The sequence below is a fragment of the Phalacrocorax carbo genome, chromosome 6, assembly GCF_963921805.1.
Source record: "Phalacrocorax carbo chromosome 6, bPhaCar2.1, whole genome shotgun sequence".
Lineage (NCBI taxonomy): Eukaryota > Metazoa > Chordata > Aves > Suliformes > Phalacrocoracidae > Phalacrocorax > Phalacrocorax carbo.
The window spans coordinates 7,562,158-7,840,252 of NC_087518.1; the positions used below are offsets into that span (position 1 = coordinate 7,562,158).

Below are 278,095 nucleotides of genomic sequence, written 5' to 3' on the forward strand. Positions count from 1 at the left end.
GTCAGGCTTGCCTCCAGTGACCACTTTGAGTGAGAAGGGGACAGGGCAGAGCATCAGCCCAGCAGACCAGTGCCAAGACTTGCCCTCCATCACATGCCAAGCCATCACCCCCAGCAAAGTGATGCCTCGCCACCCTGGAACGCTGACTATGTGGCCACGTATCTACCCAAACCCTTTTGATATGGGGTGGAGGAGCAACAACTCTGCCCATGAGCATCATTGAAGGAAAAGGTACAGGCAAGCATGAAGTTTTTCTTCTATATGCATCCAAAAAAAAAAACCAAACAACTCCCACCTATGTAGAAACCCTCCTTTGCCTTTTGCTTTGGCTCTGCGTCTTGCCCCAGAGTGGAGGGTGGCAGGCGCTGACCCAGCCCCGCACCCACCTGCTCCCCAGCTGCTGCCTGAGAGGTTGTGGCACATTTTCCAGTGACGGGGCTGAGCCGGTGCAAAATGCTGCACATTGCAGCCAGGCCCAGGGCACTCACCAGTGTTTTAGAAGAAGCCCCTGAGATTTCCTTAGTTGGAAGAAAAAACATTCTCTGAATTCCCTGCTTGGGCTTTTGCTTTGTCTTAAAGGAAAATAGCAGGGGGCAGGGAGGGAGGGGTTGCCTGTCCATGCTGCTGCACGGGAGGGGGGTCACTCCTGGCATTGAAAATAATTACCCGTGCATGAAGCAAAGAGTCCCAGGGAATTGCTACCTTCAGGAAAACCTGTACCTGCATGCGGTGACAGACAACCAACCGGGAGACCGGGCGGTTGGCAGCAGCACGTACATGTGCTTCATTGCAAGTGGAGTTGCGTGTTGCAGATAAACCCCAATTGTCAGTTAATGTCTGTATGCTCGATGCAGTGCTTGCAGGCCTCCCCACAGCATCTCCCTCTCCGGGCATCACGGTCATTCAGCTCAGAAGGCCTTACTGTTTCTGGAGTTTTCTTGATTTTAAAAGCCTCCTACTATAACTCACTGCATCCTGCAGCTTAAACCTTTCCCACTGCTGCAGAACTGGAAGTTGCCCTGGGTAAAGTGCAATTGCAAAGGCACTTCTGGAAAAGCTGACTTTTTTTTTTGCTTTCTGTCTTCTAACTGTGAGGCTTCAGAAGGAAACAATATGCACAACAATGTGAAATGTTTAATGTATACATATTCCATTTTATGTTCACTATCAGTATGAAATTCAGTGTCAGGGAAAAAATAATTCCTCAGGGCAAAACTTTTGGTAACTATTCATTTCCCGGTGTGGCAGAAGACACTTCAAATATTTGTAGCAGATTGGTGCCCTTTGACTAGCGATAGGCTCATGTAATTGTTTGCCCCCACTTTATGCCAGCAACTGCAAATTCACTATTGAATTAATCTATGTCCTTGGCAAAAAGGTATGGGTTTCTACTGGGAAAAGTATGAAACTGATAGGGGTTTTTTTTTTTCTTTAAAGTTTAGTACATTTTAAACTGAATAGTAAATTAAGCAAACAACTGGTATTCCAGTTGTTAGAATGCAATGTATTCTCCTTTTTCCCTACCTGGAGCTCTTTATGAAAGAAAATGGTCTTTGTATAATTAACTCAAGCAGCATTTATCCAAAAAGGAAAATGCCACGTGTGGGATGTGAGTGATCAAGAGCTTTTGAAATTAATAGGAACTGAGCACTATATCCCAAAACCATCTTTGCAAACCTCAGAATGAAACCATATTCACATGCCTCGACCCCAGTCGGAGTGAGGCATCCAGCCCAGTTTTCTCCCCTTAACCTGGTTTTCATTTTTAATGTGCAGTTTACCTTTAAGAAATTAATCTTTTAAATATGAATTGGTTTTCTCAGATGCCTGGCTATCATAAAGGGCTCCAGACACTGCCAGGAATGAGATTACAATGAATATCGGTATTTGTCATGATTTGTCTGACTCTTTGTCGTTTTATTTTATGTTTCAAGCTTGAATAATCTAGGCCATGCATATTAAGTACCTGTGGCTTGTACACTGACAGGCACACTGGGAGGAAAAAGGACAAGCTTTATTTTAGAAGCGCCTGATTGCACACCCAGCCCATAGCTATGGGAGTAGTCGTTTCCATCTGTTCAGTGGGAAATGACTCTGTCCTTTGTCAGATTTTGAGGAAACTTGGAATTCCTGATTTTGAGCGCAGCCAGCCAAAACGCGTCCTCCCACTTTTGAGATTACAGCCTTTGTTTGGATAAAGCATTGCAAAACCACGAGTTGCAATTAAAGCTTGGGAGATGGGCAGCCAGCAGCGTTGCTCTGCACTGAGCCGGAATTACAGCCTGATCCATGCAGCAGCTCCCAGTGTAACCCTGCTCGGCATCCCCGCACTTGGGAGATGCTACACAAATCCCCGCTCACAGCTGGAGCCCAAGTGGCACCCGGCACCTCCGTCTGACATGATGCCACAGCCTCTGGGTCAAGAAGGCTCTGAGCTACAGCTGGCTGAAAGCTGGTGAGGCAGAAACTGGGGACTCCTCCATGCTCACCCCATCCCGCGCCCCCACGGTGGATCCCAGCCTGCTGGGGCACCAACCTGCCCAACCCTTCGCTCTCGCCAGCTGCACGCGCTACGTTCAGAAACACCCAGAAAAGGGCGAGTCAAAGCAAACTACTTCTTTTGCCTTCAGTAAGAGTTTCTGAGGCCTTGTTGCCAAGTTAGCATTTGTTTTTTTGGAAAGATGTGCAAAACCCTACCAAACACTCCTCCTCCTGGCCCACCTGCTGGCCCTCATGTGAGTTTGGGCAGTCTTGTTTGTACACATTTGGTCTGCTACGCATTCGCTGTGATTTCTTTTGATTGAATAAAGCATTAATAAGATAATCAAAACAAATGCCACCCTTTGGCTGTCCCTTGAGCATGTCTGGATCTACGTAGATCGTTCGATATGTCTGCTGGAAAATGGGAATGGTGTAAAACTGTAAACATGGTGCCATATGGCTTACACGCAGTTTCATGATCAATCAGCATCAAATTAAAAGCAGGAATTATTACTGAAGTTGAAATGAAGTACAGATAGCAAATGCGAGTACTTACAACTTCTGGGTCACGCTTGAGCAAGGAAATGATGCTAAGAGCTATAATTGGTTCTCTTTCAAAGGAACCTTTAATAAGAGCTCAAAATACTTTTAGAATTAGAGTCCTATAGCTTATCCCCAAAGCCCAGCAGAAGGCAGCAAGCTGAGGGGTGCACGTTGGGGACTGGCTTTCCCCACCTGAGCTGTTTTTCTGGTGCTGCATTAGTTTCTTAAATCTCTACAATGGGCTAATTCTCCCAGCAGCTTTGAGGCTGGATCAAAGCACGACTCTGAAAGGCGCCGGCAGACCCTGTGTACCACTGCAGAAAGTAAAGCATGATCCACCTTTGAGGACTGAAAGGAGCCTGTAGCATGTTGCACCTAAGCCTGGCCATACACCTTCTTCTCATGTGATGCTCTGTATCTGAGTGAGGCCAAAGGGGGATGCCACAGAAGCCACTATACTGCATTTCTCCCACTGACTATTTTAGCAAAGGGCGTTGTTCCCATCAAGTTCCCTGCCTTGCATTGTATTGGCGCGGTGATTGCATTAGAGATTTTCTGGGAAATCTCCTTTCCAGCAGATTAGCAGGTCCCTCTCCCCACCCTCCCACCTCACGGTGCCGGGCAGTGAGCCCCTCCATGGCCTGCAAATCCCAGAGCAGTTAGGAGGAGTTTTGGGATTGGGAGGGCTGCAGGGCGAGGGCTATTGCTAATTTAATCCTCTTTTCCCATTGAACCAGAGCCTGTGATACACCAAGGTATGCAGCATCCCCAGATGCCCACTATTTTATTAAAATTTGAGAAATTTCTCTTGTGAAACTAAAATATCTGCCAGTGTATTTGGGCAGTGCCTTAGAAAACCAGGTCTCCTTTGAAAAGCAAATGAAGCAGACAAAGCCAACAGCTCAAGATGTGGGGCTCGGTGGACATGGGGATGTTTTGCAGGCTTTGAGGGTTTGAGGATTTTTTCCCAGTATTTCAGATTGGACTAAATGAATCAGGACAAAATGAGGATCAAAATTCTGCCAAGAAAATGACCTTTTTCTTATAACTCTCTAAAGGGACAGCTCTGCCCACAGGAGCAGAGCCAGGCTCTTGTCTTAGACCTCATCAGTACAAAGATAGGGAGAAATACATATTGGCATTTTGAGTTCATATGGAGCTTTTAAACTTTATTTTCTCACTTTTAAAAATAGTGGAAGGGCATTCTTTGTGATAGTTTGATTGGCTTTGCTGGTTTGCTTTAACCTCATTAATTTCTGTGGCAAAAATGACAATCTTGTGTAACCAAGCCCCTCATCAGGAGAGCACTTAGACCTATTGTCAGGCTTAAGGTGGGGGAACACTCCCACTGAACCAGAAAAACTTCCTCCAGGCAGCAAAACTGATCACAAGGCCAAGTGCTTGGCTGAAATGGTGCCTGAATAACTGGAGCTGCAGGGGAAAGAAAGCTGTGCTCAGCTGCTGATTTCCCTGGGCCACGGTGTTTGGTCGGGTGCCTTTACTACTGTGAACCAAGGGCGAAACAGAGCAAAGGAGCTTGCAGTACTAAGTTTGGTTGGGAAAAACCTGGCACTCACTGCTGCTCTCATCAGACTATTTGTTTAATTATGAAAATATTCTCATTAATAAATGAGATACAAGAAGCAAGAGCTCCTGCCCCCCTGAGCACCTTCTATGTCCTTATATCACTGGTCCTTATATCTCACAGGCACTTCCTCAAAAGCATCACAAACTCCCCTGAAACCCTGCCACCCTCTTTGGTCTTCCCGCCTACAGCAACCCCAGCAGACTTGATCCTTTAAGGATTAGAAACTTTCTAATTTTCTGCTTATGTCCATTTGCTCTGCTGCCAAAACTCGTATTGGGTTTTTTTTTCACGCTATTATTTTCTAAAGAAACACAAAAGTTAACTCCAAGCACACGGCCCTTCACTTGAGTCATGTTTTGACAGCAATGGCATGGACCCTTTGCATGTCAAGAAAATGCTTGTCTGACTTTAAAGTCCTATTTCAACAAGCCCTTCAATTGCTTCATCAAACTGGGGGAGGAAGAAAAAGGTAAAACAAACAAGGTACACTTTTGCCCCGTCTTTAAAAGAGAAATCCACCCTGAGCATCCAACGTTGATTCAGGCAAAATGCCAATTTGGGAGTTCACTTTTAGCAGAGCTGAAAAAAAACCTTTCCCTCTTCTATTAGTCACCCTAGTCCCACAATGGCTGGACATGGCCAAAAGCTCCGGGGCGAGAGAGCCCCAGGGGAGGGATCCCACACACACGTGTCCCCACATGGGGACAAAGACACCGGGGCAGCACAGCTTCTCCTTGCTCCCTGTCTACATCCAAACATGGCGTGGGACTGGGAGGGAGTCAGGGAAGGGAGAGTGTTTTTTAAGTAATGAATGAATAAATAAGGAATAAAACTAACACTGCCAAAGGCCACAAGTCAAAAAAACCCAAAGCGAGCCTGAGCGTTATGAAATCCAGGCAGAATATGGAAGTGCTTCCTTCACTGTTTGCATTATAACAAACACCCAAAAAAGTTCACACCTGTGCTGGGAACCTTGCCTAAAAAAAGCCCAGCCAAGTATTTGAAACAAACACATTTTCAGACTTTTCTAACCCCAAGGCATTTTTGCAGGGATTGCCAAGGCTCCGAGTCAAAGCACAGAGAGGAGAACAAACAAAACAACCCTTGACCAAGCCCCTCTCGCCTGCCTTGTGCAAAGCCGCCCCAGTGGGATGGCCGCAGCCGGGATGGGGAGCCAGGTTGAGCCAGGGATGGGTTTCCTAAAGAAAAGGCTCCTCCACCATCCCAGTCTCACCTCCCACCGTGGGCGTCGTAGGGAGGCGCGTTATCGGCTCAGCATCTCCAGGAGGAGGGGAAGAGCACCCTGATTTCAACCGTTGCTGGAGCTAAGTAGGACTAGATAACGACATTGCACAACCTTGCCATAAAATGTAAAAACGGACTTGAAATGATGAGCTGTGAGTTAAGCAAGCGAGCTGCGTTCAGGGAGGTAATCTGCTCGCTTTCTCAGCGAGGTTTGACAGTAGCTTAGTAACTCTGTGTCACCAAAATATTGATAGGGTTTCCAACCTGGCAGAGCCTGCATAGTGCATGGAGACCAACTGTATCAACAAACAAAGCAACCCCTCGGTGCTGCTCTCTGTTTAGTTAAGCACATCTTCCTGAAAGAAATAGAAAGGTAATTCCTCGGCTATTTATAGAGCAATTTACAGCATGAGTTGCCACAAACAGCCCGTTTGCCCTTGCTGCATCCCACAGATGCCTGGGCTGTGTTTTTGCAGTCCACCTTGCTCAGTGCGCATGGGTGGCTCCTGCCAAGCGGTAGCCAGACACCCGAGCAGACACAGACAATTAGCAGGGTCCCTCGTTGGACAGCTGGACTTTCTGTGTGGTCCTACTCTTCAAAGCATGGAGACTCAAGCCCAGACCCACGCAGTGCGTAGGAAAAGCTTGTAGGTGGTTTGTCGAGAAGACAAACCTCCCCACAGGCCATCCTGCGAGGAGCTGGACCGCACTGAAAGCTGCTGTGTGCGTTTTCTGCCTCACTTGGGAAAGGCATGGGGAAGGGGAGCTGGCCCTCCCCGCCATCACTCATCCTGCCAGATGTTTGGGTCAGACGTCCAAGTCAACTCAGCCCCGTAACAAATGCTCTGCGTGGAGACCACAGAGGTCCCTGTGCCAGGCAAGGCAGCAGCTCTGGCAAATAAAACAAAATTCAAAGCCATCCCTTTGATGCATCGATGGATGGGAGAGGCAACAGGGCTGGATGTGGGCTCCTGCATGCCTGGTGGGGAAGCTCTGGGTTTGGATCTGAGAGGTGGAGCACCACTGAAAGCCTCATGGTCCTCTGTGAAGGCTGCTGGCCTCATCATGGCAGGGCTGCAGATGGGCACTCATGGTGGGGATAAATCAGAGACAGCCCCATTCCCCCAACAGGCAGTGCTAAGGTGAGAAAATGCGATTGTTGTTACTGATTTTGGGCTTCTTTTTGTCACAGAACACCAGGCTTCCTGGGTAAAATTAATGCTTATGTTACAACCTTTGGATTTAAGGACAGAGAACTGGAAAGGACCTCTGAATCCAGTCTCCTACCATCATAAAGGAGCTCATAAAATCTCTTTCAAAAGCCAAAAAAGCTCCTTTTAGAAAACCAGAGGGGTTTAGCTGTCATTATTCATCCCAGGCTTGTAGGAGAGGAAGGCTTCTGAAGGCAGGGCTCAGCCCACCAGCATCCCCCTTCCCTGGCAGGCCCTGGATGCCCCTGCTGAGGGCAGGGAAAGATGGATGCAGTCAGGGTCGTAGGGATCCCTATTGCTGGGAAAACGCTTTCAGGAAATTTCAGAGCTTCACTGCAATGTTTTAGGGGTAATCACAGTTAAGGAGAAGAGTAAATATTTCAAAAGCTTCAAAAGAAGGTGGGACAGGCAGATCCTGGGCTGGGGTAAGCCAACAAACAGCTCTTGTTCCTGGGGACAGCTTGTGTCAGCCAAAGAGCTGTTTCAAGAGCTGAGGGTGAACAGTGGAGAAGTAAACGTCCTGATCTCCTGGTATGTCAGGGAAGAGGCAATAATACACCTTTACACCTCCAGTTTCTAGTTATTCTGGGTGAGGATTCAAAGCCCTTTCTTGAATTAGCCAAATCTATTACCATCCAGACCCCATCTTCTCCTCTGAGCATTTAAAATCTGAATTCCTAAAAAGAAAGGCACTCAGAGACAACACAGCGATTAAAGGCACTTTACAAGTGACTGCTGGTTTTCCTGGTGGCAGTTTTCACCTTTGCTCCCTTGCAGGGCAGACTTGCTCCCACACTAGTCCTGCATTTTTCCAAGGGAGAAGATGACTGCAGCTGGCTGCTGAGCTTCATGCCGCCAACCTGGCCTCTCCTGGCTGGCTTGCAGGCCACGTGGTCCCAGCGCAGGTCCAGCTCTGCATCAGTACCGATCACACCATCCCCAGGGCAGCTTCCCTGCACCCAGCATCTGCTCTTTTTCTGTCTCTGCAAAGTGAAATGTGATTGCATGTTTGCAACTGCTGCACCCTTGCAGGAGTCTCAGCATCTCTGCTGGTGTCTGGGCTCCTGAGGGAATAAACAGTGAGGGGAGAAAGAGCCAAAACACCAGGGGAAACAAGAGAGGAGACGGGGAGCTGCCAAAAGACTCCCTCCTGCTTGTTCAGACAAAGCTTGTCTCACAGCCAAAAGTGGCAGAAAAATGCTGCCCTATAAAAGCAGGCAGGGAGCAAGTAAGGCAATAGATGCCCCTCACTGACGGCTGGACGCGGGGGTTTGCGTGCCAGGGGAGCAGGGCTGGCTCTGCTAAACCAGATTCCCAGGGAACAGGCACACCATGCACCAGGTCCCTCTGTGCATGTGTAGCTGGGAGGGTGATTTGTACCCTGTTGTGAATGATGGAAGGGAGGAACAGTGAGAGATACCCAACCTTCTGCCTTAAAATGCCCCTTCTGACATTAAAATGGAGAGGGAGCTCTAATAAAGTCCTTATTTAAAAGCTTCTGTCTCCATCTTTTCTGGATTAAACTGTTCCGTCTGTCTCCAATCTAAATGTTAAGTTGAATCAGCTACAATGTGTCTGCAGAAGCCCCAAGTGGAGCCTGGGATACTGTCTGGGTTTGAAAATACTCTGTTTGAAAATCCCACAAGGTTCGAAGCTCTTAAAGCAGAGCCCACCAGAGTTGCTGATAGACATCCCTCTTCTTCCTGCGGGCTTTTGGCTCACTGCTGAGCTGGGACGTGGTGGAGCATTTAACAATAGTCCAGTATTTTGGAGAAGACAGGGTGGCCAAGCAGAGGAGGCGCGCAGCTGCAAGTCAGGAGACCCAGACTGAGCTACCAGCTCCATGACTCTGGATGTGTTGTGTCCTTTCTCCATTTATTGCTGACAGCATGATAAAGCCTTTTGCAACATCAATCATCTTAAAACAATAAAACCCATAAAACAGACCAAACATCTTGCTTCCAAACACATCAGCATTAGTGGCTTCAGATCTGTATCAGCTGTAAGTGCGACTTTATTATGATAAAGTAGGCTCTATCGGTCCAATACTCTTAGCAAAGGCTACTTTAATGGGCTGGAGTTTATTTTCCTGGACTACCACACACAGTCACCACTGAAGAAAACAGAGGACTTGATGGAGCTCAAGAGCACGCAGATAATTCTTTGCAACTTTAAAACTGATTTAGTGTTTGCACACTAACTCTCCTGGATGGTTTTAATTCTGAGAAGTTGCTCAGAGGGTTGTGCTTACGATGTCCTGAGGAAAGTTTTACATGTATAATCAAAACACAGAGACAACCCACCCTAATCAGCACAGTGAAGCTGCTTTGCAAAGACTGGACTAAGTATTACTTGGCCTTGGTGTCCATTGCCCTTTTTGGGGTGCCCTTGGCACCCCAGAATCCAAGCCCATACTGAAGTCAACTTCAGTTCCAAGAGACCAATTCACCTACCAGCTGTTATTAAACAGTGACCTGAATATTTCCCATTCCATTATTTTTAAATTTTCTTCTGCTTCCCCCACCCCCCATGGAAATATAAAGTTCAATTTCTAAAAATACTCATGCCAATGACATCCTAGCTTCCACGCTTGCAAGCTGCTGACAATAAAACCTGATTGAGTTTCACTGAAAAGCGGATACAAAGGGTGCGATCACAGCTCAGGCAAATTCATGTAAAAATCTCAATGAATATTCATGACATTTTTGTGGCATTCAGCCATTGCCAGCATTTTGGACTTCTCTCATCAGTATTGCAGCCAGTTGTGGGAAGGGGGAAAAGTTTTGCTCTGCACACAGGAGTTATCAACCCTTCACTGCTAAGTTAGGACCAACACAAATTTGCTCCAAGTGCTTTGTAACACTCAGCACAGCCTGTAAACATCCTAAACACAACACTTAACCCAAGACACGCCCTCCAGTCATCCTTGATGTGCTTTACCCCTGCAGTCTCAGAACACAGGGCAAACACCAACCGCTCCAAATAATTTCAGATCCACTGACTGCTCAGCTAAAGACCAAGTGGCAAGTGGGGCACTGGCTTTCTTAAAGAGATCTTACCTCTCCAAACCCAGCTCAGGTTTGGAGAGCACCTGGCGCAGGGCAGAGAGCCTGAGCTCAGCCGGGTCCTCTGGGTGCTGCTAAAACGCATGCCACTAATAATATATTCTCTCATCAGCAAAAGTTTTAGCAAAATCTTTGGATATTTCTACTTTATTCATGGGGTCCTTGCTGATTCTGAAAGAGACAGCCTGTTGTAGGTGAAGAACAGCCACATTGCCTTCTGTCAGCTTCAGTCATCTGAAATACCACCTCCAAAGAAACATCTTCATCAAGACAGATAGTATTTACTTTCTGCAGTAAACATGACAATAAAATACGTCTAAGCACACTGCATCCATTACATCATGGCTCGTACACTGCCAGGGCACTTGGTCTGTTGGATCTACGAGGCTTTACAGGAAAGGCTCTTAAAATTTAGCCAGCTTGTGATACTGCAAGACAGCAGGTCACGTCCCTAAAATGTGTCATTTCCTTGTGAAATTTGGCATACAGGAGGTTAATAAACAAGCTGCTGCAGGAAGAAAGTGATGGTGTCTCCGGACACCACCGCCTCAGTGTGCTCCTACCTCGATGTGAGGACACTGTTTGGGGTTGATCCCAAAGATGGTGCTAGGCTCTAATTATCACATCTCTTGTTTGGAGCTTTCTGGGCGCCAGACAGATCCACAAAAACTTTTATCATATTATTTCACAGAGACAAAAAGGCTGGCAGCAACCCACCAGGCAGACTCCCCTTTGCTCGAGGATGAGGCAAAGAGAGGAGATGCTTGGGCAGCCTCTGAAAGCTTCACCGGTCATTGGGCAGCTCAAAGCTGGGCACACCGAAGGAGTCAGTGACCCTTTGCAGGTACAAGGTGTCAGTAGTTCTTGTCTGCACATTTACATAGTCCCGACCTGGCGTGAGAGCAGTGGTGCCCAGTGAAGGATATCGGTAGGAGCAGAGGCCTGAGCCCAAACACCTGAACGCAGCTGGGAAGCACTGACACTTTTTTGGGTCATAGTCTGAGCTTTTCTTCCTGTCATGCATTGCTGACATTTTTATTAATCCCTCCCGCTTCACCAAGTGCTCTAGCTGAGCTTAAATTCAGTCCAAAACCCACCAGAGCCTTTTTCCAGTCTCCTTTGTGGGACGTGATAAATTTGTGCTAGTAAAACTGAACGCAAATGGCTTCAGTCTGACCTGATGTAGCTCTTCTGGGATCAGTCTGACTTGGCCAAAGAAAAGACAAATATTCACTCCACACACAGAATAAGACAAAGCTGCAAAAAGTTGTTCGACAGCTTTTTGTCATACAGAGGCACTTTCAGAGTTGTCAGGACATGAAAGAAAGCACTATTAAATAATATTTGACTTGAGTATTATGTCACATGAAGTAAACATCATCTGTTGCCCTGATGGCTTGCTTCGGGTTGGAAAACAACCGCCGCTGCCAAGGCACCCAGGCAACTTTCTAAAACAGGCTCTTGCCCAAGCGCTCGGAGCAGAGTTTTCCGGCTCCGCGCCGCAGCCGAGCCCCTGGCAGAGCCAACCTCCCGGCTGTGGACGGATGGACAGATGCAAAGGATGCCTGAGCAGCCTCAAATCCCATCAGGCTCAGCTGGATGAGCAGAGCTGCATCCTGCTTGCACCCCGATTCCCAGCCCCAGGAAGAGATGCAGACCTCCACAGGCAGCCTTTGAGGCTGGGGCCTGGTTTCCAGCTATGGGACAAGCCCAACCAGTCACTCAGATGAAGACCACAGACCTACAGCCATGGGAGGTGTGGTGCCAAGTATGCAGAGCCACAGGGAAAGGTAGAGGAGGTGTGCAGAGATTTTGGCTGCAGCAGGGTCAGGTTTATTCAATGTTATTAGTAGAGAAATGAAATCAGCAGAGGAGCCACTCCAAAAATCCACCTTGGAAACAAAATTTCTTTAAGGGAGAAAAAAGATGCAGGGGGAAGAGTCAAAACCAGAAGGTAACATTTTGCTTAGGGGAGAAATACAACCTGATGCATCAAGGAAAAATTAATCCCAGCCTGGAAAAAGAATCCCCAGGATGAAGAGCTGCTGTAAAGAGCAATCTGGGGCATGCAGGCACCAGAAAGGTTTTTGTCTTCCCCTAAGGGCAGCTTTGTCCAGGGGACACTGGGAGGTGCGGAGGGGCAGACACCGTCCCTCTCAGGCTGCCTCTTTCCTCTCTACAGCACAAACAGGAGATGTGAGCATCAGGATGCAGCGATGGGCTGTACAGCTACGTGGGCAAGGCCTTGAGCAAATCAGCCGCTAGGCAATGCAGTGAGCACCGCGGTCACCCGAGGGAGACAGAAAACATGACAAATAACAGCACCTTCGGTTGAGGACATACAAACAGCACCTGGAAAAATCAGTTGTCTTGGAAAAATTCCAGCAGAGTGCTGTTTAAGTGATTCCACCCCTGGGGAGGTTTTGCACATGTAGACTCACTCCTGCATGAAGAAGTTACAGTCTCAGGACATGCATGGCTCCCCCCTGAGATCCGTGCATCCCAGGAAACTCCCATTGCTCAGGGAAGCTGTCAAGAGTCTGAGACGAAGGCGAGACAATGGGGTTGGCTTGGGAATTGCTATGATTTTTACAGCAGTAAATTTGATAGATTACCAAGATTTATTCTGTTTGTTTTTTTAAGGACAACGTTTTCTGGAACCCAAAAATATTTTGCTAACAAAAATAAAAAAGCCACTTACAGAAGGCTTTGTGAGCCACCACATAGACAAATGTTCCTAAGCACAGAGTTTGAATGGGGATTGGAGACACGGACATTAAATACCAAGAAGCAACAGAACCTCTAGCGTGGGAAGTCCCCAAGCCATCGATTGCTGTGAATCAGAATGATGCTGCAGGTGGTATCAGAGCACTCGTGCTTTGTCCTTAGACTTTTTCTCTTGGCATCTGCTCCATGGCCCCAAACATGAGGCAGGGCTAAACTTTGGTCTGACCCACGGGGACGGTCCTAACCTATGTGGAAACTCCCGCCCCATACGGGACTCCATTTTGTGGTTGGATTGCAAACATCTCCTGGAGATACCGGGGCTTTTGCCTTTGGATTAAGTACAAAGGCCTAGTGGTGGTTTACAAATAAATGCCTTAAAGATAAAAGCATAAAGTTTTTGTAGGAAAAGATGTTCTTGCAGGAAGTGAAGGAAAAGCAAATGTGAGCTAATCAGGGCAAAGGCAGAACAAATGAGTTCATGGCCAAAAAACCCCTAAATTCATTGCCATAAAAGATAAAAATTGAATGAGTAATGAGAGCACAGCTCTATCACAGCAGGAGGAAAACTGGATAAAAATGTAGAGGTCTTTTCACCAAACAAATCTCTTCTACGGGAGGAAAAAGGGGGACATATAAGAAATACAATTATCCATCAATTGCTTAGCCAATTTTCTCTTGATGTCCTGTATAATAAATGCAATTTAACACTTTGGGAATACAAAGGGAGAATTGTGTACAGGACCTGCAAACACGTGACAGACATTAGTAATGGAAATTCAAGTCTTCCCAGCCAGGCAGACATGCCCCGGGAAGGGGCCACGCTGTTACTAACGGGGAAAGGGGAGAGAAGGAAAACAGAAAGATGAGCAAAGGAAGTCGTCAGTAAAGTTGGGGGAACAACAACAAAAAAACCCCTCTTAAATTAGGCCTGGCCACTCTCCTTGGTGCCTTTATGCTAGTCCAGAGGAACCTGGGAAGTCTGAGCATCTCTCCTAGACGTGCTTAAATAGGGCAGGTCACTATTATACCACATTCCAGAGAGGCTGTCTCAGCTGGAGCCAGCCTCTGCCAGTGCCACGCCTGCCCTTGCAGCAGACCCCGCGCATGGATGACTTCACCTCTGCACTCTTGGATGGCTTTCTGGGAAATGATGTTTTTAGGGGAGATGAGAAGCGAGCAGCTGCTAACTGCAGCGGAGATGGAGCAAACGGGATGATGGCCAAGCCAAGGCTGGGGCTGTGCATCATTGTCATCTCTGCTAGCGCTTCTCCGGATAACAAGAGCATGGATTGGTTGCAGCCGGGCTGCCCCAGTGGCCCCCAGCCCCATTGGCTGGTGGGAGGCTGTACACAGTACAAAAGCAGGGAGAAAACCACATGTCTGAAGATATCCTTCCCCATTCATTCATTTGCATGGCCTCCTCTGCATGCTAAGTGATTTCCTTGGGTTTATTTTACATAGCGCTTGTCAATGGTTACAGTTGTCAGACGCTTTCCATGACAAGACACTGGTTTTTCAGTTGCTGTTGCCAAAATTCAACTATTGGGGCTTAAATTTTCCAAGTGAGCATCTGCTTCAGTCTAGATTTTGGGGGGAAAATGTCTTTTGAAATATGTCTCGTTTCGTAGAATGAGCTCATAGAAAACAGGGTTGTTTTGTCTATGTTTAGGAAAAAAAAAATGAATGCTTACTGTTTCACAGAGAAACACTAATATTTTCATACAACAGAGTGAAACATTAAAGTCTGCCAGAGGAGAGAGGAGTTTGCAAGCTCAAAGTCATAAGAAGGAAAGCATCACTGCTGGGGAGGCTGAGCAGTGGCCAGGACCTTTTCCCCATTGCTCCAAGCAGAGATTTGCCATCAGACAGACTCAATCCCAGAACAAACACAGCACCCCACCAGGAAACCGGAGCATGTCCTCCTTGGAGCAATCACTAGACCTTTGCTGGATGGAGCTGCATGTGTCCACATGTGCATCTGCGAGGCTCTGCTGTTGATACTTGGCCTGAGCATGGGCTTTTTCGCAGGGCAAATGCAACACGGTTGTGTCTGGATAGCGCTGTGGGGGTATTTTCATGCAGGCTAGATCAAGATGCAGCTGTGATTACATCATTCATTAATTTGTGATAGAGACAAGTATCCCATAACTCAAGACCAAGAGAGATTTCAAGTGCTTTGACACTAGAGATTAAACAGAAATAATAAACACGTGAGTATCAGTAAAAGTGGCTGCAAAATACCAGAAAGGGTAAGTGGTTAAGAACAGATAAAAATCAGTTATGTTATCCTATAATAAGGATTTAACTGGAGGGAGGAGAAGGGGTATACAGACCATGACAAACTGACAAGTTCCTCACTGTTTATGAATAAAGGATGTATTTAAAAGAATAAAGAGCATTTTTAGAGACGGGAGGTGTGGGAAAGAGTATAGTCTTGGACAGTCCATTAAGCTAAGCGTGCTGCATTTTAGACTCGCCTGTCTTGAAAAATGGCTCTGAGGTACCTCGTACCAGCATGTGTTGCTAAACCTAATGGATTAGTTAATACCTTATTGTCTAAAGCACTCCTTACGAGAAGATGATGCTTCCGCTAGACTCTGTAGCTGCCTCCGAGGCACACATGTATCAGTAATGAAATCCTACTGCTTTCTAAATGTTTTGGAAAAAAGAACATAAAAAAGGCCCACGAACAAGCACAGTAGCATTAGATACATTCTTCTGAATCTTTATAGCCTGTTGGGGAACAGTTACATATGGAGTCTGCCGTGCACTCCTCAAGGGACCAAACCCTACGCAAAGCAATGCCAAACCTCTCATTTGTTCCTCGGGACCCTAGTACTCAAGGCACATGTGACAATCCACCATCCCTTCTGCAGGGTCCCTGGGACCAGAACAGCACTGCCCTGGCAGCTGTGGCCAGCAGGACGTGCTAACTCCAACCCCATGCCCTGCTCTGCCCTTCGCCCGCTCACCATACATTCACCTTTTTAAGGTCAGCGTTTTCAGATGTACTTAATAGAGACCCAACTGCTGTTCGTTTGTACCAGTGTTGGGGGGGCGGGTACTGTGGTCTTGGAAATAACATCTCCACAAGCTATGTCCCAAACCAAGGATGCCACACCATTGTTTTAGTAACGGAGCCAAGAAAATCAGAGTTTTTAAGTTAATGAGTAACTAAATAAAATAACTGTAAAATACCTATGCATCTTGAACCAAAAGGAATGTTTCATGAAAACACTCACCTCTCCTCCCTACCCTTTAAAAAACTTCAGATAAAGTCTTCAACACATAACATGATTTTTCTTGATTCAAAATAAAATAGTCTACTTCACTTTTGGGTTACTCGGACTTCTTTAAGAACTTCTCTGTTTTTGAAATTTCCTTTTAATGTTGGGCTAAAATACACTCAAATCTGAAGGATGACAAAATGAAGCATGAGGGTTTTTAAAAAGCTTTAGTAGCAAAATATCCAACAAGATTAGTCTCAGTTCACAAGAGCTCCAGACCTTCCAAAACCTTATTTTAAAAATAAGTGTGTCCTTCCCTTCAATGATCCACCTGTCCCTTTGCAGCGTGTTACATGTAACACGATAACAAGAGAAGATGCTCAGGCCCGTTGGTGTGGGCACTGTTCAGGTCCGTCTTGAGTCTGCAGGACAACATCTTCTTGCTGAAGGATACTGGTGGCACGGGCACAGCCACGGCACTGCCATGAGTGACTGCCAGCCTTGACACCCTGCAACAACTTGCCCTAACCAAGACAGCACTTACCTATAAGCAGAAGCACATGCTTAAATAACCCTCTAGGATTATGCAAAAAACATAAATGCACATAGGCCTGAGGAGTTTCACTGAACAAATTGGGCATATTCACATGAATGAAATTCTGCAAATTTTTCTGGGAGTGTTAAAGAAATGCCAAGAACTATCTGTCTGATAAGAAAGAGATCTGTTGCTCGCAGTACCATGGGCTCCACATCCTGAAGAGCTCAGAAAGGATTGGGCTGCAGGGAGGACAGGGACGATTCCCTGGGCTGTTTTTAAAGGTTATTTAGAAATATGGCTAGCACGTGGAAAAAAATTGGGAATGGCTTTCATAAAAAAGGTTTTGTTCTATCTGTTCGAGTGAAGATATTTATGGTGTCTGCTGTGTCATTCCAGATTTGTCATGGGCCATTAAATATCCACCTGGATATTGCATCATTTAACTACTGGAATGCGTAAGCATTTCTGCTGCTCGTGAAAGAGCAACTATTAGCTGTATAGAGCGTAAGTTCCCTGCTATACTTTAACAAATAAATCAGAAAGTGGTGCAGATAATACAACTGTGTTCAGTTGTGGTAGACTGACAGTTATGTGTATTTATTTTTTTTAACTGATCATGACAAGAATGTGAGTAGGGGCCATATATATTATTTCTGGCCTTCCCTTGAGTTTTTTAATCTTCTACGGGTATCGGCAGCATTTTAGAGATCCATCCAAGGGGGTCCCTTCTCAAACCAGACCCCGCACAAACACGGTCAGAAGGCACTCGCTGCAGTCTCACACACAGGCAGATGCCTGGTATTGACAAAAAAATCCCAAAAAAGCCCATTTCACTTCAAAAACATTCTCCAAGCTTTGTCCATCTGAAAGCCATCACTCAGTCAAGGTGGCTCCAACCTGTCAAGATCTGGAGCAGGATTCTGAAACATGGTCTCAAATTCTGCTTTTGTGCATGAAATGTCCACAGGAAAAAACCAACATTTTTTGACACTGCAATGCCTCAGAGATGTGACTGGCCTCAGGTAACGCTTTTCAGACTCACCCCTTGCACTGGCTGGTCCAGCTGCTTCACACTTGTGTTCGAGAACCATCCACCTCTTCTAAGTGTGGCTGGTGATGCACGTTGTCCTCCAAGGGGGACTGTGGGGGACACGCCACATTACTACAAACACCAGTGCAGTATTTAAAGTGGAAGATAAGACTTATGGTTACACAAGGCACTGAAATGGATATTTCCTCAAGAGAAAGCATGTGATGACGTATCTCACGACTACAGGCCTCTTTGGTGGTCCTGGTTTATCCAAGATTTAAAAAAATGTTTTAATGCCTCATACTGAACTGATGGAAACAAGGTGATGCTGTAGCTGTAGTGCAGTTGGATGTTGGCACATGATGTACAAATCCAACAGGCAGGGACAGTGCTGGAAAGGGCTGACTGCCAAATCTAGAGGGTTTAAAATACATATATTTCTTTCCAGTCTTCAGTGGGGACGGTGGAAAGGAACGTAAGCCCTCTCCAAAATCAAAATGTAGTTGCAGAGTGTCGTTAGGAAAATGAAGTGGTTTCACTGGGAGGGATTTAGCCAGACTGGGGCAGCTGGAGTGTGGACTTTGGGGCTGGCTCTCCCAGGGCAGCCTGTGAGCCGAGCGCCCTGCTCGAGGGCCAGCCGCCCCACGGCCTTTGGCCATGGCGCACGTCATCTCACAGAGTCCCCAGGGGATGTGGATATTGGGAGTATGTCAGAAAGGTCAGAAAGTCTGGCAGGTCTCTGCCCAGATGACATCAGTTTTGGAAAAACTTTGTAGAATTCAAAATCCTGCTGGGGAGAAAGTAAATGTCTGCAGATAAGCAACTGCAGGGGAAGAACAAACTCTTTCTGCAGGAGGGTTTTCTGGTTGCTCTGCAAGTCACCCAGTGTGCCCAGGCTCCATCAGACAACCATTTAATGCCTCCTGGTTGTCACTGGAGAGCAGCTGCAGAGGTGCAGGTTGGTCCCAAGTAGGATGTTCCTCCCTCCCAGAGTAGCAGGAAGTTTTCTTTTGTAATTCCAAAGAATTGGACCCTAAATCTGCCGTGTTTCCTCTAATAAGCTGCTCACGCCACAGGCCCCCACCCTCCTCCTCTGATACCAGCAGCATGGACTAGTGAGCAGGCAGAGGAAGGAAACTGAGCAAGATCAAGTTCCCTTGCAGAACAATTTTATCAGCAATTTCAAAGCTGCTCTACCCTTCACAAGCCCAGAAGAGGCCAGTGGTCACAGTTTACTGTAAACCACGAGAAGTGTGAAACAACTCTTACTGTACTGGGCCATATAGATAGAACATCTCCCTCCAGAGCAAACATATTTCAAATAAACCCATCTTCAAGACACCTTCTAGGTTTAGGAGAAAGCAGGTCCTATGAAGTAAGCTCTGTGGCACTAGTCTTTGGAGATGAGGGGGGAATTGTTTTCTTTGACATTTCCCACCCCTTTTTGCCTCAGCCACAGACAAGAGGAAAGCAAAACACGCACATGGTCCCCAGGGTGGAGGCAGAGAGAGGAGAGGGAGAGTTTGCAGGCTGGGGTTGGTGTTAGGATGCCACGGTTCTCTGGAGAGCCTCTCCAGTGCCACCCAGCACAAAACCAACAGCTCACTGCGATCAACCGGCACAAGAAGCACCAAGGTCTTCCTTTAGAAACAGATATTGCACTACACAGAAGAGGAAAGCCTTGGTAAAATGAGCAAGCAGTCTGTTGATGCAAGGTGAAGAACAGGCAAACAAATCATGTCACCAAATAGAAAAGTGATGTATCCAAAAATCCCATCATAACAGAACTATTGTCTCACTACTGCTTTGCCCACTTGGAGTATATTACCTGACCTTGTCCGGCAACCATTAAAGCCTGCTGGATGCTTGAAATTGGTTATTCATTTAGTTTAAATACAGCAAGACACCACTTAGCCAGTCATTACAGAGAACGCAGGAACACTGGCAGCAGGACCTATCGTAGAACAACGTGTCCTGATAGCTAAATGTCATCAGACAGCAATAGGTAAAAGTCAGGCTGGTATTTAGCTTTGCTTCTTTCCCAGACCAAAATCTGACTAGTAACAGCGGCCTGCTTTATGGCTGTCTCTTTTTATTACTTTATTCCCCTCCATGCCCCCCCCCAAAAAAAGGGGTGGGGGGGAAGAATAGCTAAAATTTATGGCTAGAAGAAACCGATTACTGTTGGCAAGTGAACTGAAGGGATCAATTGTTCCATACGGCAAAAGCCAAAGAACTCAGGGCTCTATTCACAAGAAAAGAGTGATGTGCTAAAGGGCATGGAAATGCCACTTTTATTGTGTGGTGGAGAATTTTCACATTTGAATCCAAATTCCATAAGGAAGCGTGGTATGCAAGGGACCCAGCTACAAGGGCTGGCCAGACGGCATGTGTGAGCAGAGACCATGTGCGCGGGGAAAGCATAATACCCTGAGCACAAAGGTTCTGTGTTCGTGTCCTCCCGGCACAATGTCAGGCTTTCACACAGGCAGGGAATTATGTGCAAAATGCCTGGAAGTCAGCACCAAACGTGCTCTGAAACGGGCAAAGCCGGAGCAATGTTCTTCCCTTCCCCACCCGAGCATGGACTCTTAGGTCTATTGCTCTTGGTGGTGCAAGAAAACCTGGTGAAACTCATGAGAATCTGTGTTTTAAGTGTGGGAGGATAAACCCTTGTATTTCTGTGCTTCAGGAGGAGTGGCGATTCCCAAGATGAACGGGCTGGGGCCATGTACCTGAAGATGGGAGTGGGGATGTGGAGCAGGGTGAGCACAGGCATCAGTTACGGCATGTCAGGAGACGTCACCGGAGGTAGGACACTAAGAAATATGAGACACTTGGCTCGAGGACAGACATGCAAAATGTTTATGTATTTGTACAGTGGGGCATGTTGATAGAGCAGTTAAGCACGATGGATCCCAAGAAGCCAATTCAAGCCATATTTTTGGACGTGCATCAAAGGCAGCTCCCGATGGGGAAGAAGAGGGTTCAAGGCAGGGCACTGCCCTGCCAGCACACCTCTGTCATCTCGCCCACATGTCGTGCTCACTGGGGTACTATCCCCAAAGGCTCTTGCTGCTGGGTGCCGCACAGAAAGCAGGAATGGATGGCTCCTGCTTGGCACCAGGGACAGCTATTCATTACCAGATGATTTGGTGCTTTCTGATAGACTGCTGTACAACAGCACAGAGCCAGATAAGAATTTTGCTTTGCAGGTTTTCAAGGAGAAAAAGGGAGTTGGGCCCAAATTTAATTAAGCCTCCAGTGACAGCTGGGTACCTCACTCCCCAAAAGGCCTTGGAAATCGCAGCCCTTGCTCAATTAGTGGGGAAAAAAAAAAAAGGTTTTCAGAACAGCCATGTACAAATCTTCTAAAGCAAACACCAATGTCGAGATTTCCCAGGTTTTGTTTTGGGATGCTGTCTGTGGGCATCTGAAGCTGAGGACACACTAATGTTTATGCATTTAGAAGGAGGCTCGTGGCTAAATTTGGGCAAAGGTTGGTGAACTGGAGGAGGGAGAAAAGGCACTGGGAATGACTTCAGCCTGTGCTAGTGCAGATCCGAAGATTGGCATTAGCAGCACAACTCCCCTCTGGGGCTGGCGCAGTGGGAGCGGGCGGTATCGATGGCTCCCTGGACGGCTGACAGCACAGATGTACTGCAGCTTAGCCTGTGACTAATTTTAACAAGCTGCTTGCACGTTTACAAAAGGCAGATCTGTTGGCATTTTTACTTTCAACCACCTGGTCTTGACAAACATTTTCTGCAAATAGCACATATGTCATGAGGCTGGACTCGGGAGATGTGCAAGGCAGGGAGGAGTTTAAATCCTGAGGATTGAGGCAGGGGCTGGAAGTGGTCATGGCCAGGACGTCCCACAAGGCAGCACAGGTCAGCGTAACCAGCAGTGGTCAACAGGCTGAAATAAGGCAACTTTCATAGAAACAGGTAAAACTTTTATAGGACAAATGATACAACTGGACAGGTTTACTGCTCCTGATGGACCAAGTGCCTTCTCCAGGCCCTGACCAGAGCAGGAAAACCCACAGTGCATTGACATAAGCCTTGCATGGATTCCTCTCCTTGCTGGATCCCTGTTAGCCCATCCCTATGAAATGCCACAATGAAAGACAGAGTTCGAGAGGGAAAAAGCCCACAAGACAACACAGGTTTGACCATTTGAAAGAGAACACATGAAACAGTTTTCATAAAAGGTTTCAATTTAAAATAACTCCCTCTGTGTTTAAGCCAGCAGGCGAGGACACAGCTACAGAGATGTGGTGCTTTCTGGGGTAATCCTGGGTCGGTTCAAACTCTCAAGCTGGCTGCCAATGGGCACTGCTGGACTCCCTTGGGCCAGGCTGCTCTTCTTCCATGAGATACAGAGCACGAGATGCTCGGAGGGACCTGAAGATGCAGCAATGATTGCCACAGTTCTTTTCTCATCCCACAGTAACATCCACCTTCAAAATTCAGGGAGGAACGACTCGCGGGAATTAGTGTTAGAAATTAACATAGCCAAGTTCAAGCATCACAACTAAGCACGAAGATAACAAAGGAGCTACTAACACAGTCTCCATTCCTTGATATCTTCACTGGCAGGCCATTTTGGAATAAGAGTTATTGGGCTTGATGCCAGGGTGACTGGGTAAATCCTATGATTCATGAAATGTAAACTTCCAGTTGTTGATCTTGTGATACTCTCTGCCCTTAAAACTAATCCAGTTGTTCACAGAAGTTTATTCTGGTTTCCTGGAGCCTGGCACAATGAGGGAGATGAAGTGCAGGAAAATACAAGAGTATAATGTCAAACTGGTGGGGCCACATCTTGACTCAACAAATTCATAGGTCTCTTTTTACAGATGGGGATGGTGAGGGACTGCTGAAAATCTGGTCTTTGATCAGATGTGGGAAGGGAGGAGGACATCAAGTGGTACAGAAACTATCACAACGAAATCACGTTTTCTGCCTTTTAGGAGGTTGAAGCGGGTTCTTCAATCTGCATCCAGAATTAATTTCCTTTGGGTCGGGTGAGGAGGAGTGGAGAAGGGGACAGCCCTGGAAATCTGCAGACCCATTCTTCTATTAAAACGTGACCTGGCTGGCAAAGCGGAACTGTTGTTCCAGTTCTTTTTCAAGCTACACTAGAGCCATTTTCAAAATTCAGAATAAACCAAAAAGTAAAACAAGCAAACAACAATCCAAGAGCTTATGTGTCAGATCAACTGAAATGCTGCGTCCCTCCTCCCCAGAAAGTGTTTCATAGTTTTACTGCAGTGTTACCGAAATGGGTCTCCACTGACCTATTATATAAAGCCCATAGTCAAAACCAGACCATTACAAACTTTCTGCACACAGCCTCACCCCAAGAAAGGGTCAATCAGGAGTTTCAATAGTTGGTAAAATGCACACTTTCAACCACCTACACAACACACAAACTCTTCACAGCTTGCTTTAAATTAGTCGTGGGACAGCAGAGAGGAATGAGAAGGATTTGAAAAGACAGAGATTTAGGAACAAATGATAATTTATGTCTTCCAGAAAATACAAGTCAAACCTTGCCTGTTCTGGCCCTTCAGCACTCCTGATGGGAACAGGATATGTGTTTAGCATATCTCCAAGGTATTCTCACATGAACATGACAACCGGGTGCCTACTGTGAGGACAGCTATAACAAATCACCCACATTCTTTTCAAGCCAACGCTGCAATTGTTCTTCTCATCGGATCATCTGGCTTCAGTGTGGGCTCCCTTCAATTTCTAACACGGAAAGTATTTCCAATAGTTGACAGATGTCTTTCCTCGCTTTACACTCCTTTCTTACCCTCTTCAGTGTTAGCCTTACAGGAAATACCGAGTTAATTGGAAAGATTAGGGAAGGTCTCCTACAGCTATCAGAGGAGAAAGTGGGAGCAGACAGACTGCAGTAAAGGGAGAATAATTCCCTTAACATTTTATTTCATTGTTAACTTTAAATATTTCAGCCAGAGGAAGGAAGGGCTCTAAAATTATGTTGCATGTTTGTTATCACTCAGCACAAAGTAAAGTAATCTCTCTCATAATAATTTTAAACTAGTAGCTTAATTCCTTGCCCAAGTATAGAAGACATTTTCCAAGAAGCAAACATTTGTAAAGCTACTACAAATACAATTTGATCGTGCTGTGCAATACTACAGTGTGTGATCCAGCTCGCTGGTTTATCCCACACACAGACTTCAGGTTTTTTGCCTATTAATTTCTCTCCTGTGGAAGATGCAATATTCATTCTCAGCAGCAAAAAAACACCAAAAGAAACACACAGAGGAGTTTTTGGAGCATGTAGATAATGAAACTTTGTGTAGAAGTTGTTTCTCATGAGCTCATTAGATTTGGAAGGAGGCAGGGTGTGATGCCAAGATTTCTAAAGGGACAAGGAGTCCTCCCACAGGATCCAGGAGTGGGATCCAGGTTTTAACTTCAACCTTCTCTCCCCCATTTCATATACAAAATGAATATCCTCATACCGGTACCAGTTTGATCTGGAGTCTGTTCTGCTCTCATTTACAGGCCATATTCAAGTGTGAGCTGTCAGTGGTTCCAAAGAGTTTTCTTCCTGAAAGGACACAAAACACACCCTGTCGTAATTATTTTCGTAAATGTACTGGGGCCATATAAGCTGTTTGGAGAGCAGGAGCCTACAGTCATAAGGGAGGTATCTAAGCACCACTGAACTAATATATTACTCCTCTGGTAGTGCTGCTCTTGCAGTAAGGCAAGCACGGTGCTCCTCAAAAAGAGATTTGTAATCGGAGGGAGAGGGAGGAAAATGGACACCTCTATCCTGCAGAGACCAGCTGCAAAAATCCCTGCATGCAGAAAACGTACCAAAGGAAAAAGCTCTGCATGAGTGACGCTGAACATACAGCACTTAGCTCCTTAGGTCCAGTGCGGGAGGATGCAGATATCGGACATGGCTGCGGCATAGATGCATGAACAGATAATAAATTAAAAACAAGAGGCTTGTGTTCAGACCTAGATGAGGAAGCATGGACAATTAGCAAAGACATGGTAATTCAAGGTGCAAGTCAGTGACAGTAACTGCAGCGCTCTACAGTACCCTGGCAGGAAATCGCTTCATTAAGGTGCAGGTCTCTGAGCTGTTACCACCATTACGCCTGGTGGGGATAATTTGGGATAATTTTCAAGATCGGTATTATTTGTGTCATGCCAGTCAGCATTTATCCTGCAGGTCAAAACTCAGCACTCATTTAAAAGACATTTCAAAGCATTACCTGCTCAGGCATCTGGAAGTGCTTAGGCATGTGAACCTGTTTGCTATTTACGGTGCTTAACTGTTCCCATGTTAGAGTGTGGTGGAAAGTTGGGTGATGGCAAAGAAAACAGTAAAGTGCAAGACCCAGTGCCTTTCCCAAGGCAATGGGATGTTAAAAGTCCACTGGCAGCTTTATTTGCTCTTCGGTTTCTCCTTATCTCATGCCTCAAGAGTCCCGGGGAAGAAGTAACAGGGCAAGGGAAGGAAAATGAAGAGTAGCCATGACTTCAGATGAGGGGCTGCTCCAGTGACATCAGAATGAATACTGCCAAAGTCTGATGGAGAACGGGAGCATCCGGAAGGGAACCTGCAAGGAACGAGACCTTAACAAAGGATGCCTCAGCTGAGCACTCTGAACAGATGGGATCCAGTGAGGAAGGATCTTCTGCCAGGAGCTATAAAGCCTGAAAAAAGCCCATGAGAATTGCAATGAAGGGCTGCAAGAATGCTTCACTGGCACTTCTGAACTGCCAAAAAGAAGTCATAGGCCTGCGAGTCATAGCAAAACTACCCACGGCACATCCTGGGTAACTCTGAATTAAAGTTCAATGCAGTTTTGTGTTAATAGAACATACCTCCACATGCCATATGTGGTGGCTGGCAGAAGGAAGGAGATAAATGACAGCAGAAGGCAGGCCATGATGTGTAAAAGCTCCCAAACAGCCACACTCCAGAGGCAGGACTGCTGCCTTATGCAAACACAGCAATAGCAACCAAAGTTCCGTGCTGATAGAGGCAAAGCTGTACACACTGGAAGGTGCTCACGTTACTGCACGGGGCAGAAAGGGACCAAAAGCATAAAAGCAGAAAGGACAGGGAAGACCTCAACTGAACATACAGGCATGGTGAACAACACGCTTCAGTGAAACTCCATCACGGAAAGCGATACGGAGATAAGCAGGGATGTGCCACTCTGCTACATGCCACTCCATCCCTGCAGGATGCAGGGCAAGGAGGACTTCAGAAAAGCTGGGAAAACACTGAAGCAAGAGTGAAGTTCTCCTCTGAAAAGCCAGTACAAGTTACCTTAAAAGGAAACAAAAAGGAGGAGACAAAGGAATCCACCTTCTATTATTTGAAGAAAGCTGATGAGGAATTTCTCTTTTCCTTCTCCCACGACTCCAGAACTACCAGAGCAAGACCAGTCCAGAGGACAGCAAAAGGCACAGTTTCATGCCACCTCATCACTGGGGCATGGAGGGCACTACCATAAGAAGTGATCGGAACTGAAGCCCCCACTAGCTTCAGGAGACAACTGCAAATGAGATGTTTACAAATATCCTGATTTATCACTCAGTCCAGGGCTGGGCACATGTGCTACATCTTGGAATTATGATACAGAGAAGTTTTAGACATGCTGTGCATGGATCTGCCTGCTGCAAAGTTTTGTTGCCTTCCTCAGCAGCAGGATGAGTCCACCGTGGCAGAGGCAAGGGCAGGCAGCACTGCCAGCACAGCAGGCAGCAGATGTGGCAGTGCTCAGCGCCACGGTTTAACGCTGCCTCAGTGACACACGTGCAGCCGTGCTGCAACGTGAGGACAGACACCTGCCAGCTCCCAAAGCCAACAAATTCCTGAGCCAGCAACAGGAAAACAAACAAATACAACAATGACTTGCCCTAACAGCAACTTGGGGCAGGAGTCCTGGCTTGTCTGAAATATCAATAAATTGTTCTTTGGAAAAACAGGAGGTTTATCTGCTCTGAGAACACCCACACAAATATTTAGGGGCATGTATTTCTCCTTGGCTTTGGATTTATTTTAAGACTTTGCCCTGTCACCATCCCTAGGCACGCAGCCCATGGCAGTGCTCCCCGGCCAGTCTGCACCGCTCTGCATGCCACAATATCCCCATGGGATCTTCTCACCAAGGTGCCCGTCACCCCACATCCAGACCATTTTTCAGCCTGTGAATGCATGCAAGGTACAGCCATGGCCCAGGAAGTCTTGCAAGAGCCTGACCGCCACATCGTGACACCAGGCTGAAAAAACCTTCCATTTGCATCCTTTAATGCACATTAACATAATTCAAATTTCTAATGTGAAGGTCTCTTGTTTTCTTGCTTTGCTCCTCTCGAGCACTCCACAGGATAGTTGGTCACCATTTCTCTTCACCAGGTCAGTTCTTTTGCTCTTGCTCTGTGAAGGCTTATACTCAAATCTCAATTTTCCTTTGAATCCCATCTTGTAATTACCATTGTTATCTAATTCTTTTTCAAGAGAAAGGAATGCCGCTTGGTCTTTGAATCAGCTCAAATTTGTGACCTGACTTTAAATATGTTCAGCTGAAAGCCATTAGCAATTATTCAATTGCCTTTGCTGTAAAATGGCTTAAAATTACTCAACTTTAGTCCCTTATTTGAAGAAAAAATATCAATTAAACCTTCAGATTTAGAGAACTTACATTAATATGTTGGAGGCATTTAACAGTATTTCGATTCTAAATTTTTTCCACTGGCTTCAAGCAGAGATCTAATTCAGAGCACAGCTTTCCCACACAGGAGTCCCTTCCCCATCTGAGATGATGCTCAGTCCAACTGTGCCATGTACCTGAGATGATGCTGGGTCCAACCGCATGCGTGGGAGCATGGCTGAGCTGCCAGCTGCAGAGCACATAACCCTGTGTCCGTGCCACGTGCCCTACCACAGAGCTGCGTACCCCCGCCATACAAAAGTCCTTCAGCTCAGTCACGCAGAGAGAGCCTTATCTAACTCCACTAAACTCTTTGCCCCAATGCTGCTGGCAGCACGGTTTGCTCCGATGAAAAGAAGAATGGAAAAAAAAAAAAAAAGAAGAAAAGGAAATGAAAGAAGAAGGAAAAAAAAAAGAAGGAAAAAGAAAGAAGGAGGAAAGAGTCAAAGTAATAGTTCGTTGGCTGTGTACGCCCGTCCTCCCTGCTGCCTTTTGGCAGTGAACAGGGCTCAATTTTCTCCCCTTCTGTTCTGAATTTTACTCTTCTTCAGGGCCTGGGATGTTGAAACACTCAGGTCCCAGCCATTAAAATCATCGGTTGTACACAGCACACCCGTCTGGCACTGGTCGCAAGAAAGGGTGGCTGTAATTTTAATACAATCAATCTGATTTCAGGAACTCGGTTTTTCATATCCCTAAGAAACCCTGAGCTGCATTTCATCTGTATAATCTGTGGGAACAGATATTAAAATTCCCCAAAAGAGGGAGCATTCCTTAAACGCTCTGAGACGGAGCATCCCTCCCAGTGGAGGGTGAACTGTTCCTGCCATCTCCGTCCAGGTCAAAGCCTGTGAGGTTTTGCCATGGAGGAGCTGACAAAAGCCTACAGCCAGGCACCATCGTGACTATATATTCCAGCTTGTTAATACTGCAGGGCACCAGGTCATCGCCCCACTCATGAGCAGACAAATGAAGCATGGTCTGGCCCCTCTGGTTAGGTGTAAGGGGGCGTGGACTGACCTGGGGACCACAGCATGTGTCTGGCACCCTGATGGAGGCATCCAGGCACAAAATCACCCTTCAGGGGCAGCTGGGGCTCAGTACAACTGCTCAGGGCATCCAGGAGGCAACAACACAGGGTCAATACAGGGCAAGCGACAACTCCCTACCTGAGGTTTTGGGTCACAAGCACCTTTTTTTGAAGAGCTGCTCTGAAACCACACTGCTAAAATAGTAACTTCCCCCTTCCCCCTGGATCCATCTTCAATGCAGTCTGAAGGCAGAAATAATCAGTACCTAGATACAGAGCTGGTATTAAATCTCTTTGGAAATGGAAGAAGGAAAGATCAGGTACAAGGCCATTACTGATGCCATGAGTGACGCCACTGCAGAGAAACACTTGGCTCATAAGCGTCCGCCTTCAAACACTGGGCCAAATTCAGATGTGGCTTCTAAGTGGCACTGATTGAAAGATATTTAATGTTCAGAAGGAGGGAACAAAAGTTTGCAATGCGCAAACCTCCCCCCACCCCCTCCTGCCAACTCCATCTCAGATATTTTCTTAACAGCATTTTCTGGGGCTGACAGTCACTGCTGCAGAGAAGGCCAGCATGAATCCCTGCACCGCAGTGGTGGTTTGGCAGCTTTATGACGTTTTACATCACTTTTGCAAAGAACACCATAGCTATAAAATTTGTAGTTTTCCTAAACCCCCAGAATCCATTTAATCAAAACAGTCCGGCGGCCGCACCAGGGCATTATGCAAGTGCATGGCTGCTTCTCCTTCGGCTGCCGGAGCAGGAATTTGCTGACAAGTCAAGATTAAACTTTCAGTTCCTTCTGCTCTCCCCAGTCATTATGTGCTGTTAAGAAGAAATTTCAAGTTAATTAGTTCAATCTCAGGAGAGGAAAATACATGCAGGATTTCTTTAACATGGTGCAGCCATGGAAGGGAAAGGCTGAGTGTGTTTACTGCTGAGCGGAAAACTGTTCATGTTCCTTGAACCTCCCTTCTCCTCTTCCACTGCATGGGGTGTTGTCAGGGGTAACCTCATTGGAAATCATTTCAGTTGAAATTAATTTTGCAGCCCCTAAATGGATTTGCACCGCCAAACCCCTTGATTTCTGAGCTACTTTTTGTTGTGCATTTTGTTTTTTTCCTAGGAACTGCCTGTATTCATAGCCCATAACTTGGCACAAGCACCAGGAGCCGCACCTCGCCTCCTTCCAAGCCAGAAACTGGTAGGCAAGCAATACAGCCCTATAAAACACAATTAACCTTTTCATTAAACAACAGCTCCCCAAGTGAAAACCAGGCTGTATTGAAAGGAATGAGGCTGCTTTATGTTAACGGCGTGTTTCAAACCTTAAAATAAAATATTTGTGCTTACATAAATAGTTGGAAAGGTAAAAGTGTCATAACACTGGGTGTTTGTTATTGGAGCCGGAGCTTGCCTCCTGCCTGCAACAAAATGTCATAACAAAGCCCGTGTTGGGCTCGCTGCGTTTACTCCTCACTGCAATGTTTAAAAGTCAAAGACAATCCCAAGCTATAAACAGATTGCGTGATAGCTCACGCAAAGGCTCCTGTCAAAGCAGGGCTTATTTTAGCATGCTGCGGACCCAGTGTTGTCTGAGACAATGCTGGGTCCAAGCGTGCCATGGACCTGAGATGATGCTGGGTCCAACCATGCTGTGAACCTAGCAGCTCTGCAAGCTTTGCATCACCTGAGATGATGCTGGGTCTGCGGCACGCTTGGGACCATGGCCCAGCAAAAAGCTTGCAGCATGCTGAGTCCATGTTATGGTTGGACCCAGCATCATCTCAGGTGGTGCAAATCTTGTGGACCTGCTGGGTCCACAACATGGTTAGACCCAGCATCATCTCCGGTGGTGCAAAGCTTACTCCAGAGACAACACTGGACCCATGGCATGCGTGGGACCATGGCTGAGCTGCCAGCTGCAGTGCACCCTGCTGCTCCCCAAAGCCTGCCCCAAAACACCATCCTCAACACAAAGTTGACTGCAGACCAGCATGCCCTAAAATCTGATTCTTGCAGAGAGTGTCTTCAGCCCCAGCGTGAGCTAAGCCGGGCTTTCCAACACACCCGAGCCCAGGGGAGGCTGCAGGGAGACTTTTATCACACTTGGCCAACAGCAGCAGCTTCCCAGCTGCTCACAGCACCAGAGGAGCCAGGACTGAGAGCCGTAAGCACTCGTTGCAGCTCCTCCCCGCCAGCAGGGCCCACCTGCTAAAGCAAGATGGTTTGGCAGCATTTCAGCCTTAGAGTCGATCAATCCCATGGCTGGGAGAAGTTTTGGCCATGGAGGGACTAATATAACTCAGGTGCACTGCAGAGTGGGGCAGGGGGATCTGTGGGGTCTTTGCAGATGGTCAGCATGTCCCCACACCTCTAAGGAAGAGAAATTGGGCAGTGTTGGAGCACGAGGTGGACCACACAGGGCTCCCGTGGTCTGCTTTGAAGTAGTTCTGCCCCAGTGGTTGCTCCAAGGCAAGGACCATCCCCAGCAGTTCACTGCCACCCACCTGCCTCCACTGGCAGCATGCCACCCCTGGGCTCGTGGGTGCCTGTGCCACGTGCTCAGTGTCTGTCCCCCTGGTTTCTACACCTTGACCCACCCTGGTCGCTCAAAGCCTGGATAAGAAGCAAGGAGAAATTTAGCCCCGTATAGTCAAGGCAGGAAAACCCAGCACGCGTTCTGACATGGTGTGACTGGGCAGAGGGCAGGTAAATTAAAAGATGTCTATATCCAAGAAGTGGATTGGCATCCTTTTTCTTTAAAATGCCTTAGGTAACTTACAACTTATGACCCACTTTGCTAGCACAGGTGGTGCTGGTTGCTGTCTTGTGTAAGCTGCATTGAAGTGATCTTGGAGAGCCACTGGCATTTTCCATGAACCCCAAAGCAGGGACAGCCTGCGAGGCTCTGCCTTACCACGCAGCAGAACCTGTCCTTAGGACTGCGCCTGAACAATACACTTCTGCAGCTGTGAGCAGCCAAGGATTAACATGCAGTATAAAGCAGCATGATTCCCTCAGAACAGCTGTAGAAATAGTTAGGCTAAATTAAATAAGCATTACCATAGCAGCTAGGTGCTTATTTACAAATTAAGACCCCGAGGCTGCAGCCAGACCTGCTCGCCCCAGTCCCCACAGGCTCCCAGGGCCAGGGCAGAAGACTTGCAGGTTTTGCATGGGAATGGGACTGGATGATGGATTGGAGGATCAGGGTTGTAGGCTGTACTGCCTTCTCTGTAGCTCTCTGGGGTCATTCAAGAGTTGGGTGATGATCGCCAGGTCCTAAAGTTTAGGGGATCTTTCCCTGAAGGGCTGAGCCTGTGGCAGAAACCACCCTGCTGTCTGGAGGCCAATGCTGGGAGTGGGGCTGAGGACTTTATGCAAGCAGCCCCCTGGAGAGGGGGGTCCTCCCTGAGCTGAGGAATCTGTCCATCACCCACCAGAGACCCTCTCTCCTGGGCAAGGAGGCCACCCTCGTACCTGCACCCGGGACTGTTTCCTCTCCAGCTCCCTCTGACTCAAGGACCCCACTCTGCCCCCGGCACCCCCAGGCCTACTCAACTGTGCAGATCCTTTCCCACACCTTTTCCCAACTGGTGCCCTTGGCATACATTTTCAGAAGCAGGTGTCTGTCCAGAGGCTCTTAAATCCACACAAAAGCACCTAATACTGCCCAATTTCCAGAACCCCTGCCCACTCAGCAATCTTCTCAAGTCCCCGGAGAGGCATCAATTGTGGGCAGTGAGAATCCACAGTGGAGCAGGACCCTGCAGCTGCAATCCCTCCCTTCAGCAAAGCCCCTGTTTGTTTATTTGCCTGTTGTGGTCTGCAGCTGCCCCACATAGACCAGTCTGCTGGCTCCCCCCGGCTCATGTGGGGCTGGGGAGCAGCTGCAGGCTCATCCCTGGACATGGTGAAGGCAGGCGCACAGACATATGGCAGTGAGCAGAGCACAGTTGCGAGACATTGGGGGAAAAAGCCAAGGTTTCTATTGCCCTCTCCCGTCCCACAGAAATTCAGGGTCACATCATTCCCACTGGGAGAAGACTCCACAGCTGTCCTCTGTGGAGATTCCCTGGCCCTGAAAACCTGCCTTGCTGCAGCAGCGCTTCAAAGGTCTTTGCTCTGCACCACCCAGCTGGCAAAGAGCAGAGGAGCTGGGAGCCAGAGATCCTGGGGTCCAGGTCTTTGTTAAATGTCCCCAGGGACCAGAGGGAAACCAAGATGCACAGGAACACTGATGGGTGAAGACTTTCCTGCTTACCGAGCTTGGCTCCTGCCTCCCCATCACATCACCGGGTGCCTTGAGGTTTAGTCGGTGCAAGGCTTCTGGCACAGCATCCAGGGGGCCCGGGGGGAGCCCTGGGGCAAATGCAGGCACAGGTGGGCAGCGCAGGTGGGGCTGGGGGATGCCAGCAGCAGCTGGCTCTGGCAGGCAGGGAGCCATCGCCGCTATCGCACTAGAATCAAACCCTCTTCTGCAAAGCACCTCAGCTCTAGCGAGCTGGAACCTTCCTATGGAAAAATGTGCTTGGAAGCTGTCCAGCCATCACTGCTCCAGGGAGTAACTGATAACCCTGCCACCAGCCAGACACCCTGGGATCATCCTTCTTCCTCCCCACTGGGCGTTTCAGATCCCATCCCCTCCCGTCCAGCCTTTCAGTGCCTTCTATTTCTCAAAAGAAATTCCTGCACAGCAGAATATTTTACCACTTTGTTCTCAGAATATCATAATATTTTCTTTTTTAATTAAATTGCATTCCCCATCTGCCTTGCATACATGTTTTGGGTAGTCTACTTTTGCCAAACATAAGGTCAACATCCATGCTACTAACTTTCTATAAAAGCGCACTAATGCCAGAACACTGTTTTATCTAAAACCAATGTCTGTTCACAATTTTGACCGTGCCCAGACTAGGGCCATGTGACTTCACTGCCCCGGATTCCCATCAAGAGCCTTTTAAAATGAGTACACTCATTTAGCAGCATACGTTGTCCTGCTTTCTTCATTAGCACACTCAAACCTCACAAGAATGATTTATAATATTGCTGTAATAATGATGATATTGTGGAGTGGGGTTGCTGTATTTGATTTGGGCTGCAAGCAAATGAGCAGGGTTCTCCCAGTCCCTAGTTTTAAAGCTCCAGAATTAACTGAAAGCAAGGGAATTCAAGAGTAAAAAAGTTAAAGCAAGGGCATTAGTAAAGGAGGCTGAAGGGGAGACAGCCAGGAAAAGCAAATCCCAACCTGCAGCACACAGACCAAAAAAAGAAAGTCTATACAGCTGGTCTGAAAGACGAACCACATGAATATGGATATAGCACAGCTTCTGCCATAGATGGACTAAAATGAAAAATCCCCACAGTACTACAGGCTTCTTGTCCAGAGTTTCCAGCCTTTTCCAAGGGAGGTTGTAACCTCCAACTCTCTCATTTTACAGAACTGAAGCACAAAGATTAATAATTCATACCAGCTTCCATCTATATCCTGCAGTATGGGAAGGATGGAAATGAGCACGCACTGGCCAGTGCATTACACAAGTCCAGAAGCTCTACTTAATTCACAGGGGAAAGATTTTGGACAAGAGCTCACCCATTCACGTGCTGTTGGGAAGCACAGTGCTTTCCCTCCCCATCTTGAAGCTGAAGAAAAGACTGCACTCAGCTATAAATCTGGACTAAGACCTGCAAGGCCAAATCAAGATAAGCACAAAGCAGAATGCCTGCAAGTATAAACTCATCTTCTTCAAAGGATTTCAGGCCCCAGCTGCAAATTGGTGTATTCCGAGAACAAATTGTTGCTCAACTACTTGGAAGCAGTCTTCACAAAACTTCAGGCTAAGCATCTTTGATTGAAAAGAACATAATATCAGTGATAAATAATATCATGTGAGAGTACAGCAGGAGGCCTCAACCTCCTCTGAAAGTGAGATAATTAACTGCAAGACATGTTATATCACTTGCTGCTCCATACCAGCCAGTAAGTTGCCCAAGGTTCTTCCCTGTGGTATCATACAGAGCGTCCTTCCTCTGTGCAACTCATAACAACCTTCCTCCACCAAGATAAACTCATACTAAAGACGGACAAATAATCTCTCTCTGTTAACAGTGGGTTGGCTGGCCCAGGAATTTGGGGTGAGCTTCAAGGATGCCCAGAAAAAAAACAAGTATCCTGTCAATATTAGCTCCAGTCCTTAACAAAAAGAGCACAGTCACGTCTCAAGTACCTAACTCCCTTTGGGAAAGGAGATGTTACACAAGGACAGCTCATGTCATCTGCAAATTCACCCTCCTTGTGCAGTGGTGGCATCCTGGCTTCAGCTTCAGAAATGCTGAGGGCCTCCTAAGCACTCGTAACCTCCCACCTGCAAAGGTGTGACTATGCTTGGCCAAGAAGGGGGGGAGGAAGATCGTGCCCCTTCTCCTGTTGTCCCACCTGGAGCGGTCCACTGGCATCCTTTGAACATCTGTGTTTGAAGAGTTGTGGGGCTGTGCAGTCAGATGGCATGACGCTCCCACAGGTTATTGTCTTCTTTTTTCTTTTATTTTTCCTACAGACTTAGAGAATTGCAACCAAAAAAAATCCCTCCAACGCTCTGTTTTTTGAAGGTGAACAAAAAAGTGTTGAACCTGTTCCTAAAAACCAGCCATGTCTTTCCTTCTTTTCTACTCCACATGGGGAAGGGTGCATGAGAAGGAGGGACAGACAGAATGAGGGAGCACCACAGGGAACGAAGAAGGGCCAGGAGGAAGCCGATGTGAGAAGGCAAGAAAATAAATGGAAACACATGAGGTAAAACATCCCTCCCTTCATCACGAGGCAGCTCAGCAGGGTCACAGGTGGCATGAGTGACAAGCCCAGCAACCTCAACAAAATACCTTCCAGGTTGGGTTAAGACAAGAGACTTCCCCCGGTGCCCATCACGAACTTGGGTTTGCCACCATGTTGGGTTGATCAGAGGTGATGGTGCTGCCTGGGGGCTGCTCAGCCATACATGTCCCCTGCAGAGTGGAGCACAGAGCACATGCCTGTGCTAGTGCAGAGCCAGTGAGCTCAGATATCCCAGGCGTTGCAGCAGGTCTGTGCATCAGGGCTACGTGCACGCAGCTCAACTTCTGAGTCAACACAGCTGGGCTTGGTCTGGTGACCCCTGGACAGCAGAGAACCACGCTGCGGGGACTCGCCTTGCAGCAGATGTGCAAGGTAAGCGATTTGCAGGCAGGACTGCAGCTGAATGAGCAGCCCCAAAAGGTAAGGGCTTTCTTTGCATTTTGCCACTTGATTTTTTTAATTGAAGAAAATGCACACAAGGCCACCTCTTTAGGGATCAGGCTGTGGGAGCTCTCTGGAGCAGCAGAGCATCGTCTCCCTGAAAAGACTTCATTGCTCAACAGGGAAATGAGAGACACAAGGGGGCTGCATGGTCCACAGCCCCTCTGCCCTCCTTGTCTGCACAAGGCTGGGGGGGCCACATCTGGGGAAGAACATCCACCTGCACTGGATTACTCTTTTGCATGTTGACCTCATTTTGGCTCTCCTGCTCTGTGTTTGAAGTTCCTCTGCAGAATCAAATTTAGCAAGGTCCGTACCTGGGCTGAAAAATATATGTCCCGGGAGCACTTCCTTGGCCATCCTGGCTTTCATTAACCAAGCTTCTCCCCTGTCCTTTTTTCACACCCATTAAACAGCACCAAAGGGAGCTGGCAATACGTTTTCCTTTGCCCTTCTCTTTTGTGCTCCTCCTTGATGAATGGCTAAAGCAGATGCACAGTTGTCTTTGAAGGCTCTGGCGGATGAGCATGTTGAATCAATGATGGATTGGACCAAATGAATCACAGTGTGGGAGAAAGCGCAAGGCAATGATTTCTAAGTGGCCTTCACATCTTTACACTTCAGAACTTGCTTTAAAAGCCCGTTTTCTTCTTTTTATCTGGTTCCAGTTTCTGCAGTGCCTTTGCATATGTTGAGGGAGGTAGGGGGGAAGGAGGGGAACCTTTACATATAAACAGAAGATTCCACTTCTCCATCAGACAATACTGAAGCATTGTCATTTAGGGAGTTCAAATAGCTGGGAAACCACTTCAAGGCCATGCAAAACAACTGGGTAGCATCAGAAAGAACAGCAGTTGGCAACTAAGCAGCAGAGTTTAAAACTCCAGTGTAGCAAACTAGCAAAAAAACCCACAGCTGGTTCTGTGGCCTACCTCCCCTCGCTGGGACACAAGAGCTGCTTCAGAAAGCAGCTTTAACGAAACATTTTTAGGATACAGTGAATTGCCAGAGATTACCCGATATATAACTGCTGCTGCTCGTTCTCAACTGAAACCCTGCGTGCTCAGCCAAGTCCCGCATGTCCCTATCCGCAGTGAGCAGGAGGTCTCCAATACCCATTTAGAGCATCAGTCATTTCCAGCTTGGCTGCTCTTGGGCCCTCCCTATGACTGACGACATGACTGTGCTTATCAGGCGGATGTTTTTTCTCCCCACAGATACACCAGGGCACATATAGGAAATCAAAGCCACCGATTTTGCGGTGCTGCTGGAAGAGTGGTACAGCCTTCCTAGGCACAGGAGAGAGGTATAGTTTGTGGAAAGAGGAAATTGCATTTTTTGGCTGACATTGGACAAGAGGGAGAAGAACATGCATGCACACACACACTTTCAGGCTCAGACATCTGAAAAAAATCCAAGAAAAATCCTACTCCAGGCTGGGAATCGGTTTTTATGGTTAAGCAACATGCCCCACACGTTCGCCTCCAGGTCTCTACCACTCTATGCCGCGAAGGTGCCTTGTGCCCAGATAACCATACCATGAGGAGGATGCTGGTGGCTGACCCCTGCCTGGGCAGACATCTTCCCACACGCGAGCCTCTGCAGGATCTGCTTTATGTTACAGCTCGGGACAATGCCACATGTGGAAATACAAGTGGAAGCTTGTTCAGAGCACAGAATTTGCAAAGACTGTTCACTTAACCAGAGCTAAACATGAGCCGAGGACAGTTTGGTTTGACTTCCTTTATTCTGGACACCCGACATGAAGTGCCACAGCTCCCGCAGTAGCATGGAGAGGCCGTGGGAGCGGTGTCGGTGCTGGGCTGAGCATGCTGGGATAAGCATGCCAGCGAGAGCTGCAGTCCGCACAGATGGGAGAAGGACAAACTGGAACCTGCTCCCACGGCCCTTCTCAGAGACACAGTCTCAGCAGAAAGTAGAGAAAAAGCTCCCCAAGGCATATGAAGGGCTTATTCTTCCAGCATCCACTTCCCAGCGCTGCCACTGCTCACTCAGTTGCATCTGCTTAGGAGCTGCTATCCACCTACCGCACTGGCATCACTGTGCATCCTGCTGTCTGCCTCTTCACCCGCAGTACCGGTGAGGGACAAATCCTACTCCAGAGATAATGGACTTGGATGAATAAACTCCTCTAGGAGTCACAGGCTTGCCCTGAGCAAACTGCTGCCCTGTCCCCTGCTCCACAGCAAACAGCAACTGCTGGCACCGCGGGCAGGGACAGATCCAGCTGTAGCTTCCCTAATAAACATTCAAAGTCTCTGTGGCCTGGCAAACAGGGATCTGGAAAGCGCCTATTGCTCTCTACGCAGGCAGCAGTATTTATAAAGTGCTATGAGGTTTGGAAGTATTATTTTATCCATGGACAAGCTGAAACATGATTTGCTTGAGACTGTTTTCCAGTGTAACACCAAGTTTACAGTGAAAACAGTGGGAAGGGTTGTACGAGCCTGTCTGCGGCCACAGGACGGTACTGCAGACTCGGCTGTGAAGGGAAATGTGTGAAATAGAGGTGCTTAGGACAAAGGGAAGTCTGTTAAAGTAAGAAAACCCTGAATAAACAGGTTTTTTCCCCCCAATACCACTTTCAACTTCATCCAGCCAGAGCTTAAAGATAAAAGAACAAGAAGCTGCTGGTTTTCCAGCAGTGGAAAGGCAGCTGGTGGCTTCAGGGATGTTTTTATTAAGCATCGCACTCACACAACTGATCTGATGGGGACTTTGGCCCCACGAGGCCAACGCAGTCAAGAACTCCCAGGGATTGAGTCTTCCTTGCTTTGCGGACCTCTCAGATACTTCAAGAGAAATTAAAGCTCTCCAGCTGGAAAACCCCAGGAGCACTTTCCTCCCAGTAGCCCACAGACACAGAGACCAGTGTCAGGACAAGCTGGGGATGCTGCGAGCTGCACGCCCTGGGTGAAGCCCTGTAAAACACAATATCCGTGTCCCAGGGGAGTGTTTATAGCTGCCCCCATCACATTTGTCACCAGTTCTTGGTGCTTTCAGATGCACATACTGTAACCCAGTGGGGCACAGCCTCTGTTCAGCAACACCCTTTGCATCGGCTGGGCTACGGGGCACTGCGTGCTTTGAAGTTTTGCTCCTCCAACAAGAGCTCTGGTTGGTATGAGAGCTCACATACTTATTAGGAGGTGAAAATGATTGATTGCCTCTCCCCCCAGCTTTCCCTCCAAGGAGGGGCTCCTCAACGTTGTCTCGCTGACAGTGATTTTTCAGGACCATATGGCACTTCCACATCCCATTAGTAACGCGCCTGCTGCACCCTGTCCGCTCCGTGCCGAGTTTCATCTTTCATTGGGTTGGGGAACATGAAATACCAAAAACTCCAGCTGAAAACTTCAAGGTCAGAAAGTTTAGGGAAATATGTTTTGTGAAAAACTAAAACTTTTTTTCTGCCATTGACAGCACTGGTGTCACAAGGCACCAGCATCGCTGCAGAGGGCCACCGACTTCACCCAGAGAAGGGTCCTGTCTCCAAAAAGACTGTATGTGGGTACAATGCTGAGATTCTTTAATAGAGACCCAGCTCTCCCTGGCCAAAGGGGCTGCGCTTCCTCTGTCATTACAATGTATTTTCATAAAAGTGACTGAAACCCTATTTTTGGCTTTCTTCCCTCTGCTTCCACATTATGGGGTTTCCTCTGGGGTGCGTGGGATATTTTTGCTCTTTCTGGGACTGGCAGCAATCACAAGGAACATGCCCTGAAGCCCACAGTCCCAGGGAACAGGGAAACTGCAGGCTTCATGGCCAGACACAGCAAGGTCAGGCAGTGCCAAGGTGCACAACATTGCAGAGCTGTATGAACAAGTAGATCTAGATTAAAGTGGCCTCAAGTTGTTCAGGTTGCTGCTTTTTGTTTGTTTGTTTGTTTCTTTAGTCCATGCAGTCTATGGTTTCAGGTCTCTGAGCCCCTCTAACAGCGCAGCACTGTGCTCACACCTGCTTGGTGTGGGTGCATTCGTCTCACCATGGATGTTATAGAGGGCACCTATGAAAGCAAATTCACAGCAAAAGCAATTCCCACGCCCTGCTGCTCCTCACCAGTGCCCGAGCACACCGCAGGGACATCTCCCAGCTCATTTGCAGCAGAGCAAAGCACCCTGTGCAGCCAGGGCACTTGCAGAGCACTAACATGGGTGCTCTGGTCCCAGCGGCCGGTGCGTGACAAAAGCCAAATCCTCCAGGAGAGCAGGCTGTGCTCCAGCGAGCGCCGCAGCCCGACGCGAGGACACGTGCACGCGCAATTGCTAATCTGCGCTGCACAGCCCCCTTGGCAGGCAGCATGGAAAATGCCAGTGCTCGCAGATATGGTCTCTATGGAGGACAGTTTCCAAAACCTAAAGCAAAGCAGGAGGGGCTGCCCCAGAGGCCGGCACGGCGGGGGCCAGCACCCACCTCCCGAGCAGCTGGCAGCTCCCAGCGGCGGAAAGCTGCAACACCCAAGTCCAAACCCAGCAGGCACTTGCCCTGCAAGCATTTTGCTTGCTTATCCCATCTCTGGTGGCTGTTTTCACAGAAGAAAAAGTCCAGCCAACTGAAAAATAAATAAATACAAAAGCCAAGCAGAGAGCAGCTTCCAAATGACATTATTTTACTCGGTCATTCAGTTCCCATCACAGAGGGAGTTGTTTTTTTCTGAGGAGGAAGCGGTTGCTCCCCTCAGCCCCCCCTCCCTGCAAGCTGGGCACTATCATGGCCAGAAAGAGCCACCAGTAGCAGCTGCCACCAGCTCTGAGATGCAAAGTGGCTCTGCAACCCCAGCAGGCCTTGCAAGGACTGCTATGCAGACACTGCCCCAAGGACCCAAGCTGGGATCTCCACCGGGATTTCTCTCCCATGCTCACTGGGAGAACCCATGGCTTCCTGCTCTGGTGAACAAGGAAACTGGGTCCTTCTGCTGGGCACCCAGCAACGGACAGAGACCCCTCTGCCGTGATGCTCCCAGACCCTCCATGGGGAAGGCTGGGAAAACCCTCCCTCAAAGACCTTCAGAGCCATGTAAGGGGAAAAGGGGGAGAAAGGAGGCAAGGGGAAACCAGATCCCTGCTGAACTGCAGAAGATCCCCACCGCCAAGCCCTCATGCCCACGGGACACATACCTTCCCAGTGCCGTGAACATGCCAGCAAACCTTGCCGCTGCCTATCTAATGTATTCCATATGAAGCGTGCACCTCCGAAACATTACTTAAAATGGGAATAGATCCTTCACAAGACCTCCACATGACAGATACCACTTGACTGAATTGCCAAGCAAGGAACTTTTATTTTAAGGAAAAATCTACAATTAACCTATTGTCACTCCGCAGCCAGGGGAAGCAATAAACTGTATATGTCTGCTTTCCAGCCAAGTCCGAAAGGTTTATCCACAAGCCCTTCTTAGCAAATCTCCTCTGCAAGTTCTTTTGATACCTTATGGATTTGTTAAACATTTATAACATGAAAGTGAGAATATTATACACACTGCCCTGGCATAAATCACAGGTCTGATCCTCTGTATACACTGCCAATGGAAAGGGGACCTGGAAGGAGTAACAGGGGTCTAGGCTGCAAGGTGAATAATTAGAGAGGTTTCCCTCATGCCTCTATCTAGCACTAAATGCACATGAAGGTATTGCGAGAAGCTGGTTCTCCCCCAGCCCCTCCAGTTTTTCAAGTTTTACACCTGGGGAAAGAAGAATGAACAATCGCTGTTAGACATCGGCGAGGTGAGCGCACAGGACATTTAAGAAGTGGAAAAACATCTGTTTAGTCCAGATAGAAACCAGATGGAGGTGAGGGGGAGGTGGAGGATGGAGAAACAGTCAAGAGGAAAAACAGAAACGCGGTCAGGAAGAAGGCTGCAGGAGAAGAGAGAGGCTTCCAGAAGGCAAAAACGTCACCCCAAGGAGACCTGCATGTCCTTCTCAGGGCAGGGAGCAAATGGCTGAGACATGGCTCTTGCTCACAGAACAAGGAGCTGGGGGTCTCTCAAAGCAGCTGATTTTGAAAACTCAGATGTTGTCTGGCCACCCGGGACACCATGTGGCCACCAACACTGGGGGAAGCTAAGCAGAAGTCTCACTGGTGGAAAGGATGGCAAACACAAGCTCGTTGCTAGACACCAAAGAGCCACAGATCTCCTTGGGGGCCTCCAGCTCCCCAGCTCTGCCCTCCAAAGTGTCCCAGTGGTGCCTGGACCAGAGTCGCTTCCTACAAGGGACGCACAAAATACCTCAAGTGTAGGATTTTTTAAAAGGTCATTTGGCACTATTCCCCAATCCTCTCTGTCCTCACACTCACAACAGCAATCAAGAGCTTCTCTTCTGCCACAGCACAGCTTATTCTAGGGCTTTCAGAGGCACCAGCGTGGAGCTTTTACGGGTGTAGTAGGGACGGCAAATGAAAGCGATGCCTGGCAGACAGGGTGCAGCAAGCAAAACCTAAGAGACTATGGCACAAGGCCATGGCAAGGGCATGCAGACATTCTGGGAGATGGTTGTAGTGCCTTCAGGGAGAGAACAGCAAATAATATCAGCAAGAGGGCTGGAAATACCCCGCAGCCCAACTGCCAGAATGCTGGGGAGAAACACCATTGTAACACAAGGGACACGTTATCTGCGGATGCATTTGCAGTGCAGACAGCCAGGTCGGAAAGATCACTAGAACAGGAGAGTGAGATGCACTGGAAGAGTCACCCCCAATCTAATAAGCTCCGTTTCCTCCTGATTTTGTGTCTGACTTGGCTCTCAGATTCCACTTTGGCTGGCTGAGTGGATGCAAAGAAAAAAAGGAAATAATTTTTAAGCTGTAAAAAGACCTCTCCAATAGTATCAAATGCTAGAACTGATGAGCAGTTTCCTCACTATACAATATTTTTCCACATTAAAAAAAAAAATCATCAAAACAAACTTTTTTGCAGGAAATGTTTAGTTTTGAGGCCATTTTGATTCATTTTTTTAAATCCAGGTGAAGTGTTCCATTTCAGGCAAATGCCAAAACTGAAGATCCTTTATTGTGTTGCATTTGTTGCCAAAGTTGTAAGTAGAAAAAGGATCAAAATAAACTCCCCTTTTACCCCCAAACAAAATCCAAGTGTTCCAACCTGGTCACTATGGAATCTAAGATTTACACTGTTCAAGGGTCTCTAAAATATTCCCAGTTTAGAAGAAACTATTTCCCATTCCATTTTAAAGAAATGAATTACAAACAACCTCAAGCTACCCCTTAGCTTGGTGAAATGCTTTGTATGAAAGGAGACCTCAAATGTCCAGAAATCATTTGCAAAGAGGTGAAAGTAAACAAGCCCTCTTCTGAGCAGGTCCTGCAGAGAACAAGGTCGGAGCACAGGACTAGATCAGGGAGAGGGAAGGATCAGTGACTCAAGCAGCCAAAATAGATAAGGAAGAAAACCATTGAGGTACCCCAGATGATGAGCAGACCATGCTCATGCAAAGCCCAGTTCCAGCCCATTGCAGCTGAACGCTGGTGACCCTGCAGGCAGATCACCCAGAGAAGTGACATTTAGACAGTGCTTTTGGACTGCAAGCTGGACAAATGAAATCCAAGTTCTCCAGTTTTGCAGTCTCAAACAGGAGCTCACCCTACCTAACCAAATCACATCCCTGCTCTTGTGGAGTCCTTCATTGCAGATGCAATGCAGCTGTGCATTTACACCTTCTTTACCAGAGGCAGAGAATGGACCATCTCTTCTCTGCCCTGACAACTATTCGCAAAAAACCTATGGAAACCTAGCTGTCCTGAAACCCGGTACGCATTCAAAGCTGTTCTCCTGCCAGCTTCCTCTCCAGCCGGCTCCCAATTTGTCTGCAAACCACAAGTTTAATTGGAGTTGGCAAGTGTTTTGACTTCAAAAATGGCTGTAACACCTGGAAGACAATGCTCAGGTTTAAGGGGAGAGAAAACAGGATGATATTCAAATGCTGTTGTCACGCTCTCAGCTGCCTGAGCTGGGCTGCCTGCACAAGAAGGGATCAGTAGCTGCAGGGTCCAGTGTGTGCTGGAGATATACAGACAATGCACACAGCTCTGCCTTCCTCCAGCTTCATACCAAAGCAGGCTTTTGAGGTCACTTTAAAACTAGTTTAAAACCCCCTTTGTGGGAAAAACAAAATATAGACAGACACACCCTACAACAGTTGTAGAAAATTAATTCCAAGAACTAGGAAGAGATGGTGATGAGCCATTCCTAGCCAAAACCAGAGACCACGAAGCAGACAAATGATCTAGCAGCTAAGGGCAGCGGATGGGAAAGGCTGTGCTGCTGAAGGATGCCGGGGCGGGGGAGAATAGGACTCCCCCCATGGGCTCCTTCAGCATCCTCACAAGCTAGACAGTCAGTTTGGATCAAATCCAGAGCAGTGCAAGTCTGCACGCTCCGTTATCCCACAAGACGCAAGTTCCAGCTGTCTGGACACCAGTTTTATGGTCCTCTCTGCTATGGTTTGCGGTGCTTGAGGAGAAGAGGTGTGCAGAAGATCCCGTCAGCTGTCGTGGCTGGAGCAATGCCCTGGGAAGGTGTGCTGAGGGTCTGCCCTCCTGGTTTCTGGAAACTTTATCTGAAAGAGTTCGGTGCCCACAGCTTGTTTGACCTGTTGCAGGAAGAGAAGTAACAGAGCCAGCTCCCATCAGAGCTGCCCCAGGGGTGCTGGCGTGCCTGCGAGTGTAGAGTTGGACAGCCACTTTAATACTTTTTATGCAAAAAAAAATGTTTATGGCTAAGTCTTGCCGAGTCTTTTAAAGACTAGCTTAGGAGGAAAGATGTATTGCCAGTGGCTTTACCTTAGCAGAGGGTGGAGCAGATTTCTCCTCATTGGTATGTTCTTGCAACTCTGATCAGTAGTGCTCTGCTAGTTACTGTGGCCTTTTGCACCAGCAAGGTACAGCTGAAAACCCAATCCTCTCCCACAGGTTTGGGGGTGACATTAACCCTTAGAAGAGATCTGAAACAGGATAAAACTGCTATGATGTGGAAAAATTCTGTGGTGACACTGTGTTTTATCACATTACGTAGACCTGAGAAGAATATAACGCCCATTTATCAGCTTCCCCCACCAAGTTTCACGTTTTGTTTTCAGATATTGCACTGTTGAAAGCCCTACTCATTTTTTTTAGAGGGTCATTTTATCTTTATTGAACAAATATCTAGATAAAGAGCACATAAAGTTTGAAACTCTGATACTAAATAGGTGAATTGGCCATTTCTGCAAGTCTTTCATTCAAACCATTTATCAAGCCTTTAATAACAGGCATTAACATATGAGAAATATTAACAGAGAATGAATGCTAGAAAAGTAAATGGTTTGCAAAGTGCTCCAACTACAGCCCCAGAGATCAGTCTGATCTGTGTAACAGATTTCCTTCCCAGTCAGGGAACCGGTAACTTTTGCATCCTTGCTGCAAAAGGATACAGAGAAGTACTGACATGTTCCTGGTGGAAAAGCAACACATGCAACTAGAAATCTAGTAGCTGTTTTATTTTTACCCCATCCCTACACATATTGAATCCCTTTTTTTTTTCTTCTTGCATACACACCTTTTAAGTTGTTCAGCATTATATTGAATGACTTTCTTGAACCTGGGCAAATTCTTTGGAAGAAATCCCATCTGGAAAATCTGAGTGGTAATTAAGATTGTGACACTGGCATGATTGCCACGAGAAGGGATAGTCAGTTTTATTCATTAAGAAAAAAAACAACACACCACTGAAGAAGTTATGCAAGCAAGAGCAAGTATAACAAAAGCATGCACTGAGCTGTCTCCTATTAACAGCGCAGATCAAATGAGCTAGTGCAACTGCTTCTGCTTTGCCTAAATAAATGCCTGGATCAGTCATCAAAGTAGGATTGTTTTCCACAATACACTTCCTTGAGCAACCCAGATAGCCTTTGTGTTGGCCCCAGTAATGATGTAATGGGAAAAACTTACAGGCATTCTGTCAAAGCCATGCAGATTGCTCAAAATACTATTTCCCAAGGCTCCAGCTTCACAGGTGCGGACTCAGCAGCTATCGAGACTTGCTATGATTAATGGCTTTTTCCAACGTGTTGCCTTACATTAATACGGCAAGCTAACTTTTATTAAATTATGGATGATCTATTAGAGGATTCTAATCACCTGCAGGCTGCCATATGTAAGGAAGCTGTCGAAACCTATGCAATCTGGATATCTAAGAGATAAGCCAGTCTAAGCTTTGGTTTAGCTCCATGCATGGTGGAACATATAGATCTCCTGTCTATATTGCCTTCTGCCTGTTTGCCTTCTGCCCAGCTGCCAATGGAAAACATTTAGAAAAACTACTGCTCCAGTCTCAAAGCCATCAGCCAAAGAGCCAAGGGAAACCATCAGTCCTTACAGAAACCATCTGAAAATGCCCTGGGTATTAGAACCAGCAATGCTTCCCGAACACATCCAAGAGTGGGCTCTGTGCAGGAGCAGAGTGGGTATCTGAAGTCCCAAGGAACCACCTCACCCAGAGATACCAGTTCAAACAGTACAGTAGCTCAGATGGAGTCACCCAACCATTACTAGTCACAACTGGAAGTGAATGAAACAAAACAGCACTTGATAAAATATCATGCCACAAGAGAAGCTATACTCATTCACTTACCCCTCACATTGTAGCATAGGACCACCACAGCTATACCAAGTGTCACAAGGCTCCACCATGCACTCACAAGCGTCCAGCACACCCCAGAGACATTCCCTTCTGCCTGAAACAAGGACAAATCCTAGGGCCAGGAACCAGGAGTCATCTGAAGCACAGCTCTGGTATTTCTGGTAAAACAGCCAGCAAGGTCATAATATAAAAAAATAGCATCCATTGCCTTCCATTTCACCCTGAAGGCTCCCTTGAAGAATAGAAGCTTGGGACAGTGTACGTGGTGCCTGGCACCTGCGATTGGCAGTTCACAACTCACAGCTGATTTTTGTCCCCGCAGGTGTAGCCCATCTGGAAAGGCCCAGCCAGGGAGCCACAGCATACAGACACCCCATAAACCCCATAATGCTGGGGAGAGCAGCCTGTACCTCTACTGCATGCAGACAGCCCTGGTTTGAAGGGAGGGGTTGCACAGCCAAGGTCTTGTGCATCATCAGACGGTGCTGATGGAGTGGATGGGAAGCTCAGTTCCCCTTCCTCCTCTCAACAAGCCTGCGCTCGCCCATGTCAGCGAGCAGTGAGCCTGTGTACAGGGGATGTGGCTACTTACTGCATCGCTGCCAGCTGCCAGCTGGATTCAGTGACTGCAAAAACCTCTTTGTGGTTTTGTGAGGTAAGCAGGAGATGAGAGTCATATTTTCTCCTTCCACCTTCTCATTTGTGGTTTCTGTTGGACATTGTCTGTTCTCTAAACTGTCCTCAATAAGAACCCACCCTCGGTGCCCTGGGAGTAGATGATGTTGCATGTTGCCCCAGCTAGGTGAGGAGGCAGAGGCAGCTGGTTAATATGGCCTTATCTTCAAGGTGACTGGTTATGGATCTTCCAAAACAGAATAAATGGTGCTAGAGCCCAGGGTAACCAGAACAAAGAGGCTCTGGCCAAGTGGGATGGAAGGGGAGTCATTTAGCCCTCTCAGAGAAAGATATGGAAGCTAAAGAGCAAAAAGAAATCCTGGTTGAATTTAGCTCCTTTCTGGAGCAGCACAGTTATGAGGTTAAAAGCTCTATGTAGTTTCCTTTAATCCAAGAGACAAAGTACATCATACTGGGGAGGGTTTTTGGTTGGTTTGGAGGGGGGGCTAGTTTGGTTTTGTGGGGGTTTTTTTTGGTTGGTTGGTTGGGTTTTTTTGTTTTATTTTTAAAGTTGAGTGGCCGGGTGTATGAGGCATCTTGTGCCTCTTCACACAGTGCTGCCTCCAGATCACAAGCTGGTAACAGATTCAACCTCATTATTTCTGTGTGAGCTCTTGCGTTACAGCATGCCTTACTGCCAAGTTGATGGAAACCTCATCTCAAAGGCAAAAGGAATATAATCCTCCTGGGATATAACAGAAAGAGTCATTATGCATCCTTGCAACTTCCCATGGTCTCTCACATCTTGTGGGGAAATGAAGAAGGCACGTAAGAAATGGGTGTCTCTGGAGACACACAGAGCTTATACAAATCCCAAACATCCACTGCTGCATCTGTGGACAAAGTTGTCCAACTACTGCAATGCTGGCATGATGATGCTACAGACTCACTCATGTGCCATGGCAAACTCTGAGAGAAGTTTGAGACAGTTCCCATCTACTGGTTTCCCCCGTTTCTAATTAGTTATGGCATTGGCATAAAACAGGATCTGTGTCTATTAAGTCTTCATCTGCTCCTCCTTATTTCCACATGAAGTCATAATCCTTCATGTCATCCCAACTGTGTACTATGGAAGTGATTTAGGATGTCTCGAAATGGAGGATAATGACCTCAGGTATTGAATAAATAGAATAACTGTGGAGGAAAACAACCCTTGTGTCACACACTGCTAGTAAGAAGCACATGTGTTAGCAGAGGGAGATGGGGAGAGAAGCAGAGGAGAGGCTGATGTATCCACAGAAGAATTTGAAGAACAATCATGAGATTGTACACATGGCAGATGTCTAAGATATTTTGAGAGATTCTTCTCAGAGCCTCTAAGCCACAGCAGGGCCCTGCCACATATTTTGTTCTTCACATAATGACGCTGTGCCATTTGTATTGCACTATTGATGCACTCCTGGGTGGTACCAGCAGGACAAGAAGTGTGGTTAATAGTTGGCTTCAAGGGCCAAACAGAAATATCAGCTTGCAGTTCAGTCCCTAGCCAAGAACGAGGCACTCAAGAGCAAGGAAATGGATTTCTTTTCTAAACAAGGGATCAAAGTATGATGAAGCAGCGGACAAATTCTAATATCTTCCAGCCAGATGAAGCAACAAGAGGCAGTTTGGTAGTAATAACCCATGGTAATCACAGAGGCAGTAACTGGGTACCAGTAAAAGTTGTCACAAGGTATCTTGCCCCATTTCCAGTATGGATAAAGATCAAGTACAACAGTTAGAAAAAAACTAGCTCTGACCTGCAAGGCAGTGCTTGCTTGCCAGATCCTTCCAAAGTCTGGCTGCTGTGGTCATACTGCAGTCATCTTCCTTTAATTGTTATATGGGATCTGGACCTTTGAGAACAGCCGTAACTTGCACAACTTTCAGCTAAACTTGCCTTGAAAATACTGCCAGGCAGAGACCACCCTTGCTGACAGTGCCCTTCATCTGTAGCATAAAGTCTTAACAGTGAGCTATTAAATAAATATTCAGCTTGACTGCTTTTTGAGAGAGCATCCTGCACTTACTCTTTTGGCTTTTTCCTTATCAACCTTCTGAGCCCACAGAGGTGTCTGGGTTGTTTTGCAGGAAGTGTGAGGTTCCCTTGTTTGCTGTGAGAGTCACTGGAAGTCGATGGCCATCAGCAAGGAAATAAAAGCTTTACTCTGGAAACACTTTGGAGATGGTTACTTTTATTAAGCAAGCTGGTGGCTCATTTTCCCACTTATATTGAGGCAAGGGTTTGCAGTAGAATAAAGCATTTTATTTTTCAGATGCACATGAAGTCTCTTGTACTTTCTACTGGCCCAAGTGAAAAAATAGTCTCAGTTTAAAGCATTCCTCTCTGAGAGAGAAGTTAAACTCCTCCTCCTCTTCCAATATTTCTACATCTTTTTCTATTATTCTCTGAGCAGGGGCAGGTGTCTCTTTTTTTAGCTGTAGCTGGATTCCAGCTTCTTTGCTCCACTTGCATGATTTCATCTAACACATTCCTCTGAGGCTGCAAGAACTTCACACTTCCATCTCAGCCTAGAGGTGAAAGCAACGAAAAGAAGTTACACCATATAATTATAGTTATTATGCCAGTTAATAGCACTCTTCATAGCATAAACACTATTAGTGCTAGTCACTGTCGGGAATAGCTGTGTCTCCAGATCTGTTCTTGCTGTCGGAGTCTTGGCACAGACCTGAGTCCAAGCCCAGATCTGAAGAGCAAGCCCTGATACCTGCCAGCTCGTGCACAGGGCCAAATCTCTCCCTGGGCTTGGGGAAACTTCTGTATTTTGGATCTCGAGCATGATTAGGGGGGAGTAATGTCGTGCTGAAATGTGTGATCCAAGCAGACAGATGGTGTTCAGACTTTGGGTCTACCAGCTTTCTTCCTGTTCTTGGAGTTAGTCCATGGCCTTGTCTACAAAAACATGCTTTTAAGCAATTGAGTGTAAGCTCTGGGATCGAGCACCACAGGTTTACATCCAAACCCTCGCTCTTATCGTGCATTTTGCCCATCTAAATGGCAGGCAATACTCTAGTGCTAACAGCCTGCTTTCTCTCCCCCTTCTGCCTCGACACTAAATGGCTGTCACACTTTTCTGCTAGTCTACTTTTAAAAAAAAAGGAGATAAATGCACACACGTTTATACAAAAGTTTTAAAACAAGTCCTTCAGGAGGGAAAAAAAAGGATCAGAGGTGGCAACATTGTGAGAAAACATGGATTTAGTTAATTGGATCTAGCTATTTGCACCATCTTTTACTAACTGCCTGTGCCAGTCCCAGGCTGGGAAAGCAAATTAACTCATTGCCTGTGAAAAATGAAATGACAGCAGCTACTTGAGTGAACTTTCACATTAACGAAGCATGATCTGGTCTTGATCAAAGACTATGTTCCTGGAGGAACAGAGTTCAAGAACCAGTCTCTAATTTTAAGAGAAGAAAAAGCTTATTTGTCATTGCAAGGTAACCTCTTCGGAGTTTGAGCCCAAGCTAAACTTTCATGTCAGCGCTGTTAGTGACCCTGTAGTGAAGCTTGACTTGATCATCTCTTCCTTTAATTCTCACTGTCATATGCTGCCTCCTGCTAAGCTGAATTGGCCTCACCCATTATAGCATTGAGAAGTGATGTTATCATTAGTCATTGCTGCCAGGCACTTTTGGATCACGTCATACATCTTGCAGGTTGTTCTACCAAAACGAGCTCTGAGGAGCAGGGTTGGGATCCAGGAGAGACAGACACCAGCTCTGGGTGGCAGAACGCCATGAAATTGTCCTTGCAGATCTGGTGTAACCAGATAAACTAATAAACCTCTGGAATGCAGATGCTTTGGTTGATCTGGTCATACCAGAGAAACCATCTCTTGCAACCTGGATGCTGGGAATCAAACCATGCAGCTTGCCATGAGCAGTTGGTACCAAAGACCACTGTTAGCTATGTATAAATGTGGCTGTTGTTGGGCTGCATAATCAGTGTGATCTTGTACACTGTCCCCACAACACACCTCCTGTAACCTTTTTAACCATTTGTCACCATAATAATATCAATTGATACGTCAATGCACCAGGGTGACAATTGGGTAGAAAGCCATCATGACCATTATTAGGAGAAGATAAATATTGTTGCAGAGAGATTTGCGGCCATGCAGATAGAAGCACCGAGCCGGACTGAAGGAAAATTGTCAAATGCAGGGATGGTCAACATGAGCTAAAGTCCATCCTTTTCTATTTCACTGCCCCCAAATTTCAGCCTGCCCCAGAAGTCAAACACATCCCTCCCATAGCCTGACAACATTGCTATTGTCCTCCATCCACCGTGTCACATCTGCTGGGGCGCTCTGCAGCCTCACCAGGGCTCCTGCTCAACACTGGGCCTCGCTCTGAAAGCCGAAGCGTTCATGAAAAGCGACTGTAGATCCTAGATGGTTCTAAGCTGTTTAGAAGGTCTAGCTTGCAAATCAAATCACAGAGATATTCTTTTGCAGGAACCAGGAGACAGAAAATAAGTTCATGTTAAAGACGAAGGGTGCCCTGCGTTCAGGGCTCGTGCGAGTTCCTGGCTGCACCCCAGGTACGCAGGGTCACCTAAGGTGAGTCATCTGGGGCTCCGGTTCCCCAGCTGTAAAATAGGGATAATACTTCTGTTCTCACCTCAGTTTGTATTCTCTGTTTAGATTTCAAGCTCCTCAGGGCTGTGTCTTGCTACATGTATGTACAGTTCCTAGCTTAATAGAGTCATGATCCAAACTGAAGCCTCCAGGCACTCCTGTATATTATATCATCACTAATTTCACAAGAGGTTGCAATCAAATTCCTTTATCAGGCAAAAAAAATCCTAGAAAAGAATAAAGCAAGCTATTAAAAACTGAGGAACATTTTTGCTGAAGTGGAAATAATGGTACTTTGTCCCAAAATGTATAAAATATGTATTGCAATTAAATTCTCTATTGGCAAATTGCTCTACAATTAAAAAACACAGAAGCTTGAGTGAGGCAATTAGAATAATAGTAGAGTGTTAATTATAGCTTGATGGATTCTGCATGCTGTCAGCAATTACCTTCCAAGTGTGCACTTCTGAACCGACTCCAAATCCACAAAAAGACACCGGCTGAATTAGAAACGTCTTCCTCGTTGGCATGCCTTTGCCTTTTTAAAATTTGTTTTCATAAATACTTTTGTAAGCTATTTAATTAGATTTAATGAGGTTTGAGGAAGAAAACATCCTCCATGCTGTACACAGGCTCCTCTCTAGCAAAGGCATGGACTCGGGTAGGAGGGAGAGCACGACTGTGAGAACAGTCTTATTCCCTACCAACTGCCCTCGCTGAATTATTTTCAGTACACAGTGATCCTGTGCAAATGTGAGGCAATTTGGACCGGTTTCCAGGAGAGCTTCTTTCAGATAACTTTCTAAAAAAGGTTATCTAAGGGTTTCAGATCTCTCTGTCCATGGGAAACCCCATGGCCAGCCTCTCGTCCTTGTCACGGGGCAGGGGAACAGGGGAGGCGCTTTGGGGACAGGCATTGCGATGGCAGTTGCACGGCGTGAGGTGAGAGTCCTGCGTTGAATGGGTGAGATCAAATCAGCAGGGTTTGAAGTCAGGGGTTGACAAATAATTAAAAAAATATTAAATTTCCTTATTAAAAGTAATTAGGAAGCTTGGGTGTCAAATTTGAAAACAGTAGAACCAAATGTTCTTTATTTTCATGATGTCTTCCCCACTGGGCAAGAGAAATCTGCTCCATAAAAGTGTGTTAAACTTTGGGTTTCCCACATTGAAGAACTTAAAGACATATTTTTTAATTGGCTATAAATTTGTATGACTGCACTATCTTCTGTAATACATCTACCCCTCCTGCCTCAAGTTCCCTCCCCACAACAGGAGCTCTTGCTCTTAGTTTGCAAACAGCTTTCAAATAAATGAGAGGACTAAACCCAAGCTATTCTCCTGTTTTCTCCAGTTCTTGAAGGCTGAAATAAGACCCCAAGCCACAATAATGTGATTTTTTTTTTTTTAAATCCACCTCCCCACGCCACTTTGGTGAAATAATAGCCTAAACTCCAAGTTTTACCTTGTGAAAGCTCCTGTCTATAAATAATGCCTATTGATTCTTCCCGGAAGGATTTAGGGCTGGCCCACACAGTTTCTGCAGTGTCGGTGCTGAAAGGCGCGCTTGTCATCAGGGAGCCAGCGCAAGGCTGTGCGCGGCTGGGTCCCGGCCACGCTGCCAAGGATGCTGACACCGGTGAGCATCACCCAGGCTCAGCACGCTGGGTGTTTGGTCCCTGGAAAGGTGTGACTCGATGGGACGGGATGCCTGAAAGTCCTGGTCGCCCCAGTGCTGAGTGGGGAGAAGCTTTTGCAGAGATTGAGTTTTGCGTTTATTGTTCATCTCCGCAATCAAAGCTGTCCCAAAGGCCAAACAGTTGCTGCGCAGGTGGACTGTCAAGAGTAAACAGATAAGAAAAGGGAAATGCTACGCCAGTAGTAGCTAACACTGCTTCTTGCGGTGTATGGTCGAGCTTTCAGGCGGGGATGCTAAAATCATAAACTTTTCATCCGGGAGCAAGATCTTGCCCACATCAATAAACCCAGTTTCTCCATTTCATACCAGATCATCTTCCAAAGCCAGATCTTCCTCCCTCAGGATTTCCAGACTCTTTTCACCAGTGCACGCTGCACGTACTGATCCCAGAAGCCAAAGCAGCCAGTAGGCACAGGGACTGCGGTATGGTCCTCCTCACATTCCTCTCAGATCCAGCAGATGACTTAATTGCTGTCTGTGGCAGGCAGCTGGCTACGTAACCTAGAAGATTCCTGTGCATTATGTCAGATTAAATTAATTGTTCTGTTACCGAATCTGAAAGAAGTATCTAGAAGAAAAGAAGGAGAATAGGCAGGAGAAGAGAAAATCCTCATCCAGAGTGACAGCTTCCAAAAATGTGTCTCTTCTCACACCTTCCCTCACATCATCAGAGTAGCTTGTCATCATTGTGATCACCAGTGCTGTGGTAGAGGAGAAAGTCCTCGCAAGGTCTTCTCCCGGTTTTGGGACCACAGACAGGAATACTGAAGCCCAGTCTTAAAAAGCCCCAACTCTTCATCGCTCTGAAAGGCTGGCCTGTCACCTCCATTCTTCTGTCAGTTGATGACGATGTTTCAGCGTGGAGCTCCTCCGTGCTGCAGGTTCCCATGCATGGGTACAGAGAGAAGTGACTTCATGCTCCTCACAAAACTCGGGGGGCTGCCAAAACTCAGAGTCCCACGTGGGGGAGAGGCACTTCAGGCTTTGAACAAATCGGAACGCAATTCCCCTCATGCATGGTATTTAATATGAAGAGATATGCGAATCTCGGAAGACGAGCAGCGTGATTAAAGCGTCCTGTGGTGCAAAGCCCCATCCTGTTACAAAAAAGAAATATGGCTCCATCCCCGCACCGGAGAATAATCTGCAGCAGGAAGATGGAAATCTCACCAAAGCTACTGGACACAGGATTGGGCTGTGGTACGTGTTTCTCTCCATAAAATATAACACCTCCTTCTCCCCATGTCACTCCTGGTACAAGGCTGGGCTGCTGTGAGGGCTTAAATCGCATTCCCACCTGCTGTGGGTGCACTGAGCCTACCAAGATCTTCCTCCCCTAAGTGCTGTGCCAGCCACATCCAAACTTACCAAAGCCGGTTGGATGCTCTCCACTAAGCTCAGGAGCAGCCTCTAAATTCAGTCTGTGGAGCATATTGATGCTTTAAGATCAATTTTGCCCGTAATGGTCTTGCTGCAGCTACCCAATGAGTCATGCTTCCACCCGTTTTGAACTGTGTGCTTCCTTATGTCTGGTGTGGGCCGGGCTTTCAAAAACGGGTAAACGTGGGAAGCGGAACCCACAGCTTAGGTTTGGTCTGAAACACGCGTGAATAATTAATCCACTCTTAGAGGGGCTCGTGGCAGGACACGCGTGTCCCTTGGGAGTGTGGCCTCGCAGGTGCTTCGTGGTGTCTAGGGAAGGGCACATCGGGGTGTAGGGGAGCCCCCAGGACCTAGTCTAGCAGCAGATTATCCACATATACGGGAGAGAGACTTTTTTTTTCAAGCCCTTTCCCCGCGACGGAGGGGGAAGCGCCGAGGGCGGGCGCGGCCCCTTTAAGAGGGGCAGCGCGGGGGGGTGAGGCGGCCGCCGGCGTTCACACCTGGAGTGGGAAAGGGGGGCGGTCCCCCACGCCGCTGATTGACGGGTCGCCGGCATCAATGGGGCGCCGCGGCGGGGAGGGGGGTGGGTTTCTGACCAATGGCGACGCGCGCGGGCCCGCCGGAGGCCGCCCGCCAGCCAATGGGCGGGCGCGTGGGGGGCGGTGCGGCTACATGTTGCGGTGTCGCCAACGTGGGTCCGCGGCGAGCGGCGGGGCCGGGACGGCGGAGCGGGAGCGGCGGCAGCGGCCCCCAGCCCCGCGGGAGCGCACGGAGGAGAGGGCGCTCCAGTGGCCGCTGGGCCGGAGCCGTGCGCCGTGAAAGAGGCGGAGGCGCTTCCCGCGGCGGGGACGGCGGACCCGACGCGCCCGGCGGTGCCCGCCGGCGGGTGGATGCCGGTGTCGTGAGCGCCCCGCCGCGCCGCCGGCGGCTGAGGCGATGCTGCGGGCGGCGGAGCGGGGCTGAGCGCTGACGGGGCCCTGCGGCGTTACCGCTGTGCTCCGCGCCGGGGCCGCTCCTGCCGCCTCATCCCGTCTCGGACCTTCTCCGGTGCCGGATACAAAATGGCGGTGCCGTCACGGGCGGGCGGCGGGGCGGCGGCGCTGCTGGGGCTGCTGCTGCTGCTGCTGGGCTCGGCCGCCGCCGGCTGCCCCGCCGGCTGCGCCTGCGGCGGGGAGCTGCTGAGCTGCGGCGGGCTGGCGCTGCCCGCCCTGCCCCGGGACCTGCCCCGCTGGCCGCGGCACCTGTGAGTACCGGGGGGGGGGGGGGATGGCGGGGGTTTGGGCAGCTGCGTGCCCGGGGGGGGGGGGCTTAAAAAACGGCAAACCGAAAAAGAATCCCGAAACTCGCCCCAAAGCTCGGATGCTTGGGTGTTGGGTGCTTTTTTTTTTTTTCTTAAAGCAAGGTGGTCTCTGCCGCCTTGTAGGCGCTGAGCTGCTGGGTGTGAAACTCCTCTCGTAGTCCGGTGTCTGCCGTGGCTCCCACCGAGGCGGGAGCGGAGGTGGCGGGTGGGATGCCGCTCCCGGCGAGGGCAGCCTGGGGCTCCCCGCTCCCTGGCTGGGCAGGCCCTCCTCTCACCTCTCACGGGTGTCGTGGGAGGAAGAAGAGCCAGGAGCGGGTTTCGTCTCTAATTTGCTGGAGCTAAGGGCCAGCCAGGGCCCCCGGAGCTTTAGGAGGGCATCCACCCCACGCCCGGCCCGGGGCCCCGAGCCGGGGCGCGCCCCAGCATCGCACCCGGGTCCCCGAGCACGGACGCCGGCGCTGGGGCCGCGCTCGCCCTTTTGACGCTTCCAGCCGTCAACCGCGAAGGTGCGAAAGCCATCGAGGCGGCCGGAGCGGAGTCGTGGGCTCCTGTGGTGCCGTTGGGGTGTTTCAAGAAAATCCAGGTGGTGTTTTCCAATAAAAGCTGCGTGGCTGGCTGTCGTTCCCTTGGCTCTTGTCCGTCTAGCAGAGTTACTAACCTGCGAGGTATCGTGTGCCCTGGGTGGCAGCTGAGCGCACAGCCCGGCACCTGGTTAGTACAGCCCTGTGGTTGGTGGTTGGTTTTTTTTTTTTTTTACCTAAAAGGGTGTATTAAAGCGTTCAGGTACGTGCCCAAGTGCGGGAGGGTGTGATTTCCATTTCCCTTCGAGTGCAGCGGGTCTGCTCCCGGTGTGTGACCGCCGAGCGCTGCTGCTGCTCCGAGCTGGTGAGATCCGAAATGCACCATCAGGCACGGGCGATCTGGGAGGGAAAGTGTGCTCGGCTTTGACAGCTCAATTAATTTGACAGTGCAGGAGGACCGAGAGTGTGTGTGTGTGCCTGTAAACTTGTGAAAGTAAGTGTCCTCCACTATTAGCTAACCTTGGGAAATAAGGATCTGGAAGGAAGAGGGAGAAGTGCCTCAGCTCTTCTGTTGCCGGGCCTTTCGGCTGTTTGAAGAGATTTATAGATTATTGAATCTATAAAACCCCTGGCTGTAATAGAGACTCCTCAGCTCTGCCAGGAGAGAGAACGGTCACTGAAGTGTTGCTGGAGATCGTCCAGCTCCTTATTAAGAAGAATTATTGGAGGTTTGTCAGGTTCTCCTGGTTTTAAGCATTTTTGGCTGCAGAAATACCTTCTTTTACTTGAAATTATCAGGTGTTGTACCAAGAGGAACGTGTAGCCTCTGTGTTAAAAGCCCTGACTCATCCCGTTCACCTGTTGCTGTGTGCTCTGAGGGATCCTTCCTTCAGCCTCGGGTACCTTTCAGAGCAAGTTTTTAGTCTCAGCATAATTCCAGCATCCCCATGTGCCTCTTAAAATAGGACAGTGTATCTTTGTTCATGTAGAGAAATACATTAATAGCCCAGTCTGAAAAAATTTATTGTTGTGTTTTTTTGGAAGTGCTAATACCCTGGAGTGCCTTTTTCATGTGGAACAGATCTTTGAGTGTCTTGAGTTCAGTTTAAATTTTATTGGTGAAGTAATAGCATGTATAAATCTACTGCTACAGACCTGTGGGCTGTTGATCTTTTAACCACTTAGACAGAATATGGTTTGTCATTTTGTAAATTCTAAACTAACCGAAGAATTAGCTCAAGTGGAAACTTGTGATGGATTTCATATCTGACAATGCAGAAATTAAGGGGGGTGGGGGGGATTTCCTTCTCCATAACCGATATAAAAAGCAGACATGTAAGACATCTTGTTTTTAAAGTAATATTGTTTCTAATCACTAAAAGTTACTTAAACAGCTTGTTTCACTTTAGGGACACAAAGCTCAAGCATGTTTTTCATCCTTAGTAGGATCATAAATGCTAATTTCTGGTGCAGAGAATCGTTACCTAATTTTTTTAGTTGTTTAGTGTTCTCTAAAAGCACCATGTGCTGGAGAAAAGTTATCTCTATGCAGCTATCTCTGCATTTTGGTTTTGTTTTTTCAACATGCTCTTTTAAAGAAGCAGGAGGTAAATGTGAAGGTTTGCAGCAGCTCTGCGCTGATGCCGGAGTGCAGCCGGTGGGTCCCGGTCCCCAGCCCTAAAGCGGGGTGAGATGGGTGATGTCGGAGCTGTGCATCCCTCATCTCCCATCACGTTTGGGCAGGCTGCGTCTCCCACCGAAGGTGTCTGCTTCCCTAGGATGATAAGCTCGGGCATGTTTGATCGCTAATAGGAGACAAGATAAACCTTGTTTTCAGCGACTCGTGGTGGCCGCGCTTTAACTTTGTTAAAGTGGTATTGAAAAATCCCTCCTTAGTAGTTTATCTCTTATTCCTAATGAGTGCCGCCGAGCTGAAGCAGTGCTTGGAGTCTGTTTTCAGTGTGTTGGAGATAAAGCTTTTGTTTGCGGGGTTGGAAATGTGGCTCGACACACTGGGGAGGGTTCTGGAACAGACTTAATTGCGCCGCGTATTTTGTCAACAGGACTATCAGTACTGAGGAAAAGCATTGGGATCTTTTGAAACTATTGTTATTTCGCCTGCTGGCAGCAGAGCTTGGAGTTGTTTCTCTCCCTAGCTTTCAGAGGGTATAGCTGATACGCAGAAGGGCTGGTGCACTGCAGTTGCTCACAGTTAATGCAGCGTAGCACAGATGCTTTTTTTTTCCTTAAAAGCAACAGGCAGCTCAGTCCTGCATGCCAGTTAATGCAGGGGTTGCTGGCTGAGCAGCCCTGCGTAGGGCACGCTGCAACACTCTGCCGTGACCCATACTGTCGTTGCAGGAGCTGCAACACCCAGCCGCTGCAAGCTCTGCAGCTGTGAAAAGTCCTTGGTCTGGGGGGGGTGCCGGGAAAATCAAACTCTGCTGAGCAGTTGCTGTGCGGGACTCCTTTGCAGTGTCTCGCTTCGAAGCTGCTGAGATGCTGTATGTCTTCTGGTGTTTAAGTCTGAAGTTTATTTTTACACTAGGGCTTAATACGTGGCATAAACTTTAGGGCCAAACTTAAGTACAAAACGCTTTGTGCCCAGAAAAGCCAGGTGCAGGGCTCCAGCAGTGTTGGTGACATGGCACATCCCTGCATCTTCTTTCTGTCTCTCCATGCATCTTATTTTTTGAGGAGTGGTAGAAGAAAGATTTCTTCTAGGTGTCATGTATAAGAGTGTTTTTCTTCTTTTTAGTGATAGAGGACTAGTATTTGGGGTACAGATTTTAAAAGTGAGGAGACTTTGGAGCTGTGGAAGTGCAGTTGAACAGCTAATTCATTGCTGGTATGGTCTGGAAAGGTTTTATTTTAAACAGATGTGTTGTATGGGTTTTGACCCTGATGACTAGGGGAAGTTTTTTGGGTTATGGGGTATCTGTGCACAGAGCCTTTTGCCTCTGGATTGGTGTGTGCTTGGCGTGTCCGGGAACAAGGCAGAGTGCTTGATGGTGCCCAGGAGAGCTGGGCTAAGAGCTACTCTGTTTCCCAGGGAGGCTCTGGGCTGTGGCTATATGGATAAGCTGCCCTGAGGCGCCAGCTGTGCACTTGCTGGCTGTGTGCGTGGTGCTGCTGCTCTCTGGAGAGAGCTGGGCAAAGCGTCTGGATGCTTCTGAAAATCCTGTGGGTGTCTGTCAATGGTTTTAAGGCCTGAAAGTGCATTTGAACTAGGAGTCAGGAGTAGGCTCTTGCTGTGCTCAAGTGTATGCACATAAAGATTTTGTTGAAGGCAAACTGGATGTTTGTGCTGAAAAATACCTATTAGCTTAAATTCTTGCTAAACTGGGGTTTTAATGTGCCAGGTCTTGTTGCTCTGCTCTCACATGTTAGGGTTGCTTCTTTGCTGGCGTGATAGAGCACAGTAGGCCTCTGCCAAAAATGTGCTGTGCCACTGCCTGTGTGCATGGTGCTCTCTGGAGATGGACCCTGGTTACTCTTGGGCTCTGGAGTAACTTGTGCCCCTCTGCAGGTGCTGGAAGAGAAGGCGGTGGGCTGGTGGGGACTGGCCTGCTGGTGGTGCTGGGAGTGGGAGAGTGCTGCTGGCAGTTCCTCCCCTGGAAGTCCTGCTTCCAGCCCTGCTGAAATAATGGAACAAAGATTAAGTAATTGTCACCCTGGGCTTCTGGTGCCTGGCCCCGTGCAGCTGCGGAGCTCTCACCGTGTGCTGGCTGCCTGGGGGCTGCTGGGCTGGGAAGGACGTCTTGGGAGCGGGGAATGTGGATCAGTGCAGGTGGCTGGTCCCCCTCCTCCCTCCTAGGGAATGGGAGTGGAAACCCAAAGAAAATCTGCAAAGCCACTGTCTCCCTTCTGGGTGGTGGTCTGGGGGAAGGCTTCCTGCTCAAGTGGGACAGTGCTGGGAGCTGGGGGTGCTCGTAAAAGACATCGTGCTCAGCTTGCAATGACATGCTTGGGTTTGGTGCTTCCAGGAGCATCCTCAGCAGTGGCCTTGCTCCAGGAAGGGCTCCAGCCCTGGGGCTGTGGGATGGCTCTGCACCCTGCAGGCTTGCAGTTGCTGCTCTGGAGCCTGGTCCCAGTGGGGTAATGGCAAAGTATATCCTTGCAAAGCAGTGCCTCTCCTGGCCTGCTGCTTATGCACAAATAAATACATGTGCTTGCAAATAAATCCACCCTTCCTGTGAACATGTGCTGGTGGATTCGCTGACCACCCTCAGCATGCCGCAATATTTATTGGTGCTTACTGGAGAACAGCAGTTAACAGCAAGCCCTTTGCAACTGGTGTCTGATCTTCTCATCTTAATCCTGACTGAGCTACAGCTGGGGCAGAAATGATCTCAACCAGGCAAGGATTAGAAGTGCATGTGAGATTCATAACGAAGCCTGAACGGGATAAAATATCCCCAGGAAGAAGCGTTTCTGGCTCTTGCAGAAGCCCCTGGCTTCGAGTGACAGGCTCTAGGACCCCCTCAGCCCCCTCTGCATAGTCCTCTCTCCTTTTGAGAAACTTCATGGCATTTAATCACTTCGAGGCTTTTCCTCTCCACAGTGACTGCAATTTGAAACGCAGGGGTCCCATACAAAAGGAGCAAGTGCTCAATGGGCTGTGTTAATATTCAGTGCCATTTACAATGGGTGCAGTTTGAAAAGGGGAGAATGGATGGTGTGGGAGCTGGGGGAGGAGGAGCTGCAGAGGGGAAATTCCCAGGGCAGGGGAACGAGCATCTCAGTAGGCAGCCGAAAAAACGAACACACCATCAATTGTTCTCTAGGAAAATCAACCATTATTATGTGTTAGATAGTTTAATATTTTTTTCTTTGGCTGTGCAAACTGCTCTGCAGTTCCGTGGAGGTATGGTTTGGGGGTGGCTGAGCCTTGCAGGAGTTGCTGCTTGGGAGTGTGAGGGATGAAGGTGTAAATGTGAGGTTGATTGCCTTCCCCCTTTGCTTACTGGCATCAAGAGGCTAGAGGTGGTAAACTGATATGTTTGGGAGCTCAGACACTTTAACAAAGCACTTCAGGTACTTAAATGCTTCCTTGAGCGTGGGTGAGATTTCACTTCTCTGTTTAAAGTTAAGCTGGTGCTGGAGTCTTGTCTCTGACAGGGATTTAGGCAAATTCAGAAGCACTTTAAGGTGGGTTTTAGTCTGTGAGCCCCAGAGTGCTGGAAGGATGCTCCTCAGTATGTAGCTTTAGCAGAGTGTGCTGCAAGGGTTCAAGGTGACTTCATGTTGAGGCACTCCCCCAGGTGCTGGAGATACGTGTGCACACACCTGGGTTTATCAGTACATGTGCAGCTCCCACCAGCTCTGCAGGGCAGCTAAGAATGGCTGAGAGCCAGGAGGCCCTAGCCATGCCCAAGCAGTGCCTCTCTCTGGTTTCTGGTTGCTTTGATCTCTTGAAGAGGTGTTAAAGTTTTGTCTTGAAGTCTGAGTGGCTTCAAAACTGGCTGATGGCTCTCATCTCGGTACCCAGCTCTGATGAGAACTTGTGTATTGTCCCTGACTTGTATGTCAGCTGCACCCATAAACTCTCATTTAGGGCTGCAGGGCTTTTAATTGATCTTGTTGGCTGCCCCGTGAGACACCTTGGATTGAGTTAGCTCAGCTCATCAGCTTTTAACGTAATCATTTTGTGCTGCTAACCTAATTGCCAAGTGTGACTCCCTTGTTTTGCGATGTGGAGCTGGATGGGGTCATGTGGGTGAACGGAGTAGAGATCATTTAGGCTAATGCTGCTGGGAAGAGCCATCTGCAGAAAATCCAGGCTCCAGGTTCATCAGCTCTGGGGGACCACGGCTGGGCAGGAATTAGCACCTCGTTCAGGTGAGGGGAGTGATTTATCTTAGAGTATGGCTTTGGTGAATAGTGCTGAATAAACATAGCCCCTTGGTCTGGGTTGTGGTTTCATGCAAGACTGGGAGGTTGGGTGCCTGCCGGCAGCTCTTGTCTGAGGTCTCTTGCTAGGTTTTAGTGGCACATGAAGGAAGGAGCAGAACATAAGGCTGCAGGAAGAAACAAAGGGTGAATAAACCATCTTTCCTATTTCCTGCTTTGTCCAGCTATTAAATGATGTGCTAAGGAGTATTTCTTTTCTGCTGAGTGTAGGGGCCCAAGTCAAGGACCGGGATGCCGTTGTGCTAGCACAGAACACGAAATACGTATTTTTTTATTATTGTAGCTGAGTCATCCATTAATAGTTAACCAAGTCCTGCACTGCAACCCGAGTCCTTCAACCCCAGCCTCTGCCAGCTTCAGAGCAGGACCACAACATATGTAATATGTTATGCTCCCTCATTATATTTTCAGCACGCTGTCTCTCAAGCCACAACCATATAATTTTGGAGAAGTCTAGAAGCAGGCCCTGCTATTTTGGGGGCACCTCTCCAAACCTGATGACGTGTCGCATCCAATTCCAGGAGCATGGTTCACTTCTGTGTGGTTGCATTTTCAGTTTGAGTAAGAATTGAAGGACAGGTCTCAAACTGTGGTCATCTGCCTAGTTTTTATTAACTGTGCTGGACATTGAGGCAGGATGATTGGTTACGTGCACTTTTCATAGCAGTTCTGTAGTTTGTTGCAATGGCTTTGCATGGATTCCAGCAGGAGAAGTATCAGACACCCTTTACAATTGAACAGCTTTACACAGAGCTAGAGATTTATAAAACATGTACTCCAGTGCAATGTGCAAGTGGCATTTAAAAATGCATTAGCTGGCTAAAGCATTGTTCTGGAGCTTAAGTTTTGTGTAAAAGATAATTTGCCACTTTGCGGGTGGGGGGAGAGCTCACAGATAATCTTGATATTGCTGCTCATAATGAGGCAGTGACTTTTGCTCCTGAATTTTCCTTTGTGTTTTTTTGGACCCCCTGGGGCAATCTCATTACTTTTGGAAATCTGCAGAGGTGCAGTCTTTAATGCATTTCCTGTAAACCCTACTCTCCTGTACAGGCTGCATATCACAAATATTTCCTTTTTGTTGAAGGCACCCATTCTTTAGATGAATCCTTTCAGATTAGAAAACATATCTGTTGAGTCAGGGGAAATTTGGCTGTGAAATCTCAAAATCAGATGCATTTTTCCTAGACCACCTCCACCAGTTGGCAGGTTTTTGCTCACTGCAGAAAGGTAGGACAAGCCCTCAGGTGCAAGAAGATGAGACATGCAAAGTCAGGGCTGTGCTGCTTCCCCAGCCTATGGGGGGGGGAAGCACGTGGGATCTGTGGAATATGGACCCATCCTTACCACTGATACCTCTCCCTCATTGCCCAAAGCCTGTGCTTTTGGGATAGATGCCTGCCAGGATGGGACCCTGTTGTCTTTCAGCGATGTGAATACTCATCTGCCCTGGAGAGCTTACCTTCAACACCAGCTACTAATGAGCCTCTCTCCAAATACTGCCCTGCAAGTTGGAAATGCATTTTGCCTAGCTTGTGTAGACTGGGCTGTTTTATAACTGCACTTAAAGTCTGTTTTAGCCTGCTGTGCGCCAATATAAACATAGGTTTTCTATGTTATCTATCATCTAGAAAATACTTCTAAGAAGTGATGGCTGGCCAGTGGGCTGGTGCTCACAGTGTGTGCAGTGGTGCTCAGCTAGTGCTGTTTGACTGCCAGCACAGATGGGTACCGGGGTTGAAGGTGTTGAACTGGATGTGCCCAGGGCTTGGTGGAAGGTATTCAGATGGAGATGGAAGATTCGCTGGGTATTGTCTTCTGGCCACATTTAAGGATAGGATGCTGGCGGTGTCCCGGGTGTGTAGGTGACCCACTGGTGGGGCTTGCTGTGGGTGATGTCCCCATAGGGGCGGGGTGGTGGGAGACCTTGTGGAGGGGGAGCTGCTGGTCTGTGGGTTGTATTATGGATAATAAAATGGCTATCGTAGGAAACTGCCTGGCTGAAGGCCCTGTGAAAAATGGCCCCCTAAATGTGTTCCAGTTGTCCAAATAGTGGTGCCTCTCCTTCCTCTGCTGTGTGCACGGCGGGAGGCTGGAGCTAGTTCTCAGCTGCTGCTGCCTGGGGAGCAGCCCCAAGCAGCCTTTGCTTGCTTTTTACTGCATCTCTGTTAGCTGCAGTCCACCCAGGTTTGAGAGCTGTGAAAAAGCACCAGTAGCTTTCCTTTACCACAGATATAACAAATATCCTCATGCAGTCAGGGTGCCATGGGCTGTTCCTGCAGCAGCCTGGTCTGTGAGCAGGTAACTTGGTTCTTCCCCAGTAGAAGGTGGTTGCTTTGAGTTGGAGCTGGAAGGTGTGTGTAGCCATGGGGTTGCCCCCTTTCTCATCAAGCTTTGCAGCTTGAAGGGGATGTGGGAACAGGGAGTATGGCAGGGACCTGTGCACGGCCGATGTCAGCAGTGACCTCTGTCATTTGCGAGGGGTGAGGAGATCTCTTGGTGATCTGGGTGGCACCTGGGAGCTCCCACCCTCTTCTTTCATGCCCAGTTACTTCATTCCTGTGCCTGCCTGGCAATGGCATGGGCAGTGCAAAAATGCCAGGTACTCCTGACGTGGGCAGTTGGCTGGTGCTTGTCTGTCTACTGCCTGTGGTCTGTCCTTGCTGGTGAGCTAGGAGAGCATCCTGTGCTCTGTTTGTCTGTGTAACTCACCATAAACCTTTGTCTCCTGAACCAAGGGACAGAGTCAGATTCATGCTTGTATTTCATTTGTTTTGGCAAAATGGGGAGACTTGCCCTGTCTCAGGAGACTTAAACCATATGATGCTTTATTTTTGAAAGGGGTCCTAATATTTTCCACTTTTCCCTTGCTAAGCATATCTTTGTGCTGCTCCTATCTATGCTAGCCTATGAACAACTCTTTCTCCTTTTTCCTCCTTAAAGGCGACTTCTAAGTCAGGATTCTTGGCTTTCAAACACATTTGGATTATTTCTGAACTAGGGCCCACATGCTGCATTAAATCAGTAAATAAGATGGTGTATATTTTTAGACCCCTCTGATTTGGAAACACTGGTGAGAGTTGTGCTGTATTTTGTTTCACATGGTTGTCAACCTCTTGGATATCCTCCTTCCCACTTTCCAAGCTTTATTGTTGATATGATCACCACCCAAAAGCTGTTGAGATCAATGAACTTGAGGGGTTTGAATGACTCTGTAAGAGCAGATGAATGAACATTGCCTGTTATAACAGGAAAAGTTGCTTGGCTTCTGACTTCTTGGTGGGCTGAACCCCTTCCAGGAGCTCCAATTTTATTCCTACCAACCTTACCAGCAGAGACGTGTACTGGTCTTTGAGTTAATCTCCTTGGACAGAAAGTTGTACAGATCTGACAGGATGTGTCTGGCTTATACTGTCTATTAAAAGAGCCATTGGCTTTGCTTCTGCCTCGTTTAATAATCTCTGAGGCAGGTACTACTTTTTATGCAGGTTTCCTGAGAAATGAGGCTGTGGGATGATGCTTGTGTCTGTTCTCCCCCTGAGCTTTTGATACTGTTGGCCAACTTCAGTTTGAGGAGTGAACTCCAATTTGAAATGCCTACCTCCTACAGGCAGCAGGCTGGGGAGAGTGGCTGCGCCAGTGTTCCCACCAAGGGAAGGGAAGCGGTGTGAGATTATCCTGTATGAGACATCAAAGAATCCCTGTGGGGGAGAGCACTGCCATTAAACCATCCCTGCAGGGACAGTGGATAATGGAGACCCAGCTGTGAAACACTGCTCGGCTGGGCACTGTGCTTACCTCTGTTAGGAGGACAGTGAAGGAGGGGTTCAGTCTTGCTGGGATGGTGCTGGCAGTAGCCAATTCCTGTAGGTAAGGGTGGGGGGTTTGGTGCTGGGTTACCCCATGCATTGTTCCTGTGAGCAGTGGATGCTGTGGAGGCAGCACCCAAATCCTGGACTCTCTGGGGACCAAGGTGATCATTTCTTTGTATAAAGCGGTGCCACCCATGCAGCAGGGGAGTGTCTGAGCCAAAGTGGCAAGCCTTTGTGACAGCCACAGCTGCAGCTGGGAATAGTTTTTGATGACTCGCTGTTCCCCTCTTGGAGCAGAGCTTCCAGGAAGAAGATGCCTTTGTGGCCTGATGGTGTTGAGCAATCAGCCATGGGTGGGAAGCAGTGGTCCTGGGTGTCCATACTGCCCTGCTCCCCAGCAGGGCAGGGACAGCTGCCTGGGGCTCCTGCCTGTTGTGGCTGCTCATGGGGTCTGGGCTATAGAGCAAGCATGGGGAGAGGGGCAGAGCCACACAGCCAGGCAGCATCCTTGGGAGATGCCAAGTAACAGCCCAAGCTGTTTACTACAGTGTTTCTGTCCTGTAGTTTCTAGCACTTGTGTCTCAAGTGCTACCACTTTGTGGTCTGCTTAACAAGAGCCTGATGAGCTGTCCTCTCAGCTGGCGGGGGTGCTGGGACTGTGCTGCATCCCTCAGCGCATCTCCCAGGCTTGCTCCAGCTCCCAGGCTGTTTTTATTCAGACTGCGTGAGCTTTTCCCAGTACCTTCCTTGGGTGCCCCTTTGCCCACCCCATCCTCAGGCGATGGTCCCTTTCGGCAGCCCTGGTGCGATGAGCTGGTGGTGTGCACAGGCTGCTGGCTGGGCTCTGGTTACTGCTGTTCACTTTGTTTGCTTCACCCTCCAGCTGTGAATACTTGAGCCAGTTGGAAGGCAAGGTTTTCAAGCACCCTGGGTGCAAGCTGTAATGCCAGTGTGAGGCTTGCTGGGGAACAGGCTGTATGTGATTAAACCATTTAGGCTTGCTTTAAATTTTTTTAAAGTCAAAACAATACAAATCCACCTTTTTTGGGGGGAGGAGGTGGCAGCTGAACACTTCTGGGGCTGTGTGCTAATTAATATTGCTTTGAGAGGCATGGCTAAAAGAGGAAGAATTCAGTACAGACTTACGGGCCTGCATATTTGGAAATAAGATGGGGAAATTTCCCTGTCCAACAATTTCCGATGGCTTCCTCTATGGTTTCCTGAGTAATTCTGACCACCAGTTACAAAACCGTCTGCCCTGCTGTTGCAGGATTCATCATCCCTTGAATCTCCCTTTGGCCCACCACCTCCCTGGGCTGCTCTGTCCCCTCCCTTTGGGCTCCCTGTGCTGTTTGCAGCTGGTGGCAGGGAAATTTCTGACCCCCAGGAGGTCTGTGTCCTGCTGCTGCTGTGTGATAGACAATAACAGCAACAGCCCTCGTGGGACTGGGGTGGGATTGGGAGTGGACTGAAAATGTGCCTTGAAATGTTTTGGGGAGGTTATGGTCTGTTGCAGCTGAAATGCCTTTTGATTGCTTTCCTGCTTTTTTTCATTTGAAATGCAGAATCCCTCTCGGCTGGTCCGGATGGCTTTGGAGCCACCCGGCCGTGCCTGCCCTGGAGGACCAGAGCTGGTCCGTCTCCTGGTGTTCCTCTGGCATGGGGGAAAGGGCTTAGGATTCCTGTTTAGATCAGGGTCCATGGAGAGCAAAGGCAGAGGACAAGCCAGGAATGAGCCCTCCAGCACTGCTCCCTCCTCCAGGCCTTTGGTTACTGGGTCTCTCCCCATTTTCTTTGTCACCTCCACGGAGAGCTTCTGAGCCAAGGTGAACCAACCATATCCCCTCTGGTTTTGTCTGTAATATTTGACAGTGCTTTTGGGGCAGGCAGTATGTGGCTGCATGAGCCATGCCCAGCCTGTTGCAGTGGTTGCCGTCCACCCTTGGTGTGCTGTCAGCCCACTGCTGTGATGCTGGTGTCCCACAGCCTGGCAACCAGGAGTCGAAAACATCCCTCCAGCACTCATCTTGCAGTTTCTGTTGGGACTCATCAGGGAGCAGTGCAGAAATAAATGCCATGCTGGTGCAGCACTGAAGCAAGATCTGGGCCTTGTTTCTGCTGCCACCAGCAGACTGCGGGCTTGGGCAAGACTCCTTGGCCTGAAAACGGTCCTCTAGTTCAAGCAGTGAAGATCCACCTGACTGAATGTAAGCCTATAAATATTAGGCTTTATGGATAAGCTAGAGGTCTGGTTTTGTCCATTGTATGCCACAAAATAGAGATTTCCAGACAACAACTCAATTATTGTCCTGGGAGCTGTGCAAGCAGAACAAGTGCGTGCTTGCCTTTTGGTGCTTGTGCACAGGGAGGCATTGGGAAGTGGGTGCATCCTGTTGAGGGGAGAAGAGACTCTCTGCCCAGAGCTCTTTCACAGCACAATCATGTCTGTAAAGACCAAGAAAACTTGATCTGAAGGTCTGTTTTATTTATTCATTCCTAACTCAAGCCCTGCTTTGAGAAGCACATGGAGGCCACCAGCCTTGCTAGGCATGCGGGCTGTCCTGGCATGGCCACATTCCTGTGCTGGAAGAGCATGTTTGGGGTGATATTTGAAATGCAGCAGAAAACCCACACTTCCTTCAGAGTTTAGACTCTTGCATTTTTTGTCTTGTGCAGACTCAGAAGTTTTCTGCAGTATGGAAGGGGATGGTTTGGTTTCCCTTTGCCCACACGTCAGCATTCCTGAACAAAGCAGCCTCAAGATTTGTAGAGCAGATTCTTGAAATTCTGCAAATGTTTTCAGCCAGAAGATGTTTCCAGAAACTGCCTGACCTAACAAAAAGAGTTGGTAGGACTTGGGCATGGCTTGGGGAAAAGGAATAAGTCATTTTTATCCATCTTTAAATGAACATCATTCTGATCAAAACCACCATCCCCAGTGTTGGGAGCTGTTTGGCTCTGCCACCTTGTTGCTGTTAAACTATAGTTGTGCCTAGTTGAACAAACCAGATAAAGATACGCGTTTTAAAATGAGGTTTGTTTGGCCTGCTCTTCCACTGATTGCCTGGTGAACCTACTGACGTTGTTTAAGGCTAGATCTGAAAAGGAGTTTAGCCACACAAATGTGGACTTGGGTGAAAGGGAAGCAGAGGTGTGTGGCAGCTCCTGTGTCTGCAGGTGCTGCAAACCAGTGCTCAAACCCTGCTTAAGCCTCCTGGGGATGTGCTCCTAGGCACGTCCAGAGGTGATCCAGTCACCAGTATGCCATAGTCTCCACCTCACAGCACCCATGTGTTGCTTTCCTGGTCTGTTGTGGATGTTCCAAATGTATGTTCACGATAAGGTTTTGTGGAAGAGCTCAGTGGCAGCTGCTGCTTTTGCCCAGAAACGTGAAGGTGGAAGTGCTGCCCTTTCCCTTGGGTGTGTGGCCAGGAACTGCATTTTGAATGGGAAATGTGACAGCAAGCTTTGCTTGCTGCCTTTGTGTTCTTATTTAACTCTGCTGTTGCTGGGGTTGGAGTTTAGGGATTAGATGTCTCTTCCTGTAAGTGTTTTATTACAGGCATGAGTATGAGTGACCAGTTAGGGGACGTGGAGTGTCACACCACCCGAGGCAGCTGTGGGGAGGCTCCTGTGTCTGGGACCACTGACCCTTGTATCTCACAACGTTGTTTCTGAAGGTGAAAGCATCAACCCCAGTGCAGACCCATTGTTATTTTAACCCAAATACAGGTTTTGTATTGGGTTTTTTGTTTGGCTTTTTGTTGGTGTGTTTTGCTAGCACATTTCTGATGTGCTGGGCGATTGCAGTATTAACATTTCTTTTCTCAGAGGAGAGGTTTGACTCAGACTGAAATTGCTGATTGATTCCCTTTTTTGCCCTCCCCCTCTTCCCGTTGAAGTCAAGAACCACTTCAAAGGCTCAGATGTGTTGGTGCCAGATGCCACACAGTTATTGTTAGAAGAATCTGTAATATAATTGAAAACAAACCATTGTTCAACCAAGTGTATCTGGCTGGAGGCTTTCACTCAGAGATGGGTGATCAGCCTCTTCTGCTAGATTTGGGGTCTACACACTTGTCATGGCAGATGAATCATCCATGAATTCTCTTACATCTGGTAAATATTTGCAAAATCCGGAAAGTGCATATTTCAAAGTTTTCTCCTACCTAGGAACCCACACTGATGCTTAAAAGTTACCAGCATATTTGTGGAATTCCTTGCAGTAATAGAATGCATTAAATTGCCCTTGGCAGGCTAATTTCAATAGAGATGCGCCAAGTCAGGTTCATCTGGCAAGCAAAGGGTTGACTTTAAGACTTATCTTTTCTGCGGGATATAGGATATTGCTTGACATAATATCAAAACCATTTGTAAAATAATGGATAATATAGATGTCAGCATTAATTTTATTTATTTAATATATAAATATATAATGTTGTTTGGTGTGAAAGCAGAGATAGGTGTAGGGTGTCTGTAATCCTGCTCAGTTAGCTTCTGAAGCAGCCCAGCAGACTTCAGGTGCTTTGCATGTAGCAACCCTCATTTGCCTGATGCTGAGTACTAGCTGTTTGCAAACGTATCTGTGGGGTGTGAAAACATGGTACATGGTTGCAAAGAGGCACAGTGTATTTAGTTTCCTGTTTCCTACAGTTATTACCTACATATAATTTAGAAGAGTGCACTGGGTTTGTCTTGGATCAGAACCTGAACTGCTCCAGTGTACAATAACACAGGGTATTGCTCTGGGAGTTGGATGCCACCCCATGCTCTAGGCTGTGCAGATGCTTCATGGGACTGCGTGGATGTTACTTTGTCCCTCCTTGCTGTAGGTACCTTGTTTTGACCCTCCCTAGTGCTGGGTGAGTGGTCTGCTAAAGTCTGAGGTGCTAAAACCATTAGTACAGCCAAGAGCAGGGAAGCACAGCAGGGTGCAGTGAGCTGGCTTCCTTGTGGAGGTTACTCCTGTAGCCTAACTTGGAGAAACAGGTCCGTGTGAAATTTAATAGCTCTTAGCTCCGTGATGGTTGCTGAATTTGGTATTTCTTTTCCTTTTGATTTGCCTCCCCCTCCCGAAAGCACTACCCTCATTGCATATGGCTGCCTGTCTGTTGTTTATTATCTCTGTTACACTGTGGTTAGTGCTCACACATGATATTTCTTTGGTTTCAGTACAGACTGAGCGGGTTGTCTGCCACTAGATCCAAAAAATGTAAACTATTTATAAATGAAAAATACTCTCCAGTTTTAAAGTGCTGTGTTGTTCCCTTCTCCCTCCAGCATGTGCACATTTGGCTGATCTCGTGTAATCCCACTGATGTAAATCCAGATCTCTAACAACTTATGGGACTGGGGGCTGTCTGGAGAAATTTTGATGTGACCTTGTGCTCAAGGGGGTAGAACACAAAGCAATAGTGATAAAAAGTAATGGAAAAATGTGATTTGGCTGTGTTGCATTCAGTGCAGATGCGGGCCCAAACCCAGATAAACCTTCCTTCAGAGTTCAGGGATTCTTGGTTTTGGTTTTCCAGTTGGGCTCATCTCCATTGTAAGCAAGTCTTGAAAAATTGGGACAGAAACTTATTAATGTTGCTTAAAATGACCCAAAACAACTAGAGTTTTTTAATACTCCTTACAATTAAACTGTTTGTTCTCTGTCTTTCAAGCATGTACTTAGTTTTATATTGAACTAATGACCTATGTTTAGTCTCCCAGGGAAGGAAAAATAAGACAGGATTTAATAATATATTAAGGGAGGCTGGGGTAAGTTTTCTGTGCCTGTTTGGAAAGCAGAGCAGGAGTTGATGCTGGGTGGGCCAGGAGGAGACAGGCTGGGCCAGAGGCTGAAATGGTCAAGCCCAGGGGGAGGAGGAGTCTGCAAAGTAAATGCAGGGTGTTTAATTGAGGAGCTTGTTGGCCAACAGCTGATGGCTTGTTTTTGTAGAGGGAACTGGAGACTTTGGCTCTCTGTTCCCTGGTTGGGATGAGTGTTGCACACTGGCCTAGGAGTGATGGAGCATTGATGGAGCTGGTAGGAGTGAGGGGTGTGGGGAGCAGAGCTGTTCAGAAAGTGCTCCTGAAAGCACAGAAATGTTTTTGATCTATGGTGACATGGTTTCCCATGCAGTCACGGTGGCAGTAAATGAGGCGGGGTGTCCTGCTTCTTGCTCAAATCTGGAAGGTTAGAGGATAGCTGAGAAAACAGGTGGGATTTCTTTGGGGAACTGTTCACAGCATCCCAGCTAGCAATCGTTCAAATGAAAATGGTGGAAACTTTCTCATTGCCAGTGCATTTAGGCAGCCTTTACCATGTAGCTGTGATTAGTTAGTCTGTAAAATGTGCAAAAACTTAGTGTTGTAACTGGTGCATAAAGGAGTAAAGCATAATGAGAGTAAGTTCATTGTAGTTTCCAGGTCTTCTCGGGGCACTATTTGCACTGATGGTGATAATCCCTTGTTCTGTAAAACCAAATTGGTAGGAGTATAGGGTTTGGGTTTTTAACTTTGAGTGTTCAGGAGCACCTAAACACATTTGCACTTCTAGTCCCCCACAAGACAGCACTTGCTGGAAAAGGCTCTTACAACCTAGCTGGGACTGTGGGACGAAGCCTTTAACGCCCTGATTGCATATTAATGAACAGCCAAGCAGGCAGGACAGTGCCAAAAAGCAGTGAGCGAGAAAGCCAACAATATCAGTGTGAACTTTGCACTCTGGAAAGTGTGAAGTGATGTTGGTGAAAGGAGTTTACGGCACAAGTGGAACACTGTGGTCCTCTTTGATGGCCAAATTTCTGTGCTAGTAAATGGAGGAAGAATAATGGGCTGGTGGAGCTTGGTGGGTTCCCGTTACCTTGTTCTGCAGCCCTTGAAATGCTCCCCACTCAAGTGATTTGGCGGTATGGGTGCTTGCTCCTTAATGTTTGGTGTGCTGTGGCTGGCATATGAAGCTGTAATCTCTCCCCGAGTGCATGGAGTTACCGTCCACATCTGGTTTGTATCATGTTCAGTGGGTTTTACTGCAAGATGAAGTGCTGCATCTGCACCCTTCTCCTTGCCTAGTTCTGTCCCGCAGCATCAGGCAACCAAAATCCCAGCCTGGAAAAAGCTAAAAAACGGGCTGCTGTATGGATTAATTAACATAATGGCTACTGATAGTATGCTTTTCCTGGTGTTTGTCAGAAATTGGATATCTTGGCTCTTGCCTCTTCATTAGCCAGGTTTCTTAATCCTGAGCTCATTACCAGGTCCCTGGGATGTGGGGTGTATTTTTTAGGGCTCCCTGCCTGCTTGGAAGGGGGCTTTATCGCAGAGCCTGAGACCAGCCGTGGGTGAGTGGTGGTGGTGCTGTGTCCCATCGGGGCAGTTGGGGATGGGCTAGTTGGTGGTTGCATGCAGTGGTTTGTCAATCGCCTCGATTATGTCTTTCTGCTCCGCAGCACCCTCCAGGAATGCGCAGTATTTGGCGCGGGGGTTTGTCTGCTGTGCAGCCGGGGACTTTGCCACCGGGAACATTGGGAGTATTTAAGATGATCTCGCAAATATGTAAAAATTTTTTTAATTGGCCCTGGGCCATTTTTTGCTTGTCTCTGATGCATAAAGTGGGTTTGAAAAAATGTTGTTTCTCACTCTCCCCCCATTTAAACATTTCAGGAATGTCAAGTCTTGTCAGCCTTGGCTTTGCTTGGGAAAAAAAAATCCCTTGAGGAGCTTGAGGATGTGTTTTTATGTGATCTCAAAACCCTGAGGGAAGGTACAGGAGGGAGGGAAAGAGCGGGTCGCTAACAAAAGCTTCCTTTATCCCAAATGTTAACGAGGCATTGCCATTAAATACCAGCAACCACACAAAAATTCACCCAACCTGACTTGGTTCTCTCGGCCTCTCTGGTTTATCTTGTGCTCTCACGTTGCTGGTTCCCCGCTATGGCCCTTGCAGTGTTCTCCAAGGCGGATAAATCCCAGACTTTTAACAAACTTGGTTGGAAATACAGACAGATTAAGAGAAGGCTTTTCATCAGACTTTACTGTTGCAGTTACTCTTCATTGCTGGTAATGTGTGTGGAAATGGGTAGATGAAGTCAGGTTTCCTGAGGATTTCTGTCTCCAGGGCTGACTAACGTTTTAATTGACTTCTGCAGAGTTTTCCTGTTATCTCTGCATCGTGTTTTGGTATCACCCTCCTTCCCTTCTGGCTGTCCCGTGGTGTATTTTGGGAGCGTGTGGGGCTGCCTTTTTACTGTAGCAGTGGGCTCAGGTGGTCCCAAGCCAGGGGCAAAGGCTGTGTGTTGGCCCTGGCCACTCTCCCTCCCATGCCTGCCCCCAGTTCTGCAGCCTGACAGGAGCTCCCTTGCCTAACTCAACCCTCTGGTCTCATCTTAGTTTTAAACAATTTGGAATGAGGACACATGGCTGCAGCCTTGTCTTCCTTGGGAGTAAGGCTACAGACAAATTCCCTCTGCCCCATGCCCCATTTTTGCATGATAAAGAGAGATCTGGTAGCTTTGGTGCATTTATCCTCTCTTAGCAGAGCAGTGGGAGAAATGCTTGGGGTTTCATGGAGCCCCTCTCCTGTTTCCACACTGTTTTTCATGGAAGGCTGCAGTGGACGCCTGTCCCCTGGCTTTCCTCTTGCTTCTTCTGCTGCAGTGGGGTTGGTGGGTCCTGTCACAGCTGCCAGCTGCCCCTGTGGATGCTTGTGGGGGGGAGTGTGCCGAGCTCCCGAAGCTGGCAGTTATACCTTGATCCCATGCCTGCTGCCCAGCTGGACTTTGGAGCTGAGCTCTGGATGGCGGGATGAACCCCAGAGAAGGAGGAAATGTTTGTTTAATTCCTGATGTGGTATAAGGTTCAGAGTGAGCAGATTGTGAAATGGCATGGAGCAGGGAAGTGCTCTGCCCATAGTTTGCAGATAACATGTGCAGAACAGGCAGCTGATGTGGGGCTTGGGCTGCAGCAGCTGGGGGGGCAGGGCAGTGGGGTTTATTTGTTTGTGCAGTTTGTTTTTAATTTAAATAACCTTTATAATCCCCCCTCCCTCCAAATAGTAAGTGATGCCTTATTTTTAAAGGCCTCCCCTTATTTGGCTTGAAATACAGGCTGTGCTCCAGCTTTTACGATCAGGATTAATTTTTTTAATGGGTGCAAGCAGGGGGGGTAGGCAGAGCGAGCCCCTCTGTGTTTGCATTTCCTCTGCTGTCATGGGGCTTCGGCTTCTCTCCACACATACCCTGGCCCCAGGGCCAGCTGCCTGCTGCCCCTGTGGCTCTGCTGCCATAAATTAGGCAGCAATGTGTTCCCAGCTGGAGCGGGTCTGGGTAATTGCTCTGGGCAGGTTTATGGTGGGGAGGTGCGAAGTGCCTGCTGTCTGTCTGCCCCCCGTGGAAGCGGGTCTGCAGATGGGCTGGGAAGGGAGCAGTGTGGGAGAAGGGACGTTTCCTTGCTGTAGGGAAAGGGGAGCTAGTTAGGGGGAGAGCAGTGGTGTTACCCATCCCTGGAAGGATGCAAGTCATGAAGTGTGGGGTGCTGGTGCCCTTGCCCACACATTAGGATGTCAGAGTGTACCTCTGCAGTTTCGGGCTCTGCATTTTCCCTATTAAGGGGAGGGGAAGAGTGGCAAAGGAGCTGTTTGCAGACTTCTCATAAATATTGTTCACAGCAAAGCATGAAGACTGTTGAAGCTGGTTGGGTGTACCAGAAACTTTGAAATAGTTGGATTTGGTCAACACTTACTGGCACAGTAAGGAGGAGGTGGGGGGTGCAGGGCCTTGTGCCCCTGCTGCTGACCGCACATGTATGTCAGGTGGGCCAATGGCACATAAATGCCCAAGCTAAAATTTAGCAGGCGTTTGGCATGCTCTCGCCATAACAGGGCTGCTGGACTGCACCAGGTTGCTGATACCCCTTTAGGTACAGGACAGTAAATGAAATGCTTTCCGCACTCTTCTGCGGAGGTGTGTAGAGCCCTGCAGAGGACTTACTTTTGTGGGCAGCCTTGCAGGGTTTTTCCCCGAGTGGCTTGCTCAGGTGCTGTATAACAGCCAAAGGTGCCTTGTGGTAAGGTTTTATTTGATGCTGTCTCATCCATTGCTCTGTTGGCCAAATCTGCCTGTCAGAGCCCCATGGGGTGAGTGTAGGACAGCAGCAGGTGAATGGCAGAGTAGATTCACTGAGGATGATGCCCTTAATTTTAATTGCCAGTAAGAGTATTTTGGGTGTACGCTTCCCTACTACCTCCTGATAATGCTTTATTTGTCATCCTCATGCAAACGGCTTCCCTGCTGCTGGCTGCCCAGGCTTATGGTGTTTCCTGGAGATCTTTTCTCCTTGGGTATAGAGGAGCTCTGTCTCTGCAGGCACTCACATGCACACATTTTTCTTTACCCAAGTCCTTCCCAGCCCACAGTTGCATTGCTCTTGCATTACCTTGCGGGCCAGCGGCCAATTTTGAGTATGGGGGAGAGAGATGGTTTTGATTCTTTGTGCTGAAAACCAGCTTGTTTTTTCCATAGCAGAACTAAGCAGAAGGCTTCAGATATAGGTAGGAGTTTTCAATTAATTTCATAAAGTTATTAGTAAAGAGGAAAGGAACACTTTCAGCAGCAGCAACGTTTTTAAAAAGTTTGCTTACAAGCAGTTTATTGATCTAGCAAATAGGTGGATAACACAAGCCTGGAGGTGTATGATAGTTAATATGTAACCATTAAATAGACTTACTTGGGCACATTTTATGTGTTCACATAGCAATTAAAGCTTATAAACCTGTGGAGAGTGTTTTTTATGTAGAGTAAAATGAGAACCTTTATCCGAGGGAAGGTGTTCGTGGAAAAGGTACAGTTCATGTAATTGTATTCATGTGACTTGATGTAAGCGTGAGGCTGCAGGGGGGGATCTACTAGAGCTAATTCCCAAGGCCGACTGCAGTATTGCTGTGTATTGGCTTCCTTCCCAGTGGCCAACTCGGTATATTGAAATCAATGTCATTCCATGGGGGGCATTTTGTTGTCAGCCTCCTGAACAAAGGATTATGTCCTTGCTCTAGACATTACTTTTTGGCTCTTGCCCCATGTATGTGTTTTGTGTCTTGGGGCAACTTTGGTGGTGGTGTCAAATTTGCTGGAAAAAAAAACATAAGATGTTTTCCTGCTGCCTAACCTGATCAAGCAGTAAACATGTCCCGTAGCTCTTGAGAAGCTCTCCTGGTTAAAGCAACTACTTACAAAAAAAAAAGGGACCCAAGCTTTGTGGGAATGTGGAAAAGCCTTGGTTTCTTTTCCTTTTTTCTTCCCTGTACACTGTATTTCATGGAAAACAAAGTCTGAGATGTTGGGGATTCAGCAGATGGAGTATATATGTAAGCTGTAGCTCCTTCTTTTGGACTCAAAGCAGTGAAGGCTGAAAACCAGGCTTATTTGGGGTCTTTGCAGCAATACCTTCTCCATGCTGGAGCACGTGGACGGCGGGGGAGAAAGGATGGAGGCCAGCCTGGCTCAGTTTGTGTAATTGTGATTGCAGAGCTCCAGGCAAATATTGACACCAGATTTCTTGGCAGACGTGCTGTTCCTGAGATGCCTTGGGAGTAAAAGATCCTTCACTGGCGCTTGCTATTGCACGAAGCAGCCCCTCCTGGGATGGTGGAGGTGGTGAGTAAAGGGGGAGAAGCTCAGCAAGAATGGTAGAGCTGAGAAACATGATGCTAAAGGAGGTTTCACCCAGAAATACTGTGGTGTGGCATTATGAGTTCTCTAACAAACGGATGGTCTGACAGACAGCAGAGGGAGATGGGATGCCTTGGTATGTCTGTACTGCCAATCTGGCACAGGTCTGCATGCAGGGGATGCGTGCATCCGCTCTGCTCTTGCACTGCAGGACAGTCGTTACTTCTTCACATTTTTAAAAAAACAAAACAAAAAACAACTGCCAGCCACGGAAAGGGAAAATTGTAAAATTCTGTTTTCCATCAGCAGTTGGCTGCCTGGGCTTTGTGCTGTGGTGAGGGTGTTTTGCTGAGCATGTGTGAGATAACCTGCTTTCTCTGCTGCAATTCTGGAGAATACACCAGAGGATTGTTAACATCAGCCAGATACCTCTGTAGTATGACTTTGTAGCGTAGTCTGGGCAAAAGGTTAAATCAGGCAGTCATTTCTGCAGTGTTATTTCCTATATGACACTCTGGAGAAAGTTCAGTATCACTTATTTAACTTTTGCGGAGCCATTTCCTGTAGGTTTTGTTAGAGAAAAAGCTAGATTATGTGTTTCCAGTTGCAGCAGGGTTACTTTACCCTATAAAATGAGCTACAATTTATTTTTACACAATTTTCATTGGTTTGCAAAAGGCTTTGGGGGGGAGTCTGTGTGTTTGGAAGTCTCGGAAAGTTCTTTATTTCATACCTCGCTTGCTATGACAAATTGAGGAAAATGTGTGTTTTTAAGTGGCATTGCTGTAGTCCAGCCAGGCTTGGAATACAGAGTCTACGCTAGTGTGGGAGCATGCACTGCTGTGAGTTGGTGGCCTGTCTAGCACAGGATCCTGCTTCTGACAATGCCCAGTTTTAGGAAGGACTGAGAAAACTGCAGCTAACAGCCAGGTTGTGACCTGCCCAGAGGATAAGCAATATCTTCTCTTGGTAGCTTCACAAGTGTGGTAGTGAGCTGCATGGGTGTTCCTTTTCTGTGATTTTTCAACCATATGATGTGCTCTTAGTCTCTGGTCTCCTTGGACTTGTCCTCTTTCTCTCCCTTGAACCCTGACTGTGGCATGCCTTGGGTTCTCCATCATGATTCACCTCAGGCTTTCCTCATCTTTTGCACATGAAGTACTGGTCTTTTCTGTCTATTGCTGTCTGTGCTTAGAGCAGCAATGCTTTCCATGAGCCCTGAGAACTCTTTTTTATTATCATGAAATGGTGACACTTCTCCTTATTCTCTTCAGAGATTAATTTATCTACACTCAAAAGAACATGGTTTGAATTCTCCAAGCAGTGAACACACCTGTGGCCCTCCCCATGCAATAGCAGACCTTCAGAGCACCTTCTACATTCATGTTTTTCATATAATTGCTTTTTGGAGCACGAAGAGTTGGTACAAAGCCAGTGTGCCTTTGCCCCTTGAGAGGTGTTGTGTGAGTAGTGAATGGTGAGCTCCCTGGCACGGTGCCTGGGCTTGCAAGGACCACTCAGAAGAGCAAAAGAGTGTTTCTGTTCTTTGCCTAATTGTAGTGTTTTTCTATTTTCAGTGAAGCCAGGCAGCCACCCATATGGACTTTTGTTATGGGACTTTTAAAAAAACTTTTAGAAGCCATCAGGCAGTTTTAAGATGGCATCTACTTTGGGTTATGCCTGAATGGGATGGGTTCAAAGCAAGAGGGGAAGGATCTGGCCTTTTTTTAGCGTCTTCCCATACAACTTGTTGGATATAGCCTTCATTCAGATGAAGGGGTTCTCTGTGCTTGAAGCTGGGATGGAGCCTCCAGTGGCATACACCCACCTTTTGGCGGGCAGAAGCTGATAGCTACAGAAAAAAAATCTGATCTCTAATGCCGAGTGGAGTAGTACGATTCCAGTAATAATAAAAGAAGGTGAAATGAGTTTATCCAAATGCCTTCTGAATCCAGCAATTGTGCAAGAGTCTGGGTCCTTAACTACTTCCTGTAGCAAAAGAATGGGGAAGTGTTCCCCTTCCCATCCTTCTAACCCTCTACAATGTGGAAAGGATAAAATTCTATAGAAGCGGAAGTATTTTCCTTGATTCAACCTTAACATCTGCTCTCCCTTTGAATTAGCTGTGATGCTTTTAGCTGAGAGATTGCACAAATCCGAGGGAGTTCACTGAATAATAAATCAAGGCATCTGTCCAGCGAAGTACATTGTAGCCCTTTGAAGTAGATGAAAAAATACCTTCCTGATCTGAAGGCAAAACCTGTGCTCAGCTTTGGCGCCTGACTGGTGCTAATGCAGGGTTTGAGCTTAGCTCAAGTGCCCCAACCAGGAGTGTGGAGAGCAGAAGCAAGTGTGGGCTCATTAACTGACTGCTTCACCTTTGCTCTGCCCAGAGCCCCGTTTGCTCAGGACTCCTGAAAGGTTGAGACCTGACCAAAAAAACCTGCAGCCACTGGAAATATAGGGGCTGTCTCTAATCCTGGGAAGTACTGTGATACCAGACTTAAGAAGAGCAACCTCATCTGAAGAATTTTACTGACTAAACTTTTTCCTCTTTGAGTCTTTTTGCAGTTTGAGTTGTACTAATAGAGAAGTCTGGCTTTATAAGTGGAAGGAGTTGAAAAATAGCACCAATAAAAACTGTAAAGCTCTCAAACACTTAAAAAATGGTGCTTCTGTGAAAGATGTGGCATTATACACTGGGGCAGAGTATAAAGATTTTTTTACTAGTGCTCTTCAACTCAGTCATACAGCTGTCCCAAACTCTCACGATAAAGCCTTTCTACCTGTATATATCACTATAGATGTATTGCCTCATGCATATATAGATGTGGACATGTTTGTCTGTAGCTGCATAGCTGTCTGTGAATTCACATAGTGAAACAGTCATGTCCAAATTATTTAAGCAAGAATATATGCTTATTTGTGACATCCCGCTGTATATAAGGCATGTGAAGATGGGTGTGTAATGAAAAGCTGCAGTAGACTTAACGATCCCCTTGACTACTTTGTGGCATTCTTCGGGCAGAGACTTGAGCACCAGCTTCATCTGCTTTGACATCCTTGCAGGTATCCTATTCTGATGTCCTAATGGTAAACACCACTACAGGAGTTATGCTAAAAAAGTATGAATGCTTGTTCTGATAGATGGCCCTGCTCTTAACATTGAGGCAGGAATATAGCTTTCTGTAGCACACTGTAAAATAGAGTATCTTCTGGAATAATGTCATTCTTGGTCATACATATTGTAATTGCAGTGGTTGCTTACATGCAAAATCAATGTAAGGAAAGTGTCTGCCATGTCATAGAATCATTAAGGTTGGAAAAGACCTCTAATACCATGAAGTCCAACTGCCAACCCAATGCCACCAGGCCTCCTAAACCATGTCCCAAAGTGCCATTTCTACATGTTTTTTGAACACTCCACCTCTCTGAGCAGCCTGTACAATGCCTGACCACTCTTTCAGTATCTGACCTGCTGGCTTTCTCCTGCTGGCAGGAGGTACATTGTGGACCACCATTTGGAAACTCCTGTATCACACCATTCTCTGATCTGCTTCATTCTCTTGCTAGCCAAAGGTGATAACAGAGCTGTCTGCCACGGAGTGTTGTAGTTTGTGAAAAGGTGAGGGTAGAGGAAGCCATCTCTGCTATTTTCAGGCCATGTGCAGAGCAAGAAGCTTATGGAGGAAAATAGCTCTGCTTAGGACCTAAAATATGGAGCAAATTAACTTGAAAGTCTCTTCTGGCTTTTCATTGTCAAGTAAAAGGTAGTTTCATGGTAGATTTATTTGCCTTGTTTTGCAGCAAATACATTATATATAGCTTGGGTTTTATTTTTCTTGATCTAGGTGGAAATGGCTTCTTTTAAATGCAGCCTTTCCATCTCGAAGGTCAATTAAAACAGGTTGGAGGTCAGATAAAATAAAAGGGATAGAACATTTGCTGCTGGTGTATCTATTTCTGTAACGTTATCAGTGCATGTGGTTTTATTTCTAGCATTTTGTTCCAGGGCTTCCTCTAACACTGAACAAATTGAGTCAGTTGGATGCAGTACAGCTTCCAATTTGGGGTTAGAAATCCATTAAATTGCTTGGTGCTTTATTGGCAATACGAAAGTGCTTGGAATGAAAGTGCGTTATGATTGGACATTGATTACTCAAAAGGGGAGAGGGTGAATGCCTATGTAAACCACACACCTCTAGCCAGGATGGTCAGCCTAGGTGCTTTTAGCTTAAAGTGTGCATGTTTTGCCCTTAAAATGCTGTTCTTATTGCAAAGAAGAGCTATTTTTAAACAGAAAATGGAGAGCTGTCTGCCGTGTGTTTTTTTCACACCTCTGGGGGATTAGAGCTGACCCTGCAATATGGAGTGCTGCCAGCCAGTGAGTGCCCCATAGGTAACTAGTCCTTTAGCTGGTGCTTTGAGGTTATATACATCATTCCTTTCCATGTGTAGGATCTTTGGTCAACCTCTCAATTTCAGCCCATGGCACTGAAAAGCGCAAGGAATGTCCTTGCTTAGGTGGATTTTAAAATAAGTTTATGGTGGGCATGGCAAGGAGTCCAATGTTTTACTCCACTAGGATTGCTGCTAGGATCAGAAAGGCACTTACTTCCACTGTAGAAAGCTGTAGAGTTGTCCAGGTGTTTTGTGAGACCGAGGTTATTGCCACCAGGTAGGAAGAAGGGAGCAGAACCAGGAGGGATGACTGCTGCCACTGTCCTGGTGGGTCCAGCTGAGTTGGCTGCTTTGGCTCTGATCAGTTTGCTTGTTAAATTTTGCAGCAGATCTAACAAGGCTGAGCTTCAAGTCAAAATCTCAGCAGATATGTTTCTTAGATGATGGCACAGCAGGTGCCCAGGGTGGCTGATGAGGAGCAGCCACCAGTGAAACAGTGGTCTAGTGTGGCCAGCCTAGGCCAACAGAGAATGGGAGAACAGCAGTTCTTTCTGGGAAATGCCTCCTTGCTTTTGCACTGTTCTGCAAAACCCTCTCTGAGGGTGGGAGGTGATACAGCCCCTTTCTGGGGTGTTAAAAAGCAGGGTCAAATACAGGAGAGGCAGGAGCAAGCTGGTGAGCCCCCATGCCCAAGCTGCACAATAAATCTGCATGCTGTTTTTCTAAGACCTTTTCCCCTCTACCCCGCAACTCTTTGCCTGACTAGTTTTAACCGGCTCACAAATATTCCTTTGTGCCGCTTCCAAGTGAGCGTGTTTTTTGGGGGGAGATTGGTCCTTCCTGATTAACTATTAATAAGAACCACGAGAGAATGAAGCGCTGAGCAAACACTGTGGGAGCGGGTTGCCTGCCCTCTCCCCACCATTAATGATTGACTGGGCTCTGCTCCGTACGGCTGGGTGGTGCCATGCCCTGTGCTGCCACTGGGCCCGGCATGGCCAAGCCCTGCTCGCCACGAGTTCCGCAAAGGGGCGATGCCGGATGTGTGCCGAAGCTTCAGCATCAGCGTTTGGTGCTCTCCCTTCCTGGCGTGCAGCGTAGGCAAACGCGGTGCCGCTGGTTAGTGGCACCGTGAGACCTGTGACTGGTGATGTATCTACTGAATTAATATTTCTGATAAACTGTGGTGTTGGAGCAGTGGAAAAAATGTCTTCTCAGCTAGTTAAATTCTGTGAGCTTACCAGAAATGATTGTGGACCTGATTGAAACCACTTGCATCCCAAAAGAGAGCGGAGCACGCTACAATTCTGTGTTTTAGGAGAGAATGTATCTTAAAATATGGGGTATTGGATATTATTGAGTGATTGTTGACCTCGGATGTTTTCTTAAATCGTGGAAACTCCTGAACAGTGTTAGGGGAGTTTCTACATTATCTCTATTTTCCATCTGGACTCGACCTGTAACCCACAGCTGGATTTTGCGAAGTCATGTGGTGGGAAGGTTAGGTTGCCAGCAGTTGAACGTATTGCTATGGGTCTTTCCAAGCATCTGAAAAAGCCAATGGTTTAACATGGTTTATCTGCTGTGAGTACTTGTGGAAAAATTGCACAACTTTCAGATGAAAATATTTGCTTTGCAGAAGTAGCAATTTTTGAAACTGCAAATAGTGCTTGATGCTGATTTATCGATATAGCTTCTGTTATCAGTTAATGGAGGCTTAGCAGTTGTTCTAAGGTAGACACATCTAGTGAACTATATAGTTGTTAATCCTCAATAAATTAGTTTGGTATGTTGAATACACAGTGGGGAGCCTTAATTGAAAATGTTAGTAAAGAAGTCATGGCCTTTATTGATTTACCGAAGAAACACAGTGGTGATGGAAGCAGGAGCAATTTGTTTCATGAGTATTTTGTTTATGAGCTAGGCCTCCAGCTCTTGCTTCAGCGGCTTAAGACAGTGTGCTTTACCTTATGGTGGCAAAATTGCTCAGAAAGAAACTTGCCATCAAGTTAGGAAAAGGTGAGTGTGCTCTTATGCAGTAGAGCAAGCTACTTGCAGGGCTTTGGTTTTAGGATGTCTTTCCCATGACAGTAAGTAGTATTTTAACTAAAACAGTAAACCCAGAACAAACCCCATGGGCAGATGAAGGGTGGTATTTTATTTGTGGGTTAAAAAAACCTTCCACATCCTGCTTTTCCTTCCAGCTTACCTGTCACAGGTGGTGAATCAGCATTGCTTTATGTTAAATTAAATTCAGGGTTTTTTTACTTAGATGTCTGTGCTGCCTTTGAAATGTGTGTTTGCTTTGAGGCAATCCTTGGAGCTTATGGCCTAGTGTGTTTTGGAGAGGATCAGTCTGCTTTGGGCGGTGTAGTTTAACAAGAAGCAGCAAATAAAGTGAAAAATTGCTGCAATTAAATGCTGCCTGCTCTAACCCTTGCAGCATCCCCTGTTCCCTGCATACAATACTGCCTTTGACTGGGCTGTCTTATTAGGAGCAGAAGAACATGCAATCCTAATGGGAAGGTTTGTAGCCTCAGTGGCTATATGGCTGCTGCTGCTAGTATTGTTTTTCAGAAGCAGATAAATCATTGATGAATACGTTGTTGTTCATGCTTGCGTTGTCCTGCCATCTTCTGTTGGTTTGGGTCCCTACTGGCTTCTGGGAAAGGTTGCACGTGTCCCCTGGAAAGGGAAAGGCTACACGGGCCGGTGGGGCACTCTGCAGAGACAAGGGCTCATAATCCTCTCAACCACTGAGGCCATTGGATGACTGACAGATTACTTCTTGAAATCTCACTCTGCTTTTTTTCTGGAGCATGGAGCAGTTGAAATACTGAGAAAACTCATGTTGAATGGGCCAGGATGGAACCCTGGTGAAATGAGTATCCTCATGTCTCTCCTGATGCTGCAGAGGTGTAGCAAGAGGTCTGTAGCACGTGAGTTACCCAGGTGCTTTGCATACATGTTGTGGTGCACTTGCACGTGTGTGTGTGTGCGACTATGTAGATTAAGTTGAAGCTAATCTTCTTTCTTAAAAAAATTCAAACATTTGGGGTGTTTGGAGGAGATGGCCTTCCAAGAAAAATAAAACAAAAAGGCAGAGAACAACTCCACTTTAGTTTTGCTAAGGTGTTATTAAAATAGGAGGAAATAAGATCCTAGGTTTTGTCAAAACACTTGTGTAAATTGAACAGAGCCTAAAATAACCTGACACTGCCCTTTTTAAAGAGGCATATAAGCCTGTAAGAGCTCCTTGCTGTAGGAGATGTGGAAGTCCCAGCAGCAGCATTGTGTTACCCAATGCTCCTGCAAAGGACTCCTCTGCCCTCCCTCAGCCCCCAAGAGCGTGGTTGCTTTCCCGTGCTGCCTGTTGGAGCCAGGGAGCCAGCAGTGATAGAGATACTTGTTTGCAGCCTTGCGTGAGCAGACCAGCTCTGGTGGTCGCTTACCAGCCTTGTTCGCGCAGGCATCTTTACGTGCCAGATGTGTGGTCTCTGGGTGCTTGTGAGCGGAAACGGTTGTGAGCACAGGGTGGGAGGAAAGGCCAGGGCTGAAAATGTGTCCCTGAAAGTTACTTGAAGGTAAGAAAATTATTCCCTAATTCCTTGAACCTTATCAACCACATGCTAAATTAAACTGTAGTCTGGCACAAAGCTTCTCAGTGATATGGTTTTAATTAGTATTCTTTGCATTAATGACTGCATGCATCTGCTGGAATCTGCATGGTACTGACTCTTTGGTGATCATGCTGCAGGAATTTCCTTTAGACAGTATTGTTGGTCATGACTGAGAGTGATTCATGGTGCAGTTTTCTTGGTGTCTGGATGACCTCTCAAAGTTTGTCTTCACTGTCAAATTAGCTCATATTGTGGCTTGAGGGTTGCCCTTAAGTTGACTCCCTTCTGCACATAAAGCCCCTTATATGAGCAGGCTATTAACCCAAGCCAATATGGTGCTGCTGCTGCTAATTTGAGCTGGGTGTAAGTAAAGCCTGAGTGAGCACATTTGCTTAGCTGCTAACAGGACCTCTCAGTGATGGGGCACAGCCTCACCCACGTGGGTGCTGCTTGTCCTTCCAAGTCCTCCAGAGTTCCCTTCTTCTCTCCCAAGCACTTGCAGTAGCAAGCTGGAACGTTTCACCCCTCTGGTGCCCTGTGTTTTGTTGCTCTTATCTCCTTTTAGGAGGTAACTCTTGCTGATGCTTGGTGTGGGACATTTCTGTGCCTCAGCAGTGTCCCTTCTCTACTCTGGGTGTCTTGCGCAGGCAGGCAGAGCTCCTTGGGGTACACTGCAGAAGAAATCGTGAGGGCTGCGTAATGAAGCCATGAGCATCCCAGAGGCTGCACAGTCTGGTCAGTCCAACTATTGGAGTATTGCTCAGCAGTGTGGGAGCTGATGCTGAACCGCGCAATGTAGCGTGGGTGCAGAGCCCTTCAGTGCATCCTTCAGCAAAGATACGTTACTGTTCTTTGTCCTTACTGACTGTAGGCCTGTTACACTGAGCTCAGGAACAGTTGAATAGAGGTGAGGGGGGTGAGGGAGCTGAGGGGTGTAAGAATCTGTGGTTTTCTACCAGTTTATAATGGGATTCAGAGGGACCCCAGGAATGGTGGTGGTGGGTTGGGTAAGTTGCCTCAGTCCAGGCTTCAGCTTCTGGCACTGCATCAGCCACTTCAAAGGAATTTGCAAGAAATCCTCCAGAAGGTAATTAAGGACTGCACATCTAATATGTGGAAGCTGCTTCTGACTCTCATAACTGTGGTGGCTTATGCAACTCCATTTAGTGACCATTTGTTTCAATGGGAACTGAAAATCCCATTTAAGGGAAGGTGTTGCTGTGCAGTGCAGCTGTAGGTAGCTGGCACTAGCTGCAGTAGCTGTTTGGCCACTCTTCCCTCAGGTGAGTAGATTCAGGGCCTGTCTTTTGCACACAAAAAAAGAAAGGACCTGAAGTGGCTTCTTTTTGTCCTTACAGTCCATACAACCACCTGAATCCTTGCAGTCTTTTATTGCTCTGTCCTTCAGTGTTAAGCCTTGCATGTTGCTGCTTATGAGGACTCTATCTCTCTGGGACCTTACAAGCTTGTTTAAAAGAGAAATTCAAGTATGCTTTCTTCCCCTGCACAGCTGTATACTTCCAGCATGGGCAGTGTGTTCCCTCTCTTGTTCCCCTGACCCCATCCCAAGCTAATTCAGCTGCAGCTATGCTTTTCATACCCAATCAAGTGTGCATGGGGCCTCCATTCCAGCCTTGTAAAGCCATCCACAAACATGTGGGAAGAGGATGGTGCCTATTCAGTAAGCTGTGGACGAGGCAGCTATCTTTCGACAGATTAGCCAGAGGAATTTCTATTGCAGGGCTTGATTGTTCTGGGCCCTCGGCTCCCTTTTGTGCAGGAGCAGTGAAAAGTTGTGTTATGACGATGGTTGACAAAGTGTTTAATGAAAGCCACGGTTGGCAGTGGCAGAACTTTGAGCATCCTCCTTTTTTCCAATGCCTGTCATCAAAAGGTGCAGAAATGCTTTTGACATAATCTTCTGCACTGACAGATAAATGGTTTTGACATAAGGGTCTGAAACCTTCACCTTGCTGAACAGAATTTAGCCATCATCATGGTGAGCAGAGACCAGGAGCCACATGTCTGTCTATTCCTTTGTATGGTGAGTCAGCCAGGCACCTCTCTCCTCAAAAGAGGTAGCTTTTCTCGGCACTGGCTAAGCTCCCCAAAGCAGAGCCAAAACTTCTACATGAACTCAGTCTACCCTGCACCTTGCCCAAGGAGGCAGGATTGGCATCTCATGATTCAAAGAGCTGACTGATCCCTCCTCGCTGGCAAGCAGGACTCTATGTGACAGCATTATTACTTTTGGGAGGTGGTTTCAAGGCAGGCTATTAAACAAGGCTTTCCTTTCAGTCTCTGCAAAGTTCAGTGATCCGCAGTGCCATTTTCACAATGCTAACTGAAGGCAAACACTGCTTTCTAATTTAGAGGCTGGAATGGATGAATAGACAGAACAGGGCCCTTCCCGTATTGATTTAATGTGCTCTGTTCCCGACCATGGGCATCTTAGCGGCAGGAGGGGGAAAACCCTACACTGTTGGATTAACCAATACAAGGAAGAATTGAAGAAGTATGCAATGGATAAACAATGTGCAGAGCACTTTTCATGCCATTAAGTCAAAATATAGTTTTTTTAAAAAATCCAAACCTCAGACCAGGTTCTATTTTACAGGGGGAAAAAACCAATCTGAACGTATAGGGGCCACTCAAGTTGGTGGCTCTGCTGTCTTCTTCGCTATCTGTAGAACCTTTGTAGGATGCTCCCCTCAAGTTACAGCCCAGGCTTCTCTTGTCCAGAATTTATGTAGGTTGTATTTAAATTCTGTTTTCTTTCCACAGTTGTCTTGGAGGGATCAAAATATCTTCGCATGAGTAACTTGGCAGAAACACGTGCCCACGCAGAGCGAAACAGGCAGTACGCAGGGCAGTCTGCTTTCTGCAGGGGTATGCTCATGCTCAGGCACAGCCAGCCCCGTATGTAGATGCAGGTGCCAGGAAATGGGCTGACTGTACACCAAAGACATGGTCTCTTGGGACTGATGTAAACACTAGATAATGCTTTAGAAGCTGCCACTTTGAAGATACACCTAGCATCTGAGAACTCAGATGGTTATGGGGAGTGCTGATTTGGGAAAGGACGGGGTTTTGGCTTTGCATTTTGAGGGCTCCTTTTCGTTGAAGAAGACATCTTAGAATACTGATAGCAGAAACATTGGCTCAGTGTGAGCCATTGCACTGCTGCATGGCATCAGACCAAGGGGTTCCTTGAGAAGCAATGCATTCTGGGAGAGCAGAAACGTGACAGTTTCCAGTGACAGAACAGCTGTGCCCCCAAGCTTGGCATCTCCAACCAGCCTGCGTTGCTGGTCTGCTTGGCCTGGAGAGGCTGAGCTTGTGGGGACATTACAGCCCCTGCAGCACTTAGCGCGCTGCTGTACGTTTGGGACCCATACTTTGTGGTGGGGGAGTGTCATATGCACCCATGACCTCAAGTTTTGAGTTCCCTTCTTTGTTTGCGTTACTGGAGCCTAACCAAGATTGAGGCCTCATTTCATCAGCATCGGGCAAACCGAGACAATACCTACCTCAATTTTATTTACAGTCTAAATAGAGAAGACAGACAAAGGGTGGCTGTGGAAACAAAAGCTTTGGAGAGGTGATGTGACATGACCCGGTCACCCAGCAGGAGATTAAGAGAGCCAGGAATAGACAGAGGTTTCCTGACTCCCAGTCCCAATGATCTATCTATTGGAGCATGTTAATTCTTTCTCCCATTTGCATGCTGTGACTAGCATGCCAAGTACTGTCTAGTGAGGGGATCTGAGTTCCTTTGATTGCTAATGCTTCAGGCTGGAAATTCCTGGACATTTTAATGTAAGTTAAAATACAGCTAGTCTCAAATTGAGTAAACTGTTTATTCTGCTGTATCTATTTAATTTCAAGTCTCCTGTTTATTTTGCACTGACCTGTTATTTCTAGCTTTTATGAAGTGTATTGTGTGTTTAGTGAGGATATAGCTTGTGGCTGGAGTGGGTAGCATGGAAAGGACTGAAGACTGGCTTACAAGAAGATGGGGTTCACCTGTATTTCTGCAGCAACCGTTGGAATAGGCAAAATGGTTGTGCTCTCTAAAGAACCAGCTATTTGTGCCATGCCTTTGATGTTCAGACTTCTCAAATGGCAGCAATAATAATCAGAAAGTCGCTTTGGGTGATGTTAAACCATGGCCATGAAATCATTTAATTTACCAAGACCTTTGTGTTTTCACTTCTGAACTTCTGAAGGTCACATCAGCATCACTCAGTGCTTGAGCATGGGCTGAGCCAGGGATCTGTTCCCTTTGACAACTGTAGGGATGATCAGTTTGGTGCCTGTCATTCCCAGTGCTCGGTTCACAAAATAGCCTCTTAGCCTACTGCGGAGGAATGTTTTGAGGAAAAATACATTACCTTAAGAAATGCAAAGATTTGCAGCAACAGAAGGCACAGAAATACCTTAAAACAGATGGATTCATGCATGGTCATGAGTGTGGTTGTATTTCACCCTTACAGTTTGTCACTAGTATTTCTGTGTCAGCTTTATCTTTGTGTTGAGCCTATTAGATGTTACCTGTTGTATTTTCTCTTCTTGCCTGTACATCAGGGAGGGACAAGTTCCAACCTGATCTTGCTGTGTGTTTTTTTTAAAGTAATGTAATCTGTGGGCAAATTGCACTTTAATTCATAATTGTGCTATGAATATGGACTTGGCTTTCAAACGCACTCTGAGTTTAAACTGCAGTTTGACTTTTATGTAGATAAATGCCTTTGAGTTCATAGTGAAATGGATATCTGCTGTAGGCTGGTATTGATTTAAAGGTCTCCTGAGTGTTTTAAAAGACAGTAGGGGCTTACAGGACAGCATATTTTAGAAGTAGATGCTTGGTTAGGTTTTACACTCCTTTGTAGCTTCGGGTCTAGATTCTGTTAAGAGCCAGCGTATGCTGTTGATTTGTAGAGCCTTCTTTCACAGCAGGTATTGGCAAAAAATTGAACGTTTTGGGCAGGGAGCTGTCTTCAGTGTTGGCTGCTTTGAAATGATGGGGAGCAGCGTGTGTGTGAGAACCATCGAATTGTTCCTGTGTGCAGGGGAATGCTTTGAGGGCTTCCCATAAATGCCTTGTAGGAAGGCAAGTGATCAATAATTGCTTTTTAGCTTGAAAGAGGTGTTTATCGCTTCCTGCTAATCATGCCGAGTTGGTGAGCTTTGTAGTTTTTCAAGTCTTGGTGTTAGTAAGCATTGCTGTGGGCCTAGATTTCTCATTGCATTGTCACAAAGTGCAGTGGCTTAGCGCGAGCAATAAAAACAGGACATCTCCTGGCTATGCTCTTCTGCCAGCTGCCGTTTTTTTGTGTCCCTCAGCTCTTGGGTAACGTAGCATGGGTAAAAGTTCAATAGGTGCCTCAGTGACTTAGGTCTTGTTTACCTGTATGGGCTCCAGACCTGCTTGGGTTCTGTGGGCAGAGCTTTAAAACAAAGAAAATATACAAAACAGGGAAGATTGGCCAGTTTTCTAGTCTGACTGGCTTAGTGGTTTGAATAAGTAGCTGAATGTTTGATGGCTTATCTAAAATCAGGCCGTGAATCTCTTGGGTCATGTTCAGAGGTGCAGTAAGAGGGTGTAACCTCCCTGCAGAGGAGACATGAGAGTTGAATTTTACCCAGGATAATATCCTAGAGCAGGGTGTGGAGCAGGGTAAAATTAAAGTAGGTCCCCCTCATGATTTCCTTAAAACTTACTGTGGTTGCTTTTCTGCTACCACCCATCAATTTGCCTCTTCCCTCTTTAGATTACATACTCACAGGAACATGCCAGCACTGCATACATCATGTTAATTAGGCCATTTGTTAATTTCCGCATCATTAGTCACTTGGTCTTAACTGATCTGTGCTCTCCTGGTAAGTCCATAGCTGCAGGTTTGACCTGTTGCATGTGATGTGCTGATAGTGCGTATCTTGGAAGGGAGACTTTGCTGTTGCACCATATGATGCTACAGCAGAGCATGGCAAAGGTCTTGCCTATGGTTTTCGGAGTAGGTACTTTATTTGGGTTCTTCTGTCTGTTTGCTGTCCTTAGCAATCCTCACAGTGTGCTCCTTCCAGAAGCACATTGAGTTCTGCCTGTATTTCCAAACAGGGATGTCCTGCGAGGCAGGTCTGTTCTCCTACCAGGCTGTTTTCAGATAGTACAGCACAACCCATTTGCCATCCGTCAGTGAAGTGCTGTAATATGATCTAGATTTGGACTGTTGGGTAGTTGAAAAGCTTTGGTTGGAGTTGTTGAGGACCAAAATGTGTATTACTACTATTACATAACTGGCTGAAAGCTGTAATCACTGATTAAAAAAAAAACAACCACACTTGGTGATATACTAACATCATCTTGTTAGAAAATGTAGAATATACTTTACGTTTGCTCAGAGTAAGTGTACATACCTATGTGTATTTTTTATGTAATGCAGTGATATATAAAAATACTTGGTGTGAATATAGCTATAAAATATTTAGCAGAAGGTTTGTTGATTGTTTCAGTTCAGGCTTTAATTTGTCAGGAAACATCCTATTCATCTGTGATTAGTTTTGTGGTTGTGAGTAACCAATAGAAGAATAATAAATGCAATTGTGTAATATAAAGACAAATTAAAACCACAGTAATGCAAAAGAGGAAGAGCTTAGGGAGAGTTAGATAACATTTTCATCACAGAACCAAATTTGCTCATGTGTTCGGCAGAGAAGTGCTACTCTGCCATGTTTAAGTGCTCTTGTTAAAAACACCAAAACCCCACCCTCCCAGTGTAATCCAGAATAATTAAGATGACTGTTTTGCTGAGCATGGTGACTGCAGTATGCTGATCCCACTGTCTTTATTTTAACAGAAACCTGAGCTACAACAAGTTGACGGAGATTGATCCTTCTGCCTTCGCAGGGCTGTTGAACCTGCAGGAAGTGTAAGTATTCTTTCAAAGGTTTTAATTGTATTTTGCCAGGGCAGCTTGTGGGCCAGGAGGAAATAGTATATAGTTTCCTAAGACACTACCTTCCTTGAATGAGTAGATCTGACTTGGTATGGAAGGGTTTTTTCTCCATATTGAACCTGTGCTGTTTTTTTTTTTTAAACTAATCAACTAGCAGAACACAACTTCCCAATTAAAACAGCATGGCTATAATTGGTGCTTGCCTCCCTCAGTCTTGTGCAATGCTCTGAGGGAGCAGTTCAGCTAACACACCTGAACATACACACAAAGCTCCTTGCTGAAAGGATAACCCTGAAGCAAGGCAGAACAGCCTGGATCCTGATACCTGATGCCAACCTAACCCAAATCTCCCAGGAAACAAAGGTGTAGTGTAATGGATAACAAAGCACTTAACTGTGTCTCCTCCTCTCTGACATTTGTGCTCCTTTTGGAACCAGAACAGATTCTGTCTGAAGTCTGCTAGGGAGAGGCTGAAACAGCAGAGCTGTCTGCTGCTTTGGTGGGAGAAGGAGCTGGTGAAGGTCTGAGGGGTTCTGCCGGACCCCCGTTGCTGGTAAAATAAACTTTGTTTGGAGGAATCAGAGGATTTCCTAGCTTCAGATCGGTGTAAGCGCTCAGCAGTTACCATTCACAGGGGAGCTGTGCTTGTCAGCTACTCGCAGTGATTCCTGGAGCTCAGATTTTGGGTTTTGAAAAACGAAAGTGATGAAAATTGCAAGCGGTGGGTTGAGGTAATGAGCTTGTGTTTGAATGTTGAATCGCTGGCATACTTGAGGTTTGGGCTCTGTTTGAAGAGCTACTGATGCCTCATGGGAAACTGAAAAAACATTTCCTTTCAGAAACAATACTGTGCTTTGTGTATATCATGCATTTTCTCTTGTCCTCTGTCTGTTTTCATTAAGTGTTGGCTCCGGGGCTCGCAGAGGGGCCAGATCCTGTGATTCTTAAATAGCAAAGGGTTTGCTACAGTGGGAGTTCTGACTGCCTGCAGGACAGGACCATGGGGATCAAAATGTAGCATCTCTCCCCTGGCCTTGATTGCCCCTGGCTCCCCTGCTTACACTGATAGTAGGGACTTGCTAGGGATCATGACTGAAGTGAGGAATATGCATTAGGAGTGACTGCAGTGCTCTGAAATCAGTTCATCATGGTTATCCTAGAGAGCAGTCAGGGAGGGGAGAGAAAGTGATGCAGGTCAGCAAACTGCTGCCTATAGGATCTGTTTATCAACTTTTCTTTAAACTGTGAAAGCCTTAAATTACTCTGCTTAAAGAGGAGAATTGCAGCTCTGATCCCATGAGACTTTAGAATTATCCTAACGTAATTGTGGCTTAGCAATAGCTTTTATTTGTGGAAGTGCCTGAAGGCATGTGACTTCAGGGAGCGCTGTGCTGGGAAGCGTGTATGGCTTCTGATTCCTTAGGTAAGGAGCTCCCTTGTGCAGAGCGCTGCATGTGCCAAGAGCAGGACAAGCCTTGCACTGAACAGTCAGCTGCTAAAAAAAGCTGTTAGGGTTTGGGGGAGGCAAGTAATGCAGCCCACAGAGTAATGGTGCAGATAAGAGCTGTTTGCTGTGTCAGAAAGGCAGGCTTAGGGAAAAGGAAGAGAGCAGAGGAGTGAGTAGGAGGGAAAGGGAGCAGTCAGAAATGGGAGACTGGAAGGGAGGGAGAGGTCTGGAGTGCAGCCTGGAAGGCAAGCTCTGGAAAGTGTGAGGGAGAAGCTGTATTAAAAGCCCTGTCTACCAATCTTGGTTGCTTTTGAATAACAGCTAAACCACAGACCACTGAAATAAACTGCATTTCACAAAGAGAACCACATCTGTACTGCCAGAGCATCTCCTTTCTGAGTTTTTTTTTTTAAGCACTTCACAAATATTCATGAAATAAGTATCATGCTGTGGCATGTCTTTGAGAGCAAGTCAGTGTTTTGCTGTGCGCGCTGTGCTGGGCAAACCAAGTCACCCTGAGGGAAAGAGATTGCCCCAAATAATACACACATTGATAAGACCTGAAACCTCCCATGATGCTTCAAACACAGTGCCTGTGGTTTCTGAGCATTACAGATGAGGCTCAAAGCTCTGTGTGTGTGTCTGTATGTGAATAATTAGTGTGATATATCTTGAAAACATTTTGTTTTCCCCTTGACTTTAAGAAAATGTCTGCAAACCAAGAGATTTCAACTTCATAGCTTATCTCGGGTGCTCTGTTTTGCTTTACTGAGATTGTAATAAAGTAATAGTTGTATTTACCCTACACTTTTCCCTTTCCCTGGGTTTAGGCAGTTGTTTGTGGGCTTGTTTTTGTTCATTTGAGAAGCTTTTTATTCCTTAAGTTTGTCTTTGTGGGGTGAAACTTAGTGGCTGAAAGTGATATGAAACTCTACGATCCCACATGGTCTGAAATAGGTCACTTTGTGCTGATGGAGGCTCAGGTGGCAGGGTCTGGAGCAAGACATTACTTTCTTTCAGGACACTTATGGTTTCTCTCATCCCCTTTGGTGGCTCACTCTAATGACAACCCCCTGGGGTGTGTCCCTTCTTGTGCCTTGGTTGAAAGGGTGGGGTGGAGGGTGCTGCTGTGGGGTAGGCCTTGTGGCCCTTCCTGCGGTTTCCTCAAGTCATATGGATCATGGGATCCATGAAAGAGATGATTGCATGGCACTCAGGTTTTCCAGGCTCACTTGTAACAAAGAAGTAGTAACTGTGCTAAAATTCCTCTCTAAACAACTCACCTTTTATTTTCTAAAGTGCCTTTCACTGAAAGCTCTGGAGAGCTGTGCTATTTTTGAGCAGGCTCCATTTCAGCTTGACACCAGCCTGGCAACTGTACTGTAAATATTTTATACGGGTGGCCCCCCTCCTCCTCTGCCTTAGCATCCAGAGGCAGCAGGTTTGTGTTGTCAAACGGGAGGGCTGGGGAGCAGAAAGGAGACTGAAAGTTTACATTTGAGCCTGGCTGTTCTGTTTTGGGTTTTCTTCCTTTTTTTTGTTGTTGTTATTCCCTTTACAAGGGGGAAGGGGAAGATGAGGGAAATCCCAAGCAAATACCGAGCTTGGCTCTCTGTTCTACATTGGCAACTGATGCCTGTGAGCCGAGAGAGAATGAGGTGGGAGCCACTTCTAACTTCCGACCTGACAGGAGGCTGATATATGAAAACCATGTTTATGCTGGAGTGTTCGACCAGTTGTTAGATGCTGGTTAGTGTCGGAGCTGCTGAACCAGAGCTGACCCAGGCTAGCGCAGGGTGGGCCTAATTATCCTTCTCCCGTGCCTTTCCAAAAGATGCTCAGTTGGATGTTAATGAAAACATGGCACAAATATAAGCATTCTAATGCTCTTTCCATGCTGTATGCTTTGTACCTTTGAAAGGTCTAGACAATGCTATAACACAAGCAACAATGAGCTTTTACTTGCAAAGTGGAGCTCCTTCCTGAATTGCAATGCATCTGGCTTCCCCCCCCCCAGTATATTTTAAGGTACGAGTATGTCAGAGGCAGAACCGAGGCTGAGGAAAGCTTTTATCCCAGTGGTGCCTGGAGCTTCTCATGAAATCAAATATCTTGCCTCTTCTCGGAGGAGTCAGAAGGAAGTTGTGAGATGGATATATTGCTGCTGCTCTCACACCTGTCAAAAATAGTTTTAAAGGAAAGAAAAAAACCCAACCCAAAACAAACCACAAACCCATTATGATTCAGGATTGCCCCAACTTGTGCCCATGGCTTAGCACACCTCAGCTGTGCCATGGTCTCCTGCCAGCTATGGGATGCTCTGCCTCTTGCACCCAAATGGCAGTCTTTTTGAGATTGCCTTTCGGAGCCCCTGCAGAAGGGGAAGCAGTTTAAAGGCAGGCAGTGGAGAGAGACCCAGTGAGGCTCTGCCTCGAGCAATAGCTGGTTGGAGGCAGCTGGGGGGGTCCTGGGGAGCTGCTGTGTGTGACCCTGCACAGCCTGGCAGGGGCTCGGCTTTAATTGCTTCAGCATGCGACAGCGGGGGAGCGGGCAAGATGGCTAAGAAATTAGGTAATTTTCAAGCAGCCAGACAAACGACTGTTACAGTAATTAATTGACTAATTCACCGTACAAACAAGGGCTCTTTAAACCAAGGAAGAGCTGGTCACATGGCAAGGATCTGTTTTCAGTCAGAAAAACACTTCAAACATTAGACGATTGAAGGGGACATTTTTGTAACGGTGTTTCCAGGAGCGAGGCCCTGTCTGCAATTGCCATTAGCCCCGGGGGGCTGCATGGTGCTCGCCAGCTGGCTGGCTGGGGTAGGTCACCTGTTCTTGGTGGCATCGCTGCACCCAGTGCCAGTTATTTGTGTGTGTGTGTGTGTTGCTGGCTTCGTGGGGCTGCTCGTGCGGGATTCATGGCACCCTGTGGGAGCCCATGCCCTGGCCTGGAAGGGTGAGTGGCGGCTGCTGCTTTGGGAGGCAGTTTACCTCATTGCCTGAGGCAGAGGGACCCATCTGCCTCATGGCCATGGGTGCAAAGAGCCTCCTATCTCAGGCTTGGCTCTGTGATGACTGGAAACTCAGGGCCATGGAGGGCTGTGGCACAGAGCCTTCCTCTGTGGTGCTTGACTTTGCTTAAGGGAGTGGGCAGAAGGGGAAAGAAGGCCTTGCTTTTATAAAGAGGATACTGTGGGACCAGTTATGGTGGCTCTCACTTATTAACAGGTTGGGAGGATAAAGGTGGGACTGTCAGAAAGATGCAGAGTAAATCCCTTGAGGTGGAGGCCTCTGCCATAATGTCGGTGGTCCCGGAGACTCGGGAGGTCTGGGTGAGGAAGTGCTGTGGCCACCCCCTACTCCCATGCACTTGGTAGCAGGCTGTTTGCTTCAACAATTAATTTTGATTTGTTGCAGGCGACTGAACAACAACGAGCTGACTGCCATTCCCTCCCTGGGATCCGCTGCTTCCAGTGTCCGCTCCCTCTACCTGTAAGTCACTGCTGTCTCATTCGACTTTTGACATGGGGCTGTTTGGGGGGGTAGGTTTAGCTGCTGCTGGCTGAGAGTTTTGTGTGTCACACCTGCTTCTGCTGACTCTTCAGATTTCATTATCAGGCTTGTTAGCACCTCAATTAAGAAGCATCTTCTGGAGTCCTGTGATTTGTGTGAGGTTGGGCTTAATTAACATTGTGCTTATGGCCTGTGGTAACTTATGTCAGTAAACTCCACAGGTTAGTTGCATATTGAGGAAAACTTTCTTCCTCATCTGCCTTTGGGTTTCAACCATTGTCATGCTTTTGCTATTAAAGGAGTATATAATTTTACTCGCTTGTTTTTATTTCCCCAGAGACTATTCACATCTTAATCTTTGAGGGAACTCACTCCAGACATGTTTTTATGGTTTCTTTCAACTTATCTCTTTTTTTTTCTTTTGAGAGGGTGATTGTTGACTGTAAGGCTAGATCTGCAGAAGCTTTGAAGTTCCTGACTTTGGTAGTTTAGGTGCCTGCAGAAGTGTTAGACACCTGAGAGTCCTTGTATATCTGCCACTGAGGATCTCGGATTGGGAATGCTGCTGAAGGGAATAAAGACATTATAATATCAAACTTAGTACCTTAAGAGTGTGGATTTCTAAAATTATTTTTGCATGTGTCTGCTTGTAATGCACACCAAGAAGGAATTTTGCTGAGGTATGCACGATACCTCCCAAGTTCCTGGGAAGGGGAAGTGGTTGTAGTTAATGCAGACTCAAGCAATGTGCTTGAGCAGTTTGAGCGATGGCTCCCAGTGTGCATGGCCTTGCAGCATACACCTGCAGGCAGGTGCCCATTTTTGCCGTGGATTTGCTTCTCCTTGTAGCAGAAAATGCCCGTGTCTGAAGCACCAGGCAATTGGCGCCTCGCGCTCAAAAGGCTCCAACTTACTCAGAGGCAACCTTGATCTGTTGACTAAAAGTACATTCCTGTTACTTAAATCAAGGACAGAACTGAGTGAAATGAATTGGCACTGTTCCTGCTCTTCTGTTAGGCAGTGTTAAAATATGCAAAGCAGAACTCCCTCACTGTCTTAATTCATTTTAGGGATCTTAGCTTCAAACTGGCATCCATATAACACTCCTGGTGTGAAGAGCCTTTAGCTTTTGTTTGAGATATGGTGCCTTTCATCTGGTCCTTGGGTATACCGTGTTCCTGCAGAGCTTATGAAGAACCAAAGTGCTCCTCTGCTATCATTAGTGCTAGGTCTAGCAAGTGTCTCTGTTAAATGCATAAGTAACCACTTCACCTCCTGGGTGGAGGGGTGGCTTGTGTCTCAGCAGTTATCAGACCTGTCAAATGTGTCGCATGCAGTTGGTGTGAAACCAACTTGTTTGATTTCTGCCTCCTGCCGCAGCCTCGCTCTGCTTGTGTGACCACATGTGAAGTCTGGATGCGTGATCTGAGGGCTGCTGGCTGCAGAGCAGGGCGGTAACTCCCTCCAAGCAGGGTCCCTTGTTTAAGGCACGATCCCCTGACATGAGAGGCCATCTGCCTGCCACTTGAACTAAGCTTACCAGGCTGCCACATAACCCAGTGTGTTATGCACGGGGAGTCAAAAAACTCCAGAAATCTGATTTATGTGTGGAAAGCTTGCATACAGTTTACCGTTCAGGATATAACTTTAGGCTCCCCAAATCAGCTTTTCTTTCTCGCAGAGTCTATAAATGATCTGAGTTTCACAAGCCCCGTTGTTATTTTAGCTATTAATTTAGCTGTTGGCAAAGGACCAAATTGCTAGAGCTTTAGTTTTTTATTCCTGAAATGAAATAAGCGGTTTGGAAAGGAGGGATAATGACTGGGTGAAGGCAGTAGATTTACAACTCCTCTGAAATTTCAGAGTGGTGCAGAAGGAAGGGGAAGGTACAAAGCCAAATGATAAAAGGACAGTATTCTAAACAGACCTGCTTAGTATCGCTTTCCAGAAATCTGTATTGGTTTCCTCAGCTGCTGCACATAAATAACTCTGATAATAGGATTTGTAATGCTGCTCTCATATCTCTGCGAGAAGAATCTGTTTGGCTTGTTTTGGAGAATGCCACTTTTTCCCCCACTCCATTTCCTTTTCATTTTTATCAGAGGTAAAAATAATCTGAAAGATGTTTTAAAGTACCTGCTTTAATCAATGTTGCTGACTAACTTGCATTGGAATGATTTGCTGAGGAAGTGGGGCTTTCTCCATCCTTGGGAGTCTTTAAATCAATTGGATGGCTTCCTAAAAGATGGTCCTTTAGTTCAGCTCTAGGTTAATGGGCTTGATACGCAAATTGTTGGATAAAGTTCTCTGGCCTTCCGTGATGTAAGGAATCGGATTATATGGTCATATGGGTTTTTTCTGGCCTTCAGATCTCTGAAGTAATAATTGGGGAGGCTGCCAAACCAAATCCAGAGTGAAGACTCATAATGAAGACTGTGTACTGAGAAACTGGTTTAAGTATATAGTGTTACAGTGAATCCTTACTGCTCAAGAAAAATAAATACATTTCCTTTTTTTTCAGTGTTTATAAATGTGTGAAGTGTGTTTACCTCACAAACCTCTGAAGAAGGTTTTGTATATACCATGTGGTTAAGTATTTCCAAGGGCTGTGAATGTATTATAAAAGCAAGGGTTGTGTATTTGTCACTCAGAACAGCCCTTTTCAATGAGTTACTTTATCTCCTACTCTTCCTGAACTGCAGAATAGACTTTCTTTCCTTTTGGTGCTGGGAGAAAGGAATCTGCCATGCTGCCAAGCCCAGATTTTCCATTAAGGTTTTTTAACAAGCTTGATGGCTTTGCATTCACTGTTTTGGGGTTTCCTGTACCTATCTCCATCACCCAAAACTTGCTTGACCCCACATGCACGTGGACTGTGGGCTGGTTATATATGTAAACATGTGGGAATCTGTTGGAGAGAAAATTCTCAGGCTTTCTGCTGGCTTTTGGACATTTTAGGCTGCAGATGGATACAGGCATAACATATGCATCAAACATGGTATGCCCTAATATACTGCCATGAAGTTTTAGTTCAGTTTAATTATTCCTTGAAGAGCCAGTTTGTTTGCCTTGCACATTGAAAATACTGCCAGAGTTGTTCATCTCAACAAGAGCAAACATAAGGGACTTGATAAGGCTTTTAATAGAACAGAAGGGAAAATAGTCTATGTACGGGTTACCAAATAAAGACAGGCATTAAATGCAAACATCTGTTAGTGCAAACAAAAGCCAGGAAATTCAGCTGGGAGGGGGAGAGACTGAATCTGGATTCATCCCGAAATTACATCGGAGTAGCTGAGAGGAGAATCTTGCCTGAAATTCCCACAGCATTTGTAATTTAGCTGCAGTTCCTAGACTTGCACACTTGGGAGTTGATGGCAGGATGTTTTCACTGACATGCTCTTGGCTGAGGATTTCCCTTCCCAGTGTTCTTCTGAAACTCAAGTGTGTTAACTCTGTAGGCTCTCGAAGACTCTTACCTGATCTGTTGGGGAAGGGGAGGATGGAAGAAACAGTTTATTTGCAGAACTAAACCTGTTTATATCCAACTTTCTCACTAACTTGTGTGGAGAGTCTCTTAGCCTTGCTAGTGTGCCAGGAAAGAGGAGGACCTGAGCTGTGATCAGTGCTGTGTTGGCATGTTACCATGGGCTTCCCACAAACACGTGCGCAGGTACAAGCTCAAGCCTGTCTGCCACCGCTTCACTTACCTGCACGTGGGTAAATGCATCCTGGAGGGCTTTTGGGATGTCCGTGTGGGATGACAGAGGTGGATCCTTGTCCTCTGCCCTAGCTCCAAGGTGGCCAGCCTGATTCAGTCAGCATCCACTGATGCAGGCACAGCAGCATGGGCTGTTACACAGCTGCAGAGCTCCGTGGAGAGCCTGCTAACCAGGCCTCCGAAGCAGGCGTGGTAAACAAAGCACACTCTGCTGCATCCTTATCTGGCTAGGAATTAAGGAAGTTAACAGATTAAACAGTTAAAAATAACTTTTATTTCTTTCACTGTAGGTCTTTTAAGCCCCCAGCCATTTAGGAACAAAGGGGATAGTGACCCACAGCAGTGAGCTGTATGTTAGCAATGTTCAAAGCTGGTTGGGATGCTTTGGCCCCATGATCTTGCTCTGAATAAGCACAGATAACAAGGAAGTCAGAATAGGGATTTTTGGACCAAAAGAGTGTGAAATAGGATTAGCTGGTTAACAGCTAATACTCAGCAGCATATTTACTGGGGAAAGTGAAATCAATAGGACTACTCTGCTGCCAAACTGAGCATGAAAGTCTCTTGAAGAAAATCAATCTTCTTTACAGGCTCATTAATGTAAAGATCAATTCACATTAAACTGTAATTAAACAGAGAGGGCTAATAGGAGGAGTGTAAGTGATCTACTGTGCCACAGGCAAAATATATCATGTAAAATTTAAAAATTAAATACATGAGCAATTGGAAACTGGGAGCAGCAGGGAGCAGGCTAGGTCTGATTGAAAGGACTGGTGAGCTTAGGTGCCACTGGGGCAGCATGGCCCTTGTGGAAAGGGGGGGGGGTACTCTGTGCTATTCCGTCTGGGTGTTGGAGGCAAGACAGGTCAAAGACTGTAGCCAGTAATTTCTGCGTCAGGAGTAATGATTCTTGAGAAGTGGTTTACTGAAGAGTTTTTCCTCTGAGGTGTTGGGGATTTCACTGTAATTCTGGTTAAATTAGTCACATTGTTAGTAATGTGACTTTTTTCCTCATCTGGCTTTGGCTTTAATTTTCATTGTATCTCATTAGACCTTTGTACTGGATTACTGTTGACTGGTCTTGGAGATACCTAACGTGGCAGAATCAGGATCATGCTATTGATCTTCCTCCTGGAGTTGTTGCATTCTTAGTAAAAGCTTGGGAAAGCAACTGTGTTACTGGAGTGCTGTTTGTGCTGCTTTGCTGGTGTTGTCAGCTGTGGTGTGCAGAGCCTCTTTCTAAAGACCCATGTAGTCCATTAGATTTTGAGCTGCTATTTCGCTTTCACCCAAGACAAATGTGTCTTGCAATGTTAGCTGAAGTACTGCTAGCAGTCACTGTACTTTGCTAATCCAAGTGTGATCTAGCAAATACGCCTTCATTTCCACAGGCTTCTCCCAGGAGCTGAGGTGGTGATGTTGAGATGTGTGACCCCAGTTTGTCTTTGCTTCTCAAGTTAAGATGAAGACTCAGCTGAGTATCAGAACTGTAGCTTCAATTCCTGCCTGTGGCAGCCTCTCTGGGTGACCTCTTAGAGGAAAGAGATTAAAACTGTTGCACCTGTGCTGTTTATAGAGCACAGCTCAAGCCTGAGCTGGTGTCTACATGAGGTGTGAGCTCACTTCATGTTCCTGACTAGGCCAGAATATAAGCCTCTGTGTGGGTGGTACTGATAGTTGGGAAGTTTGGGCTTAAATGAAGAATTGAGTTGAGCTAACACGATAGTGTAGATGTAGCCTTGGAGGCCACTTGTGGCCTGGGATCCTGCTGTGCTAATTGCTGTACAAACAAAACAACTGCCTTGACCCCCAAGAGACTTAGTCTGCAAGTCATCTTTGCTGGAGTTAAAAAAGGATGATCTAACCATCAGAAATAAGGGGAATACTCTGTTAATTCCATCTGGGTCACAGAAAGTGGTTTTGTACTCCTAAGCACAAAATCCAGATGACTCAGATGCAGCCGTGTGCGGGGTCTGGTTGAAGTCAGCAGGCTCTGCATGTGTGCAGGACGTGTCTTGGGCAGCTCAGAAAACCATGTTGCCTGCCATGCTGCATAATTACTTGCACAAAGAAAACTTTCTCTGCTAAGTAAGGCGAAGGGGTATATGCAGGTGTGGATCCATCAGTGGGAGCAGATTAACTCCTAGCCCCTGCTTGCATCAGTTCTTATGTGGTATGGTGTCTACAGGGACCAATTCTCCAGTGTTTACTCAAGCAACTCGCTCAGAGGCTGGAGAGAGAGCTGCTTTTTGAGGATTAGGTCCATACTACAGGCTGCACTGCTGCTGGTTTTAAATGTGAATATGCTGATGTAGTATGGTGAATAGAAAGAATGCTGGCAGTCTGTTCAGTATGCAAGCAATGTACATGCATAAGATATTCTGAAACCCACCTCTCCTGTTTGTTTTGCTCAGAGTTCATAGTGAGGCTCTGGTGTGTAAAGCCCGCTAGTTCTTGAGGCCAAAGACTGCAAGAGCCTTTCCCAGTGGAGGAAATTCTCATTAATCATGTGCTCCCAAGCACCAGAAGAGATGCTGTTTTGACTTCTCTTTTGAGCTGTTGGAACTCTTCTAATCACTTGCATGTCCTCTTCAAGCTTTCAGATATAATGTGAGCGTGTGGAAATGGCAAAGGATCTGAGGCTATCCCAGAAAAATGAGTAATCATTTATACTAGAAAAGCTGCAACACTGAAGCACATAGTCCTCAGACTCAACAAAAGAGCATCAGAAAGCAATCTGGGCACGTATAGAGCAGTGTAAAAATTGCTCAGAGGAAAGGAAAAAAGATAGTGAAAGTTGGTGGCAGCTCATGGAATACCTTTTACCCCTTGAGGCTACTTCATTATTTATTTACTAGTGAGGATAACTGTTTTGTGCAGCTGTGGCAGTTCTTCTGCAAGTAGAGAATTGCTTTGAGCTGGGCTAGGTCTGCTTTGTCTGTGTTGCTTAGTGGGCCATGCTAGGTTAGTATTTGTTCTGGAGGAAGGAGGGGACATCTTGTGGGGTGGAGCACAAGATGAGTTGGAACACTGGAACAGTATCTCTTTTGTGTGCGTCCCATGTATGAATTACACCCCAAGACCAAGTAAATTCTTGTTTGGGTAGGCCTGCTTCATCTGAGCTGAAAAGCAGGTATTGCCCAGGGCAGGTGTAACTCATGAATGTGAAGCGTATTTTGGTGTGTTGTCGAGGGCAGGTGCGTGTCATGTACATGCATAAGATGGTTTCCCAGTTCTGTCCCTCTGCAGATCAAGCCTAGATTAGTTGTTAGGGTCATTTATGACCATGATCTTTTGTTAAGGTCAATACAAAAAATAGCCTCATATTTGAGCCTTAGAATAGCCCAAACTTGCTACTATTAATATGCGTGGTAGATTGACTGTCTCATTTAATGGCATATGGTAAATAAAGCACATGTCTACAAAAGCAATTCTTCTGTTAGTCTTCTCAGGCTGAGCAGATTTCACATAAGTAACTTGCTGAGTTGAAAGGTTTTTTTAGCATACTGGAGTTTCCTGCCTAAAAACTGCTAGTAACGGCAATTTAGTTTGCTCAGGAGTGAGTAAAAGCAGAGTTGCAGCTGCAATAAAAGCAAGTTAAATTATTTCTGGTTAGAATTCTCTACCCATTTTTCTCTCTGAAAACGTGGCTGATTCAGTTTTGTAACAAAATTGCACATATGAGTTAGTGGTTCTGCACTTTCCTTCCTATCGAAATTGCCCTGTTAGTCCTGATTATCAGTTGACAGTTTATCCTCTTGTTAGACAAGCGGTGCTTGCTTGGAGCATCAAATAGATGCCTTGAGAGGAGTAAGAACAGGGGTGAGGTAGAATTCTGATTTCTTTTTTCCCCAAAGTATGGTACCATAAAGCACTTTGAAAATTTCTCCATCTTGTTTACCTTCAAGCGTCCTGGAAGGCTTGAGAACAGGCAGTGTCTTTTAGTTCCTCTGCATGTAACAAGGCTAAAACTGTTTCAGCAGAGGTGTTAAAAAATGAATCCAGCCCATGTGGTTCAAAGCCCAGTGAGCAGAACATCAGTTTTGCCATTTACCTTCTGCTCGGTATGATGCTTAGCACTTCCATCATTGCTTCCACTGGCACTGTTAGGAATAGTGTGTAATTCAGGGTAAAAAACCACTACTGTAAACAGTGTCCACTAAAAAGTGATCCTGCCATGTCTAGGGTAGAAAAGATTAGCAAAAAAAAATATCTAAAGAGCTTATTTTTAACTGAATAAAAGCTGAATGTTTGCTGGATTTTCTGTTATTTTGAACCCACATTAAATTCATCAATTACTCGCAGAGACGAACAATAGAGATCATGTCGAAAGTGATGATCTTACTCTTGCAAAAACAGCCCTGCTAGGGGTGTGTAGGGTAGAAGATCTGGTTGCTGGTTAAGGTAGAAGAGAAAGTGATCAGTCATACCTTCAGATGAAGAGATCACTTAAGAGGCCACCCTCCCTTCCAAGTGTGTACATAACTCTTGCTTGTTAACAGGAATTCCACATGAATATTGATTCGCAATAAGTGGTCGGGTGAGTACATGTTCTGCCTGTCAAACCATTTAATGTTCAATTGCACATCAGGGAAGATAGCAAAGACAGCTGGAAAATGAAATAGGAGTGCAGGGTGTACGAGTGAAGAGACAACTGTGTTAGTGGTAATATCTGAACAGAGAAAAATAAGCTGGGGAGAGAAGAATTGGGAGTTGATGGTCTATAAATGGCTCATTGAACGGACGAGTGAGTAGCATAAACAGCTAGGGAAAGGGATTGGACTTTCCGTAATTTTTCAGGTACCCTGGAGAAAAAACACCTTTTGGTGGTCTTACAGAAGAGGGTTTTTTCCCTTCCAGATCATGTTCTTGAGACAGCTGTCATCTTGAAAATAAGAGGAGCTGAAGAAGTAAATGGTCTTATTAAAGAAGCTTGAAGAACTTACTAGCTAAATGGTGGCAAATGCTTACCACTGGTTTTAAAAGATCTCCTCTAGGGAATCTTGAACATTTAGTGTTTTACACCAGCCTGGCTTAGCGCAATAGCAGTTCTACTTCAGAGCTCAAATTTTCTGTTCCCTGGGTTTCTTGACACCTTGACCTGCAGTTTCCTGAAACAATCCTTCCTAATTGACATGCTTTATTAATATCGGGGTGCCTAGCTCTTCTTAACAACTCTATTTTCTTTGCTAACTTGCCCATTGCTTTTCCACATAGGAGCTATTCCTTTTTGCAGGGTGAACAGTCTGAGCAGAGCTCACAGTGAAGTCTGCCTAGAGGCTATCCCTGTTCTGGCGACCTTGCTGACAAGACAGATAAGCCCTTTCAACAGAGCACAAGTGTGTGTCATGTTGGAACAGACTAACCAGCCAGCCTATCTACATCTCTGAAGTGTTAACAGGAGTTTGACTGGCCAGTCAAAAAATGTTTCTCCCACTGCTGCCTTCAAGGGACAAGTCTTTTAGTAACTTCTGCTGCAAGTTCCATGAGATTTAGAGACTGGTCTGGGGAGCAGACATATTCAAGTGTGGTGTCCTTTATTTACCTGCCTTAGCATCAGGGCACAGAGCTCTTGAGTAGTTAAATCTACCTGTTTTCATTGTGCTCCTGTCAAAGGTGGGAAAAGCCCTGTGTCACATCATAGCTTTCAGGCATAACCAGTGCATGCTATCAAAAAGTCTGCTTGTAATTACAATTTGTATTAATGTCCCAGCATCATGGGCAGAGTCATTACATTTGGTTTGCACTTAAATTACTTCTCTGCTTGTGTATTTTCCCCTCCTCACTCCTGCGGAGAGACAAAAGCAAAACAAAGCCACCCACAAAACACATGCACTCACTAGGCTGTGGTGGATCATCTTTACTTTGATCATTTATTACACAAAGAAAAACAAAAATCAGCATCAGGATTTAAGGATAAAAGTGGCTACATACCCTGTGATCCTGGATCCTATTGGCTTTCACATGAAAATGCTGCTCTTGTTGATTAGAAGCACAAAACTTTCCTGCAATGAAAATGAAAAGAGGCTGCTGTCTCTGCTTGGGAGTGGGACAGGGTAGCTGCTTCAGCCTCTGCTCTGGGCTAGTTAAATTGACATCTGGGCTGGGTCTGATTTTTAGTGTCTGTTCTTCCTCATCACAAACCTGACTCATCTTGGAGGCCAGTGATAAGGATGGGGGGGGGGCCTAGGCAGCAGCCCTGACATGGAGTGGCTCCCTGTGCTGGGTGCTGTGTGCGTATGGGCTGTGGAGAGCGGGAACTCATCAGAGCAGCAAACCAGTGGGGGTGAGGCTGGGCTCTTTCTTGGCTTCAAGGAGTGCCGTATGCATTTAATTTGTGACAGAAAATTGAGTTTGGCTGGCATATCATCAGCAGAAGAAAACCCTCAAGGTAAAAGTGGAAGAGGAAGAGCCAATGGCAGAGCAAGAGGGGAGCAGACCGAAGGCATAAGATGTAGAACACAGAACCACCAACTTGTTGTCTGCCAGCAACTGAAGACCCTTTTCAAATACTCATGCAGCCCTTCCTTCAAAGAGGCTCTGCTGAGCCCCACAACCCCATGCAGACAGCCAGTGCAGAGCCACGTGGTTTCCTGCATTCTTGTATGAAAACTGCTATTTACCTTATATGACTTCCTTCTATTCCCTTCTATAGGACAATTCTCTTCCTTCTTAGCAGTTCAGGGCTCAGCAGGGCCCCTCCTTTCCTTTGCAGCCTTTCTCAGTGCTTGCTCCAGACTGAGGTCAGAGAATGGTAGAAGATGGAGTGGTTTGGACTAAGAATGGGAGGAGAAGGGGGTGAAAGACTGGCACAGGCATGAGTTTTTGTAAATAGGCTGTTCCAAATCAGCATTGATTATGCTTAGTGACTTAAAGGATCTCCCTGCTTGTGCCAGAGAACTGGCCAAACTGCACTGCAAGTTGGGCAGCCCCTGCTGAAGACCCCTGACCCCAACCCTAGCAGGTGCATCATCCCATTGAGGGATGCACACAGTGACTCTGAAGATAATTGCTGAGATTTTATGGTAGACCTGCACACAGGCAGGCAAGGTTGTGCTCTGGTATTGAGTTCATAAAAGTTCAGGAAGGCTCCTTACAGAGAGGCTGAGACAGACAATGGAAGATGCTTTGCACAACCTTTTTAATGGATTTATGCCCTTTGAGAATGCATCATTTAGAAAGCCTCTGTGGAGTACAACTTCATGAAACATCCAGTGTAAACAGAAGAGAGCAGAAACTCTGGTCCTCTTGGAACTACTCTGTTGCTGGTGGGAGAATTGTGCCCATAACAGAGACTGTCTTGTCTTCAGGAATCTTAATTTACTTTGGCATAACAGGTTGTGCAGTCTGCTGAGGAGATAAGACAGCCCGGTTTTAAAGATGACTGACTTCTAATCCTGCTTGTCCCACACATTTTACTCTGCTAATGGGGTTAAATGCTGAAGGCCTAGGAAGTTGTGTATTGCAAAAGATATCCAAAATCGTGTGGTGTCAAGGCAAAAAAAGTCTAGTGAGAGTAAGTGCAGATCAAAGTGAGGCACGGAGCTTTTAAAAATTACATCACTTACCTCAGTATATCTAACACACAGCATAAGGTCATTCAATAAGTCAGAAAGCTTACATAAATATTGCTAGTGCAGAAATATCCTAAGAGAAACATGTATCTCACTGGATGTGGCATTTTTGGTTACAGTAGAAGAAAGGTTTTCCTTCATGCAGTTTGCATTGAACACAACAAAAGCCCTTAATGAATGTTCATCAAATCCAGACCCTTGGTTATGTCCAGCTGCTCTGAAAGCCAGCTTCTGATCTCTGCCTAACTCTTACCTATGCAGCTGCCTCATGAAAGAGCTGTGAGAGGGTGCCTGGCAGATAACATCTGCCCATGTTCAGGTAGCAAGGGTGCTCTGAGCCCATGCCTGGACTGTATCAGGGTCAGCATTTGCAGTCCATCAGCGTGAGAGGCAGATAAGTTTGGTCCTGTGGGTGCCCATAGAGTAGTAGCCATAGACAGTGAAAACATAGCCCTTGAGTCACGCTGGTCTCACATGGATAGCCCTGTTGACTGCAGTGGAACTATTTGCATGAGTAATCATTTGCTTGTGGGAATAAGGAGTTCATAACCCAGCCCTTTGCAGTGTCATTGAATTGACTTGCAGGTGGCTGCTGCTCCCAGGTCCAAAGGGGTGAATGAGCAGATCCCATTTCCCAGACTGATTTCTGACTCCAAATGTCCATGACCTGGAACAGAAATGCAGTCACTTCACTATGAAAGGTTGCATTTCTTTCTTTCCCCTTAAAAGGAAAAAATAAAAACACGACTTCTTGAATCCTCTGTCTGTCCCAGCCTGTATATAGGTATGGGTATGAAGCTATGCCTTATGCTTGTCCATCCTAACCTACCAACACAAGGCAAGAACGTAACCCGGTGAATGAAAGCCCCCTGAAATATATCAGTTTTGAAGCTGATGTACAGCAGATGGGGAAATGTCTTTAGACTTTCTGCTGGACTAGGTCCATCAGTCTGTTCTTGCTTTACATTTCATATGACAGTTTTAGATGAAAACAATGTAAAATGGTCACAGATTTTGTTTGCTGCATCTTAGAAAGGCTTTCTTCTGAAGGAGTACTAGGCAGAGTGAAAGATACAGACAGACTCAGGCAGAGCATGTAAACCTTTAAGGCAAAGGTAGAATACCTGTAAAAATTACGTGTGGGTGTTTTTTTGTGTGGTGTCCCCTCTTTTTTTTTTTTGTGGCTGACCCAAAAATGTGGTTGCTTGGCCTGCCACAGCTCTGCTCTTGTGCATGCAGCCAACACCTGAACAAACAGAGCTGTATCTGCAGCAGCCTGGGAATCTGCCTGGATTCCTCAGGGACGGAGTGATTCAGAGTATCTGAGAAAAGTGGGGGCTGCTTTCATGCATCCTTGCTTCCTGCCCAGACAATAACCCATGCAGCCTTACTCTGAAAGGGCAGTGGGGTTGTTCCCATAAGCAAATACAGCCCATGTTGTATTGCGTAGAAATATACATTCTTATGGGATCGTTAAAGTTGGAAAAATGGTACAAAATCTTGAGCCTCGTGGATTGTCCTGGCAAGGCTCACATGATAGTGCAAAGTGTCAGACAGCTGATGGGGCTTTCCCAGAGCAGCTGAGAAGAATGAGGGTGTATGCATTTTGGGCATTTCAGTCTTTCAGGGAAGGTCTCATACGTAAGGATGGTGTGCCACCGATTTCCAGTATGTCACCTGCACGTTCACTTCATCTTCTATTGCAGAGATGGCTTCGCTGTGCTGAAGCAGATATTTCACACGTTCCAGTGCAGTAGAGGAATCTTTCTGGAATAAAAGTCTTTGGAAGCAAAAAAATTTTTACAAGTAACATGTTAAAATCATGCAAGAAGCTTTGCATTGATAAACTGGATAAACTTTTGAGTCAAAGCTGATGTCCAGGTCACAATGACATTCTTCTCTTTGCTTCTTTCCATACATTAATAAGAAGCACTTGGGACAGATCTTCAGTTATTGATAGTAATAATGTGACCAGAACAAACATACTTGCTATGTTATCAGTTCCCCTTCATCCTTGTCAGGAAAATTGTTCAGGCCTTGCATTCTGCTCTGAAACTATGCACCTTTTTTTTAATTTGGTTGGTTTTTTTGTGTGTAGTGAGCAATGGGCTAAAATCAAATGGCAGATCATCTAAGGTGAGAGTGTAGGAGCCTGTGTCTTGAATCTTCTCTAGTGTTTCTGGGAGGATCAATATTAAATCTCTTGAGGAGGAGGAGGGCAGGTAATTCCAGGCCTCGGTTAGTCACAGCGTATGCGGTCTGTCTCCTGCTGCGTTACCTTTGATCTTGCTCTCTTTCCATGGCCTGTCTCTGACACCAAACCTTGCCTGTCCTGCAGTAGCAAGCACCATAACTCTTTCTGGCTCTAGTATTTGGTTTCTTCAATACTCCCAGTATGGAAATGTTAACTGAACCCTGAACTTCTTAATCTCTCTGTTTCTAGTCTTGTGATCTCCCTCATATGCTAATTTTAAAAATGTGCTTGCATATTAATAGAACCCTACCCGAGGTGTGGAGCCTAGCCTCTCTTTTGAAGCTTGATTTTTATTTTTGATGCTTATAACAGGTGTTGGTTTAATGGGTTTCCTGTATTATAGTCTTTTTTTTTTTTTTTTTGTGAGCCCAGCCAGCTCTGTAAGCTGACACGACATGAAGGCCAAGCATGTGACTTCTCCCTGCCTTCAGCCTCACTTCACACCAAACACTTGTGCTGCAGACTCCCAGCAGCCAAGGCAGCCTTAATTCAAGCTTTGTCTAAACCAGGAGGTTTTGTGCTGATTGTATTTAAATCAGACCCCTTGTACATTCCTGTGTGAGGGTCTGCTTGCTTTGATTTTCCGCTGTCAGCTTTCTAATGGGCAGCTGCTGAGGGGAAGTGAACGTGGCTCGAACAACAAAGGAGTGTGTTTGCACTGCTCTCTGCATCGATTTCACACAAGTAGTTTGAAGCCATAGTCTAAATTAAACTGATTAGTGTTCTCCAAAGGACGGGCTTGCTGCGCAGAGGAAGGTGAATTCTTCTCCTATTAGGTCTAGTGGAAAATGTTTCACAGCCTGTTTATCAAATAAATATTCACAAAGATGCTTCGAACGAGGAAACCCACTGGGATTAAAGTGTAACTTTACCTCTAAAATACAAGCTGAGATTCCTGGAAATGCTGCAAGCTTTTGACTTTGTGCCACCTGTTGTTTTCCTGCCACCCCCTTCGGCTCCCTCCCGACTTAGAGCAAACCCAAACACGCTTCTGCTTCGCTGGAACATTTTGCTTGTTTTTCTGTCTCACAGCAGCCTGGAGGAGCGCAGAGCGTGCGTTCGCTTCCTGATACGGTCCTCACGGGCTTGGTTCAGCAAAGAGCTGGCTGAGGTTAATCCTAATCTCCTGTAATCCTGAGGGGTCTATTCAAGAGCGGTGCAAAGTGCAAGGGCTGAGAGGCTGCAGTACCTCGGGGTGCTGACCAGGGGTACAGGTGGGTTAAGCAGCAGTGGCTGGAGGGTAGTAGCTTCCCTCAGCTCTCCTCTCCCTGTTTGCAGCTGTAGCTGGTGCTGACCTGAGGGTGAAGCAGTTCCTGAACAAGCGCCATATATATACACACAGCTCGCAGTGTCAGAATAATCTATTGCTGACTTAGGGTTACCTTAGTTTGGTGCTAAGATGCCACAGTTCGAGGTCTGCGTTAGCTGCAAATGAGGTGTCTCTGGGAATGAGGTTGGGTATGAGCTGGGAAGTTCAACTGTTTTAGTCAGATTCTCCTGTATTCTTGATCAAACCCAAATGGACTTGGATAGGCTCCTGAGTTCTTACGATTTGTCAGTTGGGCTGGTTTCACTCCAAATTCTTAGTCCTCAGTGAAGGCAGTCCTGCATCATCCTAGTCTGGTAGTACGTTCCCATACACATTGGTAAACCAGAGGTAGAGAGGGGTTAAGAAACTTGCCTGAGGCAGATGAGTCAGTGCCAGCTCTGGGAATAGAAACTAAGAGACTTGGCTCCTGTTCCAGGCTCTAATTGCTCAATCTCACGTTGAAGCCCTGTTGTCCTACACTCTTGAGGTAACGCTGGCTGAAGTGAGGCAGGGAGAGCTGTTTCCTGGCCATGATACCTAAGGAGTAGGGAGAGGAAAAGACACCTGGAGGCAAATTGGTGGTGGAAGCACTGATAATTTGTGCTTTGAAACCTGGTTTTGGTAATTGGTACTAAAATCTGATCTGTCACCTTTGAAACCAACAAAGTGTAAACTAAGGAGCTAATTGGGAAAAATCCAGCCCTTTTCCAGTCACTGCTAAAGGGGAGAGGTAAAGTCATTATGTCTTTTTTTCTGTAAAACACCCTTGCAGTGAGGTTGGGAACAAAGGCATACGAGCTGAAAGGATAGAAGTAATAATAGGAAGGGTTAAATCACATTTCAGGTCTAACTGAAAGAACGAAAAATAAAATGTAATCAACCTAGTAAAAGGTTTGGATGATGTTGAGTTCGTATCACATGCTGTGTATGGGGAAAGTCAGCCGGGTTGGTTTTGTTTGAAGTGCAGTGCTTTGAGAGGGTGCAGTGCTTTGCAGCAAACTGTCTGACATTCCCCAGCTGGGACTGGCCGGGGATGGTGTTTGGAGCCGAGAGTTACATTTGGAGTCAGCCCATGTTTGACGGAGGGAGGGAAAGGAGCCTGTTTTTTCCTGTGTGAAATAATGCATCCATCTAATCTGCCAGCTGTAGCACGTGAAAAGCAAGAAGCAAACGGACAGAAGTCACCTGGAAACGGCAAACATGGCTCAAAAAATAGTTCCTTCCTGTCCTTTTCTTCCCTTCTTAAAGTTTGTCTTCTGGGATGGGCTGGGAGATCTGGCAGGCAGACAAACTGTATATATGTTGAGCAACTAAAGCACAGAAATATTAATATTCCAGAAAAATAACATTGGCTTCTGAAAAGCACTTCATGTCCAAACTCACTCTGTGCTCTCACTCCCTTGCCGACTTTGCTGCCTTGCGCAGGGATTGTCAGGTAATTTATAGATCCTTCACGTTCACTTGTACAAGCCTTCATTTCCTGTTAATTTATGGCCAGATTCATCTCAGCCATCACAGCCTAGATGAGATCAGAGTTGAACTCACAGCCCCTGCTTCAGCAGAGCTCCGGAAAACATGCTTGGGGTTTGCTTTCACTTATGTCTGTGTTGAGGTACTTTCCTTGAATCAGGGTCACACACACATTTAATGGACTCTCTTCTTTTGAGGAGGAAAAAAGATTGAAGCTTTTGAACTTGCTGATTCTGCTAATCAAGTTTCTTGCAAAAGAAAATAGTCCTTAGGGAAAAGAAATCCCCCTCACCCCATGTATTTAATTTATGGAGGTCACAAAAATCTGTGTATAATGAGTTTTCTGGTATTCTAGTCTCACTATAGTATAAATTCACTGGAGCTCTGTCTCACTGTGTACCATGGATGTGAAAGTTCAGTCTTTATTCCTAGTCGTAAATGAATATTGGTCATTTGGATAGTATCCATATCATTGCCTTTTACACACTTTGTGGTTGCAGAGACCTCTGTGTGTAACCCATAGAATAACCAGTTTGGGGACATAAGTTAATGACTTCCCTTTGATTTTTCCTGACACCTTTTTGCATCAATTAGCAGCGCGTTGCTATAGTGGTGTAAAGTTCACCCTTAGTGATTTGTGAGCCTGCACTGAATTAATTAAGTAGCATTTAAACTCTTTAGTCAAAGCAGCATTTCTGTGAATGTTTCCCCAGTGTAAGCGAGGGTCATGTGCTGGCTTTTTAAAGGGTGAGTCTCCAGAAAGAAAACCAGAAAGCAAATGGTTCTGGGGGATGCAGTTTTTTACCCTCTTCCTGTTACAGACACCAGCAAATGTGGTGGTGGAACAATCTGGTTTTAATAACAGGGGAGGGTAAAGGAGCGGATCACAGTACAGGGAGCAGGTCCCTTGCTGTGTGCTATTGGTATTTTCTTCTGGGGGGAGAGGTTTTCTTTGAAAGGGGCTTACCTGAACCCCTGGGAGAGCCTGAATGGGGTTGAGGCTGGAGAAGATGGGCTCCTAGACACCCATCAACATCGGTGCCTGGACAGTTGTGGTCGGCTCATCCCTCAGTTTTTTTGTTTCAAAGAGCTGATGCTTTGTTGGGAGAGCTGGGACACTCTGGTTTACATTCAAGAGTGCTTTCACTGGCTGCTGTCTCTTCTTCTGGTTACCCAGTCTGTAGCCGGCGGGATTAAGGCACAGTACTTGTCTGAACTCTCTCTGCTATCTCTTATTATTCAGCAAGTTCTCAAGTGTCTGTGTTTGGAGTGCCTTACTCACAGCCTTGCCAGTAATATCAGTGACTGGTCTAAATTCACATCAGGCATGTGCTTTACTTCTTGTGACTAATGCGCAATGTATTTTTTTAATTGGTTACTGTTCTCTCTACTGATTCAGGCCAGAAAGGCGTCAGAGGAAGGGACTCGGGGTTTTTTAGTTAGACCTTGTTAAGTACAGATGAGGTCTGGCGATATTTAACTGTTTGATGGCTGTGGAAACCCTGAGGACAGCTTGTAGCACCTTCTCTAAAGAAAAACATTAGACTGAATCCTCCAGGCTGGTGTTGGTAAAGCAGCGAACACAGGTGATCATTACAGGCTCTGATCCTGCGGTCGGTGCTTGGGCAGAGCACTGGCACTGCAGAGTTGTCCTAATTGCACAGTGGGACAAAGGCAGCAGAAGATGAGGAAACGTTTGCAAGAGCGTTTGCAAGCCCTCTTACAGTATTTCTGTGCATTACAATCATTGTAACATGTCCAAAGCTGGGAGTTTTCAGAAGAATCCTAAGGAATTAAGGAAACAGTGTTTTGTAACTTTTGCTGAGATCGTATTTACTTATGTTTCCTGCTTTGCAAATCCCATCCTCTGTGTAAAACATTGGCTGGTTGCTTAAACCATTGATCAGCACTCCTTGCCTGCAGGATTAAAATCCAGCCCTCACATGTAACAAATCCATTCTGGAAGTGCAGGCTTGTAGGAGACCAGCCCAAATTACTGGAAGGAAAACTGATGAATGGAGTCAGTAGTTCTGTAGAGGGGGAAAAATCTTGTACCGTACCAGAAAAAGTGCCTGGAAGCTCGCAGATACCTGTGAGCTAGTCTCTGTGGCTGTAGGAGCAGATGGGGATTAGGGAAGATCCCTCTGGTGTGGGTTTCTCCTCGAACAGCTGTTGAAGAAGCACCGTTAGTCCCTCAGCGTGTGAATATCTGCAGCTGCAGACATTCTTTCTGTTTTTTTTTAAGAGAACTAAATTGTGTCCGTTTCTCTTCCTGACTTTCAGGCATCACAACAGGATCCGCAGCATTGAAGCAAATCAACTGAAGCCCTACGTTACCCTGGAAACGTTGGACCTGAGTTTCAATGACATCACGGAAATCCGAAACGGCTGCTTTCCACAGGGACTTCACATAAAGGAGCTGTGAGTTTTTCTTGTTTGGAACAGCTTTTGTTGAGTTACCACAGGAGAGAAAAGGGCCTCAAACCTTCTTTAAAAGATGGAGAGGGAATGAACATACAAAGTATGGGGTTATTCATCAGGATTTTAAGTATGAAGGAGAATTAGAAGGCAGCACGTTGTCCCTACTGTCAGATTGTTTTTTGAGTTCTGTCTTTTTGGTTTCTGATGTATCTGTAAAGAATGCAGCTTACTATTAATTGTGTTGCATAGGAATGTTGCAACAGAGAAAAGGTATCCTGCTTCCTTCAGGTATGGGTGTCTTTACAGCTTGAAACCTAGAAGCCAGAAGAACTGTCTGTGTCTCTTCCCCAGTGGGAAGCGTGTATATATATGCTGTTTCCCAGATCAGCCCATGTGCCATCTGGAAGAGGGGAGGAGGAATGACTAATACACCATTATTTAAGTGGCTACTGAATGTTAAGAACAGAAATCTTTCATTGGCTATTTGAAGAAAACCAGCGGTTAAGAAGAATAACGTCTTCCCAGTAGAGATGTTTGCCTATTCAGGAAAACATAAAATAATCTGCATTTTAGGTACCTTCAAAGAGGTACAGACAGATAATCTTCTTGCGGTAAAGTTTGCACCAAAGTTTGTGCCCCTGGTTGTGGGAGGATGTAAGAGAGTGGTGTTGTGATGTTTGCCTGTTCCCTTGTAACAACAGCCTCTGTGGCTAAGACTAGGGTCTAGGTAAGAAAGAGCCCTGGGACAGATGCTGAGGGAAAAATGGGGAATGAACAGAGTTACGCTGCACTGGAATATTCTCCAGTTTTTGGCTTCCACTCCCAATTCCCTTGGTGAAGTAGGAGGGTATCAAGGAGCTCTTGGGATGTGTGCAGCACGTTCATCACATGGCTCTGGGAAAGGCACTGTGCTCTTTGTGCAGCCAGAATTCCAACTGAAGTCACCTCTGTAATTTCACCAGCTTGTCTGGAGACCAACCAAATGCTGATAAAAGGGGATTTCTGACAGAACTGTTCATTTTTCTGCTGTGATTTATTGCAGCTACCTGGGGAGCAACAGAATCAGCACCCTGGAGCCTGGTGCTTTTGATAGTCTGTCACGGTCCCTGCTAACACTTCGTCTGAGTAAAAACAGGATCACTCAGCTTCCTGTCAAGGCGTTCAGGCTACCCAGGCTAACACAACTGTGAGTAGAAATGTGCACTTTAATTAAGCTCAGCCACACTTTATGGAGACAAAATGACCCTGAGGATAAACACACCAAATGCCACCCTTCCTCACCTGCTATCTATAAAACTTAGAATACACTATGCAGTAGCCCTCTGCCAGCACCTAGTAAAACATGTTGGGAGAAGGTCCTTTTTGTCTTGCAGCTATTGGCTTTTCAGGCCATTCTTTCGATCAGGTGTGTGTGTGGGGGATGCTGCAGCAGACATCAGCATCTTGTGCACTTGACAGTGTAAGACAAATCCATTCCCTTAAAAGCTGCTGGTGTCTGTGGCTCAAGAGAGATTTGGAAGATGTTTCTATTGCAAGTGACAGAGCTCAGCTACCATGTTAGTTTTTAAGACCACACAGGTATCTTTATGTGGCAATAAAAAAGTAACGATGGAAGGTCGTTAAAACTGTGCAGTGATACTTGGGCAGAGAAAATAGGTCTCTAGATGAGTTAACGCACACATCATGGTTGTTCTGCCTGTGGTCCGTGTGGCAGGAGCTGCATGGGGACACACAGACACCTGCAGCTATAAATATCCTTTATGTGTGAAATAGTAGTACTAATGGTTTAGCTTTCCCTTCTGCTGTTGTTGGAGAAATGGGTCTAGCCTGAGGCCTTTTGCAGTCTTTCCATCAAATTTGATAGGCAAAGGGTCAACCTCTGCCTGTTAACATAACGTCCACAAAAACTGTTGGAACTCACACCTCTAAATGGCAGCCTCTTGACTGAGAGACAAATCTAAGGCCAAGGTGTGTCTAAGGAATGGGTGTGCATTTGCGCTTGAGTACATGTAGGGTTTGTATCCAATTTGGGATTGAACAGTTTGACACGATAGCATATGCATCTTAAGTCTGTCGCCTCTCATTTGGAAGTTACTGTCCATTGACTGAGAGCTTGTAATCCACTGTGTCTGCATCGTGTGCAAAACTGGAATAAAAATGAGGGTCAACTCAATCTGTTCAGGAATTGAGTTTTCACTGAAAGTTGGAGAAATTGGTACTCTCTAAGAGAGTCTCACAGCTGGTTGTTTGACCCTATAGATAAACATGAATGGACTGCAACTTATACAGACTTGATGTGTTGTAGGATTTGTGTTCAGTTCTTTTTCTGGCAAAGCATAGTTGACTAATAGCTTGGGAAGTGCAGTAAGGCAAGAGTCTTTAGGCCTGCAAACTTTTTAATTGCTTACTTGACTTTAATTGCACTCGAGTGCAAGTTCAGTGTTGTTTTTTTAGGCAGTTAGAAAGTAAGCTTGAAGTTTCTACGGCTTCCTCATCTTTTCCAAAACAAGTTCTGATGTTGTAACCTCCACCATTTTCTTCAATACAAACCCTGAATAGGGAACTTACCCTTAGGTTAGTCTTGTACGTGCAGAAAGGTATCCATTTTAAAAGCTCTATCTTCAGCTTTAGTGCATTGCGTCAGTGAAGTTTTCCCCTGACTCTATGGAACTGAGTTTTCACCTAGTATGTCTGGGTCTAGCAATCCATGAGACTGTTTGATATGGGTTGGTAAAGCGTGCTGTGATGATGTTCATATTTCTATTCAGAAATAAAGGTATTCCCAAAATTTAGTCCCTCCCCGCCTGCAGCAGGAGGGAAGAAAAAGAAATTTAATGAACCAAGTGGGAGATCTTCGTATACACAAAATACTATGACTGCCTTGTTATCGGAAAGAACTTGTTTCACTCTCTATTAGTTTCTTATAATAGGAAAAAATGTGAAATTTGTCAGGGGGAACTGAAAGCTTTACTTTCAAACATAGCCATAAAATTTCCTCTTGGGCTCACAGTTCTTAGAGCACCCACTTGTTTCAGAGCACATTTTTACTGGGCGATTACAAGGCCTGTAAAAAAAAAAAAATCTGTGTAAGAGAAATAACGCTGATGTTTAACGCTACTGGTTCAAATGGTGTCTCTGCTTGAGTGAAGATGGTGTGTGAAAACTGATGAAAAGGATAAATGGCTTAAAAGAAATGTGAGAGAGGAGGGATGAAGAGGAATTGTCGCACTGTCTCTGTTGTTTCTCTATAGTGAAAGTCTGTCCCAGGGTGAGTTTGTTTAAGCAATCACACCCAGCTGACTTCACTGGCTAGCTCTGGGATTGAAAGTTTCCGGTGCGCTTCTGCTCTCTCCTGGGAACCGTTGACAGAGGATTTGTTGGCATTGCTGTCCCCATTGTATGCTGTACAGATGATTCCGTGAGAAAGGACTGGGTTTAATAAACTTGTACGGCCTTGGTGATTTTAGGGAGCTGAACCGGAATCGCATCCGCCTGATTGAAGGACTGACGTTCCAGGGACTGGACAGCTTGGAAGTCCTGAAACTCCAGCGCAACAACATAAGCAAATTGACTGATGGGGCTTTCTGGGGTCTAGCCAAGATGCAAGTTCTGTAAGTTGGAGAGATGGGCTCTTTTCCCTTAAACAGCCTAGACTTCACCTGCTATCTTGTCCTCCTCTGCATTTTAGCAAGGCCTCCCATCAGAGACCTGTGGGCACCTCTGCCAGACCTCGTGCTTCTTTCTATGTCCTGTATGCACAGACCTCTGCCATGCTCTAGCAGCTTCTGTTTAGTTGACCCACAGCTTACTAAAGCTCACTGCTTTATCAGGTGTTCAATAAAAAAAGTCCTGTTTTTCAAGCTCTGGCAGTATTCCTTTGAAAGTTTGTCAGTTTGAACTTTCAGTAAGATCTCAATTGGTCTTTAAATAAAAGCTCGTCTGGCTTCTGCAAATTTGTTTTGACTGATACGTGGAAACTCTGTGTTGCAGACCTGATTATTCTGCCTCTTGGGATACCTAGAAATGAAGCTGGCCTATCTCAGTGATGTGTTCTTTCCATATGAGAGAACAAACTGAATAGTCATTGCAGAGAAATGCTTGAAACTTCCAACGTGATTGGCTTTCAAGTGTGTTTGTAAGGTCACAAGCGATCAAGGCAGCATGTTTCTGGACGCTGCTGTCGCACAACTGAGACTCTGCAAATACAAACTTGAATGGGATGCTCTAAGCCCAGTTTACTAGCAGTGGAGTGTACCTCTGCAGTCACAGCTCATCTGGGTATTTCCTTTGTGTTGTCCTTCAATTTCTGTCCTTCGCTTGCACAAGAAACGCCAACGTGTGCATGTATCCACATGGGTATGTAGAAAGGTGTGTAGGACTGGCTAAAATCCCAATTCTTGTTGGAAATCCTTCAGCATTTGACCAGTCTTGCTTATCTGTCAATTCCTTCTGATTTTTCTCCACAGCCACCTGGAGTATAACAGCCTGACAGAAGTAAACAGTGGCTCTCTCTATGGCCTTTCATCTCTGCACCAGCTTCACCTCAGTAATAACTCTATATCTCGCATCAATCCCGATGGCTGGAGCTTCTGTCAGAAGCTGCATGAGCTGTAAGTTGGTTTCTGTTGTGGTTGGCTGGGCAGGGTTTGATGCTAATGTAATGTTGGCAGCAAAGGGGAGTGAGGTTTCTTCCCAATCGGCTCCTGCTGTATCAACCTATAGAAATTCAGGAACTGCAGCCTGCTTAGTGATGCCCTTGTTATTCATGATGTTACGACCTTCAGAGCACCTGATTAAAATATGTTTGCACCAGAAACAAAGACTAGAACCCACTGAAAGTAGACAGTGCCAAAAGACCTGGAGAGTTTGTGATCTGCGGCTTGCCAACGCTTTTTAGCTAGGTAGTTACAAGACACGCACGGCTTGCCATATAATGACTGTACAGCCTGAAGGAAACTTTGCTTTATCCTCGGTATTTACAAAGAGAAGAACAATCATGTTTTTAACCAGCAGAGATTTGGCCCTTTAAAGGCCGTTCTCCTTGTTTCTCCTGTTTACACTTTACCCTTTCTGTAGGGCTCAGTTGTTTAAAAGTAAATACATTGACTTTGCTCTCCTGAGATTTCCAGCTGTGAATGCAGTCTCTTTGATAAATGAAATAAAGCCTTGCTGCTGCGGACAGCCCCACAAAGGGTGCCTTTTGGGTCTGTGGCACTGCTTAATGCCTTTTTGAAGAGACACACATGGATGCTTGCAGTATTTACAGAAGTAGCTGTCATCCCCTCGGTGGGACTGCGGAAAGATTCACTTGTTTCTTTGGAGAACTTGACACATGTGGTTAGCGGAACTGTAATTCATTCTGCTTGGTGCTCGGAAATCTCTTGCTAAACATTGTTAGGGATTCTCCTATCCACCAAAAAGCAGTATGGCAAAGCAGCTTCCTGCTTTCAGAGGCCTCACTCTGGACTCAGGCTAAAGGTCGGTATCTGCCTACCCAGCTGTGAGTCCCTAGTCTTTTGGGACATGACACGTGTCCTTCCTTTAAGTTTAACAGCTGTAGAATTAACGTGTTAGCCCAGTGACCAGCTGTGATCTTCTGTTGAACCCACATTATTCATTCAGATGTGGATTTGGGGGGGGCACAAGTAAATATTTTAATTTTTTAAAATTAAATACATACGTGATTGTTTAATTACCTAATATTTCGAACTGCTGTAAAACTGCCCATGCCTAAAGGGCTCATTTGCTTGGCACAGTGCTGTAGACAGCTACAGTTTCTTCATGTGCAGATCCTCAAGTGATATTTTACTAGAATAAGGCAGTGTCAATGGAGAAATCTTCAAGGCAACAGATCAGAATCGGCACCGTGTTCCGTCTGTGGCCTGCTTAAATCTGAAGCATCAAGAAAGGGGAGTCTGCCTTCTTGGGGGACTCAGAGTTGGATCCCTGAGATCACGAAATTCAGATCACTGCACTGTTCATGGCACACCTCTGGGAGCTTTCTGCTGTCAGGAACCCAATATCTGGTACCTGTGTTGAAGCTTTATTTCAGCCTGGATTCAGATGGGATGGGTAAGCCCCATCTGCATCTTGCAGAGCTAACATCAGCACTCTTTTAGGGAGAATTATGTTTGTCATTTCTTCCTGATATTGTCTTTGCAGACCCTCGAGGTTTAGATGGGAGGTTGCACATCATGCTGAGTCCTTTACCTTTCAGTAATGGATTAGGATCTCTTGCCAAGAAGTAGTGCTAGCAGTGAGCTGTCCTGGCTTAGAGGCCATCTTCTGCAGAAACCCAGTGCAGGACTCAGTTGCTCTGGTGCAGAACAGGGTAGATTTGGAAAACGTCTGGTGGTATGAGGTGGTAGGAGCCACTGGGGCATGCTTGGCCTGACAAACAGGATTGCGCTAAGAGCGTGAGGCCAGAGATGACATTAGCTGAGATTTGAAAGGTGATTATGTGGGTGTTAGCAAACATCTCTGCAAAATATCACAAGCTCTTGCAGGTGTTGCCTTTAGGGTAAGGGTGCTGCAGGGAGCCATCAGATACTCCTAACTGAAACTCCCACAGCCAAAGAGTTCTTGTAGGAGAGTTCTGCTCTGAAAGTGAAGGGTGAGGAAAGGAAGGACTAGATACATCTAGACTGCCTCCATGTACTTCTTTCAATGTGTATGTTTCACTCCTTATTAAAAGATCCTTGCTCACCTCCCCTATTGCTAAATCTACTGGGTTTCAGTTATCAGAAAACACTGTCTCTGGTTGTACAGGGAATGAATTTCAAAGTCCTTGACCAAAGAAATAGAGGTGGGCAGACCCCTGTTTATCTGTGCTAAGGAAGGAGGCGATCATCTGAAGGATGGGCTGTCTCTCCTTCGGTTGTTGGGAGAAAAACGTGACCCCAGGGCTCTGGTCTGATCTAAAAGCTAACAAGGACAGAGAGCTCTTGGCTTGTTATGGGCATGAGAAAGGGCCGATTGTATTCACCAGTCAGGTGCTAGGCCATCAACATCATGGAAAAATCCACAGTGGGAGCATAGGATTTCATCAGAGGTGAACGATGACTTGGCTGCTGGGTCTTTCTTTTCACTTTTTACCTATAGTTTGGTCAATGGGAATTAAATGTGTTAGAGGTACCTGTTCCAGAGCTGGCTGGCAGCAGGAGCCCCAGTTGCACGACACGTTTCTGGTTAACCCCTTTATGCATCACTGTTGACACGCTGCTCTGTGTGCTGCTCTCCCATTTCCTCACCAGGCCAAAAGGGCTGTGTAGACAAACATTTCCATTTGTTCGTTCCAGTGATTTCTCACTGGTAGAGAGATGACAAGGTAGGCGAAGCAGCAGAGACCTCTCAACGCAGATAATCCAAACTGCTGAGGAGGGGAACACACTGGTGTGCACATCGGCCTGTCCCGTTGGGAGGAAGCAGGGCCCTTACACGTTGAAGGAAGCCATTGCCAGGTGCCTGAGCTCCTGAAACCTTCCATGTGGCTGCAGCTATTGAGAGCCCTCTAAAGACTGCTGCTGTCAGTCCATCTTGAGGTGATGTCAGGACAAACGGAGGGGAACGTGCCTTCACCAGTTGTGGCAGTAACTCTTCTGTGTAGAATCAGAAGGAATTGTTGGGTTTTGTTTTGGGTTGTTTTTTTTTCCTCAGCCAGGTTTAGGGTTACTTTTGAGCATTTTTATTTTTTTAAAAGCCAAAATTCTTTAATCGCAGGTGAGGACATAATTTTGACCGGATGCCAATTCTTCATAACTAACACTACAACTTCTTTAGGAATGCAAAAGTATGTTGTCCCATACCTTCTTCAAACTCATTAATCTTTGCTGTATTTTTTCCAAAGCTTGTCCTCTCCCCACTCGCACAGCTAAAAGATAGGGAGCTCATTTGCCAAGTAAATGGCACTCTCAGTACTTCAGAGTACGTGTCTGTTTTGACTTAAGTTTTGGCTTTGCAGTGACTTTCATGCAAGCCCTGGACACATTTTTAAGCAGGCTCATTAACAGGCAGTACTAGAAGGAATCTGGAGGTTTGGAACTCAGTGAGATTTTTTTTTTCTTGTTTTTTGTACAGTGAAGGATTTCAGTGCTTGTTCTTAGCTGCATAACTCCACTTTTTGAAAAGTTTAGCAGCAGCCCAAGCCCTCGCATCCTTTGAAGTGACTTGTGTTTCCAGGTCACTAAGGTATTTTTGAAAATGCTGTGCAACTGCCCTTTGTAGAGAGATAAGCTTGAGAAAATGTGAGTAGTGGCATGTAGGTGAATGCCACTTTTTATACCCCACGTGTCAGTGTGCAGGCAACTTAAAGCTGAGGCTGTTGCTGCTCACACTCACCTGCCGGTAGCTCTGCAGGGCTTTCCCAGCTGCAGTGACATCCAGAGGTAAGGAGGAATATACTCGCAGCAGGGAGCTGTGGGTGGATGCTGCAGGCTGAAGAGCACTGACCAGTGACTTTGCCTTCTGCTACCCAGGCGGTCCCTCGCTTGGCAGCCAAGCTGGCCTCCAACAGCAGCAATGTGCAGCTTTACTCCTTGCATAGGAGGTGGTTGCATATTGTGTGAGGTGTGTGCAGTGGCTTGTAGCTTCCCATGCCCTGCCCTTGGTGTCAAATCTCATCTGCACCCTAGCTGGGAGAGAAAAACAGCTTTCTTCCTACCAGCTTCCAAACTGCAGCAGGGGTAGGACTTAAAAAATATCTCCAGAACGAGAGATAATACAGGCAAGGGGAAGAGAAGGATGGAAAACTAGGGAAAAACCAACCCTCCAGTATTAGTCACTTGCAAGTGGAGCGGGAGGGAAGGCAGCTGGTTTACAACAGATACCTCCCTCCTGTGCATGAAAGGAAACATTCAATTGTCTTGTGGTGAAATGCTTCTGGCTCTCGACTGGGGTGGAGCAGGCTGTGAAGACACCCACACCCAGACGCCTGGGGCTTGCTGTGCACAAGTGCAGAACGATAAGATACCTCCTGAATACACAAGTCTGGACCCTGCCAAGAGCGTGTGTGAACTTCCAAAATCCATCTGTTTGACGTCACTCTCCCCCTTGCAGAGCGTGGGGAAGGAGGGGACTGCTTTTTCCTCTAGGCTGTAGAGGGAGTCCAAATGGGAGCGAGGATTGAACACAACCAGGACCGATACCTCAGTGTTACCTGTACGTCTGGGGACTGAGGAGGGGTGGTGCTGCCAGGCACTGACTTAGCTGTGCAGACCATGGAGAAAGAGTAGCTTCTCCCTGCTGTAACTGACAGCATCCATATTAGTTCACTGCTCTCCTTCACTTCTGGAGGAGCCTCCCTCTGTTGCCCCTACAGAAGACTTCCCTATAACTGGGTACCAGATGCTTCCTGCTCCCTTAGGTCATCCAGGCTCCCTGGATGAGTATCTTTTGTGGGAATATTTGCAGACTGCAGTCTTATTTCCTAATCAAGCTATTATGTATCCACCCAGTACACCTTGCCTCTCGTAAGGTGGTTGTGGGAGGCAGGTACTGGTTGGCACAGAGGGGTTTGGAAAATACCGGTTGGATTGACAAGGGCGGTTGTTTGTTGTGGTTTTTTTTTTTTTCCCCCCCTCAGAATACTCTCTTACAACAACCTAACCAGGCTGGATGAGGGAAGCTTGGCAGACCTTGGGGGACTGCACGTACTACGACTGAGCCACAATTCCATCAATCATATTGCAGAAGGTGCCTTCAAGGGACTCAAAAACCTACGTGTCCTGTAAGTTGCCCCCAGCTTTTGTCAGCTAATGCCTGCCTTCCCTACATAGTTTGTGCTCTGTCAAACTGTTCTGCTTAGCAGTTGCTTTGGGTGCCTGTGTCCTCAGCATCAAACTCCCCTGCACATTGCTTGGTTGTCTTCAGCAGCTGTTGTGTTTACCCAGCTTCAGTGAACTTGTATTTTTCAATTAAGAATAGTTAGGATAATTGCAGTTGGACTGCTCAGGGTTGTAGGGTGCTTTCAGAATAGAGGGCTTCAGTGTAAAACCATGGGAACACAGGACAGGATCCTGAATCTAACCCAGCTGAGCAAAAATCCCTGAGGTTTCAGTCCTTCAGCTAATAGCAGAATTTCTCTTGCTGTCATGTTGGCTTTATGAAATTCTTAGAAAAGGACAGTTTCTGTTGGGTCCTTCTGCACTCAGGTGGAGTTGGGAGTGATTCCTTCCAGTGACAGTGCTGGAAATCTGAATATCCTCTCAAATATGCTATCGAGCATTTTTGCGTGCTGTGACTTCTTTTTTTTTTTAATTGAATAATAAATATAAAATCTTGGGCTAAGATGGTGTTGAGAAGCAAAAACCAATGGCAAAACATGGAAAATCAGAGGTTGGGCTTGGGGTCTGATTATACCAGAAGTGCAACAACACGTGAAGCTTCACCCAGCCTTGGGTCCAACCATTGGAGCAGGAACCTGCTACAGGTAGCATGAGAGTAAGCAGAAGTCTTTAATGCAGAATTGGGCTTTCATGGGTCATGAAAAGTTCTGTTGCTGATTTTCATGGTAACCTCTGAACAACAAGAAAGTTGCCGTGCTGTCAAGAAAAAAGTTTAATGTGCCCTAATATGAAATGGCAAAATGATCCATCCAGTGGTGGCTATGGCCATTTACCAGAGACTTTCATTTTAAAGTCACTGACGCGACATAATACCTGGAAATGTCACACTGGAAATGAGTTTCCCGTCTAGAAGATAGCAACTTCTAGGTTTTAGGGTTAATAGAGACCATTGGACAGATCAGTCTGACCTCCTCCGGGATGCCAGCTATAGAATTGCACCATTGCTACAATAGATTGAGGTACATATGAGCTTCCTTAGAAAACATCAGAAGATGGGGAATGCAGTTCTTTTGATTTTCCATTCCTGGAGCTGTGTTGCCTCTATCTCCCTTATTTGTACCTTCAGAGCTGCTACCTGCTGTCCTCTCTCCAGAGACTGCGGGCTCAGCGCCTTCATTTGGCACATCACGAAGTTCTCACAGTCTGTGTTATAGCACTGTCCAAGCTCCCGGGCTGGTTGAGTTCAGCAGGCTCATTTAATTCTTCCTTCAAAAGAAAAAAAAAAACCCACACTTTGATACTTTTATTCTTCTTCAGAAGCCCATTGTGGCCTGAGTAATTAAAAAGAAATGGAAACAGAAACATCTCCCCTCTTTACGGTACTTTTTTGCATCTTACTTGTTCCTTTATTGAAGTTCACAGTGAAGGAAGTGACTGGAAAGGGAGTTCAGGTTTTGTTGGCTTTTCTTCCTTTTTTTTAAACTTAAGCCAAAGTCTTTCAGGGACTGGGCATTCAGAGAGGGACTTCTCTGAGGCAGCTGTCAAGACCAGAACTAAAGGTTTCCAAAGAAAAATGGAAGGGAAGGGGAGCTGGTAGTTCTCTTTGCTCTGCAGTGAATGTGGAGCCTCTTTTATGTCTAAGGCCGAGGGGGAGGAGGAGAGGGAGTGTGTGAGCGAGCTCTAATTTAATAAGGAGAAAGGCCTATTGGGTCCTGCACCTGGTGAAAAAGACCCGAGCATGCTTTAATTATGGCCTATTGTTGGGGAGCCTTTGGTGGGTGTGAAACTGCTGAAATGTGGAGCTATTCAAATAGAGGTCAGGCCAGAGACCTCAGAGCACAATGATTAACAAGGCTGGGAGCATTCAAGCTCAGCCAGCCAGAAAGAATAGGAAATTGGCAACAGGGGCTGGGAGAGGAGTTTGAATACAAAGAGGGCTAGGCCAAAATACCCCACTCTTTTTTTTTCCCTCTCTCTATTTTCACTCATTTGTTAAAAAGGTTTTTATTCCTCCTTTCTAACACTAAACCTTTGAGTTGCCTCTGGATGAACAAGCAATACCATTTTCCTTTCCTTTTTCAAGAAAACACAATGCGTGGCAGTCAATTAATAAAAGTGTGTGTCAGAGAGCTCCTACAGGCTGTTCCCACTTGTCTGTCTCTGCCATGGGAAAGGGTTTGCCTGTCCAACGACCGGTAGCCTGTGGTGGAATTGAAGAGGAGAAATGCCTGAGAAAAGGATTTGCCCCTAAAAGCCAAACAGAACAACAGGGCATTGGCTTGGCAACCGTAGGGGAAACATAGAAACTCGGCTTCAGGAGGATCCATTTGCTCCTGTCCCACTCAGATAGTGCTGAAAATGTCAGCACATCAAAGCATCTCTCCTGGACTTGTCTCGTATGCCACCACACCATTATGTGCATCCACACCCTGTGAGGATGTTGGGATTTTATCCATCCCTTTGGCATAGACCTACCCGCAGATCACCCTGCCATCCGCCATGATGCTGGCTAAGGCCAGGGTTCCCCAGGGACAAGAGATTCAGGTCTCACGCTGAAGCCGGCTAAGAAACAGGAACTGTGGCTTTTGGCCATCTCCCTTCACACCTCCAGTCCACACACCAAAGCCGAGAAACAAGCGAGGGCCGCAGCCAGCTTAGGTACCGAGAGCAGAAGTCTCAGCCCCATCTTGGCTGAGGAGAACCATGCCAGTATTGAAACTGTAGGATTTTTTAGATTTCCGTTCTCTTTTCGGTTATTGTGTATTTGTGCCGCGTAGCCCAGAAGCTACACTATGATGCCCTTGTCTGGAATGTTGCAAAATACAGGGGGCTGTGTTTTGGAAATATTTTTCTTTTTTGATCTTTATGTATTTAAACTGCAAATATTCTGATAATAATCTTCAAAAGGTGCGAAAGGAGTACCTAAGGGCTTCGAGGGTCATCTGGGTGGTTTAGTTGGCTTTGTTGTTGGGTTTTGCTAGGTTTTAAATCAGAGTGATGTAGCAAAACCAACAAAGCCTATTTATTTTTTTCTTTCTTTTTTACTTAACATTAGAAATGATAAATTTCTGGCTATTCATTGCTAGCTGGAATTAAAGCTAGGAGGGAAGGCTTTTTAAACAGACTGTTTAAACAGCTTTTGTGGATCTCTGTGTTTGTTCTGTGTGCTTGTTTTTCTTCAGACCCCTTTGACTCTTGTAATTGATGGTCAATTTGAAAGCTAACTCTGAAAAAGGAATTCTTGCTCTTTTTTTTTTCTTAAAGTGGTTATACAGAGGGGCTCGTATAGTGATGATAGTGCTTTCCTTTGAGCTTTCAAGTTCATTGCCAGAAAAAAAAAAAAATGCAGCTTCATAGAAAATACACCAAGTCATCTTCTGAAGATACAGCTATAGACAAATACATTTGTACATTGGAATAGCCAAAGTTGTCTTAATTCATGGTAGTAGCATTTAAGGAGAGCTGTTTCTTGCTGTTTAGTTTTGGGACTTTATTTTCTTTTTCCTCTTTTTGTTTGGATGTGCAGAATTAGAAAAGGACTGAAACCAACCTGTTGCAGAGTAGCTATCTGCTACTGCTGCTGTCTCAGAAACAGGGTTTCAGCTAGGAAAAACCATGGGCTCTTTTTGGAATGCACAGTCTCAGCATGGGTCAGTGTAGGAAGAGTGACGAGTGCTGCTTTGCTGCAGGATTCATCTTTTTCTGATAACTTTCAGGAGAAAATGGGAAGCTCTTCTGGTGGCATTCTCAAACTTTCTTCTGTTTGTTTTTGATGATGGACTAAGACACTTATTATGAGCTCTCTCTTTTCCTCTCCCTAGGGAGCTAGACCACAACGACATCTCAGGCACGATAGAAGATACCAACGGAGCCTTTACAGGCCTAGAAAACCTAAGCAAGCTGTGAGTATCCCTGGGTTTGAAGTTCTGCAAGGCAGCTGTGTTGTGTGCCTGTGTGGGGGGTGGGTCTCTCTGACACAGCCTTCCTCCCTTTTGAACAAGGTAAAAATCAACAGAAAACCTGAGATATAGTAGTTCTGCAGCTCACTGCAAGAGTGCAAATGTGGTTATCAAGCGCTTGTGTTTCTAAGCAGATGAGGCGATTATAGTCCTTTTAAAGCGATGAACAGACGGTGCCACATACTGTATGTAGTTCAGAGATGCAGGAGAGAGAAACTACAGCAACAAAAAAGACCCCTTGCTATCTTCAGCAAAGCACTGATGGATGCAGCAAATAACAATAAACAGAAGAGGAAAATCATCCCATTTCCTGTTACAACAGAGGATTTGAAACAGGGTTCGCTTCTGTGGGATACTCTGAGAGTGATCTTTTGGGCTTGCTTCCATGTGCAGTGACAATAAAAGACACCATGGGGCACAGGCTCTTAAAGAGATAAAAAGAAACCTAAGGCAAGCATGCGCCTTGCAAATGTTTATAGCTTGCTTGGCCTTCGCAAGTATTTTCACATTGCTCTGTGCTTGTTCGTATTCCATTTGAAATCGGCTATATAAATCAGCCCTGTCAGAGAAGGCTCTGATGGCTTGTGACAGATCAAGAGTCTTTCTAATCATTACCTCTTGCCTTTGTTTAAGTTCTCAGCACCCCCCATCACGCTGTCTCTAATGCTGAGATGGCACAGCCAGAGGTGCAGTAAAAGTACCTCGATGGATAGCAGATGGCTAGAATGAATCCTGGCAGGCGGTATATTGTCACGATCTCATTAGAGACTCCTGGGGGAGTGGGAAGAGCCGTGGCAGGATTCATGGGGACGTAATGCTTAGATGGAGAAGAAAAATTTTGAAGTCACAGGCGTAGAGGGCATTCGATCATTGTTAAGGGGAGTCATTGGATCCAAGAAGACGGAAACCAAGTTGCAGCTGCAAGTAAAGTGAGGCAGAAGGCAGAGAAGGACTTAAGGACTGGGGCAGTCAGGCAGGGAGGTGGAAGAAGTATAGGGGAGAGAGAGAGGCCAGTAGGAGTAGCTGTGCCTGTGGAGTTGGGAAATCTTCCCACAAGTTGCTAGAGAAAAGGCAGAGGAGCAGATGTGGTGGGTGGGATGGTCCTTGGCTGCTGTTGCTGAAGTTTTTGGTTTGCCTGAAGAAACCAGTGAAACCATGTGAGTGGCTAGAAGGGTAGTGGGAGCAAAGGCTTTGTCCAGAGGGATTTGCAGGCTGTAGGACTGTGAGTCTGTAGAGAAGGTGGAGGAAAGGAGCAGAGAGGGAGAGCTGTCCTGGTGGGACATCCATCATAGGGCATCACTCCAATGTGGCCATTGGCATGGGAGCAAAAGTGGCGATCTCAAGTGATTGGGATAGTTTAGAAATGCTGGGTGCATATAACAGGACAGAGGTGAAAAAGCCAGAGGAGGCAGCGTCGAAGGAAAGAGTTCAGCAAAAGGATTGACTCAGCAACCAGGAGAAATGAGCACTGATGAGTTGTGGGGGTCAGGCAGAGGCCAGGAGGTACAGCAGGGAGCAGGATGAAGGAAAGGAGTGGAGGCAGCCTGTGGGGTTGATTGGGTTGTGTGTTTGGAGCTCTGGGCAGGGCAGCTATTGCTGCACTGTGAAATAGCCATGGCCTGCTCTGATGTTTGCTATCCAGCACAAGGAACTACTTTGAAAGGTGTCCGGTTTGTCTGCCGTTAGCGAAGGATGCAACAGGGGCTTGCGCAAGTCTAAAGACGCTGGGTTTGCATCTTTTTTCCCATCATTGACCTCTGTCTTCTGTTCCACATGGACTTGGGCCAGTTCTGCGTCGGGTTGAGCACAGGGAAGGACATGTGCCTGTGGTTTGTGGGGGGAGTTACAGCCAATTTCATAGCCTGGAAGAGCATGTGGATCAGGTTGGTCTTGGGCAGATCGGGGTGGTTGGATTACCTAACACAGCAAACCTGCTGTTGGACAGACAGGATGCTGGGATCATTCACTGACAGCCAGAGTGTAAGGCTAGGAAAATATGAGATTATTTAATTATATTTCTTGAGGCCTTTTGGGGGGACACTTTGGAGTGGTCAGTTTTAAAGGGATCTGTTCGGGACTGTTTTCGCTCGTCAGCATGTAAATCCCAAATTTGTAATTTCAACTAAGGCTGAAGTGAGTATCACTCCTGCTGGCAGGAATTTTTTTGTAAATAAAATATCAGCCCTTACAGAAAACATTTCGCTGTGTGATTTAGGGCCTGTGTTTAAACCGTCAGCCAGCTTTAAATGCATTAGCATACAAAAAATAAATGGGCACTTCAGAGGAGAACTGCCAATGAATTAATAATCACCTCAGCTCTGTGGAGATTGCCTTAAAAGCTGTTCCCCTTTGATCTGGCACAGATTAGCCTCTGAAAGGATTTAGCACAGAGCGCGTTGTTCACTGAAATGAAGGTGTTAAACTGAGAGGTGGGGAGGCCAGTCACTTTAGCCTTCTCTGAATTATATATGAAGCTCTCCAGGATGGAGAGCACAGGCCTAAATTAAAATGTTGTTTCAAGAAAGAGGGAGCTGAGAAGCACCGAAGCATAAAAAGCATCAGTGGAAACGCTGGGGAACAACAAGTTTCCTAATTATTCAAGCTGCTAAATGTAACCGTTTTTTTGATGGCTCACTCCGTGACGGAGATCTTCCTGCAGGTGCAAAACTGGCTGGAGGAGAAAATGCTGCTTTCTAATGAATTGCGTGCCTAGCGTGTAATTACACTTACGCAATCACCGGGAGGCCATGCTTGCGCCTAGCTCTGCCGACAGCGGAGGAGCGTTTCTGGACTGCAGCAGGCAGGCTAATTGTGGAGCTGCATACCGCAGCGTTTGCATTCCAGCGTGCCACAGCCCTTTGAAGGGGGCCGCTGGGTTCAAACCATTTTGGAATTGGAGAAGTGCTTAGCTGAGATTTGGAAGGCATAATGTTTTTAATGAGTTTTCTGGGCGTGGTGTTATGTATTTCTCATGTATATAGCCCTAAAATTGTATGCACCTATACAAGTGGTGTATACATTGTGTATTCACATCCCTAGATGTACTGCTTGTCTCTGCACAGATAAGTAAACAGATACAGTCAGTATCTCCAATTTTCAAAGTCTAAGATCCACTGTAAACTGTAAATAGAAGTCTCCAGTTATCAAACCCAAGCTCAGCATAACACCTTAATTTAGGAATATGGCTCCAGAAATGAGTGTGTATGGATGCAGCCATAAGTGACCTGAGTTTGCATATAGTAAATAATTTACTACATTAATCATTCTAATAGATTTTTTCAAAGCCTTCATTTATACATCCGTGCCTTTTACCAAGGTTTACATGGTTGCACGCATCCTTTGGTGCTTGGGGTATTTCACCCAGAGCAAAAGTCTCACACACTCTCATGCAATAAATAGGACTTCTGATACCTGGCTTTGGTGCTGTAGCAAGGAGCTCAGGAAAGCTCACTGTAGATACTTAGAACGAAACTGTCGATAAAGCAGGTTGCAGCTATTTGGAGCCTTTAATCAGCCACCAGCATGCCATGATAACTGTCTTTATTCTCACCTCAAATAATTAACGAAGGGGCGCAGCTCTGAAAATTCAGCTCTGGTCTTGTACCAAGTTAGCTCTCCCCATAAGAAAGGGCTTGGGATGTGCATCTCACTATGGAGGCTGGGAGGTGGCTTTGCCTGAATCTGAAGCTTTTGGTTGTGTTTTGCTCTAGAACGGTAAGATTTGTGATTCTGGGGCCACAGACCTTTTGTATGGGGCTAGGAGTAACTGGCCTTTCCTGTCCACTCAAGAACTAGAGTGGTGCCTTATCCGGCGATACCACTGTCAGGGTGGTTGACACTGAGGACGTACACGGGGTCATAGTGTTGCCCGGTGGCAGGCACCCACATTCCCTCCAAAGACAACAGGCTGCAAGGACAGATTGTGAAACAGTCTCAGCCCTCTCTGTCGTAACAGTCAGCATGATGAGCCCCATTTTTGCTTTCTACCCAGTATGGCATCTACTGCTTTCATCTACACAGAAACTGGGCTTTCTGGGTGCCAGTGTTGAGGCACCAAATTATCCTGAGATATGAAGGGTGCTTGTGGAAGGCCTTTAAAAGCTCCTGCAAATGTGTTTGCTCATATAATGGCCACATGTACTCCATCTCGTACCCCAGCCTCCTTTCCCTAGCCGGTAGCAAGCTGTGGGACCGTCATAGTTTTAGGGCCTTTTTAGGGTGCAAATAGAGGTTACAGCCTATATTTAAGGAAAAATCTTGAAGGAAAACGCTATCAAATGCAGCAGTGTATGTGCCAGATTTTTACCTGAGGTGTTAGTGATGACTTGCATTGGACACCATGTGAAGCAGGCAGCGATAAAAGATGCACCTGGAAGATATACCTTAGACAGAGAGAACCTGGGGAAGGAAAGCATTTCCTAATTAATGACATTGGTTGATGTTTTATTAAACAGTTGAGGAGACTCTCCATTTTGCATGAACCCCGCCCCGACCAGTCGCCACTGGTCAGTATTTATAGAGACCTGTTACTTTGCAGATAGCAGCTGGGCTGTGATCGCTCCAGCTGGCTGTTGCCTGCTGAGAGTCCCGCTCTTGCCGCTGCCTGCTGATTTGGAGGAATGCTCTCTGGTCACAGGTGCAAGCAGGCACGCTCCTCAGCTCTGTACATTGCCTTTTCTCTTCTTCCTTTTGCCCCTTGAAATCACCCCGTGGCTATTATTTATTGCATTACATTGCCTTGCTGTTGTATTTATAATAAGCCAAGGAAGGAAGTCGGCCGGCACTTCAGTTAGCTGCTCTATAAACGTGCAGCCAAGAGACAGCCCTCAGCTCTTGTGTGTGGATGTCCGTTCAGGCCAAGCAGCAGTGAATAAATTATCACTTTTTTACTATCTGGGGAAGAAGTCAGAAATGAAAAGTGTTGCAGGGAGAGACCAAAATCTTGTTAAACCGTCACTGCACTTAACCCTGTCCACAGCCAGCCTGCGAAGAATAGAGGGGACCTTCTGCTACTCAGCAAGCTGGTTTCCAAGCACTGGAGCAAACCTGCCTTTTTACGTGATATGGCACATTCCCTTTTGTGCTGTCATCACTATTAAATTCGAATACAGATAAAAGGATTTAATTTCAGGAGCGGAAAAGCGAGTGTACTTCAGCCCTCTTAATCTCAGTGCAGTTCAGATTTCCCGGGACTTACACTGAGCACGTATATCTGATAAAGCCACACTAATTGTGTTCCTTCTTCTTCTGCCCCCCCCATTTTCTTTCGGTGTATCTGGCACTGGATGTTTGGAAACTGCAGAACTCTGTTTGGAAACAAGATCAAGTCGGTGGCCAAGAAAGCGTTCTCGGGGTTGGAGGCCCTGGAGCACCTGTGAGTAACCCACCATGCCTCAGAGTTTGGGAAGGGGGTCTGCCAAAAGTAGCTGTTTGAGAGATCTGCTAGCAATTTAATAGCGTCTTTGTAAACTGAGAAGCCAGTCCATTTGTGGGGGCCACCTGCTTCCTTCTCATTATAAGTCTGCCTCAACTTTGGCCTTTTTTTGTGCCAGGAACAAAGTTATAGAACATATGGCAAATCTGCATGCTCTTAATTTTTTGATTTGTTCTTGGATAAATACTGCCTTGACTCGCGCATTGCTGCTTTGCAGGCTGTTAGCAATGAAAATATGCTATTTCAGATGTAGCCCTCTCTCCTCCTCCCTTGCCCCTGCTTCCTCCTAAATCTAGGCTCTGGCAGTGACACATGTTGCAAGTGACTGCTTACGGTGCAGGCACCGAATGTCCCCGTTCAGCACAACTGCCTTAGAGCGATTTGCAAGAAGTAAATTTTGGCTGCCGCTATGTAATTTTTTTCTGTATCCCAAGGCTGATGACTCCAGCAGTGATTCATGAATAACTTCCTTTCTGAATTAAGACAAGTTGAAGTATATGCGATTTTGCTCTAGATGTTTTAGTGGCTGTTGATAGTATGAAATGTTACAACCGTTGGGAGCATACAGAATGGTTAGGGCTGCCTGACTAGGGGTACGTTCCCAGGTAAAGGTTCCCTTATGAATGCTCTACTGAGATTTTCCTCTGCAAGCAGTCCTTGTCTGTCCTACGCTTCCCTTAGTAAACTTAAGCCCTAAATCTGACACTGTCCTTTTTCAGAGGACAAGTGGATTTTTTAATTAGCAAGAATTGTGAGGGAAGCTTTTAAGAATACCTTCTTTTGGAAACATTGCAGTGTTTTTCAAACAAAATAATATCCTCTCAAAGTCACTTTCAAATAACTTCTCAGTTGTCGTTTAGTGCAAGTATTTGCTTTCTTTATGTTTGCTAAAGGTCTAGCCTGGGATACAACATTCCTGACTATCTTTGGTTATGGAGGGGGCCGAGGAATTTCTGAGCTATGGATGATGGAGGTAGCTGACACTGGGGAAGTGTAGTGAGAAGATGGAGTATGAAATGACTTAGTGGTTTATTCCCATAGTGTTTTTGGTTGACTGTTGTTTGGCAATACTTATTCAAGTGTTTTGTGGAAAACCATTTCTATGAGCTGTGAGTGCGTGTGGCCTTAACAAGGAGCTACCAAACCACTGGCCGCTGGAGTCGTTGCTTAAATATGGAGAGACTTTGTCACAGCTGTAGCATCCCTTTTGTTCACGTTGCTTTTGGTTGTGTTCTGCAGGAACCTTGGGGATAACGCCATCCGCTCAATTCAAGCAGACGCTTTTGCTAAGATGAAGAGCCTGCGGCAGCTGTAAGTAATTGGACCGTACACGCCACTAAGGAAGCGGGGATCCTTCTTGTCCTGGACGTGAGAAGCAGCACGTTGTGTCCGATGGGGTGTTATTCGCATTACCACTCATTTATTTCCTCCTCCCCTCTGTCCTCTGCAGGATATTTTTACACATGAGTAGATGTCACGGGAACATCTTGAATTTAATAGTGAGTGAAATTAGATCATCGGAACAGGTTCTTCCAGCAGGTTCGCATCTGTGCAATTATTCATCTCCGCTCAGGAAGTCCAGCCCTGGTCCTGTTAGCCATCTCTCCTCATGCTGCCACTGATTTAGTTCCCAGCGGCCCATCTGCTCCTTTGCTGTACCTCTGTTTAGGGTTCGCATGCAGCACTGACATTTTAGTGATAAGCACCATTTGAACTGGATCCGCTTGTCATCCAGCGTCCTGGTGTAAAAATACAGATGTGTTATCAGAGCTGCTGCTTGTGCTCCAGGACGGGGCTCTGCACTGTTATCAGACACTGTTTCCAGCCTTGCCTGGTTTCCTTTTCTCTTCTTTTCCATAAATATTTAATCCACTGTCAGTGCATTGCTACACTCTGGAGTAGTGCAATGTTTGTGGAACAAGAATTCACTTATTTGGTATTCGGGCAGGTTCAGACTCTTCTTCCTGACGTTGGAAATGGGAATCGGATGGTCGCTGTTAGCAGTGACTTGCGATACCAGTGAATAAGACAAATGTTGCATGTCCGTTGTTTGTTTAACCACCTTATCTGTCACAATGGCTCTTGAAACAACATTGAGGTGAAAGATTGATCTTATTAGAGAATAACTTGAGGGATCCCAGATATTGTGAAAGAACCTTTATCCCATGGAGAAGGTGGCTTTCGGGTAGGGGATATATACATGCCAAATGCATTGTACTGAAGTCTTAAATACTAAGGGTCTCTCTGACCTGTCCCAGCAAGGCAGTGGTGTTTACACCATCACATGTATTAGGGGTTGCACATCTTTCTAGGACAGCAAAGTGGACAACTTTGGAAAATCAGATCCCCATGTTCCCTCAATCCCTGCCTTTTCAGTCCATTTCTTTCTTTCTCCCTTTCCTGGTTAGTTTCGGACTTCAGGATATCCCAAGGTTATCAGGTAGAAAAATGGGAGGAGATTCACAACTTCTTACAACACAGTGCTGGAGGTGGGATTCTGCTGTGCTCTTGATATCGTGCTCTTGCACAACTTGCAGTATTGCAGGACAGGACTTCTCTGTCCAGGGCCGTTTTCCCAGTGTCTGAGGCATCCTCATGTCCTATTCAAGGGATTAGACTGGGTTTTCCTAGGATCTTGGACCAAACCAGACCAAAGTCTGAATTCCCTGGTGGTGTAAACTTGCAGTTCTTCACTGGCCTCAGAGCTAAGCCGAGCCACAGTTTGGCCCAGAATATTTAAAAAAAAAAAATAAAAAATCCTGAGGCTCCCCTTGTATTTGCCCCTTTTTCACAGCTCTTCTTAACAGAAGGTGCTAAGTTACTCTTAGGATGTTGAGAAACGTTTGTGTGTTTCGCTTTCCAAACTAGCGTATTGGGTTTACACAAATGTCTTTGGTCATTTTTCTTCCACTGCTTCTGTTAATTAGTGAAAACAGCAGCAGCTGCACCTCTTATCCCTGGTGATGCTGGTGTGCGAACAGGTACAGAAGGCAGGTGGAGGCCTCTCCACTTACTCCTGTGGTGTTGGCTGCTGAGGGAACTAAAGGTCTTACAGCAGGAACTTGGCATCCTCTCACTGTTCAGTAATTAAGTCTTGAATTCAGTCCCCACCAAAGATGCTCAAACCACAGAGGCAGAGAAGGAGCATGGGTGGTAATTAGATATGAGGAATGGGAGTGGGATGGGCTCTACTGTTGACTTGTGCCTCCCGCTGTGTGGCTCCTGTGCCGATGACCTGCCTGAGTTCCTCTCACTTAAGCCGGGGGTGGCATTGCTCGACTGTTCCTGGGGATCACTCTGGAAGCTGGCTAATAAATACAGGGCGCTAGGAAGTGTCAGTGGAGCACAGGAGTGGGTCGTTCTATGTGGAGATGAAATGCTGTTTAAACGTGTCATGTATTTAACATCTTTAGTGCCTCGGGAACAACCCTGCAGTCCTTTTTTTCCTTCCACCCATGCTGGGGGGGAAGGGAGGAATGTGTCTGACATGAAAGGGCTGTGAGCTTTCCAGCCTTCTCTCCTTGTGGGACTCACAGCAGGCTCGTGTTGGTTTTGTTTCCCTGCAGCCACATAAACAGTGACAGCTTCCTCTGCGATTGCCAGCTGAAATGGTTGCCCCAGTGGTTAGTGGAGAAGGAGCTACAATCCTTTGTGGTGGCCACCTGCGCCCATCCTGAGTCACTAAAAAGCAAGAGCATTTTTGCCATCGTGCCAGAAAGTTTTGTGTGTGGTAAGTCTTGCCTGTGTGTTTTGAGGTTGTATGAAGGGTAGGACTCACTTGGAAAACATTTTCTTTCACTACTAACATGTCATTACGAGAGGGTTTCTGTTTTGTTTTGTTATTCAGTGGGATCAAAGGAAGGCCAAGCCTGCATTTAAAAAATTTGTCATTGGCTACAATTTATTTCCCACCAAAACCACACAGCGCGTTGCTTGCATCTAGTGTATTCCTTTTAGGGCTCCCTGAGTATTAAATCAAAAGGGACTAATGCTTGTTCCAGTTCCAAATGGGGCTGCAGAGATACTTTCCCAGTCCCCTCGGTTTGATATTACCAAGACTGCAGCTATAACTTTTTTCACTCTGCAGCGTTCTGAGCTGCTTCTGTGGCTTTGTGTTCTTTGCTTACCTTTTCTCGCTCTTGTAAATAACAAAGGGTTTAAAAAAAAAAAAAAAGCAGAGGACAATCTCTCCATCACAGCTCCTTTTTTGGGGCCAGTAAGGCATTACACATGAACTAACCGATGGATAACATTTGTATTATCTTTTTTTTTTTCCTCCCACGGTTGTTTTTTCTTCTAAATGGCACCTACTGCTGTTCTCCCACCCAAACACTGCAGCTGACTGCGCGCCTGAGCTGTGGTTGCAAAGCAGCACACACAAACACCATCTACCTTTTTCGTAAAGAAATGTAGATCGTCAGGGGAGACCAAAGTGATGCTGCTCATGCATACAGCTTTTGAGCAAAATAAAGGCCTGGTTTGGTGAGCCAAACCCTGTGCTGTGCAGTCAACCAGTGTGCATCCTGGGTGGAGCTGCACATGGCTGTTAGATGAAGGAAAAATGAGGTTTTGAGAACACTAAGTTGAATGCATGACTTGCATTGAACACTGAGAAAAAGCTTTGTTCCAGCTGCTGTCCTGTGTCCCTCTCGATCCCAGAGTGGTTGGGCTCTGCCTAGGTGGCCTCTGAGCGAGTCTGGGAGGCTTGCTGTGTTCATCTGGAAGAGGAGAATTGTGAAGGCTCCATCCCCACAGCAACATCACAAAGCGAAGACAGCTTGGCTTCTCCGGTGCCTGCCAAGTCCTCCAGGCACTAGTACTCCTGGTTCCAGAGGCCTGGCTGTTTAATTAAACCTTAGTCAAATATTAAATTACACCATTTGTAGAAATCTAATAAATGAATCTGCTTGGAACCTTGCTAAAACCAACAGTCTTCAGGGCAGAGAGAGAGAGTGTGCAAAGCTTTCCACCCCAGATGGGTGACAGGCAAATACAGCTGCTTCTGCTTTGACAGTGCATGCTGCAGTCGCCTTGCTCATGAGCTTTTCACCCCTAGAGGCGGCATATACAGCCCTTTAAGTGTCCTCCTGCTCTCCCCTCCTGCGCCACGCTAATGCAGGCCTGGAGGTGAAGCTTTAAGTTCAGTATTGCTCTTCATGCATGGGTCGTACAAGGAAAGATAGTTCCTTCAGATCATAGTAGCTTTCTGACGTTCAGCTACATTGGTGAAGGGAGCTAGGCACCTTGTAGGTGTGCAGTCACTAAGGGACCATCTGAGTCCACTGATCACAGGACAAACCAGAGGAATGAGAGTCCTAGCTTAGACCAGCCACTCAGTGGAGTTACGTATGGCATGCCTGCACTACAGAGCCCGTCTCGACGGTGGGGTGCTCTGCAAGAGCAAGGTGCTTTCCTAGTGTAGACAGCAGCGGGTGTAAAAGCAAATGTGCAATAATGTCTTACACGCTACTCATTTCTCATTGCGTCTTACTTGCTCCAGTCTTTCCTCATAGTCCAGAACTAACTATGCCTGCTCTTTTCTCCTAGATGATTTCCCCAAGCCACAGATCATTATCCAGCCTGAGACAACAGTGGCTGTCCTCGGGAAGGACATCCGTTTCACTTGCTCAGCCGCCAGCAGTAGCAGCTCCCCCATGATGTTTGCATGGAAGAAAGACAACGAGATGCTGCACAATGCCGAGATCGAGAACTTCGCCCACGTGCGGGCAAAGGATGGCGAGGTGATGGAGTACACCACCATCCTGCACCTCCGGCACGTCACCTTTGCCCATGAAGGGCGTTACCAGTGTATCATCACCAACCACTTTGGCTCTACCTATTCCAACAAGGCCCGACTCACTGTTAATGGTGGGTAGAAAGCTGTTTTCTCATTCCTCTCCATAGCCTGCGCTGGTGCGATTCACTGGGACCCGCTTTTGGCAGGCAGTTACTCCTGAGGGTCTGTCGTGATGGGGAGGAGCTCCTAGCCTCTTTGCACCAGCCGCTCGCATCTCAGCGGATGCTGAGAATTGCCGTGTGAGGAGCACATGCCGGGCTTGGGGTGGCTGTCATCCAGCTGAGCACTTCAGCACGTTCTTAACGGCTTTAGCTGCCTCTCTTTGGCTGTTCTGGTAGTCTTTGCACGATGAAACGGGCAGATGAAAATGAAAATACAAAACGATACAAAGAAGAGGGACTGTAGTGATGGAAGCTCTCTGTAGGAAAGAGAATGGGGTTTGTTTCCAGGTTAATTGCAGAAGGAAATGAGCTTTGATCCCAGCTCTAAGAATCTTGAGGGGGGGAGGTCTTGGACACTGCAGAGAGGTATGTGCTGTAGAAAGACAGGGTTAGTCCCCAGCAGTTTAGATGTATCCCGCAGAAGCAGCTTGCCATCCTCTTGCCTATGGGTAATTATCAGATCCATCTCCTGCCTAGGAAGGCAAACAGATAGAACTGCCCAGAAAGTGGTGTTTTCCCCACTGAATCGCTCATCCCTTCTTCTTGTTTCTCTTTATCAGTGTTGCCCTCATTTATCAAAACTCCCCATGACATCACCAGCCGGACGGGGACAACGGCACGGCTGGAGTGTGCAGCGGAAGGACACCCCACCCCACAAATTGCCTGGCAGAAGGACGGGGGCACGGACTTCCCTGCGGCCCGAGAGCGCCGCATGCACGTCATGCCTGACGACGATGTCTTCTTCATTACGGATGTGAAGATAGAAGACATGGGTGTCTACAGCTGCACGGCACAGAACTCGGCGGGGTCTGTGCTTGCAAATGCCACCCTGACTGTACTGGGTAAGATGCGTTAGTTCCCCTGAAAGACCAAGTGGTCGGGAAGTGGGAACTGGAAGGGATTGCTGTTCAAGCTCTTCAGCAGTTGCAGATACAGAGAAGGGACAAAGAGGCAGCACTCTGCATTAGTCTTGTTTCATTCTTTTACGCTGTAGTTAACTAACGAAAAATACCCTGCTAATTAAAAGAAGGAGCCGTGAGTTGCATTTGCTCTTGTGCCAAGGAAGCCCCTCCAACCAGCCTATTTCCTGCCTGGGAAAATTACTTCAAAAGGAAATTGCACTCCACCTCTCTTGCCCTGCGAAATAATTCATGTGTGTCAGCCATTGCCCCTTGTCCTCGGGGGTTTCTTTTTTGGGAAGAGTAACACCAGCTGGTTACGGGAAGGCCTTGGTTGTGGTTGTTAGATCTGTTGCGGTTTGCAGCTGCCGTGCTCCTGGGCTCATGGCTGTAGTGCATTGCTGTATGTTTTATCTGCAGGAACATCAGTTAACGTTCAATACTGCTAAAGGAAATCTGCTGTTACACTGTCCCCAAGAGTTAATTTCTGTGTTTATTCTCCTGCAGAGACGCCATCTTTGATTCATCCACTGGAAGACCACGTAGTGTCTGTAGGTGAGACGGTGGCTCTTCAGTGCAAAGCCACGGGGAGCCCACCGCCCCGCATTACCTGGCTGAAAGGTGACCAGCCCCTCATCGCGACAGAAAGGCATCACTTCACCTCCGGCAACCAGCTGCTGATCGTTAGGAACGTTGTCTTGGAGGATGCTGGGAAATACACCTGTGAAATGTCCAACACCCTGGGGACAGAGCGTGCGCACAGCCATGTCAGCATCTTACAGTCTCTTGGCTGTAGGAAGGACCGAACCACCGTGGGGATCATCACCATTGCCGTGGTGTGTAGCATCGTGCTGACTTCTTTGGTCTGGGTCTGCATCATCTACCAAACCAGGAAGAAGAGTGAAGAATACAGCGTCACCAACACAGGTAGCTCTAGTCTACTGCTAAGGCCTTCTCTCACCTTTTGCACTGCCAGCCTGCCCACTGAGGCTGAATCGGCATCTCAGGTAGCCACACAATCACACTGGAAAAGCAGTTGGCTAATCGCAGTGGTTCTCTTGGCTCACAAAGCTGGAACCAGCTTTCCCTCGCTCTTGAAGCACGTTGAGAGCTGCATCTCCCCCCTTGGCTGGCTCTTCAGAAAGGTCTTTTCCACTTGGCAGTACTTTCCCCCGTTGCTTTGTTACTTTGATTTTTCCATGACCATAAATGATAACTCTTGAGCAGTCTGGGTTATGTCCACGATGCTGGGAACCTGTCTTACTTCTTAGGAATCTGTATTTCAGACTGTATTGAAAGCATAGAAAAATTAGACTTTGAAGCTGGAATCCCTTTTTCCACGTTGCCTGTCAGAGCTGTTGTAGCTCTGCTGCCGAGGGGCATCCCTCACCTTTTAGGGGAAGATGCAGTGTTCATTGCTTCCTCTGGATCTTCAAAGGGTATAATTTGGTGCTGCAATAAGTGTTGCAGTGAGAATGAACTCTTCTGCACTCACTGTTATACAGCCTCTGAACCCAAGTATGGAAGAACCATCCTAAGGCTTGCTGCCCTGCAGGGATTTGCAGCCTTCCTATATTAGCCTTAGCTTTAGATAGAGCACAACATAGGGTTTTAAAGACACGGGCTAAGCAGGAAGTAAGTCTTGGATACCACATGACCAGTGTGATGTGTAAGTGGGGTTTTTCTCCCCCTTGCTTCCATTCCTGAAATCTTAGGGCTTCATGCCTAGCACAATTGAGTTTGTTTGTGTGATGGGGGAAACTGAAATAGTCTGATCTATAATGGAGAAAGCCAAGGATAGCTATGAGGCTTAGACTTACTTGCCTGCTTAAGTGAATTGAATACCCTGTTCTCCAGAAGTCGTCTACTCATGATTTTGGCAGACAGAGGACGTGATTCAAAACAAGATCCCTGAATTTCGTGGGGAAAAGGAAGGATTTACTTGTTCTGAAGAGACAGTTCCACCTCCATCTACCTTGTACTGACCATGCCAAATGCAAACACCCAAAATGGTTTTATTGGTGCTGTATCTCACAGCTTTAAGCTTTGAAAAGATCAGGCTTCTGAGGAGAATGAAGTGTTTAGGCAGTTCAGTTTCCATGGCATCTGCAGAAAATACCAGTTACCGATGTGGTCCCAAATCCCTCTTGAAAATGTGATTTTACGTGCCTTTGAAAACAGAAGCCTGTATATCCTGCTAGGAACTGACATTTCTCTGCTCCCGTTGCTCTAGATGAGACTATTGTGCCTCCTGACGTGCCAAGCTACTTGTCTTCACAAGGGACTCTTTCTGACCGGCAGGAAGCGGTCGTCCGAGTAGATAACCAACAGCCCAACGGGCACATAGACAGCAACGGTGAGAACCAACCGGTTTAATTATTTTTTCTGTAATCCTGTATCTGAACTTGATATGAGGAGGTAGAAATCACAGTACAAAGTACTTCTGTGCTTGTTACAAGTTATCTGAAAGATCTTCATAATGTAATTCTCTAGCTACTGCATTTATGCAGAACAGGGATCTGTCTTTCACTTCACTGAGCTCTCCTCTCCCGGTAATAACAGCGTTCATACCAGCAGACTGCTTCACAGACTGCTCAGTCAGGCCCTCAGGACTATTTTTTTGCTAATTTTGGATTAGTTCTTTGGCACCAGAGTTACGCGTAGTTAAGCTCTACTAGAAAATACATTAGCATTGCCTGTCCCTGCCTTCAGGCTTAGAAATTAAATGCTGGCATTTTACAGTATTTAAACACAGCACATTAGGAAGGTAAAGGTAAGCGTTCTGAACTAAGATTCTCCTGAGATTGTACAGCATTTATTCTGTTAAACATTAGCTTAAAATTATCTATTATCTCCGTTGCTATTTTTTCTCCCTTTCGCAGCTTTTATGGTAGAAATGAGACTAACAAGTCATTTAACTGAGAGCAGATGGTTGTAATCTTTAGCCAGATGGTTCGTTTGTTACAGGTATGTGTCAGACCGATGCTGGAAGGTGTCCAGATGTTGAAGCTCCCGCTGTAGGTTGTAGACAGCCAAAGCTGTGTATCGGCTATAATAAAGACACTTGGAAAACTGAAGACATGGCTGATGGAATGCTTGTTCCAGATAAGACAGGTACAAAACCCATTAATCTGGAAAGGTATTTCGTGTTTGTACAGATCCGAAAGCCCTCCAAGTCAGACAGCATTAAGACAAGAAATTGTTACCTTTAGTGAGGAAAAAAAAAAAGCCCAGAATGATTCTCAGGTGTGAGCACAGTAAATTTACTTTCTCCTGCTTGCTTTGATCCTCTATCAAGCTTGGATAGTTGGAATTCAAGGAACCGTCAGGAAGAGGCAGACTAAAGCTCACGACAGCCATTGCTTGCAGCTGGCTGATCGGCATTTTGATTTGAGCTGTTCCTAAAACATGAGAGCGCTTCAAGCTGAAGGTGTTAAAATTTTTCATGCCCTTTAAAGGGGCTGTCAACTTCAAAGCTCAGCTTTTTTTTATCATTTTCAAAATTTAAAAGGTTGTTTTGGGCACTACACCTGCCTCAGCTCTTTGCCAGTTTCTTGGGTGTTACACTCATACTTTTCTATTTTTAGAGTGCATTTTCTGTTCTCGTGCTGTATTGTAACATCCACTGAAACAGAGCCAGTGAAACAAATTTTCTCTCCAGGAGAAACCGTGAAGTTTAATAATGGAAAGTTGTTGAGTGCACTAAGGAAATTAACTTTCAACATTCAGAAACTCCTGCCCGCTTGCTTCTTTGAATTCTGCTCATCTGTTATTATCGCTGACAGTAATAACATATCTTGAGATAACAGTATGAGTTGACAGTGATCCCTGTAAAGCAGCAGCACAAAAAGAAAGGTAACTTGTATTCTAAAGCAGGTACAGGAAAGTTCCACTTCCTATTTCTACCCTGACTAGAAAGTCTGGAAAAGGAGATAAATGCACAGTTTATTTAAAAAAAAAAAACCAAACCAAAACAAAGTACTAAAGCTGTTAATTTAGTGACAGCTACCGAGGTCTGAAAAACACAGGTATTTCCTAGTCCTGTACAAACCCGAGAAATGTCCATATTATTTAGGGAGAGAGATTCCCACACTGCCGAGGGCAGATGAACTAAACAGCTGCCTTTTCCTTCTGCGAGTTGTGCGCTTCAGTGCTGACAGCCTCCAGCCGGTTAATCTTCCTTCGTTGCCCTTTTTCCTTCTTCCCTTAAAGGCTACGGCCTGCCAGTTGTGTGCACGGACTGCAGCGGCAGCACGGACAGCATGAACATCCACATTTACCCCAAGGAGTCGGAGTACTACTCTGAGGCCCTTAAGACTATGGATAATACCTACCCGAACGCACTGAGCAGCAAGGAACGAAACAGGAAGAGGGGTGCAGGCACCAGCCTTCTTCATCCTCAGCCGTGCAACGGGATTGCCAGCAGCAAGAGGACGGAAACAGACGGGACCCTCTACCCCAGCAACCATGACAGAATAAGACCTGTGAGCACAACCAGCCTGCTGCTTGCAGACAAACACGGTACGCGCTTCCTTGGGGATGTCTTTTTTGCCCCAGATGTAGTACAGTACAGTCTGCGCTATGTCAGAGCCCCGTTTTTCTCCCATCAAGCTTTTCTAACCGTCTCAAGGGCATGCATGATAGTGGCAGGGTTGGTTTGATGAGGAGCGCTGGCAGGCTGAGCGTCAGCTAATCGCACCGGTTCTTTGGTTTCTTGCAGGCTCTTTGCAAGCAGCGGCAAAGCCTTCAGAGCTTAACAACCTTAATTTGGTGAGAGCTTCACCGGCAGGAGGGTCGTTAAAGCAACTGAACGTGCTGCCTGAAATTTCCCCAACGCTACTGGATTTGCAGAGCGAAGCAGAAGTGAAACAAGCTCTCCTGTCCAATGGCTACGCGCCCAAGCCGTGCGACTCCGTTTGCGAGTCGAAGCCACCAAGCAGATCGCTGGACTGAAAGGACAGACTGCCATGTGCAAATTAACAAACACACTATTATTTTTTTTAATTTTTTTTTGCACAGAGTATATAGGCTACTTAATTCTACCTCAAATCTTGAACTGGTGACCTGTCAAAGGCAAACAACTGAGGTATGAGAAACAAGCTTGTATGGGGAACAAACTCCTGTTCGAGCGTCATCTGTTTGTACATAGTTTAAAACTTCCCTGAGAAGTATGAAGCGCTGAAAAGTTGACTTGCATATGAAGCACATAAATGCAAGGGATTATTGTGTAAAGAGAAAAGTATTTGATACAGTTGTACATAAGAGTTTTCATATATAAATATATATATAAAAATATATATATATCTTTTACAGAGGCTATTTTAATCTTTAGTGCATGGAAAACTGAGTGAAATTTTACAATTTTGGCAATATTGTTTTCAGTATCAGGTTGCTGTTAAACTTTGTGAGAGAAATAATTCTGGTGCCTTAAATGCATAAGCAGAACTTTTAAAAAGCCAGACTGTTCCAAAGGGATTGTCCTCTTTTCAACGGAAGTTCCTTTAAATCAAGTATCAATTGGGTTACTTAGCACAAAGTTCCTTCCCCTTTGAAATTTATTGCACTTAACACATTTAACCAGAGATCTTCAACTGTTTCAAATGAAGTTTATAGGAAAGAAACCATGCGGTGAGAAATTACGTAGCAACCTGATTTTTCTTCCTGTTGGTGGAAGAACTTAAATTCCATCACTTTTCAAAAACGCATAAAAATTAGGATTTGAACTGTGACTGCGTGACACGTTAGAGCGGACCACACAAGAGGCACTGAATAATTCAGCGACAGCGCAGAGCCCCAAAACACCCAGACAAAAAGGCCGCCATGATTAGTGAGCAGTCATTACCACAGTAAATAATTCCCGCAGTAAACTGCGGGGTGGTCTCATATCGCACCACTCAAAAAGCATCACAGCGGGAGGCGTTACCTGCCCACGTACGCTGTTACGGCACCGATCACCGGCAGAGCTCAGTGCGGGCCTTTCCCCTCGCAAATGGATGCGGCTTTACCTGTAGGAGGTGCACGTAACGATACACAGCCTCACCCTCTTCGGAAGGAATAACCTGTGCCAGTATAATGCATTTTCACACCCAAAATAATACCTCTGTTCTGGAGGGGGTTTGAAACCATAGAGCTGTTTTGCCAACAAAACTTAAAATCACACTCCTAAGCTGACAGCTGTACCGTTAATTCATCTGATACTTCTAACCCTTTTTTTTCCTGCAACACAATATTACGCTTTCCTGTTGAATGCCATTACCCCCATCTGCAGCCGGACTCTATATGAAAATACCCGCTTCAAATGGATTTTGCTGCTTCGTGTAGCAATTCTAGGCTACTCAGAAATGTACTCATTTAGAAGGGAAACCATTTATTTTTGGTTGAAAGTACTCTGTTCAATGGAAATGGCCCGAGTGGTTTTATGTGGTCTTTTAAGTTCATCCATGAATGGGGCGGGGAAAGAAATGCCCACCTTTGTCACTTCTAACTTCACTATGATGCTTTTTATTTATAGAAAGGCTGCTTTCTGTTGGTGTTGGTACCTGTGGATGGAGGACTCCCTTCCAGTTACTTGTCATTCGAGTTCTGCTAACATAAGGTTGCTAACTCTGGTGATGACTACTTTGGGGGAAGGTTTATTAGGGGGTTTTGTTACTTGTATCCTTAGGAGCAGCTCAAATGCCAGTCCCCCTGAAGCCGGGTCTGGTGGAAATCCACCTTTGCTAGTGCTCTGGCTGGAAAGCATCAGAAATAAGGGCAGAGACATTTAATTTTCTGGTCAGATCCATCGCTTGGGGATGTGCCCAAGCGCTACCGCGCCTGCGGGGTTTCAGCGAGCTGTTACGTGCTGCCCTGCAGCGGGACGCGAGGTGCCCGGTCGCTTTGTTACAAGCTGGTCCTCCCCAGCCTCACGGCGAGGAGCCGCCACCTCCGCAGGGGAAGGGCCTCTGCTGATGGCGAGGTTCACCCTAGACGAGGCGGCTGAACCTGACCTTGATGAAGCAAGGCATAATTCAGCCAGGTACCTGTCTGTATCAGTTCCTGACTATTGACACGTTTGCACTTTGAGACAGGTGGCTAATTATGTTGAGTGATGTTAGAAAACTATAAACCAAGCGTAATTTTCCCTTAAGGGAAAAGTATGCTTCAGAACCGACTCGCAAGGTGACAACAGTGGAACCGGGGACGGGGGAAGATGGGAATGATTGAATTGACTCATTTTGCTGGCGGAAATGTCATCACCATTGCAGCCACAAAGCATGTTTGCCACATTAACATTTGAAAATAATGTTTCTGAATAAAGTTAACTGCCTAATGTTTTGACTTCCACTAAATATGTGAATTTGCTGCTTCTAAGAGGCAATGTGAAAGAGGAAGTATTACTTTTGTGTACAAAGTTATTTATTTATTAGAAAATTTGGTACAATGTTGTACATTGAAAAACATGTAAGATATTGAAGTGTCTAACAAATGGCATTGAAGTGTCTTTAATAAAGGTTCATTTATAATACTACAGCTGTTTTCTTGAGAGTGAGCTTTTGGGAGTTTCAGTTGAAAATTAAATAAAATTCTAATCCATTGCTATGCTTTTTTCTGTCTCTCTCTGATGCAAACGCAGCCTAACTGCCAAAATACCCGCTCTTGAAATTAGACCCACAACTTTAACATTAGATACTGCAGCTCAGCATGAGACTCTGGCAGCCTGGCTTGTGGATGGGGTGGAATCTGGGGGCTGTGTTGAAAGATGCAATGAAGAACTCTAAGAAACGCATTTCTAATGTATCAGCTTGCTTTAGCATCTGGCATGTGCCCTTATCTTGGCGGGGCAAGCAGAACAGATCGGGGGGGTGCACGTGTGTGTATGTATGAAAAATGGGGCCAGGATAGCACCGGAGTCAGCTGCAGTTGTGAACACCTCCAGCTTTCTCAAACTGAGCCCCACCCTGATGGGAAGTCCAGAGGCAGCTTCAGAGATAAGCTTGGGTTCTTGCTTTAACTAAAAATCTCAATTCGGCTCCTGTATATTTTTTAAAAAAAAAAGTCTATATTTCTCCCTCCACGTTACAACTTTGGGTATAAAGCAGATCTTTTTGAACCTACGCTGATAAATCCCTTAACACACATAGGAGTTAAAGTATTTTAAAATGTTAAAGGCTCTTCCTTTAAGAGGCTGATGCCTGAGATTCAAGTTTTGTTAGTCCACTTACCCCAGTAATGGAATAAAATTGTCAAGTGTCAGTAAGCATGACATAAAATGTCACTAAAACTCACGGCAAACGGGCAGTAGGGGAAAACCCAATGCATTTTTAGGTCTTTCCCCTGTAGCCCCACAACTAAAAGTGCCATTTTCAGCAGGATTAGACAAATCGGTGTGTGCGGAACTTGCCTCGTGCCATTCCCGGCTGACTGAGTCCTTCCTGCAGCGGTCGGGATGTGGCGCCAGTCCAGCAGCACATGGGACGGGGAGGCACGTGGCGGCCGGCTCGCCTCCCACACCCCCCACAGTAGGGGTGCTAAAACAATCTGGGTAGTTGTTTGGGGCCTTTTTTTTTTTGTTAAGAAAAGAAAGCAGTAATGACAAAAACTGATTATACACCTATTAAGCAAAACCCAACAGTTTAGCATTTGGACCCAACGGCTTACAAGGCATGATTATTTTCAGCTCAAGTAATTAAATGCACCAACTGTGGTGCTAACCCTCACATTATGTTTAAAAAGCTTTAATAGAAAATATAAGTTAGCTTTTAAGACACAGTAATAAATCTCCCCTCCCCAAGACCCCTAAAATTGGTTCCACTATATATATAAACTTCATAAAAGAGACAACCTTAAAAGTGGCAGGAAGCACTGCTACACCATGCCACGGAAACTGGCACAATTAACCAGCCATTACAGGACTTGGCTGAAATTCCCCATTTCAATTGAAGGTTATTTTTAAGAATTATGTCTTTTGTTCTTTATGTTTTACTCATTTGCCAATTATTTGCTATGTTTTGGCCTCGAAGAAGTCTTACTACTATGTCATGGGATGACAGTGTAATAAACCATCCAGCCTTGGTAAGCCTGGCCTAGGTTTGTGCCTAGGCAGCAGTCTGTTCTCTGGGCAGGGGCTCAGGCGTTGCGCATGGCCCAGCCTCGTTCACGCGCTGACCTGGTTTGGCATTTGTCCTCCCTCACCCGAGGCTCCCTGCAGCTGGGCGCCTTCCTCCTGAAGAGGACAACCTCAGTGTTAAACCTGAGCACCCCAGAGGCGCACGTACGACGTCAGTCAGCTCTGGTGCACGCCGTGGCTGCACAAGCCGGGCTCTGCCGCCCCTCTCAAGCCTGACCACGGGCACTCACGGTGCATTGCGCCCCGACACCCCATGGGGCCCCTGCGGCAGCCGGCACCCCCCTCCTCACCCCCACGCACAAGTCCACCAGTGAGGGGCCCCTCAGCCTCCCAGCAGCACAGCTGAGCCCGGGGGAAACGTGTGAACCGGCACCACCTGACCCGGCCCCTCTTATCCCAGCGCCCCGGCACAGCCTGAGGAGGGTCTTCGGTGCCTGCTGAAGGCACTCGCTGCCGCAGCTCGGCTCTACCTGCCCCAGCGTCCCCATGCAAATGCCATCCACATCTGAACATTCCCAAGCATGGCTTAGCCAAGTTGCTGCTGTAAACTTGGCCAGTTTCCCCCCTTCTAGACTCTGGTGATAATTTTGAGTAATTCCAATAAGGCCTTTTCACCAAGCTCATCCCTGCACCATTTTGGCCACTACAGCTTCTCCTTCCTAATATGAGACCAAGAGCAGAGGTTCGCTCTGCCTGCCAGCAGTCCCCTGAGAACCCTCAGGATCCATCCATGCAGCGGCAGGACTTGTGCACCCTTCCCTGCCTTGCCTTCCCGGCCGCCCTCCTGGGTTTCAGCATTTCCAGCCTCCTGCTCCTTCAGCTGCTGAGGGAGGAAGACCAAAAGAAGGCAGACCTGCATGTCTTTGCACAAGGCATAGCTGTAAAATAATACAAGCCCATGCTTTTACTGGAGAAATGTGAGTCTAATTAATAAAGCTGCACTGGCTACCACACAGGAATGCTCACTGAGCACCTGTAGGTATAAACAGGAATATAAACTTTCACAAATACGGCTCAAATCAGAAACAAATGCATTATTGTCTTTTACAAAGAGCTCTCCCAACCTGGAATACTTTCAGGGCTGTCAGAGGGCAGCAGGCTGTAACTCTATCAGCCCCTTCCCCAACCAGAAAAACCCTCCCCGTGTTATGAGGCAGGTGCCACTGAATTATGAAAACTCGCTTTATTTCGGCCTCCTGGCTCAGCCCACGATCTGGAGGTTTGCAAAACATTTCCCCTGCAGGAGTTCTAATAACGCCTTTCTCAGCCACCATAATTAGCTATTTACCCCCCAAACATTACTTTTTTGGCACAACTCTCACAATGACCTCACTCACTTTCCATGCAGGAAAATTTCATGTTTGGGAAATTGGATTATTGGAGGATTTACTTTTCTTTAGCAGCGAAAGCGGCGCTCGGCCTGCTGAACAGCTGCTGCGGCACGGCGAAGGGGCGGCAGGAGGAAGGCTGCGTTCGCGGGCCGACTCCTCCTCCAGCTCGGTGGCTTCTCCAGCCCTTCGGCGGCCACCGGCAGGACCGGCCAGGCTGGGTCAGAGCAGCAGCTGGTGAGTCTTCTCGTATGTCCCCAGGAAGATGAAGCCTCCCAGGCTGATGGCTGCCATCCGTGGGACAACACCTGCGAACAAGCTGAAGGCGAACGAAAGGGGATTTCAGAGGATGAGTGGAGAGCGGATGCTGCACGGCTGGCTGCAGGGACTTTGGAAAACAAAGCCAAGAAAAATTCTCTCTTGCTGGTTTCTGAAATCCCACCCCGCTGCTCCCTGAAGGAACCTGTCTGGGCTTCCCTAACAGTACTCCCAAGCCTTGCGATTTTTAACCCCTCTCCCGGCTCCTCAGGTGCAGAAGGAAAGGTGCAGGAGGCTACAGGCCACGTTGCGCAGAGGAGCTCAGACACATCCCCGCGAAGGGCTGCAGATGGATGGGAAGCTCCCATCCTCCACTGCCCCCCCAACCAGCCACGGCAGAGGGGCCCCCTCTCTCTGCCAGGGGCTCTCCTACCACAGCGGCAGCCCTGCTCGCTGCAGCGGCTCATTCCCAAGAACATCCGACGGGGGCCAGCAGGGAGGGAGCAGGAATGGCTGTGTGTTCAGCCGCCACAATTTTTAGGTGCCTGATCTTAATAGTTCTTGGAAGTTAACAGGAATCTCATGCAAAGCCACATCTAAGCTCACAGGTGGTTTAACAACATCAGGATAGGCCAGCGTATCCTCCCAAAGGATTACAGGCTTCCTTCGTTGCAACCAAGGATTAAACATTAGGCTCAAATCTGTTTTGGCATCCCCCCGCTGATCTGTTGCCCGCATGGCAGGAGCCCTTCTCATCACTCTCTGGCTTTTTCCAAACACTGCACGGTCCTCCCTAGGAGCGTGTCCACGGTGGGACAAGGTGTAACTCTGGGTGAGACAGGGCGGCGTGGAAGATGCACGCACCCCCAGGGCTGCTCAGCAGCTCTCTGCTCCCTGCCTGCACCCGGCTACTCACGCTGCGCTGGGGAAGCCTCTGGCTGCAGTAACTCTGGTTTGCCTTGTAATGAGCTTTGCTAAGGAGCCTGGAGCACACAGGCAGATGGAAACATTTTATGGCTTTACTAGACAGCAATTGGGTCTATTACCATAATGACAGCTTTAAAACAGAGTAATTTGTACAAGGCATGTATGGACAGAGCGCTGATAGGGTAAATCCTACGGTGCAGCGTCGCTCTCGAAATGCACACCATCCTTCTCCTGCCAAATTAGGCAGCCCTCATTACAGGAGCAGTGGCAGACATTCATTTACAGAACAGCCCACTCGAGGCACAGCTATTACACGAACAAGGGCAGATAACTGAGTTACCCAGGAGCTGCATCCCTGGCAACCTCTACTACTAACCATCACTTCCAAGAATCCTGGCCCTGCTCCCTCCAGCTTCCCTTCCCCACCTGCCACCCGCGGCCTCTCTACTCCACGCTTCCCCCACGGGTTCACTCCTGCAGGGAGAGCTGAACAGCTCTGGGGCTGCCCCGAATCCAGAGAGCTGAGCTCTGCTGCAGACCTGGTCCAAACGGGGCCCCGCCTGCCCTCATCAGCAGATGAAGTAATTGGGGGTTTGTTTCTGCTGGCCCCATCAGAAACCCCTCTGGTGGGCATAGGGCTGCTGTCTATTTGTGTTTGCTACCTGTCGGTACAGAGTGCATCGGGCACCCCACCAATCCTCTCCCCCTGCCTGGCTTTTCCCTTTTGCTTAAGCAACTCCCCCAGTTACTGTTCAGATCCGGCACGAAGGGCCGGAGGGCTTCACCCCCACCTTCTCATCACCGACAGCTGCCTGTGAGCGACAGGCAAAGACCAAACATAGGCTTTCAGGTACAGACACATTGCGCTCTCCCCAGCCGTGCAAGGAACAGCTCACAAATCCGGGAATCACATTTAAGTCCCAGGGTGAGGCCTGGCTGCAGGTGTTAAACCCGCACCGCGTACCCCCACAACCATCTGCATGCCCTCCGGGGTGCAGCTCTTCGTGTCAGGGTTCCCAGCCCAGCAATACTAGTCCTGCAATTCCAGCAGCAAAGGTGACATTTTTGGGCCACAACTCAGCAACCAAAAGCAAATTCCTTTTCAGTAGAGACTAACAGGTTAACCACCCTTTGGAAAAGGCACTGCAGGGCCTGGGCACAGCACAGAGGGGCCAGCGCTGAAAAAGGTGCTGCGTGCTTGGTCACAAAAAAACCCATTACGCTCCGGACCAAAGAGGTGGCCATGCTGAGAGAAAACACCGCTTTTATCTGACCACAGGTTTGCCCTGAGCTCACTCCTGTGGGCAGCTTGTGTTTTGCAAAGCAGCAAGCCCTGGGCACTGCGGCTCTCTCGCCAGTCACATCGGCGCCAGAGAGCAGTGTGGTTCGCGCCTGCCACGCCATGCCCACTCGGACCAGGAAGCCAGGTGAAAATGGCCAGCTCCATTCCCCATCTACACTCAAGCTGGGACAAGCCATCTCACCAGATTTATCAGTCAAATAACCCTCCTCTTTCTCACCAGCGAGTGGTGAAGCTTCATCCACGGCTTTCAAATGCTACCACCTCCTTCTGTGAAAAGCAGTTGGGCAAGATGTAAACCTGGTTTCATGTGACTTGCTCGTCTACCCTGGTGGCAGGAGCGAAGAGGCACAGAGATCCGCTCACCCCATCCCTATCCTACCTCCTGCTGCAGGCCTGGCTCTCCCCAGACAGAAAGGGATGTGAAATTTCTTGGCATGAAGCAGAGGGATTTACTAGGTGCAGACCAGGAAGCTGAGCCTTGCGCTCTGGTTTTAATAAGGTGGCAATAAGCAATGCGTCTTTCTGCCCTCAGAACTCCTCCTCTTCAACTACGAGATTTATTAGAGGAACCATAAATCATTTCACGTTGCAACTGGCCAAAAAAGCCCGACATTTTTATTGGTTTTGATTAATAGATTTATAATTGGCAGCAGGCATGGCAGCCTCTGCGTTTATTTTTCCCAAGACTTTCTTCCTTTTCCTTGCAGCTGACGCAGCTTGGCCTCCTTTACATGTTACTTTTTCTCCAGATTGCTTATTGTTTTGATTTCAATTGAATTGCGTTCCCTTTGGTCATAGTCCACGGGTACTATCTTTAGGCAGAGTTTAATTTTGGGTTGTTTAGAAAAGGGCACTGATGAAGCACCCTGAAAAGAACACAAACATACATTTGTATTTTCTGCCGTTGGCTGGGGAAAGGGGGAGGTTTCCACAGCCAAATCCATGCCTCTTCACACTCTTCAGAGTTCAACTTCCATCAGGAGCAGACGTGGCCTCACTTCTCCCAGTCCCTTTCAAAACATGCTCTAGAGTCCACCAAGCCACGTAAGACCCAAAACTTATCCAGTGCCACATCACCTCGTCACCTCAAAGAGCAAACCTGAGACAACCCATCTCTGAGCAGTGCCGGGGGGCACAGCTGGACGTCTTCCTGGAACTGGTGTTCAGGAACTTCCTGCAATTTGTTTTGAATTACTTCCCACATGTGCAGAAAGAAGATTGAACTTTTATTAGTTGTGCAAGCAGAGATCAGATGTTAAAACTATCTCCCGCAAAGCTGCAATGTGCATGCTGCTTCGAGCAACAGCTTACAAGTGTTAAAACATCACCCTGAAAGTATCGGCCACATCAAGCGGATTAAACCCCTATGAGAAATTACAATGAAAAGCCCCAAGTAAAGCTTAAAAAACCCCTCCATTTCTCTTGCAGGCCAAGGGCAGGTGGGACAAACCCTACCAAAGGAAGCACAGGCTGAACCTCACGTACTGGAGTTGCTGTTTAAGACATATATTCACTACAAGTGGCCAATAACTGGTACGAGTCATGCACTCAGAGAGGGCAAGGCAGTGTAAATGAAGCAGGTGTCCATAAAAATCAATTATAATTTATAAGCTCGTGATACCTCAAAGTGTTCTAAAAACGCTAGCTGAGGACTTTTTGTTCACAACACCGCTGCAAGGTCTCAGTCTCAGGAATGGGTAAAGCGAGAGAGTTAAGAGACTGGATCAACATCACCCCAGACTTCCCTGACCCGCCAGCAGAAAGCCCAGAACCCATCTACACCCTGGTCACCCGAGGAAAGCAGCCAGAGAGCTGCCCTGCAGCTGCTCAGATTTACTCTTTGCACTCAAGCCTGTCTCAGAAAACTTATATTTTCGCAACAACTGCCAGACTGGAGAAATCCAAGCTGGCATGTGCTCAAGCCCAGACCTGACAAGAGACTCAAAGGACAAGTCAGGCAGCACATGGCTCCCTCCCTTCTGCTTCAGCTGGTCCCTACTGCTGGCACCACACTGGCATCGCGTGCTCCCATCATGCTTCACAGTAAGAACAGCGAGTATAAAGGAACAGAGGGGACCTTGCTGGTGTTTTCAAATCAGTAGGAAATTGCCAGGAGGAGAAAAAGACTGTCCATAAGGGACACGTGGCTCCTATGTTGGCCTTCCCTGATGTCTCAGGAACGGCGATTCACACACCTCAAGATCAATCTGTACTATTTGCTGCCACAAGACGACGTACATGCATGAAGTTTACATGGATACAAAATACAAATGCACACATTCATTAAACACAAAGTCACCAACGCCTCCAAAGCCTAGAGCTAAGCTTAGAGATTGTATGACCGATAAATTCCCAATAACGCCCCGTTTCTGTGCTCTTCTCTGGACATTGCTCACAGGCAGTGCTAAACTGATGACACCAGACCTGCGTGGAGGGACCTTCTTGTTCCTAGCTACCCGAGAGCTGCTCCCTGGCCATGTGTGCAACCATTAAATGTTTTTTTCTGTATGACAGAATTTAAATATAAGCAGACCATCCTGCCCTCTCCTGCTCCCCAACACAGAGAACCAACACATGAAATGTGCTTCTGCAGCATGTCCTTACCCCGACAGGCCTTGTGTCCTCCAGATGCCACCGAGGGCGGCCAGAACATTCCCGCTAGCATTGCTGGAACCAGCCTGCACCACAGAAAGAGAGAGATTGGAAACTGATGGCAGAGAGGTTTAATTATTTACTGAGCTCCCTGTCCCCGGTTAGCGCTACTTTACAGCAATTACAGACATCCTAACGATCTCCTTACCTCAGGCACAGGTAAAAGCTCGTCGTCTCCAGGAGTAAGGCAAAGGGCAGATGGGAAACCGAAGTGCAGAAGAACAAAACGATCGCTCCAAGGTCACAGAGCTGGTTAGTTCACAACTGGGTACCCTGTCCTTTCTGCACTACGCTCAGCTCTACGTCCAGCAGCTGACACCGCAGTAAGAATTTAATAAAAACACATTCTCAGAGCACCAACAAGCAAATTTACTGCTCATTGCAAGAGGATTTACTGGAGATTTACTTAAAAAAACCCATGGAGTAGTGTATTGCATGTGAAAATTGCCTTGAGAGCAGAACAGAGGACAAACAGCAGGTCTACAGACAATTAAATTACATGTGTGATCTAGTTAGTGATGACTAATATAAAGATGCTGTCTGAATGGTCTCAGAATATGCCAAAGTACCCTCATTCCCTTACCAACGCTGACCTGGTTACTCAGCACAGTGGCAGACAGAAATGAAACCCAGTTCTTAGAGTTTTATCACCCACATGATCCAAAGGCAAAGAAGCTGCAGCAGGTACTGCACCCAGCAATGAGATACGCAACGCAGCCACATGGTGAGCGCAGACGTGCATGACTCGGCTGGGGAGGTACACGTCATCGACAAGGAGCATCTTCGTACTGAGGGGCATGAGCAATAGGGTAAAAGCCATCCACAGAAACTCCAGGATGCCTGACCTTTGCCAACACAACAGCTCTTTCAGGGCAGGGAAGGCCGAGAGCTGTTAGCTATGTGGCTGCTTAGCACTGCTCTGGGTTCGGCAAGATCATGACAGGAACACTAGACTTACTAGCGATTTAACTGCTAACTAATCTTACTGATCTTATAAACAATCTTCCTTCTGCTCTGGTTGTCAGATGTAAGCCATCATGACCTCTGCGCCTTAAAATTTTAGGACAGAAAATCCAGTGCCAAGCCCTTCTCAGAAAAGACACACACACTCAAGCCCAACATTATCAAAAAAACAGACGAATAAATCCATGATGGGAAGTTTAACTCTGGGCATCTGACTCTGAGGATTTTTTTCCTAAAGGCACCACACAAGACTCTGGAAGTATAGCACAAGCACAGGCCCTTCTCAGCTCCTTTGAGAAAGGACCAGGGGAGCAATACAAGGAAAGGAACACAACGATTTCATTAGTTCTGCAAGTGGTACCTGCTCACATCTAATCCTGCCTTCGAGGACAAGAGCAGAAATCGTTATTAAAAGTTGCTGGATTTCATTCTGTAATGACCATAACAGCAACTCTGGAACTACCCAAGCCATTCACCTGCATGTCTGCTGGCCTCCTTTGCTCTTACCTTTGCCAACATAATTCTTGTCTTTGCTACATCGAGAGGTGTGGTGACTGCAGCTGCAAATCCACCTGAGCAAATTAAAATACCAAACACAAGTGAGACATTGTTGGTTGCGTATGAATGCCACACTGCCTATAATTCCCATGGCTGTGGTCAACACTACTCCATTATTAATGCCTACAGCATGTTTCCTCATGTCTGAGTCCAGGTACATTTGCTGAAGGTCTGTACATAGAGTGTTTTTTCCTCTGCATTGACTTAAGGAAAACAGCTCTATACTAGTTAACTGTAAATCCAAACATCCCTATTGAGATTACTGTCCTTTTGTTTTGGACTCTGTACATATATGAACATATGACAGTCATAAGGATAATGGATTCCACTTCTGACACCTACGGACCAGTTTGAAAGAAAGAACCTGCTTACTCATTTGCAGAGATTGGAAAATAAGCTTGTCACACTGTGCTTTGCCTTGAGAATTAAAACCTGACGATTCAAATGCTAGAAAGATAGAGAGGAAAGATGTTCTGCATCTGAAACACGTGTGCTCAGGGGCCAGATTATCCACAAGATACAAGCAGACTGAATCTGGACTTCAACTGTTAGACCTGGGAGTCTGTTTCAAGGAAAAAAAACAAGCCAGTGTTTGGGCTGGAGCTCATCTCCAGTGAATTAAATCAGCTCCATTTTGGATAACAACAAAGTGAAGCCGCCCAACAGTCTTTGGAAATTGTCAGAAGCCTGCTGCCACAAGTGCCACCTTCCTCTCTTGGGCATTTCTATTATCTCTAATCGCTCCCAAACTTCACCCTTGGAACTCATTACTTTCACTTGGTGCAGCCCGCTCAGCTGTATATTTCCTTCTTAAAGCCAGAAATCTTCAGCTTATCCATCTCCATGGCTCAAGCACAAACGTGTGTGTCTGTCTCCATATTTCAGCCCTGTGGCTACAGCCTGGCCTCTTGTGCTATCTAGGGACCAGCTTTGCTGCTTTTTCTCCCAGGATCTTATTCCCTTTGCTTTATTTCCCCATCCTAAAATTAACTCTAATCTCTCTCTCCCTCCTCTGTTCACAATATTTCAAGCAAGTAATTCATGCTGAAGAAGAGCCAAACTGAAGGAAACTTTTAAAATGCAGGAGCAGCCCGGCAGTAAGTGAAGAAAGAAAGGGGAAGAAAGGGGGGGAAGACAAGAGAAATGGACTTGTTCTGAAATCTCTTTCTTCCTCCTGTTTTTTTTCCTCTGGAGCTTGTATAAATCCTGTATCTGCTACAGCAGGGAACAAAGTGACTCCAAAGACTGAAGCCTACACACAGTACCCAGGGAATAAGCTAAAAATAATCTATTTTCTGTTCCAAGTTTTATGGAATGTAGAAAAATTGATCTCTCTGTACTTGGGATGAGAGAGGGGAAAAGCATCTCTTCTGAGATCTGTAAAGTAATGAAAAAAATCCATCTTCCCCACTGGCTTGTGTTTTTACCTGCATCTCTCTCTTCCAACCACCTTAGCTTTAACATATTAAACCCCTGCTTTATGTCAGAAAGGAGGTTGGGCCAGCTGGCACCCTACGTTGACTTCTTACAGTTAATTAAGGAATGTCCCATGACAGTTCTGGAGTTGCAGTAAGGCACATGTGCAGTCCCCTGGATCTCAAACAAGAATAGCAGGCAAGCCACGTTAGCGAACAGCCCAAAGCGCCTTGTTTAGGAGCAGCCTCTGCTCACGTAAGGTCAGCCCGTCCGGTTCACTCTGCCGGAAGCTTTCTAGCAGTGATACCTCACTAAAAAGCAGAAAAATGGGCTGTACTCAAGAAGCAAAAGCAGAAACTATGAGCAAGTTAAAATAAATTCCAGCCCATTTTTGGACCTTCTTTAAGGTCAAAAATCTTTTTATTGTGAGCCAGTTTTTGAGTAAGTGACCCAAAGGCTTTGAGAGAACGGTCTGGATAGAAACTTTGGTACTCATCTCAGAGATGTATTTTTAGAACAGTAAAAATAATCTCCATGGAAAATAGTGGCTTTACAAGCCTGAATGTAGAAGCCCTTCCTTTGCCCACAGACCAAGATAAAATTAAACAGTGAACCACATGGCTCTCAGACCTATATCAAGCAAAAAATCTCAATGCACCACTCAGCTAGAGAGTTGACAGGAACACTTTAGTCAGACTAACTTAATTCCCTTAGCATATCCCAGTAATTTTTTTATGCATTTGTTCCTAACAGTTTCTTATTGGCAGAAGCTTCAAACTTGGCTGACGGAGTGATTAGAACAAACAGAATTTATCCTGATATGCTGTTCCTAAACTTATCTGAAAGGTTTAATCAAGGCTGATTGGTCTTCATTTTCTCCCCAGCTAACATCTGGATCTTTCAGATGCTTTTGTTATTAACATTTCAATGTTTCTTTTTCCATCACTGGGAAGTATTAGGTACAGATTTACCAATGAATTTAGAATGACAACAGCAACAATAAAATGCTTCATAAGCACAACAAGCAGCAGGATAGCGGCTAAATTAAATGCAAGTTTGTATATGCTTGACAAAAACACAAGATTAAAGCTAGCATTTGTTCGGAACTGCATTTTATTGAAGGCAGTGAGTCTGACAAAATGAATTTTCCTCCAGCCTTAACCCTAAACGTCCACGGTAATATTAGAGCGACCTCTTCAACGTTAGTACACAGGTATCCAAGAACAGGCTACAGCGCTAGCGAGGTACTGCTCAGTCCCACCTAGTCTAGCTGGGTAAAGGAACTTATTTAACTGTTTCCAATCATCACATTAATAAAACAGATACAAACTAGTACAGCCAAAGTCTACTCATTCAAAATAGGAGGGCTGTGTACTACACTAATACACAGTAAGGCCCAACAGATCTTTAAATCAGTCCCCTAGTCTATTCCTGCTGTCACTGAATTCTCCAAGAGCTGCCACAATAAGGCTGGAGTCCTGCTCAACTAGTCAGCAACCAGGAAAAGAGGGTATCAATGTATCAGGTGGGCAAGAAAGGCCCAGACACATCCAGCCTTACACTCCTAATCATTCCAGCTTCTATGCAGAGCTGACAGAGGAAAAAGGCACCTTTGCAGGAAGTTGGCACCCAGACAGACTCACCAACTCATGCCTGGAGAAGACTCCTTTCTCCCCTGCCTTAGAAAGATCTGGTCATGACTTGGGCTCAGCAAGTAGGCATAAAGATGGATTTTCACATGGGAGAAGGCTCTTGGGTTAATACTTCTCATAGAGTGATAAATTCCTCTACTGGGAAAACAAAACTTCACGCAGTAGTGGAAAATTCATCACCTGTCTCCCAAGAAGTTACAATGGCCACTCTATATTCACACGTCAGCTGAGCAGCTGAATTTCACCATGCTCAGGGTGTTAAACAGAAAATCCCTCTGCTACTCACACTTTCCCAGTGACCAGTTCTTGATGGAAGTGCTAGTGACAGACATCTGCCAAGAATGATTTACCTTTATTTGGCAATAAGAATAAAGAATCTTGAAGACTTAAGATATTCCCCTAGGTTCCTGCTGGCATTTCCTACCCCTTTCAGCTGTCATATGCAAATAAAAATTGAGAAGTATCAGAACAGAGTGAAATACTTCACCTGAGAACAATACATAGCCCTAGGTCCTCATGGTAAGGTGACTGCCTGCAGAACTTGCTGCTGCTGCTGCTATAGGAAAATGTTTCATGGGTTCTTTGACACACTCCTCAAACAACATCCTATGAAGGCTAGAAGACAAGTTCTTCTTCAGACCCTATATATATTTCTTCTGTACCCTTTTAACTTCTCCTCACCCTTTCTAAAGGGTCCAGGGAACCCTTCTGGCCATCACAGGGGCTCCTCATGATTCTGTGTTTCTGCCATCTGGCCAGAGCCCTGGCAATCTCTTTTGCAACACCAGCCCAGTTTGGTGGATCAAGCTCATTTCAACAGATATGAAATTGTGCTTGACTAATGTCCTTGTTCAAATTAGCCCACCTTCAGAAAAGAAAACAATCCAGGTTGAGCTGTATTATTACCTGTCTTCATTACTATTTTCTGTACTGATGTCTGAAGGTTACCCAGGACTGGTTCAGGATCGAATCCCAAATCCAGGTTGAAAACCTGAGTCGCACAGGTCCAACACTAAACCTTATAGCATTGTCTTACACTGACTAATTTCCAGGTTAACAGTCTTTTTCAGAATTCTTCAATCTATCAGTTCTTATTTGAACTTTTACTTTATTGATGTCACATTAAATTTTTTTAAAAGGAAGTTTGTTCTGGTCCTTTATCACTGTGGGAACAACACCTGCCAATGGCAGAGCAAAGTGACCCAGGAACCTCTTTGGCTTTCAGCAGAAAAACCAAGAGGCAAAGCACTGCTCCTCCCACGATGTAACCAGTTCAGGGGTAGAAGCACGGTCCAGGCAGACACTGCAGGGAAATCTTGAGAACTACTCAAAAATTTATTCAGAGCTATAGAGTTAAAGAGGCTTTTAGACACAGTGTGTAATCTTGTCAGAGCTGATTAGATCAAAACAAAAGTGATGGGAAGTCTCCCCTGTTAATGTGCAAAAAGCCCTCGTTAGTGCTTTATTATTCACTAGGCTTGCACCTCCACTCCCGGTGACTGTGTCACCACAGAGCATTAATTATTAATGTAAAGACGCATCTTTTATGGTAGGGAGAAAGAAGGCATCTTTAACAGAGGCAATTTCCAATCGCATTAAATGGACACTCAGGTTCTTCGACAAGCTGGAGCTGCCTCACTGCTCCAGGGCAGCACTTTGCTTTCCCAACAGCCGATGCCCAACGGCAGGATTTCCTCGCCACTGGCCCAATTCCATAGAGAGCATACGAAAACCACCCAGAGGCTCTTCTGGGACAGCCTGCCCTGGTGTGGTGCAGGGCTGGGGGTGCAGTGGTCCAGCCAGGCAGCCTAAGCCTAGAGAAGATTCGAGCATGGGGTGCAACCACAATCATGCCTGGCCTGCCTGCAGCATGGAGACGTGCTTCCCTCCGCTGCCTCCAGCCTGCCAAAGCCTGTGCCCAAATCTGGGCAGGCGTCCAAACAGCTCAGGCACGAGGCAAGGTTTGGTTCAAATGCAACCTCAGGCTTAAAATATCATGTAGATGAACCCTTGGGTTCCTCCCCACCGGCTGCTCAGATATCACCTTCTCTCACTCCCCAACTGCTCCAAACATCTCCTCTACTTAAGACACCAGAGATGATGATAAAGCTAGACAAGGCCTCCAGGGATTAAATTATTAACAGATGAGAGAGAGGATTCCAAATCTCTGATATTTATGCTCATGCCTATTACATTTCTATAAAAAGCCCATGGATAGCATACATACATCTTACGTGTGAGCTCAGCAAGGAAGAGTTGGACCTCTCACTGCACCTTGGCTGAAATCGCTGCCATTTCACAGGCACTGGGGATGGAATTCAATATATTGTTGCTCTTTGTTCTCTCTTCGCCAAATAATCAGTTATGATTTAGCTAGGAACTAACCAACACACAGAGACTCACATATATGTGTGTGTGTGCCATAAGGGAAGCCAAACAGGACTTTTCTTTCAGTTTGTTTCAGCTTATTACCCTGCCCCTCAGGACCTCTAACGTATTTTTAGAAACTATTGAATTCAAGCAAAGAACACAGGAGAAAAGCATGTTTGAGTGATTTCACCATCCCACTACTACCATGGTGGCATTTGACAGCATCTCTGTGTTTAAACGTCGTTTTTTGGATAAACTTCTCCTTTTAAGGTTTTTAACGTAACGATTTTAAATCACTCAGATGCACACAACCATCTGATTTTATTCACAGGGTTCTGGCGAGGTTTTGATTGTTTTGTTTTGGGGTGGAAAGAAAGGGATAGAGAGTTTGGTCTGTTTTTTTCTTCCCTTGTTTGAAGCTATATGTAGGTAGTTAATAAGTTTTAACCATGGAATCCATTCTTCAGAAAGCAGGAAATTATTTTTCCACTGCCCCCATTCAACAAGAAGGCTAAATATTTTCACTGAAACAGAATGGGTGCAGCACTGAATTAGATCAATACAGGGCCTGCCTGTTACATGCCTGTAAAGTGGGGCAATGGAGACAGAAAAGCAAGGTTCTGATCCAGAAAGAGTTGAACCTTGTGAGTTTTGAAGCAGGTCCTCAAAAGAGACATGAAAGAGGAAGGTTAAAATATTGCTGGTGAAAGGGAAGGATTGGGGAAAGAAAGAACAAAGAAGGAGAACCAGGCTGGAGGAAGTGAAGCTGGAAGGATAACCCAGAGAATATATATCATCACCAGTTAAAACATGATCTACAAAATAGCACTCAAGCTCTGGAAAGGTTTATGCTTGGGGAATAGAGCCTATGAAGACAGCCAGGCTGAACTGCCTCATCTACCACCACCATAAGCCTGGAAGTCTCTGTGCTGCTCCACAGAGGACCCGGTGTCTCCTTTGGTGCAAAGCGTTTGGTCTCCCCAGCACCTGCCAAAGGGCACCGAAGCGTCCACGCGCAACCGTGCCTCTGGAAGCTCCTTCTCCAACATTTCTGCTAGAAAGTGAGCGGACACTACTGAACACCCATCAAAGAGTAGCCAGTCCAAGCACAACTGGTCAGAATGAAGACATACAGAGAAGGAAATGGAGGCACTGGGCTAAATTTCCAATTGAGGCACCAAATTGGACTCCAGGAAATTACTCCGCAAGGCCTTGGGTAAATCAGATAACCTTTCCAGTTCTCTGAACGCACCTGAACACAGTTTTTGTATCAATCTGACTGTAAAGAAATCAAACAGAGCTAAATTAATGATCCCCGATCACACCTGCAGACGTACAGATTGCATTTTAAAGCATTTTTAGTCTGACAGCTTGCTTTGTTTCAAAACAGAAATGAACGATCTGTTTCAATTACTCTCATTTTGTATGCACTGATTTGATGAAGCCAGTGTAAAATCCAACAGTACACTGAATTTTAAGCAGAATAAAACTCCCTCCCCATCACATAAGCATAGAAAATACAGCGGGATGACACTACAAGAGATCATCTAAAATATCCGCTCTGCCCCAAAATGGAATCAATTCTAGCTAAACCATTCCCTCACAGCTCACATGCCCAATCTACTAAACCGTGTGCAGTTACAGCCACGCACCCTCCCTCAGTCATGCAGTTACAGCGCCCATCAAAACGAAGCCTCAGTCTCTGCTGGAATTCTGCTGCTATTAATACTTCAATTCCCCTAACAGAGCTTATTTTTTAAAAATCATACACGATGTAATGGCTCTCATTTTGTAAGTCATCAAAGAACAAGCTTTGCTTTTGATAATCTCTATTTCAAGAAATGCTATAATTTCTCTTTAAACAGGATTTATTTTTTCCACATATTCTGTTACTGGTTTGGAATCTCAAAATGTATTTTAGCTCCTCGGGGAAAAGCTCTGGCTATCCATCTCTTCACTACTAATCTGTTTTTTCTATTAAGGCAGTTGAGTTTCTCCTCCCTCAAACTTGTCAGCTATACTGATGAGTCATTAATTGATTTTTTTCCTCTTTTTTTTTTTTCTGTAACAACTACAGTAGGCTAAAATCAAGCAAGAAGCCTACTGAAGAATTCAATTAACTTCTGGCTTGTTTGGTAATAAATAGTGCAGTATTGTATTCTGCCACTCTTTATTCTTCTTCTAGTGTCTGGAGATTGCCCAGATGTTTCGTCCTCTGGGGTTTTTTTTTCTTGCTGCGGAAGGCTTTTGCCTCCGGGCTGTGCAGTGCTAGCCTCTGCTCTCCTGACTCTAGTTAATCTACATGGCTGTCAGAGCTGTCACATGAATGGTGAATCATGGCCTCTCACTGCAATCACTCCAGCCCCTGGGGAAGTGCTCAGAGCAGACAGCTGCACAAACCCCCACCCAGGCAAAGTTTCTCCTGGACGAGGATTTTACAAATCAACTTTGAAATAATCGCAAAGCCTGACTGACAGGCCCCTGGTTTTTAAATAACAGAAATTTGTCAAAAACAAATTGGTTGTCTTTCAAACAGACACCCTGTTTGAGTCTTTTTTTTTTTTTAACTTCTCTTTCCTTTGCTGACTTTCCTATTTCCAGACAACAACTGGATCCGTTTTCTTCTAAACAAACTTGAATTACAAAGGAATGTTGTTCTGCTGTACTTAATAGATTTGCACATTTTTCCCTTTCTTCTTTAGTCTTTCCCAGTATAACATATAATCCTTTGCACCTGCAAAAGCTCCACAGACTGCTGACTGCCAAGAATCCACCACGTGACCCTGCTTCCATGACCAGAGATCCTGTGTTTAAAGAGAAAGGAAAATAAAAAGTTATTAAATGTTTGAATCTATCTGATCCCCATGTGACTTAACTCCGAGGATGGGAACTTAAGTGAAAAGCTATTTTTGTGGCATTTTTCAGTGATGTAATAAGTGATTTTTCCCAAGGAACTTGTGTACTTGAACGAGCAGATGGAGTGAGAAAGATGCCTGGAACTGAGGAGGGCTTGAAACAAATTGCTTTCAGGGATTTCATATGTATGTATTTAAGCCTGTGGCCATGCAACTTTGCAAATATTTTGTGAATTTATTTTCTTTTTGGCAGATAAAACAGTGCAAAGCAAAACACCGAGCAGGGGGGCGGCATGCAAGAAGCAATATCGGTTCAGCCCAGATGTACCAAACACTCCCAGTTAAAACGAACAATCCCCAGCAAAGCAAGACAGAAGTCCCGTTTGCCCCCCCCCTCATTTCTTAAACCAACTGTTCCCCTCACACTCCCAAAAAACCCCCATCGTTAAGAAATTACTCTTATCGCTCCCATTATATCCCAAAGCAGGTGTGTCTCTGTTTTTCACTTGGCGTCATTAGGGACCACACACCCTTATCCTCTCCACTGCTCCCACACACCATGCTCCAATCCATTTAACTCACAGCGTCATTTAAACATGCATGTTTTAAACCACCAAGAAGAACGGTGCCTTCTAAAAAAACACCTATCAAGAACCATGTCAAACAGTTTGATGAGTCAGATCAGTATCAGCAAAGGCCAGTGTGTGCTGGGATGGTTTTTGTTATGCCAGCTACGGTCACTTTGTTCTCTCCTCCTCCATCCCGCTCCGTCACCCCTTTCCCACCTCCTGAAATGCTTAACATTGGAAGTTCTCTGGAGCAGAAGTTTCTGGTTTATGTTGTGAGGACCAGTGCAGAGCAAAAAGGGATGGGATCTATGGTCTGGAGGCCTATCACAAAGAAATCAGTAATCTTATTTTACAGCTGTGGCACTATCTCATTCTTTTTAAAGCCATATTACTTCTATACCATAAAATTTTCTTGAAAGCAACCCAATAGCTGTGCTAGGCTGAGATATTGCTCTCGGGCTCCTGGTCTGCAGTACAGCCGCTTCCCACCAGGGCACGAGAACTCATTTCACTCATTTGCTGACTCTTCATTTAACATGCTGTCCTTAAGACTCACTTCTTCCAACTTGGCTACTGGTTATATTTCAGTTGAATGTTTTAAAAATCAAACTGTTCAAGCAACAATGGCCAGCCACAATGTTGTTTGGTATCCTGCCATGGCTAAATAGCTACAGCTCTGCTGTACGAAAGCACTATAGGGATTTCAGTCTCTCTAATGCTAGCCATTCTTTTCCTGGTGTTTTCAGTGTGGGCTTCTATTCTTCTGTCACCCACAGCAGAAACTGATTTTCATCTTAAAAATAAATAAATAGTGATTCATAATTCTTCACTTAGACTCCTTGGACACAGTTTTCTTGCGAGTCAGTCCTGCTGGATGAAGGACAAATGCCTCCTAAGACAAAGGGTGCTACGCTCCAAAGCATCTAGGTATCGTCAAAGTGTAAATCCCACCTTCAAAACCTATTTCAAAACACTTCAGGTTCTTAAAAAAAATCTCAAACTGAAAGTCAGGGTTTAGAAATTTAACTGCTGGAGTCACTTGATAAAACGAGAATTACTGTATTTTTTAATTAAATATTCTCCAAATCTGGATACATCTACAGCTAAACCCGAGAACTCAGACCAGCAACTTCTGTCAGGCAAAAAGCACTATGGAAGATCTGCTGGAGGACTATGAGGAAAACCAGCACATTAACAGACACACTCATGGCTTTGCCAGAAGCCCAGCCAATTCTCAGTCATGCTGGGATTTTATGATAGTGGCATTGTCCAAAGAAGTAGGAAAAGGTCATTCTTATTTGTTGGCATGGAGCTCTGAAACCTAGTTGCTGATGAAGCCTGGCTTCCCAGTACAGTTCTGCACAAAAAGCCTTTGCCAAGCAAGGCAAATGGTAATGAATTCCCATCCATTATGCCTGCAAATTGACAACAGGTATTTGCAACATTCATTCAATACGGAAAATTGTTTAGAAGGGTGGAGCCAGGAACAGTTCAATTAAATTCGGGAAAAGGAGAACTGAGGCTGGAGAACAGGAAGAAAATTCCCCAACAGTGAGGTCTACTGAACAGTGGAGCCAGCCTCCCCAGGGAGGAGAGGAAAGCCCTCTCCTTTCAGTCATTTAAAAATAGGCTGGAGAAGGCACTCAAGACTGTACTGTGGGTAATAATCCTGTGCTGGCAAGAGCAGGATGAGATGACTTCATGCATTTCTTTCCATCTCCGATTTTGGTGATTCACCCAGAGCTCCAAAACTGAGGATGCAGAAGAGCAAGAGAGAAGCGGGGCGAGAGCACATCATCCCGGAGGAGCAAGTGTCACATTGGCAAGAGGACTGGCAGGACTCTGGTCCAAATTCTTTCTAACCACACTCACGCTGCAGGCTAAGCTGATGTGCTGAAGGTCACACATATTTTCTCTCATAGCCCACAGACCCACTAATTGACAGGGCTTTGTGGTAAGCTGGGCTTGTAAGTTCTTCAAAACCACTCGCCTTTGTGCTACACTGAGCGTGGTTTTAATACTGCTAACACAGGGCAAGGCACAGAAGCTATCAGAGGCTTGTAGATACAGGTAATAACAACATCACTATAAAACCGGGGCCACATTCTTGAAATATTGTGTTTATACACACACCCCCAAAACATCGACTTTGGACAGAATTGCTGGTTATTTGCAGTGATACAGTGCCTAGATCATACTCTGCAGTTCTAAGTGCTGCACAAAATGAGAAGAACCTTCCTTCAGTCACTTCCAGTCAGGGGGATAACAGTGAGAGCTCAGGTCACGCAGAAGACAGGTGTCAGAGGCAGGCTCAGAGCCCAGGGGTCACTGCTCCCTGCCCAGGGCCTCCAAACAGGGCAGAAATGCCTGTGTAACACCTGCAGAAGCCCTGCAATTACACTGCTTTTCCTACACACGCTCTTTCAATATAAAACATAAACCGGGAATAAGCAACACAACTGCAACAACTGGATCAGCCTGGTTTCCCTACCACCACCACCAAATGGCTCCTACCTGCTTACCCTGTGCTCGTCCTGCAGAAGGCAGCAGGAGATAACGACACTTTTCCAGGGCAATACCCATTCCCACTAGTATTCACAGCCTAGGAAAGCAAAATGACAAGGAGTGCATTACATGAAAGCAGGCCGCCATGCCAAGCCTGTGTCATGTGTATTCTATTAAGCTGAGGGCTGAATAGAAGACTTTGTTTTCCACTTCAAAGGACCCCATCCCAATCTCTCGCTCTTCCCTTATGAATAACAAATTGGAAATAAATCTTCTGGCTGAAGCGCATGGAAACTCGTACAGTTGGGGACCTCTGCAGCTTCCCAGCTCAATCACATGCTAATTTTTTTTTGTAAACACTTTTATGTGATATATATGTAAATCGCACTGTGCATTGCCACACCGTGTAAAGCAATACAGTGGGTGTGTCCTCAAGGGATGGGACACGGCGGGAAGCCTGAATGCAGAGTTCCAATTATTCACAGGGATAATGTTCGCAGAGAAGGGTCAAGTTTTATACGTGGGCAGAACCTTACTTTTCTTCCTCACAATCCCATTTCATACAGTCCCATAGGCCTGTGTCCTCTGCCTCTCACCACAAACATTATTCAGCTCTTTTAATACTGAGAATACAAAGACACCCCATTTTGCTGGGCAGAAGGCGCACTGGAAAATCACTCTTAGAATATAACAAAGGCCTTTCGATCTAAAAAACAAGTAAAAAAAAAATTACTACCACCTTTAAATATGGGGGGAAGTACATGGTGCCCACAAACATGGGCTCCTCACATATTGAGGACACCTGGCCTCCAGGTGGCCGATAACCTTTGACTAGTTCACACAACTCCTTACCTGTGCATGCCTGTCACCTTTGCTTTACATCTGTGGTAAAAGTTTGGGGTAGAGATCATCTGTCAGCTTTGCGTTCCCAATGCAGTCGGGTCTTGGTCTATACTCAGGACACCTAAGCTACGGCGATCCTGGGAAAGTGCAATGCTCCCATTTCTCTCAAACCTGATGACCAGACCAACACCCCAAGCACTGCAGGAAGCATCACAGAGAATCAGACAACTCTGCCTTGGCCTTGCTATTCTTCAGGCACTAAGAGGCAAGCAGACCTCATGGCATACACTATACTTGAGGCCTGCAGCTGAATAAATATTACAATACACTCCAATGATAAGCATCTGTAGTATTTCTACATACCCCTCTGTTCAAAGCAGTGTTCAACTTCATGATAACAGAGGGGAGAAAAATCTCTCCGAATTAATCACATGGACTTGTGTGCATGTGCAGTCCTGCAGACTGAGGAAAGAAAAGCAATTTTCACGCTTGCCTTTGCTAGTAGGTATTCTACTTGCAACGTGGCATTCTGCATGGCTGATCCTTACAGATGCATGGCACATTAGCTACAGGAGAAGCAAAAAATTCATAAGCTGATTGCAGTTTCTATACATAAAGTCAAAAAGTATAGAGCCAAATGTCCTCCCCAGTGAATTTTTATGTGCATATGTACGGCATATGTGCAGTACATGTGTATATTATCTTGCAGGAAACATGCAAGACCAAAAATGGGAAAAATTCAACGACCTAAGTTCACTGTTGACATAAACATTGAGACTCCATTCACACTAATGGGGTTGCACTCACTTAGGCCAGTCCCGAATCTGGCCCTAGAATTAAACCCATCCAAATCCTAGATAAATTGAGAGAAAGAGAACAAAAGTTGGCCTACATGCAACAGCATATTTTTCATGTTAAAAGCATTTCATTCCCTTTTTCTCCCTATATAATACTGCATTGATGTCTGTGACCCATTTGGATATAAATCAAAATGGATGTGCTAAAAGCGTGGTTAAAGAATGTGTCTTCCCATGGCAAGGCAGAACACAATATGCCAGCTACACTCAGTTTCTACAGCACAAAGGGCCATATATGTGTCTGGGGGGAAAAAAGGCACTTCTGAAAAATCAGTTCAAAGTTAGGATGGCTTTCCTTGACCATCTGCACTGCTACTACCTGCTAAAAAATTTGTGCTTCCTGCAGGCTTGTGTGAATAAACTACATGTAAGAACTACAGGAGTCTTCAAAGGTTCTTCAGCGAGAAGTAAGTGTCCGAATCAAACAGTGAACGCTTCACATTGATGACTTCTGTATTCTACCAAACATCCCCAGACATCATTGGCAAGCTCAGTGACTTCTAGAGAACCCCTTGTGGTCCAGGCATGACCAAGAGCACCACAATCTGGCTCTGTATCTACAGACTGTGTGAGTCTGTTTCACTTCTGCCGTTTTAAATGCTGCATTGATGATCTGAGACTATCAAACTTTCTCAAACGTGTCTGCAGTGCTGTAAGGATTGCATTTGTTTCTTTCTCTTTGATGCAGATGGCGTACAGCATTCCTTTGACTGTGCTTCAAGACTGTGTGAATGACACTTACTGTGACACTAATAAAGCGAGGGCTGTTTGCTGAACAGCTGTTGGGTACATTGTTCTTTTGTGAGAAAAATGCAGCCGTTATGCTAATGGCATGCACACGCCACATTGGCCGCAAGTTACATCACGCCTCGAAACACTGCCGTGGAAATCTGTTTTCCTGATACAGCACCTAAGCAAATGGCAGACACGTTAGCGTTATTTAACGATTAGGACTTAATCCCTAAATCAGCCCGATCGTTACTCAAAGAAGGAGAAAGGTATGGTAGAACACTTACTACACTGCCTGCAAGGAAATGGGTTTAAAGCTGGGCCTGGGTTTCATTTACTCTCAGCTTATATGCAGCTGAGCACAGCAGAAAAGAAATACTAGACTGCTTCTCCAGGAAAGAAGGAAAGCTGTCACCTACCTATAGAGCAGGGAAAGCCATTTTAGGCCCAGTTTGGCTACATTCCTCTATTTTCTACTTACCCTGTTAAACGGCAACAGATTTGATTGTAAATTTTAGGAGGGAAATAGCATGTGGTTTATTGTTTCAATGGTGGAGTTATAAACACGTATTACTGCCGAGAACCCCAGATGCCTGGGCAGAAGCATTCTGTAAACCTCTCATTCTTATTAACTCCAAAAATCAGGTGCAATGAGCTCCAACCAACAGCAGAGTCCTCACCCTCCACAGAACCCACCAAGCAGTCTTTGCACTGCATGCTTCAAGGTATATCTCAAAGGTGTATCTGCACTGACACCTACAAGCAAGGCTGAGCCCACCCTCAAACCACCCACCCTCAAACCAGACTTGTTCACACACTATACTGCTTATACCAGCCCCCAGAAGTTGAGCTCTCCGAGAGGAAGAACCAGCAGAACCAAGCAAATGAGTACACATGCCAATGCCTTCACGTAGCTCTACAGTCCAGTCCACCGGCAGTTTTTCCAAGCTCTGTTCCTCTCAATGCAAGTGCCTCGTGCCTGGGCTGGCAGCTGAACCTGGACAGAAAACACCTTCTGCTATTGCTCAGCCTCACAGGGAAACAGCTGGACTCTCCCCATTCTCTTCACTGCAATGCCCTGCTTGTTTCACACTGTGGAAATGTGCCCGTGTGTACTCTTCAAACCATTCTTTCCTCCTGAAGCCACCAAAGCATTCCTCTACTTGTTCAGCATCTTACACCACTATCACATGCCACCACAGTCATTACAGCTCCCCACCTCTAGCAATTGCCTCTGAAGGTCCAACAAAATCTCTCCCTTTGTAAAACACCTGGTAATTTGTGAGACTTACAGATTTGAGAAAACTATCATACTGCTAAAGCCAGTGACAAAAAAACCCCCCATGTGGGCTCACTACAGCTGCAGAAAGTCTAAGAGCTTTAGGTTTTGCCCAGAACCAAGACAAAGAGGGAAATCCTGGCCCCACTTAGTGTCAGAAAAGCCAGAACATCACCTTGAGCATGGTCAGTCCAACATTTTTATCTTTCCTTGCAGGTCACAGGCCAGCAGAGCAGCACAGTCTGTACCAGCCCTCCCAGAGAGGCTGCGTGTGCAAGAGCAGGACTTGCTGGCACACACAGCCTGGAGGGTGAAGTCATCCTGACCCTGATGTTATGAAGTTTTAGTAACGTCCAAGTGTCTCATCTCAGAATCGGACGTGTCAAATGAAAAAGATAAAAGGTTACCAGAATAGTAGGTTTGCTCTCCCTGCTTAAAAAAACAACCAACCAAACAAAAACCCCCTTATTTTTCAAGTCCACTCATTTGAGACCTATGTCCTCCTGTCCCACCTCTTCCTTCCCTCCTCACTGGCTACCAGAGCCTTTTCTCCAGACATACAATACATTTGGTCCATAAAGAGAGCATTCTCCATGTACAGCTGCATTGCAGTAACTCTCAGAGGCTCTGAAGCGCAGCCAACATGCGGAAATATAAAACCCAAGAGGACTGAGTCTTGTTTCACCTGAGACAGGTTTATCTTATGCACAGCACTGGTCTCCAAGGGAGCTGACCATTTCCACTCAGACATAAGAAGCAGGCATTTTTGACAAGATGTTTCTGGACTCAAACCTAAAGAGAGGCTCTTGATTTTGTTTTTTTAAACTCCATTTTGTTGAAAAAAAAAAAACACACACCCTGATGCTCTGTATTTCTGCAATATCGCCACTGAAGAAATTAAAGTTGTCTTTTTTTCTCAGGTAGGTCTAAAAGAGAATAATTATGGATTAAAACGCAACATGAAACAAATTATAAATCATTTATGTGCTGTTGGTCGGTACTCAGATATGATGATTAGAAGTGCTGAATAAAACACCTGAAGAGAGCAGAACAGAAGGTCACACAGAAGGCTTGAACTCCACAGTGCTACAGTCATCTGAGTGGAGACTCGCATCCCTGGCAGGGTGAAAGCAAGGGAGCTGCGCCAGACTCCCTCTAACCCACCACAATTTCATGCCAAATACACAGACCCTGGAATTTGAAATTCCCACAGTGAAGAACACACATATAGTATTTCCAAAGCAAATTACAGAGGCACCCTGGAAATTCCAGGCCAGCATACAGGGGGACTGTATCTTACGTTGTTATTCCAAAACTTGAACCAATACGGAAGGCAGTGCGCTTGGCTGGCATTTGGGAAGCACACCACAACTATGTTCTGCTGCCTTTCTTCACGGCCAGCTGCCTCTGAGGTGGGATCTGAAGCATTAGCCCCACCTAAAAGAACCTAAACCTGATCAAACTGCCACAGTGGTAATCAGCCATGGTGCTCCTCCAAGGGCTGGTGTGGCAGAGAGTGAATGAAATTTGAAATGCCCCTTCTTTTCCTGAACTCTGAGAAGACTTCAAAATTGTTTTAGCTGTAAGGCTTGGACTAAAAAGACAGAGAAGCACTACTCTAACCCACCCTAGTAGAGAATGACAATGTCTGTCCTGAAATCTGATACATCATAGCACAGTTTCCTCCTCCCCTTTGGTTTGTATCAATAATCTGTGCCTAAATCAAACTATGGGAAAATTAAGAATTGGGAAGGGAAAGGACATTAAGCATGCAATATAGCAGTGGGTGCTACCTACATCCAGGAAAAGGCAGTTTTCTTTTTTATTAAAATCACGATAATTTGTTTACTGTTGTTTCCTGAGTCACTGTAATCTAAGAAATGAGTCTATTGACTGTTTCTAAATTGTGTGTTCACCTGAGTAACTGGAAGTAAAGCAGGTATTTGAAGCAGTATCTATCCTTTGCTAATTACTGCAATACCCTCTTGTCCAGCACACACAGTGTAAGTAACTTTATAGTTCAGTAACCCATACAATGTTCTCTCTTCTTCTTCTTCTAACTTAGTTTAGTGCATGGTATGCAAGTTTACTCTCACATAGGACAGCTGGTCTACATTCAGACAGAAGAAAAGTGTGCATGTAGACCATGTGGCTAAAGCCTCCTGGAAGCGCAAGGAATAACCATAGCAGCCTGGAGCTAAGCAGATAGAGAAAACAGGATATAGAAACACCTGATTTGCTGCCTAAGACAAGACTTTATTACGCTTCCTTAAGCTTAACACCCTTCTGCTGGCTGCAGCCAGAACATATGTGAAGGAAAAGGAAACTCTCCACTTCTTCCATGTGCCTCGCTAGCTGTCCTTTACAGTGGAAAGATATTTTTCCTCATTTTTATGGTTATTAGCTTGCTCAGGGAATTATAAGACTGTGTCTATCATCCATCAGCTTATGTAACTTTGTACTAATGGGTTTAAAAATGACACAGCCACAGCACTTGTTCTGTTCTCCTCTGCGAGATGATCCACACACATCACACACAACTGCTCCTGCATTTAGTTTCTCAAGTAATCCCATTAACACAGTGCAGAATAGTCCCTCAGACATTCTCTAACCAACCGCTTCAGTCAATTCTTCTGTGTTCAGGCTGCCCGCTGTTTGTCTCTTGTCCTTTGCACTCCTACCTCCTCTTAATTACTGTCTCTCCGTGCACCCACGAGAAGCCCTTGCCTGAATCACACTCCTATTGAAACTACTGGCCATATCCAGCATGTTCATGGGACCATAATGTTTCTTCTCCTTTGTTGTACTGTCAGGGCAATTTTTTTAAGTTTCATTCAGATAAACAGGACATATTCTGCTTTCAGTGCCTGGCTTTGATGTGGCAAACCTTGAGCTCTCTCCCTGTGCTGAGGCAACATGGCTGGAGCACGCAAGACTAATTTTTGCCATTTTCTACTCTCGGTTCTGCAGTCAGAAGAATATATTGCAACTGGTCCAGTTTTGTTTCTCTTCAGATCTGCACTGACCTCTTTAGATTAAACATGATGTCTCATCCTAAGTGACTCACTCCTGCAGCTCTAGCTAAATTCAAACTGGCTTCTTTAAAGCTTGCAATCTAAACAATACATTTTACTGTCACAGCTATGTGGACATTAGTTAAAACAACTTTACATTCTGAAAACAGCTACACGATGTTGCTGTTTTATGTGGTTTTGGCAAGAACACTGCACTTTTTGCCTTTAAGCACTGCCACCTCTTGCTCCCAAACACGGCTGCTGCACTAACAATTAGCAGGTCAGGCCAGTATCGCTGCCGAAGAGTTTACAGAAAGCCATTCCTAGACACTGGCAGGGAAACAGATTCCTAATAAGGCAACCAAAGCTACCCTGTGCAATGGGATGATACCCAGACACCACATCAGACCAAGCTCATGAAGTTCCTGCGGAATCCTCTGCAAAACGCAGCTCAGTTCTGTGAAAGCTCTTGATGTATTTCATGCTCCTTCTGCCTGTAGACTCCCTGTATTTGACTCCCTGAAGCCTCCAGATGCAAACGTTCACACCAGGGGCTCATCCCTCCAGAACAACCCCAGCTACCAACACACAGCGAGAGGACAAGCTGTTGTCCCAACCAAGCATACAAGGACCAAGAACATAAGCCCTCCTCCCTCAACAGAAGCAGCAAGGGGCAAGGAAGATCATCAAGGGTTCCCATCCCTCCCAGTACCTCTGCCCAGTTTGGGTCTCAGCGCCAAGCTTTCTCAGAAGTTCAGCACCCTTAACAAGAAGAAAATTACTCTCTCTCCAGCTCCTCTCTTATAAACATTATATTTTGCTACAATGCTTTTAATGATCTGCAACAATTTCCTGTGCTTCCAAGCCAGGATCTCCAAGCACCTGAAAAACCCTGACTTACTTTCATCTTTGCAGTGAGTTAAAGGAAAAAAACAGAGGGACAGAGAAATTACACGACTTCAAGTCCAGCTCTGTGCTCAAAAATCTAGACCCTATGTCCATTATAAACAAACCAACCAGCTGGTGGGAGAACAGTGCATCATTCTGAAAGACTGCACTATTAAAATATCATCTAATTGACAGCTTCTTTAAATGACCTTTGAAATAGCCTACACACAGCCAATCAAAATAGCTTGCCAGTAATGCACTGAGCATTTCTTCCTGTATACAAACCCAGGCTCAACCTGTTTTCTCTATCATTTGCAATTGCCTGTTACCTTGAAGAGTGAAACACTAAAAAAATTAAAATAAAATAAAAAAAGAACTACAACACAAGATGGTTCCCACTCTAATCAGTAAAAATAGCTGGGGTAGCAGATAAGAGTTGTGGCATGCTGGGGAGTAAAACGTAGACTGCATGCCATGTATCAGTGGTTAGATGTTCCCTGTTATTTTTCAGATAGTCAGGCAAACGATCTTCACGTGTACAGGTAGGCTGGTACATACTCACTGATTTTTGGATGTGCCCATAATTGTGACAATCAAGTTAGATAAGTTACCATGGAAAGCCTTTGCGAAATGTATAACTTATATGTCTATCATTAAAGAGGACTTACCTTTAAGGACTCCCAGAGGGGAAATTGTACCAGAGAGAATGGAATCTGGAGAGGTGGGAAAAGGAAGAAAACACAACAACATAATGTTACAATCACAAATTAGGTTGGCATGTTCCTCGACTGGCTAAATTAGGAACAGTTATGGTTCACTCAGTGAACTGCAGCTTATTACATTTACAAATCTTTAAGGACACTTTATGTGTGCTGCCATTAAATGACTGGTTTCACTAAAGCAGTTTTACTTTGTTTATCACATTCCCTGCTGAGAGGTTAATGTATTGTTACCAGGGTGGCCTAGAAGAGCAATAAGCAGCATGATCTAGTGCAGGGACATTCTTGGTTTGACACTCAGCCAAGAAAGCCATAAGGATGGTTCAGGAAACACGTTCCAAAGGCCAGGAACACAGCCTGGCAAAAAAAAAGGTCTTCAGCAATACACACTCACAAATGCTGAGCTGAAAACAGTTGTGCTCCAACCAGGGCTTTGCAATTTGGGTATCAGCGGCAGAGAGAAACTTTACTGAACATCTCCCGGTGATCTCACATTAACAAGCTCCCTAAGGAATTAAAAGCAGGTTATGAAGAGCTACCACAACCCAACTAAAACCCAAGGCAGATGCTTGGTGGTTCTTTCTCATCACTTAAAGAGAGGCTCTTCTGTCCAGCAACAGCATGTGTCTTTACCCAGGCTCATTCCTCTGCCATGTGTCCTTAGCAGTACCTGCGCATTTCCAGCTCCCTTACAGATTTTGCCCAGGTAAACACCTCGTGACCAACTCTCTTAACACACTGAGAAAAAGGCAAACATATGTCTCAGTCATCTCTGTAGGCTGTGCAGCGTTAACATGTGTAATAAGTAAGTTTTCACCATGAACAGGCGATTCTTTGCAACAAGAGCCATCACTTTCCAAGGTTATGCCATCCTTCATAGTTTTTCCCTCCTCCAATCTCTCCACTAAGTTATTTGGCTCTTCTTCCTCCTTCACCAGTCTGACAATCCCTGTCCAAAATCCAGCTCTCATACCAACTCTGCCTTTGCTATCTCCAGCCCAGATATTTATCCTCAAGGTGGAAGAAGGAGTCCCTATGAAAATACTACCCTGTGCCAGAATTGTCATACAGCTCTATCTGCGGGTCTACTTTGCCCCTTCCTAAATGCTTCTGCAGTTATCCCCTCCACTTCAAAGCCAGTCAGCCCCAGTTTCAAATCTCCTTCCAAGTATCTGTCTTCTCCTACTCTTATCTTCCTTCCCCAAGCATGACGTGTGTCAATTAGTTTTCCCCCTTATGCAGGCTGATTTTGTAGTTTGTGCATCATCCTATTAGTCACAAAAAGCACTCATGCACCTTTTACTGTGAAAAGTAGTACACACTCAAAATGGGTCACGCTTAACTAATACATAAATCTTTGCTCTTTGTAACGTGAGGAATGTCAGGTTAAAAACATTCACTACAGTGATATGAACAGCTTATTAAATCCAAATTCAAGCTACACAAAGGAATCTGAAATGGTACATCCATCCAACATCACAAGAGTTAAGGAGTATTGTCTGTTTCACTGTGTTGCAACTAATGATTAATAAATGAGTCTATTAAGTTAATCCGCCAGGCAAAACTAAGCTTGACAGACACCTGCCACAGAAAATTTGTTATCTATTCAGGCAGGAAATGGCAGTGAGAAGAAATCAATGTCACTGCTGAACATTGAGCTGACAAACTGAAATCTCAGAGGAAGTTTGTCATCTTGAACAATGAGCAATATCCCTGGTGGCATCTCAGAGCCCCACAATAAAGGTCAGACATGGCTCTTATTTATCAGGGCCTTGAAACTCTGGTGTAGCAATTAAATTTTGTTTTTAATACTGGGTGAAAAAGTCCAGCAATTTGACAGTAATATGTGGTAATATATTTATGAAAAGATGTATGTATCTCCACATGCTGCTGCATGGCTGTTGAATTGGAGTTAAATGGCATGATTTCTTTGCAATGTAGAATGAAAAGCAACATAATCTTCTACTATCTAGGCCAAAAAAGAAAAAAAAAAAGAAACAATACCCACTACATTTGCTTCAAATTTGTCAAAAGAGAAAAAAGGAAATGCTCTGTATCCAGCTGTACACCAAACAAAACAAGCTTTCAAATAGAGTCTCCAAGTTTTGCTTTTTTATATGCGTGAATGAGTGGTAAAATTATGCAGCTGTTAATAAGACAACAAGGGAAGCTTTTGACATAAACCCCTTTTTATCTCCTAGCTAGAAGCATTTCAATCAAAGAGGAAATTTGTTCACGACTGCTGTTTGATTTCCAGCGTTAGTGGTGTTTGCTTTTCGTGTCCTGCTCAGCGGGGACCAGAGCTGGGTGGGGATTATCAGTTTCACTTCTCCCTTTGCGCCCCACGAGATGCTGCAGTGCACAGGCTACCAAAATGCCTGGGAAGATTCCGGATGTATGTCAGTGAGATCTGCACGGCCGCTGGGCTCCTCCTCTCCAAGATGCCTGCAGGATAAGGGCCTAAACATTTTCTAAGCCACACTTTAATAAAGTTTGAAAACTTACAAAAACCAAGCTCCACCACCAACAACAAGCAGAGCAGCACCTTTGCCCACACAAAGATGATAGGAATGAGATGTCCCCCATTTCTTACAGTCATCCATTGGAGCCTGTTTAACAACATCCTGACTTAAAAACAAAACCCACACAAGCAATTTCATGGGTACTGGAATGAAAGGGAGTCTGGCTTCCTGTGGATTTGGGTTTTGTCATCAGGTTCTCTGAAGCCAAATAATTTCTAGCTGGGTTCGGCAATCTTCCCATGACAGGGAACTCCATCACATTCCTCTCAACATCTCTTCCTCAGCTGCTGTTGAAAGTTCAGTTCCTATTGCAAGCTTTCCCTCAAACCCCTTAATCATTTTTATTCTCCCCTCATACACATATTTTCAAAAAACTTATCGGAATTTCTATTTATCTTTGCAGCCTCTGCCTTTCTGCCACATTTCCATGGCCAAGACATCCAAGGGCTGCACAGGCTGCTGTGTGTTGGTGTGTGCATACACCCTGTTTGCATAAGCCTTGTTTCCCTAAGAGACCAGACTAAACAGCCCACACCCAAAAGTAGTATTAATATATGCAAAAAGAAACAGCTCTGAGAGGGTAATTCATCCAACAATGAAAAAGACTTTAGATGGCTAATTCCTCTTTATTCCTCTACCATGACAGACGTGACAAAATCTCACAGTCTGGGGACACTTCTTAATTTGAAGATTTACAGCAGCGTTTCATTCCTTTTCATATTTTGATTTTTAAAAGAAAAGCTCTTCAGCAATGAACAGAATCACACCCTGCCAGGCAGCGATATTTATGCCTGAAATAGGCTAAGGCAACAATAAAAATGTGGTCCACACATGTGGGTAACTTTCTGCCAGCAAATATGAAACCCTGGCAAGCTCCACCAACCTCTCATTCGACATTAATACAAAATAGACAGAGAGTACCAGTTCTCATGTCTGGCCTAATGTTATATAACTGTGCTGTTTGTTCAACAGAGTCAACTCTTACACCAAAAAAAAAAAAGTGTAAAGCCCCCAGAGAGCTGTAAATCATTATGCTAAAATGTTTTATAGGTTAGTGAAATTATCATTTGCTCTAGTCCCTGTAGTCCTTAGCTCTTGATGCCTAACTTAATGTAATGAACCTTGCAGATTCTTGTTTCTACCAATCTAATTAATTCCCCAATACAGAAGGTTTTTAAAATATTATTTTTAATAAGTTACTGCTAGAAATAGTTGCACCTCACAGCCAGAGCAAGATACATACATCCCACTTCTGAAAAAAATACCAACCTGCAAGTACCAAAGACTGATGACAGAGCTAAAGTCCTCCCACCAAATACTGTTTAATTAAATAAAAGACATTTAAGGAGGAGCTTAACAACACTCTTTGTAATTAAAACACAACATTTTAAAGTAACTCAACATTCATCCATTCAATATCTGATGCTAAATTGCAAGCTGACATTGTCCTGAAAGAAACAGAGCAGCCAGGGAGCACGAACATGCTGAAGGAGTGGCAAAGAAGGGGGGGAAGAACCAAAAGAGAAAAAAAAAAGCCAACCCTCATCAGCCTCTTCAGAACTGGGATTCCCTTCCAAATATGAGAATTCTTTCACACAAAGGGGAAACAGATGTCCATGGCTGGAATTTGCATGTGGCTTTATTCTCTTCTAGGATACAATAAAACTACTCTTCTTCTCGTCCTCCCAGCTAGAAATTAAACAGTGGCATGTCATGCATAATCCAGATGTACTTTCTACCTCCAACTTTATTAGCAATATATTTAAAAAGAAGAAGAAAGAGACAGAAGAAAGGGAGAAACTAGAAAAGCAAAAGAAATGAAAAACTATGTGGTATGTGTTCTCAAAACAATATAAAACCTACAGATGTTCTTACTAATCTGGGGCACATGTTTGTTTATTCAGGTTTTCTCTGTCTCCAGTTCAGCAGGCTGCGCTTTCCAGAAGAGCTATCTGTTCTTACAAATGTTAGAGTAAATACTGAAGGAGAGACTGGCATAAAGCAGCCAGAGGATAAAACAGGCTCACCTTGTAAGAGCTTTCTCAATGTCCCTGAAACTACCTCCCTCCCAGAAACTGCTCTCACCCGTACCTCCACTGTTCCCTATGTTAACAGCAATGGGAGTAAAGCCAACAGTTATGAAGAGGATTTTGACAGTCCTAATATCACAAAGGCCAAGGGCAAGAACATCTGTTCTCTTCAGGGAGAATGTACTGCCGTCATCACAGAGTAGTTCTCAAACTTGCACCTAACCTGTCACTTGCATGCACTCATAGAGATGCTGTCACCGCTGAGGCTTGTATTTATAAGGAGTACTCCACCAGCGCCTGAGCTGCAGGTGCCAAACTGTGTCTGCTCCATTGTAATTACAAAGAAAAGTCAACAAACCACCTCTGCATATCAAAAAATAGACTGTTTTCCAAGGATACATAAACCACAAATTTCAGGAGAACAATCTTCCCTTTACCTAAGTCCCTGTTATGTTCTTTTTTTTTTTAATGAGCTTCTTTATAAAAGATGGTTCTTTCCTAACAGACTGAAGTTACAGTAGAATAAAACAACCCTGTCTGCCCACTGGACTTAACGCCAAAACATTTCTGTTAACAACCACTATAAATCTGGTTCAGTGTCCTGTCCTCCTAAAATTCTTCACACGCTTGCCCAATACATCTGGATTATGATAAACTGATGTTCCAGCTATAAATATACTTTCCCTGTGATAGCATTTGAAAGGACAGCATGAAATGAGGTAAGCCTCTCCCCTGGTCAGGTCAGAGGTCATAGCAATAGACAGCACCATAGCTGTCCACAACACTGACCAAAGGTGAAGGCATAGAGGAGCTCAGCGCAGCCATCATCGATGGTATATCCCGAAGCTGACAAAACAGACTTATTTTCTTGCAAAGCTTCAATTAATACTGCCTCGCAGATCCTCCTCGATAAATCGCAGACTCCACAAGGAACCTCCCGAAGATAATTTGTAATCTCAACATGAATGAAAGACTGTCAAAGCCATCTACTGCGTTCCTGCAGCTCAGAGATGAAAGCTGTGAGCGTGGTGAAAGAATGGACAAGATTTAATGTTAAATAAATTATGGAGGGCTTTGTTAATAAACACTGATGCAATTAGAAACAAAACTCCTCAGGCAAGTATGACAACGCTGGTATAGCAATGCCCAGAGAAGATCTTCTCTTGGCTCCATTCCTTAAGGGACACAGTAAAAGACCAAGTTCCCATACAGCACCTTCCCGTAAGACTGCACAAAGCCAAAGAGAGGTGGAACCCCTTGGGAAGCTGGGCCATTACAGGTAAAACCATCAAGTTGCATTTGCAACACACAGCTTTTCACAGGTCTTCAGAGTTGAACAGGTGGCTCTGCAGCACTGCCAGAGGCAAAGGAACAGCATTTAGGGTGGTAGAAACACCAGTCTCAACACTACCAAGGGTATGATTAAAACAAGGTTTCAGATCATGCACCAGCAGCCACCTGAGGTAATCAGCAATTCCCTCATTTTCAAGCAAATAACATAAAACCTGTGTGATCTCAGAGGCAGCAAGTTATAAATCGGAAGAAATATAAAATTCCTGAATTATAATTATTATTCTGATTCAAGCATCCACTAACCCTCAAATATTTGCATCTTGCTTCATCTGTTTCCCCAGCTCTAAGCCCACAGTATTTCCACTTGTCACCTGGCATATGTGAACATTTGGAAGTAAATTCCTTTCTTAGACAAACTATTATGTGCCCCACAAGGTTGCCTGATTTGGTTACAAGCCGTTCTCACAGATGTCCTTTGGACCTGTGTGGCAGAACTTCACATACAACAGGATTTTCTTTTAAATAGCACCACACAGTTGTTATAAAAGCAACTTATAAAAAGCATTATGTGGAGAAAGATAAATACAAGGAAAATTCAATCCAGTTTTCTCTCCACTAGAAAAGGTTTTATCATATTTAAAAAAAAAAAAAAAAGTTTTTCTGGAGGGGCAATGTCGACCAGCAAAGGAGAAAGCCACAGTCAGAGATCCAGCATGGCTCTGTATTCCCAAAACATGGGAAAGCGAGAAGCACTGAGGCAGATGCACAAACTCAATGCAGGCTGGATCGATTTAAGAGAGCCTGATGATCACAGAGCACTAACTTTGCACATGCACTAGACAGATCATCACTGAGCTACTGAAGGCTCTTTCCTCAAAGAAGCAATATTAACAGCCTTCAAAATCCCACCACCACCCCCGCCCAGCACCAGCCCCTAACTTTGCTGCAGGACAGAATAACTGTTAGAAACCGTATAATGTTAGCCACAGAAGTCAATCTTACTGGACTTCAAACAGGAGCTGGACTGATCGGCCCCTAATTAGACAAATAATATCCATGTTCTCCCATTCTCCAACCAACAAGCACTAAAGGAGATGCCCGTTTTGCTATTCCTTCTTGAAAACAACATACCAAAAAAATCCTCAACAAGAAAATGAATATATTGGCATCAATTTGTACATGCTGTTTTCAAGGCGCAGATAAAAATCATGTAGGATAAAAGATGAGTTTAGCAGCTCTAGAAGAATGAAGGTATTGTTTAACAGGAAGCAGATGTATGTCAGATGGCAAACTCATTAAAGTGTCCCATCGTTAAAGGAAACGGGATAACAACGAGCCATCTGAAAAAACCTGAACTGATCCGGAAATACACAAGCCGCAGCTAATCTCCTATTTATTGGTAGGTAATGCCTTTAAGTCATGCACATGCATTGAGTTTAGGACCATGAAGGACTAATCTTTGTTCTCATGAAAAAAACATAGGAGCAGAACCCTGGAGCATGGAGTGCAGCGTTTCTGGAAAAAGTCTTCTAAGCAGAAACCCCAACATTTGGAGAAATTACTACACCAATACATGGGTACACACACACGCACGCAGGGTTCTGTGCAGCTGTCCCGGAAGCACGTCAGTTTGCTAACTTTGGAGACATTTTAGTGTACATTTTTCATACATGTAACATTTTAAATGTTAGTATAATTACAAAAATGCCTTATGAAAGGCACCTATCAAGGGAGGGCCTCTAAATACAAACTTTCAAACTCTAATCGAAGAAGAAAAAGTTTATAGGCAGGCACTGGACTGACTGATCTGCAGAATCAGAGTCAAACAGTTCCTCAAACGAGAATTTTGCAGGAGATAAAGGACCTAACTACAAGGAATTAAACAAGCAGCATGTTTGATTCACAAGGCAGGTGGATCTATGGAGAGGAGTGAGAGTATGGCTTCATCCAGCAAATATTCAATCAAAGAAACTTGACAACAGTGCAGCTGTAATCGCACTGACATCAGCACCAGAGCTCTCGTCCTCAGAGTAACAGCAACACAAAGAAAATTAACAGACTGGGAAGAAACACGGGTTTCTCCCTCCCTGATGTGTTTCAACCTATAGCAGTTCTGTTACAAATGTCTTGCTACTACGTTATTATCACAAATATAACACAGCAGCTTTCACCATAAATATTAAATAGATTTCTGAATGCCACTAAAAAAACTTCCATGGGAAAATCCATCTCTGCTTTTGCATATGGGCCTGATTTCATTGAAATAGCTGAGAACTTTGCACATGGGGCTTCGATAGCTTCTGGTTCAGAACCCATGCTCAAGATGGAGAAGAGAGGAGAGAGCAGACGCAAGGGTTCTAGCATACAACACATGGATCAATTAATTCCAGTCCTACCATGTCCTTCCCAGAATGCACGGACTCAGATTCACGGTGAGAGCAGGATCTAGGATGTGCTTTTTTTAACTTGTTAAGCAGGAACTGCTGCAAATTCCCTGCTTCTACAGAAGTGTACACAACAGCCCTACTAGTAGCTGTATCTGGGCCCAAACTGTGTATATTTAAGTACAGCTTAAAGTCCCAGTAAAGTTAATGTAAGCTAAGCAAATTCTATTGAATGTTTTACCAAATACGAACTTTGGTGTTTTGCTGCATCAGTAGCCCTGATTATTTGGTAAGGGTATTCCTGCATATTTGCCTTTGGGGAGGGGAGAAACAAAAAAAAACCAACCCCAAACTGAAACAAAAAACAAAAACAAAAAAGAGAGAGGAAAAAAACAAGACACGTAACCAAATGTTGCTTTAAGCAAAACATCCCACAGCTACTATGAGAAAATTATTCCATCAAGGCCAGCGCAAACTCAACATTAACGGAACAACTACTATAAACCACCAAGTCGAAACTTCTTTCTTTGAAGTGCATGACCCATGCAGCACTGTTTATGTATCTTACCCCATTATCTCCATCATGTGGCAGAGAGAAAAAATGCAGATTAACGTCAAATTCAGGAAATGCTATTCATGTAAAGGTACTTTATCTTACATGCATGTATACACACTTATGTGTACACACATTCAAAATTTTATGAGTATCTCACAAAATGGGGCATTGCTAAGCTTCCTTCTGTAACTGCTATTTTCAACGATTTAGGAAGAACTGTACACCACAGGTAAAAGAAGAAATAGCCTTATCCTGCAAGGTGCTCGCAGTCTCACAGGCAGTGCCCTGATGGGTGCCAGTGAAACGATGCCCAGGGGAGACACAGGGGAAGCGCCAGCAGCCCAGGGTGAGCGGTCCGTCATACAGCAGCCCAAGTCAGTACAGGTGGAGTTAAAGGACTGATCTTCACAGACTCCTTGAAAGAGTTCACCACACGTGATGTCTGTTGGCGTTAGCTGAATAGGAGTTGGTTCTGCAAAGCACTAAAACATGTCTAATTTCCCACCTCTTTATAGAGAAGCAGTTAAGTATGTCCTTAAGTCCTGCACTGAGTAGTCTGACTATCCTGCATGCCTGAAATAAGACTGGACTATTTTCTCTCCCTCATCTACCTTTTTTAATGAACAGTTGCATTGCTTTAGCCCAGCCGTAAGGCATGGTCATGCAGAAGTCACTGAGTGAAATGACTTGCCTATGTTATATTGGGAGACCTAGTAGTTTATGACAATGATCTCTCCTAGCTTTTATGTATTAAAGCATGAGATTTCCTGAATGGCAGCTACAGTTCCACAAACTTTAATCTGATTCTACATTACAAAAAACCTAATCTAAAGCTCATTAAAGTGAATTGAAAAATTGCAATGGGCATTTGATCGAACCCAAATGAACAGTTAGACAACGCACATACAGATACAGGAAGGATGGTTCCTTTATTTTTTTTTTCCCTCTATAATTTTTTTTTGACAGTTTAACCAATTCTGCAGACTCTAACTATTTAAACAGGAAGCCCCCTGGACCCAGCAGACCTCCCTGCCTAAGCAGCTGGAGAGCTACTCTGCTCCTAATGGAGCATTTCTTCCACCCCCACCCAAAGGTAGCAGCTGTACGATGTCGGGTCGGACACTGCACGGCCACCTGGGACTCGCTGCCCTCCCAGGTGTGGACTTGCAGACTTGTCCACGGCAATCGAGCCCCTGGGAAAGCTCACTGCCTCACTGCCTGCATCCCCCAACTTCCTGCCTGTCAGCAAGCTAGGAAAAAACTTCAGACGAGGCTGGCTGCATACGCAAATCTAGCGTGCAGAGAGCAGGGGGGTTTGTGCTCAAGAACCTCTTGCAGGCTTCCTCAAAGGAGTCTAACCCTGCTTGCACAACGGCAGCACCATTATAAGATCTGTGGAAGTAAAAGCCATGACTCTTAATGATTTGTTTTAATTCAGTTACAGAAAAGATACTTTCACCATAAGCCTTTGAATTCATTTGTATGTCCTTACAGAGCCACCTCATTGCTGTCTGCCTTGAGGATCTACCATAACCACAACGTTAAACCAAAACAATTTCTCACACTCAAGTTACCCAGCTTAGACGTGAGGAAAGTGTGCCAAACTACAAGAGCATGGGAACAGGATCCAGAGGAACACGGGTGTTTTGGTGGGCAAGAACTAAACAACTGGAACATCCCAGACACCAAAAAACCCCTTATTTTCTTCATTTGCTCACCCTGCAGGGCTGCCCACACATCCCAGCTATAGGTTTGGGCTATCTTCAGAGCCTGATGGGAACTGAACTACAGAGCACAACAGCAGCTAACTCTTCTTCTATGAAATCCTGGTTATAGCTGTGATCAGCAATGTAGACACTATTAAGTTTCCACTTTACCAGTATAAATCATCCCCTCCATGCTTGGCAAAGCACTTAAGCACATGCTTAACTTTCACTATTGCTGAACAGGAACACAATTATGCTTTAAAAACATTAAAGACCAGACCCAAACAAGTTCTCAGACTCCATACTCTTCTTTACGCTCCCAACTTCCCATTAATCTAAAAGCTCTTCCAGAGTTGGAGGTGCGCCAAAGTGTTTTGTTGAACTAACTCCTAAACAAAGTTTTCTGCTAATTTGGGGCTGCAACCAACGTGGTGAATGAAGAGAAAAGCCAAAGAAAATAGTCTAAACTTTTCTGTGGGTTACTTTAGATATACAATAAAGAACTCAGTGACCTCAAACACCCGACAGAGCATAAGCCAAGGTAACAACACAACTGCAGCTCCACCAAGAGGTTTTAGCATCCCAACCAGCAGCAGAAAATTCAAAGCAGTCAATGCAACTGCCAGAGCCCCGCGATGGGATCAGATCCCACCGTTTCCAGCACGCTCCTCTCATGCAGCAGGTCTGAGCGCAGCATCTGTTGCACTGATGGTCCCTTTAAGAAACGTACTTCTGTGGAAAACATTGACACCAAAAGGAGAAAGCCAAATTGCACGCCCACTGCAGTGTGGCCTCTAGAGGGAAAGGGATGGGAAACGCTGCTCACACAGCTTTAATTCATTTAAAGGCCATTTTGCATCCATAAGGTTCCACTGAGATGATTTCTTCACTGCTTTTGCAGCCATGTCAAATGCCCATCACAGCCAAGTGGCAGATTTGCCAATTCCCTGCTGTCAGAGGTAGATTCATAAAGTCGTGTTGCCTGGTATGGATTTTGTCTGTGATACACAGCAGTAGGTGGGGTTTACATATATATGGTTTGAACCATAGTCTTCCCAATTGTTTTCCAGCTGGGAAACAGAAAATCAGCAATAAAATAATTTTCATGCTAACAGGCATTACTTGAGGGGAAAGAAAATCAAACACAAAAATGTTGGTTGGGGAAATAGCCAGGCATTCCCAAACCATGAGGAATCTCCAGAAATTTTACCTTTTCAGTGGACAGTATTTTAGTATCTGCTTAAAAAACCTGCCTTTAGGCAGGTCTCCAGAATTGTTCGTGTCCTGCAGCATTTGGATGTCTTATTCTGGGTGCCACCCACAGACACCATAACACATGCGTGATGCTCCTTTCACTGAGACTGAGATGTATCTGTCCAAATTAGTCCAACAAAATTGCAAGACAGCATCTGAAGAAAAAACTACTGATCCTGATCAAAGACATGGTATCCCTGAAGTTGTACTGCACATAGCTGGACTCAAAGAACAGGGCAACAGGCAGTGCAGTGAAAAAAAACTAGCAAGCAATTTAAGGACCAAAGAGAAAAAAGGAAAGGAAGCAATGCTACTGCATAATATGAAGAATGAGCTATCTCAAAGCAAATACCTTTTCCAGTGTAACGTTCATAACCTTTTGGGCTGAAAAGGAATAGACTGGTGTTAGAAGCGTATAATATATCCAGGTGACTTAAAACAGGATTTGTTCTACTGAGATTAGCAAGCTATACATTACAATTCCCATGATGTTTCAACCTCAAGGCATTTTTATTACATTTTCTTTTATCTTCCCTGGGATTTTCTAATTTGCCCCAGGATGCTTTCTTCTCTTATAACACAAATTTTATCTCAGCACAAATACTAACAGACCACTTCAGACAACTAAAATCTGCAGAACTCATACAAGAGCAAAAATCAACTGTAGCTTTCAATCAAAAGATGTACTACTACTAACACCTTTATTTATAAATAGTAGCACCAAATGCTGATAGAGGTCTTTGGGATCATGAAAAGAGTTAAGAAACCTGCAGAACAGTGTGCTGATTATACATTCACACATACAATTTTAAAAGCTCAGCTGACGTGATGCCAGTAAATTACCTGACTTCTTTTGGAAGTCCTGCAGTAAGTATTATCAGTGTCTTAAACCTAGCACTAATCTGGGGTGGAAAGGAGGTTCTCAAATTCATGCAATTTGTGCTGAAATGCTGATAGACATGGTGAAAACAGCCTGTTACGCTGGAGGAAAATTTCCAGGTTCTAAGAGAGTCTGAAACAGAATGAGCTCTACCTCTACTGACTGCTTGCACTTCCCCTTCCAGCTGCAGCAGTGGGGACAGCGGGGTTGGTTACCGCTTTCACCCTGGCTCCCAAGTGCTTATCACAACCCCACCACACATCACCATGCCCATTCCTCCCAAGTGCTGGTCTGGCTCCTCACATAACTGCTCTGTCCCCACGTCATGCCAAATAAGCCATGTTAAAGACAGCAAGTAGCAACAGGGGGTTGTAAGCGCTTCAGCCAGCTGCACGGCCAGAAGAGGATCTCTGAGCGTGGCCTAAGGAACAGACAATGTTGGCTGACTTCACTCTCAGGCTTAAACCAAGGATGAGATATTTCCACCAGCACCATGGTGCGCCCAGCAGCGTTCATCCCAGAAAAGACCCCAACATGATGCTCTGTGCCCACAGACCAGCTGGTAAGTACCCATTTGGAAAGTATAACTGAACACAGGGAAGATCCTGCCCTGAGCAACAGTCTTGACAAGATGTGCTGATTGGGGGAAAAAACCAAACCCAAAAAAGAAAAGAACTCGAGCCTTTGCTTTGCAACACATAGCTACTCAGTAAGATAAATGACAAAAGCCTTTACTGTGGCGGAATAGTTAAATACAATCACAATAAAATTCCACCTGTCAGCTCCAAAAGCACCCCACATGTAGAATTTACACAAGCTGAACTGGAGCTGGTTCAGGGCATGTCATAACAGTTAGTCATTTCTGCACTGTGCACTGTTAAAATTGGCCTCAAGATGAATTGAGTGCCTGTAAAGGGCAACCATATTTCAAGCAAACCAGGACATGCTCAGGGTAGTTGGACTGCCCCTTCAGCTGCATTCCAGAGCATTTAAATTTTGCCACTTTGTTTTCATGAAAAATTATTTCCAGCACACTTCCAAAAACTTCTGTAATCCAGTGAAAATACTTTGTGGTAAAACTCTGGAGAAGAAGGGGAAAGAAAGGTATTAGTTTATATTGAAAGGATTTCGCGTAGCGTTATTCCTACCTACATTCCCAAGCAAAAAGTAAGAATCACAAGTAGTTTTGCTCACATGAGTTGTTTGCAATCTGGCAGTTCCCATAACTAAAATATGGCATTTCCAATCTCGCAGCATCACATGGGGGTTTTTGAATGGCAGCCTATTTTGTTTGTGTTTGTGATGCTTTCCAGCAAAAGCCACTTCTGGTATAGGAGACAACATTACTAAAATGTAAATAAAAAAGAAATTAAAAATTATTTCACTCTTACTCCATTTTTCTCAAGGGGCTTTAACTCAAGAAATCTTCTTACTGTGTTCAGAAGACTTTTGAATCAAACCAGTGGTGCTGAGCACCCTCATCCCTTTTTCAAGTCAACTTAACTTCGGGCAAACAAGTATGGGGGAAATAACCAGGCATGGCCCTTCCCAGAAGCTGTGCATTAGAGAAGTCAGTATGACACAAATAGAAATCCTCTTGGGCTTTCTCAGAAATTAATGCATCAATAATGGAAGATTAATATGTAATAATGAGACAATTTTCTTCCATGTCGCACAAACTACATATACTGTATTAGCAGACCATGTGTACTTTGAAGCCAGCAAATTACACTGTCAGCAACAAATACATTTCAGATGTTGCAACTAGAACACTTCTTAGTGGTAATCCTGCAATGAAGGCTGCAGTGAAGCCCATGTTCCCTTTACCCACAGAGCTGAAATGAATCTTCAGATGCTCTGGTGCACAGGTCAGACACTGTGGTAACACATTTTTAGCAAGGTATTTGCTTGATTTTGAAGGTAAATATTTTTGTAGATGATTCACTTTTTAAATGTTGCTATGCTCACATTTCTCTGGATTTAAAAAAATTGCACTCCTACAACCTTCAAAAATAGATCTCTCGGGCATCTTTAAACCTGCATCATTAAGAACAAGAGAAAAAAAAAGAGAGATAATCAGGTATCTTGGATTTCCTCTTATTCCACATAACTTATACCATATGCAGCCCAACCAACTAGTTAAAACTTCCTCCCCTTTCTATGTCCTGATGCTGCCAACACCCAGTTCACAAAATCCACCATTTGGAGGGATGATGAGAAATCCAAACGGCCAACTGGGCTGCACAAGGTCTGTGGTGTCCTCTGGGGAGGCCAGAGGCTCTTCTGGGGATAAGGCATTGCACCTTATGATGGGGCAGCAAGGAGTGATCACACATTAGAAAAGAGAACATGGAAAAGTCAGCAATAATTTTGTTACAGGTCACTTTTATACCAAACACTTCACAAACAACTGAAAATTTGCCCCAGGACCTGCAAATATGGGAGGGAAGGCAAACGTCATTGCTTAATTCACTTAAAAGAAATGAAGCACAGACACTGCAAGTTTAAGTGCCACTTTGGTGACAGTTTATTCTTGATAAATAAATCATTTATACACCTGACACAGCTCGTTTCTTCCTTTCATGATAATTATAGTTTCAGAAGCCTCATTTAAGGGGTGCAAATTAATTTCCAAATTCCACCTACTGTCAAAGAGTGTATTTTATTAGGTGATTAATTACCTGCAGGAGCACTTCAGGAGACACCTTGGAGGCAAACAAGGATTGCTGTGACAGCTTCTTTAAGATATGGCTCCACTCCTAAAGCCCGATGAGCCCAGAGATAAAATAACTGCATACAGGTGTTATCATCTACAGCACCTTGGGATGTTTCTGCTTCAGAGAAGTGCGTTTTCCCTCTAGAATGTGCAAATATTTGTCTGGATGCTATAGCCCTTACTTTGAGAGAAGTCCCATAAACTGCCTGGGGTAGAGTCCACTTCCACAGCGAGGCGGAAAGCAAGAACAGCTGTGGATAACTACTCTTCCCTTGATCTCAGTGTACTTCTGAAATCTTCTGCACTCCCAAAGCACAGACCGCTTGGCCTTCTCCAGCTTATATGCCTGGATGACATACAACTGGTTTCAAATTTCTGGGTCAAAACCACTTTTTGTAAGTTTTCCGTAAGTCAGTTACAGAGGTGGCAGGATTTATAGCAAATTTTACTGCGGTTTCCTTGCTGGCACTCAGACCTCTACACTGACCAGAGCTTCCAGCAGATGTACGCTTTTCACAGTGCAGCAAAAAGATCTATACATGTGCCATACAACTCCTCTTTGCGATCAAGTTTGGTGCCCAAAGGTCACAGTGAGAAGAAACCAATGGAGCCCAGCACGGCTTATATACACACTTATACACCAAGTTCAGTTACTCCTATACAACATAGTCACCTTGACACATCATTTAGATACTGAAAAGATCACCATAGAAAAACAACTCTTCCAGTAACACAAGTGCAGAAAGGCAAAGTTTAACAAATTTGATAGGCTTTGTCCACTTGTTTTACTTAAGTTTCTTATTCCACATGATACCCAAAGCACTGCTGTGACCAGAATAGCTCTGCTCCCTTGCATTTCTTGTTCACCTTCTCTTACAAATACACCTGCCTTTCCTGGGAATTGCAGTCCTATGGAGGAAATGAGATCCAAAGGCCATTTACCAAGGGCAGGGCCTGTTCCCAACATGTTTCTCTAACCTATTTTAACCGCCCCTCCTGATGGATGGACTGCACAGATTATCAGCTCAGGTGCTGCTTTGTTGGATAGTTCCCCAGAGCAATCTAAGTCATTACTACTTCACCTTCTCATCACAGGCATAGGAACAGATTTTTCTTTTCTCCTTAGTAGAAAATCTTCAAGTACTTGTCTTTATTTATCATTTTTCCTCCCTGTGGCTTTTCCAATGCTTTTCCTCCCTTTCACGCACAAGGACATCAGTCTCAAAGACTGCCAAAGGCAATTCTCACTGTATATTTCATCAACAAGCTTAAGCCAGATTGTTAGCAAAAGCTGGTTAAATCTAATCCAACATTAACCCTTCAAGTCTGGGAGCAAAAGAAAATATAGAGTCAGAATAGTCTAAGAGAGATTCTCTCATCTGATAGCAATAAATTTCTTCTTCTGATTTCAGGCTAGCGGGATGTCACAATCTCCCTTCAGTATGCACGGAAGAAGGAACATCAGAGCTGAACATGTCTGAGGTGGGAGAAAAGAACAGAAAACCAGATTTTGAAAACCTGAGAACTTATTGCTAACAAAATAATAATGAAAGACACAAAGTCTTTTCAGAAGCGTTTTGCAAAGCTGGGGATACACAGTGAGGGTAATGATTGCTCTAGACTCTGAAAAGACCACCTGAAGCCAGAATGTATCTACAGCAGTTGTAGTTTTCAAGATGTGGATGCCTGGTGTGACTTCCTGTTAAAGAATTACAAGCCCTTGACATAATTCTCAGCTGAAACAAGATCAGAAAGCTACTTGCTGCACTTTCTCTCAAAAACACACCCTAAAACCCCCAACAACCAACAATAACAGCAGCAAAACAAAAAACCCCAAAACCAACAACAACACACAAACTTCCCAGAAAAACAATCAGATCCCAGTGAAGATCAAACTGGAACTTATTGCTCCAAGTCTGCCCTTGATTAAGTATGGAGCCTTCCACCACTCAACAGTTGTTACAGGTTATAGAGAGAAGTCTCATCTAAAATGTTGTATAACCCAAAAGTCATTAACCAATTCTGACAAACGCTGTACTACAAACCTACTTCGATTTTAACCCATATCATATGCTGGAAACTTCCAGTCGAACATTCTGTATTTTCTCATTTGCCCACATACGCTTATTATTAAAACCACATGCGGGCACTGAATCATTTCATGGTTCGTTTAGAGACAAACACGCAGAAAATTGTGGGAAACAAGTATAACCCTTAAAGCCTGTGCAAGCCTGTGTAGTCTGAGGCATGCTGTGGTGCAGAAGCTTGAGCTACAGGACTATGTTATTCTGGAGCTCAGAAGTGAACAGGAGAGAAGTCACCATATATGTACATTGAATTGCTGAGTAGATTGTTAGCAAAGTCAGACAGTGTGACACTTTCAACTCTCAGAGCCTTGCAATATGCCATGTGTGTGCTCAACTGTTAGTTCACAACAAAAACCCTTAAGTGAGGCAGTAGGATAGTCTTTCATTTCTTAAACTGGTCTGGCAATAAGGAGAATTCCCCAACTGCATAGGAAGTTAGGAGCATAACCTCAGGCAAAGCACTCAATCTTTCTCAATCTGACATCTGGAAAAAATGGTAGCCCTTCATCTTGTCCATTGGACTAGAAGGTCATCAGCTCAAAGATGACCTTTTGCTCAGAGGACAGTCAGTAAAACAGTACGGCTTTGCTTTTGAACAGGTTTGTATGCATTATTCATATTACAGCAGTGGCTGAAGGACCCAAACATAACGTGCCAGCTCAGATATACAATGATAACACCCATGAAGTCCACCTGAGAACACAATCTCTTTCCATTAATAATTACTGTTACATTCAGAAGCATAAATTCCCTGAAGAGAAAAACTTCTGGATAAGCATTTTCTATAAGAATACATCTCACCTATGGATCTTATTCCCCAGCAACACAAAGGACATTCATATTATGTCTGCAGATCTCCAATTTTGCTCCGAAGCCCAAAGCAGCATGTAAACAATCCAGGTTTCTTGTTTAGTAGCTGCAAGATCTCAGCTTTCCTCTTACATGAGTGCATGTACACACATACAAGAGATTTTCTGTGGAACCCAAATGCTTCAAGATAAAATTAAACCATTAAATTATGAGGTCTTCCAGGAAGTTCTAGGAGACATTTCCTCTCAAAGTCAACTCTGATCAAACAGCTGTCTAGTAGAAAGCATCACAAAGAGGTCATTTATAAAGAAAGACAAGGAAGATGATATGTGATAAATCTAAAGCTCTATAAACCATCTGGCCAGACAAGGGTCACACATTTCTCACAAGAACACTGGCTTACCTGTAGCTTTACAAGGACAGTAACGATACTCAAAAGCACTAATGAAAATCTCAGACCTCGGCCTTCCACTAATATTTCCACCTTGCTCCTATTAATGTAATGCTATAAAGTAGGACTTCTAACTGGTATTAATGAGGCAGTAAACATCCCCTTTCAGAAGAGGGAGCTGTAATTTCAGACAGCTGCATATGTAAAACTATCTCATAATAAATAGCTGATTCCTGAGGAGGGAAAACAAAGGAAGCCCAGCCAGGTTCCTATGACTGAGACGTCTGATACTTCTGATGGAATGTTGGAAAGGTGGAAGGGGGGGGGAGGAAAGGTCACAAGATTAACAAGCACGTAACAAACAGAACAATATCCATCAAGATAATGATTATTGCAATAACTTCAGAACAAGGGGAAGAGATGGCTTTAGTACCAAAAATCCTAAGTATATACTAAACTTGTTTCTTTGATCGAGCTTTTGGGATAACAGGAAACTGTATTTGCTGCTCTCTGCTGCTCTAGGATGAACTATTAATTCCCACCCCAAATGCAACACTGGTCAGCTGCAGACATAAGACAATCCTTTTCTCCTGTGTGTTTCTGTACAGAAACAAAGCCTTTTCCATGAGGAAAATCCATACCTTTGAAAGAACAAACTTTATAGTGCAATCTAAATATTCATCAAAGCTCTACTTGTAACAGCAGGAACTTAGCACAGAAAGGCAGGTGGGGTGAATAAGGATTTATGGGATGTCTGTAGACATATTAAATATCGTAAGTTCTTCAAAGCACAGGTAACACTGAAATGGAGTTTACAGACAGAGTTGATTTAAAATATGCACGGACTCAATCTATACTCAATACCTTCTCATATTAAAACACATTCAGAAGATACCATCTGCTCTTTATAGGCACTAGCAATCAAAAGGTTTTCTGTTAGTGTGAGCACAGGCATTAAAGGATATATTGGGGTAAAGCTCATACTAAAAAGGGAGCAATGCTCAACTCTGCATTCTTTCATCCAAAGGTACACCTGTATCCTTGATCAGAAAGTTTATTCAAGCTGTGGCATCTGTGCTGCACCTATATTCACAATACTTCTGTTTCCAAAAACTGCAAAATACTTTTGGCCGACAGGATTTTCTAACGTTGTCATTTCTTTACTGTCAAAGGATTGTTTCCTCATTTATCTGTCAGGCAACAAATTTCTTTTATCTCCTGATTATTCTCATGGAAAAATACAATCAGGAGAGAGACAAGCTACTAGTAATTTCCTGTTAATTCAACATGCTTCGTCAAGTAAAGAAACCAGGGTATCTTCCATCTAGCTGCCTGGAAGCAGCCTGACCCTGCAAACATCTCATTCAAACAGTTCACACTTAAGTTAGCAGGTGCTTGGAGAGCAGAACAGCTCTTAATACACAGAAATGCCAGCAGTTCTATTTTATTGAGATTTTTCTTTACTGTGCTAAAATACCTCAAAATACGCTTGTACAAAAATCTTTTCCATTCCAGTAATATAGAATGTTAAGATATGATTGAACAGAAAAGCTTTAAGGTCACAAAATGCTATCCAATTTTACTGTCTCTGACCCAAACTGTAGCCTGGGTATCCATTTTCAAATAGAACTAAAACACATTGGAAGCTTTATGCTCTCTGAACTGTTATTAAGCCGCACTATAAATTTAATTACGGAAACACCTTTGACAGAATTAAATAGCAGTGCTTATAGTCAGAAATAAGATCACCAATGGTAGAAATAACATTGATAGATTTACATAAAACCTGACTACCAGTGCTAAAGCTTAAAAGCAGTGAAGTACCAGACATCTCAAAAGAAAGAGATTTCTAAGCCCATTCAAGTACCTGTAACAGTTATCTGGTATGGATACAATTAATTGAAAAGAGACCAACAACGGCAAAACTCCACCTGTGCAAACGTAACAGCATTTTCAAGTCTGATTCACGATGGGGAAGGGCCATTATAACCCAGTGCACATAGAACACCATGCGATTCTAATATCTCAGCTTTAAACTCCCTGATCCTTCTTTATAGGCTTTTTTTTTTTTTTTTGCTATTTCGGGAATTTCACTATAATAAACTATGGAATTCTGCTCATGGAGAGAAATTTCCATAACTAAATCTTCAGTTAAACAGTCTCATATCTACCAGGAAAAGGAAAGTGGTATCTCAGACCCGTGTCATGTTTTGGTTACGCACAGACTATCCATAACAACTACTGAAAGGACGTTTTGTACCAAGAAGTATTCCTCATTTTTAATACCTGAGTAGTTTCAGGAGTGCCCTGAACTAAACCTTCAACTTGTTAATCTCCACAGGTATTTGGACTGTAGCCCATATATTTTCAATGGGTACCTGAGACACAATAAATGACAATATTTGGTTAGTACAGTACTTAATCAGTACTAATGCTTCCATCTCCACACATGCTTATAATCTGGCTCCAAAAAACTAATTATTTCACTGCTGTACCAGTAAGTAATGGAACATGATCCATTCAGTAGGATATTTACTGACATCTTGTCTCTGACTGCTCAGAGGTACATTTTTAGGCTGGTTTGCTACTGAAGTGGCGCCTGCTGTTTCCCTCTCCTTAGATTTTGAACTCATCATCTGAGTTTAGGCAAATAAGACAGAGGTAGGGACAAAACTAAAACTTCTGTGAACATCAAACAAGCATGCCAGACACATCTGTAAGCATCTCAGTTGAGCCGAGAGACTCAATTTAGCAATCCCACTTTGTAGGAAAAGCTGCAGAAGGAGCTGAACTATCTGTGTGGTTGCTGGACAGGCCAACAGCAGGTACACGCAGACAGGCAACCAGCACACAGATACCTGGGGAAGCGCCCCAGCATCTGTTATCACCTGCTCAACCAACAGCTCAGGGCTGTAGGAGCGAGTTTTGGGGCCATGAAAGCACAGCTTCAGTCAGCGCAAACAGGCAAAGCAGAGGGGCTGTGGATCAGAGGTCCATAGGAAATTGTGTTTCTGCTGTTTATAGAACTACTTCAGTAAACAAGAGGTGCTATGGCCTTGAGAACTGGATGCTGGTCCTGTATTGCACCATGTGCAGAGGTGACCAGGTGTACAGGGAAGGCAGCATGCATGCAGCTAAACAGGCTTTTCGAATTTCCAATAGAAAACAACCATCCAAAACACAGCGGGGGGAAAACCACAGATGAAACAACAAAGAAAACAAAAAGCCACTGCAGACCTGTGTAAATAAATGGTGAAGCTTCTTAAACCCCAAGGATTTCTGGTTTGTGGTGCTGGATTAAACAGTAAAGCAAAAGGCGAAGAGATTCTGCCTGTATTCTGCTCTCAAAGGAAACATAATGCACAAAAAGACTGGCAGCAGAAAGAAGATCCAGTGTTTGGGGATCAGTGTACAACTATTAAAGCTGAAGTGCCCTTTAACAGGGTTCTCCAACATATAGCCTCTGTGGGGAAGCTCCAGAGACCATTTACAGAGCCCTTTCCCAAGCTTAGGGCACCACTTAGTCTTTTTTGGCCACAAAATGTTATCTCTGGCTGTTGAGGATGTGTTCAGAGTCCTTAGTCCTCCTGAGGAGATGGGAAAATCTGTGAGGCCAACAGGCCAGCAGACATCTGAGGAACAGCTGCTGAGAACTTTAGAAGTTCCAGGGACCTTAAAGTTGATTAAAAATAGAAATAATTTAATCAAGGTCACATTTCTCCTCAGAAAGAAGGAATTCTCTTTAAACACACAGTATTTTGTTACAGTAAAAGTACTCCCTGTGTTGGCAATTCACGGGCCTTGGGAAAATAAATACTTTCAAGTTGTTCTAGGCCATCCCATTTCAAGATCATCATTTCCAAGGGGACTGAGAGATCAAACATTAACCTCAGCAAGTGGTCCCATGTTTCAGTGTCTGCCCCATAAACCAGGCAGGATCTTTCAGCTACCTACACATCACAAAATTCATACTGGATCCTTGAGTTGGCTTCTTTCCACCAATATTCCCCAGCTCTGCTCCCTTTTTTAATTAAAAATGAGGGAAATTCCAGAGAAAGGAAATTTAGCAATGGGAATAATTCCCTTACACACACAAAAGACATTTCCAACTCATATGCTTAATAGTTAAAGAGCTAAACCAGATTTAAGCACTTAAACAGTCTTATTTGTTTCTGGAGGCACTAAGCTCCTTCCCCACTGTTAGTGGGAACACTGCATGTCTGGTGGTTTTTGGGAGACCACGAAGGTAAAATGAAATCACAGGTGAGAGGACACATTCTTTTCAGGTCCCTTAGTAATACACAGGATTCCTGTGTCCTGAAGTAGTTAATTCCTAAACTGCTTGGACTGTCAAGAAAACCACACTTTTGCATTCCCATCTTTATGTTCCCTTCTGTTGAAGTAAATTAAGAAAAGAGGTTAGTTTGTCAAACCATGGATATTCATATGCTTAGCTCAGAGTCATCACACTTGGTAGTCTGAAAATTTTTAAAAGGACACTGAACTAAACATGAGCTGGACAAAATGAGGAAAGGTACTTTTAGTCATTCTGAGCACAGAACACAGACAGACTGAATTTTCCTAGCATTAGCTGCAACAAATATATCCCAGGGCACAAGGGGTGACAGAGCAGTGGAACAAGGAGGTATTCTTGACTGATTTTGAAGGTTTTGTTTGTGCCCAATGGCTTAAGAAATTTGTTCATCCTTCCTTGAAGACTACATTTGTAATGCTGTACCATGCTGGGGTGAGTCAGAGGTTAAGCTACTGGCCAGATAAATTCCAACAGCACAATTTATGTTCACCTGACCCGTAGATCTGTGCAACATATCGACTCAGATACAAGAGTAAAACAAAGGACTAAAGATCTTTTGCATCTTGCCTTTTACCACTCTGAACATGCTACAGTCCTGTAGGATCTTGGGCAGAATTCCCTCCCCATGGTTTGCCAGCCCCAAACATTTATTGTTAACTATTTCTTCCTCACTCAAATTGTTGTTGTTTTTCCCTCATTTATTTTCTCTTACAGGCCTCTGGAATATCTAGGCAAGGTGAGTTTGCTTTCACTCACCATGCACAGAGGCCATGTATTTCACTAGCCTCTTAAATCACACAACTACACTGCCTCCTTCAAACCCCCTCCTAAAACTCGCAATCAAGCATCAAGAATCATAAAATAGGCTCTAAAAAGTACAGGAATTTAAAACAAACGTATCAGGGCTCTTTTGTTGGCTGGTGTTTGAAACTTTCACCATAGCATCTGATTTGCTTCTCATTTTTTCCATGGTCATTAGACATATACATGCTTCTGGTTTTTTAAAAGTGGCTCATATTTTACATATACACATCAGTCTATGAGATGTGGATCATAAAAGGCACAGTGAGAAGGCACAGTAACATCCAAGTTTATCCAGAGGACATTTATCCACCAGGCACATTCATATTGTCTCTCAACAGAGCATATGACACGTATCATAACATCAGGGAAGGGAATGCTTCAGTGATTTGTAGAGGCATCGTGAGCTTTATTCTTCTTCCAGTCAATGACAGTTGAGGCCAGAAGTGCCTGACCTGCCACAGAAATTCCTGGGCTTAGTTTCTAATTGCATTCTTTCAGAAACTACGTGTTCTTAAAATAATGGTTAGTGCCATTAAATATTCAGAGTAAGCATCTCTCAACTATCTAAAATTCAAAATGAACAGATGAAAAACACGTCTAAACTTAAAACCAAAGTGAAAAAACAATAGAGACCACTGGTGACAGCGCTGTGAATCCGGAACAAAATTTCTGCTCATTACTTCAAGATGAACTGTTAGCACTCAGAAAACATGCATATATTTCAGAGCACCAAAAAGGATAAATAAATTGGGGGAAAAAAGAATAACTTAAAAAACCTCATAAAATATAATTCGGTGGAATACGGTTTTGGTACAAATACTAGAGACCACCGAAAGAGGAATAATGTACTTCAGAATCTAATTCTATCAAATCCCAGAAGCTTCAGATATCAATTTACAAAACAAGTCCTGCCGAGATTCAGTCCCAAAGCCCTCACAGAGGCACCCCTTTTACCTTCTCAGAGCAGCCCTCATTGTCCTTTTGCTCTTCATTATACCCTCTTAGCCAATTCCAAGGCCAATGAGCCCATTTCTTCCCAACTGGTCAAACCAGAATCTTCAGCTTGAACAGCAGCGAGGAAAATAAAAATTAAGTAGCTCAATGATACTAACTACTCAAGCTAAAGAGTAAAATTTCACTGAATGATTTATCTTAGAAAATGCAGAGTCTATCAAAACTTCTGAAAGAACTAAAAACAGAGACAGATGGTCCCTGCCGTGCCGCTCTCTCTTCGTTTTCAAAAGCCAGTACAGAAACCAAAGGCCTTTAGAACTGGCAAGAAAAGAACACCACACTGACAGCATCCACAAACATTTCTCACATTGAAAATTACATGTGCTACCCATTTCCTTTCTGCAGCGTGTTCCCTTTGCAAAACACAAGGCCCTACAGCCAGCCAGAGCACGTGACAAGAACCCTCAAGTGTCCAGGAGCAAGTCCATTGCTCCCAAAGGGAAATCAGTGGAGATAAAGGACAAAACCAGCTGAAAACTCTTCCTCCCCTTGTCAGGTTCTGACCAAAACTGGAATTAAACACAAGACCTTACACAACACTAAGAGCACCAACTTCTTTTGCTGCACCTCAATGCTCTTGCTGTCACCACTCCTCAGGTTTTCCTTGTCTTCTGCTGTTGCTTTCTTTTTTATGACAGCACCAGCTGAATTTTGATGACAACTCTTTCTCACATCACACTATATCTACATACCTCAGGGTTCTTTAGATGTGTACAGCTTCTCACCCTCCCCAACACAGAACTGAACTCCTCTGCCAAGCACAGCAGGCGTGGGATGAAGTTGTTCCAATGCTGCCACAAATTCTCATGGTGAGAATTTCTCTTTCTGAAACATCTTCTCTGCCCATAGCTTTGTTAGCTGTTCTTCTGGTTATTGCTTTTCAGACAGACTGCAATGTTCAAAAGACTTCGCAGCAAAGATGAGGGACCACCATACCGTCACCCTGGAGAAGCCTCTTCCACACAAATCTGGGAGACACACGGTCTTGGGTTGTGCCCCAACTTGTACTGAGAGAGAAGTCAACAGGAAAACACTGGTGGGAGCATGATTTGGCCCACAGAGATAAACTTTTATCTGTGTAAGATGATATTTTGCAAGGGAGGATACAGAAATAAAGGAGTTTTGGAGAAGACTCTTGAAGGGAAAGAAATGGGGAATAAGTAGGAAGGATCATTTGTTTTCCCAGATAATAAATATAAATTGCCCCCCCAAAAAATATCAGTCATTGGTGTAAGAAATCCCTGAGCCAGCTGCATCCATTTTAAAAGGGTTAATGTAAAAGTTTGGGATTTGTAGTACCTACTTCTACAGTCAGTTCTGTTGGGGGTTCTGGTAGGAACAAGGACTCGCTGAAGGGAATCTGAATGCTTGCCTTTTAACAGCTGCCAGCTGTAAGCCAGGGCACCTTTCCTACTTCCTGACTTCCCTGAGGATTTCTCATCTGGCTCCAAGGAGAGGCAAGATACTGGACTGGACAGAACATGGGTCTGATCCCATCAGGCAAAGACTAATTTGCCTGCCTGGCTTTTCTCATCTGCCACCCAGAGAAATAAATGCCCCAGGTGTGAGTTATCTGGCTTCTTATCAAGGGACTATAAACAGAAGAGCGACAGGGTTGCATAGAAAAGAAGCTGGTCTTTCAGCTAAGTTTCAAGCTTATGGGGTTTTTAGGTGGGGATGGAGGGTTGCAGTAAACTTTCACTGAGTACAAAGTTGTATACTAGGGGTGGTATAGGACAAGAACTTTATCTCAGTAGACCTCAAAGCACTACAAAAACAGCTCTTAATCATTTGTGTAGAACTCAGGTAATTGCACTAACTACGCAGCAGAAAAAAACCCCATTCCACTACCGCTGAATGCTGAACTTTTCTAGGCCAACACTTGGGAGTTAAATTAGAAGCAATGAAGTTATCCAGCTGGAAATCTGATAGTAAAACACTGAGAAGCCCTAACTCCCCACATTCCTTTGCTGCCAAGAAATCATACAGCCCTTTCATAAGTAACTGATAAGCCCAGAGGTAGGGCATTTAATGAACTATTGAAAGGCAATGTTGTTTATTGAACTAGGCCAGCACCTGTGCATATCTTTAAGGAGTAACCAATAGAGCCTACCTGGTTATCTCCAGCTACTTTCTGCTATATGGCACATCACAGTTCAAACCACCGCAAAGTTCAGAAATAGGAAAAAGGCTGCTATATACAAGCTACATCAGGGAAAGGAGTTACTGAATTAAGTTACTGCATGGTGCAGTGAAAATAAACCTTTGGTTCACTTGTTTTATCCTGCTGAAAGAGTAAAGGAAGACACCCATTGCCATCAGGTTGTAGAGGATCTGCAATACAAGACATGGCTGCTTTTGACTTCATACAGCATCTGCTGATGTAGTCTGGGATGCACATTAAGATGAGGAATGTTTGCTGCTTCTCTTAAAACTTGAAGAATGAAAAGAGCTATCTTCGGTAGCTTTCTCTATGAAATCTCAAAACATGAATAGCTTTATCAATCTGATTCAAAACTGTAACTAGAGGCGAGGTCTATATGTAAAAGCAGAAGTCATGAATGCGTTTGATGTATTTTAAGTAAGGCACTGAACTGCAGTTGTTATTTACAGATCAAAGAAGATCCAGCAGTGTCCTGAGACAATCTAAGTGAGAAATGCCAAAATCTGATTTCATCCATGTCCATATGTTGCTTTGAACTCATAATTCACAGAACTGGTCACTATATTGAACTAATTATCAAGCTTAACGCTTGCCAATTTTGATGGCTGTGATCCCTTATCAAAAAAAGTCAGGTTTGAAGGGAAGCAGAATGATGTGCAGCCTTTATTGAAGTCTGGGGAGGAAAAGCAATGAATATACAAAAAATTGTCCCTCCCTTCAAAAACCAAACATCATTTATTTTTCTAAATGGTTGCTGAGACACAGATTAGCAAAATAAATAGTTTGCATTAACCAATACATATAAAAATAAAGTGGTTAATTCCTCCTCCTCCGTAGGAAAAGTTTCTTGTAACAGTTAAGCGGAAAATACCTATGCTATCCAAAAATCTAATGAGTACATATATCGTACATGGAAGTAAAATTAGAGCAACAATTTCACAGCACAGCCCAATACATTTAAATTAAAATATGATAACAGTTAAAAGAAACGCTGAGAAAGTATTTCTGTAGGCAGGAATATATAAGCAAAGTGTGTTCTGATATCAGTAAAGACTAAAAATTACTTTTTTTGCCAATTAGTTACAGTGGTTGGAAATGACCACAAACATTGGTTTGCCAAAGAAGCGATTTCAGGAATCACACAGCTTAGGCTATAATTAAAAAGCAATCTATGGGAAATAGGTTATTACCAGTATTTAGCAGCTAATTTGTTAGTTAATGCCTTAACAAAGCTGTCCTTTGATTGCAGTGGAGGGGGGAACAACTTCAAGAGGATTATTTGCTATTAAGACTGGTACTCAATTGTTGAGAATGCTGATGTGCTCCAGCAATTACAATTGCACAGCACTCACCGGGAAAGCCAGATGGATTGATTCAGCCTGTGCTGCAGCCAGCAATTCACACATGCAGGGCAGAAGTCTGGCCTCCGAATTTTAAGGACAATTCACAGAGTACCCTCAAGAACGTGAGTGTTTGCTCATTAATAGAGAGGCACAAGCTGAATGTTTCTTGATGCCACTTACACATTTTATTTTATTATCACTCACATCAATGTGGGGGTTTCTTTTCCCCCATATATTCTTTAATTCTGTTTCTGAAAGCCATTGCATAACTGCTGGAGTCTCTGGATAGCATTTTTCATCAAGATAACGTGATACTTCATTTGGTTTTCCTTCTGACAAAAGTGACAGAAAATACCTTTAGTGTTGCCAAGTTCTATGGATACCATATTTAAGTCACATTACTGGAAATAAACATAACAATAACCTACAAATATATTCCATGTACTAACAAGTTATAATCAACTCAAAGCTACCACCACTTGCTACTCTCCTGCTGATCCAGGAAAGGAATTAAACACCTCACTAACCCCAGACTTAACTGCAGCCACAGGAAACGTAACCTACAAACTTCTGGGTAACAAGACAAATGAGAAAAAAATCCAAAGTCTCACTCACATTTATGAATTGCTTTTTCTTTCAATACTACCTCTTCAGACTCTTATTACTGTATTTCAACTGCAAAAACTTTCCTATAGCAAAAGCTGTGAATAAAAATATATTTAACAACATCATTGAACCTGAGGCATACTTTCTATGTAAAGGTTGGTTTGGGGAGCTGTAGCCCAGTTGACACAGAACCTCAGGAAGCCTTCAGCTGCAGAGCAAAACAGAGAGGCCCATTAATCATATTTATCAAGATTGTCTACCCTGGCTTTCATGCAGTTAGGGGAAATGTGCTATTCTACTTCAACAACAAGGAGCAAGGCTAAAACAAACTGACCTAACCACATGGGTCAATTCCAGAAATAGAAAGTACAGCACAGCTGTATAGGCCAGAAGGCGAAATGCTGGGAGGCTTGGAGAAAAAAAGGGGGGGGGGGGGGGGGGGGAAGTCCACCCAAAACTTGTGAGGTATGTAACCAGTCACAAAATTATACTGGGCCAAATTTTTGCTTTAATTGCCATTCAGTACATTTAAAGTCAGCAAGACAACATTCACCTAGGTGCCTCATGGTCTTATATTCCATGAGACTTCTAAAATGTTTTCTTGCACTTCAGGATTTCATATCAGCAAAACCAAGAATGGAGCAGATAACCTCCTGCTGAGGTACGAGCACATTATTTATTCCGATATGTATGGATACTTCTTTATTTGCTCTTCTCTTTTTTAAGTTAAGAGACTTTACAATGTCAAATACAAATACAGAATACAATGTACTAGCTGTTCTCCCATGGAAAGTGGGGGTAGTATCCTGGCTTACGTTTCTCTCTCTCTCTTTTGGGGGTTGTTCTGCCTGAAAGAGCATTGAGAGGCCTCAGTCTACTCATGACAGAAATTCATCCATGTCACATATTGTGCATCACTAGCAGTCTTTAACTGGGAAAGATTCAAGCTATCATCTGGAATAACCAGATCTGGCAGAGTGACCCAGGCATTTCTGTATCTGCAGCGTGATGCCAAAACATTCAGGCCAAGCTCTATTTTACTGTAGCTAGACCTGCTGGCTTTGAAAAGCAAGAACACGATTTTCACATATTCAACAAGCATGAAAAAGAAAATTTGCAGAGCTCCCACTTTATTGGCTTCTATAAAATTAACAGAAAAATAAAAGTGAGATAAGGGCCTGGTTTAATAACGCTATTTCCATCTGCAGTATACACACCAGGCCTGCTTTGCCTACATTTCTATAAAAATAATGAAAATCACATTACCACCCATCTCACCTGTTCCTTCCCCCACATGCATTGCCAGCTACATACAAAATGACATGGGATTCTCAAGTTAAGGTGCACACCACATGGGGATTATCTCAAAGATTATAAGCTTATTGTATTTTTCCTAAAAACAGACAAGCTAAAGAAATGCAGAATCTTGGCAAAAACTGACGCTAAAATAGAATTTAAAATCGCTTACTTCATAACCTATGAAGTCTCAGCATGGAGACTTGTAATGTGTCATGATCATAAAACCTCCTTTCTCTTAGGATCACGTAGGCATTATTCCTCTGGGCAAGACTACAAGGGGAATGCCACAAATCTTATTCAATCAATTCCATCACAGAAAACCTAGTCAAAGTCAAAAATAGGAATCCATAAAATCACTCCCCAACTAAATCTCACTCAATTTACTCACACAAGTTAGTCCCAGGAAATTCAATGGGACTAGTCCCCAGAGTCAAATAAAATTAATAACGTCTCAAATTTTATGTTTCCTTTGCAACTGGGATGAGAGGCAGGATTAAAGCAAAAGTCAATTCCAAGATCCACAGGTCATCGGAAGATTAGATCCCTTGCGATAAGCATTTCCTTGGGCTGGCACCGCAGCAATCGCAAGCGTTGTGTGCCCTCTAGTGTACGACAGCTTGTAGCACTGAAATCAAGATGCCCATAGCAAGGAAGAAAGAAGAAAGGTCAGTGCGCTTCAATCTTTTTCTCGTTTTCTTTTGTTTTCTTTGTTTTTTTTCTTAACTAGAAGCAAAAGTTCCAATGCCCAAAATTAACAACTTTTGCCTTAATTGGCCAAAATGCTTACTCTAAGGATTCACTGCTAGTGCACTACTAAGATTCCCCTTTAAACAAGCTTGGAAAGTTGTTTCATCTATTCCGTTAACTTAAATCAGCCAAATCAGGTCCTGAAAATATTCTGAAGCTAGGTATGACTCCCAGTATCGTTGGTTTTTGTGTTGATGGTGTAAGTGTTCTCCTATGCTTAAAACAGTAGAATCAATTCTTATTTCCTGCAAGATAAGAATAAGCTAGTCTTTAAAAAAAATTGAAATATGATCTGTATTAAGCCCTTGGAAGAACTGTTCTTGTAGCAGGCTCTTACGAGTGCCTCTCTAGCCATGCTTCCAAACATTTTCATAACTGATAAATTACATAAGCTCTCTGCCACAGATCCCATTTCTTTTTCACACCTTCACCATAACCTTTGGGTTTCAGATTCAATTTTCAGTTTCATATTTCTCAGTAGATGCCTAATACTTATTTATATATACATATTATATGTAATGTAAACAAGTAACAGAGCAAGCATTGTGTGTGTATATATAGAGAGAGTGGAATTATTTACGGTCAAATGAAGGCACAGTTTCAGCAGCAGCAGTCTAGATTAAAATCAGTTTTGTCTCTTCTACATGCTTTAGCTACATCCCTCCAATTCTGCTGTTGTACCTACAGATGAAATATCATGATCACTCCTGTCTTTGCAAATCTGCACAAATGGTAATTTGAGTGCTAAGGTTCCCACCAAAACCAGCACCACTGACAGGGACAGTAGTATGGATACCCACAGACCTGAATTTTCATACTGAGGATATGGATGACAGACTCCTAGACTCAGTGCTGTGGTGATTTAAGAGACCCCAACTGCCTGCCTCACCCCACTGCCAGAGGTCTCTTATTTACCCCATACCAGAACCAGCAGAAGCTAGTGTATGTCAGACCCTCCTTTGAACTCCAGCTCAAAGCCCACCGCTTCGTGCTACTTTGATTTAAATTACAGATGTGCTAAACTCCCAGCAGAAAGAAGGGGACTCTCCCAAACAAATCACTGGAGTTCATGTGTCAATGCCCTCAGACCTCCCTCTTTCTGAACTATTTCAACAAGCTACAGAATATGAAAACATCTTTTTCATAAAAGAGAAAGCAAGACAACAGCCACCACTCAATTTGCGGCTGGAGACTCACAAGTGCTAAAGGCTCTCAGTCACTGCCAAGCTCAAGGGCAAGCAGCAAGCAGAGAGCCTGGGCTCCTGGTCCCACGCCAGCCCTGCTCCCGAGAACTCTCACTATGCCCTCAGGTCTTGAAGCTCATCTTCTCTTCACCAGAGCAGACACTTGGGTCTTTGTGTTAAAGCAGAACTGCTGGTTGAGATAACATCATACAAGGAATTTTGGGAAAAAGCTTTTGATCTTGGATTGCTGATTCTTTTAACTGTGCTTATGGTTTTTCGCAGATGTAGAGAAACTAGGTAATAACAGCCCAAGTATGAAAAACAGATAATTGCTATTAATACTGACAGCACTGTGATTCTGCTGGTGGAAGTCTTCCGCTGTCAAAATCATGGTTTGGTCTACTTCAGGCAAGAATTTAATCCTTGAGAGACAGTCCTGTACTTTTAGAAAATGGCTACATTGGTTGTTGTTCCAGAACAATTACACATATTTATAGGACTAGTTGCTTGACAAGGTATTTTTAAAAATACCAATATTTCCATGTACATGCATCCAGATGTCCCTTTGTGCAGATTTTATTTAAACAGACACACTGCATGCACATATCTTCTTAGGGTTAGAGAATTACCCGCTTCAGCACAGACATACAGAAATTGCTTCAGCCACGAATGAAATATGGTCTTCACCAGCTACAGCCAGGCAACCCTTCAGCCATTGGCAGGATTCCTCTACAACTTAGAACGGGAAATCTTGCCTCCCACTGAGAACTAGAGAAAGAATTTAGACATAAAAAATACAGTTGCCCATGGTGGAATGTAGCTGTGGAATTATAACTAAAAGTCACCATTCAGCCAAAAACTCCACAATTTTTTTGACTCTTGCTTTTAAATGGTCACAAGTGTTAAGACCAGCGAAATTTTACAGAAGTAGGCACAAATGTCTAACCCCATTAGACATGTAGCGGCTTCCCCTGACTTCAGTGTCCTGCCATCAGGCTACAATGACAGAAAATTCAAAGTTATTCCATTAACTCTAATATCCTTAGTTTGCCCTGGAAAGCTTTAAAGATGTTACTCATCCAATGACACTATCAGATAGCTTTTTTTTTTTTTTTTAATACCCCTTATAATTACTTTGATTTGCTGCTTAGTACTTTTACTATTTTAAGCCTTTACTCCTCCATTTACAATGAGGAACATCTCTTGGTGCCTGTCCTCCCTCTTGGTGCAGTCTCACCTTCTCATCAGGGAAAGGGATGCTTTTTGTGCGTTCTCCTTCATGAGGGATTTGCAATGACTTCCTGATCCTTTGTCACAGATAATTTTGTTTAGGTGAGGAAGCAGAGTGGGGAAATTCACATCCTCCACTGGAGACAGCATGTGGAATATGCTCTTCAAACCATTGTGAAACATGTAAAAATCAAAAGCAATCAATGTAAAGACTATAGTACTTAGAATATAAATGTAAAGAATATAGTACTTGGGTTATTTAAAATAAAATTTTAAACACCAAACAAAAAAAACCCCAAAGAAACAAAAATATATCACAGCATGAAGAAAACCTGAACAAAGTTTGGCATTTTCTTCTTTCCAACTTGTTCTTGCCTGGAGTGTTGCTACTGACCCACAAAACACATTCCTACACCATGAATGCTGCAGAAAACATCACTTGCAAAAACGCTTTAGTAAGCTGCTTAGAGAATGTATGGAAATAGTATCTGTATTTCAAGCATGCAGTAGAATACGCTTCCTGCAAGACTCTGCTTGCATACACATTCATTTGGAAAGAAACTGCATTATCAAATCACATAAGCCTTTTTAGTGCACATTGTTCACAAAGTGTTTTTGCCGTTCAAAGGCCCTAGATGCAAGACCGTAGTTTTCAAAATACAGAAACGCTCTGCATATATGAAATTCTTTTCATTTGAAGATATCCACTGATGTCTGACAGATACAGTAATTGTATGCTCCATTGGTAAACTGCAAATCGATGGCAGCAAGGATGGCTGCATTCTGATTCTAACCAGTACATATGGATACTGCACGTAGCCTGAGAAGAGAGAGCATTCAACCAAAAAACCTGAGATCACTGCACATGCTTGACAAAAAAAAAAAAAAAAAAAGACACCCCCATCCCCCCAGACTTCAACAAGGAATTTGCTTTAGGTCTCTCTCCAGCCTGGCCTGTTTATTTGCCATTCAGGCATGTCACGAAACCTATTTCCCACAACTGGTAAATTTAAAAAAGCAGGAGTACTTTGTGGTCTGTGGAAGTCATTTATAAGTGCTTTTTGAGACCTCCATTTTAATTTCCAAGTACTATTCCAGCACTTGTGGGGAGAAGGTAATGAGCATAACCTATAACAGCAAAAGACAGTTACTGCTTTCGTCCACTTATCAGTGTCGCAGGTCTCGAGCTAAGATGTGCCTGAGCCCTTAGCCCAGAGCGTGGGCTTGTGTCCTGCTCTTACCCCACAAGAACTACCTTTAACCATTAGACACCTTTCAAAATTAAAACCCCCTGAATATAGATATCTAGAAGGATACAAGTGTACAAGTGACACAAAAGCTGATACAACTCCAGTGACAGGCTTTCCAAGACTAAGTAGTGTTTGGGGTGGGGAAGCAGGGACTTATTTTTCAACTTTCCTCCCATTAATCATGTCACATAACTTCTGCACAGTTTTCCACATGGCAGGGACTAGCTAGTTAATAAATTTTACAGTTCCTATCCCTTTCATGAAACTGTTGTTGCTCTACGTGGAAACACCCAAGCCACAGAAATGCTGGTTGCTCAGTAGAAGTAAAAAACCCAGTGTTATGGATCCTGCCTGGCAAATTCCTGGTTAAGCCTAACCTATCTAGAGTCGCAAAAGAAAATAAAGCCAGCTCAGTTTTCCAGAAAGTAACAAAAGACAGATACTGCACATATTTCATTAAGGAGGATGTTTATTTTTCCAAATATTGTATTAAGATAGTGTCCTGTTTGCCTATTTCTATCAACATCTGCTCTGTAATACATAGAGAATGATAGAAGATCAAAGTTTTAATTGTGCAAGTAAAAGAATGTATTAATAACATTCTTTCTGTCCTACAGCAACAGAGATAAACTTAAAAAAACCTCCAACAGCTAGGAGAACAGGATATTTATATAAAGATGTCCTAACAAAAGAAAAGCATGCAAAACTACCTCTAGTGGATAAACAAACCAGGCTCCCTGTTTGCAGACTGCTCCCTATCGAGCTCAGCCCTCAGGGATCCCCTCCCTCCCTCAGTCAACAGGGTCAACATCTCTCAGCTGGGTTTCACATTTTTATACAAACCCTTCTCAGCATCCTTTGTTCACTGACCCTTTAAATTTAGGAAAATGCAGCAGGTGTGCCTTTACAGCCCATTTTGCTGCTAGTTGCTTTAGATTCCCTCTCCCAGGTAGTCATTTAAGAAAGGGTGTTTTTTTTTGTTGGCCTTTTTTCTGCTAGTTCCTTCATCTGCGTAGGCTGCACTGCATATCCTCCATATCCCTTTTGATACACACATTATAACAGGACACTAGTTCTGCAGCATACATACAACAAACAGTAGCTCCTCCTCAGGAGACATTATTACTTCTTGGCTTTCCAAGATTGGGAAGAGCCCAAATTTGTTGCCTGTTTGTCACACTGCTGCCACTCCTTAATGCAACAGCATAGTTTGAACTAGCTCCTTTGAACTTCTCCTCCCCAGAATCAATATAGCTTGGAGTGCTCTCTCCCTCCCAAGACAGCAGTAGCTGCCTTTATCTACTTAGGGCTCCAACTTGCACACACTGAAGGAAATAAGGATAAAAAAAACCCAAAACAACCCACAACTTTACTAATTTATAAAATAGGACTCTTAAAAGTGATGACTAGACTATCTCACTGAAAGTAAGATCAATAGCATGCTGTACAAGAGTAGGTTCAGATTTATCAGTAGTTTTCTTTCAAATTCAGAGCTCTGAGGTGAGTTCTGAAACAACATTGTCAAGTAAAGGATCATTACCATCTCTACCTGAATGGAGGCCACCACAAGCAGAGAGCCTGGATTGGCTCGGAAGGGTGTAAGAGGCAACACAGAGGACAAGCTTCCTCAGGGCTACCTAAACAGCAAAGACTGACATTTGAAAGCAATTCCCAATCTCTTTTCAAGATATCTGTGAATTATAAAAAGCCAGTCATCCTCCATCCCCTTTGTCTTTGAGGAAGGTTAATATTAATGTTAGGTCCTTTTGAATCTACTTCTGGGCTAGGGCCTGGTCCATCTGCAATATTTTTAAAAGTGACAAATTAGATTAAAACCACACCGAACACTAACTCAGGACTCGCTCAGTTCTTCCAAACTACAGTAACTCAGGACAGAAGGGGCACTACAGTTAACCGTGGCACTGCTTGTGCAAAGCTGCAACCTGCACACAGGCACGCAGAGGGTGAAGTAACTCACTGTACAGCGAGCTATCGTACACAGGGAAACTGGACAAGGCACTTCCTTTTCTTTTGTGTTGCCTTCTCGTTCATAATAATGTCCTTTAAGACATCTGCTAGAGTCCTGTAACATTAATGGAAATGGAAAAGCTCCAACAGGAACTCAGGGGTTTCTCTCTTTTTCCCATGAACTGAACATTATGGAATTTTAACAGATGTTCTACTTGGTCATAGTTAATAAAATGAATTATGCAGGAATTAAAAATCTGTCTCCATTTACTTATATAAGATCTCAGCAGCAGAACTACATTCCCATTAAGAAATTCTAGAGGATTTACAGTGGATTTATAGTGTGCTCCTGCCTTGTTATAAGATGGCTGGAGATTTTACAAATTAACTTGTCTCTGTTGTGGAAAACATGAATAAATTTACCTGTTCATTGACTGTTCTTAGTAGCATGATTCAGTTTCCACACCGATGCATGCTGGCACACTACAACCATAGGAAAGGACAATTCTCACTTGGATTTGCTTTGGAAATGACATCATGGGAATTCCACATCGCTTCACAGCCTCCGATTTCTGCCATTTACTCAAAGTCTCATTCAGCAACCTAATAACGATATTCCTACTTTGTGCTTTATCACAAAAGCTTTCCTCTTGGAGCACGGATGTCTCTTTCAGGCTACTACTGCCAACAGAATGATGCACCGTGCCTCACTTGCCTTTCGATTTTAGCATTAGTTGAGTGTAACTACATCAAAGGAAGATGTAAAGACCAAAATGTAACAGAGATGTGAGAGAAGAGGCACCAAAAAGGTGGTAGGTGAAAGGGTCATAGCCAAAACTTTCAAGCACTGAGGTTCACTCAAAGTTATTTCCAAAAGCATTACATATTTAGCCATCTTCTTTCTCTTCTAATAGTCGTATGTATAGAAAGTATTCTGATGACGAGATAAAGGGGATAAGTGAAAGAGTGAGAAACAAAAATGAAGGACAAAACAACTACCTTGCACCAGAACATAAGCAGCACAGCAGCTAATGCAAATTACATGGAGCAGCATAAGGCTATCTTGAAAAGACTACTATGCTATAGTAGAAAGACAAGGTTTTTAACATAGCACTCAATTCATAAATAATCAGACAAATTTTCACTTAAGTACAAGCAATTGGCAAGCAGATCTTTGTCCAGGTACTGAAATTTGCTTTATGTAATATGCAAAATTTCATCCTGATGCAACAATTAAAATTAACCTTTCTTAAATTCTGGTTCAAGAATTTTGCCAGTGCAAGAATATCATCATCTGAAAAGCATCAATATTTCCAGCCTCTTCCAATTATTTTCTTCTAAAATGAAAAATCATGCATTGAAGCCCCTCTATCAAAAAATCCCACTGCTGTAACTAAACAAAGGGTTTTGTGTAAGTAAAGAACCAAAGCATGTAAACAAACTCTAAGTATAAAAGTCAGCTGGAATTAAATATCAGTCTACATGTGCTATGCAGCTACCTGGATATGTCTGATGATGAATATATATTTTTATCTGAAAATAAAGAATTTCCCTAAAGGAAGAAGTGTATATAAAGAGAAAAGAAAATATCCAAATTAAATATTAGGCTTACAACAGTTCCATCTGAAGCTTCTGTATGCTGTTCTTACTCGAACGGACATTGCTTTACAATATTTAGTGTCAGAAAATGCAATGGCCTTAGCAGGGCGTTAAATTCAAAGATTTTTTTTTAAAACATCACTTATGATATTTTTCATTTTGAAGAGAAAGCACATTTCATTTGGTAATAATTTATTTCTCATTCTATTGGACAGATTCTCCCAAACAGCAATACTTCAACTGAAATCAGTTCTGAAGGATATTTTATGAATATACATAACGGAGAGGACCCCCATTAAATTTCCAACAAAGTGCTGCCATTTTGAGTAAACAAAGTTATCTCAGTAGGGTCACACACTATGCCATGAATATGGTCTGCAAATTAATTACCACCCTGACATATGTCAAAACAAATTTTAGGGAGAATAGCACCCCGTAGTAACCATGTGTTTTATCTGTTAGTATGCAAAATCTGTATTCAATGGGATCTAAATTTATTCATTTATTCAGAATCCCTCAGAGAAATCAAAATTATTCCTTGGCCTTTTTTGCCTGTCTCCAAATGAAATCTGAGTGAATAACATGTGTTTAGTGAGCCAGAAAATAAGTACAGGACGAAGCTATGGTGGGGGTTACGTTCCAGAAAAGCAGGTGTCAGCTCAGCACAAATAACTAATTTTTTAAACACTCAAAACTGGTAAAATAGACTGCAGTGCATTATCATTTGTCAGCACTTTAAGGAACACTAAATTTGGTATTTCTTATTTTAGGTAATATACGTCTTTACTCTACGTTGTAACAAGGGCTGGCTAACATAACTGTCCTAAAAACAGTTTTCAGCATGAAGAAAGACTTTAAAAGCCGAGATGTTGAATGAAGGCTTAAAAAGCCTCTGCAACTGGCTTTATCATCAATTGCAACACAGCCAGCAGATCTGATCCTGTGTTTAAAAAACAAAAGCAGCAAAGATCCAAACCTAGTTTACTCAGTTAAGTTATATAAGGAGAGGACAAACCCGCACATAATCACATTGAACACAGTAAGTAAAGAAACCTTCCTGGACAATAGCTGTTTTGTTTTCATAGGAATCGAGCTTCATCTCTGTTTGAGGCACTCATGGTACAACTTCTGCTTTGTCAAAAGATGACCTCCTGGGATCCTATTCTGAAACAGTTTTAAACTGGGAGTTCATCAGTATGTTTTTCTACATGTTTCATAATCCGCCTTCAGTTCACACAGCATATCAAACACTTGCATGACACCAATCCTGTAATTCACAGTGCATTTATGAAGAGATTTTAGTTTAGGAACTATTTTCCGCCAAGAAGGCCAAAATATTTTTAGCTCCAACAGTGGAGTACTTCTGATTTAGAGTTAAGTAATGCCATATCACATCTACAGACTGGATGACTAAATGCATTTCTTTCACACATTTAAAAAAAAGCACAATCCTCCCTATATACAGATGACAGATAATCTCTTGGCATCTGCTGACAAACATATTTAAAGAAAGCCTAAATCTGTCTGTGCCAGACTTGGCCTGATGCCACCAGTTCACCATTGTTGGCATACATACTTCACATGATGCAATCAAAAGACTTGAGAAAGCCTTCAGTACTTTATTTCATGGTTTTCATTATGTGAACATATACGTTTCCATCCTTCTACAATTTAGCAGCAACAGAACTGAGGGACAGAATGGTGGATGACCTTTTGCATGCATCACAGGTTTTCTTAGTGCACATTATCAGTATTCTATTTAAATTACAGACTAGTAACTTGCCTAGAATGAAATACGCTAGGATTTAGAGCTTATGGTTAGAGCAATTGTTCTCAATTGTACTACTGTCTCGTTAGAAAACAAAGTGAGGCAAAGGAACCAATTAAAAAAAAAAGAAAAAAGAAAGAGAAAGACAAATGTTTTACCTCTCTTAATACTGTGCTTTTATAACCCCGATAAAGTCCTTGAATACCCTGTAAACCAACAAAAGAAAGCATCAGCTATTGGGAATTAGTTTGCCAAAGACCACAATTTATTGGTGATTACGAGGCAACCATTACAGCCTTACTGAGTGTCAGACCTGAACTTCTTGCAAATTGATTATCTTGATTATAACATTGTATACTGTATTCTATGATTTACCACGCCAGAGGGTTTTACGTTCATTTCAAAGATCATTTAACCACTGTTCAGAATAATCAGTTATAGAGAAGAAAATATACCTTACAATTAAATTGAAAAGGACAAGAAGGCACAGAAACACATTACTTCAAAATCTACTTGCCCAATATTTTGGTCTAGAAGTATCCAATATCCCATAAATATTTTGAAACTACTACTCTCTGTTTAAATAGCCCATGCAAAATGAACCCATAGGATAACAGCTTCTTATGTCTACCTTAGCCTTGATCCAGAGCTTGTATTGGGACAAATATTTTCTATTTTTAATCAGCTGATAACATTCAAAACAATAAAAATTTTATTTTAATATGTGCATATAAAAATTATGTTTAGTATCTTATAGGACAGTTTATTCCATTGTTTGGCGAGTCTTATGGTTCTCTGGCCAGCCACAAAAAAGGGAAAAAACATATGTTTCAAGAGCACCAGCTTTCAGAGCAGAATGACCAAATCACAGAAAGAACTTCCAGGGAGCCTCTTGTGCAGGGTTATCACAATAGTTTTCATTTACAAGCAAATAAAAATCAAGTGGATCATTTAAAGGTCATATTTATGTCTTCCTCTTCCTGACTTTTACACGTGGAAACACGTATAGTATTTTTCCCCACAGTGTTTTCAGGAGTCACTTTCTGTTATGGAATACAACTTGAAAAACACCCCTTGTGAGACTCTGTAAAAACAGCAGCGAACAGGTTTTTACAGGAAGGAACAGTATAACTACTGAAAAGATGACAAAAGCCTTAGTTTTGAAAAGCTACCAAATGAGCACTCATTTTCAGAGCTCCTAGAGAGCCTCTCCGAAATGGTGCCTTTATAACAACCCCTCCAAAGCTTGCTTCAAAAACTGGAAACCATTCAGCGAACTCTAAATACAGAGACTCTATGTCCTGTTGACCCAGACAAGGACTATTTGTGTAAATACAAGCAGAGCTTTGGAAACCAGAAATCCTTGTTTGGGGTTTTTCTGGGGGGGTTTGGGGTTGTTTTTTGTGGGGTTTTGGGATGGGGCTTTTTTTGTAGGTACCCCACATATAAAGGAGGAAAAAAATAAGAGTTGTTTAGTGTGTGCATGTAAGTGCATGCATATAGGTGAGGTGGGGGTTTGGTTTCCTTAAACATAACATGCCAGTCATTTTTAGCACCAAAAGAATAGATGGGAAAGTGCTGGGTGAGCACAGAACTGAAATAAAGTTGTAGGAATTCTTCTGGACATGTATGGCACTGAGTGGGAAGAATGAAGCAACTTATTTGAAATTTTACTCTAAACTCACCTCATGATACAAGGTGTGGGAGAGAATCCGGAGGGTGCTCGAGGAAGGAGAGACCTGGGCCCTTTGCTTGACAACCTCAGATGGAACCCGAATGAGGCATGCAACCTGCAAAAGAACTGTATGTTCAGAGAGCAGTTCCTTTTGCTGTCTTAATCTTCACATAGCTGACATACTTGGAGATTGTTCCAAGTACAGAAACCTGAGAAATGAGGAAATAATTTTTGTAATTATACAAGTTGAACTTAAAAGCTGTTTACGAGCAGTTTATGTCTTTGCTCTGAGAGCTATGTACTTTCTGAATGCAAAACTGTACTAACGGAAAACGAAAGTGCCCTTGAAATTTTTAACTTCCATACCAGAAGTAGGTTTGGGTGGGGAAAATCACTGACAAAACCAAAATTTGGAAGCCATCCTGTCTTTTGTCAGCCACAGGAATTTTTCACCCCATTTTTACAGATACAGAACTGGAGATTCAGGACTTGAAGAACAACAAACTGCTTTCCAAGGCAGTTCCTTTGTGCCCTCTAGTGACTGACAGCAAGAGACACGCCAGTTAGCTTTAGATGCACACAATATATTCAAGGTTTACCTTGAAATATACACTGCATTTGATTCAAGGTGAAGCATTGGATTGATTCTTTCCTACACAATGAATTTACTAGGCAGGAAAGGCCCCCACTGCTGCATGTAATAATGTGGCTGCTGCCACAGAGCTCCAGCTTTTCTGAAAAATCCAGACCTAGCTTTAAAATGTTCACCTGCCACTACAACTTAAAGCAGGAGTTAAGGTTGCGTGTACAAAATTTTGCACAATGAAATCTCTAGAAAATGCCTGTTTATCAGTACTTAAAAGTTTAAGAAAAGTTTTTCTTCAGTTGGCCCCAGAAATACTTAAAGCAGTGCTGGGACTGGTGGCAGAACACCCGAGACACCACAGGCTCTCACCAGATTTTTAGCCTTCCTTGGTCCCGTCCTCTGCCAGGCTCAGGAACACACTGAGATGAACCCAGTCCCTAGACATAAAGGTGATCACCGAGTACTTCAAGTCAAGAGCAACCTAGGTGAAAGCTGTCCATCCAAAAACGCAAAATCAGCTGCTAACTCAGGAACCCACATGTGCCAAAGAAAGTTTGGGAATCCACTGCCAGATTGTATAGACAGTAGCTTGAGTGGTCTTTTGTGGGTAACACAGTACATGGTTTAAGTTCCATTTTCACAAAGGGACCAAGAAAAAGTCAGTTATCATGTTACATTCCTACAAGTTTACCAGACAACAATACCCAAGTCATTACAAACAGATCTAACTCCATATGCTCTTCAATTCTCAGGGTCAAAAATAACAAGTGACCCCAATCTGTCAAGAAAATAAGAACTGTCAAGTTTTTTGATAGTTCAGCATAAATATTTATAGAACTTCATGCTTCATAACACTCCACGTCTGTATATTAGCTTTTTATTCCTTAAAAATATGGAGGCAGGAGGAAAGCTTTAAGAAGGCTCAGATGAAAACAATCTAGTCAATCAAGACTAGACAAAGAACGCAGCGTGGCTTCCTGACATCTGGGGTGCTGCAGCTTTGGCAGGAGAAGGGTGGCTACAAAGTAATGCTTCCATTTCCCCCGGACTACTTGGGGTGCACTTCATTTCAAATTAACTTTGATGTTTCTCCCATTTGAATTTGTGCTTACAAGGGAATCTGTGGCTGCACAAGAACAAAACCAGTGATTACATTGTGCTGTTACAAAAAGAAATAAAGGCTCCTATCACCCGGGCTGCACTGTCAGATTGGCTCCACAGGGCACTTCTGGTACTAAAAAAGCCACAAGCTGCAACTGCAACATCAGACTGAACGGTGACATTTTCACTGTGCACCTGAACTTACAAGGTGTTACCTTATTTGTTCCTACATGTGTACCTTACTATCAATAACAATCCAAGCAGACTTTTGATGTCAGTCAAACACTGGTCTCTAAAAGAAAGTATGCAAGATTAAGTTCATGTGTGTCTTATTAGCCCACAAGGTTAGAAAAAGTAACAACCTGGGACAGGCAGGTGCAGAAAAATCTCAAGCCTATTATGCTCAGATCTACAGCATCTTTCAGGTAACACTGCCAAAGTTAAAAGAAAACAACACACATCTCCATTTGCTTTCTTAGCTAAATCTGTTCAAGCAGCACCAGTATAACAACACTGCTCCAAGAGAGTTCATACTTAAAATTTTCAGACATTGGAAAGCTATAAGCAAATTGCATGAGCAAGGGCGAGAGGTTTAACTGCGTGGCTGCTCCGCAGTAGCTGTCCACATGTATGGTTTTATGTGCATCAACTACTAGATAAATAGACATGGAAGACAGACAATACATGACCCCACACAGCAGGAGCCCATTCACCTCCCTAATCACCAAGATCCCAGAAAGAAATTGCTTTTTAATCTCTGGGTTGTTCACATAGATATAGTCCGCTGCTTGCCACAGCACAATACACAGCCTGCCAAACTCAGGCCCTTCCTGGTGCATCCTACCCATTTTGGAGCTGACCCTGTGACAAATTAGCTCACTGTCAAATATCTGCATAGCCAGCTGTGGAGAGGGCACGTCAGCAGGCCCTCAGCTACCTCAGCCGACATTAAGACATCAGACAACAGCACCCTGTTAACTGGGGCCATGCTCATTTTTCCAAGAAAGCTCTGGAGCCAGGAGTTATTCCCATCTTTTGATGGGAGCAGAAAGACAGAATCAAGACCCTACAGACCAAGGTCAAGAGAAAAATGGGTGCTGCCCTATAAGCTCCTTCCTTATTTACCAGGTCAGGCAATAAAATTCTCCAGTTTTCAGACTCTCCCCCCCATGTCAATACACATGTATACATACCATAAGGGCAGGAAGACAAAAAAAAAAAAGCTCAAGGATTTTTAGATTTAAGCTCTAACAAAACCAATTTTACAGATACAAGCAAAGCTATTATTAGCTTACAGAGCAGGTATGCAGAAATGACAATATTAGCATCTATTATCTTTCTAGCCTTTTAATACTATAACCACTTGTGAAGAGGAGGGTACTGAATTACAAAATCCTTGCCTTAAATCATTACCAGGTCAAAGGGTGACTCCAGCATTTAGACACAAACCTAAGTGCATTTTTAATTTAGTGACTTGCATTAGCCAGTTAGGGACAACAGCTAAAAATAAGACTATTTTGTTAACATTTCTCTATGTATTGCTAAGACACTATGTCTTCCAATTAAATGAAAGTAATTTTTTCCCTCTGTCAGTTCAGGGAAAAGAGTTTCACCTTTTATGCATCAATGCTGCCATCTCCCGGTTGGATTCAGACTTTCCTGGTTGGTCTGACCAGTGTCTCCACTGATCATGAAGAATGACCGGTGCAATTAGAGCCTCAAAAGTGCCTTAAAGTCAACACAAAGCCTCTTTATATATACCAATTTAAACAGTTTGTTTCAGTATAACTGAAACCTGTTCCTACATGGCTGTAGCTGACAGAAAATAAGATCTGCTGCAAAGAGCACCAGGAACCTGCACAAAGCCTTTTGCATGGGCTCACCTAAGTTTATTGGAAATACCATATCTTAAATGACTAACTTCTGCATAGAGGCCAATGCTACTTAAACCTGGAGCAGCTGTTCAAAATTAGGCAGTACTCATGTAATTCCTCAGCACAAGGCTGCCAAGCATTTTTCTCTAGACAATAACACAGGACACAAAAAAAAAAAAAAACAAAAAAAAAAAACAAAGAGGAGATAGCCTTGCCTACAAGGGGGTTTGGTACAAACAGGTCATCCTTGATGATTCAATAGTCAGGGACCTGCAAAAGCTGGGACATACACAGCTCACTGGTCATCCAGGGAAACCAGCAGCAAGCACAGCCTACTGTGAAAACGGCTGACAAAAACTCCCAAGCGAAAGGAGACTTTTATTTTTATTATTTTGTGGTTATGTTACAAAGAATCTGAGGTAGCTGGTTGGACTAGAAAGAACCCATTGCATTGCCACTGCAGATTCTGGAGTAAGCACCTATCTGCAAACTACCATGATACCACTTCTAGTTCACTAGCAGGTCCTCGCTCCTCTACCCAGTATGTTTTGTTCTTAGGTAAAACCAAACATAAGACACTGACAGCCTATTTGGAAAAGAGAATAACTCCTCCTGGTCTTCAGAGCTATATTATCTAAATATTAACATATCCCATTTAGGTTAACAGCCCTTTGCTTCCATCCTTTTTGCTCCGGGCTAACCATTTTCTACATGACTGGCTTTGTAGGATTCAGTAGAGAATCAAAGATGACTTATGCATTTGTTTTTAGGCACTTACACTACAGTTTGACCACTAACCTTGCAGGCATGATCTGTGCAGGAGATGTATCCAGAAACATTTGAAAGAGGACAGAGCAGGTGTTACTGTTGCTATTACGGGCTTATATTGGGTATTTAAATTGGGTTGAGGCACAGCAGGTTTTTCTCAGAACTGGGGATGCAGCTGGTACAACACTACTCACAGCTTTGTACCTCTAAGGAGAGCAGCTTGAGAAAGCATTACCTTATGCAGCCTGGCATGCACCTTGCACAGCTGATGATCTGACTCAGACTCTTAAAAGCTCCCACAACCATATGGTCTGAGCACTTATCTTTAATAAGAGACAGATATTATCTATGCTCTTAAGGCAGGCTACTGAAGGGCATGGACTAAGACCCCATTCTGTTAAGATGCTGGCACCTGATGTGCTCCTGGCTGACAAGTTGATCTATTCTCTGCACTAATCTGGGACTGTGAGAGGATCAAGACCAAATTTTTTCCACTTAGTAATTAGCCAGGCATTCTGCTACAAGGCAGGAGAAGAGTAGTCTGACAGAGAACTGTTCTGGAATACGTTAGTGGCTGGTGATTTAGGAACCTGTGCTCAGTGACTCCAAGCAAGTCTCTGGCTTGCACATCTAAGCCTGCTTTGAAAACTGGGTACAGAAACGTGGTGTGCTCCAGAAAACTCTTCTGTGTTACAGCCTTAAGGCCTTTAGAACACTGCCTTTCTAAAGGATTTTAATTTTAAATTTTTTGAGCGGGAGGTTAGTTTTAATGACTTTATCTGAGTAGGCTGGGAAGCTTTAATTGATGTTCACCATATAAATATAATTAAATACTTAATACAGAACTAGAGGAACATACCTGGGAAGAGTTACTCATATGTCATTTGCCTAAGTTTATTCCTAATCAAATAAGAATCTAATTTATGATACTATAAAACTTTGTAACCAGAGAGCACAGACTTTAAACTAAACCTCACAATACCTGTGCAAGATAACTACTAACTCATTCAGGAGAAAAAGCGGCTGCACAAAAATTACAACAAAGAGTCTATGATGTATCAAAGAACATATGTTTATGCTGCAGCCAATCTGGCAGCAAAATCCTAATCTCTCACCCCATTGCTGAAGGTCAGAAGGATTGCCTACTCCAATATAATGCAGAAAGAGGATGAAAAACGCAACAACCCTAAAACCCCATTCAAAGAGATGAACCAATAAAGATGTTTTTGGTTGTGTGGGGTGTTTGATTTTGGGGTTTTTTTTAACTGCACTCTGCATTAGCCCTGGCCATGCTCCTGCAGACAAAAGCTACTTTATAGTTCAGGTTTGTTTTGCTGTTGCTTTGTTTTTGTGTGTTGTTTTTTTTAATACTAAAAAAAAAATAATGCTGCTTCCCAGAATAGGTTACTAAATATGACATAATCTCAGCATCTCAATTTCTATGTCAGTGCTCCCTTCTAAGCAGGAAGTTATTATTTTCAATCTGAAATATGAAAAATATCTTTTTCCGTTCCTCAGGTAACTAAATGATTAAAATAATAGGCAATTCTAAAACTAAGAGATGCTAAATTGCACTGTTTTCCTTTGGATGCTGAAAAAGAAGGGGAAATGTCCCTCTTGGTTCAAGTCAGAGGCTCTCAGCAAACCTTGAATTCAGCACTGCAGCTTTCCATGCCTCCCCGAACTCTCTGAGTTTATGGTTAGTTCTTCAGATTTCACTGGGATTCCCCTCTCCAATAGAAAGGGGGGAGGGAGGGAAGAGAACTTTTTTGATGCAATATTATGACATTAGCAAAGTACTTCATCCTCCAAAGAATTGTTTCTAATCTCTGGTTACAGCTCTTGGACTGGGAATGCTAGATAGCGGGGGAAGTGGGGAGCATGAGATATATCTGTAGACAAGATGATTAACTGCCTAACCCTTTCCACCACCAGGAAGATTAATAAAAAAAAAAAAATCAGAGAAACACAAAATACACATTTGTCATTTGGTTTCATATTTTCTTTGAACAGAGAAGCCTAAACTGCTGCAATCAGACCTGTAACAGTTCAAAGACCAATAAACCTTCATCTAAATAACTGCTGCCCTTTTGATCAAGACAGAACAAAAATGTAAGTTTCTATGCTCTGTAATTTGCCACAGATCACAACTCAGGTTGTGAATAAGTCCTTCCACAAGCGCTTGCCAGCAGGCTGTGCTACCTCAGTAAGTTTGCCATTCTTACCCTCAGTAAGTTTGCTGATGACACCAAGCTGGGTGGAAGCGTCGATCTGCTGGAGGGCAGGAAGGCCCTACAGAGGGACCTGGACAGGCTGGATCGATGGGCCGGAGCCAATGGTATGAGATTCAGTAAGGCCAAGTGCCAGGTCCTGCACTTTGGTCACAACAACCCCATTCAATGCTACAGGCTTGGGGAGGAGTGGCTGGAGAGCTGCCTGGAGGAAAAGGACCTGGGGGTGTTGGTCAACAGCCGCCTGAACATGAGCCAGCAGTGTGCCCAGGCGGCCAAGAAGGCCAACAGCATCCTGGCTTGTATCAGCAATACTGTGGCCAGCAGGAGCAGGGAGGTGATCGTGCCCCTGTACTCAGCACTGGTGAGGCCACACCTTGAATATTGTGTTCAGTTTTGGGCCCCTCACTGCAAGAAGAACATCAAGGTGCTGGAGCGTGTCCAGAGAAGGGCAATGAAGTTGGTGAAGGGTCTAGAGAACAAGCCTTATGAGAAGCAGCTGAGGGAGCTGGGGATGTTTAGTCTGGAGAAGAGGAGGCTGAGGGGAGACCTTATCACTCTCTACAACTGCCTGAAAGGAGGCTGTAGCAAGGCAGGGGTTGGTCTCTTCTCCCTAGTAACAAGCAATAGGACAAGAGTAAATGGCCTCAAGCTGCACCAGCGGAAGTTTAGGCTGGATATTAGGAAAAACTTCTTCACCGAAAGGGTTGTCAAACATTGGAACAGGCTGCCCAAGGAGATGAATACCCTGGAGATATTAAAAAGATGGGTAGATGTGGCGCTTGATGATATGGTTTACTGGTAGACTTGGCAGTGATAGGTTAGCAGTTGGACTCAATGATCTTAAGGGTCTTTTCCAACCTTAACGGTTCTGATTCTACCTGCTAAAGCACAACTGAAGAGAAGAATTGAAGCATTAACACCAATTTTAACGAGGAAATTGTCTCCAGAGATGACAGGAATTGCCCATTATAGGTACTGTCCACTGTCAGTTTCTGCTTTAAGTGCCAGCTCCAGAGAAAAAGTGTTCATCTTCAAAACAAAACCACAGAATATGCTATCTTATTTTCCCCTCCCACACTCAAGCACAGCACAGATGGGGCCTTCCAACATAGTTAAATTCAGTCCTGTGCAAAGCTGCTGGGGTCATGAACAGGTGACTCCACTCCTAATTTAAACCCCACAGAGAGTACAAGTTTTGACTAACAGGCTCTGGATGGGAAAGTTTAGACAATGCCAAGCTTTGTCCCATCTTTTCCTCTGACTATCACAATAGGGCCTTCATTAGTTTAACTGCAGCTCTCATGTATGCTGGCAGGAAACATTTCTTCAAAGAGCAATCTCACCCAGCAAGATCCCTCAGATCTCAGCACTTCCCAGAGCTTAAAAACATATTATTTCAGAGACAAGGCCATTCACAGGGACCAAATGTCACAAGCATTTGGAAAAACGGAGCTTCTGCACAATAGTTTTCAACTTCCTCCAAGTTTCCACCTCAGATGACTCCACCTGGAGTCTGCAGAGCTGTTTTGCAGAGTGTTATTTCATCCTGTCATTGGCAAACCTAAGTCAGCTCCTTATTATTGCTTTCCAGAGCTCCCTTCTTCCTGCTCATCTGCACCACTATACACTTCTCCCTTCACAATGGCTGTCTTGGCTGAGCCTTTCCACCCCAGCTGCCTGACATCCTCATCTGCCTCCTTGTCCATCACTTCAGCCGTCTCAACATGGGCTTCTGCCCCTCTCTCAGATTTCCTTCCCCACACGTGGCTCTTCAATTGCCCAGCTACATGCCCTGCAACTCTTGCTGTGGGGTCCCTGCCTACCTCTCCATCAGCCATATCAGGTACACCTTGGAAAACCTTTTTGTCCTCAAACAGTGGAAATCTGTGCTGAGCTCTCTTCACAGCAACGAGAAACTGTTATCCCCATTACACAGATATAAAAGAACATGGAAAGTCTGTGATGCTGACAAAGCCTACACTGAACACTTCCTTTACAGAAGTACTTCTCACTGAAGATGTTTTGAAAGTTTGTGCGCTTTGCATAATTAAATTGGTCTTTCAGAGTTTCATCAGCTCAGTACAGTTTTGTTTGCTTTTTAAAACTAAACCTAAAACTTACCATAAGTGGCATGCTGTTATACACATCTCTTGTACTCCAGCACAGGCTAAGTGTCCCACAGATTTTGAAGTTCCTCAGTACAGTTACAAGCAGTTGGTTTAAATTTGAGTGGCAGAAATCAGACAGCTGAATAGCTCTAAAAAATCCCAGTTGATGCTTGAATCATAGATTACTACCACATTTAAACAAAGAAAGCCTTAAAGCTGATGAAGAGTAGACCCTTAATTTAACCTATAGAATTGTACGCACGATCCAATCCACCCCAGCAACTCTTCTGCTACTGAGAATCTGGTAAACTTATTTTAAAAGGCGCAAGAAACTAATCACATCCACCAGCCAAACTGTTCTTTCAGCAAAATTAGCATGGTGCATCCCATCCAACATAAAACTGTTTCCAAGGAGCCAAGTGGGGTCAGGCTGTGTTACAGGAGGACAAATATTAATGAGATTCCAGGCAAGTGAACACAGGCAATATTTTTTGAAAACACATTAAGTCTCCTGTTGAAAGACGACTAGTATTTTACTATTTGCTCATTCTCTTGGGGCTACATTGGCCCAGAACACGGAAATTTCAACTACGTTGTATTTTATCAAGTCTTTTCCTTTAATTGATCCCTTACTCTTTCCTACAGCCTTTTCACTTAAAGAATTACAGGCTTGTCCACATATGGAGCTATTCAGAAATCGTTATTCCTGACAGGCCCTGTGTCGAACCCTACTTTGGAATAAAATCACCTTAAACTATCTCAGACATTTCCAAGCTGACTCTAGCAGAATATGTTGCAAGCCAGGAAATCCATCAGAAAACACTTAAATTATTTATTTCTCACTTATATTCTTTAACCCAAATTAGCTTTCCTCTATAGACACTCTGAGCTACAAATATTTCTAAATCAGCTGAGTATCAGCCCTAGGATTGAAAGAAGAGATGAAACCACCAAGCTTCTACTCTATACTGCAAAGTAGCATGTCCTCTAAAACCTGAATTAAGTAGATAACACAAAGCAATCTAGGAAGGTCAGCTGATGAAGAAATAGTAAAACATACAGTTAACATGGAGCATACAAGAGAAGATCAGCATGGCTGGCTGGCTAGGTGTTTGACAGTTCTTAATTCACTGTTTCAGCCTTTAATTGTATGATGAATTTGTTGGCAGCATTTGTGGATTCATGCCTCCATTCATCTTTATTTACAAGCAATTTCCAGCTGCAGCTCTAATTTGGGTTTCCATCCACTAAATATGCTCCTTCTCTACTAGCTCTTAATGGCAGCAGTCTCACCTTCACAACTGTCTTCGAATTACTGCTCAGCTACGCTCCTGCATAAGAATTTGGCAAAAATCCTGCAGCATCTGTATTGCAGACCTGACCTCACCTAGATTAATTTTTGAATATTTCAAAATAAACCCTGATTAATTCAAAAGACCACCTACGTTGCTGCACTCCCCACCACTGCTCATCTTGCCAGGGTCAGCACATTCCCCACCTTGATACTTATATGCATCCAGATATGCACAGCACAGGAGAGAGTCACACCCAAAATGACAGACACCGATCAATGAAAATAGCAAAAAATCTTAAGTACTGTGGAAGAGATCCCATCAAACTTTGACTGCTGTCAGACTTTGGATACTACTTTAAATACTATGGTCTACCAGCCCGTACTACACTGGTTGAGAGGAGACAGGATGCAAAGCAAAAAATGCTGCTTTTTGTTTTTAACCAGTCTTGTCCATTTCTGTCAGTTCTCAGAAAAGGGATAGTTAAAAATTCAAAGCCATTAGCCCAAAGTCTAGACACAATAAGTGCTAAATCACCTCTTTGTTCCAGCAGGCAATTGTTGATTTAGAAGCAAGTCTCCCTAGAGCATCCAACTTGCGTGTTGAACTTAAAAGCCACATCTTCCAACATGCAAGTTCTGGAGTTTCAAATAGCTAAAATCTTAACTCCGTGTCTGATGTGAGCGGCTGTTTCATCTTTGTTAGATTGGACTCCTGCAAACTGATCTTCTAGGGCTTACGATGCTGCAACGCCTTGACCAATTATCCAGCTGGAGATTCTTTCATGACATTACTCTGTGGACTTGTCTGACTCATGCTTCTGCCTTTTCCCCAGAATGGGCATTAACAGCAACTTTTTATCTCTGACCTAGCCAGTTACTCTCACAGAATTCATACCAATACACTTTTGGAGACTCGTGTTCTTCTATTAAACTAGTTAACTGTTTCAAACAGATACTGCCAGGGCAGAGGGAAGAAGGGGCTGATTCATGGTCAGAGACACACACACCATGATGTTGTCTATCATTTCTAAAATGCCTTTTTTTCCCCCCTAGGAAAAAAAAACCAAGCCTAAAGTAATATAAAACATGCATTTTCCTTCCTTGTTTCAATTAAAAGCACACTCAAAACGTCATTCTACAGAATTGTGATTTGTAAACTCTGAACTTGCTTGCATTTGGGCTTGCTTCTTCTAAGAAACAAGTTAGGACTAGTAGAGAAAGCTGTCTGAATTCCCCAGAAAGATAATTCCTGCATTATGAAGCTTTTCTGTTTGACACATCCCAACAGCAGATAAAAAAGTTCCCAAGTTATTACTAGTGAGAGTCAGATGTTAATCACAGATGAACCACACACTTTGCTCTTATCACAGAAGTATCTTAAGTGGCAACACACTGGAATACACAAGTGAGCTTGGAATTTCACCTTGAAATACTTGTCCTCACCTTGCCCTGTGGAGACACATGAGGTGACAATGTCACACCACCCGCTACTTATTTAAGCCAAGATGAGGCAGTGAAATGAACATCCGACTGTACTTCCATGTTTTAGCTGTTGCCCTCTTGAGCATGTTTCCCCTGCTACCTGTCATACTTCATATAAGCTAAACCAAGTCAGCCATTCTCATCCCCTCTTCCCAGTGAAGTGACAAGCTTTTCAAAGGGTCAATTCAAATTGATTCAACATCCCTCCTTTCTCAAATTCTGGAAAAAAGTTAAGGGAGAGGCAATGCCAAAATACTTCTTGCTGAGAACAGCCAAGCCTATCACCTTCAAAGGGAGCAGTTTCTTCCTAACCATTCAGAGCTGTCTCAGAAGAACACAGCTGAGGTTTCCATCTTTTCTTACGAGGTTCATGCTCCACCAAAGCCTAGTAGGTAGCCTCAGTTTTAGCATTCTTGCAGCCAGGCCAGAAACATCTTTCTAGACCCATAAGCTTGTCCAGCGTTTATACAACTCAAGGGACCACAGTGCAGACACACTGAAGCAGGATGAAAACATGCCAGATGAAGAACCTAAAGTATCATGGCTACATCAGCTTAAAAATTTAGCAGGACAAATGAATGCAGGCACAGCGTCACTAATATAACTAGGCAGCTTTCAGGATCCGAGTCACTCTCTGGTGCCACGGCATACTCTGTGGACACACCACTTCATTGCGAGTAACCTGGGATCTTGCAGCCTTGGGGATGCATTGCACAGTGTCAACACATCTCCAGTGCTGTAATCCTACAGTACTCTGCAAACTTACACAAGGACAAAAGCAGCTCAATAACTTTAGCTGGTAATCTACCTTCCAGAGCATAGCCATTACCGCTAGCTGCAAAAAGAACAGGACATCTACCTCCCATCCTGGCCCTCAGTCCTCCCCCACACTTTCTCTCACAAGCAAGCTGAAAGTCAGGTAGCTTGCCTTCCTACAGGGCAGGGGGTGGGGGGGGGACCACAACAAAAATGGCCAATCAAAAATAAAATAAAAAGTTAGAAAGATAAGAGTGAACCTTATATTTTCAAGCAACAGCCCAAAACTTTCACTAAGTATCTTGCAAAGCTCAGATCGTAACCATAACAATATCTAAATATTAGATGGAAAAGGCTGTTGTCAGCTAGCTTCTCTAGAATGCGATCCAAACGACTTTATTCTCACCTCCACAGAAAAGCCAGCAGGATGTAAAATTAACTGTACTGAAGCCAACCACTTTGGCACTCTTGAAGGAAACCTCATCGGTCAAACTGGGACAATCTTAAACTTGTCCCATAAACCATGTTTGTTGGAGGCTGGTGGGGGAGGCCCAGAAGGGGGCTCCTCTTTATCAAAGTTTCTTGTAATTAATAGTATACACTGTCATATTAAACTGACATAAATTCTGTACAAATCAATCTGGAGTTATACAGTTAAATCTGGATCTGCAAGATGCACCTGGTTACTATTTAAAATGAGGACTAGAAGGTTAAAAATCCTGCTCCTTCTCAGAGTTACTTATACTGCCTTAGAATATTAAAAGTAAAATTTTAGAACACATCTGGTTTTCCTTTCCACTCCCAATGATATCATGTTTTCCAAGCACATTTGGCAGCTCACTGTAAAGATACAGGCAGACTAAACATACAGGGCAATGCAGAGTCAAGATGAAAAATTCCAAAGCCCTGGATGCAGTAAGTGTGTTTCCTATCTCCAAATTTCAGTTACACAAGTGGTATAATAAGGGTTTTCATGCCCTTGGTAACTCACATATTCTTCAACCTTCTTCCTCAATGAGATGATATACCATATAACTGCTCTCTAGAATTTTGGCTGAGTCTTTGAAAGTAATTTTTCATGTATTATGGGATATTCAGAGTTCCTATACAGCAAGATTCAGTTACAGGGGAAAAAATTATGTTTAACAGGGTCAAATTTTATATGTACTTTTCCTTTTCTCACTCTGGGAGATAACACAACCCACCACACACCAACCCAAACCACAAAAAAAAAAAACCAAAAAACAAACCCACACCCACTCTACAGCCACTGTCTTTTTACTGCTTGCTTTCATGCCTCCTAGCCTGAAACTGGGAAATTGGACCAAAAGAGTTTCAGGGGACTGTGTTTCCCATGAATTTACACAGGCTGTAAACAACAGGGAAGAGTGGCTGTTATAAGAACTAAGGGCTCTCATTTGACCAATTTCTCCCATATATTATAACATACCTTGATGTAATCTTTGCATTTTTTCCTCTTTACCTATTTTATTATTTTTACTGGGTCACATTTGAAACACAGATTAGTCAGCATTAACATACCTTTAAGCTTAGCATATACTCACATTCTATTAATGCACAAGAAGGTAGCCAGCTCATTTGTGCTCACCAGTGAAAGAGTGGCAAACCTAGAAATCCAACATCAGTTTCTTGCTCTAAATCTTAATCTCTCTGTTTTGTAAAAATACAGTTCAGAAACGCGAAGAGATGCCTTGGGAATCCTAACATGACAGGTTTTGGCTTATTATTTTACATTTAAAAGCAATTTATATTATAGTAATTATTAAAGTGTACAAATGAGGAAAAGTACGTATTAAGAAAATACTGACAAAATAATAGTCCCAGTGGTTATGCCCTGATTAAAACTTAACAACCAATCAATAAAACTATAATTATAACTTTCACCCTGATGCATTTTGGAATAGTTTATATATTTCTATTGATTGGCTAAGACTTTATATAAAACAAATGTGAGAAGGTCTTGCTTTGTGCTATTTTTATTACAGGTTTATTGTAGCAAATCTCTAAATCCCTATCTCAATTATTTTACAGCTTAGTTCTCCCATCACACCAAGAGGAGAAGAAAAGCTAGCAAAAAGCAAAATCTTATTAGCTGAAAAATGGCTGTTACAACATCCCAGTTTCCACACCATAAAATCAGATTGCCATGTCAATGGCTATCACTATATATTTCTCTGGCCTTAGAGTAGTAAGAGCCAAGCACGAGACAGCCCTGAGCAACTCATTTAACTATGCTGCGTCTCCATTTGTCAGACTGAAGATGAAAGCAATAAGTGCCTGGGTTGTAAGGGTCATGAAACTACAGACCACCTTGGAAAATAAAGGCAATGGGTTCTGTAACCATGCAAGGAGTCATATGTAGCCAACTGTTCTTTGGCTGCTGATGATTAAATTACCCAGTTACAGTTTTCTCACAGAATCCTCAGAGGCAGAGAAAGTATACTATAAATAACCCACTTGCAAAAGAGACCTTTGCTTTCAGTGGATTTTATCACAGAGCACTGGCACCTCTTCAGGAGCCCAATCGCCATTTCGCTTGATTCTGAAACAGCACTTGAGAAGCTTAAAACACCTTTGGGGTCTGCTGTTCCATGAGATATCAGGCAAACAAGGAATTCAAGGGCTATGTATTGCCTTAGTGGTAAAGAAACTCTTGCTGATTTCTAACAGCCTTTATGGAATTTCCATGGAAATAAGTTCTGTGCATTGCCTTAAGTTAGAAGGCATAACCTGACAGCACAGGCTCTAACCAAGATCAAAAACAATCCACCTGAGACAGCAACACGAATATTCCACCCAGCCCTAAATCTATCTATCACCTATCTACTCCTGCCTATAACCACTACCAGAGTGGTTAGTAGGTGCTGCATTCACCTATCTGCATGTGCTTGGTATGTTAAATTAAGTTCCTTAGCTAAGTCCCATTCAATCTAATCAGTATCATTTCCACAGCAGAATAAAGATTACTTGGGAATCACATCTGAACCCACAGAGAGCAGGGAAAGCTGACGTGCTTCCCATGGCAAGTAGCTAGGTTATGCTGCTACAATAGCGAGGCACCTGGTGCTAGAGCTAAAAATCACATAGATCCATCTGCACTCCTCATAGTTTGGGACCAACCTACAAGTAAGCTAAGCCACCATGGGGTCTATGAATATGCAGCTACTTGTAATAGAGAGAAATAAGCTAGTGTCAGAAAGGATTAAAAAAACTCAGTTAATAAAAGCAGAATAAGGAACCACAGGCACAATACATTTTTCTGCCCCACATCACAGGCTAAATTTAAGCTGCAAAAGAGCCAGAAAAGCTAGTTTCATACCGGCCATTGCCCTCCCTCAAACTTGTGGAGACACAGCAATTCGCACCCCATTTCCTCACTGCAGTGCCAGGAAACAGCCAGTGTGACAAAAGCAGGGGAAAGGAGGTGGACAGCGCTGGTGGGAACAGCAAAGGACTGTTTACAGCTGAACACCCAGCCCCTAACACAGCCAAGGCACCGCACCAACTCTGCGGTCAAAAACAAGGGGAGCATCTGGGGAAAGAAGGATTTTGCTGAACCTGGAAAACATTTGACTCCACTAACCCAAAGCAACCTTGCTCTTTTTGTGTGCAGATAACCTCAGAAACATGTTTTTTTTAAAAAAAAAATATTTAATGCTTCTAGGATAAATCATTTTCAGTATTTACCTATATACAAGTTTGTGTCTGGATCAGACAGGAATGGTCATCATTTGATCACATCGAGAAGCATTCTCTTCCAACACTTCCTACTGTCTATTCGCACAGGAAGTTTCTGTTATGGAGTGTCACGTACTAGCTCTTGCCAGAACTAAACTTTCAACTCTGTGGATCTACAGGTTGTCCAGTCTTCCTGGCATTGCATGTTGGCAATGAAATTAATTTTATGATCTTAAACTGGAATATAAAGTTACTTCCAAATAGAGCCTTGACATTTCCTGAAAAATTTTCCTTCTCTCAAAAAAAAGATAAATATTTCTACGGAGTGGTCAATATAAGCTGGGAAACATCCTAGATATACCAGATTGCAAAGTCACAAGGGCAAGAAGTAGTTTGTAATTTAAATTCAATAGGTTAATGCTATTTCATTTGTAACTTACAATATAAAACAAGAACACACCCACACATACAGTTTCTACAAAACCCACATTGTTAGCAAGGCAAAGGCAACCTAGGCATCAAAACAAGAGAGGCTTCTCTTGTGACCTTCCTTAAAGCCTTCCTCTAAAGCGTTTAACGGAATTTGGTCCCAATTATTCTGGTTACTGAATAAAGCTAGGCAAAGCAAGCCATTACTCTATAGAGTACTCTAAAGAACCTGCTATAAACAAAGCAATGTATTTAATGGATAAGAAACACAACTTTTCCAAAAAGTAGGGGGAAAGAGTTTTCAGAAAGCTTGCATACAGAAATTATTTTCACTATTCATGTGTATCTTTATCCTACAATACCCAACCAATACACTAAAGGACTACAGCTGTCAGAGAGACCATGTGAAAAGCCGTCACCAAAATCTACAGATGTCCATCCCAAGGGAAAAGGCTCCATGACACATGTCACTCCCTTTGACACTTCCCACTGAGACAGGCTCCATCAGGAAAGCATGGCACATCGTGTGGTAAGCAAAGTTACACAGCCGACAGTTTCCCTATCCTGTCACATCACTTTGTACATCCACTAGGAGAGGCTTTTTAATACAATAAACTACTTTGGTAAATGGTGTTGGCTGAATGTGAATGCACAGAGAGGAGAAGAGGGAGATTATTAATTAATTAATACTGGTTCTTACGCATCAAGTGGATGGGTTTCAGATGATGGCACCCACCTACTTTACATATAACATCCTTGTCTTATGACTATTTTTAAAATAAAAATCCTTTTCTGACTATCCCACATGAAGCTGAAAGGCTGTAAAAGCCTTTCTTGAACACTGACACACAACCACTACAATGTGAACGTGTATGCATGCTTTGGAACAGTCCATGATTCCGCTATCTACTGACTTTGCAAGATCAGCCATTAGGCCTACTAAGAATTGTTACTAACTCATTTATTTGCTTTGAAACAATCCTTCTAAGTGCCAACACGTCATTAAAAAATAAGCAATATTTTTGTAGGAACTGTCACAAGTACAAAGATGGTCAACGCTCAAAAAAGTAAGATACAACACCAAACCTTAGTTTTTATAACTGAATGGTTTCCTCTCTTCCCACAGATACACAATATATGAACTTCTTTCTTACCACTTCCCCAAGGGAGGCAGCCACCATGTGTGTTGCCGGAGTCAAGTACGATGTAGAGCCATGGTGCAGCACAGATTTCACATTCTCATAGGTGATAAAAAATGCAGCAGCTGAAATTCAAGAATACATCCAGTTATTTAACTCTTCCTCCATCACAGAACTCGCACAAAAACATTTAGAGGTGGATTTTGTCACCTAATATTCTGCAAATGTAGTTGAAATAGGATATTATTGCCCCAAAACAGTACAACAGTATCGGCACAATCTGTGGGATAATTCCTTCAGAAGTTGATGCTCCTGGCTATCACTGTCAAACCTCCCATTAATATCAAAGGTGTCAGGACTGAAGGCCATATTTGGTATCAAGATAGGGAAAGATGTGTTAATTAGTCACAAATGTCCAGTAGATTTTGAAAAAATGGTTTCTTCATAGATAGGAAGAGAAGTCGTTTGGTTGAATTGGATGGACGGTCTTTATTTTTTGGAGGGGAAAACTAAAACCCAGAACACCCAATTCAGTTGATTAATTGAAGAAAAAAAAATTATCAAAGTACTTGATACAAGTCTGCTACCCTGTTTACCCATGCACAAAACTGCTTTAGCAGCAGTTATTAATAACTTCTTCCTAGCTATTATCAGTTTAATTTTTTTTTTTTACGGAGCTAAAGTGCAAAACTTCCAAGCTTCTGAAGGACTTTTAAAAGTCCTGTCCAGTGAATAAGAAACATACAAAATTAAACTAAGCGTAGCAACTTGAGCTGTGTTTATTCAGTGGAAGTCAACTACAAAGGCACTTGCACCTTAAGGGTTACTCCTTCTCCCAAAGATAATTTCAGTTCGCAGTCGTATGTTGGAAAGATAAAACCACAGTTCAGATTTTGAAGATGTAAATCCTGAAAAAACTGACATGTCTTGCGGGGGAACAGATTTTAATTGTAAAGAAGGGCTATGTGAATTGCCTTCTGCTAATCAAAAGATGCTTATCACCTCAAAAGGAGATAACAGAACAGACAAGATAAAGAACTGAATTTTTTTATATCATCTTATGAAGGACATCAAACATCTGAAGGTGTCAGTGGATTTGTCAGCAAAGTTCTCCTAACATATACTACTGACAGCATAGCTTGCTGGTTTTTTATCCCTCCCTACAAAGACAAAATGGATAAAGGCATTAGAAATTTTAGATACTTTTTCTCTGCAGGCACTACAAGCTTTATTTTTTTAAAGCTTCCATTTCAAAAGTATTCCTGATTTATTCTCATCTTAAGTGTTGTAGTTGTTTCCAGGGAGAAAAAGACAGGCATAGCATTCCCAGGGCAATTAGCTCAAAGACCTCCAGTGCTCAGGCACTTTGAATTTTGACTCATTTCCAATGCTGTGAAACAGTGGATCATGCCAAAAGTGTCCAGGGCAAGCAAGACCCATGCCCTCTTTGGCACCTGGAGATGCTGTAGGGTGCCCTTATAAGTAAGGACAGGCTTATAAGACATATCCAGGAACACCTCCAGGAAGTAAGGGTTGCTTTTCAGAGTAAACACGTAGCAGACGATTCCAGGCTTGCTCAAAGAATTTGCTCAATACTGTACAATACTAGAAACACAGCTGGACATGGACCCACAGAATCCAGTCACCTGCAGGAGAGGAAGCCACAGGCATGAACATCCTACACTACCTAAGTTCCCACTTAAAGAAGACAAAGCATAAACTAAAGAAAATTTACCATTTGGAAAGGATCCTATAGCAGCAGAAGGAACACCAGCATAGATGCCACGAAAACCACCAGCCTTCCTGAATCCTTGAGGACTCTGCAGTCTTGTTTTTACAGTATCCAGGGGAAAAAGGATCAAGTCAACACAGACACCAGCAACTCCACCAGCCTTCAAGACAAAACCATGGAGTAGTGTTTTAATATTACTCGGGCTGAAGCTCTGGTGCTTATGTGAGTAACTGAGGCATGCTTAAACCAAAGCTGACTGTATCCTTTCTGAGGTCACATTAGAAACTGATAGTCTTACACAGACCTCAAAAGCTTCTATAGCTATAACAAGGACGCTTCAACAAAAGAAAGTAATGGATATTACACCTCTTTTTAAGATATTTTTAAAACAGTGTTGGTGTTTTGAATGGTACAAGCAAAGCAATGCAACACTTAGCCACTACACATAAAAGCAAGCCAGTGAATGGCACTTATCAAGATATCACAGCACAGAATGACCAGCACCTCTAGGAAGTTGTGTGATAAGATCAGGGAAAGACAGAAGCAATTCTGCTTCCCCTGTAAGCATCTCTAGAAAGCACTTTCACATTTTTCTAGCAAACTACTCCTTTTAAAGTGTTACACCACACACACCCCCATTTCCTTTGTTGAACAAAGCCTGAAGTAAAACTGCTTTATTGTCTTTTGCTGACAAAAGCCTATAGGGGAAAAAACAATATTAAAGATGCTTTCAAAGTCAAATGGAAAAGGGGGCAGTTTTCATCCAAAACAATTCTTAAAACCAAACGCTAAAAAAAATAGTTTCAACTAAAGCTCAATCTTTTTCCCCATTGTCTGCGTTTCTAAATTACTTTTTTTAAAAAAAAGTTTCCCCAGGACATGACTGATCTGTAGAAAAGAATTACTTGTCAAAAACAAGAGAAGAGACCAAAATAAACAGAAATCTTATTTCAAAAGAAGAAATAAAAACCCCAATATTTATTATTAATCCATTATGGGATATTATTTAGATGGACTATTATGCAGAACAGAAAACAAAATTTTAAGTCTTCCTCAGATACAACAGCACACAAGAAACAGCTGCACAAATTTTTAACTCTGAGAACAAATCACCTGTGTTACTCTGATACTTTTTTCTTTCAGGGCCAACAGAGGCTTCAGAGAGGTGTTCACTATCTACTACTGAAGTTTTAATCAATAAGTTAATTACTCCTTTAATCTAGTTGGCTATTTTGCATGCACTGAACTTTCTTTACTCTTTTTCATCAAAATCCTTATCTGCTCAAAATAACATTGATCAGATTTAATCAGATTTAATCTACCCATCTGTTAAAACATGAATCAAAAGTTACTAATTGCTTCTTTAGTTTTCAAAGTTCTGTATCTTAAATGTCATTTAAATTCATGAAGCAGCTAATAGAGCACCTGCCAGAGGGTGACAATACCTGTGTGCTTATGCCATCTGCAGAAAACAGTAATGATTTTTAGATAAGACGACAACTAAAACATATTTTCTCCCCCACTTTTCAGTAGCAGTAGCATTATCAGAAGTTGAACAGCTGGAAAACCTTTACCAGGAGTTGGACATACCCGTTAAACCTAACTCCAGCAAAACAATTAAACAAAACCAGGCCCTAATTCTAATGCATTGAACCATGACCTTGGGGATGGCAGCCGGCTGCCCCTGGAGCATACAGAGCAGGGAGCCAAGCGCTAGCCCAGGGCAGCGTGCCCGTGCTTTTCCACCCAGAACCGAGTGCTGGATGCTTCCAAAGCGGTCCCTAGCTACGGAGACTGGGAGCGTAAGCGGGAGCACGCGACGCCGCTGGGAATACACGTTGGAAAGTAGCTCCTAGGGCGGGAAACGCAGCGCAAAACATACGGTCGTGGCACTCGCACCTGGCAGCGACGGCCAGGCCCGGGGAAAGCCGGAGGCCGCCGGGCTGCCGCGAGGGTCCCGACCCTGACACCCCCTGCCCGTGGGCGGCTGCTGAAGCCAAGAGGGGAGGAACCGAGGCCCCTCGGCGCGGCGCCGGCCTCGGGCCTGCGGGGCCAGAGGCCGAGGCCACCGCGTCGCCTTGGCAACGGGCAGATCCGGGCCCGCGCACTCACCGCCAAGGCCGCCCAGGACTCTCGCGGCTCCATGCGGGGGTGGCGATAGGAGGTGGCTACACGGCAGGGCACAGACCGGCGCTCCCGACCACCGGACGGGACGGGACTAAACCGCCGGCTCCAGCCGTACCCCCGACGTGCACATGGGCGCAGCCATGTTGCTGCCCCTGACCCGCGGTCAGGCGGGAGCGCGGCGTCACTGCGCCTGCGCGCAGCCACCGCACATGCGCAGGGTGGGCAGTGACACCACCGCCGGCAACCCGTCCGCTCCCTCTGCCCTCAGCGCGGGGAGCGGGGAGGGGGCGGTGGGGTCCGGGCCTCGCACTGAAGTGATAGCGCTGGCAGGGCGGAAACATCCATCGAGTATCACTAAGCGTTAATTAGTTATTAGTTCGTGGTGATTTGCTGTGCATTAGCAGCCGCGCCGCTCCCAAAAAGGGGTGAGAGGCAGATCTGCTGCCCCAGCTCCTGAGGCCCGGCTGGGCCCAGGCGGCCCTGAGGTGCTGGTGCCTCCCAGCTGCGGCTGGGAGCTGCTTGGAGAGCAAACCTGAGTCCCCTGGGGGGAAAAAAAAAAAAGGCATTTTGAGGGAAAACCTTGGGGTCGCTTGGGGTTTTACCTCAGTTCACCTCAGCAGCGCACACACCTGTGCGTGGTGCTGCGGACGCCATCCTGGCTTCTGGGCCATTCCTGCAAGCAGCAGGTCAGAGCAATTCGCAGAGAAATTAGTAAATAAATAAACAAACTGGGGAGATACAGATTTGATGGGTGGACTGTTTGGTGGGTAAGGAATTAGCTGGATGGTCACATCCAGAGGGTAGTGGTCAATGGCCAGTGTCAGAAGTCCAGATGGAGGCTGGTGACGAGTGATGTCCCCCGTGGGTCTGTACTGGGACCAGTACTGTTTAATAGCTTCATCAATGACTTGGGGTTCATGTCTACCCTCAGCAAGTTTGCAGATGACACCAAGCTGAGCGGTGCAGTTTACACGCCAGAAGGACGAAATGTCATCCAAAGAGACCTAGACAAGCTGGAGAGGTGGGCCCATGAGTACCTCATGGGGTTCAACAAGGCCAAGTGCGAGGTCCTGCACCTGGGTCGGGGCAGCCCCAGATATCAATACAGGCTGGGCGATGAAGGGACCGAGAGCAGCCCTGCGGAGAAGGAGTTGGGGGTACTGGAGAACAAAAAGCTGGACTTGAGCCAAGAATGTGCACTCAGCCCACAGGGCCAACCATATCCTGGGCTGCATCAAAAGCAGCGTGGCCAGCAGGGCAAGAGAGGGGATTCTGCCCCTCTGCTCTGGTGAGGCCCCCCCTGCAGTGCTGTGTCCGTCTCTGAGGTCCTTGACACAGGAAGGACATGGACCAATTCGAGTGCGTCCAGAGGAGGCCACAAAAATGACCCGAGGGCTGGAGCAGCTCTCCTATGAGTACAGGCTGAGAGAGTTGGGGTTGTTCAGCCTGGAGAAGAGAAGGCTGCGGGAGGCCTTATTGCGGCTTTTCCATACTTAAAAGGGGACTATAGGTAGGATGGGGGAAAGCCTTTTAGCAAGGCCTGTTGTGACAGGACAAGGGGTAATGGTTTTAAACTAAAGGAGGGTAGATTTAGACTGGATATAAAGAAAAATTTTTTTACTCTGAGGGTGGTGAAACACTGGCACAGTTTGCCCAGGGAGGTGGTTGATGCCCCATCCCTGGAAACATTCAAGGTCAGGTTGGATGGGGCTCTGAGCAACCTGATCTAATTGAAGATGTCCCTGCTCACTGCAGGGGGGTTGGACTAGATGACCTGTAAAGGTCCCTTCCAACCCAAACCATTCTATGATTCTATGAATAAATCCTCCCAGCTGGGGTCATCTGTCCTGCCTGCTCCTGGGAGGTGTGTTAGCTGTCCTTAGCAGGGAAAATGGTTTTTACTCCCATCCCATCAGAAATGCTTTTGTATTTTGTATTTGTGTCCCTGAGGCCTCTACTCCTCTCCACAAAGGGCATTGAAATCCACAGTGGTTTCAAAAAGTTGCAAAGAGGATTTTGGCACAGAGTTCTCACATAATATTCATCCAGCAGGAAAACATACTTGAAATTACAGGAATGCGATTCTAGGGGAGGGATATGAATGTTGGAGAGCACTATAGTGCACGCAGAGCTGGAAAATCAGCAGGCTTCAGTTCAAGATTTCCTTGGCTGCAAATCATCACTTGGGAAGACTCTGGACGTAGCAGCAGAGGATGTGATGATGCCTCACGTCCTCAGCATCGATAACCACTTTCAGCCAGCTGACCTCTTACATCAAACCGCTAAGGGTGTTTGCAGGTGGGAAGCACCGCACTGTCCTGTCCTGCAACATCTGCCCTCAGCAGCGTAGTGGCTGATCTCAAAATGGAGTTACCAACTCCAGCAAATTTATTGCAGCTCTCCTGCAATGCCATGATGTTTTTCTGAACTGCCTCAGTCCCCAGAGACAGGCGATGTTAGAGTAGTCTTCATTTAATTTAGTCTTCATTTTCATTTGAGTGAAAAGCTCAAAGTTCTATAGGCAAAAATAGAAAGAAACTGAATGTATATTTCTCCACTTCCTTTGATTTTTAAGGTGCTCCTTGGTTTTCTGGTCCTAACTTACGACTTTTATGATAACCTGGTGGATTATCTGTACTTTGTTTTATTTTAAGCTTTGTTGTGTTTATCGAGGATCACATCTTGGTTTCATATCAGGACATGATCAAACAAGTGGACGTCTTTGACATTACTAGCACGCCTGTCCCCTGTACAGCTGTCTGACCACCTTTTCTCCAAAGCCTCCGGTGTGCGTGAAACCTAAGGCAGGCCAATTTGCTGTCCTAGGAATGAATTCCTGAAAACTTTGTTTTCTGATTCCTGGAAGAAGCTGGAGCCATAGTTATATATTTCAGCTGTAATATAACAAAGCCTGGACTGTGAGCAGTTATTGTAGTAACACCCAGCAGAGTACCTGGCTTTCTGAAAGGACCCTGCTATTTAGACAGAAATAAAAATTATCTGAAATCTACCGTTTCCAGCTGGGGTTCTGGTAAGTGGCTAAATAAACACAAAAGCTGAAAGTTCCTCAGTGTCCAAGTCCACGTCCGTCATTAAATTAGGTACTTTGGAGTGATACTGAGGGAAAAATCAGACATCTGCAGTAAATGAAGCATGCTTTTAGAGTTACTGCAATCCCCATACAACCCACTGATGGCAGCACTTAAAACAAGACCTTATTCTACACGTGTGCCCAGGAGGTTTCTTGATGTAAAGGTTCTTGGGGTCATAGCAAGCATTTTTCACATTGTTCAGTGCAAAGCTTTCAGATATACTCTGTGGTAGTGACTCTTTTATTTATCACCTTCTGTGAGAAGGACTGCTGCTGCATCAGAGAGGTCACAACCTCCTATTCTTCCAAGCCACTGTCTTGTCTTAAATGAACAAGTTCTGCTTAACGCCGCAGGCCAAACATTAATCTTCGTGCTAAGTCCTTCAGTGGACTCCCCCCGAGCTTGCAGAGTAAGTTGAGTGAAGAAAAAGATCCATTCTCTCACATGCTTTCTTCCTTGCGAGAAAATGCCGCTAGTGTTCTCCAGCATCTCCACTGCAAGTGAAGAAGACGGGCTGAGCGGGAAAACCTAACGCAGGCAAAGGAAATACCTGATTGTGCCTGAACAACAGATGTTCATGGTCCCATACTTTCAGTCAACCCTGTTTTCAGCTCATTTGCAGTCCTGTACCTTCTCCCAAACCCACTTTCAGCCGCAGCTGAAGCTCGGGGGCTGGAAGACAAGCTGGGGAGGCTGAGGAACAGCCACATGGAGCTTTTCCTGGGCACTGTGGGTGCGATACCCTGCAGCAAAGGAGAGAGTAGATGGTTGTGTCCATGCTGCTGCCGCTGCTGGCTACCAGCACCAGAGCAGCTTGGTGGCCCCTGGGTTTTTGGTCAGCCCCTCCTTTCATCTTTTTTTTGCTTCCCTGCTCCTCTCTTTCTCTGCCCTTTATTGCCCATGGCTGAAGCTGGTAAGAGTGCTTTTTAAAATGACCATTATGCCTACAGCACCTCACCTGCTTCCCTCAGCCTTTGCAGCACATAAAAGCCTTGGAAAGAGATGAAAAGCCTTTTAACTACAGTATGATAAAGAACATACTGCACCTATGGGTGCACTGAGTGGGATATGAGCTGCCAACGACATAGCAATCCTCTAGCTTATACTCTGCAAAAAAGAGATTACAGGGAATGAATATCAGCCACTGATGGGTCCTCTTTGTCAGTGCTACTTAAGCACCATTTTGAATCACAGAATCACAGAATCGTGGGGGTTGGCAGGGCCCTCTGGAGCTCACCCCGTCCCACCCCCTGCTTGAGCAGGCACACCCAGAGCAGGGGCACAGGACCGCATCCAGGCGGGGTGTGAATGTCTCCAGGGAAGGGACCCCACAGCCTCTCTGAGCAGCCCGTGCCACTGCTTGGGTACCCGCACAGCAAAGGGGTTTTTTCTCATATTGAGGTGGAACTTCCCGTGTTCCAACTTGAGCCCATCGCCCCTTGGCCTGTCGTTGGGCACCACGGAAAAGAGCCTAGTCCCATCACCCTGACACCCACCCTTTAGATATTTATAGGTATTTATGAAATTGATTGATGAATTTATATTGATGAATTGATTTCACATTATTAATCCTTCCACTGGTACAACAATGCACATGTACCAAATTGCCTGTATATGTATATGTGTGCATGTCTATATGCTTGTTCGTGTGTATTTCCCTCTCCAGTCCCTAGCTCCTGTAGGACATCTGACACCAGCAGCAGAAGATATGTTGATCTGATCATAACATATTAAGGCTGCTGAAGAGCAGATGTTAAAAACAGACTTCTTGGCATGTATCAGCCCCTGGCGGTATCAGTCGCACACATGTTCCGGTTTATTTATTAAAGCAATTTCTCTCCTCATTCTGTTTATTATCTTTCTCCTGGGCAATTCTGGTGCCTCAGAGCCAATGCCTGTCAGTCAGCCCTTTTTGGATCGTTGTTTTTGCTTCAGCTCGGACAACACCCTGCAACTCTTCCTTCCTGAGAAACCAGGCCCATCCCACTTTTGTGAAAAGCAGATGGAAATTTATCAGCTGCAAAAATTTATCCTGGCATAAACATAGTGAAAATAAGGACTTGTGGATCCCTTTAATTTGATACTAAGCAGGTACATAATGGGGCCAGGGAGGCCATCTGGAGGGGGAGTTTCAATGATACGGCCACATACAGCACCCAAGAGGCTGTGATGCACCGCAGGAGCACAGCGTGGCAGAGGGGTCCTGCTAATTCAGAGTCTAGGAACAAAACAACCTTCTGGCCATAAAAAACTTGTTTGTCCTATTTTATTACAAACAGCTGCAGAACTGTGAAATTAGTGCAGAGCAAAGGGCCTTCCCGAGACCCCATCAGTGCGTAGGAGAGCGGCGTGGTTCCGTGCACCGGAAAGGTGCGACACTGCTCCTTCCTCCTCCAGGAGACAGCGTTGTCAGCAGCCTCCTGAAACACCTGACGCGCACCGACTAAGGCGAGGGTTCCTGCCATACTCTTGCAGAAGCACAGGCTTATATTCTGCCGTTCATTTCTGCCAGGGATAGGGCAGCAATGCTCTTGGCCACAGCTTCAGTGTAGCAAAATCCAAGAGACCCCCTGACACCAAGTGGCCAGGGGCTTGATTGCCAGGAAGCAGAATCCCGTGCCCAGCACTTACCCGCCAGGACTGGTACTTACCCCCAGCTGCCACCCCATTGCCTGGTGCCCCATAGGCCCTCTGCACGCTCAGTAGCTGTGCTGCAGACCTCTCCCCACTTCCATGTCTGTTGCATGTGCTTCTGGAGCTGCCTCCTTCAGAAAAATGAAAATTAATTAAATATTATCCTAATATCTAGCCAGCAGTGGATGGCTGGACCTGGACAGGCAGCAGTCTTTCCAGCCTCCCCTCATTTTGTCAGTCTCCCTTTTGCTGCCTTAACCCGCCTGCAAACTACAGCGAAGGCTGGTTTAATGTGGATTTTAGATCATTTTTTGCCACTCAGACACCATAAGCTTACAGTAGTGTTCCCTGTTCTTAAGAAATCTGTCAGTTTTTAGAAATTTTGCTGAAATACTAATTGCAGTAAATTTTAATGGAAACAGATGGGGGAACCAGACAGCCAGAAATTTAATAACTCCTTTGAGTACTTAGCAGCAGAAACACTAGTCCCCAAATTCATTAAGAAAAAAAGTGACTAATGAAGATATAGATTTTGCATAATGATAGAAAGCCTTAAACTGTACAACTTTCTGATGATTGTCATTTATTCTGCCTTATTGGCTGCCTGGACAATTGAAGATGAATGGTCTGGGAAAGAGGAAAAGCATGCATTTTAACTACTAGGTAAAGTAAGTGAAATAATGATCCAGTGGCAACGTAGTGACCTTTTCCATGTGAACACATCTTCCAGAGACTCTCTGCAGTTAGTCTTACAGCACAGCTGTGCTAATCTAATATTTCCATTTAGCACATAAGAGAAATGGAGGAAAATCTTAATTACGCCTGCATTTGTGGTTATAGTCCAAACCCCTGACACTGGAATCACTCACATCTGTTCTCAGCTCATTTTGTGGGCTGATGCAATGACTTAGTTAACTCAGGAAGCAGAGTTAAGAAAAATTTTGCAACAGGATGGCCCTAAACTGCCCAGACAGTTGTGCGTTACCGAATGGTCCCAGAGGAGCATCCCTGACATTCCCACAGCGCGGCTGGAACCGGGACACCAGGTTCCTTCAGCTGCTGAATTGCTTGAGTCATTCTCCTGGTGATTTAGTGCCTTCCTCTGTTTGAAAAAGTGGATTAGCAGGCTTGGTCTCTTTCAAAGGCTGCAGCCAGTGTTAATGAAATGCAGGGTGGGTTGTCCCCTCCTAGGAGAAGGAGTGAGCGCAACATTAATGCTGGACCCACTGTGCCTCCCCTTCCAACCAGTATGGACCAGCAGGAGACCAAGGCCATCCTGGTGGATGCCCAGCATGACCCCTAGGGCTATTTTGCTGGACCTCTGTAAGGAACGACTCAATTAAAATTGAATTTCCTTGAATGTCTTTTTTTTTTGGAGAGCTGGGCATGGACCCCTCCCTGCTCCATAGTGATGGATGGATCCTCCATCCTGATGCTGTGGCCCAGCAGTGCCCTGCAGTGACGGTGGCCCAGAGCCACGGGAGAGGTGCGTGGCTCTGGCTCAGGGGTGACCCTCACCTCCACTGCTCAGCTCCGTCAGCCTCCTGGCAGAAATAAATTGCAATTGTTTCTGTACAGACACGGAGCAACATTTCAGAAAATTAGTTCATTGCCAGCTGTTCGCTCAGCTCAGAGTTTTTATCAGCTAAATTCTTTCTTCGGCTCCCAGGGAGCATGGCTGATGGGAAGTGCTTGCAATGACATATAGAGCAGCCGCTGTGGCCAAAACAATCCACCTACTGGGAGATGCCACAGAAGAAAGGAGCTTAAAGGTTTATTTGAACTGCTGAAGTTTGGCCTGTAAACTACAGCTATTTTTAAAATGTAAACTGTAAAAATAATACAGTTTGCTTTAGAAAAAAAAAGTGCTGTGTGTTTGGTGCTGTGTACTTGATATAATTCATTTTTAGTATCACTTAATTCAAAGAAAAGTCTTTCTCAATCTGTTTTAGCTACTTGGAGAAGGACAAAGAAACCAAAGTACATGGATGACAGCATAGGGACGGTGCCCAGAGGGCTGAAGGGAGTACAGACTCTCATAAGGACTAGCTGCTGGGGCACATGTTGTCTGCCCCAAAACTCCTGCACACCCCTTTTTGGCACCACTCCACACTGCCACCTATGTCCTGCAAGACCACATGAAGTCCTGCTTCATTTTCCCCTTCTGTAGGGCCAGAGACAGCGGAGGAGTGGATGGAGGTGACTGCTCCATGGAGAGTCCCATCCCTAAATCCAAAACAGAGACAGGGTGTGTGTGCTGCCCTGTCCCAAAGGAGGAGGTCAGCAGTGAGGGAGGAAGGCTGCCTAACCTCAGCCTTCCTTTTCCATTTCCTAGTAACTGAGTCACCGATTGCAAGTCAAACCCACAGAGATGCCCCTGGAGGGAAGTGAAACAGCAGCTCCAGAAGAGCAGGGAACAGGGCTCTGTCCACACCCAGCTCCACTCAACAGATTGTCCGTACAGCACAGGGGTCTGCTCGCAAAACCCAAACTACCAGCATTATTTGTATGGGTGAGTGGCTTTGACAGCTTGGTAGCTGCGCTTCCTCCTTCCAGAAGACTTACTGTGTCTCCAGCAAGCCAAGGTCTCTGAGGGGACGTGCATAGCTCTTCCACCTTCAGTGTTGTCCAGCCGAGCTATCAGCATCCTGCAGAGCCAGCTCTCCTCCTTGCTGCAGTGCTGTGGCTCATCTCTTCAGCTGTTGAAACGCTGCTGTTGCTGACAGAGACAGAAGTAGCTGTGTTACTCAGAGACAGGGTATTTTGCAGGGCTGCGATTGCATGAGATTTTCAGCCAGCAGCAGCAGTGTTTGGTCTGTCAGAAGAAACTAAAGAAGAAACTGTCAGAAGAAACTAAAAGGGGTTGCGGATAGCAGGTTTAAAAACACAAGACCTGGAGAAGATGCAGAGGTCCATGCATTGGAAGGGATTGGAAAGGTCTGCATAAATGTGTTGAGGGACTGGGTGCCCTGTACTGCTGTTGGATGCTCACTTGAAGTCTTACATTAGAGCAGCATCACCGCAGCACAGATCATACCTCAACCTGGACAAGTGCAAAGTGGATTATAATCAAGCACAAGAGATGACTAAAACAATTGTGGCCCTAAATGTTGGGCTAAGGTGTTAATAGTCAAATGAGACTGGGATTACAATGATACAAAAGTGAGGTAAAACAGGATCCTGGAAGTCTCAGTAGTGCCTAAACATTTTCAGGTTCATAAATCTTGTCAACTGCAGAGACTTAACCTTCTCAGGCATTTTAGACTATCCCTAGAGGCATCTATGTGCATCTGTAGACACCCAAAAGTCCTGGACCATTGCTGTAATAGCCACTGAATCCAGCAGCCAAGCCCAATAGCCAGGAGGTGATTTGCCATTGCAGAAAGATGTTGGTTTATCCCAATAGCACATGACACCTCTGGGCGGCCACGCTGGTGCTCTTCTGCACAAGGCTCCCACTGCCTTCCCCCTCCGTGCACCTCTAAATCTTTACTGAGATACTTCAGTCTCATCTTGATCCTGGCTGCAAGACATCTTCCGTGTTTTCCTTGACATTATGGAGCGCAACCCTTTGGTGAGAGGCTGCTGAGAGGTCCTTCCCAGGAACAGCGGAAGGAGGATGATGATGAGAAATTCTTGTTCACCCTCTTGTGACTTTCCAGGGCCCTCTTCCTTTTCCGTTTTGCAGTGAGAGAGACTTGCCAGTTTTTCTCCTCTCAATAGGATTATCAGAGCTGGCTTCCGATGGGAAGTTTCCCAACAGTGAAAGTTTCTGATCTTTTCTTCATATCATGCCATGGTGAGATGCATTGCCATTCCCAGCCGATAACCTATTGCTCGTGTTCTGTTGCAGAAAAGCCATTATCTAAGGGAAACACAAAAAGCATGGGAACACAGGCTGTTTGTACACGGGGAAGGAGAAGCGTATGACATGTGAATTTGCCAGATGTTACCACTCTGAATCTTATTAAAATATACCCTGTACTGACCACGGCTGCTTTATCTGTATGTGGAAGGATTTGGAAGATAAGAGGCATTTTTACTGACAGCGCTATAATGGCCTCACCAGGCAGCCTGGGAGCAATTCCCTGACATGGCATCACAATTTCTTGAAAATGTTCAGGCCGTTGAACTGGGCTTTGTGTAGTTCTGACCACTGCTTCATTTGACAGTATCCTTCCTTCGCGTCTATTCAGACTGAGACTGTTTTCCAGAAAATTATAGCAGCTCCCAATATGTAAGTTTGATTTGTAAGGGGACCTGACTTTTGTCCAGCTCAGATGATGCCTCAAGGCATATTTTAATGCTCTTCTGACAGTGTCATGTGTTTGTCCAGTTGGAAATATTCCAGGTGATTAAAAAAATAACATGCTGCTGCTTAAAAATGTATTCTGCATATATTTATTTCACATATTTTGGCTTTAGAGGAGGCCGTTTCAATTCTCCATCCCCCCTTTCCTCAATCCCTCCTATCTCCCACCTAAAAGTGCTTTGGGGCACACTGTAGGGATGGAGAGGTGTAGAAGGGCTTGAGCTCAACCTGTCCGCACTTTGATGTGACTTGGTCAATGCTAGGTCAGGTGCAGAAGAGTAAGAGCCATGTCAGCTTCTCCATGGTCACTCCTAAGCCTGTACTTTTTTGTGCACGGCACCTGGTCAACAGGTAGGGAGAATTAATGTCTGTCCATCCTCCTCCATTTGCCATCCCAGGGCTAGTGATGCTCTCCAAAAATGGTTCCTGTCTACCACCAGCCCAGGCTCCAGCTCAGATCTACAAATCTTTTTCAATGCAGCTGCAAGTTCAGCTCCCTCTTCTAGACAAGCCAACCCCTCCGCAGAGCATCCACCCTTCTGGTGCAGGCAGGGCCCATGCAGCTGCCTGCGGGCAAGATGTGCCGCTCCTGCTTGGAGATGCCAACAGACCTCTGCATTCAGCTCCTGACTCAAGCCTCCAGGGCAGATAGTGCAGCTGTCAGACCTCTAGCATCCAAGTCTCTTTTCTTTTTACAGGGGAAAAATCTGAATCTCCCATGCCATGACTTGAGCCCAAGCTCTTCTGAAGTTTGCAAAGCCAGAGAGTGCCCGTAAGTGGTGCCTGTTTATTCCTTATTGCCTTCTATTCTTTACAGGAAACAATATGGGGAGGCTGTGCCAGAAATACAGATATGGTATTTATTGTTTTTATTATCACAGAGCATGCACAGGAGCTTATTATTTTTAAGTCAGGTCAACTCTGTACCCTGCAGTGCCTCAATTTGGAAGTTCACACTTGAAAGAAGAGAGAATTGCATCCATTCTCATCGTCTGTCCTTGTCGGCAGGCATGGGGCTGCACTGATGAGCTCTAATCACACACATGTGTCCAAAATAGGGAGAGGCGGCGTTTCTCTGCACACAGGATAATCAACTCTGAGTTAAATGCAGTGCTTTAAAGTGATTTGTATCCATTCTCACCCCCACCTTCTCAGTCTAATTAACTCCTCTAATAGAATTAATCAGCACACTAAATACGAGACTTACTAACGACTAAAAATACCATACCACTATCTATTCCAAAATACAATTACACTGACAAACTCAATTACATGCCTCAGTCGCTTCTGAAATTACTTGCTGATATTGGACTGCGCACAGTTTAAGTTTCATTGTTGAAAGAAATCATAAACACTTTCTAAATCGTAAAATGTTTACAGAAATACACAGAAGCACAGCCTTTATTACCCATGTGGCAAAATTAATTTGGCACATTGAAAGCAAATGAATAGAGCTGGAGGACTCTATTCAGGCAGTATTCTTCCTACTGATACAATTTACACTGGGGGAACATCTAACACATTAACCTTATTAGACTCTGATGTAGGTAAATAGCATTTCAAAGGGAGGGAGGAGGGATCCAAATCAAAATCCTTTCTGCATTTGAATGAGAAACATCAGCTTCTGCATTTCTAACTGTTCATTTAGTACAAAAACCCCTTTCACTAAGTAGATTTTTGCTCTGAAATCAGGAAAACTTTTGCAGCAGGGGCAGTCCACAATATGCAATTATGATCTTGGCTTTAGTCTTTTAAGTCTGTAGAGAACTCTTCAGCTGAAAATAAATTCCAATCAGACTTGATAATACAAGTTTAGCTTAATTTGCAAGTCAGAAGAGGAAGAAAAATGTTGCTTGTTTTTTTAATATCAAGTTTATCAAAGCTTATCTTGATCTGAAGATACAGAGAGGGGCTTCCTGAACTTTTTCTTTGTCTGGTTGTATGCAACACCTGCTTCTCAGTTTAATTTCTTTTCAAACTATGATACCAGTCAAACAGTAATATTTGTAACCCATGGGATGGAGCCACTTTTGCTTGCAATTGGCTACAAGTAGATAAAGGTTCGAGCTCCAGGCTGGCAAAGTGTGTGTTGAAACATCAGTCTTCTACTGCAAGCAACAACCTCCCATACTTAGCAAGAGCTTACATCCTTGCAGAATCAGTACAACAAACTCTTTTATAGCTGTTGAGCCTGAAAATCACAGTGGCACTTGCCTAGTAGGGATTTCTCATCTCAGTAGAGTAGGTTACTGAAGGAACTAAGGATTGTTGGTCTAAATTCCCTTTAAAAAGAGCCAAGCATTTTGGAGAGTGCTCCAGAGAGACAAGGAACATCCTGCTGGGTCTCACTTTCTGCTGAGCCTGAGGGAGAGGTGGGTCCTGTCAAAGGGAGGAGGGACCAGGAGCCCCAGTTTTAACTGGAATATTAGAGGTGTTAAATATTGGGCAGATGGGTTCAGAGCCCTAATACCTGCTCCACAGGCTCTTTCCTTCCAACATTGGGATGACAGTGAGAAGTTGTCTTTGCACCTGCATGTTTCAATGGACCAACCCCACACGCTGTGCTCTGCTAATGTCCACCCCCCTGGGCTCCCCCATCCACCCACCCTGGCTCCCTGCTCTAAAACAGAGGAGAAACAAAAACATAGTTGAGGAAAGTCATTAAATGCAAAATGATAATTGGCCTGTGTTAGAAAGACTTTCTCCTTCTGTTCTTTAAAAACTATTGATGCTTGTCTCATGCTGGGAGAGTAACATTGTAGGGGCAGAACAGCAATGGGAAGGGATCAACAGAGGAACTAATCCAACTGTCTTCTGGGGAATGTTTGTCATATTTTTGGCTTTTTTGACATGCCCATTTATTTCATAGCATCCTAGTCACCCATATCCATGGTCTACTCCCCGTCCTACTAGAGTTCCCTTCGTGTGCACCCTGACAATTCACACCCATCTACTATCCGTTACTCCCTTCATCCGCTTTAGGTATTTAAAGGTAGCAAAGTGTTAAACCAGATTTTATTCTAATCCATGTGTTTGCAGCCCCGGAGCTGCTCCTGCCAGAAGTGCTATAGCACGACCACACAGTTTCACGGCTGAAGACGTGTGTTGGGGATAAAGACAAATCAATGGTATGAACCTGAGGCCTCAAGCAAAGGGCTTCTTATGCTGGAACTCAAGAACAAGACTCACTTTGTGAACTAATAGATTTTATACTTTCATCAGAGGAATATCATACATCAAACTGAAACCTTTCAGGAAGATTGGGGGTGAGTAGCTATTCCACATCCAGGCACCTTCTTTATTAATTCTGCACATTCCTGCAGTCACCAGCAATGCATTGGATGACACTTACAAAGGATTACAGACCTGATACAGTATTAGATAAAAATTACAAGTGAGAAGCTATTTTACTGCTATTTATTTTCATCAGCTAAGCATCGCTCTCCTAAATGCCATTCTAGTTTGGTCGATATTGGCTTTTCAGACTGCTGAGAAGTTTTGTAATTCTTTTTTGTTCGTAGCTTATGTATAGAAATCAATACCAGTTTGCGATTTGTAACATATGCCTGGCTTCTTACATTCTATTCCCAGTCCCCCAGCAGAGTGAGAATTGGATTAGTTTCTCAGTTAATCTATGATTTGATAATTAAAACCGGTTATTTCCACATCCCACACACATTTTTTTTATTAACCTCACACTGAAACATAACTGAGAAAAGCAAGCAGGAACATGGCTGTGAGTCTTCCTTAACATCACTGGTGTCAAAAGGAATCCTTTCTTTGATCAGGGAAAGCTGGAAGAAGCTCCCTCCCCAGCCAGCACATCTGAAATAGCCTGAATATTGATCAGTGGGGAGTGAAGCCAACTAAGTCTCTTCTGCTTCAATGCTGCTATTGAATTCTTCTGTATTCTGTCCTGAAAAATTTAATGACATATGTGGATTTTATTTTTTATAAATATACCTGCAGTAACTGTAAAATAGGCCTTAAAATTTTTGACTTTTCGAGGGAAGAGAAGAGGGTGAAAGGGAATGTCTTACAGAGTGTCAGGGCTTGGCTATGTAAGATACAAATTAAAGTTTCTAGCCCACCTCCTTCAAAGAATAGGCTTGAACTGAAAACATACTGGATCCCTAACAACAAAGAACGCAAGACAGTGAGTACTTCATGATTTATGCAAAGTAGAAGATACCAATATAATCACATATGATAAGATTACCATGGCTTCATGGGTCACAGTTTGTCCATTCCAAATATGAAATAGAACAACTTCATATAACAACATACAAAGCTAGGACATTTCCATGGTCTCAGGTGACACTTGCTCATTTATGTGCTCCAAACTAAGAGGGGAAAAAAAAAAGAGACTAGCATGTCTTTGACATCCCATTGACTCCAGTCATTGAGATACTTAGGGATTCTGTTTCTCCTTCGATTGGAATTTATGCTCACACCATCAGAAATAGAGATTTCAGTGGTTTTCAGGTAGATCAGTGATGGTTAACTGCAAAATTATCAGACTCGAGATCTCCTTTTCTGGAAATCACCTGGGAGTTGGTTACCAGCTTCCAAACCTAACTGCAAAGAGTTCAGCTTTGAATAACATTTCCATATCACAACTGATTCACCTCAAATCTTGTGTTGCAAGGAGCAAACCCCACTGAAACAGCCACAATTTACTGTCACTGCAATGTCAAACATCCTCTGAAATGTTTCTGGACTGAGACTACCATCTAGCGTCCTGATGACAGACCTGCAGCTGCTTTGGGGGAAAAAATGTACCATGCACTTGTTTGTTCCCTTCTATAATTACATTATCATAAATAATTCATCTCCTGAGACACATGTACAGATAGGAGAGAGACTGAAGGCCACACAATGCCATCTTACTTTTCCACTTGAATTAGAATAGAAAAGTCAAATAGGCTTACCATCTTGGGAAAAAACCCCACTGAGCTGGTTTAATAATAGCTCTCACAGGAAGCCTAAGTGGTATGTTTTGTGTCCGTCTTTTTTCTTCCAAAGGTCCAGTAAAACAGATAACACATTAATTCTCCAATTAGCACACCTGGGGGTATTCAACAGAGCTGGCACAGATCAAATGTGAAAGCTCAGTGCTCGTGACAGCTCTGCTAGACCAGCCACGCTTCAGGACACTTCACACTTCCAGGCGTGGGGGCGATGAGCACGTTTAGAACCTCGCCAGGTTGCCAGAAGAGTTAGTTTTCCTGTTAGATGAGTCTCCCAAACCAAGAGCCTTCTTGGAGTCCCGGCCGTGCTGCTCAGCTGTCCTGGCTGCTTCAGCAAAGAGCAGGTGACTTCGCAAATATTAACCTAATTAGGTGACAGTCTTTACCTGCTGTGCCCACCCTGCAAAACTGAGTCCAAAGAGATGTCAAGTGATCCTCAAGCCCTACAAGGCTGTCTGAAGGGGAAGAGGATGCTGTTCTGGCCAGGACACTGCAGGGGAGACTGGAAAACACTGAATGCTTTAAAAAAAATGAAATGTGTTTTCCAGTTTTTGACTTTTATTGAATTACCATCACTTTCTATTATACTTTCCAAAATAATTTCAAAACAAAAAACACAATGAGAAGTTCTCCTTTGACCTGCAAAATCTCTTGTGCCTTTCCAAGTGAAGTTGCCTTAAAATCCTCCCATTCCCCCACTTATGGTTTCAATGTGCTATAACAGCATTTTCAACTAGAAAAAATATTGCATTAGGGACCATTGAGGCAGCTCTGCTTTATTGGAGATATTGAATGAGCTGTGACAGACCGCACCACACCAGGCTCATTATATATGTCTTCTACTGAAAACACTGTAGTTCAGAGAAAGCCTTTAATGCACTGACAGCAAAGACGAGCCACTACATTGCTTTTGATGCTGAAGCCATAACGGTATCTTGTTTTTTTCAAATTATTGACACAACTTCACAATATTGTAAGGGGCCTGGACATCCTCAGGCTGCTGTATCAATGCACTTGAACCATATTTCAAGCACTTGCCTTTCATTTTCAGCATACTTAAAATATGTTCTCTGGTGGACTGAGAGCAAATATGAAATTTCTCTTGCAGCTCAGACATCCAACCTGGAATCCTCAGCACACCTAATCATCCTTCTCAGACTGATAAAGCCATTTGAAAATTAAAACTACTCAGTAATATGGGCCAAAGTGAATTTTGCTACACCAGGACAAGAGCTGAACCGTTCCTGCCATGAAAACATCAGGATAGAGCAAATGGACATGTCACTAGAGAGCAGAGCCTTCTGTTCCTTTGCAGAGGGAGAGAGGAAGGACATCGCTCCTCGTAGAAACTCTCCACCTGTTCCCTATGCTAGAGCCAGGGCTGCGTATATGCAGGAAATTGGGGCATGGGAGGCTCAGGCTTGTTTCCTGCCCCTGTTGAGGGAAGAAGTGCCCCTACCTCAGTTTAACTCACCTGGAGAATGGGACGAGGTGGTTCTGTAAAGGGTATGGACTCCTGGGTAGGTAGTGCTATGCTGAGGTTGCCACAGATTTCTAATAAAAAATTAATGTGTGAAAAGATCTGGCTGGTTTCTGTGAACACTATTATGTTTGGTTTAATGCAATGCCAGGATTACCACAGCACCTGCCTAAAATTTTGTCACAGCAAAAACAACAGGAGAGGCTGTAGAACGAGTATCCTGGTGTTTCTGCAGGGGGACAGCCTGTCCCCAGACTTGCCCTGTTGCTTTCTTAATGATATGTATGCCCAAATCTCACCACAGCCCTGAGGAAGCAAAATGCCAGCCAAGACCACAGCGTCAGAGAGCAGCAAAACTCTCAGATCAGCTGATGTTGAAGAGACTTTTCAAAGCAAAGAGGGGCAGAGCAGTGGCCCCCCTCACTTCTGGTCTGGCCAGAAATGTGACAACAGGGAGAAATGGCTCAGGGCTAACACATAGGCAAGTCCTCTCCTCTAACATTAAATTGCCACTGTTGACATCTAAACCTGATGGCTCTTTTCTCTCTCAGTGCTAGCTATATGGCAGCACCAAGAATTTCCTTTTAGAGGAAAGTAGTTTTATTGATTTAAAAGAAAGCCCTGTTTGACAGATTTGTCACCAACAGTTTCCTTTGCCACAGATACGTAGCAATCAGAGGAACCCAAGAGACTATTCACAGGCTATTTCCACCAGCCTGGGATTGATATCAGCAGACTTTTTCCTGTCCTTTATCCTTCTTTCCACCTGCTGGTGCCCTTGTTACACAGACCCAAGTGAGACCCCACTCCAGCAGCTCCCAGGGCCCCCAAAAGCCACATATCTGCTCAGGTTAGGCATGCCAGGAGATTACTTAAGAGCTTAAAGGCAACAGATCTCAGGCTGATAATTTAAGAAAATTGATACAAAGGAGAGACCGAGCACTAATCCTCCTGTAACAGCAGAGCTCCTCTGTTAAACAAAGGGTTCACAAGTAGATACATGCTCTACTAAGTGGAAACTACTTTCCAGCACATAAAAATACGCGGTAGAGATTTTTTTCAGAACCTTGAACACCCTGCAGGAAGCCTGAGATGACTAGTGTTTGTATTTCAGGGTAACTCTAAAGTCAGTAAGGCCAAACCATACTTGTGTTCATCTTTGTGTTTAGGCATCCATGAAAATTAGGGAACAAAGTTACCTTTACATGAACAACCAAGCACAATCCAGAACTTAAATTGCAAACCTGGTTATTAGCAACTTACTAAACCAGCAGCAGTCTTTCAACTTAAAAAAAAAAATTACTCACAAAAGCCTTCAGATTAACCTACTGTTCAAAAAGAAAAATAAATACTATAAAGAGAACAGCACCCAACTCCTTCATCTAAAGAAACTGGGCTCAGCTTTATGTGACAGATCACTGATCCCTCCCTTCCTCAGCTGATCCAAATCATCCAGGAATCAAAGTCAATCACTGAGTTGCCTGGGAGTGACAAACCCTTAAAAAGGCAGGTAGGAGAGGCTTGTAGATGTAGGGTTGTGCCTTTTTGCTTTCTGGGAGAGTACTAGGGTAGGAGAGAAGAATAATGCCTTAGAGGTTAGCTGATTACTGGGAAATGGATGCTGAGTTAGAAGAGCAATATGATCTAGGCTGAAGGGAAAGTTGGCAAGGACCCCACAAGAAAATAGGATGAAGAGATAGAGTAGAAAAATGGGAGGCTTTATTGTCACATTTATTATATATCTTGCTTAAGAAAAGCTATAGGATATTGCCAGACTGGAGTGACCTTAAGGGAAAGTGGGCTGTCTGTAGGGATTCCTCTCACACCTAGCTCTGCTAAGTTAACACCCAGTCTAAGCAAGAAGAGTACTGAAATCCATTTGTTTAGACTTCAACAGAGCACTTACTTGATGTGCAGCCAGTTGAACCACCGTTAGCAGTGCTGATAATATAGAGATGAGAGAAGGAACTGTAATTTGGTTTGCAGGCTCTCCAAAAAGAGGTATTGGTGGTATGGAGAGTTCAGGGACACAGGTCCCTAGCAGAGTTCCAGGAGCTATTTCAGCCCAACAGCACTCCAGAGGATGAAGGCTGGGATCGGGGCTGCCCAGAGTCCCTGGCCTCAGTGCTCATCTGCTGCATGAGCAGACAAACCCGAAGCGCTGGGAAGGGCAGGCCAGATGATATTGCCATTTCTCTCCATGTACAGTTGCTCACACTGCAAATATGGTTCAGAACAGGCTGCCTGTGTTGATTGACTTGTGAGTTACTTTCTTTAAGCTGCCATGTGGGATTCAGAAGTGTCTTTCTGTGAATTTGCAGCTGCAGGGCTGGCGTTAAGGCTAAACCTCTGTGTGCACTTCTGAGGTGTGACTTCGCATTCACTCTCTTGGTGGTGAGTGCTCTCCAGGCTCTGCTTTCTGCCTGCCTCGTGCAGGAGGAACAGATATGGAAAAGCAAAACAGGTAAGCGAACAACAAAACCAGAGAAGAGGAGGGGGAAAAGAGCCCTGGACAAATAGCTATAGCAAGCCATGTTAATTGGGACTGAGACGATCTGCTGTGCACCAGTGCCAGGTTCCTAAGAGCTGCTATAGGAGAACACTGAACTCTGCTTGAGTCCCCATCCTCTTGCTTTCTTAAGTGGACCCCTGCTGAACAACAGGGCTTAGGCAGGCAGCTGATGGCCCTGCTCAGAAAGTTTCTGCCATGAATGTAGTGGGATAGGGAAATCAGGTCACACTACCTGCTGTCTCAGTCTTTGTGGGGAGGAACTGGGCATGTGCTATGGGAGGAGACATAGAGGCTTCAGTGGTGCTGGGTAGGATGGGACCAGAGTGGGAAGGAGTTTCAGGGATGGAGCAGGGCAGCATGAGGGAGACACCTTTCTATCAGGGGTGAGAGCTGAGAGCAGGCTAGGTGATAGTGAAAGGTGTTAGGTGGCCCTGGAGAGAGGGGGACCCTAAAGCTAGCCCTAATATGGGGCACGGGGATGGTAGTTGTCCATGGGTTGGGGTTTTTCTGCATTTGGTCCGTCTGCACTATAACAGGGTGTCATTGTTTAACCCCAGCTGGCAACTGTGCCCCACACAGCTGCTTGCTTGCTCTCCCCCCCTCAGTGGGATGGGAGAGAAATTGGAAGAGTAAAAGTGAGAAAACTCATGGGTTGAGATAAAGACAGTTCAACAGGTAAAGCAAAAGCTGCATGCACAAGCAAAGCAGAGCAAGGAATTCATTCACTCATTTCCCTGGGCAGGCAGGTGTTCAGCCATCTCCAGGAAAGCAGGGCTCCATCACACGTAACAGTTACTTGAGAAGACAAATGCCATCACTCCAGACATTCCCCCCTTCCTCCTTATTCCACCAGCTTTACAAACTGGGCATAATGTCATATGGTGTGGGACAGTTGGGGGTCAGCTGTCCCAGCTGTGTCCCCTCCCAACCCCTTGTGCACCCCCAGTACTGCTTAGAGGTAACGAAAACATCCCTGGGTTATCATCGCTGTTTCCAGCACAAATCCAAAACACAGCCCCGTACTGGCTGCTGTGAAGAAAATGAACTGTACCCTAGCCAAAACCAGCACAGAGGGATATAGTTGTTAGGGTGGGTCTACAGAGATATATATGGATGGCTTTCTATGCTGCTGTGAATTTAGCTTTTGCTCTTTGGTTTCAGCTTTCCTTGTCTTCCTTCTCTTCACAATGACACACAGCTTTTGGATGGACTAGTTTTGATTGGATGGAAATGCCAGAAGTGTAGTATTTATGACCATGGATATTGCTCTTGCACTGGGGCAACATGCTGTGGCACGTCCCTCCAGCCGGTGCCCTCCAAAACTAACTCTACTGTCAGCTGAGGGCAACTTACTGAAAATTCTAAAGCGGGTAACACCCAGGTCTTGCGCTTTGGGCTCGCTATTACTGGGTACTCTTGAGAAAGCCCTTTGGTGAAATTGAGTTTCAAGCACTTTGCCATGCTCTAAATGCTTAAATGGGGACTGGACCAGGTCCTCAACCTGTTTAAAATTTTATCTGAGCTGGAAGGATTGCTTTAACTTTCATAGCGAAGACATGGGATAGATAAGAAGAGCAATTATATGTTCCAAGGGTCAGATCTAGGTGTTTTGACATTATGTTTCGTCTGTAATTTTATTTAATAATCCATTGCCCCTCGGTTAATAGCTTTCTCCTTGATTAGCCTGTATAAATCAAAACTTCATGGCTTTATCCCTGACACGCCATATATTCTGAGTTGAGGGTAATGAATTGTGCTGTGGGTTGATGTACTCTGCCTCCTGTTTAGAAAAAGTCCTGCATCAAGGAAACACCTTGGCTTTCAAATTGAGTTGTCAGTATACTGACAAGATTTAGAGGAAGAAATGCTGAGGATCCTAATAATGTGCAGCCAGGGATTACGTAGCCCTGAGCAGAATACAAAGCTGCAGAGGCTCACTTAGTCTGTGCTGTCGGCCTTATGGGTGCCTTGGCTAATGCATGCACCTTGCTCTGCTCTGCATTTGCTGCCTTTCTGCCCCAGGTCCTCTGCCCGCGCTGCCTGGTTTGCAACTGGTGCAGGCAGCAGCTGCCTTTTTTTGTCATGGCTGACCCCAAATAGATGGCCACGGTAGCCTGCAGGCTACGAGGGCTGCTGCAAACCTGCACCAGGAGGGCACCTATGGCACCTCCCAAACTAGCACTGTTTGAAATGCTGAGACGTGATTTTTTTTTGGAGCCGCTGTTTTTGCTAAGGCAGGATGAGTGCAGTGCACGCTCCAAACTCGAGCAGCAGGGAGAGAAACGCTAGGTCCGCTCCTGGACTTGGTCATTACTTTTCCTACTAAGCTGAGCTGCTCCGCTAAAGAAAAGCACTACTTTCCTTGGCCACCAGATGCAGCTCACGCTGCATTGCAGTCTGGTTTGGCATCATTCTGGTTTTTTTGCTGGGCCTTGATGTTAAAAATTATTTCCCTTGTTTCTGTGTGTGTGTTTGGCGGGGAGGGGTTTGAATCTTTATCTTATAACCTTCCTGCTTCACTGCCAAGTCTCTCTCCCCCAGATTTCTTCCCTGCTGCATAAACTCTATCCAGTTTGAATGCCAAATCATCACTCCTTCGGTCTCCATATGGAAATATATTCAGCTGTGATGCTTTGATGGCCCTCTCAGAGCTAATGGGGAGGGAAGAAATCAGGTGAGTGAATGAATGGGGAACACACTGATTTTCAGCCTCAAGCTGAGTACAAAATTTTATACTGAGCTTTCCACTCCCTGCAATTTCATTTTCCCAAATAGTTTTCATGCTGCAGGTGTTGCGTGGCAATGCTGCCTCTCAGTCAACAGGCGTCCAGGGGAAGGAGCCTCCAGCTCCCACCTCCAATGGGAGGGAAACCTCAGTGTAGGGCTCCGGAGCAAGTGATAGGGACAGGGAAGGACTAAGAGCTCTGTTCTGGTTTTAAGTCCTATCCTGCCTAACACAGCAGGATGAGAGTGAGTGTCCTTGGAGAAACAGGGAGTCCACAACCAGCAGCTGCAGCAGTCAGAGATATGATTAAAGGCTGTTTGAAGTTGTCTGAGACGAGCTGGAGGACAGCAGAAATCAGGCTGCTATTGCAAAAATCAGATTCACTGAAAGCTAGGGCTGGGTTTCAGAAAGGCAGAAGGGCTGAGGAACCAAAGGAGCAAAGCTGCGGTGGTCCCTTCCCTTCCAATAGCTTCTAAGCTCAGGATTCATGCATGGTGCAGGGGTAGCAGTGCTGGTGAAAGGCTGGCCAAGGCTGTGAAATGCCAGCTTTGTCCTGGCCGATTTCTGTGGGAACACAGAGGCTGTGGTGAGGGAGGAGGGTCATCCCCTCCTCACCTGCCCTAGCACTGCCTCTGAGCAGGTTTTCCAGAATTGCATAAAATATTCCCTATTATCCTCTGCCTAAACATGCTTTTCTTCTTGAGGATCTTCTTTGCTTCTCCCCCACACCCTCTTGGTCTGGATGCTCATTCCTTCCACTTCACCTTCTGCTCGGCCCAGGGGTGTGGGAGGAGAAACAACAGCCCGAGGAACCCTGTGCTGTTTCCCCTTGCACGTTTGAGCCCAGCTTGCTTTGCTTGCTGGGTCTTTAGCTGAATAGTACCTGCACGGAAGAGACCCCATCGTGCCCAGGTGACAGATGGATGCCAGTCCTGGCCACTGTCAAGGCTGGATCAGCTCTGACTGTCCTGGGATACAGGACATGCTGCCCTGGCTGTCACTGTGGGATCAATTCCAGCTTAGTAAATTCTATTTTCTTACACAATGAGGTGGTTCTTAATGATGATATTTTTGTAGCTGTGACATATAAGCAGCCAGGGTGCTAGAAATTACCAGCAGTGGCTGTGGGCACTTGCAGAGAACAGCTGGGGAGGAAGACCTACAGGCCTAGTGATTTTATTTTTCTTTGAAGGCAATGAGATGTTCCTATTAAGCAATTACCTCCTGGGAGAAGCAGCAAGCTAGCTGTGCTATTACTCCTGGTTTTGTGTTTTGTGGTGGTTTTTTTTTTAGGAAATCTAAAATAATTTCTTCATAATGCACCAGATGAGATGGCTCAGTCCTGCTGTGAAAGAAGCAGAAAGTAATGCTCACAGTTTGTAATATTTCTTTGAGCTTCTGTTTTTGCACTGAAAAATGGGCTTCCTCCCATTAAAATGCTTTTAAATGACAAACCCACAGATGTTCTCTCCAGCTTGCTTGAACATGGTAAACTCAAATTGATGGCTGCAGGTTGGCCAGCATCAACCTTGCTAGGGGTGTGGGGATGGTGCGGGCAGCTCCTTGGGGCCTCTGTGAGGCCAGTGTTGCTGTTCATCAAGCTCTCCTTTCCATCACAGCTGGGGCTGGGCCAAGGGAGAAGCTTCCTGAGACTGAACTTTGGAAAGGAGAGGGCAAACAAGTCCTCCAGTGTTACCTGTTTGGGGAGACTTCCCCATCTCCAGACCTGCAGGAAGGGAGGGTGAGCAGCAAATGCCACCAGCTTTTGGGGAGCTGAGCCTCAGGGCTGGGGACAGCAAATAACTGGGCAAGTGGCTGCAGCTGTATCGGTCATCCTGAGTGCACAGGATCAAACCCTGTCCATCGCAGTAGGGGAAGCGGTGCCTGGGTTTTGGGAACCCAGCAGTGCTGGTTTGTGCAGGTGCCAGCGGTCCCTCCTGGCTGAGCCGGGTCCCAGCCCAGCACCCAGGCTGTCAGCACAGGGCTGTCCTGCCTCCTCTCCTTAACAAGAGTTTGATTGGTTTCATTTCCCATCAAGGAAAAATACAGCAGAAAAATAGAAGCAGATGTTTTTAGACAATGTCTAGGGCTCCTGGAGCTTCAAAGAGCTTTTTGATTGCATAGGCTTTAAAAAACATATAAAAGAGAGCCTTTCACTGTATATTCACTAGGGCAAAACCCTCTTTGAAATTTGTATGAGGAGAGATTGTCAGACTGAGCCAACTTGGGGAAAGCCTTATTGCTCACAAACCACATTTAAAATCCTTTTCACTATTTTTTTTTTTTATGTGCTGCCTTGGAGGCATGTTCAGTTCCTGGGCAAAGCAAGGAGGGCTGGCAACTGGCAGAGGGCTTGTTCCTCACCATGGGTCAGGCAGTGCTCAGCTCTGCCTGGTGCCACTGGGATCCACACCGTTCCCCCTCAGCTCAGTCTGGCAGAGAAATTGCAGCTCTACCAGGTACTGCATCTTGATGCTTCCATCTACACTTCTTTAACCATCTCCTTCAGACCCACAGGACATTACGGTGATCAAGGGAAGTCCATGTTCCTCTGGAGGTGACTGCAGTTTTCATCCTAAATGCAATTGCTGTTACAGCTCTGTAGGAGCTGGAGGACTGTTGTTACTGCAGGGAGGACATGAGGACATGTATTTCTCTGCATGCTGAAGAAGTGCAGGAAATCTTTAAGGTTCGTGTTTGAAAAAAATCCCTTTTTCTGACCATTTTGAGAACTTTTCTCCTACCTATATGGGGATCTGAAATAGCTTTGAATAACAGAGAGCAGGCATAGGGCTGCCAAGTAACAACCCCATCACCGTGCACAGGCAGGGATGCACAACCATAGGGAAATCCTTTCATCGCCTTCAGATCACTCCTCTGTCCCTTCTGCACAAATCCCACCTGCAGCCCTAGGCATCCTGCACATTGCAGGGGCCTTCCCAGAATTTGCTTTTAAATGCCTGGTTTTCTCTTTCCATGCCTGATAAGGAGGAAACATTTCTACTTCGATTCCCTTATGCTTCCACTTCTTGCAAAGAATTCTCTAGGAAATGCTATTTTTTTGCAAAGTTGCCTTCTGAATGAATTTTATTCTTTAATAACAGAAATTCTTTCCAAATTGAGCATCTTATTTCTTTACTAGAGGCTTTGGACCATGCTCTCTGTCTTCTCAGAAGGTTCCTGGGAAGGATGCTGCTGAAACAGGTAGCATGGATGAGCTGTGAACCTGGCCTAGTGCCTGGCATACTAGATGCCACCACTGTGCCTCTCTTCCATCTCTAAAAAGGGGATAATGTTGACCTGCCTGTTTCCTTACCCAGGCTTGGAGCCCTTTAATGAGCCCTACCCCAAAAGACATATCAGCAAAGGAAAACACAAGTGACTCCTTAAACTACTCTCTTCTGCCCACCCTCCTTTCTCAGAATTTCTCACCACACTTCATCTCCCAGCACCTGGTGGAAGGAGAAGCCTTTCGTGGGGAGGAGATCATGTCCCTGGGCAGCCTCTGTGCAGCTGGGTCTCACCAGGCCACTGCTCTGGAGAGCAGTGTAGGACAAGGAAAGGGAAGCTGCTCAGCTCAGGCCATTCTCCTTTTGAAGCACACTCAGGATAACCCAGGCCTGGAGTGACACTTCTCCATTTGGGGACCTGACTGACATTTTCTCCTCTCCTCTGGGAGGCCGATAAGCACCATGATGGTGTTCAAGCTCTTTATCAATGAGCTAGTGAGTAAATGAGCTAATGAGTAAAGCACTATAGAGCCTGCTGAAAGCCCTGTGTCCCTAATAAGCCAGCTGGAGTGTTAGGGTTGAAAAGTTTAGGTCCAGGATGGCCTTTCTCTCCATGGCTGCCCCAGCAGCATGAAACACCAGTGACCTGAGTCCAAAAAGCTGTTTTTCCACCTGCTCTGGCTCTGTCGGGTGCTTCCTGCTCCCTGGGGAAGGGGCTGTGTTTGGCCCAGGGGCCCCACAGATGGTGTTCATGCCATGGAACTAGCACATGGCAGGGTTGCGCTTGTCCATACACCCTTCTCTCAGCATCATTAATTTTTGTGCTCTGTACGTGCATCCCGTGCAGAGCACATGAGAGCCAGCTGGTCAGGCAGGCTGGCTTTCACCCTGGCATAAGGTCCTGAGCTTGCCTCAGCCCACGGGAGCCTGTCCTGTGGGTCCTGGGGACCTTCACATGCATGTTGCGTTCAGTTATTCTTTTATCTCCCTGCTGCCATATCCAGTAAAACGGACAGAGATCTGCAGCAAGGCTAGGGTTCCCAAAAGCACCCCTGTTTATAGAAGTCATGCTATTCTGCAGCCGGATAAAGGCAGGTATTGTATAAATGCTCCCATATGTCTCACAGGGCTTTCCTTGCCCCTTCACAGAGCCACCTGACACAGTTCTCCCACGGCACCAGGGGTCCAGTGAGACCACAAGCCTTCAACAGCAGATTGCAGCAAAAATGATAGTTTGGAGGTTTTTCACTCTCAGCACAATTTCTCACAAGCATAGCTTTTAATTTGATTTCTTTTTGGCTTGTTTCCTCCTGTGGTGTACACACATCTTATAAGCAATGAGGAATTTGGATGTCACTTCTCATTTCCCCTCAGCCATCCTGATCCAAGTCCTGGTTATTCTTTTTCCCTTAATGTGGAGAAATAGAACAGCCTGGTTGGGACCAGCTGGGAAGCTCTCAGCCAAAAGCTGAGTAGGAAATACCTTGGGATGAACACTGTGTACTATGTGCTCTCTCTTTACCCCACTGCCAGAATATGCACCAGGGTGCCCAGGGAAAAAGGAGCCGGCTGTGTTAGCTGCCCTTTCTTTCCCTTTTTGTTGTACTCCTGGGGAAGTGCCACCAGCCAGTAAACTCATCCCTCCCCTTCCTAAAGAGGAAGGCTTGCTGGATCAGGCCTGGCCCCCATGTTGTGGATACATCCCTGTCCTCATCTGTGGGCTAGCGCTGTGTCACCTTCAGTGCAGTGGATTACTGTGCTTTATAGCTGGCCAGTCTGAAACCAGGGCATGGTAATTTACTGCTTCACTCCCTAGGTACGTTCTCGTCATCCTTCCTTCCACCCCAGCTCCTTTCCCTCCTGGCAGCTGCCTGCATGCTACATACTTTGGAGCTGGAAGAAGCTGGTAGGAAGCCACTCATACCTGTGCAAAACCAGCCCTGGCTGCAGGGGATTGTTTTACCGAGGGCAGAGGAGGGAGGACCAGAGGCAAACCATCGCTGAAAACGGCAGATGAGCTCTATGGTGTCAGTCTAGCTTGACAAAGCGTACACTGCTGAGCATGGGGATTACTCCTATTCCTGCATGAAACATTGCAAAGAAAGCTGAATCCATGTCAGACATGAAGTCAAAACTCCCAGAAACCTATTAGCAGCCCTTAGGACGTGACCACAGCAACTCTCCTGGTATCACCCTTGCAGACGTCCCCTGCTGAGAGCATCTCGCTGGCTCCTGGGCCATGCTCTTACTGCAGCCCCTTCTGGGATGCCTGAGTGAGCTGGGCCGGTATTTCTCAGTTACATGATTTAATATTTTGGGGTTATAGCCTTGGCTCCCAGGAGTGTCATACTAGTACCGTGTTTGACTTGGCTGTATTTTGGCAGGCCCAGGGTGGCTGGTGGGCAGGACGGGAAGCGCTGAGCAGCTGGGCTGAGCACCATGGCCAGGTGCCTGTGCCATCCATGTGCCTGGCTTTGCCTGCCACCAGGAGCAAGTAATGCCCAGAAAAACTTTCTCCGTAAGAGCTCTCTACTGCAATCTTAAAAACACGAGGGATGTACAAGGCAGAGTATTTATAGTGACTAAGTGCTGGTACAGGGAGTGCGCAAGGTGATTACAAAAATTCTCCTCTCTACCTTGCTTAATAATCTGGAAAAAAACTGGCATATTCTCAGGGACTGCAGAAGGTTTAATATCTGGCTGATGATGCTAATTTAATTTCATGCCAGCAGGTGGTGCCCAAGTAGAAAAAGGAAACAATTTAATGCAGTATTCTCACTCGATGTGCAGTTGTGAGTGGTGTTTCCTGCCCTGCTCAAGTCATGCTCCAGCCGTTCAGACAACATTTAACAACTCAATATTGGCATTTACTTCTTTTCCGTCTCATTCTGTCTCCCCAGGCAGCCTCCAAATCCTCATGGTTTGTGAGAGGGCTGAGAAATAGCAGTTGATAGCAAGGAGAACAGTTTTACCTGCACACCCAGTCCAGAAGGGCTGCTTTGTCCCACCTCAGCTGAAGCTGTGGGAGGGGACAGGTCAGTCCAAATGAGTGTCTCATGGTTGGTATGCCGCAGTTTTTCCCAGCTGCAATCACTGCTTCCAGAGATTTATGCCAAAAATGTGGAAAATAATGAGCTTGGGCCCTGTTGAATGTTGTATCCGAGAGAGAGAGAGATGGTTTCTTTTGGCTTCCTTTTTAAAATACAAGGAAAGGGATTTTGTGTCATCCGCTTTCTCCTGCAAAAAAGACATGAACCTACTCAGCTGGTTCCTACTAACAGCACATACTAAGCAGATGCAAAGATATCAGGTTTTGTATTCTGTACCTCTGGCAAGTTGCTGATCTGAGTGGTTTTTGCAGGTGCTAAAACACAGAACTCTGCCTCTGCAGGGCTTGTAAGCTCCTTAAAGGAAACTACAAACCCCTGCAATTCCTTAACTTCAGTGAAAAATGGGAGCAATGTCTTTCTGGATTAGGACAGAAAACCTGTAAAGGACACTTTCATGATGCTGTTTCCCTGCACTGAAAATAGAGAGTGAAGCTCTGCTGCTTTGCTGCGGTTGCACTGGCTGGTGTGATAGAAAAATGGCTGCACTCAGCTCTGCCGGGGCAATGGGAGAAGCAGGGCGATATCCAGGCAGCACCAAGCACCTACAGCTGAAAATCAGCCTTGTTGAAATGTAAGCTGGATGCTCAGCAGGAGGCAGTTGCGGTCTTGTTACTCCTGAAAATGAAGGCCAAGGTAACTAGGTAATGCCTAGAAGCAACTTTTTCCTCTGGTCAATGAGGGTAAAGGGCCTGAGCACCCTGGGAGAAATCTCTGCCGCAGCAGATTTTCTGCCGTTTGGAAAGCAGAGTCTCTCCTCTCCCTCCTCCTGTTGAAATTCCTGGCACGAGCAGGCAAGCCTGATTAGAGTCAGTATATACTGGTCCTTTAGGAGAAAAGCAGACAGGGAAGACTGTCAAGGAAGAGATTGCTTCCACTGGTAATTTATGCAGTTATTCTCCTTTTTTTCCCCCCTATGGAGAACATAAAACACTTCTGCTAGAGAGGAGATGAGCCACTTCAACCATCTGCAGAGATCACCGAACACAGATCACTCGGAGGCCTTAGAGCAGGTTGGGCCCTTTGCTGGCAGCGGCACACTACCTGTGTTAGCCACGTTTATCTTATTGGAGTGGGGATCCCAGTGATTTCATCCTCTAGAGAACTGAATAAAATAAAAGCCAGAACATCACAGGATCCAGATTCATATTCTGGGGAAGAGGTGAAAAGACAAGGGTATTAAATGGTGAGCTTTTTTTTTTTACTCCTTGGTAAGTTGATTTTCTGATCCTTGCTGAAAATACACACTGCTCTCATGGATCGAGCCTGGTTCCTGTCAGTGCTGCAGATGGTTGTGCTGCTTCTCCTGCTATATTAATGCTGGCAGTCATATATTGCTGAGATGCCTGCAGAAAAGATACCGCATGTTGTGTGTTTGCAGCGGGCAACCAGTGCAAGAGCAGCAGAGAAAGCACATGAAGGGCTTGTAGGCAATGGTTTGTGCTGCTTTGCTGGCACACATATACATGCAGATACCAAGAACATAGTTTCAAAGCTCGGTGGTGAGCCTCAGCTTAGCCCATGACATGCTCTGGACCTCATCAAAACCCCAGGTGCCCCCACTGCTCGGATACTGGTCATAGAATCACAGAATCATAGAATCGTTAAGGTTGGAAAAGACCCTTAGGATCATCCAGTCCCGGGCATCCTCTCAAATGCAAAGTGGGTAGTGGCCAAGTGTTGCAGAATGGCAGTGGCTGGCTGGCCCCAGAGAGTACTAAATTCCCCCAGGTCACAAGAAGATAAAGTATGTCTCTGGCACAGGGAGATCCTTTGTTTCATGCCCAGTCTTTTACGACCCGTTGCAGCATGACCCTCCCTAGCTGGTTGTTGCCTTTCCCGGTCTTACACAGCACACCTGGTTATTAAATCAGGTCTCGTGCTGTCCCTGCCATTGCTCAGCTGTCAGCCCAGGACGTGGCACGTGTGCTGCTGCGTCAGGTGGCCACATGCTGATGGTGCCAGCAGGGAAGGCGACTGCTGTCAGGTGCTCATCTTCAGATCCCCTCTGAGACACCATTGTTTGCAGTGGTGATACACAGGCAATACCTCCAAGGAGATAATTTAATCACGCCTCAGAAAGTACCCTTTCCACACCGTTATTTCCCATAGAAACAGAGGCCAAGTGTTTTTGCACAAGTCAAGGCAACTGCACAGTGTGTTCGACTTACCTAGGAGATAACGTTTTATCAACATGCCAAGAGCTACAGCTAATGAGGCACAGAACAGAGGAAGCCAAGTGTAGTAACTGGTACATACTGTCTCTCCAGACACTGATAGCCGTAGCTTGCAGGGAAGAGCACACAAAGAACTAATGAGTAAATACACAGGAACCAGGCAGAGCCAGCAGCATCCCTAGGCATTTGGTCTGTTCTTAACAGACCCTACAAACTGCTGTTGTACAGGCAGTAAGAGCTTACATGGCATCTCAGTCACCCATTTTAATTTTTACATAAAATTTAAGGTTTTTCAGATCAAAGACTGGATCTTGAGAGTCCCCGACCCAAAAGAGAGCTGCTGGTGGGGCCATGAGCAGGTTTCTGCTGTCAGCCTGGGTCCTTTTCCTGTCAACCTTTCCTTGGCCCTGCCAAGGGGTGCCAGCAAGTTGCTTTGCTTGTGAGAATATTAAGGACAGCACAAACAGCCAAAGCACGCACAGGGAGCCAAATCAGTCACTGATGCAGGGAGATTAACACATCCCAGGACACCCCCCTTGCTTTTAAGGGCAGACATACAGCAAAAGCCTTGACATACTCTGGGAAACTTCTGCTCACTTCAGCCTATTCTCCCAGGGCTGCTCTGGAGGGGCAGGGGTTTCCCAAGAGAAAGAAGGGAGCTCTGGTGGGGAGCAGGGGTTACCCATGGGGCTTGGAAGTACCGGCAAGCGGAAATCCTCAGCCCAAGAGCAGTGTGTCCTTGATAGGCAAGAGGGAAACATCTGTTTCTGTAGGAGACTCTGCTCTTGCCAAGAGCAGGAGGCTTAAGCGAGAAGGAAGAAAGTGTTATCTGGGCAGAGAACTAAAATCTCTGTTATAATGCATGCGTGATAGAGAATAGGCTTAAGTTTTAAACATCAGGTGCAGAGCCAAGTCAGGGAAGAACCTGCTCTGTCACACCAATAAAATTCTGGGTGGGCATTTGACTCCTTAAAGCTCCTGGGTTTTTTGTTGGTGATGTTATCTAAGAAGGAAAAAGAAGAACCTGATCACCCAGCTATGGCTCCTTTTCTGTTTTTCTGGTTAAGAAAGAAATTATTTTTATTTATTACCATTGACTAAACGCTCTACTTCGTTACTGGCTGCCATTTCTCACAAAGGAATAAAGCTGAACATTAACCATAATTTAGCAAACTGCTGCAGATTGCAGTGCTGAGGGCAATTAAGCCATGCAAAGCAGTCAATCCCTCCGCCACCCTCTCCTGCAGCAGGGCTAGGCCCAGTGTTAGATGCCCAATCTCTTCTCAGCCTCATAGGGCCAGGAATCAATGCAATCCATGCTCCCTATATCTGCTCTGTGGAGAGGTTTAGTTCCAACTTTAAAGCAAATGTGGCTGTGAAAAGAGAGCTGTATATCTTTTTTGAGGCACATTTTACCTTGTCAGTGTCTATAGCATTAACATTGGCAGTTTCCCAAGCCCTCTGCCTTTCCAATTTAAATAAAACCAGAACAACAACAACGCTGGAACGAAAGGCTGCTGCTGTCAGTCTCACTGGATCTCACTCCTCTGTCAAGGGTCAGGTAACCAGGCCAGTCAAATCACAACCCTCCTCCAGCCCAAGGCCTCAGGTCACATTTTTTGAAAAATCCAAGCAAATCTTTGCACAATCCATCACATCCGGGCTCAGACTTTTTCTAAGGAATATATTTTGTATTAATATAACACATTATCAGGGACTTCTTGCCCCCAGGAATTCTCACTGAGGCCAAGAATTTATTAAGGAGTTTAAAAAAGGAGACATTTATACCCATAGGAAGGATATCCAGGAGAATAGTCAGCATACACAAGACTGCAGACTTCCAGAAAGGATATAAACTCAGTCAAACATTAATAAACAATAAGCTGCTTTCAGTCTTTGCTTTCTTGCCTACAATGCCTGCTGATAGGAGGTAAAATCTTTCATTCAGGGAATCGGGACAGATGGTTATTGCTCCTAAAAAGAAAGAAGAAACTCCAGTTCCCGGTAGAAATTCAGATAATGTCGGAAACATTTGCAGACAAAATTTACCCTGCTGAAAGTAATACAAGTTTTGCCTTAGAGATAGCAAAAATCACAGAATCAGAGGGTGGCTGAGGCTGGGAGGCAGCCCTGGAGATTGCCTAGTCTCTGCTCAAAGCATGGTCACCTACAGCAGGTTGCCCAGGACTGTGTCCCATTGGGCTTTGAACATTGGCAAGGATGGAGACACCACAGCCTCTCCGGGCAACGTGCCTCAGTGTTCAACCGCCCTCAGGATAAGAAAATTGTTTCTTATGTTTAAGTGGAATTTCTTGTATTTCAGTTTGTGCCTGTTGCCTCTTGTTCTTTCACTGGGCACCACCGAGTAGAGTCTGGTTGTGTTGTCTTTACTTCTTCCATCAGGTATTTATACACACTGATAGGATCCCCCTGAGCCTCCTCTTCCCCAGGATGAGCAGTCCCAGCTCTCTCAGCCTCTCCCCATATACCAGATGCTCCAGTCCCTTCCTCATCTTTGTGGCTCTTTGCTGGACTCGCTCCAGCATGTCCATGTCTCTCTTGTACTGGGGAGCCCAGCACTGGACCCAGCCCTCCAGATATGTCCCACCAGTGTGAACAGAGAGGCAGGAGCATCTCCCTTGACCTGCTGGCAATGCTCTGTCTAAAGCAGTCCAGGAGACCAGTGGCCTTTTTTGCCCCAAGGGGCACACTGCTGGCTCATGTTCAACTTGGTGTCCACCAGGACCCCCAGGACCTTCTCTGCAGAGCTGCTTTCCAGCCTGTCCTGGTGTTGGGGATTATTCCTCCCCAGGCACAGGACTTTGCATTTCTTGGCCCATTTCTCCAGCCTGCCAAGGCCTCTCTGAAGGGCAGCACAACCATCTGGTGCACTACCGCTCCTCGCAGTTTTGTATTGCCTGTGAAACACCTATCCCCTCTCTTCCCTCAAGCTCCCAACATCCCAAACACCCTCATTTTTTCATCAAGGAGGAACATTCTTAATGTGGCTGCGATTGGAAGAGGCTTTCAGCAAACCGTTTCTCAGGTGCTGCAGCCCTTGTTCCTCCCACAGACTCATCAGTGTTCCCACATTTCATCACCCTGGGTCCTCTGAGCTCTGACATACCTGTCTGACAGGAAGAGAAAACAAGGAAAAGAAAAAGTGCGAGGGCTGTGTATGCAGAGCAGGAATTTGGAGAGTACCTCTAATTAAGTTATTGGTGAACAACGCCAAACACCTTTACAAAATGAAAAGATCATCTGTGAAGCTGGCACTGAATCCAGCTTCTTAAATTAGTCCAGAGAGGAAAGACTGATAGATAAAACACCAGCCAAGGAAAAGCCATTAGTTGCCAGGGCAGGCGGCTGCTTTCTCTGCACTGCAAACGTTAACTGTGGTTAGAGATAGGAGGAGCTGGATTAAAGGTACCAGAGATGATGTGAACCGCCATCCTTGAACTGAGATCCCAGGAGAACCAAAAGACCCAGAGGTGAATTAATAGCAACAAAAGGTCTTTCAGCCTGCTGGGTCACCTACTGCTCTGAGGCGGCTTAGGAAAACCAAGGACGCTTACAATTAAGATTAAAGACACAGCCATGGAAGTTGAGCTCTTTTGCACAGCATTCAGCCAAGTACCTTCTTGGATCATGATTCCCAAAACCTGGCCATGAGATAAGATCGCACTTCTCTTCCAGAATTTGGCAATGCAGCTGCTTCCAGTACAAGCAACATGGGTAAGGCGCACCAGATTAGTGACTTGTGTGTCACAAGGGAAATGGATGAACTGCTGTCATCTTCTACTAATTTATTATTTTTCCCAGCCTGGAAACAGGTAGAAGAGATGATTATTCACTGCTCTGGCCCTGCATGAACCCATTTGCCACCAGGGTCAGCATTAATTCCAGTTTCTGGAAGCATTGGTAGACTTATATCTAACCATTAATTAGGGGTAGGACATGTTTGTCCTGTGTTTTCCACAGATACCACTGAAGTTTTGGGCTATACAAATGAACCTGAGATAAAGCTTGTTGCTGGCCTGCTCTTCACAATTAAACCATGCTGAAGGGACCAACATCAGCAATACCAGGTAGGTGGAGTAGGGTCACAGCCTCTCCTTGTAGCTCCTGGCCAGAGCAACCAAAAATGAGCTACTTCTTCCCTCAGGCAGGGTATGTCAGCACTGGGTGAATGCTGAGCTACCGGCTGGTCCACTCCTTAGCCCTGCTGCAGGAGACCTCAGTCATACCTGTTCTTCAGGATGAACAGTGATATTGCAAGCCAGCTCAGTGAATACTTCCATTTACAGTAACCAAAGGATGAAACCTATATAATAACCTTCCTACAGGTCATTAACTGAAGATAAATGCCATGCAATTATGAATATATCTGATATTCATTATAATGGCACCAATCATAATGAATTAAGTCAGTGTTTAGGTGAGTTATTTCCACAGGTAATTTAGTGTAAGTTAAATTTTTCTTTACCAAATCTGTTTTAGAGCCCATAACTTTATCTTTAATGCATGATGTATCACTTAATGACAGCTTTTGGCTGTGCATTAGCGAACTCCAGTTGATACAATATTTCTTCCAGATAATTTTTCTGGTAAAGGAAATACAGCATTTGTATGCAATTTCATGTCAGGTCTTGAAAGAGGGGCTGAGAGTGAAAGAATATGTATATATTTATCTATGAAGGAGGTGAAGGTGAATATTTGGAGAGCCTTTAGAGGCATTCCCCCAGCAATGCCTCTGCTTGCTCATGGTCAAGGACCAGTGGATTAAAGACCATGGCTGTATAATTGGGCTGAAAATAATTCTCCATCAATGTCAATGGTAGTGGTGCTTATATGCTCTTTTCTGAGATGTAACCACTCCAGGATGAAAGCATGAGGAAGATCTTAATGTCTAACAGAGTTTAAGAGAGGCTGAGAGAAGGATAGGGTTGTGTGACCTTCAGAAAACAAAATTAGTTCAAGATTAGTAATCTTATTCACAGCTATCTTCAGTGTAATTAAACTGCAATCAAAAGAGACATCAAGAAGTGATAGAATACTTAAAGTACGCCATTGAAAAAATGACCTCTCTTGCCGGCTACTGAACTTCAGTGAGACAGGCCACAAACACCAGCTAGGATCTAGCTATGGTATGGAATTGAAAATTAAAACATAAAACCGAGAGTCTTCGAAGAATAATGAAGAGGCCATTTGGGATGCGCAAGCGCACAGTAGGTGCAAAGCAAGGGCTTCAAAAGTCCTTGGAGGGCCTTTCTTGGACCACATAGAGAAGAAAAGGAACTTCTTCTGTCTCCTGCACACCAATATTTAAGAATACTGATTTGGTTGAACATTTTCTAATGCACTTCAATTTCTTTCCCATCAGGAAATAAATGTAGTTTAAAAGGACCGCTCAGCTGCAAATGTCTTCTTACAAAGAGATTTTAAATTTAATCTTTTTGGAAGAAAAAAATTAAGCTTTTAGCTGCTGAAGTTATTTTCTAAATCAGAGTGCTGGACCTCCAAATGAAGC

The 278,095-nt window shown here is 45.0% G+C and overlaps 2 protein-coding genes across 10 annotated transcripts; one reads left to right on the forward strand and one right to left on the reverse strand.

The window, feature by feature from the left end:
* Positions 1 to 55,621: 55,621 nt before the first annotated feature.
* Positions 55,622 to 150,118, forward strand: LRIG1 (leucine rich repeats and immunoglobulin like domains 1). 2 transcript variants are annotated; one of them, XM_064453514.1, is made up of 19 exons: positions 55,622 to 55,931; positions 92,767 to 92,838; positions 97,732 to 97,806; positions 116,439 to 116,576; positions 117,619 to 117,762; positions 120,044 to 120,187; positions 121,043 to 121,186; positions 126,157 to 126,300; positions 130,180 to 130,260; positions 135,620 to 135,691; positions 136,991 to 137,062; positions 139,318 to 139,481; positions 141,299 to 141,619; positions 142,270 to 142,551; positions 143,116 to 143,535; positions 144,842 to 144,964; positions 145,558 to 145,722; positions 146,821 to 147,129; positions 147,329 to 150,118. In XM_064453514.1, exons 1-19 carry the CDS (start codon positions 55,750 to 55,752, stop codon positions 147,559 to 147,561), a joined length of 3,285 nt encoding a protein of 1,094 aa, XP_064309584.1. In that variant the 5' UTR covers positions 55,622 to 55,749; the 3' UTR covers positions 147,562 to 150,118. The 2 variants fall into 2 exon arrangements, with proteins under 2 accessions (XP_064309584.1, XP_064309585.1); XM_064453515.1 differs by having other exon boundaries at positions 145,576 to 145,722.
* SLC25A26 (solute carrier family 25 member 26) lies at positions 147,600 to 242,512 on the reverse strand. Of its 8 annotated transcripts, XM_064453517.1 has the most exons (10): positions 242,312 to 242,508; positions 240,203 to 240,359; positions 238,483 to 238,592; positions 221,008 to 221,112; positions 219,481 to 219,528; positions 179,352 to 179,396; positions 167,879 to 167,948; positions 159,656 to 159,720; positions 158,138 to 158,211; positions 153,123 to 153,364 (listed from the first exon to the last, which is right to left on the reverse strand). In XM_064453517.1, exons 1-10 carry the CDS (start codon positions 242,342 to 242,344, stop codon positions 153,268 to 153,270), a joined length of 804 nt encoding a protein of 267 aa, XP_064309587.1. In that variant the 5' UTR covers positions 242,345 to 242,508; the 3' UTR covers positions 153,123 to 153,267. The 8 variants fall into 8 exon arrangements, with proteins under 8 accessions (XP_064309586.1, XP_064309588.1, XP_064309591.1 ...); XM_064453520.1 differs by lacking the exon at positions 179,352 to 179,396; XM_064453516.1 differs by lacking the exons at positions 158,138 to 158,211; positions 159,656 to 159,720 and having other exon boundaries at positions 147,600 to 153,364; positions 242,312 to 242,509.
* Positions 242,513 to 278,095: the final 35,583 nt, after the last annotated feature.

What these genes read in the sequence shown, in the direction of transcription:
- LRIG1 (XM_064453514.1), top strand. Translation starts at nt 55,750, where the DNA reads ATGGCGGTGCCGTCACGGGCGGGCGGCGGGGCGGCGGCGCTGCTGGGG. An exon ending in CTAGAAAACCTAAGCAAGCT is followed by an intron (nt 130,261 to 135,619) that starts GTGAGTATCCCT and finishes TGGAAACTGCAG; the next exon opens with AACTCTGTTTGGAAACAAGA. An exon ending in GCTGCTTGCAGACAAACACG is followed by an intron (nt 147,130 to 147,328) that starts GTACGCGCTTCC and finishes GGTTTCTTGCAG; the next exon opens with GCTCTTTGCAAGCAGCGGCA.
- SLC25A26 (XM_064453516.1), bottom strand. Translation starts at nt 242,344, where the DNA reads ATGGAGCCGCGAGAGTCCTGGGCGGCCTTGGCG. An exon ending in AAAGCACAGTATTAAGAGAG is followed by an intron (nt 179,397 to 219,480) that starts GTAAAACATTTG and finishes CCACCTCTCCAG; the next exon opens with ATTCCATTCTCTCTGGTACA. An exon ending in AGTCTGTGGAGCTTTTGCAG is followed by an intron (nt 153,365 to 167,878) that starts GTGCAAAGGATT and finishes GTTCGCCTTCAG; the next exon opens with CTTGTTCGCAGGTGTTGTCC.